Source organism: Macaca mulatta, chromosome 20 (genome assembly GCF_049350105.2).
Source record: "Macaca mulatta isolate MMU2019108-1 chromosome 20, T2T-MMU8v2.0, whole genome shotgun sequence".
NCBI classification, from domain to species: Eukaryota; Metazoa; Chordata; class Mammalia; order Primates; family Cercopithecidae; genus Macaca; species Macaca mulatta.
The window spans coordinates 82,914,670-83,158,462 of NC_133425.1; the positions used below are offsets into that span (position 1 = coordinate 82,914,670).

Here is a 243,793-nt window from a genome sequence, read left to right on the forward strand (position 1 = left end):
GTGGTAGCACACGCCTGTAATCCCAGCTACTTGGGAGGCTGAGGCAGGAGAATTGCTTGAACCCAGAGGCAGAGGCTACAGTGAGCTGAGATCATGCCACTGCATTCCAGCCTGGGCAACAGAGTGAGACCCCATCTCTACAAAAAATTAAAAAATTAGCCAGGGGAAATGGTACGCGCCTGTGGTCCCAGCTACTCAGGAGGCCAAGGCAGGAGGATCCCTTGTACCCAGAAGTTGGAGACGCCAGTAAGTAATGATTGCACCTCTGCACTCCAGCCTGGGGGACAGAGCAAGACCCTGTTTCAAAATAGATATGTATTTTTGATGTCAGAGAAACTGTTTTCATCAACTGTGGGAAAAACCCTGAGACTCACTTCTAACCGCTGACCACAAGCACTCCCAAGTCTAAACTGTTTCCACCTCCCTGAATCCAAAACTCCAGCTGATGAGTACTGAGTCTTTATGTGAACATGGCCACATCCAAGTGACCAGGCAGCCCTGTAGTTGCTCACAGTCAAGTTCCTGTACGGTTTCCTGAAGATGCAAAAACATTTTGAAGTATGAGATTCGAGCGTCGTACCCTGCCCAAGGCTTCTGTTTAAAGGTGGAATGTTTTCCCTGCTTGTTTTCTTTTTAAATCCACCCCCCTCTTGGTTTCTAATGACACTTGACATTTGATGTTCACCACTGCCGTGAGTTCTCCTCCGTCACTGACAACACAGCCATGCCCAGCTACGAACGCAGAGACGGCAATTCTCCAGACCTGAGCGTATGTTGGAGACCTACATTCATTTTATGAATGTGAGCAACACAGTTTCCAATTCCTTTTGACTCATGTTTTCCTTCCTTTTCTCCACTTGCCAGTTGGGGTGGACTCCAGCATGGCTGAGGGCAGACGCCGCCGCCCCTGAGAGCTGCTTCTGGCTCATGCGGCTTCTTAGGGGACCACAACTCCAGCCCTCGTCTCTGTAGGGGACACAAATTCACCGCTTGCCCTTTGTCCCCAGAAGATGTTTTCCAACAGCTCGAGGGCCGATCCGGAATCAGAGATAAACACTCCCTGGGGGAGGCCGGAAGAATATTAAGTTTGTGTTGTATTAGCCCTTGCTGGGTCTCCAGATCTGAACCCCGGCGGGGCCTGTGTGCTCAGATCTTCCCACAGCGTACCCCTGAAAGCCAGTTCGGGCAGCCTGAGGATTAGAATAAATGAACATCATTATCTGAGCTGTTTGGCACACGTGTGTGTGCAAGAGTCATGGACCATTTTCAAGGGAAAACGCCCGTTGCAGATTCCTAAAGCCTTTCTCATTTGTGACTTATTTGATCCTGGCAACAAGTTGGTGAGATTGGTTCATCCATGGGTCCATTTCACAGGCAGGAAAGTGGTGTCCCAGGGAGGCCGAGTGACTTGCCCACAGCCACCCAGCTGGGAAACGGGGAGCCGGATTTGGGTGAGGACCTGCTCCCTCCGCAGTGCGGGGTACACCTTCTCTCTCTCTTCCTCCTGCCTCCTTTCTTTTTCCTTCGTTTTTCTCCAAACTTCCATTCATCTATTTTTAAAACTCTTTTTGTTTTTGTTTTGTTTTGTTTTGTTTTGTTTTTGTTTTTTTTGAGACGGAGTCTTGCTCTGTCGCCCAGGCTGGAGTGCAGTGGCCGGATCTCAGCTCACTGCAAGCTCCGCCTCCCAGGTTCACGCCATTCTCCTGCCTCAGCCTCCCGAGTAGCTGGGACTACAGGCGCCCGCCACCTCGCCCGGCTAGTTTTTTGTATTTTTTAGTAGAGATGGGGTTTCACCATGTTAGCCAGGATGGTCTCGATCTCCTGACCTTGTGATCCATCCGTCTCGGCCTCCCAAAGTGCTGGGATTACAGGCTTGAGCCACCGCGCCCGGCCCTAAAACTCTTTTTGGAGATGTGGTCTGGCTATGTTGCCCAGGCTAGACCCAAGCTCCTGGGCTCAAGCAATCCTCCCACCTCAGCTTCCTGAGTAGCTAGGATGACAGGTGCATGCTACCACACCTTGCTCATCTACTTTTAATTGAAAATTTAACATATGAAAATAGTAAAAAAAAAAAAAAACAAAGAAGCAACCAAACAATACAGGAAACGATGCCCTGAAAAGCAAGCCTCCTTCCATCCCAAATCTTCAGGGTCCCAGACCCCCTTTTTCTAGCTATGTGTGTGCATATGTGCTCGCACACATGTATGTGTAAGGACACTTAGCTGTGCATGTGTGATACATTACACGGCCTCCTACACAGACAGTAGCAGCCCATGCACTGGGTGCCTCTGGTTCTTCTTATTTCTTTCTCTTTTTTTTTGTTTTTGAGACACAGTCTTGTTCTGTCTTCCAGATTGGAGTGCACTGGCGCGATCTCAACTCACTGCAAACCTCCACCTCCTGGATTCAAGCGATTATCGTGTCTCAGTCACCCAAGTAGCTGGGATTACAGGTGCCCATCACCACGCCTGGCTAATTTTTGTATTTTCAGTAGAGACAGGGTTTTGTCACGTTGGCTGGGCTGGTCTCGAACTCCTGACCTCAGGTGATCTGCCCGCCTCAGTCTCCCAAAGTGCTGGAATTATAGGCGTGAGCCTCCATGTCCGGCCCTTCTGATTTCTCTTGAAAGCTGTTCTGTGTCCACCTGGATGGAGCCACCACTCTTTTTGCACATGAGCTGTCAGTGCATGGGGACTAGGTTGTCCTCGACAACTCCCCACCAACAGACATGAGGCTGCTCTGTCTCTGCTGTAATCAACGTGCGGCGTGGGTCATGCCTTTGGCACATACATGCCTGTGTGCCCCTGTGCCAGTGCCTCAGTCAGCAAGAATCCTTGGAGGAGAACCGCTGCGCACGAGGATCTGCCGCTGTCCGTGCTGGGCTGTGGGTAAATTGCCTCCCCATAGGTTGCACTTGTTCACACGCCTGTCCTCCCAATGTCAGGCCATGCCCCTCACTCCTAATGCCAGGCAGCACAGAGCCATTCAGGAGCCCTTTGGGGGCCCCTCCCAGGGAGCTCAGTCTAATTGGAGACAGCAAATATGTTGGATCTGCTTGATTTTCAAATGATTTACCCAGAAACATCTACCCTCTCAGCCCCTGGTGTGGGGAATATGAGCCCTTCCCTGGAAACACTGTTAGAAAAAGAAAAAAAACAAAAAGAAAGAGAGAGAGAAAGGGCTCATTGAATAGGGCATCCCTAAAACGTGGACAGAGGAAGCAGAGAGAATGGAGTCCAGACACTCGGACCCTGTTGTCACCCCACCAGGGTCCACCCAGCAACACCGAGACACTGAACAGGGCCCTCCTGAGGGCCTAGAAATGGTGGTGATCAGCTCCCACACCTGAGCCTCCCTAGTCCCCAAATCACCAGCGGGGACTTTTTTACAGCCCCTCCACCCAGCCACCCTGGGTCCTGTGCAGCCATCTGGGTCTACGCATCTCCGGGACGCACAGATGAGATGGAACTGTCCCACGCATGTTCTCTGGGGCAGAAATGGCGGCAGAGCCTGCCGAGGCCACTCTTGCCAGCTGGCCAGGGCACAGCGTCTGACCCAGGAGGCTGTGACCTCGCTGCCCCAGGCCTGGCATGGCCTGTGGACAGTGGCCTGTCCCACCAGCCACCAGGAACCTCCCTTCAGTGCCCACCCCATCCACCTCGCCAAGACTGATCTAGAAATTATTTATAGATCCGAACTCCACAGAAACCATTGTGTCTGCTGTTGCCATGGCAATGGGGATGTGGCAGGAGCACCAGGCTCTCAGGCTTTCCAGGGCCCGTGGAGGCCGGCAAGGGCGGTCGATTTCTACCAGGAGCCCCTGACTCACACCCGCCGTCAGAGACCCCCGGGAGCGAAGAAGACAGGCTTCCCACCCTTTTCCAGCAGGGCTGGCTGCATCCAGGAAGACAGCGCTGCTGGTGAGTGGTTCGATTTTGTTTCAGACCTCTCCAAGAAATCATCTAGAACAACTTCCGCAAGACTGGAGGTGCTCCCGTCCCCCATGGAACCTCTCGGGAACACAGCCTCCGACTCCTCACCGCAGAGCAGCTGCGTCAGACTCCCGGACGGCAGGGCCTAGGGATCTGTGTTTTGGTTTTGGGATCTGTGCAAATCCACATGACTCAATAATCCAAACATACAGAGAGCCTGGGAACCCTTACCCCACTCTGGCGCCCTATGCGTCCGCTTTCATTGGCTTCTTGTATTTCCGGCTTGTTTTCTTTAGGGAGGCAGCAAATACAAGATACGGTCCACTTTTACCTTTTTCCCCGCTCAGAAAATAAAGATGCCACAGCCAGGCTTTTGCACCTTGCTTTTCTCACTAAATGCTATTTTCCAAAGCTGTCACCAAATTTGCCGCTTCTTTATTTTTTTTCTTGTACGGCGGCACAGCGTGGGTTCCCTCCTATGGGTGGGTGTGCCAAGGAATCTGCTTGCGTAACCAGACCTTTTTCCTAGGAGCAGTTGCCCAGACGCAGCCCTAGGATGAGAATGGGTTTGCAGTGACTATTCAGGGAGTACTCCCTGGGGACACAGGTTGGGGGTGGGACGCTGGACTGGAAAAGGAAGGAAGCTGAGCAGGGTGCTATGTGGGCACAGTCCTTCCGCAGCCTGAAGGAGCTGGGGTGGGCGGGGCATGCCCAACCCCACAGGGGAACTGTGGAGGGTCAATCACACCCTGGGATGTCCCAGCCTGAGACCAGGGAGCTGGGGGCTTCATATACCCATCCAGAACCCACCTGTCTTTGGTTAAGGGCGGTCTAGGAAGGTCTAAATTCCCAGGCATTTCCATGCATGATGATGACGAAGCGGCTTCGGGGAGCCCACGGGCCACCCTCTAAACCAGAGGTCTCCAACCTCTGGGCCACGGCAGGAGGTGAGCAGCAGATGAGTGAGCAAAGCTTCATCTGTATTTACAGCTGCTGCCCATGGCTCACGTTAATGCCTGAGCTCCGCCTCCTGTCAGATCAGTGGCGGGCTTAGATTCTCAGAGGAGCGTGGACCCTATTGTGAGCTGCATATGTGACAGATCTAGGTTGCACGCTGCTTATGATAATCTAATGCCTGATAATCTGTCACACGGCAGTGACCAGCAAGGACACACATCCCTTCCCGCATGAAGCTTACACTCCAGACCAGCGTTGCCCAATAGAGCTTTCTGCAGTAATGGAATGTTCTAGATCTGCGTTGTCCAATGTGGTGACCACTAGTCCCATGTGGCTGTTGAGGCTTTGAAATATGGCTGGTACTGGTTTGTGGCCTGTTAGAAACTTGGCTGCATAGCAGGAGGTGAGTGGCAGGTGAGCGAGTGAGGCTTCCTCTGTATTTACAGCCGCTGCCCATCGCTGGCATTACGGCCTGAGCTCCCCCTCTGGTCAGATCAGCTGCAGCGTTAGATTCTCATAGGAATGCGAACCCTGTTGTGAACTGTCATTCGAGGAATCTCGGTTGTGCGCTTCTTACGAGAAACTAATGTCCGACGATCTGTCACTGTCTCCCGTCACCCCCAGATGGGATTGTCCAGTTGCAGGAAAGCCAGCTCAGGGCTCCCACTGATTCTACATTATAGTGAGTTGTATAATTATTTCTTTATATATTACAATGTAATAACAATAGAAATAAAGTGCACAGTAAGTGTAATATGTTGAATCATCCTGAAACCATTCATCCTGCCTGGTCCATGGAAAAATTGTCTTCCATGAAACTGGTCCCTGGTGCCAAGAAGTTTGAGAACCACTGCTTTCAGCAGCTGCTGGTGCTGGCTGGCGGAGGTATAAACGCTCAAAGCTTTGGAGTGCACAAAAATGGTAAAAAGGGATCTAGGGGTCCGGCAGGGGCCCTGTGGTTATCCAATACATGTTTCCAATGGATTCTGTTACAACTGGTTCTGACAGGGAGCTGCCCTGGCTTAGAGACAATTCGTGAGCAAATTATCACCCATGTACTCAGCACTTCCATGAACCAGGCCCCGGCTAGACCAAGGAGTCCCAGGTGTGTGGACCCCAGTGCGTTTCCTCCACGGGTGTGGCACTGGGCAGGAGAGGGCCGAGGGCCCCTGCAGCTGGAGGTAGCTGGTGGCCCCTGTGTGCTCGCAGCCCTGCTGCAGCTTCCTCAGAAATGACACGACCTCACTGCACCTCCTGACCTTGAGGTGCACTGAGAAGCACTGCAGAGGACACTCTGCTCATCAACAAGTTTTATTTCTCTGTTTGTGCGTTCAGCACAAAATATGTGTATTGGTGTAATAGACTTTGTAATACGTTTCCAACGTTTTTTCTACAAAGTTTCAGGTCTTTCCCATAAGCAGAGCCCTTGAAGGTGCTGGCGCAGATTCCACGATCTGAGGCCTCCTAACGGCCTCTGGAGCCCCTTTCTGGCACTTCCCACATAGAGCTGCCGCGCATGGTCCGAAAATCATCCTAAAAATGGAACCTTACGCTCAGGCAGGCACTGCACAGTTCTGTGTGAGTCGCATGCTTCTCAGCCAAGACGCGGCTGTGTAGGAAGTTCCTTATAAGGATTTCCTACTCTTTTTGGGCCACCTGTTTGTGTCATGACCAACAGCATTTGTATTCCCAAGTCTGTGCCTCCTGTGGGCAGGAAGGGGCCCTCGTTGCCTTTTCCCTTGTGGGTCTTCAAGTCCATGAAGTGGGGGCTTGGCCAGGGTATGAGATGTCTTTCTGCAAATTAGAGAAAGGGATATGCTAGGGTTTGTCCTTTCCGACGCTTATGCTGAAATTGAATCCCTACAGTGGCAGTATTGAGAGGTGAGGCCTTGAGGAGGTGATCGAGTTGAGAGGGCTCTGCTGTCATCAGTAGATGAATCCATTGGTGGACTCACGGGGGAACGGGTGAACGTTGGCGGACTCACGGGGGAACGGGTGAACGTTGGCGGACTCACGGGGGAACGGGTGAACGTTGGCGGACTCACGGGGGAACGGGTGAACGTTGGCGGACTCACGGGGGAACGGGTGAACGTTGGTGGACTCATGGGGGAACGGGTGAACGTTGGTGGACTCACGGGGGAACGGGTTAATGGGTTAATGGTTATCCCAGGAGTGGGTCAGTTATCATGGGAGTGGGACTGGTGGCTTCATAAGAAGAGGAAGAAAGACCTGAGTAAGCAGAGTCAGCCTCCACATGCCCTGTGCCTCTTGGGGCCTCCATAACTGTAAGAAATTAATTCCCTTTCTTTATAAATTGCCCAGTTTCAGGAATTCTGTTATAAACAACAGAAAACAGACTAAGGAAGCACTCCCTATCTGAGTGGACTCAGCCTGGAAAGGAACAGTCTTCTGCGTGGGGGGATTTTTATAGGTGCCCCAGGGTGGTTGGGACTCCATCCATGCTGACCACCCAAGCATCATTAACCTGGGATATTAATGAGGACATTGGTTTGGGTGCTCTAACAAGGACAATCAAAGTGGCAGAGATTGCCAGAGGTGGAAGGTGATTTCTTTCTGTCTCTCACAGCTGGGGTCGAGCTGGTGTGGCCTGGGCACCTTCCCATTTGTCATTCCACAATTCCCCTTGTGTGTGGTCCTTGTCCATGTGCTGCAGGGCAGGGTGCTGAGAAGCAGACCTGCAGTGGAGATTTGCATGCAGGAAGGACCTGAGCATACTCTTGGGGAGAGGCAGGACCAGCAGAGGGAGGAGGTGGCTGAGATGCTCCCACAGGAGCTCTGAGGCTGGCATGGGCCATCACAATTGTCCCAAGTGGGGGTGAGGGGCTTGGCCTCTATAGCCCCCCTAAGAGTAGGTGTGCCTCTATGTAAGCCAGCTCTCTTCTGCTAAGGGTAATTCCCAGAGAGTGCTGAGAGTGGACCACACTCCAGCCAGCAGGAAGGGGCAGCGGAGGGGGAGACTCCCCAGTCTGTGCAGGGAGAGGCTCAGAAGGTACACACATCACTTTTCATCCTCATCCTTATCATGTGGCCACATCTACCTTCGAGGGAGGCTGTGGGGTGCAGCCATATACCTGTTTAGAAGTCAGGGTTTGTCTCACCATGAGATCGACGGGAAGACCGTAACACCTGGCACCTAGACGAGCCAGCCCACCGCCTCGGTGCTCGGGAATCAGTGCATGAGCAAAGGAGAGATTAGGAGCAGAGTGCCTGCTGTTGGTAGGAAGAATAGGATGTTTTCTCTTGGCTTGGGAGCACACAGAGTGATCCTGTGGGTATTTGTTTCCAGTGCTGCATTGTATCACACATTTAACCACTTAAAACAACACACGGCCAGGCGGGGTGGTTCACACCTGTAATCCTAGCACTTTGGGAGGCTGAGGCAGGAGGATGGCTTGAGCCAAGGTGTTTGAAATCAGACAACATAGGAAGATCTCTTGTCTCTACAAGAAAAAAAAATTAGCTGGGTGTGGTGGTGCATGCCTGTGGTTGTGGTCCCAGATATTTGGAAGTCTGAGGTGGGAGGATTGCTTGAGATCAGGAAGTCAAGGCTGCAATGAGATATGATTGCACCATTCCACTCCAGCCTGGGTGACAGAGCAAGACCCTGTCTCAAAAAACCAAACCAAAACACAAACACACACACATTTATGATCTCACCATTTCTGTGGGTCAGGCATCCAGGCACAGCTTAGCTGGTCTGTGCTCAGGGTCTCCTGAGGCTGTATTTGAGGTGTTTGCTGAGCTGCATTCTCATCTGCAGGCCCGAATGGGGCAGAGTCTGCTTTGCGTTCATCCAGGCTGTTAGCAGAATGTATTTCCTGTGGTTGTAGGGCTGAGGGTCTGCTTTCATGACTGACTGTCCCCTGGGAGCTGCCTTTGTCCCCTGCTATGTGGCCCCCTCCAAGGGCATATCACCATATGGGTATTTCTTTCCTCAAGGCTGGCAGGAGAGCTCCTCACTCCTGCCTGCTGAGATGGAGTTAACGTAATGGAACGTGCTCACAGGAGCTGCCCCTCGCTTTGTCACTTTCTGTTGTTCAAAAGCACGTTCCAGGCCCTGCTCACTCTCAAGGTGAGGGGACCACACAGGGTGTGATTCCCCGAGGGTCACCCTGGAATGTGTCTGACACTCCCTGATATGGTGAGGACAGATTCCAAAGGCCTGTGCTTCCAGCCCGTTTCTGCTGCCACTGGGTGCCCTCTGGGTGCCGTCTGGCCAGCCACTCACCTCTGCTGGGCCTTGATGTCCTCCTCTGTCCAGCATAAGCCATGGAGGTCAGTGGTCATTAATTCAACACTGAAATTGATGCATTGTTTTTCTTGTGTCCAGAGAACATGTTGAGCTCTGTTTTTTTATGTTAGTCGTAGGAATGCTCCCAACTGCAGCTGTGAAAGCTAAGGGTGGCTGAGAGCTCGCGTGGGCTGAATGTTTCACAGACACTTTTTGTGTAATCCTCAGAGAGGCTGAGGGACCTGCCCAAGCCACCCAAGTAGGAAACCATAGCGGGGAGCTCAGTGAGGGCAGGTAGGACTTCAGAGCCAGGCCCTTCCCGCTACGGCACCCTCTCTCCTACTGTCCTTGCTCCCTGATGGAATCTAGCTTTCCAGCAGGCAGGGGGATGGTGGGAAGAGGCTACCCCTTTTAACCTTGATGAAGTGCCAGGGAAGACTTCAGCAAGCCGGGCCCTCATTCCCCATGCCTCCCACCCCTCCCTTCACCCCATTTTGCTGCTTTCATCAGCACTCAGGGCAGAGAAGGGCTGGTCTGACCTCCTAGGCTTCCCCAGTGTGCCGACCACAGGTGTCTATCTTTACGACAGCCCGTCTTGGGGAGCACAGTGATCCGACCTGGACACATACAGGCATCATCCGCCACTGCATTAGCTGCCTCTGAGACCTAGGACGCCCACTGCCAGGCCTTTCTCACTTTCCTGGGGCGTGTCTCTCTGGGTTGGTAGGGACTGGAGGTCTCCGAAGGAGAAAGACGGTGTTGGTCCCTTGGTCAGGAAACGCCTGGCACGTTTGCTTCAGAACCACCCCAGGGGATGATTTATAGAGGTGCAGGTTACCAGGTAAGGGCACCACAGCAGGTGGTGGGGACCACAGCAGGCCCAGGGACGCTCAGGAGCTGGCTGCAGAGCTGCTGTCCCTCGGGCTGAGGGAGGAAGGCTGTGGCGCTGGAACCTGAAGGGGAAGGTGTGTGGAGTTCAGGGCTGCAGAGGGCGTGACCTTCAGGGAGGGACAGAAGGGCTCTGGGGAGGTAAACACCAGCCCTCCTGCTGCTGTCCTGTGCTGATCTCATGCCAGGGCGCCCCACAGCCAGCCAGAGGCCAGGGGGCAGCAGGGTCTACTTTTGCTGTCAGCACCTTGAGCAGAGAACAGAGTGGGCAGGGGCAGACGTGGATGTGAAGAGCAATGGAAGGCATGGGGCGCAGGACCCCTGGTGGTTTTGGCTCCCTATGATGTGGCAGGCATGGGGCAGGGTGTTTGGAGTGGGCATGGTGGCATGTTCTGTGGCTGGAATGGGGCAGGACATTCGGAGTTGGCATGGTGGCATGTTTTGTGGCATTCATGGGGCAGGGCATTTGGAGTGGGTGGTGGCATGTTCTGTGGCACACATTGGTGGCAGGCTAGGAAACGTGGCCAAGATCACACTATGGGCAAGCAATGGAGCTGGGCTCAGACCCAGGGCTTTCTGCCTCCAAGTGCCACCTTCCTGCTGTAGCAGACAGAGCAGGAATTCCAATCTGAAGCCACCCTGCCTTTCCCTTGGGCTGGGGCCGGTGTCTGCAGTCCATGCTTTTGTTGACCATGGTGTGGGCTGGAGCCGAGCTGGGAGGAAGTGCTGGGGAGGGTGGGGTTGTGCCGCACTCTAGCGTGGGGGGGAAGGGGTGTGGATCAGAGGGAGGAAGGAAGAGAAAATGGGGGTGGAGAGAGGGGAGAAGGCACCAGGGAGAGGGCAGGGGGCTGGGAGTGCAAAGTACCCCGCAGTCCCAGATGGTCCTCTACTGGTGAGTTGGCTATTAACAGCAAAGAGGGCTCTAATTGCAAAAAGCAAAACACATTAAGGTTTTTTGGAAAAAAACTATAATATCTTTATGACTTTGGGGCAGGAAAGGATTTCTTTAACAAGATCTCCAAAGCACAAACTGTAGGAGAAAATACTGAGGACTTTGATGTCAACATTTTAAAACTTCTGTTTAAAAAACATTCTCGTAAATAAAATGAAAATACAAGTCTCACAGATTAGAAGTTATCTGCAATGCAAGTAATGGACTAAGAGTAAGTGTCCACACTCTGTAAAGAACTTCTGAACATCTACACATAAAAGACAAGCAAGAAAATAGAAAGGTGGAGGCTGGGTGCAGTGGTTCACGCCTGTAATCCCAGCACGTTGGGAGGCCACGGTGGGCAGATCGCCTAAGCTCAGGAGTTCAAGACCAGCCTGAGCAGCATGATGAAACCTCATCTCTACTTAAAATACAAAAATTAGCTGGGCATGGTGGTGCATGCCTGTAATCCCAGCCACTTAGGAGGCTGAGGCAGGAGAATCGCTTAAACCCGGGAGGCGGAGGTTGCAGTCAGCCAAGATCGTGCCACTGCACTCCAGTCTGGGTAGCAGAGTGAGACTCTGTCTCAAAAAAAAAAAAAAAAAAAAAAAAGAAAGAAAGAAAGAAAAAAATAAAAAGAAAAAGGAAAGAAAAGAAAGGAAGAAAGGAAGGCGGGCAAAGGGAGCCACAAGCAAGTCAGAGAAGAGAAAACGTGTGTGGTTACTAAATGTCTGAAGAACCAGTGCCTTTGCTGGCTGAGAAGTTGCAAGTCAAAGTCACAACGCGATGCTTGTCCGCACCCAGCACACTAGCAAAACTTTAAAAACCTTGCCACCCCAGTGATGGAGGGGAGGAAGGGAAGCGGGCATCGTGCACTTTGCTGAAAAGAGGGTGGCTGCATGCAACGGCCAGTGGAGCGGACGGCCAGATGCCCCTCTTTCAAGCATAAGCCTCTATTGTTCACAGTAGTGTCACCCAGGATAGCAGGCAACCTGGAAGCATCCATTGACAGAATGAAAAAAATAAATTACGGCAAATTCACACAATGGGACACTGGAGCCATGACAAGAAATGAACTAAGGCTACGTGGATACAGGTCCAAAGCAGAATGTCAAGGCATAAAGGCTGAACGGTGGATGCTGCACAGCTCTGTGTACACAGGGCTGGAACCATGCCCGGGAAAGGTGGTCGGGAGTTACATGGGAGCTTGGGAGCTCCTTCCTGCTCCTCACTTCCCTTCTCAGGGAGAACTGCATGGGTAGAGCAGGGTGTGTGTGGCAGTGTGTGTGCATGTATGTGTGAGCAAGTGGCACGGTGCATGCATGGATGTGTGAGCATGTGGCAGTGTGCGTGCATGAATGTGTGAGTGTGGCAGTGTGCGTGCACGTATGTGTGAGCTTGTGGCAGTGTGCGTGCGTGGATGTGTGAACGTGTGGCAGTGTGCGTGCGTGGATGTGTGAACGTGTGGCAGTGTGCGTTCGTGGATGTGTGAGTGTGGCAGTGTGCGTGCATGGATGTGTGTTTGTGGCAGTGCGTGCACGTATGTGTGAGCACGTGGCACTGTGCATGCATAGATGTGTGTTTGTGGCAGTATGTGTGCACATGTGTGTGTTTATGGCACTGTGCATGCATGGATGTGTGTTTGTGGCAGTGTGCACGCATGGATGTGTGATTGTGTGGCCGTGTACGTGTGCCAGCATGTATGTGAAAGGCGTGTTTGTGTGAGTGTGTGACAGTGTTTGTGTGGGTCTGAGTGTGTGGTGTGTGATGATGAGTGTGAGTATAAGTGTGCCGAGGACGAGGTTTCAAGGCTCCCTGGATGCAGGTGTCCTTTCTGGGCCACTGCTCAGGTCCTGACTCCCCCTTTGGCCCCTGCCTGTCACAGGGCATGGGGCCACTCGTGCCACCGGGGGCTCAGGAGGAAGGAGGCTCCTGGCCTTTTTTGCCCGAGGGCGTGGCCTCTGAGGGAAGGGTGGGCCATGCGCGGCCAGGAGGAGCACCCGGGGCTTTTTGGAGCCGGCTCCCACCGCGTGTGCTGCCCTTTCCGTCCAGCAGGTGGCGCGCCCGGGCAGTTTCCAAACGACATCAGGCGTCCCGCCCGCCCTTTTTGCAGGCGGGGAAACTGAGGCTGGACTTCTCCTTCCCCTGAGCACCAGAGAATCCATTCTCTCAGTCCACGTGCTTGTGGGGCCTGGCTGGGTGCTGGGGTTGGGAGCCATGGTGAGCAGAACAGACGGGGCCTCCCCCTCCGGAGCTTGCGTCCCAGTGAGGACACCTGGATGCATCCCGTGGGGAGCGCCCGACCCTGAGACACTGCCACTCACCCCACACCCAGCACAGTTTGCACGTGAGACCCCCAGCGTCTGCAGCCCTGGGACGCCCTGCAGCCTACACAGCCATTGCTGTGCACCGCACACCTCTCCTGTTAGCCCGAAAACCCCTGCGAAGGTCCCGCCTCCTCCACCTCCGTGTGTTTCAGGGACAGGCAGCCCATCCTGGTGGATCGAGTGTGGGGGCACAGGGTTCGCACACCCTGTCCACGAGGCTCCACCACGCTCGAGCTGTGTGGCCATGGGCAGGCTGCGTGTCCTCTCAAGTGGGTCAATGATGGTCACCACCACAGAGGGTCGTGGGGGGGCTGACTGGGTGTGAGAATGCCTTGCAAAGGCACCGGTCTCCCCACACAGGCACGCGACCAGACCGTCCCTGCTTTTATTGGAGGGTGTAGAGAAGGGAATTTTGTCCCTAAAAAGATATGTCCAACGCCGGGTTCAGTGGCTCACACATACAAACGCTCCTGAAAAGGATGGATGAATGAATGCAAAGCGGACCCGCCCTTTGGTTTCCATTGGGAAGTGCCCCAGCCCTGGAGTAGGGGGGGCTGTCAGCAGGGTTCCATGGAGTGGGGGGGTGGGATCAGAGCCCAGATGTGCGTGTGGCTCTGGCTTGGCATTTCCTCAGAGGGACAAGATTTCCTCAAGGGCAGAGAGGGGAGAGTCCACGTAACACCCACGTATTTGAGAGAAAGCAAAGGTTTTGCTGGAGGAACGCTGGAGTCAGATGAACATTTGATGCTCTGAGGCTCCAATGGGGAACATGAGCACTTTGGAGGCGTCGGATCCAGCAGGAGGATTTCTGAATCGGGTGGAATGAAAGGTGCACGCTGGATCACGAGGTTTTCTGCAGCACGTGGCAGAGATTCCCTGCCAGTGACTCACTTTTTCAATGAGTCCTGAAATTCATTCATGCCAAGAGGAGCGACGGATGACAGACCCCTTGTAACCAGCAAAGGCTCTGTTCCCGGAACAGAGGGCTCAGGAGCCCCACGAGGGAGAGGCACCAAATAGAGGCCCTGAGCCCAGGCCTTTCCCTGCGCTGTTAGCTTGGCCAGAACACAGCAGCCAAGCATGTTTAGCTTCTGTGTGTAGGAGGAAAGGGAGCGGGAGCAGCAGTTCTGGGGGAAGCTTTAGGTTAGATTTTTTTTGATTATTTATTTATTTATTTATTTATTTATTTATTTATTTATTTAAGACAGAGTCTTGGTCTGTCACCCAGGCTGGAGTGCAGTGGCGCGATCTCAGCTCACTGCAGCCTTCACCTCCCAGGTTCAAGTGATTCTCCTGCCTCAGCCTCCCAAGTACCTGGGACTACAGGCAGGCATCACCATACCCAACTCATTTTTGTAGTTTTAGGAGAGATGGGGTTTCGCCCTGTTGGCCCAGCTGGTCTCAAACACCTGACCTCAGGTGATCCACCCGCCTCGGCCTCCCAATGTGCTGGAATTACAGGTGTGAACCACTGTGCCTGGCCAGTTCTTTATGTTTTGAAGGTTACATATTTCTGTGTGACTGTGTGTGCTGTTCTCCTAGTGGAGGTGCTATGGCCTTGATACCAATGGACGCACAGTGATATGGGCTGGGTGTGTCCCCCTCAAAATTCCTATGTTGAAATCCTAACACCCAAAGTGATGGCGTCGGGAGGTAAGGCCTGTGATAGGTGATGAGGTCCGGAGGGTAGAGCCTTGTGAGTGGGATTCGTGCCCCCCTTCCTTCATGTGAGGACAGGGTGAGAAGGCGTCATCTGTGAACCAGGAATCAAGCCCTCACCAGACACCGAGTCTCCCAGGGCCTTGATCTTGGACTTCCCAGCTTCCAGAACTGTGAGAAACAAATTTCTGTTGTTTAGAAGCCACCCAGTCCATGGAGTTTTTATTATAGCAGTCCACGTGGACTAATACACACAGACATCTAGAGATAAAGCAGTTATAATTGTTAGTTTTTGTCACTTGGTCAGAGTTGAATTCCTTTGGCAAGTATACTTTTTTTTTTTTTTGAGACAGAGTCTCGCTCTGTCGCCCAGGCTGGAGTGCAGTGGCACAATCTTGGCTCACTGCAAGCTCCGCTTCCCGGATTCACGCCATTCTTCTGCCTCAGCCTCCCTAGTAGCTGGGACCACAGGCGCCTGACACCACGCCTGGCTAATTTTTTGTATTTTTTTAGTAGAGACGGGATTTCACCGTGTTAGCCAGGATGGTCTCGATCTCCTGACCTCGTGATCCGCCCACCTTGGCCTCCCAAAGTGCTGGGATTACAGGCGTGAGCCACCGTGCCCGGCCAAGTATGATTGTTTTAAATGAACCGTGAAACACTGCCTTCAAGGTCTCCGTGTGTCGTCTCTGAGCCTATTCAACAAAACCACACAGCCAGGAAGCAATCCTGGGCACAGACGAAGCTTCACACGTAAAGATGCTCATCATAGTGTAATTCACAATAGAAAATATTGGAAGCAACTTACACATCCAACAAGAGGAGATGGAAGAACAAATGACGCCTTTTTCTCTAGATGGAATATTGTGAGATCATCAAAAGAGATGGTTTAAAGAAGGAGAGAGCGATGGTTAGAAATGTTAAAATGTGCCTACCCCCGAACCCCACAATTTCACTTCCCAGAATTTATCCCAAAGACAGGCACAGGGCAAGTATGAAGAAACAAGAGTAATGGGGTTTCATAATTATTGCGAAAACTCGGAAACCACTCACAGTCACTCCGTAGAGGCTTGGTGACCTGAACCGATGAACTTGCACAGAATGGAATGCAGTGATAGCACCAGGTTAGAAACAGATGCGCAAGTTCAAGGACCTAGTGAAGGGGTGGGTTTTAAAGGTGTGTTGAGGAGGGGGTGAAAGGAGGTTATGGAAGGATAGGAAGCAGCGCAGGACTGGAAAGAGGGTAGCTGGGACCACCCGTGGGCCCAAACAGAGCTGAGGCTTTCAGAAGGGAAGGAGGCCCCCGCCCACCACCAGCGACCAGGAGGAGACAGGGGGTAGGCACGCCCCCCCTCTCCTCCCACTCTCTGCCCCAGTCTCCTGTTGGCCAAATCCAACTGAAAGGCAGAGGGCTCAGTGGGGTGGGGTAGGTCAGCCTCCAGAGCACGTGGCGGGTGGAAAAGAGAGGAGATTGGAAGTAACGGGGCTGGCAGGAGAGGCCTCACATAGGGGCAAGCCAGAAAGATGGCACCACATCTGAAAATGTGCCCGTGTGTGTCCAGAAATTCTGAAGATGACATATTTTAGTATGCTCGCTGTCCTAATCTCAGTGGAATTGTAAGAGTATAAAATGAAATAAAAACATTATATGCATAGATGTAGAGTGTGAATATATATGAGTGTATGCACATACATGTGCATACCGATGCAGATGATGTAAGAATATATATAGCAGCAAGCAGATCTGTAGGTATGCTCTTACATTCGGAAATTGATCATTCAATACATTTATGTGGAGAGTTCTGAAAATCACGATCTGGCGGTCCGCGCACCACGGGGCTCGCAGTGATGACTCCTGGGTCATGAGATGATGGTGGCTTCTTGCCCTCCCTCCTCTCATTACACTTTCAATCTTCTGAAAATTTTGCAATGAGTACGTACGGCTTTCACAATGAGAAAAACAGCTATTTTGCAATAAATAAATAAATAAATAATGTGTGCAAGGACAAGCAGTGTCTACGAGAGTTACAGCATAACACGCACTGCTGCTTCATGGCACGACATGAGGTGGGAAAAGCGGTCCGGTGCCCACTGTGAGTGTCTGTTGGGTGTGATGATGAGTGAGGACATGTGTGAGGGGAAGCAGCCCTGTCTGGGATGGATCGGGGGAGTGAACTCCGATGGGGTGGAGGCCACATGGGGAGTGGTGCTTTTGTTCTTTCTCCACATTGCATGCGCAAAACTAAACCAAACAGGCTTTTTTTTTTTTTTTTTAGACAGGGTCTCGCTCTGTCTCCTAGGCTGGAGTGTTGTGGCACAATCTCGGCTTACTGAAACCTTGACCTCCTGGGCACAAGCGATCCTCCCACCTCAGTCTCCCAAGTAGCTGGGGCCACAGGCATGTGCCACCATGCCCGGCTACTTTTTGTATTTTTTGTAGAGATGGAGTTTTGCCATGTTGCCCAGGCTGGTCTCGAACTCCTGGACTCAAGCGATCCTCCTGCCTTGGCCTCCCAAAGTGCTGGGATTGCAGGTGTGAGTCACTGCACCTGATCCCAAATGAGCTTTTAAAGGAGAGCAGGAGGTTCCATGATTGGCCAGGGAGGAGGCTGGGCTCTGTTTCCAGGGAAGAGGAAGGGGTCAGGTCAGTTCTAGAGGTCAGCTCTCCCAGTTTACAACTGGGGAAGCCGAGGCCCAGAGGGCGCCTGTTGTTAATCAGCGCTGGCACGCTTCTCTCCCCCGCCCCACGCAGGCCCTGCTGCACCTGCTCCCTCTTAGGACTGAATGCCCTACGATCCCCACCGAATGAGGAAGGACGCTAGAGGTTACAGGACTGGTCCCCGACCGCTCAGCCAGAAACAGGCTTTGAACCCTGCTGAACTCTGGTGGCACAGGCTGCACAAGGCTTGCGTCTCCCTGGAAGGGCCACTCCTCTCTGGTCAGCGAAATCTCCTCCCCGCCCAGGAATCTGGACGGCCCCCGCCATTTGCCTGGTTGTTCCCCTACCCGAGTGCCCTCGATTTTCCCCTCTGGTCGGGGCAGGAGCGGCAGGGCTGGATGCCAGGGCCCCAGGGGCAGGGAGGTGAGTGGGCACCACTCCTTCCCCCACGGGTAAGGTGGACATCCAGCTTCGGACCACATCACAGACGCCCAGGCCCCCAGCCACAGCCGGGATCACTCAGCTGGGTAACGTCTCCACTTCCCAGCTGGGCCAGAACTTTTCCATGCTGCCAGGACTTGCAAGAAAACAGCTGTCTGGCTGGTGAGTAGAGGGGCCTGGCCCTGGGTGGCCTTCCTGGCTGGTTGGCCCCAGGGACTCAGCAGGCACAAAAACAGCCTTGCTTCTCCCCAGCTGCCGGCTCAAGGTCTGAGGGACCCTGACAGGCCTGTCCCCGGCTCAGGGCTGGCTGTGCTTCCCTTCCAGGCTGAACAGAAAGCAAAACATCAGCCTGCTGGCCCGTGGGGGTTGGGGGGGGGGTCACTGCCCTCTAACAGCCTGGACATTCTTGCAGCCACTTGAGCTCAAGAGGTTTAAAAGTTCCCACTGCTTGGAGGACAAGGACAGCCCAAGAGAGTCTGCTGGTGCAGGCAGTGGATATCTGATTCCCCCAGGAGCAGGGATTTCTGTGGGACTCATGGAGGACTTTGCGGGCCTGTGAACCTAGCAAGAAAAATGTATGTACTTGTTTTCACCAACATTTAACTCACACACACAGACCCTGGACTCGGGGGGATCAGTCAGCTGTGACTTTGCTGCTCACAGACACCTCGACAGGGATCCCGCAGCTATTGTCCAGAGAGACGTCTCACAGCAGCACGGTCTTTACCTCCTCTTCCAGGCAGGCGCTGTGATCACCCCCACTTTACAGATGAGAAAAGCCAGGCTGGGTGATGCCATGACTCAGGGTTCCCCAGCTTGTGAACTGGTATTCGAGCCCAGGTCCATCTGAGCCCCTGGGGTTAATGCACTAAACCAGAATTGCAGGATTCCACAGCGGCAGACCGCCCCACACAGGCCCACCTCTAACAAAGGAGATGGGATGGTTAGAGCTGGTTATTTAATGTGCTGTAAAGAAACCCCTGTCACTAAATCTCCATCTAGAGTTATATATGTAACTGACTTTGATTATAGTCTATGCATTTATTTATGCATTTAAAACATTATTCTGGGCAGGGATCCACAGACTTTAGTGGAATGGCAAAAGGATCCATGGCATGAATAGTGTTGAGAACCCTTGCTTTAGAACCTGCTGGTAAAATCATAATGAGGAGGTGGAAAACACAGTGCGACTTCCATGAGGGCGGGGCCTGCCTGTCTCTTGTTCCGGCATCTAAAGGAGCTCTTGGTCAGGAAGAGCATCTGATTTCCCTAAGTTTACACCTTTTTCCTGTTCCCACCCCACTATCTCCATCAGTATCATCAAAGCTGTTGTAGAGTGCCCTGCAAATGCAGCCTCAAGACAAACCCTTCTGGTGAGGCTGCTGCCAGGACAGTTCTCCCGTATAAACCCTGGAGCAGCCATGTCCCTCAAAAACCACCTATGGGAGAGGTGAGTTCCAGAGGGGTGTGCAGAAATGGCGCTGCAAATCCAGTCCAGGTGCAAATCCTGGCCCCATGATTCACTAGCTGGGTGACCTTGAGTGATTTCCCTAACCTTTCTGGCCCTTGTTTCCTTATCTGTGATATAGGCTTAATCATAGAACAATAAAAAATATTTCATATTTGCCTGATCACATATCTATGCATTTATTCACCCACCCATCCAACCATTAGTCCATTCACTCACCCACCCATCCATCCATCCATCCACCCACCCACCCATCCACCTATTCATCCAACCAGCCAGCCAGCCAGTCATCCATGCACCCATTCCTCCACCCACCCACCCATCAATTCATCCATTCACCCATCTGTCCATTCACCCATCTATCCAGTTATCCATCCATTCTTCCATCTACCCATCCATCCACCCATTCCTCCACCCACCCACCCATCAATTCATCCATTCACCCATCCATCCATTCACCCATCTATCCAGTTATCCATCCATTCTTCCATCTACCCATCCATCCACCCATTCCTCCACCCACCCACCCATCAACTCATCCATCCATCCATCCATCCACCCATCCACCTATTCACTGGCCCATCATTCACCCATCCACCTACCCACCCACGCATTCATTCACCCATCCATCTATTCATCTACTCATCCACCCATCCACCCATCCACCCATCACTCCATCTACCCATCCATTTTATTTTTTGATGTGTTTCAGAATACATACATTTCCCCCTAAGTACTTCCACATGCAAATCATTAATCAGGCTTTAATATTTCAGAAACTTAATTTTACTTCTAGGTATTAAGGTGGCCAAGTCCTGCTTCCTTCTTGCCTCTCCCTACTCCCACCCTGCCTCTCCAGGCTGAGATATCCTAGGGCAAGAACCAGCAGAACCGTCTGAACTCCTCCCAGGCCCCTGGTTTCTGGAGACCCCTCTATGGAGGAGAATAAGGACAGCCTGAAGTTGGGCGGTGGAGGTGGGGGTTGCTCCTCCTGAAGCCCTTCAGTGACAGCCAAGCACTTGCTTTTCTGGCAGTTGAGGCTTTTACTTAACTTCCCCTGGGCGCCTCATCAGCTTTGGCACTGGTGCAAACTCATCACCTTGGACCAGCTGCCTCTAGAGGTGGTGAGCTCGCCATCACTTGAAGTGGTTAAGCAAAGACTGAAGGAAGCTCTGGTGGGGGTGGGAGAATGTTGTAGAGAAAATTTAACCCAGAACAGGATTGAACTACATCGGGACTTCGCAGCTTCTGCACTGTTGATATTTTGGGCTGGATAACTGTTGCGGAGGCTGACCTCTGCACCGCACGGCATCCTGCCATAGTCCTGGTCTCAATCCATTATATGCCAGTAGCACCCACCCCCTAAGCAAAATGACAACCCAAAATGCCTCCAGTCATTACCGAATGTTCCCTGGGGGGTGAACTTGACCCCAGGCGAGAACATCTGGACTAGAGGAAACCTACAGTCCCTTGGACCTTGAAACTCCACGGTTGATCCTGCTCCCCAGGGCACCTCCCTCCTCGGTCCCCTCTGTTCACGGTCCTGTAGCCTTTCCGTTGCCATGGAAACTGGAATTGTCTTTGCCTCTTTTTCCTCCTTTGCCCACCCCATTTACACATTCTTTCAACCAACAAACTCCCATGTGCTGGGTCCAGGGAACACGGATGCAAACAGCCCCCCGTCTCCTCTTCTGGGGCGAGAGTAACAATGGTCTGACCTCCCTAAGCGGTTTGAGGATTAAGTGAGACGGACAATGCCAGGAAACGCCGAGCAAAATGCAGGCGCGGTGGACGTCGTCAGCTCTTAGAATTGCAAGCTCCAAAGAGAAGGGGGGCACCAGGCGACAGAGGAGTGGCTGGTTCTGGCTGGGGGACCCGGGGGCGGGGGAAGCAGATACCTCGCCTGCCGTTGGAAGCAGGGTCCGCAGGGTGGAGGCGCTCTGAACAGCAGGGCACAGCAGGTGGCGGGGTTGGAAGCAGCACGTGTGTAGTAACAGAAAAGCCAGGAAGGCAAGTACCGCAAAGCCCCAGAACCCGTCTTGGGGCTTGGTCCTCACCATGGGGGCGCAATGCCCCTGGAGGGTTTTAAGAAGACTGAGTGGCATGGATGGGGAGTGAGAAGGGGGCAGGAGTGGGGACGAAAAGACCAGCAGGCAGGCAGTTTCAGCAGCCCAGGAACTAGGCCGTGGGGGCTCACCCAGTGAGGGAGAAAGAGCCTGGGGGCGGAGCCAGGCTTTTGGAGGAGGAGCCGACCTCCCGGGGTGGGGCCATGACTGTGGGAGGAGCCATATCTCCGTGGGGTGGAACTAGGTCTCCTGGGGGTGGAACTAGGTCTCCTGGGGGTGGGGCCAGGCTTGGGGGCAAAGCCAGGCTTCTGCAGAGAACCAATGTCCCCTGGGGTTGGAGCCATAACTCAGGGGAGAATCCAGATTTCCTTGAGGTGGAACTGGGTCTCGTGGGGATGGGGCCAAGCCTGCAGCAGGAGCCAGAGCTCAATGGATTGGGCCAGGCCTTCTAGGGTGGGGCTAGGCCTGGGGGCGGAGCCAGGCTCCTGCAGAGAACCCAAGTCCCCTGGGGTTGGGGCCGTAACGGGGTAGAATCCAGATTTCCCTGAGGTAGAACTAGGTCTCGTGGGGATGGGACCAGGCCTGGAGCAGGAGCCAGATTTCAAGGGGTGGGGCCAGGCCTCCTGGGGTGGTGCCTTGCTTGGCGATGAGGCCATGACTGTAGGAGGGGCCAGATCTCCTTGGGGTGGAACCCCATCTCCTAGGGGTGGGGTTAGGACCAGGGCAGGTGCCAGGATCTTGGGGCTGGAGCCAGGCCTCAAGGGGCAGGGCCAGGCCTGTGGGTGGGGCCAGGATTCCTGGAGGTGGGGCCATGCTTGAGGGGCCAGTTGTCCCATGGGCAGGGCCAAGTAGGGATGGGGCCCGGTCTTCTGGGAGCTAAGGGAGGTCCAGGGGGTGGAGCCAATTCTGGGGCGGGTCTACGCTTGGGGGAGGGCCGAGCCCAGAGGCAGGGCCAAGCCACCGCCTGGTTGGAGAAGGAAATCAAAAGGGACGCCTCCTTGCTGGCCTTCTGGCTGAGCCTCACAGCCTGCTTTTCACAGGGCGCCTTCGTCTTTCGTCAACATCTGTCCAAATAGTACCTTTAAAAATCATTGCCAAAGCGTTTGCTCCCAACGGTCGGAAACGACCATCGGCAGGGGACGGGTTAAACCAATTCAGGTGACTGACACCGTGCAGTGATACGCAGCCAGCGTAACTGTCCCTGTGGAGGACGTCTAGGTGCAACGTCTGGTAGAAGGTATGAGGGCAGACAGCGTGGTCTGCATGCTCTATGCCACCATGTGGGCACAAAAGCAAAACAACATAGAATCGTGTGGTTATCTATGCGTCCAGAATTTCTGGAAAGACCCCAAGAAACTGGTCATATTGCTTGCCTCTGGGAAGCTGGGGGCCGAATAGGGCTGTGAAGGAGACGTCTCACTTCATTCTCGCTTTAGTCCTGAGCCAGCCCGGGTTGCGTGTGGCTGCGGGCCACAGAACCAGACACAGGGCCCAGTGCGCTAGGGTGAGTGTTTCGTCCAGTGACCGGTGGCATCCAGGCACAGGCAGTCCTGGCCAGGCAGCAACTCCACTGGAACAGCGACCTCACCCATTCCTGTCCTCTTGACTGCAAGACGGTGGCTCCACCGCCAAGGTCACGAAGTGTACCAGGCCGGAGGGAGAGCAGTACATGGTCCAGCTGAGGTAAAGGCTTTTCCAGAAGCCCCCGAACTGACCTGCAGGTCTCACTGGCAGCGCTGGGCACATGGCCCTGCCAGCCACAGAGAAGGTCATGTCTCAGCAGCACCCTGGTGCGCTGGACAGAGCTGGAGCTCTGTAGGAAGGAAGGGAGCGTGGAGCTGGGGCTGGCACCTTTGCACCTCGGGAATTTTGCACTCTGTAACCAGTTCCCTGCCTAATAAATTCAACATCAGCCAAGGAACCATGGCTGAGAACGTGCCCAGGGGAGCCAACTACTTGTCCCCCCCATCCGCACCCCCAGCTCATGTCTGTGGCACGGCCTTGGTGCAGCACCCCCCGCCCCCTGTGGCAGCAGAGGCAGGCACGACTTGGTGGAAGGAGGTTTGAGGCAGCAGGGCCCTGCTTCCTGCTGACGGGAGGATGGGGGCCGCGCCAGGTGACAGGTGAGATGGCAGATGGTGGCAGAGGGGGGTGCCAGTCTGGGAAGTAATGAGGTAGCTCATTATCAGGCGTTGTTTGTTTGTGGCTGAGAACTCAGCTCGGCCCAGGTTGGAGGCTGCTACTGCCACTTAGAGAGAGCACAGCACTGTCTGCATGCAGGGTCCTCGCTGCCCCTCTATAAAAAGTGCCTCCTGGTCAGCCAGAGATGTGCTTCAGATGCAGATCCCAGGCTCTGTTACCCGGAGACTGAAACCTGGTGGGTCAGAAGGGGCTCAGCAAACCGCATTTTTTTTTTTTTTTTTTTTGAGACGGAGTTTTGCTCTTGTTGCCCAGGCTGGAGTGCAATGGTGCGATCTCGGCTCACTGCAACCTCTGCCTCCCGGGTTCAAGTGATTCTCTTGCCTCAGCCTCCCGAGTAGCTGGGATTACAGGCATGCGCCACGCGACACTTGTCTAATTTTGTATTTTTAGTACAGATGGTGTTTCTCCATTTTGGTCAGGTTGATATTGAACCCCCGACCTCAGGTGATCTGCCCGCCTCGGCCTCCCACAGTGGTGGGATTACAGGCGTGAGCCACTGCGCCCGGCCTCAACCTGCATTTTTAGACAAGCTCCCAGGTGACCGGGATGCAGAAAGTCCCTGACTTGACTACAGATTTATATCCAGATGCAGTTTCTTGGGCGCCTCTATGGGTGGGCACAGCTCTCCACCCGCTGTTCTGTTTGGTCCTCACTGGAGGATCGCTACCCATGAGGCCAAACTATCACCACCCCATTTCACAGACAAGGAAATGCAAGCCCAGAGAGGTGCAGTCCCGTGGTCTAGGTCACACAGCGCTTCCGGAGGAGCCTGCACCTGGCAGACAGCCTTGGCCTCCTGGGCCAAAAAAGCCCTTGCAGCTGCTCTGTCCTGTTTGGTCTTTTTTTTTTTTTTGAGATGGAGTCTCGCTCTGTTACTGGCGTACAGTGGTGTGATCGCGACTCTGCAACCTCTGCCTCCCGGATTCAAGTGATTCTCCTGCCTTATCTTCCTGAGTAGCTGGGACTGTAGGTGCCCACCACCACGCCTGGTTACTTTTTGTATTTTTTAGGTAGAGACGATGTTTCACCATTTTGGCCAGGCTGGTCTCAAACTCCTGACCTGAAGTGATTCACCCACCGCTGCCTCCTGAAGTGCTGGGATTACAGGCGTGAACTACTGAGCGTGGCCTGTCCTGTTTGGTCTTGCAACGTATTTGAAGGTCTGGTGCTGTTACACGCCTTTAACAGACAGGGCGGACTGAGGCCTTAGGGGCTGGGTGACCACTCTGAGTTCCAGCCCTTTCAGAGAGTAGGTGTCTGTTTTGGGGTTCTCCAGAAAAACAAAACCAAAAGAGTGCATATGTGTGCATGTATGTGTGGGAGTGTGTGCGTGTGTGCGCACGTGTGTTCATGTGTGTCCATGCATGTGTGCGTGTGTGCGCGTGTGTGCACGTGTGTGTGCATGTGTGTCCATGCATGTGTGTGTATATTTGTGCAAGCACACGTGTGTGTGCATGCGCGTGTGTGTAGGGGTATCTATTTTAAGAAATTGGCTCAAGTGATTGTGGAGGTTGACAAGTCCACAGTCTGCAGGGTGGCCACCAGGCTGACAACCCAGGGATGCATTGATGTTGCAGCTGAAGTCCCAGGTCGTCTGTTGGCAGAATTCCTTCTTGCTTGAGGAATATCAGTTTTTTTGTTCTGTGTTTTTTGTTTCACTGACTGGATGAGGCCCACGTTCTGGAGGGCGGCCTGCTTTACTCAAAGTCTACCGATCAAAATGTTCCTCTCATTCCAAAACACCCTCATGGAAACATCCAGAATAACGTCTGACAAACATGTGGGCGCCATCGCCCAGCCAATTTGACACATAAAATTGACCATCACAATACCCAGTAACTTCTTGATGAATGACTAAATGAACCCTCCTGGGGCCAGGCAAGGCCCGGTTCTGTTAGGGCAGATTCCTCATTCATGGGCATGAACCCAGATCTGAAAAAGCTCCCTGTGGCCCATGGCTAGCACCTGCCCGGGTGGCCGCCTCTTGCTGTGGCCTTAGTCCTGGGCTCCTACCTGCTCCCTGCTGGAGGAGACGAGTCCAGGCCAGGGCCAGCTTGACTCCTGCCCGCTGCTTCCGCATGCAGCCGTGCCCAGCCCTGCAGGGCATCTCCAATTCCCGCCAGAATGCTGGTGGCCTCTCTGGAAGCCTGCTAGCTTGTTCCTCACAGGTGGTGGCCTCTGAACACCTACAACCACTTCCTGAGGAATTATGGAGCCTTTTGATTTTAGACATTGACCTTGAGCCTGCAGCTTAGTTTCTCTCTCATTATGTAACCTGCCACCTGGGGAGGGTTCCAAGGCTCACCATGCTGATCAAACCTGGCCATCGCGGGGGAGTACTCAGGGCCCAGGTTCCCTGTTGGCAGGTGGTGTCACATGGGGGCTCTGGAGTCCAAGTCTGGCTGGAATCCCCACTCTGCATGGCAGGCTGAGCCTCCCTGGGCCTCAGTATCCTGAGCTGTAAATGGAGAAAACACTAGGACCTGCTTCCAAGGCTGCTGTGGGAACCAAAGGGAAGGAGGCAGGAACCGTCTGCCGCAGGCCTGGGGTGTAGAGGGCTATCTATGAACTAAACACTGCCACGGCCATCAGCATCCTCATCTTTGTGCGTGCCTGTGTGCGTGTGTATTTGTGTGTGTGTGTGCGCGTGTGTGTGTATATGTGTGTGTGTGCACGTGTGTGTGTTCGTGCATGTGTGTGTGTATACGTGTGTGTGTGTGTGTATGTGTGCATGTGTATATGTGTGTGCGTGCACGTGTGTATTTGTGTGTGTATGTGTGTGTGCGTGTGTGTATATGTGTGCGTGCATATGTGTATGTGTGTGTGCGCGCATGTGTGTGTGTATGTGTGTGTGCATGTGTGTATGTGTGTGTGTGCATGTGTATATGTGTGCGTGTGTGTGTGCGCACACGTGTGTGTATATGTGTGTGTGCGCACGTGTGTGTATGTGTGTGTATGTGTGTGTGCACGTGTGTGTATATGTGTGTGTGCGTGTGTGTATGTGTGTGTGCACGCATGCACGTGTGTGTGTGTGCGCGCACGTGTGTGTATATGTGTGTATGTATGTGTGTATGTGTGTGTGTGCACGTGTGTGTGTGTGTGTGTGTGTGTGTGTGTGTGTGTAGGGGCATTTATTGTAAGGAATTGGCTCAAGTCCCGCCTTCCTCCCTTTCCCCACCGTCAGGGGAAGGCTTTGGTGGGGAGGTGGTGTTCTGCCAGGGGCCGTACAATCCACCTATCTTCTTGCTACCTTTCAGCGAGTGGCTCACCCTGCCGCCACCCCAGGTGAGCTGTGGATTGAGGAACCCTAGTCCTGATCTCCCATCGGTGGTAGGAAGCCCGGTATCTGTATAGACCAAGAGTGGCAGCAGCCCAGCCCAGCTAAAGCGTGGCCTTTGGCAGAATTGTTCAAGTCTGGCTCTGCCCTCTGTGACTGGACAGGAAGCTCGGCTTCTTTGGGCCTCTGACTCCTCTGTAAAATGAGGCAATGCCTCCAGGACAGTGTCAAGAATGAAACAAGAGATTGCAGGTGCTGTGGTTTGAATGTCTGTCCCCTCTGAAATGCAGGTTGAAACTGAATCCCCGATGCAGCCGTGTGGAGAGGTGGGGCCTTTAAGAGGTGACTGGGTAGTGAGGACTGTGCCATTCCTGGGTTAATGGGTTAACAGAGGAGTGAGTTCTCATGGAAACAGACTGTGGCTTTATTCGAAAGACCTGAGCTTGACGCTCAGCCCCTGTACCAGGGGAGCTTTGTGCCACCTCGGGGCGTCGCAGAGGGTTCCCACCGGCAAGAAGGCTCCCCACAACCTTGAACTTCTCAGACTCCATAACTGTAAGAAATAAATTCCTTTGCTTTGTAAATTTCCCAGTTTCAGGTATTCTGTTATAAGCAACAGAACATGGACTAAGGCAGTAGGAAAGGGGCTTATCCTATAGCCTGGCAGACAGTGAGGACCCCAAATAAAAATACACACCAAGGTGTTATCAAGAGCGGCCTGTCCATGAGGGGTCCAGGCCCTTCTTATACTGGGCTACTCGCCTGGTACTGCATTAACTTCTTTTTAACGTGTGCATTTAGTACATTCACAGAGTTGTTGCCACCATTACCAGTATTTAATTCCAGAACTTTTCATCATCGTGCACGGAAGCTCTGTCCTCACAAGCAGTCCCTCCCTGTCCCCTCTCTTCCTAGGCCACCCCTCGTCGGCTTTTACCTGTGCTGGAGATTTCATGTAAGCGGAATCACACTGTGTGAGTTTGTGTGTGTGGCTTCTTCCTCTTTGCACGCTGTTTTCAGGGCCCGTCCATATTGTAGTGTGTGGGTGCTTTGTTCCTTCTTACAGCTGAATAGTATTCCATGGTATGGAGAGACCACAGCTTATCTGCTCATCCATTGAAGGACATTGGGTTGTTTTCTTTCATTAACTGCCAAAACATATTTCTTTTTATTTTATTTTTTTGTTTTTGAGACGGAGTCTTGCTCTGCCACCCAGCCTGGAGTGCAGTGGTGCAATCTTGCTTGGCTCACTGCAACCTTCCACCTCTTGGGTTCAAATGATTCTTCTGCCTCGGCCTCCTGAATAGCTGGGGTTACAGGCGTGCACCACCATGCCAGCTAATTTTTTGTATTTTTAGTAAAGATGGGTTTCACCATGTTGGTCAGGCTGGTCTCGAACTTCTGACCTCGTGATCCACCTGCCTTGGCCTCCCAAAGTGTTGGGATGACGGGCGTGAGCCACCGTGCCCAGCCTACATATTTCTACTAGTAGAGTGGTTTTTTTTTTTTTTTTTTTTTTTTTTTTTTTTTGAGACAGAGTCTTGCTCTGTCGCCCAGGCTGGAGTCCAGTGGCGTGATCTCAACTCACTGCAAGCTCCGCCTCCCGGGTTCACGCCATTCTCCTGCCTCAGCCTCCCAAGTAGCTGGGACTACAGGTGCCCACCACCATGCCTAGCTAATTTTTGGTATTTTTAGTAGAGACGGGGTTTCACCGTGTTAGTCAGGATGGTCTCGATCTCCTGACCTCGTGATCCGCCCGTCTCAGCCTCCCAAAGTGCTGGGATTACAGGCGTGAGCCACCGTGCCCGGCCCTGTACTAGTAGAGTTTTAATGGAAGTATATGGCATACATGCGAAAATCGCACGAGTCATACATGCACCATGAGCTGAATTTGCACAGGGTGAACACAGCCATGTAACAGCACCCGGGTAAAGAAACAGAGCATTACCGGCCCCCAGAAGACCTGTTCATGTCCCCTCCTAGGCTGTCCACTCCCTGACAGTAACCAGTAATCTGACCATTAATCAACTTTATCTCTGAGATTAGGCCGGGCTCAGCAGCTCATGCCTGTAATCCCAACACTTTGGGAGGCCGTGGTGGGTGGATCACTTCAGGTCAGGAGTTCGAGACCAGCCTGGTCAACATGGTGAAACCCTGTCGCTACCAAAAATACAAAATTTAGCTGGGTGTGGTGGTGTGTGCCTGTAATCCCAGCTACTTGGGAGGCTGAGGCAGGAGAATTGCTGGAACCTAGGAGGCGGAGGTTGCAGTGAGCTGAGATTAAGCCTCTGCACTCCAGCCTGGGCGACAGAACAAAACTTCATCTTAAAAAAAAAAAAAAAAAAAAAAAAGCCAGGCACAGTGGCTCCTTCCTGTAATCCCAGCATTTTGGGAGGCCGAGGCGGGCGGATCACAAGGTCAGGAGATCGAGACCATCCTGGCTAACATGGTGAAACCTCGTCTCTACTAAAAATACAAAAAATTAGCCGGGCGTGGTGGCAGGCGCCTGTAGTCCCAGCTACTTGGGAGGCTGAGGCAGGAGAATGGCGTGAACCCAGGAGGTGGAGCTTTCAGTGAGCCGAGATCACGCCACTGCACTCCAGCCTGAGCCACAGAGCGAGACTCCATCTCAAAAAAAAAAAAAAAAAGATTTATCCCTGAGATTTCCGTAAGTGAAATTAGACAGCATGTGCTTTCTGTGTCTAGCTTCTTTCGCCCATTGCTATGTCTGGCTTCTTTCGCCCATTGCTATGTTTGTGCAAGTCACGCATGCTGTTGTATGCTGTTTTAGCTCATTCATGTTCGTTGCTGCATAGTATTCCCTGATATTTCATGGTACAAATAGACCAAATCAGTGTATTCATTTGTGTGTGTTGTTCACAGTTAGGGCTGACACCATTCATGCTGCTGTGAATATTCCTGCATATGTCTCTTGGTGGACAAATGCACTCACATCTGTTGAGTCCTGGGAGTAAGACCTGAAGTCACGGGCTGTGCGTGGTCAGCTTTCATAGATGTTGCCAGTTCCACAAAGTCCTGCAAGTAAAGACCCTCTAGTTGTATCAGAGAGTTCCAATTGTTCTACATTCTTGCCTTCCATTAATTTTTTTAAACTGTTTTATTGAAATACAATTCACATACCATACAATTCATCCATTTAAAGTTGACAGGCCAACAGCAGTTAGTGGATTCATGGGGTTGTGCAGCCGTCATCACCACAGTCAGCTCTGGAACATTGTCATCACTCCTGAACTGCTACCTGTCAACCCCCAATCCTTCCATCCCTCAGCACTGTGTCTACGATTTGGGCATTTCATACACATTGAATCATACGATATTTGTCTTTGGTTTGGCTTCTTTTACCCAGCATGATGTTTTCAAGGTTCATCCACACTGTAGCACGTGTAAGGATCCATTCCTTTTCGTGGCTGAGTAATATTCCATCACATGCATAGATCATGTTTTGTTTAACCATTTGTCATTTGATCGGCATTTGGGTTACTTCCACCTTTTGGCTGTAGTGAACGTGGCTTCTGTGAACATTCACGTGCAAGCTTTTAGACGGACAGATGTTTTCCATTTCCCTGGGTAGATATCCGGCACGGCGGGGGGCACAAAATGTGATAACTCTAGGTTAAACTGTTTGAGGAACTGCCAGACGGCTTTCCGTGGCAGTTGCGCTGTTTTCCATCCTCACCAGAGCTGTCTGTGTGCCGAGAAAACACGCCGCTCCTCCACACAGTGCTGAGCACAGGCAAACTCGCCGGACTTGGCATCTTTTTGTTGGGGTCAGGAGGGGACGAGGTAGTGTCTGCTTCGATGATGGGGTCAGCATCTGGGCAGTGTCCAAGGGGCAGGAGGGGACGAGTTAGTGTCTGCTTCGATGATGGGGTCGGCACCTGGGCAGTGTCCAGTGTCTGCTTTGATGATGGGGTCAGCATCTGGGCAGTGTCCAGGACACTCTTGCTGGTCTGGCACGAATACTGTGGCCATGGCGGCGTCTCAAGGTGGCATCCTGCCCAGAGTCCCCAGCAGGACCTGCTGCCCACAGCCTTGGGCCCCTCACTGTGAACTGTCACGTTCCCTGGTTGGCAGGAGTCTCTGGGGAAGAACAATTGGTGTGAACTCCCTGTGCAGGGTGGGGGCTGGGCGCAGATAAGTCTCATCATTTCTAGGGAATTTCACAGAGGCTGTCCAATGGGCTGTTCCAAACCCATGTGTGCCCAAAGCCCACTCCAGTCCGTTGGAGAAGGGGGCCCTCAGACAGCCCTTGGTCCTTAGTCCCTTGTAATCCAGAGAGTTCCCTTTGGAATGGAGAAATTCCCCAGAACAAGAGGAGGGGTGACCTTGGGCAAGTGCCTCCCCATCCTGGGTCTCTGCATGCCCATCAGTGGGGCGCAGGGTACACCTAGCGATGCCCAGGGCTCTCCCTGCCCTGAGCTCTCTGGGGAAGCTGGGATGAACTGCAAAGCAGCCAGCTCTTTTTGGGTAAAAATCCTCCAGGCTCATTTGCCGGGTGGTGGCTGTCCCTGACGCCGTGTCAGTCTATATTCCAGAGCCTAAGAACGCCTGGCAGTGAAGGCCAGCCACCCTGGCCGGAGACTGCCCCGTGTCCACAGAGCCCTTGGGCCTCCCAGTGGTGAGGAGGGAGAAGGAACAGCTGCTGGAAAATGCCAGGCGTCTTCATTGTGATCGGCATGAGGGTTCGCTCCAAGCATGGAGGCTGGTTCCCCTTCCCTCCTTTATTTGCTCAGCTTTGAGCTCACGGACTGACACTTACCAGGAGTTTAACAAATATTTATCGAATGAATGGATTCATTCATTTGCTTATTCAATCAAGAAGACTGAAATCTTACAGTCAGAAGCTGCAGCCACAGAGGCAGCCCAAAGCTTGTTTATTAAATGCTGGCTCTGGTGGCCGTGTCCTGCCAGCACGGTCTGGGGTGGCCTCCACAGCGCCCTTGGGAGGGGGGTGACAATATGGCACAAGGTGCTCACAGCTCCTGACATGGCCTCACCTGGAGGCTGGGGAGGTGGGGAGGGAAAGGTGAGCACCATCATTACATGAGGGGGACTCCTGCCCAGCGACAGAGGCAAGGCTGTTGGGAACAGTGCTGGGTGCGGGGGTCGCCTTTCCCTCGCCTGAATGCCATTCACACCCGTCTTCATTTTTCTTCTGAGTCACATTCTCGAGCCTGGATGAGGCCATCTATTACTGGAGTTTTAAGCTGCTTTGTGAACCACAGGACAGCTGGCTGCTTGGTGAGGCCTGTTCCGCCCTGGGGGCCTCATGGTGCGGAGAGAGCAGGATTTTTAAAATCTAACCAGAGGTGACGAGCACAGCAGCCCCAGCAGAGGGAAGATGAATGAGGCAGGGGCCAGGGGACGTCCTGGGAAACCCAGATCCAGGTCATTTTTTGGCTGAGACCCACCGTGGGGCTGTGCTGGGCCAGGAAAGATCTATGACTGCTCAAGGCCATTCTAATGCCCTCAGTTCTTTTCTTTTTTGGGGATGGAGTCTCACTCCGTCACCCAGGCTGGAGTGCAGTGGCATGATCTCGGCTCCCTGCGGCCTCCGCCTTCCGGGTTCAAGCGATTCTCCTGCCTCAGCCTCTCGAGTAGCTGGGATTACAGGCGCCTGCCATCATGCAGGAGGCTACACCTGTGCCTTACTTACAGGCTGTGCACTGTCCATGAGCCCTGGTGGGGTTGTGATTATTGCTGGTAGGAGGCCGGGGACGAGGCCAGAAGCCTGGAGGCCGTGTGAGGATCACGCCTCGTGAGTCAGGTAGGAGGCTGCTGGAGAGACAGATGACAGGGTGCAAGTTGCACAATATAGAACTGAAGGCATTGGCTGGGCGCGGTGATTCACGCCTGTAATCCCAACACTTTGGGAAGCTGAGGCAGGCGGATCACTTGAGGTTAGGAGTTCAAAACCAGACTGGCCAACATGGTGAAACTCCCGTCTCTACTAAAAATACAGTGGACCCCTGGCATGGCTCTGCTGCCTGGGCTGGGGTCTGCCCAATGCTTCTGGTTCCCACCCACACTCCCCTCCCCAGGAAGATGCCCCTGAGAAGTTGGCCCACCTGGTTCTCTGCAGTCTCTGGGGTACCTGCCCCCTGACCTTCAGCCAGGTCCTGCCTCTCGTATGTCCACTCAGGTGAGAAACCTGTCTATAACCATGTTTGTCTAGGACCAAACTTCGTCGTACACACAAATGTGCGCTGCACAATTTTACTCCACCCTTTACCAGGAATGCAAGGATTTTGCCGATGGAGGGGAGACTGCATTGTGTTCAGAACGGAGGTTTTCACACTTTGGAAAACCACATCCCCAGTGGCCAAGTGGTGTCAGGTAGGTGAGTGCTCCAGGCGCCGCCCTGGGGCTGGGTGCCGCTGTTTGCTGTCATGCCCACTGTGGGCCACTGTGGCAAGTAGATGACAGCCCTGTTCTCTTCCCCGGGGCAGCATGGAAAACCCATTATTTTATATTTATGTTTATTCATTTCTGATCAGCTGCATATTTCAGTTGGGGCATTATTGAAAAAGGTGTTTTGTAGGTTTTCATGCATTTCATTTCAGGATAGCAATCGACATATAAAATTATGTGCTTTAAAGAAGGAGGTTGATCTGTCGGGTTGAACACTACCAGCAGGGCAGATGCACCCTTGGGGCTGGTTGAATGCTTTAAAAAAATTTTTTTTAGCTCAGCCACTGCTTTTTTTTTACAGCTTTATTGAGGTATAATTAATATATTGAAATCTGGCCAGATACAGCGACTCATGCCTGTAATCCCAGCACTTTGAGAGGCCAAGGTGGGTGGATCATTTGAGATCAAGAGTTTGAAAACAGCCTGACCAACATGGCAAAACCCCATCTCTTCAAAAAATACAAAAATTAGCCGGGTGTGATGGCACACACCTGTGATCCCAGCTACTTGGGAAGTTGAGGTATGAGAATCGCTTGAACCTGGGAAGTGGAGGTTGCAGTGAGCCAAGATCATGCTACTCTACTCCAGCCTGGGCAACAGAGCAAGACCCTGTCTTAAAAAAAAAACTGCACATATTTAATGCATAATTTGGTAAGTTTGGACATAGGCAAACAGTCATAATACCAACACCATGATCAGGGAAATCAACACATGCAGCACTTCCAGAACACTCCCCATGTCCCCATTATTTGTGGTAAGAACCACATTATTTGTGGTAAGAACACAGTACGAGATCTGTCCTCAAAGTCTTTTTTTTTTTTGAGATGGAGTCTCGCTCTGTTGCCCAGGCTGGAGTGCAGTGGTGCGATCTCAGCTCACTGCAACCTCTGCCTCCAGGGTTCAAGTGATTCTCCTGCCTCAACCTCCTGAGTAGCTGGGATTACAGGTGCCCGCCACCAAGTCTGGCTGATTTTTGTATTTTTAGTAGAGACAGGGATTCACCATGTTGGCCAGGCTGGTCTGGAACTCCTGACCTCAGGTGATCCATCTGCCTCAGCCTTCCAAAGTGCTGGGATTACAGGTATGAGCCACCACGCCTGGGCTATTTTTTATTTTTATTTTATTTTGAGACAGTGTCTCACTCTGTCACGCAGGCTGGAGTACAGTGGTACATTCATAGCTCACTGCAGCCTCAAACTCCCAGGCTCAAGTGATCCTCCCACCTCAGTCTCCCAAGTAGCTGGGACCACAGGTGCATGCCTCTACACTGGGCTAATTTTTAATCTTTTTGCAGAGATGGGATCTCACTACTGCCTTGAACTCCTGGCCTCAAGCGACCCTCCCGCCTCTGCGTGAGCCACCTCACCCAGCTCCCAGTGATGTTTTTACGTGATTTCTTAAAATTAGGATCCAAATATTATCCACGCCATGCATCTTGTGGTTCTGTTGCTTTTCCCTCCCTGGCCCCTTCCCCGCTTCCCCAGCCTACCCCACCCTAAGACAGCAGGGACACCCACTTTCCCTGTGCAAAGCGGCCTTCCCATCTCCCATCTGTGCATCCAACCAAGATTCGAGGAGCACCCACCTCGTGCTAAGGACTGGGGCACATTCCTGAAGATGACTCTGGTCTCTGCCCTGTGGACAGCAGAGTCTAGAGGAGGAGAGAGCAGAGACAAGCGTTAGAAAAAGAGTGTCTGATCACTCCAGACTCTGCTGAGAGGTGAGGTGCCTCCCCCTGCCTGCTCCCTCCTCCCTGCACTGATCCCTTCCTCCTGCCCCCAGCGGGCCACCTGGTTAATTACCACTGCCTCCCAGCTTCTCCAGCTCCCACACCTCCAACTCCCCAGCCTAAGGGAGGGCTCCTTGGTCCCCTTCCTGAATGATATTTACAAGCCAGCCGCGCTGGGCTCCAGAAAGAGGAGGACTGTGGCAATTTCCTTTTTATCAACGAGGCTCAGAGAAGTCGGTAACATACCCAGAGTCACCCAGAAATGAACCCTCGGAGGCAGGATTCAAACCCAACAGGGCCTCAGGGTCACGCTGTTTTTTCCCCTAGGGTTGAGAGAGCGGGATCCGGGTGGACACTGGAATTCCTCCGAGCTTAGATGAGCTGTATCAGGGTTCGGCAAACCATGTCCCTTGGGCCAAATCCCACGGCAGCCTGCTTTTGTGAATAAAGTTTTATTGGAACACAGCCACACCTGTGCATTGATATATTACTTATGGCCGTTCTGTTTCTCCAATGGCAGAGCCCAGGGGTTGCAACGGAGACCATTTGTGCAAAAGCCAAAAATCTTCACTATCCAGCCCTTTACAGGAAAAGTTGGCCAAACCTTATGCTATATGTTTAGCAGGATAAAGAAAGAAAGAAACCTGTAGGAGCCTCTCTTCCCTAAAACCTAAATTATTTACAATTTAAATTTAAAGCCACTTTCATTCAGTGGCCTATTCTTGAACTGGCTCTGAAAAGGATTCCTTGTTCTGGAAGGCAGACGGTGTGAGACTGTAGAGGTGAGAGTGAAAATCTTAAGGCCCATATCTGAATTCTAAGGATATGCTTCCCAATCTGTGTGCATTCCCTGCATGAACTATTCAATTTAAATTTTTAAAAAGAGGAAGAAAATAGCCATCTCCATGGTTTTTCCTTCTCATTGCTCCAATTCCATAACAACAAGCCCTCCAGCAAGCCTCAATTTATTCAAATTCCCAAGCTGGGTTTGGAGGGGCGGGAGACAGAAATCCTGTCCCCCAGATCGGATCATGCTGTCACCAGAATGGGCTTGGTATTTTTTTCCAGCAAGTGTCTTGGTTTGTGTGAGGACAGATGATGGTGTCACGCCCACGCTGGGTATGACAGGGGAGAGGAGTCCACAGGGGGAGCCGGGGGACTGGCCGCTTCCTCAAAGCCTGGACCCATAGGAGGCGTTCCCTGGCGTCCACCAGCCTCTCTGAGCAACCGCCTGCCCGCAGCCAGCAGGAATCGTCCTGGCCTGTAAGTGCATGAATTTCCCTGGGCTGCCATAACAAACACCACAGCCAGGGACTTAAGCTACAAGAATCATTCTCTCCCTCTGGAGGCCAGAAGGCTGCGATCAAGGCATGGGCAAGGCTGGTTCCTTCCCAGGGCAGTGAGGGGGCACCTGGTCCAGGCTGCGCTCCTCGGCTTGTAGCTGGCAACTTCTCTCTGTGTTTCTTCACCTCGTCTTCTCTCAGGGCCTGTCTGTGTCCAAATTTCCCCCTTTTATAAAGACCCTGGTCATATCGGATTACAGCCCACCCTAATGACCTCATCTTACTTTGATCACCTCCCTGTCACCAAATAAAGTCACATTCAGAAGTACAGGGGGTTATGACCAAATAAAGTCACATTCAGAGGTACAGGGGTTATGACTTGGGGGAGTTCGTATGATAGCTTCCCCCATGTCAGGGAGTGGACAGCGGGCTGGTTGGGTGGATGACGGAGCTGGGTACAGAAAGCTTTGGTGGGGGTGACCCAGATGGCAGGTGCAAGCAAGTGTGGGCAATAGTGGCCCCCACCCTCATGACCACAGGACCCCAACTCTTTTTTTTTTTTTTTGAGACAGAGTCTTGCTCTGTCGCCCAGGCTGGAGTGCAGTGGTGCGATCTTGGCTCACTGCAACCTCCACCTTCCGGGTTCAAGCGACTCTCCTGCCTCAGCCTCCTGAGTAGCTAGGATTACAGGCATGCGCCGCCACTCCTGGCTAATTTTTGTATTTTTAGTAGAGACGAGGTTTCACCATGTTGGCCAGGCTGGTTTTGAACTCCTAACCTCAAGTGATCCGCCTGCCTCGGCATCCCAAAGTGCTGGGATTATAGGCGTGAGCCACCGCACCCAACCTCTTTCTCTAATCCCAGTCTTCTGGACTTGGAGTCACCGTGGGCATCTATGGGGCAGGCAGCCTGTGGGGGTGAACACAGTGATTCATGCTGTCTGCCCCAATATGCCAACAGCGCCCTGGGAGGAATGCCTGGTGTTGCAGTTGAACACCTGCAAGGCAGCCACTAGCATGTCATATTCCCTGGGTAACAGCAGGTACCCTCTCCCACTCATCCACTGGTGGGGGGGTCTCGTGGCCTCCCAGCTGAATGAGGGGCTTACCCCTCCCACCCCTCTGTGAGGCACAGACTGCACCTGAAGGAGCCTGTCCTCCACACCGTGGCACCAGCTACCCCTCCTCAGCTTTTAAAATACTTTATTTTATTTTATTTATTTATTTATTTATTTATTTTTTTGAGACGGAGTCTCGCTCTGTAGCCCAGGCTGGAGTGCAGTGGCCGGATCTCAGCTCACTGCAAGCTCCGCCTCCCGGGTTCACGCCATTCTCCGGCCTCAGCCTCCTGAGTAGCTGGGACTACAGGCGCTGCCACCTCGCCCGGCTATTTTTTGTATTTCTTAGTAGAGACAGGGTTTCACCGTGTTAGCCAGGATGGTCTCGATCTCCTGACCTCGTGATCCGCCCATCTCGGCCTCCCAAAGTGCTGGGATTACAGGCTTGAGCCACCGCGCCCGGCCTTAAAATACTTTAAAAAGCAGTTATCAAGAAATAATACTGATCAGGCCAGGCACAGTGGCCCATACCTGTAATCCCAGCACTTTGGGAGGCCAAAGTGGGAGGATCACTTGAACCCAAGAGTGTGAGGCCAGTCTGGGCAACATGGAGAGACCCCATCTGTAAAAAATAAAAAATAAAAAAAAATTAGCTGGCATTATAAATTTAAAAATTTACTCCCAGCTACTCAGGAGGCTGAGGCAGGAGGATGGCTCGAGCCCAGGTGGTTTCAGTGAGCTGTGATTGTGCCACTCACTCCAGCCTGGGCAACAGTAAGACCTTGTCTCAAAAATAGGTCAGGCACAGTGGCTCACGCCTGTAATCCCAGCACTTTGGGAGGCTAAGACAGGTGGTGGATCAGTTGAGGTCAGGAGTTTGAGACCAGCCTGACCAACATGGTGAAACCATGTCTCTACCAAAAATATTTTTTAAATTAGCCAGGCATGGTGGCATGTGCCTGGAATCCCAGCTTCTCAGGAGGCTGAGGCAGGAGAATTGCTTGAACCCGGGAGGCGGGGTCTGCAGTGAGCCAAGATCATGCCACTGCACTCCAGCCTGGGTGACGGAGTGAGACTCCGTCTCAGAAAAATAAATAAGTACATGAATAACACTAATCAGAATTTCGTGTGTTCCATATTTCACAGACGCTTTCACACAGAGCCCTCATGAGGAAGCCCCTGCAGGGAGAACGCTCAGAGATGGAAAGTCACTGCCCAAGGCCACACAGCTGAGACCTAAACCCTGAATATCTCCAGGGCTGTCCCGTTGATATCTTCCAACAGCACGTGCACAGAGACAGCCATCAGTGGGGACGCTGCCTGGATGGAGGACAGCTAGTTTGGCGTTCGCTTCAGAACAATCTGGGGGAGGTAGAATGCGGGTATGGAGGAGAGAAGATGGCTCCCAGGTGGAAGCTGGTGATAGGTCCCAGGTGGGCACCCCAGGTGGCACCCTAGGTGAGCACACGGGGTTCATTACACTCTGCCTTCTTAGACAGATGCATGTTTGTCATTTTCCATAGTAAATGGTTTTTTTTTTCAATGATCTTGAGTAAGCATATGAGATAGCATTAAATATAAGGGAAAGCTTCCCTCCACTCCCAGAACAGATCCCTTTCAACAAGGGGTGTGGTGGATGTGGTGGAGCTAACACAAAACTGGCTATGCAGGAGAATTGCTTAAACCCGGGAGGTGGCAGTTGCAGTGAGCTGAGATAGTGCCATTGCACCCCAACCTGGGCAACAAGAGGGGAACTTTGTCTCAAAAAAAAAAGGACTGGCCATGTATTGATCATTATGGAAGGTCAGTGGCAGGTACGTGGGGTTTTTTTGGGGGGGGGGGAGGGGGAGAAGGAGTTTTGCTCTGTTGCCCAGGCTGGAGTACAATGGCACGATCTCAGCTCACTGCAACCTCCACCTCCCACGTTCAAGTGATTCTCCTGCATCAGCCTCCCGAGTTGCTGGCATTACAGGTGTGCACCACCATGCTGGGCTAGTTTTTGTATTTTTAGTAGAGATGGGGTTTCACCATCTTGGCCAGGCTGATCTCAAACTCCCAACCTCAGGTGATCTGCCCACCTCGGCCTCCCAAAGTGCTGGGATGACAGGCGTGAACCACTGCCCTGGCCATGGGTGTTTATTATACTATTGACACTACCCTTTTATGGGCTTGCAAATCTCCAAAATAAAAAACAAATAATCATAAAAACAAACTATATCAGTTTAAAAAGAAAGTCATCTCATAATTGAGTCTTTACAGGTTAGTCTTTTAATGATTTCACTTTGTACAACCAAGTATTGTTTGGGGAAGACACCTTGTTCTGAAACAACCTCAAATGAGGCTCTACTAAGAAATTCTGAGGAGAAACTGAGGGAAGCAATAACAAAGGAGGCAAAACCAAAAACAACAACAACAAAAACACCCTACAAATTCAGCAGCTCTTCCTGGGTGAGGAGCTCCCAGTGTAGATGTTGACATGAATAAGCCTTTTAAACATGTCTTTAAAAAGAAACACTGGGCCAGGCACGGTGGCTTACCTCTGTAATCCCAGCACTTTGGGAGGTTGAGGCAGGGGGATCACTTGATCCCTGGTGTTTGAGACCAGCCTGAGCAACATAGCAAGACCTTCTCTCTACAAAAAATAAAATAAAAATAAATTAGCTGGGCATGGTGGTGGGCGGCAGTAGTCCTAGCTACTCAGGAGACTGAGGCGAGATAATTGCTTGAGCCCAGGAGGTCGAGGCTACAGGGAACCATGATTGCACCACTGCCTCCAGCCGGGGTGACAGAGTGAGACCCCATCTTGAAAAAAAAAAAAAAAGAAAGAAAGGAAAAAAAGAAACACTGGTTGTGAGGAGCAGAACCCCAGCCAGTAAGTCAAAAAGCAGGGGTGGGTGGGTGGCGGGGCGTGGAATAAAACCTGTGGTAATTTTTTATTTTTTCAGATGAAGTCTCGCTCTGTTGCCCAGGCTGGACTGCAATGGCGCGATCTTGGCTCACTGCAACCTTTGCCTCCCGGGTTCAAGAGATCCTCCCACCTCAGCCTCCCATGTAGCTGGGACTACAGGTGCACACCACCATGCCCAACTAATTTTTATATTTTTTATAGAGACAGGGTTTCACCATGTTGGCCAGGCTGGTCTCAAAATCCTGGGCTCACGTGATCTGCCCACTTCGGCCTCCCAAAGTGCTGGGATTACAGGCGTGAGCCCCCGTGCCTGGCAGAGAGTTGTGTCTTGACAAAACGACCCTCAACAGTGCCCCGAGTGGATTAAAATCTCAAAGAACTCAGAAGCGAAAAGAAGATGATGTGCTTCGGAAAACAGAGCTGGAAGACTCAAGAAGTGGTTCTTGAAGATAATGACACCGATGTTGGCGACACAGGTGATGGATGGGAATAAAGGGACCCGTATGTGACGCAGAAGAAGCATGTCTTCTAAATCAATGCATTGCATGAGGGTGAGTCAACCGCTGCACTGTCAACCCAGACATTTACGAGAGGTGACACTGTGGGCTTCTTCTTCACACAAGTTCTAGTTGGGTGTGTGTGGGTGGTCTTCTACATGGTGACTCAGGGCCCAGTCCCTCTCCTTGTGGTGGATTCACCATCACCTAGGCTCCAGTGTCTGGGGAGATTCCCGGCATCCAGCCAGCAGATGGTGAAGACTTGGGAAGGTTGGGTGTGGGGAGTTTCCAAGGCCAGGCATGGAAGCAGCGCCCACCATTATGTCCCAATCTCATTGGACAGACTCTGTCATGTGACTGTCCTGACTGCAAGGGAGGCTTGGAAATGGAGACAACTTGTATTGTTAGGAGTAAGAGGAAGCAATTTGATGAACAACTGGCTAGTCTCTACCCCACATCCTATCTTATCTCACTTTTGATTTCAAAATGCATTTCTAATTTAATCAATGAATTATATTTTATAAGCACTCTTGTGACTTTTCCATCCACAATCAAAACATTTACATCTTCAAGATGGATAAAGAACATTTTGGAGGATCCAGCTGGACATTGCCCTGTATTTACGGTTCCCTTGTGTGTAAGGCACAAGTGTTAGTTCTTGGTTTGGAAAGATGTTTGCATTAGATTCAGTGAAAAAAGCAAGTTAAAGAGCTCACAGCTATGGAGTTCCTACAGTTGCCCACACGTCAGCAACTCGGGAGGTGAGTGGCTTGGCTGGAGGGTTCAGCGTGGGACCCCCACGGTGTGGCTTCAGCACGTATTGCCTCCTGTGACGACGCAGGAGGTAGAAAGTGATTTTATCTTTCTGTGAAAAAAAAATGTGGTGTATATGCATGGAAAAATGTGTATAAGGAAACACCCCAAAATATTAATAGTGGCATTGCCTTGAGAATAGAAAGGGGGGAAATTTTAGCAAAATAGTAGTAAACATTTTATTGCCCGGACATATGGAAAAGTGCACAAATTGTGAACGTCCAGCTTGAGGAATTTTCACAAATGAAATTCCCACGTATAATCAGCACCCGATTAAGCCATAGAACATTCCAGACCTGCTTCCAGGCCCTCCCTCTTCTCCCAAGGGTGGCCAGCCCAGCTCCGAATGCCCCAGGCTAGTTTCCAAGGTTGTGGTCTCTGAGTCATCATAAACGGAGCCTCCAAGGGTCTGGCCTCTTGCACACAGACTCATGCTGTGAGAGTCATCCTTGCTGTGTGTGCACGAAGCTGTTCATTTCCTTGCCGTATAGTGGAGTAGAGGCGATTTCAACTTTTCTTTATGATGATTTATATTTCCCATTTCTCTACAGTGAATATATATTGCTTGCATAAGGAAACAAATTTTCAAAAATCAAATGGAGAAAAAAAAAACCAGTTGATTTTCCAACAGCAAAAACCCAGCGCTGTCCTGGGACCTCCGGCCCAGGAAAAGCTGCAAAACATACCATTTCTGGCCTAGGCCAGCCTGTCTGTCGGCAGCGTCACCGCAGGCGGCGTCCTCTGGGGTCCCATGATCCAGCTCCAGCAGGCAGCTGAGGCCTGGAGCCAGGCGGGAGGCAGCCCAACTCCGGCTAAATATACGTGCGGGAGGCTCCTCCCAGCCTGTGGATCTCTCCTGGCCCTTTTCTTTCCCAGTAAAGCCGGAGGAGGTTCGGGAGAACAAAGGCAGGTCCCCGGAAAGAGCCAAGGCCAGGCAGGAGGAGCCCCGGAGAGAGCCTGAGAGCCGGGGCCGGGCAGCCTCAGACCAGAGAGCCGGCCCTGCCAGGCATCGGCGGTCGGAGAAGACATGCCGTTTACGCAGACCTCGGGTGATTTTGGAGCAAAGCTCCCAGCACTTCGCTGAAACGGGAAGGGCTCTGCAGCCCGGAGGACATGTGGGGCTCGCCCTCCCCTCCCAGGCCAGGCTGCGGGCAGGCGTTCTACAGCCTCCCCGTCTCCCACACCACCCACGCGCCCTGAGCTTGCAGGAGCCGTCTGCCTCCTGGAGTCCTTCCTCCTGAGTGTGGAATGCGCACACGCCCTACATACACGCTGGCGTTCTCGCCTTCCCAGAGTGGGAAGGAGCTAGAACCAGGGGAAAGATGGCGGGCCAGAGCGTCCCTCTGCCGTGTGGCTCAGGGGAAGCAGCTCTGCTCACATCTCCAGGATCTGCCTTGGAGGCTCAGGAGGAGGTGGGTCCGGAGCCAGCGGAGGGCTTTGCATCCCAGGCCCGCTGGCCACCACCTGTGTGATCGTAGGAAAACCACTTTGCCTCTAGAGTCTCAGTTCCCTCATCTGTAAAATGGGGATGATTGTAGGACCTGAATTATAGGGTTGTGAGAATTAAGTGGGTTAAAAAAAAAAAAACTCTTAGAACAATATTGGGCTCATGATAATTGATAAGTATTATTAGGTGTGCAAACTCACACATGCACACATACACTAATACATACACACACGCACACATTCATGCATGTACACACACACCAGTACACACACACATATACACAGCCATGCATACAGGGACAATTCACACACACACATACACACACATATATACACATGCAAGCACACATCTATACATATGTACATTACACATGTACACATGTTTACACATGCATACAGAGACACACTCTGACACACACATACACACACATGCACACGTGAGTCACCTAAAATCTGGACCAGGGCCACGTGCAGCCCTAGAGAAGGAGAATCTTGCCTTGCCTGGTGCAGCGGCCTTGGGAAGGTCTCCTACTTGTTATTCATTCTCCTTCTAAATTATTATTCATTCTTACTAATGACAAAGCGGTTCTTCCCTTGGGCCAGAGGCTGGCCCTGCTGTCTTAGATTGGATTCTCTGGGGAGCCGGTTCCCTGGGAGCTGGGATCTGAGTAGAAAGAGTCTGTCGGGAGGGGATCCAAGAAGCACAGTGGGAGAGCGGGGGCGTGGTGGGGAAGGGAAGGAGCCAGACAGGATGTGGCAGTGAGCAGCTGGGGCTCTGTCCTGCTGCAGGGTGGGGGCAGGGGCGGTCGTAGGACAAACCGCAAACCTTGACTCCTGTTTGTTGTTGGACGAGGGCTGCTCTTGGGGTGTAAACTCCCAGCACTTCCAGCCTACCCTGTGCCCGGACTCTGGTGTGGCCCTCACTCCTAGATTCACGGGCTCCCTGGAGACATCTCTGCACAACTGTTGGCTCACACGTGGTCTTCTATTCACAGGTGAACAGATACTCAATGCAGGCCTTCGTGTGCCAGGCCAGGGTTCAGGGGAGCGAGGCACACAGCCGTGCCTGCAGGAGGCTTACCCCCTTCATCCAGAAGGTTCCACAAAGCCAAGTAGAATGGGAAAGCATGGGGGAGGGATATGAAGGAGATGGACAAAGGCCAGACAGCAGTGAGCTCTGAGGGACGGGTAAGGATTGGGTGTGTGGGGTGGTTCCTCAAAAGTATATGGAGAATCATCCTATGACATAGCAATTCTGCTCCTAGGTGTCTACTCAAGGGAATTCAAACAGGCGCTCAGACAGATACCTGCGTACCCGTGTTCACAGCAACATTATCCACAACAGCCAGACGCCGGACACTACCAAGGGTCTGTCATGGATGAACAGATAAACACGGCATGCATACAATGCGGTGTTATTCAGTCACAGAAAGGAGAGAAGCTCTGAGTCACACCGCAACATGGCCTGGAAACTGTGATGCAATCATAAAATATGATGACACATTGTGATTCCATTTATGTGAAATGTCTGCAATAGGCAAATCCATAAACACGTAAAGCTCACGAGTGGTTGCCAGGGGCGTGGGGCAGGGGTCGGGAGGGGAAAAGGGAGTGGCTGCTAACGGGGACGGGGTGTTTTGGGGTGATAGGAATGCTCTGGTGCTACATGGACAGTGCTGCTGGTTGCAACAACTCTGTGAATGTATGAAATGCCACTGTATTGTTCAGGTTAAAATAGGCAAGGCGTGGTGGCACATGCCTGTAGTCCCAGCTACTCGGGAGGCCAAGGCAGGAGGATCACTCGGGCCCAGGAGGTCAGAGCTGTGATCACACTGCACTCCAGCCTGGGCGACAGAGTGAGATGTTATCTCTAAAATTAAAAAATGAAATCAAATAAGTAAAACAAAATGGTTAAAATGATACATTTTGTTATGTGAATTTTGCCTAAATAAAAAGAGTTAGCAGGGAGCAGGGGAATTCCAGTCTGAGGGATCGGCATCATTAGGGCCCGGGGACAGAGGCGCTGCTCAGCGTGGCACCCAAAGCAGCAGCAAGGCCTTGTACACAGCAGGAGGGGTGCGAGAGGGAGCCTCCCTGGCCAATCCCCAAGCTTGCCTGGACCATGACCTGAGATCTGGCACGCCCTATGCACTGGCTGCTTCCTCTCCCGGGATCTCTGTCATCTGGAGGTAGGTATTTGACTGATCCCACTTCACAGATGAGGGGAGTGAGGCCTGAGGCTCAGGGAGAAGGGTGGTGGGCCGGGTTGGGAAACCCAGGTCTGTCTGACTCCCAATCCCCTCAGCACTCAGGGGAATCCCAAACCCCTCCTGTGGCGAAGGCTGCTGGGTTTGGTGTCAGCACGTTAGACTCAGTAAGAAACCTCCACTGAGGGCTGGCTCCCTCCAAACTGGGGCTGGCTCCCTCCAAACCGGGGCTGGCTCTGTGCTGATTCCAGAGTCAAGGCAGAGAGGGAATTGGCAGAGGATGGGGGAGAGAGGGCAGCTGACCCGGGGAGAGGGAGGGGAATTGCAAGAGGGAGGCGCTCACTATCCCCATATCCCTGTGCAAATGGACGTGCTGGGGGTCGGCCCCTGCGTGGGCACAGCTCAGCACACTGTGATGGGGTCCATGTCGGTGGCTGCGGCCTCAGGCCCAGGATGTGCGTTGTCACATGCCCTCTGAGGCCAGGACATGATGGGGAAGAGACGTCTCGAGGCTGTGGGGGGTGGAACCTGCTGGGCCCAAGTTCATCTGTGTCCCCTCGCCTGGCCTCCTTGTGATGAACACATGCATCTGTTATCTGCTGATGCCTAACACACCCCCAGCCTCGGGGGCTTAAGACAATACACATTGATCATCTCATGGTTTTTGTGGGTTGGGAATGTAGAGCTGCCTGGCTGAGTGGTGCTGGCCCAGGGATCTCATGTGGTCAGAGTCAAGGCATTGGCTGGGGCCGGGGTCACAGGGCTCCAAATGGAGCTGCGGGACCCACTTCCATGTCGTTGGCCAAGCCTCACGCCCTTGCTGGCTGTTTGCGGGAAGTGTCTGTTTCTTGCTACCTGGGACTCCGTAGGGCAGATCACAGCATGACAGCAGCTTCCCACAGAGAGCGAGAGAGGCTGAGACACTAAGGCAGAGGCCACGGTCTTTTTGTAACCTCATCTCGGAAGCGACATGGCTCCATGTCTGCCGTAATGTCTTGTTAAAGGTGAATGACTAAGTCCAGCCTGCACTCAGGGGCAGGAGAATTAAGCTCTCCGTCTTCAGGAGCAGAGTGCCCAGGAATGTGCGGACCTGTCTTTAAAACCAGCACCAGGGGTATGATCAGCCAGGGGTTTGTAGTTTCACCCAGGCTCTGCGAGCTGCTGTGTAAACTCTGGCCTATGACGTGGCAAGAATGGGAAATGTGGGGTCTGCAGCCTTGTGTGTGTGTCCCAGTCTTGCCACTTCCTGGCTGAGTGGCCTTGTGCTCTTCCTCTGAAAACAAGGACTGTAAGGGAAAAGTGGAAACCACCTGTCTGCCAGGAGGAAGGAGGTTGGTGCATGAGCTGTGGCGTAGCTGCAGGTGGAGAAGCATCCCGCGCCACATTTCAGGTGAACAATGAGAGCTACCTGAGTTAATGTTGATCAACCAAAAATGTTATATCAGCGGGGAATGGTGGCTCACACCTATAATCCCAGCACTTCGGGAGGCTGAGGCAGGCGGATGGCTTGATGTCAGGAGTTCAAGACCAGCTTGGCCAACGTGGTGAAACCCTGTATCTGCTAAAAATACAAGAATCAGCCAGGCATGGTGGCAGGTGCCTGTAATTCCAGCTACTCAGGAGGCTGAGGCAGGAGAATCGCTTGAACCTGGGAGGCAGAAGTTGCAGTGACTGAGATCATGCAGCTGCTCTCTAGCCTGGGTGACAAAGCAAGAGTCCATCTCGTAACAAAAACAAAAGAAAACAAACAAAAACGTAATATCGAGTAGAAAAAAGCCAGTTGTTAAAGGATTTGACAGTGTGATGCCCTTTACACGAATCCCGTGTGCTGCGTGGTTTCCAGGTGTTGGCATAGGAGCAATGGAAGCAAAGCCGCGTGAGAAGCACGCAAAGCTTCAGGGAGGGGTGACCTCTGCGCGGGGACAGGGCGAGGGGGGAAGAGCTGCAACTCTAACTTTCATCTCCTTAATGAACACTCAAAAGCAAATATGGAAAGGATGAACATTTGTTAAATCTGGGGGGTGGTACAGGGGTGTCTGGTACATGTTGAACTGTTCATAGCTGGAAATCGTGAGTGTATTTTGACAGGCTCACTGCTGTGAGGATGCTCTAGGGAGAGGCCTGGGTTGAACACCCCCATGTTGACGGGGATGCTGAAGTGCCAGGGCTCACGGGGGCCGTCATCCTCCGTCAGTGACACACGTGTGAACACAGACGTGTTCACCGCCCCTTGCTCTCTGCCCCAGACCCGGGCAAGATGATGAGAGGGCCCAGGTGTCCCCACTAGACCTGGTGCTAGCACAAGCTTCAGACCTTCCCACGTGTGCGGAAGCCCTCACCCGCCCCACACGCCAACCACACCACAGCCCAAGGGGGTCTCTGTCTCTTGCTCCCGTAGCCATTTTTGGCCTGGCTTGGACAGCCGGCCTCCTCTCCCGGAGAGCCTCCTTCTGTGGGAGGCATGCTTCTCCCTCCCGTCCTGGTGTGTCGTGACATCTAAATCTGACTGCGGGTTGGTGGGGCGCCATTCCACTTCCTCGGTGTGGCCACAGCACGTTGACACCTGGGAAGCACTCACCTCCTAATTCTGAAAGGTCAGGGCCAGGTGAGTCAGGCCTCCATCAGCTGGCACTGGCGCCCTTGTCTCCTAAGCTCAGCCTCAGCTCGGCCCCAGCCCCTGGGTGAAACCTCTCCTCGCTAACAGCTTGCAGTCCGGCCTCCCTCTCCCCACCCCAGTCCACGGCTTTCCCTAGGACTGCCCCTCAAGGCCTCGGTGGTAAGAACTGCCCCTGCCTGCAGGAGGCAGATACTCCTGGGTGGGTGGGGGATGCTTTCTCCTGGGCCAGCTCATCAGTCCTCACAGGTGTGTGGCTCTGGGCATGCACAGCAGCCCTAAAACACTAGGGAGAGCAAACTGTTTGCAAATCTGCAGAGCTCGGTCAGCGGCTCACCTCGGCTGTCACCAGGCAAAGGGGCCCAGAGCCCCTCACGCTTGGCGGCATCTTAGGTTCCATAGAGGGTATGGCAAAGGCCGTCGGCAGTTGTGTGACGATGATTGTGCACAGGCCTGCCAGCATCGTGTGTCCTGTGCATGCAGTAGTTACAAAAACTACCCTGAAGGTTTGCTGGGAGGGTGCACATCGGACCATGCGAAATTGCCCTTTAAGAGATGTAAAACGGCCAAATGCTGACGATTTCATACGGTTCATTTGAAAAGTAAAACAAACTAAATATTTTGCACTCTTCCCCCCAACATTCACATGGGTAAGAAGTTGGGTTATTATTCCCCCCAAGCCCGGGGGGTGCACAGGTATTTGCAGCCTTTTGGGGGGTGGGATTGGCAACACGGGAATTTCCATGGAGAGAAGGCGGCTGCAGTGCTGCACGGTCGCTGCCGTCCAGACGGGGTCTCCCTTGGTCCGCGATCCTCTCTGGGCCTGCTCGCCAGGCGGCCTCAGGAATGGAGGCCCACAGGCTGTGAAGCTGCAGGAGAGCTTTCCAGCCCCTCTGCGCCGGGCTCCGGCCTTTCCCGATGCCTCCGGCCAGGCCCTTCACTGCCTGGTCTCCATACGGAGAGCGGGTGGCTCTGATCCTCCCTGGGGCCGATCAGCTTGGCAGGAATTGGCTGCATCAACAGCCTGGCTGAACTGGCGGCTGATGGCAGAGATTCAGGTACCATGGAGAAGGCAGGAGCCCTGCCCAGACGCAGGCAGCGTCCCAAGAATGGGCTTCTCCAGCCTGATGACCACATGTCAAGCCTGGCCATGAACACACTGCCCTGGGCTGTCATCAGCCTCCGGCTTCCTGCAAGAGGGGTAGTAGGGGGAGACCTCTACACCTGGGGCCCTGGCCACTCAGAATGTGGGCCCCAGACCAGCAGCATCAGCACCACCATAGAAATGCAGAGTCTCGGGCCCCTCACGGACTTCCTGGACCAGAACCTTCATTTGAACAAGAGTCCAGGGACTCTGATGCATGTGGGCAGGTTGGGCAGCCTGGCACACACAGAACCACCAGGCAACAGACAGAGGGTTTGCAAAGTGCACATGCTCTGCTGTTCCACCTTTTGGGATTTATCGGAAGGAAGCAGACACACACACACACACACTCACACACACACACGGAAACATTTGGAAGAGTGACTCCGTGCTCACCGCAGAGGTCCACCTGGCCATGGTGGAGGCTCCCATTTCGTCTTCTCAGCAACCTTGGGAGGTGGCTGCTCTGACAGGGAAGAAACTGAGGCTCTGGGGCCCTAAGGAGCCTCAGGCTGCCCAGCCAGGATGAAGTGGCATTACGAGTTTAATTCAGACAGCTGGCTTCTAGACCGCTTGTCCCCGCCACTGGCCTCCGCAGCCTCCGTGCGCACATGGTCCCCGCAATGGCGTTATTTACAATCGTGAGGCAGTGAGGCGTGTCTATGCGACTCGCGTCCTGGTCTTTACTTTGGGGCATGAGTACCACCCTGCCTTGTAATACGTTCATGTTCTCTTTACCCAACTCTCCAGGAAACACACAGAGCTCCCAGGCCAGTGGCTCTGCCTCTTCCACCTCTTGAGGCTTCTGTTCCCTTTCCTGGAGGTGCCTCCCAAATGGGATTGTGTGGACGCAGCGGAGTCATGCTCAGCCCTGGTCCTGCCTCCTGAGTGGGGCTGTGTGGACACAGTGGAGTCGTGTGCTCAGCCCTGGTCCTGCCTGCCGAGTGGGGCTCTGTGGACACAGCGGATGCGTGCTTAGCCCTGGTCCTGCTTCTCGAGTGGGGCTCTGTGGATACAGCGGAGTTGTGCTCAGCCCTGGTCCTGCCTGCCGAGTGGGGCTCTGTGGACACAGCGGATTCGTGCTTAGCCCTGGTCCTGCCTGCCGAGTGGGGCTCTGTGGATACAGCGGAGTTGTGCTCAGCCCTGGTCCTGGTACACACTTGTACATGGACAGGAGGGATTGCTGCTGTTAACAGGGACGGTCACTTACATTTGCAGTGTGCACACAGCCTCATTCTGTGCAGAGAGGAGGGGGTGTTGTCTCCTTCCCATTTGACAGGTGACAACTCACAGGCTGAGGAAGGCTGTGTGATTTGCCCAAGACCGCACAGTTAGCAAGGGGCAGAGTCAGGACTGAACACAAATCTTCAGAGCTCACTTCGGGCTTCCGGAAGTTCTTTAGTTCTTAGTCAGTCCAGAGATTCTGAAACTGACGTAACTACTTGCCAGCCAGACCCAGTCTTCAAGTCATCAGCAACTGTCCTCACCGATGGCCCACCGAACGCCCTGAGCTTCTACGGTGGTGTCACGCGCCAGCCACACGGGTAAGGTCTGCGTCCATTTTGCTCTTCATCGCATTCCCAGCCCTGGCCTCGTGTTTCTTGGATGAATACTGAGTGAGCTGTTGAATGTTCAGGGTGGAGGGTCTGGTTTGGGGGCAGCAAGGTGGGTGGGGAGAGGGTGGGAGCATAAAGAAGAGCCTTGATCCCGCCCAGCTCCCCACCTGGTAAAGGGCAGAGACTCGTTCCTGCTAGCCCAAGGCAAGACATGTTCTTGGATAAGATGGAGCTCACAGAAGCCGTCATGGGGTGGGTGAGTCACTGAGGCTTAAGGGAGCTCTGTGGTCTTTGGCCCCCAAAGCAGTGGGGTTCCACTTGAGCTCTCATTCTGTGACCTCCCCCTTAACCATGTCTTCCACTCCCCGATGGCCATTCTGGGACCAGTCCTTCCTCCAGGAAGCCCTTAGATATCCCATCAGCTCTGGCCACAGTGTGGGGCAGGAGTGAGTGTCTCCGAGCCAGGTCTATCCTGGTCTGTCCAGGCTCCTGAGTCACTTTCTTCAAGAACAGATCATGGGGGTGGGATGAGACTCATGTCTTGGTTCCAACACATGCCCCATTCTCAGGGCACAAGGCTCTCATATGAGAGGCAGGGCTGCCACATCTGAAATGGCAGGGGTTGGCATCACACGCTGTATTCCCTGTCCTCACAGGGCCGTGAATGCACGGAGCAGAGGAGCATGGATGCGGGCGAACATCCTCACAAAGAATGTGAGTGTTTCACTTAGGCTCCTGCAGCCACAACATCCAAAGAAGGAGCTAAAAAAAGAGAAAGATTTTAGACTGGGCTTCGTCGAAATTAAAAATTTGTGCTGCAAGTGATACCATGAAGAAAATGAAAAGACAACCCATGGAATGGAAGAAAACATTTGCAAATTATGTATCTGATACGATATTTGTATCCAGAATGTATAAAGAACTCATAACTCAGGCCAGGCGCGGTGGCTCACACCTGTAATCCCAGCACTTTGGGAGGCCAAGGCGGGCGGATCATGAGGTCAGGAGATTGAGACCATCCTGGCTAACACGGTGAAACACCGTCTCTACTAAAAATACAAAATATTAGCCGGGTCTGCTGGTGGGCGCCTGTAGTCCCAGCTACTCGGGAAGTTGAGGCAGGAGAATGGCGTGAACCCGGGAGGCGGAGCTTACAGTGAGCCGAGATCACGCCACTGCACTCCAGCCTGGGTGACAGAGCGAGACTCCATCTCAAAAAAAAAAAAAAAGAACTCCAAAAAAGAACTCCCATAACTCAGTAATAAAAGTACAAATTTTAAAATGGGCAAAGTCTCTACCAATAACTTGTAGAAAGGTAAAATAAAATGGGCAAGGGATCTGAACACGCAGTTCTCTAAAGATGACATAGAGAAGGCCAATAAGCACTTGGAAAGATGCTTAGCATCTCTCATCATCAGGGAGTGCAAATCACCACCCAACTGGATGCCCCCACACCAGCGAGGACACCGGACGGATGCCCCCACACGAGCCAGGACGCCAGATGGATGCCCCCACACCAGCGAGGATGCCTGACAGACGCCCCCACACCAGCCAGGACGCCCCCAAACCAGCGAGGATGCCAGACGGACGGATGCCCCCACACCAGCCGGGACACCGGTCGGATGCCCCCACACCAGTGAGGATGCTGTCATCAGAAAGACAGACAAAAACAAGTGTCGAAGAAGATATGGAGGAACTGGAACCCCTGTATGCTGCTGGTGGGAAGGAAGGATGATGCAGCCGCTGTGGAAAGTTTGGCAGCTCCTTAAAAAGTAAAGCACACAGTTACCATGTGATCTTGCAATTTTACTTTTCGGTATATACCTGAGAAAATTGAAAAAGTATGTCCACCCAAACACTTGTACATGCATGTTCATCATAGCCCCAAGCTAGAAACACCCCACATTTCATCCACTGATGAATGGACAAAGTGTGATCCAGCCACGCAATGGAAGATGAACTGGACAGAAATGGGACGAAAGCACCAATGCACACTACAACACGGAGGAACCTCAAAAACACTAGCTGAGTGAAGGAAGCCAACACAGAAGATCACATATCACAGAGTTATATTCACAGGAAATCTCTGGAACTAAGAAATCCAGGGAAACAGGAAACAGGTGAGTGGTTGCCAGGGACTGAGGGCACTGTGGGGAGGGAGGGACTGCTAACGAGTATGGGCTTGCCTGTCTGCCTGCCTGCCTTCCTCTCCCTCTCTTTCTTCCTCCCCTCCCCTCCCCTCCTCCCTCTCCTCTCCTCTTTCCTTTCCCCTTTCCTGTCCTTTCTTTTCCTTTTTTGAGATAGGGTCTCACTCTGTCACCCAGGCTGGAGGGCAGTGGTGCCATCACAGCTCACCACAGCCTTGACCTCCCGGGCACAGGTGATTCTTCCACCTCAGCCTCCTGAGTAGCTGGGACCACAGGCACGCGCCACCATGCCCGGCTAATTTTTTTGGTTTTGGTAGAAACAGTGTTTCACCATGTTGGCCAGGCTGGTCTCTAACTCCTGGGCTCGAGGGATCTGCCTGCCTCAGCCTCCCAAAGTGTTGGGATTACAGGCGTGAGCCACTGCGCCTGGCAGGGTATGGAGTTTCTTTCTGGGGTAGTGAAAAGGTAAAATGACATTGTGGTGATAGTTTACAACTTGATGAATCACTGAAAACATTGAATTGTACACTTCAAACAGGTGAACTGTATGGAATGTAAATTCTCTCTCAATAAATGTTTTTTAAAAGTTTTTCATTTTCAGCCAGTCATGTTGGCTCACATCTGCAATCCCAGCACTTTAGGAGGCTGAGGCGGGCAGATCACCTGAGGTTGGGAGTTTGAGGCCAGCCTGACCAACATGGAGAAACTCCGTCTCTACTAAAAATACAAAATTAACTGGGTGTGGTGGTGCATGCCTGTAATCCCAGCTACTCAAGAGGCTGAGGCAGGAGAATTGCTTGAACCTGGGAGGTAGAAGTTGTGGTGAGCCAAGATCATGCCACTGCACTCCAGCCTGGGCAACAAGAGTGAAACTCTGTCTCGAAAAAAAAAGTTTTTCAATTTCAAATGCTAGAAAATCCAACTTAAAGTGATTTAGGCAAAAAGGGAATTTGTTGGTGCCTATTCCTTGGTAAATGGGTCAGTTCAGAGGTAGTTTGGCTTCAGGTACTGCTGGATCCAGGGTCTGAAACAGGTTGTCAGCACCCAGGCCAAGCCCATCCCACACAACAGCTGAGTATACGGAGACCCCTGAGTGCTTTTGCCCCAGTAAAGGCGAGTTGCCCTTGGGCAACCCAAGCCCCCTGCAGGCTGCACTGGCACAGGAGAGGAGGAGGGCAAGGCCTTCCCGGCCCGTCCAGGCAGAAGGCAAGGTTGGGGAAGTTCTGGGAGAGAAAGGGAGCTGTCCTCAGTCCCTTGTTACTCTCAGCTGCTCTGTGATCCCAAGAAAATTCTTCCCCACCATATTCATTCATTTGGTCACCCCCACATATTTGTTGAGTACCTAGTGTATACAGACACTTACTGCCCTGGGGAGAGAAAGTGAACACAGCAGATCTCGTCCCTGCCTGAAGCATTTAGTGACAAGCATTGATGATGACACAAACCCAGCCACAGGGGTGCCGAGCACTGATACAAATGGCCTGAGAGGTGATGGGAGCACAGGGCAGGAGCACCCATCCTGGCCTTGGGTGGGGTGGGAGGCCGGGCAGGCTTCCTGAAAGAAGGAGAGACCTGAATGAATACACCAGGCAGAGGGAACAGAGTATGGACGGGCAGAAGCCAGCTCAAGTAGGTGGGATATGAGAACTGGAGCATGGGGTGAAGATGGGGAGGCAAGAGGGCTTGGCAGACAGCAGTTCGGGGGAGCCTTGGGATCCGTGTGAAGGAGACCGGGAGTTATCCTGAGGCCAGTGAGCACTGATGAAAACCCGCCTTGACGGGACAGGTGGGAACTCGCCTGGGCTGCACTGCACGCTGCAGGAAGCTGGTTTACACTGGCCAGGGCTCTCAGTGCACTATTGTGACTTTTGGGTTCATCTCCCCAATTTCTGAGCCTTTCCACCCTAGCTTTGACTTTTGGGTGCACCCACCCTCCTGGAGTAGCTCAGCCCCTTCCCAAAGCCTTGCCCAGACTCTACGACTGCCGCTGCCTTCCTGGATGAACCAGCAGATTCACGAACCTCTTCCTGCCGCCCACACTGCTCAGTGACCTTCCACGGGGATGGACGGGTTCACGATAGGTAAGACAAAGGTGTGAGGAAACCACTAGCTACCTCATTCTAACGAGGTCTAATCATAGTTGTTAGCCCTGGGAGCCAGACAAGGAGGAGGGAAGACATAAAAGCAATCCATCCGGGAAAGCGTTTCTTTGGATGTCTTTTTCTTTTTTCTTTTCTTTCTTTTTTTTTTTTTCTTTTTCTTTTTTTTTTATTTTGGAGACATTGTCTTACTCTGTCATCTAGGCTGGAGAGCACAGGTGCCATCTCAGCTCACTGTAACCTCCGCCTCCTAAGTTCAAGCGATTCTCCTGCTTCAGCCTCCCGAGTAGCTGGGACTACAGGTGTGCGCCACCATGCCTGGCTAATTTTTGTATTTTTAGTAGAGGCAGCATTTCACTATGTTGGCCAGGCTGGTCTCAAACTCCTGACCTTAGTGATCCACCCGCCTCAGCCTCCCAAAGTGCTTGGATTACAGGCGTGAGCCACCGCGCCCCGTCTGGATGTCTTTATATGCTTGGCATCATCTGCTGAGCAGGAAGGGGTGAGTGGGACCTCTGTAACTCTCTATAGCCGTCCCCAAGTGCCATGTTGGCAATATCAGCTCATGTCAAACAAGGTCAAAACATAGATCACAGAAATAGCCACAGCCGAGTGTCTTAAAAGCACTTTCAGACTACACCCTTCACTTCATGTGACAAGCATTGATTCAACAAATGTTTAGGGGAGGCTGACTTCCCAGTCATGTCTTTGTTTGTTCATTTATCATTCACTCAAAAATGTAACGATTGCCTCCTACTGCATGCTGGACACTGTGCCAGGTGCTGAGGAGGAGAAGAGAGAAGGAGAGAGAAGAAGAGAAATCTGGCAGCGCTCCCCACTCCCCACTTGAGTGGATGAGACCATGAGTTAGAAGATAGTTACGTGGCAGAGCGGTATAGGCTATAATGGGGGTGCACAGGGTGCTGACAGAGCTCAGAGACACCTAAAGTGGCTCCAGGGGACCCCTGGAGAGGGTGTTTATGGTGAAGGCTGAGAGTGAATGAGTGTTCTGCAAGAAAGAGATGTGTGCACGCATTCTAGCATACACAGACAAGAAAGTGAAAGCAGCTCTTTTGAATAAAAACAGCCATAAACCATAAGCAACTCTTATGTCTACCTACAGTAGAAGGGATCAGTCACATTGGAGATATTCATAGGATGGAATATTATACAGCAAAGAGAACAAGTGAACCTAAGGGACCCAGCCACAGGAATGAATCCCAAGCACGATGTTGGGCAGAAAAGAAAGGATTTGGTAGGATTCCAGTCCCACGAAGCTCACACACAGGAAAACTAGGCCACAGTGCCTAAGATGCACATAGACAGGTGGTAACATTATAAAGAAAAGCAAAAGTGATCATAAGTTCAGGTGAATGGCTCTGTCTGGAGGGAGGAGAAGGTTATGATTGGAGAGGGATACACAGTGGGTTTTGGGGGTTCCAATAATGTCTAATTCCTTGACCTGGGTGGTCATTATCTGAGCATTTACTATTTAAATATTCATTAAATTATATAAATATGTGGCTTGGCCAGAGACAACTCATTTTTTTCCCAGCGAGGGGACATTTGCACACTTGAGACAGAAGAGTGTGGTGGCTGCAAGCCTGTGCTCTGCTGTCAACTGCTTCTTCATTTCCACCTTAAGTAAGTGAGTTGGCCTTTATGAGCTTCAGATTTCCTCATCTGTAAAATGAGGGTAATAATACTACCAGCCTCATAAAGTTGCTTTAGGATTAAATACAATATGATAATATAGGTTCAGCACAGAGCCAGGCACATACATGTAATAATTATCACTATCATTATCACTACCATCATCACCATTCCCATAATCCTCATCACCATCACTATCATCATCACAAACTACCATCATCATCACCATCACCATCATCATCACTACCATTGCCATCATTATAATCATCACCATCATCACTATCCTCACCACCATTACCATCATCATCATTATCACCATCATCACTACCATCATCATCACCATCACCATCATCATCACCACCATTGCCATCATTATAATCATCACCATCATCACTATCCTCACCACCATTACCATCATCACCATTATCACCATCATCACTACCATCATCATCACTATCACCATCATCATCACCACCATTACCATCATTATAATCATCACCATCATCACTATCGTCACCACCATTACCATCATCACCATTATCACCATCATCACTACCATTATCATCACTATCACCATCATCATCACCACCATTACCATCATTATAATCATCACCATCATCACTATCGTCACCATCACCATTACCATCATCACCATCATCACTACCATTATCACCATCATCACCATCACTATCACCACCATCACCATTACCACCATCACATCACCATCACTGTCACCATCACCATCATTATAATCATCACCACCATCGTCATCACTACCATCATCACCATCACCATCATCACCATCACCATCATTAACATTGTCACCATCTTTATCATCACCATCACCATCATCACCACCATCACCATCACCATCATCATCATCATTACCCTTATTACCATCACCACCACCACCACCATCATCCCCATCATCATCACTAACACATCATCATCTTCATTATCCTTTATATCATCATCACAATCACAAGTTTATTTTTTCTTCGTGTTAATCCATACAAATTACTTCTGCTTTATCCCCCTCTTCTTCCTTCCTCCCACCTCTCTTTTCATAATTATCTTCATCTTGAAATTGAATGACCAGTGACAGCACTATCTGGAGTCATGGGTAGTTCTAGATCTTAGTAAGTAAGGAAGTAAAATCACGCTTATCATTTTGTCAAAGCTCTTCCATTCTCAATTTTACATCATGTCTTATTGACAGACCCCCATATCCCAATTTTTGGCTCAGTTTGCTTCCTCTACTTGTACTAGAAATGCTGATCACATCTTTCTGCCATCACGAGGGAGGACCCTGGACCCCACTACTTGACCACAGCTAATCGAGTCAGAAAGGGACACCTGACCCAAGCTGAATGTCTCTCCTAAGACTCAGGAATCAGGATCCCCAGAGTTCAGGTTAGTGACTGTCAGGATGGGAAGAGCAGATTGCAACAGATAAAGCTGGTCTATGGAAGGCAGAAACACAAGGCAGGATGGCTGAGAGCAGAGATGTAGGGCCCAGTAAAATAGAGAGGTTTGGGTCGTGTCATTGTGAGAAGGTGGCCACCTGCAAGCTGGGCAGAGAACTCTCACCAGGGACTGAATCAGCCAGAAGCTTGATCTTAGACTTTTAGCCTCCAAAACTGTAAGACATTTCTGTTGTTTAAGTTACCCAGTCTGCGGAATTTTGTTATGCTGGCCCTCGAAGACTAGTACGTAGGGCTTGGTAAACATTTTCTGTAAAGGACAAGATGGTAAATATTTTACGCTTTATAGGCTATATGGTGTCTGTCACAATGACCCCACTCTTACGTTGCAGTGTAAAAGCCACTCCAGACACACAAATGAATGGCCATGGTTGTGCTTCAGTGAAATTTTGTTTATGAAAGGCGGTGGACTAGATTTGACCTCTGGGTTATGGTTTGTGTGATGCCTGGCTTAAAACAACAATTTTTTTTTTTTCAGAAAATTGAAATGATGACAAGGTTTGATGGGGAACATTTGTCTCGGCTGCATGTGGCTTTAGCTGGGGTGGCCTGCCTGGGGTCTGGAGGGTCTACTTTCAAGATGGTACACTTTTATGGCTGTCAAATGGTACTGGCTGCTGGCTGGGAGTCTGGCTGGAGCTGTAGGCTGGAGGACCCTGTATCTCTCCTTGTTGGCATGTCCAGGGGCTTCTTGAACCTCCTTACATCATGGCAACTTGGTTCCAAGCTTGAGCACCCCAAGAGCATGAGGCAGAAGCTGTGTTGCTGCTTATGAACTGACCTTTGAAGTCACATCATGTCACTTCTGTGATAATCACACACTGGCCCAGAGTCAAGGGAAGGGAATGCAAAGCCCATCTCTCAACAGAGACCTAGAAATACCCAAATGGCGGTCCCACTTTGCTCCCCCAAAGCACTCCCTCAACAGGAGGGGTGTCAACACCACCCTGAAAGAAGATCACGTGGAATGGGGGACCTTGTGGACATTTCACAGTGTTATGGTAAACACAGGCAAAGACAAGAAGGTAAGCACAGATAAGTTGATTGTGGCTCAGTTCTTTGAGGGAGATCAATAGGCTTTTGTGGGGATGAAGGGGGAACTAACTTTCTTCAGTACAGTCAGGAAGCCTCTCTGGAGCTGAGACCAGAAAGCTATACTGTCATGGGAAGAGGCACCAGGCAAAAGAAGCAGCAAGGACCCATGCTGGAGGCCAGAAAGGGTGCAGGCTGGAAGGCCAGGCAGACTTGGGCTTGAATCCTGCCCAGTCATTATTTTCCTTCTGGCAAGGCACTTTACCTTGGTGGAGAAAAGTGTGTCTTTTAAAAAGGAGAGTGTAATTCCAAATCTCCTCAGTCCACAAGATGACTAACATGCTGTCTTCATCCTCATGCCTGGCTCACATGTGGGTTACAGCTTTTTTGTCTTTCTCCCTGGTTTTTGTTTTTAAATTGCTGGGTGGTATGATGTTTATGGGCTTGGAGAGTTTCCTCCAAAATGAAATCAATACTGCCAGCCCTACTTTATGGGGGAGTGATTTCCAAATTGCACAGAATAAATGCCTCTAATATCTGCATTTCAGAGACTAGAGCCTGTCACCGCTGGAGTGACTGACTGCAGGAGATGAGAGAGGATCAGTTGGCGGTAGGGGTGGGGGGCTTGGAACTGCAGGAGCAGAGGGTACACTGGCCAAGGGTGGAAGGTGCTGACCAGTAACTGCTTGGAAAAAACCACTGTGTTTCAATAGGATCTCAGTTGCAATCCACTGCTTGTGTGAAGGAGGGCTGCTGATTCAGCAGCAAAAGGGTTGGAAATAAAATGGAAGAAATGGAAAGTAGAGCGTATGAGTGGTGGCAATGTTTATTTCAACAGGCAGAGGGCTGGGCGTCTCCATGCAGGAATCCATGACCCTCCCTGGGGGGCTGGCTTCTGGTAACATTACTTCTCACTTCCTGAGCTCTTACTGAGTGCTGGGCGCCTGGCTTTTGAATTCCCACGGTAACCCTACGGGAACTATGTCATCTCCGTTTTACAGATGAGAAAACTGAGCTCAGGGACATTCGGTGACTGCCGAAAGCCACACTGCTGGTGGACCCTGGAGCCAAGGTTTGAACCCGAGTCTCTTGAGGACAAGGTGCTGTTCCTTTGGCCCACACATTTACAATAGAGAAATTTTCATGGACATGAAACAGCCCAGAGATATTATTTCATACCTATTTAGATGAATCAAGTAAAATAAATGGAAAGAAAATCAGAAGTTTGAGGACACCAGTGCCGGCCAGGAAATAGAGAACCACAAACCCAGGCACACTGAAGGGTGAGAGGTCAATTGCTCCAGGTGTTTCGAAAGCAATTTGGCAGCTTCCAATAAAGTCCAAGAGGTAGCTGGTCCCATGATGCCACCGCAGACATTTTGAGAACTTCTGTAGAGGGGCACAGGGAGACAGCTCTGGGAAGTTCACTGAATCACTGTAACTGCACAAAACACAGCCGACTGCCCTAAAAGTCCCTCATTAACAGTGGGTGTATAAAGAGGTGACTGTCCTCCTGGCTGCTGGGACCCTGGGGAGGAGGCTTTGGTGCCCAAGGCAGGAGACTGAGGTTGAACTCTGGGACTCCCAGGAGGGGCTGATTTTCCTGATAGCCCCATGAGCCAAGAGTGAGCCAAGAGTGGGGACCATCGTGATTCTCTCAGACGGGGGAAGATCTGAGCAGGGCTCCTGGCTGATTGGAGGCTCCGAATCGCACCTCTTCTCCTGTCCTAATCTCAGACTCCAGGCCTGGCTTGCAGTTCCTGGCTTACTGCGCCGCGAAGTCACCGGCCCACGCTCCCAGGAGCGAGGACCCTGGGCAGCCTCCCCACCCTGATCAGCCCACTGCACCGGGCTCCTGCCATTTCCCGCACGCATTCCAGGAGGGCTGGGGACGCCGGCTTCTGCCTGAGGATTTATGGTCCAGGAAATGCATTTTAAATGGGTCCCAGGATGCTCGGATCCAAGAATCAGACACTGTCTCTTGGGGGAGAGTGGGGCGGAGGGTGAGAGTATGTCTGGAGAGAGACCTAGAAACGCCCGAATGGCGGTCCCACTTTGCTCCCCCAAAGCGCGACCGTTCCCCGAGTGGGGGGCTACCTGTTGGCCAGGGCGCACGGAATTCGGGTGACTTTGCTCCAAGATACGTGCGTGTGCCTCCACTCTCATTTAATTTATAGGGGAGAGGGATTCGCCAAATCCCTGTTTTCTGGGGTAAGCCCCCCTCCCCCGACCCTTGGACCCAAGCTGCCCGGAAGGAAGAAGGAAAGAGTGTTTGTCACCGGAGAAAACCACCTGTGGTTTGCAAAGGGCCTCAGTCGAGTCAGGGGCAGGCGGGGCAGATCCGAACCCGGCGGGAGGGGCGACGCGCGTGAGCGGGCAGGGGCAGGGGCGCTCAGCTCGCAGGGCCTCCTCTGCCAGCCTCACCGCCCGGCTCCCGGGAGGGGGCCGAGGGCGCCCTGGGTGCTGGGCGCCTTCCCATTACGCAGTTCCTGTGCCTTTAAATCCCAGTCCCGGAGGGGGCGGGGGCGCCCCGGCTGGACCCCGGTTTCCAGGCCGGCGGGGGCCCCGGGGAAGCCCCGGGCGGGGAGCGCGGGGCGGGGGGCGCGGAGGGCGGGGCGCCCAGGGTCCCCGCCCGCGCGCCGAGCCCCAGCCTGCCCGGCCGCGCCCCTCTTGGGACCGTCGCGCTCCGGGGGCGGGGGCCGGGGCGGGGGCGGGCGGGGGCGCGCGGGCGGGGGCGCGCGGGCGGGGGACGGGCGGGGGCGCGCGGGCGGGCGGGGTGCGGGCGCGCGCCGCGCGGCCCGAGCGCGCGAGCCGGGTCCGGAGCGCACGCCGCCGCCACCGCCGCCGCCGCCTCTCGAGCCGCCGCATTGCTGCTGCCGCCGCCGCCCCGCGCCCGGCCCGCGGCCCCCAATATGGTGCAGCCGCCAGCGCCGCCGCCCGTGCCGCCGCCGCCCGCGGGCCCCGCCGCCGCCCTCGGGCGCCCGCAGCGCGGCAGCCGCAGGTGGGGGGCCGCGGCCCGGGCCTGAACCGCCCCCCGCCCGGCCTCGGCGCGGCGCCCTCCCCGCGGGGCTGCCGGCGAGGGGCCCTCTCACCGCTGAGGTGGAGCCGCGGGCCCCGCCGCCGCCGCTCCTGCCCCCTCCCTCCCTCCTCCCCTCCCCCTCCCCTCCGGTCCTGTCTCCAGCGGGAGCGCGAGACGCTGGTCAGGCTCCGCGGCGCAGCTCGAAAAGGAATAATCGCCCCCGATTGACTGAAATTCCTCCGGAGCCGGCGCCGCGGCCGCCCGCGCCCGAGACCGCGCTCCGGGGCCGCGTCCTCCTCTCCTCCGGAAAACGCTCGCGACCCAGGGCCGCCGGCGGCGGCGACTCCGCTGTGTCGATCGCCTGAGTCCGTTTTCACCGTTTGCGGGATCTGGAACCGAGTTACATGCATGTCCAGTGGGGGCAGGTTTAATTTTGACGACGGAGGGTCCTACTGTGGAGGCTGGGAGGACGGCAAGGCGCACGGCCATGGCGTCTGCACCGGCCCCAAGGGCCAAGGCGAATACACCGGCTCGTGGAGCCACGGCTTCGAGGTGCTGGGCGTCTACACCTGGCCCAGCGGCAACACGTACCAGGGCACCTGGGCGCAGGGCAAGCGCCACGGCATCGGCCTGGAGAGCAAGGGGAAGTGGGTGTACAAGGGCGAGTGGACGCACGGATTCAAGGGGCGCTACGGGGTGCGGGAGTGCGCGGGCAACGGGGCCAAATACGAAGGGACCTGGAGCAACGGGCTGCAGGACGGCTACGGGACCGAGACCTACTCGGACGGAGGTAGGTGCCGCGGGCCGGGCCGGGGCGGGAGGGGACCTGCTTCCGATCGCGCCCCTTCTGTGGATCTCCGGGGAAGTTGAGCTGCGCCCTCCGGTTGGGCCGTGGGCACCAGGGGCCTTTCCCGGGCTTCCCTGGAGGCCACGGAGGCTCCTGGCTACAGGTTGCCCCGCTGCCTGGTGGGGACAGTGCCCCTGTGCCAGCTGAAGGGTGTTGGGGGCTTTCCAGGGGCAGAGTCAGGCGGGGCCCAGCAGAGCCTCCGTGCGTCGGACACAGCAGGCCGGAGACCTGCGGGAAGGGCCAGGCTGGGCCCGCGGCCCTGGGGAACCCAGCAAGGACAGAGGGGGCTGGGAGAAGGGCCCCTCCCCCTGTTGGCTTTGCCCCCCACCCAGGAGGCCGCCGTTCGATCAGGCCTCAGCTTCGCTTCTAGTGTTCCTGCGGCGCCCGAGGGCCTTCCTCAGCCCCGAATCTGCCCAAGCGGAGGGAAAGGGAGTGATGGGGAGCGCTAGGGGCGGGGGATGCCAACCCGAACCAAAACAGCCAGGCAATAAACTTCTAGGTGGTTGGACGCGGACTAGAGCTGTCGAAGCAGGCTGCTGGAGGGAGGAGGGAGGCCCATCTGCTCAGTGAGAGCCCAGGAATCTCGCCTTTCAGTGGCTGCATCATTTTCACCATTAGTTGAGGGAATCGGTCTGTGCTTTCATTCTAAGATGCCACCACATTCGGGGCAGAGCCGGGGCCGGAAGCCAGGGAGCTGCCTGCTGCTGCTGCTGTTGCTGCTGCTGCTGTAAGATGGTTTCTGTGCAGGGAGCCTTGGCCGGCTCTGCAGCTGCCCGCCTGCCTGGATACTCCGATATCCACTCCTCAGTGCACCTGACACATACGGAGCCGGTCCTTTCCTGGAAGCCAGACCCCAAACAAACAGACTGGCTTCCCCGACCAGTCCACCCCCATGTGGGAGCTCATCCTCAGAGGCCCTGGGTCCCCTGCCTCCCTCGGGCGGCTCGCCTGTTTCAGGCATGGATGCCTGGGAAGGGAGTGAGGTGCAGCGATGACTTGTGCTTCTGCCGGGAATAAAAATCCAGAGCGTACGTGTGGTCTGGTCCTCCCCGCCCGCTGGCTGCCTGCGAGTCTCATGAAGAAAGCTGGAAACACCTGCTCCCCGGCCACATCCAGGAGTGGCAGGGGGCTGGAGAGTAATTATTATTTTGGCTTATGCAACTGAAAAGCAGGGTTCATTATTACCCGAAGAGGAGGAGGAGTCTGGGGCAGTTAATTATATAATGCTCTTGCCTGTCAAAGCTGTGCCCAGCCCCGGTCTCAGGCGGCCTTTTCTGTGCCGTTGTTGTTTTCATGGGGCAGGTTGGAGAGCTTCCCTGACCCTGGGGCGCTGAGGGCCAGGCAGTAGCAGACGGTGCTCCCTTGGTTCCAGGCTGTGGGCCTGTGTGTGTGTGAATGTGTGTGCGCGCGCGTGCAGGCACAGGGAGGCCCGGGCAGCAGATGTGGGTGGCTGAGACAGGCAGGCAGCCTGGCGCTTCCAGCTGGGCTGTTTGGAGCCCAGAGGCTGCTGTCACCCCCAGGCTCTGGCCACCAGGCTCTGCAGACCTGTCCTCCAGAGGTGCTCCCAGCTGAGCCTGCTCCAGAAGGACTGTGCAGGCTGGGCTCACGCAGGGCATGGGGAAGAGAGGAGCCAGGGCTTTCATCGTCTCTGAAACTCCTGAGAATATCTGGGGGTGAGGCTGAGCACCCCACTCTGCCCACGCTCCTCAGACATCTCCAGTGTCCGGAGGAATCATTTCTTTCATTCAACAAATACTAATGGAATGTTTACTATGAGCCAGATGTGCCAGGCTCTGGGAAAACCACACTGAGCAAAGCAGACACAGATCTTTGCCCTCATGGAGCTTACATTTGAGGGAGAGGGAGCAGCGATTCTGTTGTGGCTTTTTGGGGAAGAAAGGATCTGATTCTGTGGCTGGCCGTGAGTTTAGGATCTGACCGGTTAAGGGGAGAGATGTTTTTCGCCATGGGTCCACTTGGCTGGGCTCTCCACTCCAGCCAGCCAGCTCCCTCAGCGTCCTGCTCCCCTACGCCCTTCCCCTCCTTGTGGTCCTGCCTGATCGTGTCCATTCTACAGATGAGGCCAGTAAGGCCTGGGCTGTGTGATTCAGGAGTCCCAGCCTTTGTCTGCAGGGATCCCTGATCTGTCTGGGACCAAACCCCCCTTGTTCCGGCATCACATTGCATGGAAGAAGCCCAGATTTTCACCATCCTCTCAAGGGATGTGCGGTTCTCAGCTGTCCCATAGGCAAAGCCAGGCAGGGACGCAGATGGGGAGCTGCATGGCCGGCTCTCCCTTTTGGTTGGCGACATGGCATGATGGGAAATAGAATTGACCCTTCTGGTCTTGGGGACTCGGGCCTGGACATCTGGGCCATTTTTCTGGAGGGCTCCCAGCTTCCTGTTGGGAAAGGGGTGACTGTGGCACTGAGTGTCCCCAGGCAGCCCATGGAGGGAGCCCACAGGATATGGGGATCCCCGGAATGGGGCAGAGGCCTCCATGCCTCCTTCCCAGTCAACTGGTGGGTGGTGACAGCCGTGTCCGAGGGGCAGTGAGGAAGGAGTTAATGGCCCCAGCTCCACTCCGACTTTTCCTTTGCACAAGAAGTGGGGGAATATTGGGCAACCATCAGCAAAGCTCCGGAACCTTAGCCCAGCTCTTGGCGCTGACTTGGGGAATGATGCACCAGCGGCCAGTGTATTCCACATGTAGCTGGAATTGGTGTGGAATTTCAGCTGAGGACACCTGTGCCAACTCCTCCTTCTCCAGGTGTGTCCTCCCCTTAGGGTACTCCCTGATGGGGCTGAGGAGCTTCTACTGTCTGCATGGGGAGGCCTGGGGGTGTGGGGTACAGGCACACATGCTTGAAGTCTCAACCCCAACTTGCATCCCGGGCTTGAATCCCTGCCCTACATGCCCTGTTTTGTGACCTTGGGCGGGTTACTTAACCTCTCTGAGCTTGTTTCTTCATCTTTACAAAAGGTTGATAACAATACCTATAAGGTGGGTGAGGATTAACTGAGAATGGTGTGTGTGGCTATGCCAGGAATATAGTAAGCATACATTATTATTTACCATTAGTTCTATCGTTACAGTTTCCAGGCAATGCATGTCACTTACAATGATCATTATTAGAACCAATATCTGGACATGAGACTGGTGATCATGTAAATGATGATAAATAGCAACGTTAGATACTTACTGTCTGCCAAGCATGTGGCAAGTGTTAAATGAATTATAGCCCTTAATTCTTACACCTCTAGAGGGTGATTTTCTTGTTATTCCCATTTTCCACACTGGGAAGTGGAGGCTCTGAGTGGGTGTGGCTTGGGAGGAACCAGCAGGCATCATGCTCAGGACAGCCGTCCCAGAGCCTGGGCTTTTGCTAGGTACACCTCTCTCTAAATGCCCCTGTGCAAAAATACCTCCTGTTCTTTCGTCTCCTTTATATCCCTCATTCTCATGTGTGTACAGTGGCCCGGAATTGTAGGTGAATGCCCATGCACAGACAGGCAAATCCACACCCTGCCCAGAACCCCTGGCCCCCTGGGGCCCACCATGCATGCCTGTGCTGCACTGTACGGGTAGATCTTTCCTTTGGGTGCTGTGTACACAGAACCCCTCAAATCAAAAGTTATCCCCTCCAATAAGCCCTCCTACACCCTGAAAGATATGAGTCATCTCACGCCCAAGCCTCTCCCCCTCATACTCAGGTCCCGTTCACCGGCCCAGATTCCTCAACCCACACAAATCACACACACCCACAGTCAGATTTCAGATCCCCCCAGGCGCCTGCGCACACACACGCGCACAAAACACCTGCCACCCGGAGACATTTTCCACCCTGTCCCCCGAAACGCAGCCACTGCGCCCTCGCGGCCTTGCTTGCTCCCCACTGGCCAAGGATTCTGAATCTCCACCAGGCCTGTAAACCAGGCTCAGATGACAGAGGCAGTTGTGTGCTTCGTTTCCATTTTAAACACACGTTTATGCTGTTAGTGCCCCTTTTAGGGAGAAAAATCCCTCATCTAAACAAAATAAACTACCATTGGGCATATGCTTTGTGCTTGGCTATGACTATGCGACAAGTAAATTCTTTTTAAAATGAGTGCCCAGGTTAGGAGGAATCAGGTTCATTGGTGCAGAGATTATGCCAACAGAAACTCATTTCAGAAACAAGAAGTAAGCCCTGAGCAGTTGGAGATGAAAGCATTTTCTCTGAGATTCTCTTTCCGCTACTTTGGGGGGCGGGTGGTGAAAGGCTCCGTAAGGTGAAAAGAGAAGGGAAGAAGCAAACAGCTAGTTTTTTTTGTTGCCGGTTATAGCTGAGAAACAAATGTGGCTGAGGAGCACCCCTACCCACGTCGGCCCTTAGGCCGTTTGACGGGCTTTATATGAGGAATCCTGAGATGAGCTGGCCAGGGAGTGAGGACCAGCACCCACCTACAGCAGCGATCTGGAGTAGTGAGTGAGCAGTCCTAGCTGACACAGAGAAGGAGAGAGAGAACTCTGACCCCTTCTCTTCTGAGGACATCCAGCAGGAGAGAGCAAGAGAGGGTGGGGTGTGAGGGTGGGGGCAGGAGCCTCTGCTGTTCCTCTCCAAGACTTTTTCTTCCTGTTTTCCCCAAGCCTCCACGACTCTAAATATGACGAACTCTCAACTGTGAGCTAATAATGTTGAATGTAACGCCCTTTGTGTCCTTAGATGACAAAAAGACTTGTGAGTACTAGAGGAGAGGGTGATGTTGGTGTGAATTTTCCACATTGGTCCGTCTTTCGGTGGATTGGCCACTTCCCCTGCTGGTAGCTTCCTGGCTGTGAAAGGCCACATGGTGGATGGAGCTACTACTGCTGCACTGGGGTCCTGGCTCGAACTTGAATGAGGTGCTGGCTTCCAGTCTGGAGAGGAGAGAAGAGAGGCAGTCCCTTCAGGACCTTGGAGAGCGCTCCCGGCTGCTGCCTGGCCTGCCTGGGTTTGGTGGACGGCTGGGCTCATTTTCCCTCTAGGCATCCTCTTCAAGCCAAACCGCCTCTCCTTGCCGGTGACCGCCTGGCCCTGGACCCTCCAGCACACTCAACCACCAGAAGTGTGCCTATACCTGCACCAGACATGGGGGCCACGCCTGCGATCCCAACACTTTCAGAGGCCGAGATGGGAGGATCACTAGAGCCCAGGAGTTTGAGACCAGCCTGGGCAACATTGTGAGACCCCGTCTCTACAAAAAATACAAAAATTAGCCAGGTGTGGTGATGCACGCCTGTGGTCCCACTACTCAGGAGGCTGAGGAGAGAAGATTGCTTGAGCCCCGGAAGTCAAGGCTGCAGTGAGCCAAGATGGTGCCACTGTGCTCCAGCCTGCTGACAGAGCCAGACCCCATCTCAAAAGAAAAAAAAGAAGTGTGCCTGGTCCTACTCGGTCAGTGCATGGATTCTGTGCTCTAGGAAGGGCCACCGCTTGGCATGCCTGCCTATTTTTTTTTTTTTTTTTTTTTTTTTTTGAGACGGAGTCTCGCTCTGCCGCCCAGGCTGGAGTGCAGTGGCCGGATCTCAGCTCACTGCAAGCTCCGCCTCCCGGGTTTACGCCATTCTCCTGCCTCAGCCTCCCCAGTAGCTGGGACTACAGGCGCCCGCCACCTCGCCCAGCTAGTTTTTTGTATTTTTTAGTAGAGACGGGGTTTCACCGTGTTAGCCAGGATGGTCTCGATCTCCCGACCTCGCGATCCGCCCGTCTCGGCCTCCCAAAGTGCTGGGATTACAGGCTTGAGCCACCGCGCCCGGCCGCCTGCCTATTTTTTCACCCCCATATTGTCAGTCCTTCCTGAAGAAGTGAGTGTCTTCTGGGGTCACATCCTCTTCTGGTCAACTGGGAGAGCAGCTCTCAGCTTGTGGAGGTGGGTTTGGGGGTGAGACTTTATTTTTTTGCATTATTTATTTACTTATGTATCTATTTTGAGACAGAGTCTCACCCTGTAGCCCAAGCTGGAGTGCAGTGGAGTGATCTTGGCTCACTGCAACCTCCGCCTCCTGGGCTCAGGCGATTCTTGTGCCTCAGCCTCCCGAGTAGCTGGGATTACAGGCACCTGCCGCCACACCTGGCTAGTTTTTTTTGTATTTTAGTAGAGACAGGGTTTTGCCATGTTGGCCAGGCTGGTCTTGAACTCCTGAATTCAGGCGATCCGCCTGCCTTGGCCTCCCAAAGTGCTGAGATTACAGGTGTGAGCCACCGCGCCCGACCTGGGGTGAGACTTTAGTAAGATGTATAGAAGTTGCTCTGAAGTCTAAGGTGTATTCCTGCCATAGGTTGTGTGTGTTCAGTTCTCCTGGAGCATAATAGGGGTCATAGGTGCACAGCGGAAGGCAGGCAAAGGAGTGATTTGTCTGTATCAGTCAGTGAGACTGGCCACCGTTCTCTTTACATCTGCCTCAATGGGTGAATCCTCTAGACCAACGGTCTCCAACCTTTTTGGCACCAGGGACCAGTTTCATGGAAGACAATTTTTCTACCGACCAGGGTTGGGGGATGGTTTTGGGATGACTCAGGCACGTTCTATTTATTGTGTGCTTTATTTCTGTTATTATTACATTATAATATATAGTGAAGTAATAATATAACTCACCATCATGTAGAATCCGTGGGAGCCCTGAGCTTGTTTTCCTGCAACTAGATGGTCTCCTCTGGGGGTGATGGGAGATAGTGACAGATCATCGGACATTAGATTCTCATAAGGAGTGTGCACACTAGATCCCTGGCGTGAGCAGTTCACAATAGGCTCTGCATTTCTATGAGAATCTAATGCTGTTGCTGATCTGACAGGAGGCGGAGCTCAGGCAGTAATGCACGTGATGGGGAGTGGCTGTAAATACAGACCAAGCTTCACTTGCTTGCTTACTCACTCGCCACTCACCTCCTGCTGTGTGACTGGGTTCCTAACAGGCCACGAACCAGGACCAACCACATTTCAAGGGCTCAGCAGCCACATGGGACTAGTGGCCACCATATTGAACAATGTAAATCTAGAACATTCCATCAGTGCAGAAAGCTTTATTGAGCATCACTGGTCTGGAGTGTAAGCTCCATACAGGAAGGGGTATGTGTCCATGCTGATCACTGCCATGTGCCCAGTGACTAAAATAGTGCTGGCACGTGGTGGTCAATAAATATTTGTGGAATGAATGGATTGTGCAAGTAAATGTGGTAGTATTTGGTAATTTGTTTACTATCATTATTTTATATGCCTGTTTCATTGCAAGACCTTAGAATTGGACATAGTTAAAGGGAAGTTTTCCCCTGAGACCCTCATGTCCACAGGTCAGTCTCACTTTACAATTAGCGTTAAAACATGCCTGTTCAAATTCCTTGATCAGTTTTGTTTTGTGGTTGGCTTTGTCATTGCTCCTTAAGAGACTGCCAGTGTTTTATATGAGAAAGACGATGGTGTTGAATGCCATGAATCACGGAGTGATACCATTCTAATGATGAGAAGCAGTCATGACTGGGAGGCCTTTTTGGACCACGATTTAATGAGTAGCATTCATTGCAAAGTGCGAAGAAAGACCCACAGAGAGATGAGTACCCTCCAGTCTGCTTAATTTCTCACTGTCTTTTTATTGCTTTTCCTTGGCTTGATTCATTCAGTCATTGGAGAAGCATTTGCCCAGTTCAGACTGTGTTCAAGGCACAAAGACAGAAAAGCTCAGGTCCAACCTCAGTGAATCAGCCTGTAAGTATTTGCTGAGCACTCACTGTGTATGCGGTACAGAGTCTGCGGTAATGTGGAAGATTGGAAAAAAAGAAACAAATGAAAATGCAAGAAATAGGAGTCCTGTGTTCTACCTGGAAGAATAAGAAGTCTGAACAGGGATGCAAAACCGAGATATATGGAATAATTCAGGGTTTTTCATGCCACAGTGGGGATCCTGAATGGGAGCATCACAGGGCGGGGCCTGAGAAGGGGCAGGGGAGGTGTGTGTGTCCCTGCAGGAGCAGCAGAGGCTTCTGGGGGTAGGCAGTGCCTGAGTGGAGTCTGGAAGGGCGGCAGGGTGAGAGTTGTTATCCCAAGCCCGAGGCTGCAGATTGTTGGAAGCCACGTCTCCCTCAGCCTCAGCTTCCCCGTCTCTATGATTTAGTCATGACATTTTTTTTCCTTCTCAACATGGGCCACCTCCCTGCTTCCTATGAATGTAATAGGTGTCGTTCTGGACCCAGGGAAGGGTCTCTGGTGCAAACGCTTTCCAAAAACAGCGAGAGTTGCTCTCTCTGCTGCTGGTGGAGTGTGAGATGGGCAGGACATGGGCGTGCCTCTGTCTGCTGCTCTGTGCAGGTGCTTCCCAAGCTTGAGTGTTATGAGAACCACCTGGAAGGTGTGTCAAGACACAGATTGCCGGCCCCACCCCTGAGTCTCTGGGCCTGGGATGCCACCCAGGAATTGATATTTCATACAAATTTCAGGTGATGCTGAGGCTGCTGATCTGGGGACCTCACGTTAAGAACCACAGTCCTGGGCTTGTACCTCCTAAGTCTGGCTACACATTCGAGTCGCCAAGAATGTGTCCCTGGGAGACTGTTAGAAATGCAGGGTGTCAGGCCTGCCACCGACCTCCAGGGTCAGAATATGTGTTTGGAGATGCTCAGGTGGCTCCAATACAGGAGACACTGCTTTAGTGTACTCACTTTAATCTTAGCTGTGCATGGGCTTCATCTAGGTTGCTTTAGAAAATGCAGATGCCCAGGCCCCACCTATAGGTGCTGATTGAGGTCCTCTGGGTACAGTCTGGGCATTGGGATTCTTTTTATTTTAATTTTTTTGAGATAGGGTCTGGCTCTGTCTCTCATCCTGAAGTACAATAGTGTGATCATGGCTCACTGCAACCTCTGCCTGCTGGGCTCAAGCCATCCTCCCACCTCAGCCTCCTGAGTAGCTAGGACTGCAGGCATGCACCTCTACACCCAGCTAATTTTTGTATTTTTTGTAGAGACGGGGTTTTTTGTGTTTCCCAGACTGGTCTCAAACTCCTGAGCTCAAGCGATCCGCCCACCTTGGCCTCCTGAAGTGCTGGGATTACAGGTGTGAGCAACTGCGCCTGGCCTGGGATTCCTTTTTAAACATGCCAGGTGATTCTAAGGTTCAGTGCAGGTTGAGGACCACTCCTCCGGAGCATCTGTAGCTGGACATCTCTTGGGAGCTTTGATAACTGACCCATGCCAGGATCCATCCAAGACCACTGACACTGGAAACTTTAAGGCTGGGGCCTCGGCCTGAGTATTTGGTCACAGCAAGCAGGTCCTAGAGCTGCAGCTGTAGGTAGAGTTTTTCAAACTCTGGGTCAAATGGTTCATGAAATGAATATAGTACATTAAAATAAAGTAGACTAGAAAATTTCCAAGCACAATACCTACGTTTCTTTCTTTTTTCTTTTCTTTTCTTTTTTTTTTTTTTTTTTTTTTTTGAGATGGAGTCTTGTTCTGTCGCCCAGGCTGGAGTACAGTGGCATGATCTTGGCTCACTGCAACCTCTGTCTGCCTCCCAGGTTCAAGAGATTCTTGTACCTCAGCCTCCTGAATAACTGGGATTACAGGCGCCCACCACCAGGCCTTGCTATTTTTTGTATTTTTAGTAGAGACAGGGTTTCACCGTGTTGGTCAGGCTGGTCTCAAACTCACAATCTCAGGTGAGCCATCTGCCTTGGCCTCCCAAAGTGCTTGGATTACAGGTATGAGCCACTGCACCTGGCCAGTACCTACATTTCTATAATGATAAGTGCTGCTCTGTTTCTTTGTGATTTTGTGGCCTTCTCCTCTGTGTCTGTGTCCTCTCTTCCTCTTTCTTTTCTTTCCTTTCCTTTCCTTTCCCTTCCTTCCTCCCTCCCTCCCTCCCTTCCTCCCTCCCTCCCTCCCTTCCTCCCTCTCTTCCTTCCTTCTTTCTTTTGAGACAGTCTTGCTTTGTCACTTAGGCTGGAGTGCAGTGGCACGATCTCGGCTCACTGCAGCCTCCGCTTCCCAGGTTCAAGCAATTCTCTTGCCTCAGCCTCTCAAGTAACTGGGATTACAGGTACACGCCGCCATGCCTGGCTAATTTTTATACTTTTAGTAGAGACAGGGTTTCACCATGTTGGCCAGGCTGGTCTCGAACTCACAGCCTCAGGTGATCTGCCCATCTTGGCCTCCCAAAGTGCTGGGATTACAGGCATGAGCCACTGTGCCCAGACGATACCTACATTTCTTTTTTTTTTTTCTTTTTGAGACGGAGTCTCGCTCTGCCGCCCAGGCTGGAGTGCAGTGGCCGGATCTCAGCTCACTGCAGGCTCCGCCTCCCGGGTTCACGCAATTCTCCTGCCTCAGCCTCCCCAGTAGCTGGGACTACAGGCGCCCGCCACCTCGCCTGGCTAGTTTTTTGTATTTTTTAGTAGAGACGGGGTTTCACCGTGTCAGCCAGGATGGTCTCGATCTCCTGACCTCGTGATCCGCCCGCCTCGGCCTCCCAAAGTGCTGGGATTACAGGCTTGAGCCACTGTGCCCAGACGATACCTACATTTCTATAAGGATAAATGCTGCTCTGTTTCTTTGTGATCTTGTGGCCTTCTCCTCTGTGTCTGTGTCCTCTCCTCTTTCTCTCTTTCTCTCTTTCTTTCTTTCTTTGACAGTCTTGCTTTGTTGCTTAGGCTGGAGTGCAGTGGCACGATCTCGGCTCACTGTAGCCTCCGCCTCCCGGGTTCAAGCAATACTCTTGCCTTGGCCTCCCAAGTAACTGGGATTACGGGTACTTGCCACCATGCCCAGCTAATTTTTGTACTTTTAGTAAAGATAGGGTTTCACCATGTTGGCCAGGCTGGTGTCGAACTCCTGGCCTCAAGTGATCTGCCTGCCTCGGCCTCCCAAAGTGCTGGGATTACAGGTGTGAGCCACTGCACCTAGTCTCCTCTTCTGTTTCTTACAAGGACACCTGTCATTGGATTTAGGGTCCAGCCTAAATCCAGAATGATCTCATCTCAAGGTCTCTAACTTAATTACATCTGCAGAGATTCTTTTTCCAAATAAAGTGCTGGGGGTTTGGACCCAGGCATATCTTTTGGGGGACACGATTCTACTCACTACGGTGTCTTCCAGATGTTGGTTGGAAAGTGCTGCGAAGCCCATACGGTTGTCCCTTGGCATCTTCAGGGGATTCGTTCTAGGACCCCCTGTAAATACTGAAATCCTCAAATGCTCAAGTCCTTCATAGAAAATGGTATAGGCCGGGCACCGTGGCTCACGCCTGTAATCCCAGCACTTTGGGAGGCCGAGGTGGGTGAATCACAAGGTCAGGAGATCGAGACCATTCTGGCTAACATGGTGAAACCTCGTCTCTACTAAAACAATACAAAAAATTAGCCGGGCGTGGTGGTGGGCGCCTGTAGTCCCAGCTACTCGGGAGGCTGAGGCAGGAGAATGGTGTGAACCCGGGAGGTGGAGCTTGCAGTGAGCTGAGATCACACCACTGCACTCCAGCCTGGGTGACACAGTAAGACTCTGTCTCAAAAAAAAAAAAAAAAGAAAGAAAGAAAAAAAGAAAATGGTATAGTATTTGCACATAACCTACACACATCCGCCCATACACTTTCAGTCATCTCTACATTACTTATAATACCTAATACTACCTAAATGCAATGTGAATAATTATACCATGTTGGGTTTTTTTTGTATTATTTTAATTGTCGTACAGTTATTTTGATTGTGTTGTTTTTATTCTTTTATTTTTATTTTTTTGTTATTCTTTTTTTCTGAGATGGAGTCTCACTTTGTCACCCAGACTGGAATACAGTAGCGTGATCTCGGCTCACTGCAGCCTCTGCCTCCTGGGTTCAAGCCATTCTCCTGCCTCTGCCTCCCGAGTAGCTGGGATTACAGGCGCCCACCACCACGCCTGGCTAATTTTTGTATTTTAATAGAGATGGGGTTTCACCATGTTGGCCAGGCTGGTCTTGAACTCCTGACCTCAAGTGATCCGCCCACCTCAGCCTCCCAAAGCGCTGGGATTACATGTGTGAGCCACTGAGCCCAGCCTATTGTGTTGTTTTTAAATATATTTTTGATCTGCAGTTGCTTGAATTTGTGGACTCGTAACCTGAAGCTATAGAGGGCTGACTGTGTCTGATAACTTAGAACTGCAATGCCAGGGGATTCCTTTGAAAGCAAAACACTTTTTCTTTCTAAAACATCTATTTCGTTCCAAGTATTGTGCTGGGCATTTTGTCATAGACGTTATGGCTTTCCTTCCTTAAGATAATGCCTTGAGATAAGGCGTTCCGCTCCCATTTAAAAGACGGTAAAGGTGAGGCTCACGGGGTCACACTTGCTGAATTCACGCTGCTGCAAAGTCGTTTCCGGCTGCAGAATTGTTTCCGGCGCCCCGAGATGCCTTTAGTGATGGAACCAGCATTCCAGGGGCCCCCTTGCTTTACAGATGAGGAAACTGAGGCCTATCAAGGGAGGGGCCCTGCCCCAGGTCTCACAGTGAAGCAGGGACAGAGAGTTCTGCCCAGCAATTTGTAAACTTAGGGGAATGCCAGTGTGGTGTGGACACAGAGCTCTGCATCCCCTCCCAGGGTAAACGCTGGTCCCTGCACACACGAGGAGCTGTGCCTCCCCTCCCAGGGTAAATGCTGGTCCCTGCACACACAAGGAGCCGCGCGTCCCCTCCCAGGATAAATGCTGGTCCCTGCACGCATGAGGAGCCGTGCATCCCCTCCCAGGGTAAACGCTGGTCCCTGCACACATGAGGAGCCGCGCGTCCCCTCCCAGGGTAAACGCTGGTCCCTGCACACACGAGGAGCCGCGTGTCCCCTCCCAGGGTAAACGCTGGTTCCTGCACACACGAGGAGCCGCGCGTCCCCTCCCAGGATGATTGCTGGTCCCTGCACACACGAGGAGCTACGCGTCCCCTCCCAGGATAAAGGCTGGTCCCTGCACACATGAGGAGCTGCGTGTCCCCTCCCAGGATAAATGCAGGTCCCTGCACACATTAGGAGCTACGTGTCCCCTCCCAGGATAAAGGCTGGTCCCTGCACAAATGAGGAGCTGTGTGTCCCCTCCCAGGGTAAACGCTGGTCCCTGCACACGTGAGGAGCCGCGCATCCCCTCCCAGGATAAAGACAGGTCCCTGCACACGTGAGGGTTGGTGGCTCTCCTGAGGGTTCATGGGTTCCTGGAGACCCATCCACAGATCCCCAGATAAGAGCCTGTCCATCCTCCCTGGGGCCTAAGTGTGCCCAGATCTCAGTTTGCACAGTGAGTAAAAAAATAGTCCGGAGTCAGCAGATTCCTACAGGCCTGGTGGAGGCTTGGGCTGGAGTAGACCCAGGCAGAGTTGGTCTTTCACCTCGCCCCCTTCCAGAGGCCCTGTACCCTTGGGGTCAGCATCCAGGCAGTGTGAGATGCCCAGAAGCTTCTTTCTTGTCCTGAGCCCTTCTCCCCCAGCTCGGCATGGACTTGAGTGAAAGCTGCTGTGGTTCTTTCCTGCCCAGAGAGTGGGGCCGGGCACTGGAGCTTTCCCTGTTCATTTGTTTCATCTCCTTGTGAGGAAAGCATGTCTCCCCCATTTTCCAGATGGGAAACAGACTCAGAGAGGCAACGGAAGTGGGAGGTGATGGAGCGGGGACTCCATAACTCCAGTCACGAGTCTCAAAGTCTGTGCACATCTGGGTCGCCTGACCCGGCCTCCCTGACCTAGGCTGCCCAGAAAGGAGCCCGGGAATGCCTGGGAGGATCACATAGCCAGGGCCGTTCAATGCAGGTGGTGCTGGGACCGCCCCTTGAGTAGCCATAGTCACCTTCCTTTCTCTGCTTCTGGAAACAAGCAGAGGAGGCATTGCTAGGGGGAGGCAGGTGGGGGCAGAGACCAGGTCTGTCGGGGTCATCCCCGGGCACAGCGCCCGACAGCAGAGGAGAGCTCCGGAAGTCATGGCTGGATGGATCAATGAGTGGTCAATCAGCCGAGCTCTGAGGGACGGGAGGGGCCAGCAGTGTGGAGAGAGGGAGGAAGAGCCTGCAGGAGGGAGACGGCGCATGCAGGGGTGCCACAGCCAGAGCCCGCTTGGTGTTCAGAGAGCCCTCTGGCTGTTGCAGTTGGGAGAAGGGCACGGGGTCTGAGCACAGAGAGCTTCCAGGCCCCGGGGTCCGGGGACTTTGAATTTTGTCCAGGGCCTGGGAAGGACGTCTGATTTAAGCAGAACAGCAACACAGTCTGTTTTTTTGTGTGTGTTTTTTGTTTGTTTTGTTTTTTTGAGACAGTCTCACTGTGTCGCCCAGGCTGGAGTGCAGTGGCGCGATCTCGGTTCACTGCAAGCTCCGCCTCCCGGGTTCACACCATTCTCCTGCCTCAGCCTCTCGAGTAGCTGGGACTACCATGCCTGGCTAATTTTTTGTATTTTTAGTAGAGAGGGGGTTTCACCGTGTTAGCCAGGATGGTCTCGATCTCCTGACCTCGTGATCTGCCCGCCTCAGCCTCCCAAAGTGCTGGGATTACAGGCGTGAGCCACCGTGCCCAGCCAGGTTTCGTATTTTTGTAATTACACTTTTTATTTTGAGATCACTGTAGATTCCCAGGCAGTGGTGAGGAATAGATCAGAGATCTGGTGTCCCCCTCGTCTGGTCTCCCCCGACGTAGCATCCTGTGAACTGATGGCATGTCGGAACTGGATATTGACATGGACACGGTCAGGATGGGGAGCACCCGCCCCCGGGTCCCTTGTGTGGCCCTTTTGTAGCCACACCCACTGCCCCCGCCTGGCAGCCTCTGAGCTGTTCTCCATTCCTTCAGTTTCATCGTTTCCAAAATGCTCTGTAAACGGAATCGCACAGTTCGTCATCTTTGGGCCTGGCTTTTGTCGCTCAGCCTCATTCGCTGGAGATTCTTGCATGTGTTGCCTATATTAATAGTTTGTTCCAGGCTGGGCTGGATGGCTCATGCCTGTAATCCCAGCACTTTGGGAGGCTGAGGCGGGTGGATCACCCGAGGTCAGAAGTTCGAGACCTGCCTGGCCAACATGGTGAAACCCCTGTCTTTACTAAAAATATAAAATTAGCCCGGTGCAGTGGTGCGCACCTGTAATCACAGCTACTCAGGAGGCTGAGGCAGGAGAATCACTTGAACCTGGGAGACGGAGGTTGCAGTGAGTCGAGATCACGCCATTGCACTCCAGCCTGGGTGACAGAGCGAGACTCCGTCTCAAAAAACAAACAGACAAACAAACAAAAAAAAACAAATAAAATAGTCCTTTCCTTCTTACTGCTGGGCAGTGTCCCACGGTGTGGATGGACCAGTTTGTTTAACCGTCCGTCCCTCGAAGGGCATCTGGGGTGTCTCCAGCGTGGGATGTTGTGAATTTAAAAAGCTGCTGCCAACTCTCAGGTCCAGGTTTTTCTGTGCACAGACGTCTTCGCTTCTCCACAGTGGATGCCAGGAGTGCTGGTGCTGGGCCGCGTGGGAGTTGTATGGGTGAGTTCAGGTGGTCACTCTGGTGCTGTGAGGACAGGGAAAAGGGGGGGCAGAGAGGAAGCTGGGGGTCGTGGGAGGGATGCCACCTCTAGGGAGGGGTGCCTGTGTCCGAGGAGTGGAGATAGTGGCTGGGTCTGGTGGGGGCTGTGGAGATGGGGGGCTGCGCGGTAGGGCAGAGGCCAGGGGTCTGGGGCTGGGTGGTCCTGTCTTTGAGGGGATTTGGAGGAGGAGCAGGTGCAAGTGCCGGGGCTGAGAGTCGCGCTGTGAAACATGCTCAGCAGAGAAGCTGTGCACAGCCGGGGCAGGGGTGTGTCCGTGGTGGGGATGGTGTGTCTGGGTGGAAGGGGTGGGGCATCTCCCACTCCCCGTGGCATTGAATAGTGGGAGGGGAGTGGCTGGGTGCGGTGGCTCATGCATGTAATCTCAGCACTTTGGGAGGCTGAGGTGGGCGGATCACTTGAGTTCAGGAGTTTGAGACCAGTCTGGGCATCATAACGAAACCTTGCCTCTACAAAAAATAAAAAAATTAGCTGGGGCATGGTAGCCTGCGCCTGTAGTCTCAGCCACTCTGGAGGCTGAGGTGGGAGAGTTGCTTCAGCCCAGGAGATGCAAGTTGCAGTGAGCTCAGATTAGGCCACTGCACTCCAGCCTGGGCGACATAATGAGACCTTGTCTCAAAAAAAAAATAAATAAGAAAACTTGGAAATAAGGGAAAAAATATTATTTAAAGAAAACAGAAAGTGGAAGGTGAGAAATGAGCAGGATGGAGCCTAGGGGAGCCCCAGGACTCGAGAACTGGGCAGAGGAAGAGGAGGAGGGAAAAGGAGGGAGGGAGGGAGGCCAGGCAGCAGCTTGGGGAGGAGGGTGTGGATGCGCCAGGAACAGGAGCAAAGGCAGGATGAGACGCCACACTGGCCTGTGCCTGGCCTTGTGGCAAATACTTCATCCCTTAGGCCATTGGCCATCGTCCCTGCTGTCCTACAGCCCCGTGAGGCCAGGTGCGTCCATGTGCCGTGCCCATTTTACAGACGGTGTAGCCCAGGCCTGAGAGACAGTGACAGTCGTGTGGCACTAACTCCACCCCAGCCTTTTTCCACCTGGCTGTACCGTTTACTCGTTCCCGCCAGCAGCATGGGGGCTCCAGTGTCTCTGCGTCCTCAGTCTGCACCTGTCGTCACCTGTCTTTTTGGTTGCAGTGGCTTCTGGGATGGATTTCCTGGAGGCTGGTGCTGAGTCTCTCTATGTGCTTGTCGCCCATGGGTACATCTTTGGCACAATGTCTGTTCAGATCCGTGCCCCTTTAAAAATTGGGTTATTTCAGTCGGGGCGTAGTGCTCACACCTGTAATTCCAGCACTTTGGGAGGCTGAGGTGGGCAGGTCACCTGAGGCCAGGAGTTCGAGACCAGCCTGACCAACATGGCAAAAACCCATCTCTACTAAAAATTCAAAAATTAGCTGGGCATGGTGGTATACACAGCCACTCAGAGGCTGAGGCAGGAGAATCACTTGAACCTGGGAGGCGGAGGTTGCAGTGAGCCGGAATTGCGTCACTGCACTCCAGCCTGGGCAACAGAGTAAGACTCTGTCTCAAAAAAAAAAAAAAAAAAAAGGGGGGAGGTTTTCAGCCTGGGCAGCATGGCAAAACCCCATTTCTATAAAAAATGCAAAAAATTATCTGGGCATGGTGGTGCCTATAGTCCCAGCTATAAGGAACGCTGAGGCACGTGTATCACTTGAGCCCAGGAAATCAAGGCTGCAGTGAGCTATGATCATGCCACTGCATTCTAGCCTGGGTGACAGAGCGAGACATTGTCTTAAGAGAGAAAAAACAAAAGAAGGATTATTTGTCTTCTTACTGTTGAGTTGTGACATTTTCGTAGGCCGTAGACACCCCTGTGAGCCCCCGGCTCCACTGCACCCCGGCCCGCCCAGCTGCAGGCTGACTGCTCTGTTGGAGGTTGCACTTCTTGAGATAAACTGCGCTGGGTGTCTGTCTTGGCTCCAGAGTACCAGGCACGGTGCCATGCACACAGTAGGTGCTCAGTAAGCGGTGACAGGACAGAGCCAGGATCACAGTCTGTGGCTTGGAGGGGTCTGGGGTCCGGCTGTCGCTATCCGGCTCTGCTCACCGGCTCCGGTCCTCAGATACCACAATGGCTGCAGGTAGAGGGAGGAGCCACGGAGTCTGGGGGAATGTTGGGCCACACAAGTATCTATTGAGCGCCGACTGTGTCCCAGGCAACAAGCTGGCTCTGGGGACAGTGGTGAACAAAGAGCCCTCGGACTTCTTGGTTGGGGGAGTGGGACCTGTCAGTCAGCCCTGCACAACTCCCGGCCGGGTAAGGATGGGGCGGGGCACGGATGGGGCTCAAGGAGGGGCTGGAGATGCCTTCTGGGGAGTGAGGCTGGTGAACGGGTCGGGGAGGAACCCTGGGGCCTTCCAGACGTCAGGAGGAGCATCTGTGAGCACCAGGGGCAGAAGGAACAGGACCACCCTGGGACCCAGCACACAAGGAGCCCAAGGGGCCCTCACACTTCACCCTTGGGTCTGCCCAGAGCCAGTCCAGTTGTTAAGAAAAACAAGAGCCAGGAGGTAAACCCTCTGGGAAATGGAGGTCCCAGCCCACGGTACTGCATGGGAGGGAGAAGTGTGGGAGTCACCTGGGCTCTGGGGTCCCTTGGGCCAGCAGTGGGGACTGGGATCCCAGCACAGACTGAGCCCGAGCGGCCGTGTCCACACTGCAGAGACCCATCCTGAGTCGGTTTATGGTGCATTCCTGTGTGGAAGAGTGCAGCAGAGGCCAGTGCGGAGGCGCTGCAGAGACAGCGGCCAGGAGACACCCATAGGAGCAGGGTCCTGGTGTCCTGGGCCAGAGTGACAGGAGCAAAGGGAAGGAGCATTTGAGCCTGGATGGGGGTGTGGTTAGCAGAGAGGTGGGAGGGGAGGGACAGAGAGAAGGAGAGAGAAGAGAGAGAGAGAAGGAGAGAGAAGAGAGAGAGAGAAGGAGAGAGGGAGAGAGAAGGAGAGAGGGAGAGAGAGAGAGAAGGAGAGAGAAGAGAGAGAGAGAAGGAGAGAGGGGAGAGAGAGAAGGAGAGAGGGAGAGAGAAGGAGAGAGGGAGAGAAGGAGAGAAGAGAGGGAGAGAAGAGAGAAAGAAGAGACAGGAAGAGAGAAGGGGGGCTGTGAGGAGGGGGGGGAGGGGCTGCAGAGGGGCAAACGTCAGTCCTGCTGTTGGGCGGGGGTGGGGGAGGGGTGCGCATTGTTCCTCTCTCCCCCCTTCCAGGTGTTGACACTACCATTCCCTGCGTTTACACCACAGCTCTTTTTGCGTCTTTCCTTGGATTCCACATGGAAGCCCTGTGAGGCGCTGTCCTCCTGCTGTCAAGAGGAGGAGACTGAGGCCAGAGATGCGGCAAACTTCCCGAGACCGCACTGTCCGGCTGTTGGGGTGGCACTGGGCCTCTCTGCCCACCTGCCTCAGTTTCCGGCCCTGTGAAGAGGTCTCGTAGGACTGTTAGGAGCATTTGATAGAAACTGGGTCCCTGAACTGGGTGCAGTGGCTCACGCCTGCAATCCCAGCACTTTGGGAGGCTGAGGCCTGATCACTTGAGGTCAGGAGTTCTAGACCAGCCTGGCCAACATGGTGAAACCCCATCTCTAACAAAAAATACAAAAATTAGCCAGGCATGGTGGCACGCACCTGCAGTCCCAGCTACTCAGGAAGCTGAGGCAGGAGAATTGCTTGAGCCTGGGAAGCGGAGGTTGCAGTGAGCTGAGATCACACCACTGCACTCCAGCCTGGGCAACAGAGCGAGACTGTCTCAAAAAGAAAAAGAAACTGGTTCCCTGGAGCACGGGGGTCAACAACGAACTTCTCACTCTGGCAGCTGGACCCGACTTGGTCCAGAGTGCCAGGGCCAGTGCCCCCGTCTGCTCTGTGTCGGGAGGGGCTGCTGGCAGGAGGAGGTGGCCACTGCAAAATCCTACAGGAGGAGGGGAGTTCGGGGCGGGAACAGCCCAGACCTGGGATCCCCAGCCACGCAAGGGGCTCCAGGGTGGTCTGTGCCTGGTTCTGAGCTCTGTGAATCCAAGGCCGCAGGGCTGGGCCTGGGAGCTTCTGGATCCCACCAGTGCCTTCTTGCTCTCAGGAGTGTTGACTGACCCCAGGCCCCAGGGCGTCCCCTCTCGATTCTCCTCTGAGAGAAACACACCCACCCACAGCCGCCTGCGGGGGCACTTGCTGTGCAAACACCCAGGACTGTCTCAGACAGTGGATGCAGCCAACCAAGCCCCTAGAAGGCTCTGGTTGAAGGGCCGGGTTTGTTCCTCCCTGCAATGAGGGCAGACGCTCCCCCAGGAACCACGGGGCGAGAGGGTTTGGGGTTTGGGTGGGTGGTGGGGAGGGGAGAGTCTAGGGATGTGGGGCTCACTAGACCAGGTGCTGTTAGAAAGGGATCGATTCTCTTGTGGGTACCTCGGTCACTATCGCCCGTGGACATGGGAGACCTGCACCAAAATAATGCGGAGATTGGTCAAGAAGCAGCCGTCTCTCATCTTAGCTGAGAGAGGGGATGATTGGTGATTGTGGGTGGCACAGTGACCTGTTTTTGTCTCACTCCACTGTGATCTCAGAGTGACCTTGTCCACATGTGGTGTTTTGGGAGATGGTTTATATCCAACAGAGGAACGACGCAGCCTGGTGGGAGCTCCAGGTATAGGGGGGCCCCTTTGGGGTGCAGGGGACACCTCAGAGCCAGCCACATGCCATCAGCTACCTCTCTGCCACTGTCTGCCCCAGAGCCACCTGCCTTCCGAGTCCTCCCCTGAGCCTTGGGTGATGGCTCAGGGGAAGTTTCCAGAAAGCCCAGCCATTTCCTTCTCTCCTCCTGGGCTTGGGTCTGAGGTCAGCTTCCCAGGGGGCACCAAAGCCTCTGAGCGAGGGTAGAGAGTGGCCGGAGTGAGAACGGGTGCTGCTGACCCTCGGCAGGGCCGGGGGATGTCTTCAGCTGTGCTCCCGGTTCTCAGTGACCACCAGGTGCTGTGGCCCTTGGCTGCAGAGGCAAGCAGCAGCTGTGACAGGACCGGGAAGGAGATCTCCCTTCTGCGAGGCTGTGGCTGGGGTGGGAGGAGAGCTCTCCCTTCTGTGAGGCTGTGGCTGGGGTGGGGGTCTGCCAGAGGCAGGCTCAGAAGAAGTTCCATGAGGAACTGAGGGCTGGGACCTGCAGGAGGAGCTGAGAGTGCATGGGGTCTGGGGGAGCCCCAGAGATGGTCAGGGTCTCCTTCTGATAAATCAGACCCCCCCCAAGAGGCCTGGTCCCGCTCCAAACCTGGAGTAGACCAGGAGGAAGGGCTGGGGCTGGGGAGATGGTGTAGCCAGTGCCCTGTACCCAACTCATCCTCTGGTCACCCTTCCAGTGCTGGCAAGGCACTGGGGGTGTGAGAGGGCCCTGGGGTCCCAGGGTCACTGGAGGACTTGCGTTCTCTGCAATGGCCGCTACTACCTGGGTCCCGCAGGGGTGTAAGGCCAGAGGGGGACCTGGTGGAGGTCGGCTGTGGGCAGGGGAGCCACAGGAGTGTCCAGGCCCCTCCCAGGCCAGCCCCACAGATTCTGAGGCAGCAGTGGGGGCCTTGATGGAGGGGTCCACTCTGCCCACCCCAGACACTCCCCGGCCAGCCTGGGTTCCAGTGTGGGCCGGGCTCTCATCCTGGCCTCCTGGGAGCTGTGTGGTCCTGCACACTGCAGATCCTCAGCACCTTCCTTGCCTTGGGCATCCCTCCCCCAAGGCCTGGCTGACACTCGGAGCCAGTGTCCATGGAGGGCTGCAGGGGCAGGCGAGGGTGGACACTGCTGTCCTTGGCTCATTCCTCCCTGGCTGGCTGCTCTGACGTGCGGCAGGGTGGGCATGAGGCTCGTAGTGGGCTCCGCAGCCAGAGCAGGCCTTGGGGTAACCTGTCCTAGGGTGTCAGATCCTGCTGTGCGGGGACATGCCGTTTCCATGAGTGACAGAGTCACCGATGTGGCCAGTACCCCTGTGGGCTGAGGCATCTTCTAGTTTAAGGAAACGCCAAATTTCAAGTAAAGCTTAGTGAAAATAAGGACACGATTTCATTCCATGACAAAACAACCTCTAATTCCCTCTGTGAAAGAATGCCCTGGGAGCTGCAGATCCCAGGTTCCGGCCCCCTCACCTCACCCCCTTTCGGAGCGAAAGTGGTGCGTTAGTCTGAGGCCCCGTCTCTGAGTCCTGCGCTAGTCCTGGCCCGAACACTCCCCCACGTCGCATGGGCTGCAGGGACCCTCTGGGCAGATTTTGGGGTGTCTGTGGAGGTTTAGGGGCACAGCTTGGAAACTGTGGGGTCCTCCCTGGGGACCACATGTCCAGCTGTGGGGTCCCCCGAGGCCTCAGAGCAAGCTTTCTGGGAAATCCTCCTCCTGTGAGAGCCCCCCGTGGAGCCCCCATAACGGGAATGGGGGTGTTGCTGTCAAACATGGCCTTGGCATTGCCCAGAAGTCCAGGTGTGTCCCTGCAAGCTGGGAGGGGACAGGGCAACTGTGCGGCCCTCCCCAGGGCTGAGGCTGGGGCAGCCTCCAGAGGCCAGGTTGTAGCTATTGCTCCCCAAATGGACGGTCCCCTTTGTTCTCTGATTGCAGAAAAAGGGCTCCAAAAAGCCTGACTTTTAAAAAATACAGCTTTCCTGACATCTATTACACACACCGTACAATTCACCCATTTAAAGTGTACAGTCGGCCGGGTGCGGTGGCTCAAGCCTGTAATCCCAGCACTTTGGGAGGCCAAGACGGGCGGATCACGAGGTCAGGAGATCGAGACCATCCTGGCTAACACAGTGAAACCCCGTCTCTACTAAAAAAAATACAAAAAACTAGCCGGGCGAGGTGGCGGGCGCCTGTAGTCCCAGCTACTCGGGAGGCTGAGCCAGGAGAATGGCGTGAACCCGGGAGGCGGAGCTTGCAGTGAGCCGAGATCGCGCCACTGCACTCCAGCCTGGGCGACAGAGCAAGACTCCGTCTCAAAATAAATAAATAAATAAAGTGTACAGTCCAGTGGTTTCTAGAATATTCAGAGTTGTGTCACTCTTACCATAATCAATTTTAGAACATGTTCATCGTCTCAAGGAGAAACCCTCTAGCTAGCGATCGATTCCCCATTCCCGCGGCTCCCCGCCTGTGGTGGCCCGACTCATTTCCTGTCTCTGTGGGTTTGCCTGCTCCTGACGTTTCGCATGCATGGAGTCATACACTGAGTGGCCTTTTGTGTGTGGCTTCTGTTCCCAGCGTTGTTTTCAGGATTCACCCATGTAGGGGCTGCATGAGTCCACTCCTTCGTATCGCTGAGTGATATTCCAATGGGGGGCACCGCGTTTTGTGTGAATCTGTCATCACTCTGGACAGCCCACAGGTGGAAGCAGCTCAAACCTGGCAGAGGTGTGGGCTGTTTGCTAGCCCCGGGTCACGTTTGGGCTGTTTCCACCTGTGGGATGTCCTGAGTCGTGCTGCTGAGAACGTTTGCGTGATTTCGTTTCCTCCTGGGTGGAGATTCGGGGGTGACCTGGCTGAGTTGCTGGGTAGCTCTGGGTCCAACTCTCTGAGAAGAGCTGTTAAACACATACCCTACAGCTTCTTTTAATTTTTATTTATTTCATTTTATTTTTTGAGACGGAGTTTCACTTTTGTTGCCCAGGCTGGAGTGCGGTAGCACGATCTCGGCTCACTGCAACCTCTGCCTGTCAGGTTCAAGGGATTCTCCTGCCTCAGCTTCAGAAGTAACTGGGATTACAGGCATGCGCCACAATGCCTGGCTAATTTTGTATTTTTAGTAAAGACAGGGTATCACCATGTTGGCCAGGCTGGTCTCAAACTCCTGACCTCAAGTGATCCACCTGCCTCAGCCTCCCAAAGTGCTGGGATTTCAGGCATGAGCTGCCTCGCCTGGTCTTATTTTAAAAAAATTTTTGAGACGGAGTCCCTCTATGAGCCAGCACACCTGGCCCATGGCTTCTTTTAAAAAGAGACTTCTGGAAGCTGGGAAGTCTTTTCCAGGGCTCCACCTGGGGACTGACCACTGGGCATGTTGAGGTCTGTGTTTGGAGGAAGTGGGGTGACAGTGACAGCTGTGACTGTTGGAGCATACAGTCGGTGCTGGGCAGGTGGGCCATTCTCGAACCCTCAGTGTTCCCTCCTCAGGGGTCTTGGCCGGTTGCTATCCTTCTCCTCCACACCAGCCCCCAGTAGCTCGCAGGCTGCCTGGACCCAGCCCCATCGTCAGCCGCTGGGCACGCACGTGAGAGGTCTGAACCCTGCCCTCGGTGCTGCAGGGTCACTGGCCATTTTTGCAGAGGGGCCCCCTGAGCAGGAGAAGCAGGGCCAGCATGCACGCTGCAGCCGAGGTCCTGAGAAGGAAGTGGCGAGGAGGAGGAGGAGGAGGAGGAGGACCGGTCCCACCTGCTGCCCATTGTCTCAGAGCACAGACCCGGAGGGGGACATGAGGATCTAATGGGGATTCCTGGGGGACCTTCATGAGGCTGTAACAAATGTTGTGCCAAACCCCTGTCAACACCAGTGGGTACAACACAGGGTTCAAGGGCTGAAGAAGTGACCCAGGGCTAGCAAAGGAGACCCGGGGTTTATTGCAGGCCACGGGTGGGGAGGGGAGTGCGGCGATGGGAGAACTGCAGCGGCTTGCAGTTCACATGAAGTTCACATGGCATGTTCACCCCATACCCTCCCCTAACAACCTCCACCTGGCAACCGTCATTCAACCCAAAACTCAGGGCCTCAAGCCCCTGCACAGCGCGTGTTCCACGGGACAGGCTGGGGGCTCAGAGGTTCCTCATAGCCAAGGAGGGACTCTCCAGGTTGGCCACTCCCGGATTCCTTAGCTCAGGTTGTTCTTGGATTATGCGAAAGTTACTGCTATCTGGGACGTTTACCCTACAACAGGTGTTTGGTGGGGGAGGAGCCTCCTTGGGGGTGCCAAGAGCAACAGCGGGGCTGGGGTCTAATGTCTGTGAGGCCACTCCTGTTGTTTTGTGCTTAGTAACTGGTCTTCAAGGCAGCCCTGTGGGGTAAGAATCTTTTATCCTATAATATTTCATTTTGCACATGTGCAGACTGAGGTTGCTTAACTAGCCCCAGGCTGCATGGTTATCACCATGGAGCTGGGATTTGTACCCTGGTGGCTTTGCACAGAGCCTGAGCACACGACTCCCACCAGCCTGCCTCTGTCTCTGACCCCGAGTCCTCCAAGAGGACTGGGTTCTCCTCCCAGCACCACCACGGCCGTTGAGCCCAGTGCCCAGGAGACTGAGGCCTGTGAGGTTTCACCTGGGGCCCAGAGACAGGCTCCTAGTGGTGTGGGGGCCTCTGTGCCTGGGTTTTCCCCAAGGTGCCGGCTCATAGCTCCCCATACCCATGGGCCTGCCTAAGTCTGTTGCTCCAGGCCACGCCCCGAGTGGGCGGCCTCCCTCCCACGCCGTCCTCAGCCTGAGGCCGCCACACAGAGCCACCCAGCCTATGGGGTTGTGCACGTCCAGAACCCTGACCCTTGGGAAGGTTGGGATGGTTGGAAATGCAGATGTTCCGAGGGAAAGTGGCGGGAGCAAGTGCCGGCTGGGGCCAAGGGATTCTCGAGAGAAGACATGAGCTTCACTCAGGCACAGCTCTTCAGCCACAAGACTGCTGATCCTAAAAGATCATGTAAATAGAGGAGGGCATGGTGGCTCATGGCTGTAATCCCAGCACTTTGGGGAGGGTAAGGTGGAAGGATGTCTGGAGGCCAGGAGTTCAAAACCAGCCTGGACAACATAGTGAGGGCCCATCTCTATTTATTTTAAAAAATGTATTTTTTAAAAGACAATTTAAAAACGTGGTTGGTTCTGAAATAAGAATCACCTGGGAAGCTCTTAAAAGCCTTGAGCCTGGGCCTCCCCCAGCCCCGCCGAATCAGCATCTCTGGGCGGGACGGTGAGGCCTGTCATTAGTTGCCAAAGTTCTCCAGGTGATTCCAATTCAAGCCTCTGCGCTAGAGCCGTGGCTCAGCTTGAGGATCGTCGCGGCTCCTGGAGGTTGTTAAACCCACGTTGTAGGGCCCCAGCCCCAGTTCCTGGATGCAGCTGTTGGAGTGAGCTGAAAATCCGCTGCAGAGCCTGCATTTCAGAGTTCCCAGGTGGTGCCACTGTCACGATAACAGCAGCAGTCTCCAGAACCTTCTGTAGGCCTCTACGCGCTCACGGGTTAGACCACCGAGACCACCCGTGGATTTTATGTACCAGACACACGGTGCGGGCCTCGTGCCCAGTGTGTCTAACGTGCTGTGTAAATGCAGACCCGTTCCAGTGCCCTTGGAGGTGGAGATTGTGGTCCCCGTTTTATAGGCAGGGACAGCGAGGGGACTGTGACCACTGTTGGTGCCAGGCATCTGGCTGCAGCTCCCAGGCTCTCATCCCTTTGCTGTGCTCCTTTGTAGCTTGGAGGGATTGATTTTTATCCCCATCTTGCAGATGGGGAAAGTGAGGCTCAGAGAAGTCAAGGACTAGTTTCTGAGGTCACGTGGCTAGGAAGCTAACAGCCAGGAGCCGAGCTCAGATTTGCCTGACTTCCGCCCATGCCGGCGGGTGGTGTGTGTGTGTGTTGGGGGATCTTCTCCTTGGAGAGGGGCCAGTCCTGCCCCATGGCGCCATCTCTGCACAGGTAACAGCATCAGTCAGGCATCCTGCATTCCACCCTGCGCCTCGCAGGGGTTTCCACTAACCCTGCTATCTGCCAGGCCAGCCCGTGGACCCCACCGCCCCCTGGGTGAGCGTTCCCAACATCAGAGCTCTGCAGCGGGCAGTGAGGGGAGCATGGGTCAGGGTGGGGCAGGACTGGGAGGGGCGCCCTTCTGTGCTGCATCCTGTCCCTTCCTCCCCTGGGTTTACACCCCAGGGAGGAGGGAGAAAGCCCGGGTTGGGGGCAAGGGGGGGCAGTTCCTGCTCTCCCAGGCCCCATCAGGCGTGCACGAGGCTAAAATTCAGAAGCCAGCAGGACGCCCAGGTCTTCTGAGCCTGTGCATCTAATCTGCTCACCCGGGAGAGGACGGCACTGGCGTGGGCAGGTCAGAAGAAGCAGCAGGACCCTTCCATGGCCCAGGACAGGCTGGCCCTCAGTGACCAGAGCCCCCATGCTGGGCACAGGGCTGCCACCTTGGGCGGTGCCCTCCCCAGCTGCCGCACTTCCGAGTGAGCCCCCCCTCACTGGTGTCTGCCCTCTTGAGTGAGGGAGGGGCTGGGTGGGGCCGGGTCGTGATCAGAGCCGGAGTTGGCCTTCGTGGGTGTTGGCCTCGCCTGCTCTGTTGCCCGGTGACAGTAAAGAATATTCATACAGAGTGTGGGTTTTGGAAGCAGACGTGCCTGTTAGGGGTCCTGGCTCAGATGCTTCCCCGATGTTAGCACCTGGGCAAGTGGCTTAACCTCATCACTCGGTGTTGGCATCTGTAAAATGGGCACAATAACATGCTAATGTCTCCCTCGCGGGGCTGTGCGAGAATCGATTCAGTGGCCTTTGGAAACCCCTAGCGTGGCCCGGATGCATGGTGAGTGGCTTTGGCGGCGTCAGCCTTCATGGTAGGTGGGAGACCCTAGCCTTCCCGGGTGAGATCGGGGTAAGAGAAAGCAGAGTCGGTCCCCAGCAGGTGTGGCTGGGAGGATGCTCAGGGCTGGTGGGAATATTGGGGGTCACTGTGCTCCCAGTGGACAGGGTGTCCGGTAGGGTCTATAGATGAGCCCCACTTCTAAGCCTTGCCCTGGGTCCACAAATCAGCCAGGGTTACTGGGTATGGGGCTTCCTCCATGTCAGGGATGAGGGGGAAACAGAAGGGCTGGGTCCAGAGTCTCCAAGCCTCCTTCCAGGCTCCAGGGCTAACCCTGTGGGGAGGGCTCAGGTCTCCACCTCTTGTTGCTGTGTGGCCTTGGGCAAGTGACCTCACCTCTCTGAGCCTCTGTGTGCCATGGGGAAGTGACACCATGCCTGCTGCTGTCTTGGTATTTCACAAGTGTTCAGCAAATGCCAGCAGACCGTGTCTTTCAGACACGGCAGCTGGGGTTCCTGACTGCTGGGCTACTGCTGGGGTGGCTCAGGAAGGTTTTTCTGTCCCCGCTACAAAACAAAAAAGCAGCTGACGCAGGAGTTTCGGTAAAGATAACGTACATTTGATTTAAAAGAATGCTCTTTATTCTGAGATTTGGCCACCCCATCTTTGTGGGTTTTTTTTTTTTAATTTGGATGTGAAAAAGACATTCCCTTTTTGTAATTGCCCAAAGTCGGAAGCAACAAAGTTGCCATTGAATAGGGAAGTGGATAAGCAAACAGCCGTGAGGATGCGAAGCAGCCTTCGATGTATGTTGCTCAGCGGGAGGCGGGAGAAGCCCGTGTGAAGGGGCCACATCCCATGGGGTTCCAACTAGATGGCATTCTGGAAGAGGCAGAACTCTGGAGAAAGTGGCAAGATCAGTGGTTGCCCAGGGTTGGGGGCGGGAAGGGACGGACAGGTGGACCCCCGGGGATTTGTAGGGCAGTGAAACTCCTCTGAGATACTCTAATGGCGGGTATATGTCTGGATGCCTTTGTGCACACCCATGGAAGGCGTGGACCCTGATGAAAACCATGGCTCTGGTTAATAACGTATCCGTCTTGGCCCATCAATTGTGACAGATGTACAAGATGCTAATATCAGGGGAAGTGGGGGGCGAGGGGATACAGTAGATGGGAACTCTCTGTACTTTCCACTCATTTTTCTCTAAAGCTAAAACTGCTCTAAAGTATTTTTTAAAAAGGAAAAGTTAAAAAAAAAAAAAAGACCTAGTGCGATGAACCAATGTGGAGAGTAGAAGCAGCAAGGTAAAAACGTTGCCCAGAGTCCACTCTGGAAGCCGCTTGGGGTGTGGCTGCTCCACTCAGTTGACTCTCATCCCCACAGCACAGATTAGTGAACCTTTAGCCCCCACACTGGAGGCACTGGCCTTCCAAATCCCTTCTCACCTGGTTGGGGTGAAGACGCACCTGGGTCCTATTTGCTACTCTCCTCGGGGTGAAGACACACCCGGGTCCTATTTGCTACTCTCCTCGGGGTGAAGACACACCCGGGTCCTATTTGCTACTCTCCTCGGGGTGAAGACACACCCGGGTCCTATTTGCTACTCTCCTCGGGGTGAAGACGCACCTGGGTCTTTGCTGCCCACCTCTGGGGTCAGCTGCTGTTCCTGGCACCTCCCACCCTAGGGAGATGGTGTCTGCACATGGTGCTTTTGGCCTCTGGCATGTGCACCCTGTCACAATCATCTTCCTCGCCCTCATCTGCAGACCTTCTGACACCACCCTTGCTGACTCCTCTCCCCTTGTCCTTCTGAGGAGATCCTGGACCTGCCCCTTCCTGGCATTCCCCAGCATACTTCCAAATACACAAGGACAGGGCATCTGCCAGCCTGTCCTCTACAGGGAGCAGGACTGTGCATCGGGGCTGGGCTCAGGTCTTCACCCACCTCGACAACATGAGTCCCCTCTGAGCCTTAGTTTCTGTGGCTGGAAAAATGAGGTTACTATCGCTATTGTGAGAATCTTCTCATAAATGCATCTTTCCTTCCCCTCCTCTAACATTTTTAATCCTTATTGAGATACTATGTGCCCATAGTTTAAGGTGTCATTTGGTGCTAAAAACAAATTAGAGGTTGGAGCAAAAATCGTTTGTTTTCAGAGACCACCATGTTTCCAAGTGTGTGATTGCCGCTTCCTGAGCTCATGCTCACTTTTAGCCATTATCTGTTGACTTCCTACTGTAGTAGATGGAGATTTTCTTTTTCTTTTTTTTTTTTTTTGAGACGGAGTCTCGCTCTGTAGCCCAGGCTGGAGTGCAGTGGCCGGATCTCAGCTCACTGCAAGCTCCGCCTCCCGGGTTCACACCATTCTCCGGCCTCAGCCTCCCGAGTAGCTGGGACTACAGGTACCCGCCACCTCGCCCAACTAGTTTTTTGTATTTTTTAGTAGAGACGGGGTTTCACCGTGTTAGCCAGGATGGTCTCGATCTCCTGACCTCGTGATCCGCCCGTCTCGGCCTCCCAAAGTGCTGGGATTACAGGCTTGAGCCACCACGCCCGGCCTAGATGGAGATTTTCAATCTCTTAGACCCCCATCCTCTCCCCGCTATCTCAATATTGCTATGTTGCTTTTTTTTTGTTAAATCCATAACTCAGTGTTTTTCATTATGACTATGTGAGTATTGCTTACTGCTGAGCCAGGCAATGGAGTCTGGTTCTGTACACTTCTCATGCATAGCTTGAGTTAGTAATTGTCTCGCTTTTTTTTCAGTTGCAGTTTTCTTTAAATCACCAGTTAATTCTTTTTTCAGCTTCCAGCTGCTCAGTGAAACACCTCTCAAATGCAGCTTACACTTGAGCAAACCTGCCAGATTCTCTCAGTAATACACACAAACGTACAAATACGTTTGTTTATCGATTGATTGCCTTCTTCCCAATTCTTCCCCTGTCTTCCTGGATATTTCCTTCACCTCTCCTGTGTCTCACCTCCTCTGAGCAACCGCGCCCGGCCTCCTCATGTCTTCTTTCATGGTTTCCTCCCTCATTTGAGTGGAGCACATCCTGGAGTAGCTTCCTAAGAAAGGATGCAAGGAAGATAGAGTTTCTGTGGCTTGATTATTTGATAAATTGGTATGCATAGTATGCTAGGTTGAAAATCATTTTTGCTCTTGATTTGGGGCAGTGGAGGTGCAGTTTCCCACTGAGTTCTAGGTTCAGTGTTGCCCTTGAAAAGCCCATGCTGTTCTGATTCTCGGTCCTTCATTTGTGATCTGTTTTTGGTTTTCTCTGGAAGCATTTAGGGTCTTTGTTGTTTGAGTTCTGAATTTCATGCCACTGTGTCTTGGTTGGGTGTCTCTCCCCTCATTGTGTGGTATCTGTGAGCCCTCCAGTCTGGACGCTCACACCCCTCCATTCCAGGAGACTTTCTTGTTTAAATCTTTGCTTATTTTCCTTTCCTGCTTTCTAGAACTCCTGATATTTAGAGTTTGGGTGTTCTGGATGAATCCTTTAATTTTCTTACTGTTTTGCCCACCTCTTTTCTTGTTCTAGTTTCTGAAAGATTTTCTTGATTTTTATCTTCCAGCTCATTTACCAAAATATTTCTTTTAGCTATTATACTTTTAATTTCCAGGAGCTTTTTTCCCTAGTCTTTCCTTTTTAATAGCATTTTATTCTCATTTTGTATTTTATCCCTGAGGATTTAAACCCTGGTCCCTTGATGTCTTCTCCCACCTGCTGCATTTTTTTGATTCCCCCCCTTTTTTTCCCACTTATTTGTATGTTTTGGTCTTTTTCTTCCCTGCCAAGGCTTCTCCTTATGTCTGAGGATGGTTGACTGTTCATGTATGAAAGTGAGGTACCAAAAAGCTGAGTGGAAACTGTGTGGCAGCCTTCGCTTCTGGCTGCAGTCTGTTTTTTCAGAGGAATTCTCCATCTCTCTCCTGGATGAAGTAATTCTCCTGTTTGGGTGGGGAAGCAGGCAGGGTCTCTCAGTTCAGAATGAGCACTTTCTCAGTGCCTGCTGAAGCATTGGCGAAAAAAAGAGCACTTCCCTAGCACTCCTGTGCCTCCCCCGACCCTCCTCCGACCCTCCTCTGCCTGGTGCCCCTGGGGTAGGCTTGTCTGATTCTGTTTGCCTAGAAACTTTTCTTCCTGGGTTCTGCAGAAGGAGAAAAAACTCTCTACCTTTCATTCATTATTTATATTTTTCAGCAATCTGGCTTTTTTTTTTTTTTTTTTTTTTTTTTGAGACGGAGTCTCGCTCTGTCGCCCAGGCTGGAGTGCAGTGGCGCAATCTCGGCTCACTGCAAGCTCCGCCTCCCGGGTTCACGCCATTCTCCTGCCTCAGCCTCCCGAGTAGCTGGGACTACAGGCGCCCGCCCCTGCGCCCGGCTAATTTTTTCTATTTTTAGTAGAGACGGGGTTTCACCATGGTCTCGATCTCCTGACCTTGTGATCCGCCCACCTCGGCCTCCCAAAGTGCTGGGATTACAGGCGTGAGCCACCACGCCCGGCCTAGCAATCTGGCTTTTTATCCTTTTTCTTGGTTTGTCCTAACTTTGGATGGAGTCTTGCTCTGTCATCCAGGCTGGAGTGCAGTGGCATGATCACTGCAGCCTCAACCTCCTTGGCTCCAGCCCTTCCTGGGCTGAAGCAACTGGACTACAGGTGTGCACCACTACACACACTAATTTAAACAAAACTGTGGCTGGGTGCAGTGACTCACACCTGTAATCCCAGCACTTTGGGAGACCGAGGCGGGTGGATCACTTGAGGTCAGGAGTTCAACACCAGCCTAGCCAACATAGTGAAACTTCATCTCTATTAAAAACACAAAAATTAGCTAGGCATGGAGGTGTGCACTTGTAATCCCAGCTACTCGGGAGGCTGAAGTGGCAGAATTGCTAGAACCTGGGAGGTGGAGGTTGCAGTGAGCTGAGATCATGCCACTGCACTCCAGCCTGGGCAACAGAGTGAGACTTTGTCTCAGAAAAAAAAAACAAAAAGAAAAAAAGGTCGGGCACGGTGGCTCAAGCCTGTAATCCCAGCACTTTGGGAGGCCGAGACGGGTGGATCACGAGGTCAGGAGATCGAGACCATCCTGGCTAACAAGGTGAAACCCCGTCTCTACTAAAAAGTACAAAAAACTAGCCGGGCGAGGTGGCGGCACCTGTAGTCCCAGCTACTTGGGTGGCTGAGGCAGGAGAATGGCTTAAACCCAGGAGGCGGAGCATGCAGTGAACTGAGATGCGGCCACTGCACTCCAGCCTGGGTGACAGAGCGAGACTCCGTCTCAAAAAAAAAAAAAAAAAGAAAAAAAAATTTGGTAGAGACGGGGTCTTGCTGTGTTGCCCAGGCTGGTCTGGAACTCTGGGGCTCAAGCAGTCTTTCTGCCTCAGCCTCCCAAAGTGCTGGAATTACAGGTGTGAGCCACTACACCTCTCCTGTCCTAACTTTTGTTTCATTATTTATATAGTTAATCACCTCGCTAGAGACTAAGAATTCTGTGTTCTTGGGCTGCCATCACAAAATGCCACAGACAGCGTGGCTGAAACCACAGTTTATTTCCTTGCAGTTCTAAGGCTGGAAGGTCAAGGTCAAGGTGCCGGGAGAGTTGGTTCTTCTTTGTCTTCATGGGCTTGTCCCTCTGTCTACCTCTGAGTCCCTTCTTAGAAAGACACCAGGCCTATTGGATTAGGGCCCCCAGTGCCTTCATCTTTACCTCAGCCACCTGTTTAAAGACCTTATCTATCTCCAAAGAAGGTGACATTCTAAGGTGGCAGAGGGTGGGGGGATGGGTGGGTGGGACTTCAGCATATGCATTTTGGAGAAATGCAATTAAGCCCATAGCAAATTCCAGCAGACATAACTATTCAGAGTTCCACTAAGATTAACCAAAACAAAAACAAAAACAAAAACAAAAAAACTGATGGGCCGGGCGCGGTGGCTCACACCTGTAATCCCAGCACTTTGGGAGGCCGAGGCAGGTGGATCACCTGAGGGCAGTTTGAGACCATCCTGGCCAACATGTTGAAACCCTGTCTTTACTAAAAATACAAAGATTAGCTGGGTGTGGTGGCGGGAACCTGTAGTCCCAGCTACTCGGGAGGCTGAGACTGGAGAATCGCTTGTACCTGGGAGGCGGAGGTTGCACGGAGCCAAGATCACACCTCTGCACTCCAGCCTGGGTGACAGAATGAGACTCCATCTCGAAAAATAAAAAACTATCTAGTGTTGGTAGTAACAATGTAGGGGACATTCTCTCTTAGAGTCTTTTCTGAGGGTAATTTCTTAAAAACTATAACCCCAAAACCTTCTTTTGACCAAGCAATTTCATTCTAGGAATTTATCCAAAGGATAAAGTTTAACATCATGTAAAGATTAGCTATGAAAACGGAGGAGTGACCTGAATACCTTGCGGCATAGGATTAGCTTGTAATTGATGTGCTTGTGAAACAGCCATGCAACGGATGGGGCTCCCTGCAGCTGGGGACAAAGCAGGTGCAGAGACGCAGGAGGGACAGGCGCGGGGCATGGGGGCCATCCGTGGAAAAAGCCCTGGAGCTTTGTGAATGCCCTCTGTGGGCCAGTGTAGGGCTCTCACCGTCACATTGGACCTGTGCCCGGGGCCTGGTTGCTGCGAGGGTCCCGGATGGGGCACAACAGGCGAAGACCCCAAGGACAGGGGTCTGTTCCGGGGCATCTTGGGCAGAGAGTGGGTACAGGGGACAGAAACCCAGCCAAAGCGGCTCAAGTGGAAGATGGGTGCTGGTCGATATGGGCCGGCCAGAGGGGTGTCGGATCTGGGAACGGGGAGGCCATGGGAAGCCCACAGGAGCCACTTCTGAGTCACTCTGAGGGTGGGGGCTGTGCTCTCCCCAGCTGGGAGCCCGGGCTCCGAAACTAATGTTTTGGGAAGAATGTCAGCTGACGGGTGGGGCTTCAGAGGAGGAAAATAAACAAGTGTGTGAGATGTGCGGGCCCTGGCGAGAGACAGGCAACAGCAAGAGCCTGCTGGCCGCACTTACCCGCAAGGCCCGCCTAGGGGCTGTGCTGGCCCTGGGCTCTGGCTTTCGGACCCAGACAATGCTGCTGACCACGCAGGCCAGGTGCTGAGTGACCGTCCCAGAGGATCTCCAGGCGGGTCCCCTGAGCATTAGGAATGCAGCTTCTCAGGCGGCGCCAGCCTGGCAGAACAGGAAGGGAGGGGTACAGCCCTGCGGGGACACAGCTGCGGCTCGAGTGACACCTGCTGGTGGCCTCATCTCATCTGCTCTCTGTGAGTCTGTGGTGGTTCTAGTCAGTGTTTCACCAGCAAGGTTTAGGGGGTTTGGTCCTCACCTGGGGTCCACCCACATCTTCTGACTCCGTCTCACCGTGTTTGGGCCATCGGTGGGTGAGGTGGCGGCAGCAGAACTGGGGTACCTGTGTGTGGAGGCAGCACCGACATCCCCTGCAGCCACACCCTCCTGAGAGGGTCTGGAAGGAAGCAGGGCACCCTGTCAACCCACCTGCCTCTGGGCTGTCTTCCGGGGCCCCAGGACCAGGGCAACTGGAGCCCACAGAACATTATCTAGCTCTGGGGGCCATGCTGACCGAGACAGACCCTCTCGGCGGCCCATAGGGATGGGTAGCTGGCGGGGCAGCTTTGTCCCCCCGGCACTGGGTCCTGTCTTTTTGCACATAAGCCGTCTGTTCTGCAGGTGACCAGTTGGGTTCGATGGAACAGGCTTTGGGAATTGCCTGGGATTTGCTCCCTACTGCTTTGGATCTTGACCTTGGGAGAGGCCTCCACCATGTGCCCTGGGGTGGGGTGGGGGGTGTCCTGCATCTGCGCCATCCAGCTCAGTTGCCCTCAGCTGCAGGTAGCCGCCAAGCACTAGGGTGTCGCTGGCACAACCAAGAAACTGAGCCCAGGCCGGGCGCGATGGCTGAAGCCTGTAATCCCAGCACTTTGGGAGGCCGAGACGGGCGGATCACGAGGTCAGGAGATCAAGACCATCCTGGCTAACACGGTGAAACCCCGTCTCTACTAAAAAATACAAAAACTAGCCTGGCGAGGTGGCGGGCGCCTGTAGTCCCAGCTACTCGGGAGGCTGAGGCAGGAGAATGGCGTAAACCCGGGAGGCGGAGCTTGCAGTGAGCTGAGATCCAGCCACTGCACTCCAGCCTGGGCGACAAAGCGAGTCTCCGTCTCAAAAAAAAAAAAAAAAAAAAGAAACTGAGCCCAGACTTTTTGTTTACTTAATCCAGCATAAATGCAAAGGGCTGGGGGTGGCCGAGCTGATGGTGCAGGCGCGTGCGCTCAATAGCTCCATCACAGTGGATGTTGCTTTGAGGGAGGGAGGGAGAGGAGCAACTGCGGTGAGTGTGGAGGCCCAGCCCGCAGAGCTTCCATCTGGGGGAAGCCCTGTCCCTCGCTGCCTGTCCCTGGCGCTTTGGTGCCCTCTGCTGTGGGGTGGTGAGGTCAGGCTATGCAAGCAGTCACGACAGAACTGAATGAAGCCCATGTGCTTTCGTGTAGCCAAAGCCCTTTTCTTATATCAATAAAATATTCCCACGGGGGGCAAAAACCCAGCACCGTGCAGTTGCAAACACGGGGCAGGAAAGGTCTCAGCGGCCCTCGTTACTCCGTGCCAGGAGGCATGGCCAGAGCTCCGTCAGCTCATGCGTTACTTAAACCTAGAGGTGGGTGCCATTATCACCTCATCTCTAGAACTTTCTCATCTTCCCAAACCGAAACTCTGTCCCACTAAGTGCTCACTGGTCATCCTCCCTCCCAGCCCCGGCACCCTCCGTTCTACTTTCCATGTCTGTGAATATGATGACTCCAGGGACCCCATGAGAGTGGAATCCCACAGGATTTGTCCCTTCGAGCCTGGCTTATTCCACTCTGCATGACGGCCTCAAGGCTCATCCAGGAAGCAGCAGGTGCCTGGCTTTCCTTCCTTTTTAGGGCTGAGGAACATTCCACTGTATGGGGGGACCACGTCACTTTATCCGTGATGCCTTCACTTTTCAGCTCTTGTTCCCATCTGTGTCTATAAGCTGGAGCATCCCTTGATGGAGGAGGGACGTCGGGGAGTGGGTGAGCCTCTCCTCTTTCCAGGGTGATCCTCCACTTTGTAGGGGCAGCCCACCATCCTGGACTTTCAGCTGAGGGGCGGCCCAATTTAACAAGCACTTTGGGAGGTTGAGGAGGGCAGATCACGAGGTCCAGAGATCGAGACCATCCTGGCCAACGTGGTGAAACCCTGTCTTTACTAAAAACACACAAAAAAATTAGCTGGGCCTGGTGGCGCATGCCTGTCGTCCCAGCTATTCAGGAGGCTGAGGCAGGAGAATCACTTGAACCCGGGAGGCAAAGGTTGCAGTGAGCTGAGATTGCACTGCTGCACTCCAGCCTGGAGACAGAGTGAGACTCCATCTCAAAAAAACAAAACAAAACAAAAAATAGGCCATCCAGTTACATGTGCATGTCAGGTAATCAACAAATGCTTTTTATTTTTATTTATTTATTTGTTTAGAGACTGAGTCTTGCTCTGTCGCCCAGGCTGGAGTGTAGTGGCATGATCTCGGCTCACTGCAACCTCCACCTCACAGGTTCAAGTGATCTTCCTGCCTCAGCCTCCTGAGTACCTGGGATTATAGGCATCCATCACCATGGCTAGCTAGCTTTGTATTTTTAGTAGAGACAGCATTTCACTATGTTGGCCAGCCTGATCTCTAACTCCTGACCTCAGATGATCTGCTTGTGTTAGCCTCCCAAAGTGCTGGGATTATAAGCATGAGCCACCCCACCCAGCCAACAAATGCTTTTTAAATATAAGTATGTCCCATGCAGTGTGTTCCCTAAAGAACGACATGTTGTTCATCTGAAACTCAGATGTTACCAGGTGTCCTGTGTTTTATCTGACAGCCCTGTCCACAGCCCTCACATGGAAGGGGCAGTCGCTGAGGGTGCAATCTTGGGGTGAAGGTCCCTGTGATGCAGCCTGTGCCCAGCTTGGACTGGCCATGGGAAAGCCACTGTGTGGGTGGGCCTGGCCTCGGTAAAGGGCCACCCACTGAGCCTAGTTCCAGTTTCCCCCTCACAAACCCCAGCCTGGAAGGGCGTTTGGGTATGGAGCAAGCCACAGGGTTTCCCCCCAGTGTGGTTCGCATTGGGGTGCTGGGTGGTTCTGAGTCAGCTGCCCCCTCTGCCTTCTCCCCGTGCCCACCACAACTGCCCCCAGTGCTGGGACCTCTGAGGCTGACGCTCTGGAAAGGTGTGCAGCGGTGCCGTGGGGTCCCTGGGGTCAGGTCCACACACATCCCTCGTGGGGTCCCTGGGGTCAGGTCCACACACATCCCTCATGGGGTCCCTGGCGTCAGGTCCACACACATCCCTGCTTGCAGGGCTCTCGGCCTCCTGCAGGAGAAGGTGCCACGGCCTGGCGGGTGGGAGGGCAGGAGCCCCATCACTGGAGTCGGAGGTCGCTTCTGATGTTGATGGCATGGACTTGCCTCCAGGTTAGCTGCCTCCCCAAGCAGCTTTGGGGGTACAGAATGACCGACCAGTGTGGGAGTACAAACGTCTGACCCCCTCGCCTGAAAGTGGGATGAGGCTGAAGCTGACCTCCCGCTGAGACCACCTCACTCAGCCCGGTCCCCTGCTGCCATGTCCTTCCTCCTGGCACCCGCCTTCTCCTGCCCCAAATAAGTCACGTTCACAGGACCCCCAGCTCAGGCTCTGCTCCTGGAGAAGCTGCCCTCAGAGGCCGTGTTGCCGATCACTTTTCAACAAAGAAGCTGCATTGTGTGGCAGGTGCCACCATCTCTTGGAGTGAGGCAGCCTCAGGGGCTCTGTCTGGGGCTGTAGCCTGATTGGTGATCCTTGCACGCCCCTCCTCTGCCTGGCTGGGCCGTGTGCCATGTGGGGCATGAGGGGCCTGCACCGCAAGTCCCTCTGGGGGCTTGTGATGTGGTTGAGCTGGAAGATACATTCTGGAACATCTAGGACCCCAGCCGCTGTCCTGAGTCGGGATGCCATGGGGGCTGTGGGCCTGGGGACTGGGGTGTTGGAGGTGCTGTGGAGGAGGGGTGGGGCTGGCTTGGAGCCCATGGGATTAGATTAGAGGGTGGGAGTTTGAGAGAGGAGAGTGTGTGAACAGAGCCTTGGACAGAAAAGTTTGAGAGGATCAGGACCCTTTGGGGGGTGGTGAGTGAAGGTGGCAGGGTGTGGGGATACCCTGGGGATGGACAGGGCACTTGGGGCTACAGGACTTTGAATTCCACACTTAGTTTGAATCCCGCCCTCTGGTGAGGGGCGCGTGTGTGGGGGGGCCTGGGTAGGGAAGGTGGGGGGCAACCGGGAGTAGAGGGGCTGCTTCACTCCAAGAGATGGCGGTACCTGCCACCTGCTACAGCCTCTCCGTTTAAAAAGTGACCGGTAGGGCTGGGCACGGTGGCTCATGCCTGTAATCCCAGCACTTTGGGAGGCTGAGGCGGGTGGATCACGAGGTCAGGAAATTGAGACCATCCTGGCTAACACGGTGAAACCCCGTCTCTACTAAAAATACAAAAAGTTAGCCGGGCATGGTGGCGGCGCCTGTAGTCCCAGTTACTCAGGAGGCTGAGTTGTGAACCTGGGAGGTGTGAACCTGGCAGAGCTTGCAGTGAGCTGAGATCGCGCCACTGCACTCCAGCCTGGGCGACAGAGAGAGAGACTGTCTCAAAAAAAAAGTGACTGGCAGGACGGGAGCCGCTGCTGCCAGCTCCTGTCCGTTTTGTCCTCTTAACAGAGAGGTCAGGGGTGGCCAGGTTCTCATTTTTCAGGAGGCATGAGAGAGCTGAATTTTTATGTAAAATCTCTTGGTTTTGAGATGTTGGCAGGTAATTCCAATGTTTTATGAAAACAGCGGGGAATGAATAAAACCTACATATCAGTAAGTCTCGGCCCCCGGGCCTCTGGTCTGTAGCTTGTGCTACCGTGGCTGGAAGAGTGGTGGATGGACCCTCTGTTCTCCCCGCAAAAGCCCTTTCCAGGGGCACTCCGTTAGTGCCCGGCTGCAATGAGAAGCTCGAATGACAAATTGAGGCCTGAGGTTTGCCGCGTTGGGCACCGTGCTGAGGCCCAGTCGTCCTCACGGTGACCTGTGGCATGAGGAGTCTTGGTTCCACTCTATAGATGAGGACACTGAGGGCCAGCGGGGCCCAGAAACTTGCCTGAAGTCACAGCGCACAAAGCAAGACATGGGCACAGGTCTGCTGACCGGGTTTCCTTTTTATTTTATTGTGGTAAGAGAAATACAAAATGTACCGCGTTAGCCATTTTAAAGTATACAATTCAGTGGCATTAATTACATTCGTGGTGTTAGGTAGCTGTCATCGCTATTTACCTCCAAGACTTTCTCCTCATCCCACTGCAAAACTCTGTCCCTATTCAACACTAACCCCACACGCCCCGCCCCAGCCCCAGCCCCTGCACCCTCCGCTCTACTTTTTGCACCTCTGAGCGTGACTACTCGAAAGACCCCGTGTACGTGGAATCATCCAGTATGTGGCCTTTTGTGCCTGACTCAGTTCACTCTGTGTAATGTCTTTGGCATTCATCTACGTTGCAGTCTGTGTGAGAATGTTCTACCTTTTCAAGGCTGAATGATGTTCCATTGTATGGACAGACCATATGGCGTCTGTCCATTTACTGGGTGATGGACTTGTGGGTTGCCTTTACCTTTCCAGTCATGGGAACAGTGCTGCTGAGAACCCAGGTGCATAGGCAGCTGCTCCAGTCCCCACCCTCCCTTCTTTTGGGGATATCGCATCTGCTGACTTTATGTCTGAAGGTCATGGGCCACTGCCTCTTCCCTATGCCCTTGAATCTCTTCCGTGGTGTGTCCACTGTGTGGTCTTCCACACGCTTCTTGGATACCTCCAGCAGTGGGGAGCTCACTGCCTCCCAGAGCAGCCCATTCAGTGCTTAGTGTGTAGCCCACACCTGTGTCCCTGTAGCTGCCACTCATTGGCCTCCTGACCCAGGACATGTTTCCTTGTCCCCATGGCGGGGGGCTCCGTGTTCACTCTGGGTTCTGTGGTCCTCACTCTGCACCACAGACTCTGATGCCTCCCTTCTCTCTCCCCGGTTTCCAAGAGAGAACAAGATCTAGCCATGAGAAGCAGGGTGGCAGGGTGGAGCTGTGTTCAGAAACAACCACTAGTGATAGAAGTTGTAAGGCACCGTGATAGAAGTTGTAAGGCACCATGGCCTGTCTGCCTCCACACAAACCTCACCAGGTTTCATCAAGATAGAAAGCACACTAGGAGTGGTATGGCTCATGCCTGTAATCCCAGCACTTTGGGAGGCTGAGGCAGGAGGATCACTTGAGCCCAAGAGTTAGAAACCAGCCTGGGCAACATAATGAGACCCCATCTCTACAAATAATTTAAAAATTAGCAGAGCATGGTGATGCGTGCCTGTAGTCCCGGCTGCTCAGGAGTCTGAGGCAGGAGGATCGCCTGAGCCCAGGGGTTCCTGGCTGTAGTGAGCTGTGATGGCCTCACTGCACTCCAGCCTGGGCAACACAGCGAGAACCTGTCTCAAAAAAAAAAAACAACAGGAAGCTCAGACAGGACTGTGGCCGCTTCCACCTTGTCCGTGGCCAGGCTGTGCCCTCTTCTCTGTCGCTAGGCACTCACCCTGCTCTTTTTCTCCCCAGGGACCTACCAGGGCCAGTGGGTCGGTGGCATGCGCCAGGGCTATGGCGTGCGGCAGAGCGTCCCGTACGGCATGGCTGCGGTCATCCGCTCGCCCCTGAGGACGTCCATCAACTCCCTGCGCAGCGAGCACACCAACGGCACGGCGCTGCATCCCGACGCCTCTCCGGCGGTGGCCGGCAGCCCGGCCGTGTCCCGCGGGGGCTTCGTGCTCGTGGCCCACAGTGACTCCGAGATCCTCAAGAGCAAGAAGAAGGGGCTCTTTCGGCGCTCGCTGCTGAGCGGGCTGAAGCTGCGCAAGTCGGAGTCCAAGAGCAGCCTGGCCAGCCAGCGCAGCAAGCAGAGCTCCTTCCGCAGCGAGGCGGGCATGAGCACCGTCAGCTCCACGGCCAGCGACATCCACTCCACCATCAGCCTGGGCGAGGCCGAGGCCGAGCTGGCGGTCATCGAGGACGACATCGACGCCACCACCACCGAGACCTACGTGGGCGAGTGGAAGAACGACAAACGCTCCGGCTTCGGCGTGAGCCAGCGCTCGGACGGGCTCAAGTACGAGGGCGAGTGGGCCAGCAACCGGCGCCACGGCTACGGCTGCATGACCTTCCCGGACGGCACCAAGGAGGAGGGCAAGTACAAGCAGAACATCCTCGTCAGCGGCAAGCGCAAGAACCTCATCCCCCTGCGGGCCAGCAAGATCCGCGAGAAGGTGGACCGCGCCGTCGAGGCCGCTGAGCGGGCTGCCACCATCGCCAAGCAGAAGGCTGAGATCGCGGCTTCCAGGTAGGAGGGCGAGGGGGCGGGGGCCCTTCTTGGTGCCCAGAAGGTGTTTGTGAGCCCAGTCTGTTCAGTCCTGCTGTTGCTCACCGCCTTGGGCTGGGCCCAGTTTGAGGCATACGCTGGTGTTTGTCCAACTATGCCCCATGGAACCCTAGAGTTCCCTGGAGGTTCTCAGAGGTGACTGTGGGTGGGATTGGTACAGAGGAATGATTGATTTGTGAGGGTGCAGAGACCTACAGCCTCCTTAAACCGAGCAGTGTCTCTCTGTTCTGTATGGTGATGTTTAGTGTAAAATATTGGTGGATAAAGAAGGTGGTCTGTTCTGTTGGTGTAATGCATTGGAGCGTTCCTGTGCTGGCTAGGAGGGGAGACGCCACCAGGTAGGGGTGGCAGGTCCAGCACTGCAGGGCTGTAGGAGGCGGCTAGGAGCTGCCTCTGCTACGCAGACCTGAGGTCTGGATTCTTCCTGGACCCTGGGAGATGGCAGCAGTTGGGAGGCCAATTGTGGGTGCCTGGCAAGGGGCTCATGCAGGCCTGGTGCTTTGGGGCAGCCGCTGGTCTAAATCACTGTATGACTTACTGAATTTGGGGTCCAGTGGGGCCTCCAGGCCCTAAGGAATGGATTCAGAGGTGACTGTGGGTGGGGTCCACATGGCTTGTCGGTACCTTTAGGAGTGGGTGCAGGGTGGGGCCTTCAGGGATGGAGGAAGGCACCCAGGGTCTGGCTCCTGTGGGTGAGTGTGTGAGCCAGGGGCTGGTCCTAGGAAGGCTGTGGCCGGCAGGAGCCGCCTGCTGCAGGTTGGAGGAAGTTCCCCTGTGAAAAGCCACGGGTCCCACAGGTAGACATTTGGGTTCTAAAGTAACTGAGGTTACTAAAGGGCTTTGTCAAGACTTGGGAAGGTGTTTCAGAAAACCCAGAGCCTTTGCTATCCACCGGCGTTTGCTTTCCTGGGCCAGAGGAGGGCCCTTGGGGTAGCCCGGAGAGGCTTGGGGCAGGGATCTGGAAGCTGCGTGGGAAGCCATGGGCTGCCCAGGCAGGAGGCTTCCTGGGGGACATTTCCCTGTGTCTTTCTGGATGGTTCTGTGTTCTCAGCTGGGGCACACGTGGAGTTCCTCCAGGAAAGCTCCCAGCTTGGGTGCGACTCAGCCCTTCCTGACCTGTCGCTAATTAAAGTTCAGCCCATTTGGTTCTGATTTTCAGTGACCCTTGATCTACAGTGAAAAACAAAAATGGTGGCTGTGGTTTGTTGGCAGAATATGTCACTCGAGACTTCGGTCGTTTTAGAGGGAAACAAGATTGATTCTAAGAAGCTGAAAGAAACATGAATTACCACCTGACACTGAGGTCCAAAATTGCTCTGTTTGCCCTTCCCTGCTCCCCCAGAAATATTCAGGCAGGGAAATAAACAGGAGCCCACGTGTGACTACTCACCTGGGATTTTAAGAACAAATTAGAATCAGTGGTTATTTTTTCCATCATAAATGTAATACTCGTTCCACAGGAAAATAAGTAATACTGAGGAGGGGGAAAGCAGCATTAGCTCTGGTCTGACGAATCGGCCGAGCGCTCTCTGTGGCATTTTGGTGAATTTCTTTCCTCTGTGTTTCGTTTTTCGACCCTTTCTATTTTGTGTAGTTGCTTTTTTGACCCTAGTGGACAAGAAGCAGTTTTGGGGGCTGGGGGACAGCAGCGTCACGGAATTGAGGAAGCTCGTGGCAGCTCCTGTGTGACCTGCGGATTGGTTCATGAGTTCATCAGTTCATTAGTTCTCAGCAGCTCGGGGACTTCGCAGACAGTGCTCTGCAGGACTGAGCTTGTTTCATAGCTGTGGCACTGGGCGGATGTCTATAGGACTGGGGGGACGTGGGACCTGGGACAGTTTTCAGACGAATTCCCCTAGACATTGAGAGAAGCAGGTTCCTGGTATGGAGCCAAGGTGGCCTGGACAGGGCTGGCGCAGCGCAGGTGCAGAGCTGCCCCACGGCGGGTTGTCAGCCTCTCTGGACCTCGGCTTCTAATCTCTGAAGGCCTGTGAAGCTTAGGTGGTAGCAACTCCCTTCCTGGGGCATCCAGCCTCTTCCTGGGGTTTCGGGGTCCCAGGGGCTCTGTGGGAGCATTGTTGGGGGAGATGCCGACGTACAAGTGGGCACCATGCTGGCACGAAGCCCAGGGGCTGGGTTGGGAGGGCGAGACCTGAGACCCATGCAAAGGAGCCGGGACCAGGGTGGGGTGGGCGCGGCTCCTACTGGGTCCCCAGCCCTTGGGGCACTGGCCAGCCAGCCTTGGCAGACAGGTGGAGGGAGTGAGAGGGAAGGGTTTGCAGGCCTGTGCAGCTGTGAAACTGACGGAACCCACCCCCCACCTGCCCCCGACAGCCTTCAAGACCCAGCAGCTTGTGCTCCCTGGCGGGTCGGGGCTTGCCTTCTGCACTGGTGGAGTCCGAGCTGACTCCGTCCCTTTGCCCGAGCAGGCGCCATGAGGAGGGAGGTGGTTCCTGCTTCTGCATTCACACAACTGGGGTCTTGGAGTGTAGCTCCTTTGTGAGAAAGGGACTGGCTCACCCGCTGTGTCCTGCTGTCCACGCACATGGCTCTGCACACCACTCACGGCCTCCACACCGCTGTGCACAGCCTGCACATCCATGCTCACCCATGGAGCCAGAGCGTACAGCTGCACAGGTGCGCCCAGGTGGGGGTGTATGGCCTGGGTGGTCTCCAGGTCACTGGCACTTAAAGTGTCCAAGAGAGGAGGTGTCACGCCTCAAATGGGCACTAGGAACCGGCTTCTCACCCTTGCCTCTGAGACCTGCAGACCCACATCCAGCCTGGGCTGTTGTGGCCGCACATCCCAGACCGGTCGCCTCCCCTCTCTGGGCTGGGTTCCCCACTGAAGGGGGGCGGGGCTCCCTTCTCCCTGTAGTAGCCTCGGCGTGGGGCCGGGCCTGTGGTTGCACCGTCTCCATTGGTGTCATCCTCCCCCAGCCCTGCTGTTAGAAGCATGGGAGGCACGTGTGTTTGTGAGCTCACTGGTGTGACCCTCGGAGGCGGGAGGCTACACAGTATTTTTGGTCATCAGAGGATGGGGGATGAGCCTCCATTCTGGGCTGCAGGGCCTGGAGTTGTGCTTTCTTAATGGACTTAGAATTTGGAAAAAAAGAAAAAAAAAGAAGGGAACAGAGTCCGCTGCCCTGGAGAGTGAAGCCAATGAATGACTGGCTCAGGCGCCCACAGCCCGGGGCCAACCCTCCACTGGAGCGTGAGAGCGGCCGTACCACGTGGGCCGAGGAGTGACTGGCCCCGGGCGGGCTCCTGCCACTGTCACAACCTAGAGATGCGAGGGAGCTGTAGGGCAGCTGGCGCTGTCCTCGCCCGCCCCGGCCGGCAGGGCTTGTCAGGCTGCGCAAAGTGAGAAACGGTTTGCTGTGTCCTCCGCAGAGTGCTAGGCCCTTCCCCTGAGAGCAGCTCTGCAGGGAAGGCTGAGGAGGATGGAATGTGGGTTTTCCTGGAAAACGGGGCGAGAGGTGTGGAACTCGGAATCTGAGAGGTGGTGCCGTTGTTTCCACTCGGCAGAGGGGGAGACTGAGGTCCTGTGCTGCTAAGGGGACTGGCCCTGGTCTTCGGCTGGGAGGGTAGGATCCAGGACTCCTCCTTAGGCCGGGTCTCAGCCCCAGGCCCTGGAGTCACTGTGGGTTCTAAGGCACACGATGCCCTCCCTGGCCATGTGACATCATTGTCTGGGATGCGCCCGGGGTTCAGAGCCTTCCACACTCTCCAGGTTCCTGGAGGGCTTGTAAAAATGGTGGTCAGGCCCTGGACTTTGTCTCTTCATATCTAGATGGGACCCCAACACCTGCATCTGACCTGGTCCCCAGGATGCAAATGCTGCTGTCCTGAGCACCCCTGGCTCTCTCCTGTCTTGTGTGAGTGCTGCCACCGGGGGGGCCTTGGCCCCGAGGGGAGATGAGGCATCGCACAGGCAGCTGCAACACAGGTTGGAGGCAGAGTCCAACCCAGCAAGGGTGTGGCCGTGGAGACGGCGGGGGGGGCATGGTGAAGCAGGTGGTTCCAAGAGGTTCTGTCTGGGTGAGACCCTCTGCTGCAGAGAGGGGCAGGAGCCGGTGGCCCCGCGGAGCTGAGGTCAGGTGAGAAGGGGCTGCAGTCTCCCGTGCTGTTCTCCTGTGGGGTCCACCTCACTCCAGTGGGAGCTCCCACTAGTGAAAGTCTGAGATGGCTCCATCCTGCCGTGTCACCTAGCAGTGGACCACGGGGCATTGGCCCCTCCTGCCGTCACACACTCAAGATGTTTTCATGACGCATCTCCTGCCGGGAGGGCACACACAGGGCACCTTCGCACGGCGTTGCCTGTCCTGAACCCCTCGCTGTCCCCGGGCGGACATAAGGAATTCATCGCGGTCCTCAAAGCCTGGGTTGCTCTAGAAGATGAAACTCAATTGCTTTCCTTGATCTGCTGCTCACTAGAGGCCTTGGGTTGGGAATCACAATGTAAATGTGTCACCCATCGTCGAGAGGAAAGTCCCACAGTGTGGCATGGCTTTATTTTCTACAGCCGACCCCTCTGCCACAGCAGCTCTCACAGCCCCCTCATCCCTACCCACTGTGGACACCAAATAAAGGCAGAAAGCTCTGGTAGAAGCCGAGCGGGGGGCGATGGGGCAGACTGTAGCCCATTTCTCCTTCCTGTTCCCATCGCCACTTTGTCCCCTGGGACCTGCTCAGAACCCCAGGGTGAAGGTTCATGGCCCAGGAGGCATCTCAAGTGTGACCCCCTGGCTGCCTTTGCTGCGGGAGAGGGAGAGACAGGGTGGCCCATGTGAAAGCTGTGCCTCCTGCAGCCCCGCAAAGCCTGCAAGAGCTCAGCCGGGATCTGGTGGCGTCGTTTCTGCTGGGACCCCCCCTCTGCTGCGTCTCCTGTAAACGTTGCTGTGAAGAGATGCCAAGGGGTTTTGCAAAGCAGAAACCCAAGCTGAGAGGAGGAGGAGGAGGAGGAGGGATTGTTCGGGGGGCCAGGCACACCTTGTTTCAGGAGGCTTCGCTTCATTGTGCTTTGCAGAGGCTGTGTTTTTACACATTGGAGGTTCGTGGCATCCGTGCGTGGAGCAAGCCTATTGGTGCCATTTTCCCAGCAGTACATGCTCACTTCGTGTCTCTGTGTCACATTTTGGTAATTCTCAGGGTATTTCAAGCTTTTTCATGATTATGTCTGGTTATTTTGGGATGCCACACATTGTACCCACATAAGACAGTGAACTTAATAAATGCTCTGTGTTCTGACCAATCCTCCAACCAGCCGCTCCCCCATCCCTCTGTCTCCTCCGGCCTCCCTATTCCCTGAGACACAACAGTATTAAAATTAGGCCAACTAATAACGCTACAGTGGTCTCTAAGTGTTCCTGTGAAAGAAGAGACTCACATCTCCCCTTTTAAATCAAAAGCTGGAAATGATTAAGTGTAGAGAGGAAGGTGTGTCGAAAGCTGAGACAGGCCTCATGCACTAGGCAGCCTAGTTTTGGATGTAAAGGAAAAGTTATTGAAGAAGATTAAAAGTGCTACTCCGGTGAATACATGAATGATAAGAAAGCGAAACAATCTTAGTGCTGATATGGAGAAAGTTTTAGGCTCTGAAGAGAAGATCACACTAATCACAACATTCCCTTAAGCCCAAGCCTGATCCAGAGCAAGGCTCAACTCTTTCATGCTATGAAGGCTGAGAGAGGTGGGGAAGCTGCAGAGGAAGAGCTGGAAGTGAGTGGAAGTTGGTTCATGAGGTTTAAGGAAAGAAGCCGCATCCAGATCATAAAGTGCAAGGTGAGGCCGCGGGTTACCCAGAAGATCTAGCTAAGATTGTTGGTGAAGGTGGCTACGCGAAACAGATGTTCAGTATCTTTCCATTGGAATAAGATGCTGTCTAGGACTTTCATGCTGGAAAGAAGCTAATGGCTGGCTTTGAAGGACACGCTGGCTCTCTTGTTAGGGGCTAGCACAGCTGAGACGTTAACTTGAAGCCAGTGTTCATTGAACATTCTGAAAATCCTAGGGCCCGTAAGAATTGTGTAAAATCTACTCTGTGCTCTAGAAATAGAACAGCAAAGCCTGGATGGCCGCACGTCTGCTTACAGCATGGTTTCCAGAATAGTTTTAAGCCCGGTGTTGTGATCTACTGCTCGGAAAAAGATTCCTTTTAAAATATTACTACTCACCCAAGAGCTCCCATGGAGATGTACAGGGAGATGAATGTTGTTTGCATGCCTGCTAACACAACATCCACCATTCAGCTTTCAGGTCTTATTATTTAAGAAATACATTTCGTGGCTAGGCGCAGTGGCTCATGCCTGTAGTCCCAGCACTTTGGGAGGCCGAGACGGGTGGATCACGAGGTCAGGAGATCGAGACCATCCTGGCTAACACGGTGAATCCCCATCTCTACTAAAAATACAAAAAAAAATTAGCCGGGTGTGGTGGCGGGCGCCTGTAGTCCCAGCTACACGGGAGGCTGAGGCAGGAGAATGGCGTGAACCCAGCGGGGCAGAGCTTGCAGTAAGCCGAGATCGCGCCACTGCACTCCAACCTGGGCGACAGAGTGAGACTCTGTCTCAAAAAAAAAAAAAAAAAAAAAAAAAAAAAAGAAATACATTTCGTAAGGCTGCCATAGATAGTGATTTCTGTGATGGATCTGGGCAAAGTCCATTGAAAACCATCTGGAGGCCGGGCGCGGTGGCCCAAGCCTGTAATCCCAGCACTTTGGGAGGCCGAGACGGGTGGATCACGAGGTCAGGAGATCGAGACCATCCTGGCTAACACGGTGAAACCCCGTCTCTACTAAAAAATACAAAAAACTAGCCGGGCGAGATGGCGGGCGCCTGTAGTCCCAGCTACTCGGGAGGCTGAGGCAGGAGAATGGCGTAAACCCCGGAGGCGGAGCTTGCAGTGAGCTGAGATCCGGCCACTGCACTCCAGCCTGGGCTACAGAGCGAGACTCCGTCTCAAAAAAAAAAAAAAAAAAAAAAAAAAAAAAAAAAAACCATCTGGAAAGGATTCAGCATTCTAGATCCCATGAAGAACATTCGCAATTCAAGGGTGGAGGTCAGAATATCCACATTAACAACAGTTTAGAAGAAGTTGATTCCAGCCCTTATGGACGGCTTCAGGGGCTCAAGACTTCAGTGGAGGAAGCAACTGCAAACGTGGTGGACATGGCAAGAGAACTGGAATTAGAAGCGGAGCCTGCAGATGGGACTGCATTGCTGCAAGCTCACGATCACACTTGAAAGACTGCGGAGTTGCTGCTTAGGGGTGAGCCAAGAAAATGGTTTCCTGCGATGGAATCTACTCCTGGCGAAGGTGCTGCAGACATTGTTGAAGTGACAGCAAAGATTTAGAATATTCCTTCAACAGAGTCGATAAAGCAGGAGCAGAGTTTGAGAGGATTCACTCCGGTTTTGAATGAAGCTCTAGGGTGAATCAAATGCTATCAAATAGCGTCACATGCTACAGAGAAGCCTTTTGTGAAAGGAAGAGTCCACTGATGCAGCCAACATTGTTGTCTTATTTTAAGAAGCTGCCGCCTCAGCCTTCAGCGCTCACCACGCTGATCATCCACAGCCAAGCCAAGGCCCTCCACTGAAGGCCCAGATGGTTGTTCACGTTTTTTAGCAATACAGTATTTTAAAATTAAGATTCGTAGCCAGGCGCGGTGGCTCAAGCCTGTAATCCCAGCACTTTGGGAGGCCGAGACGGGCGGATCACTAGGTCAGGAGATCGAGACCATCCTGGCTAACACGGCGAAACCCCGTCTCTACTAAAAACACAAAAAATTAGCCGGGCGAGGTGGCGGCGCCTGTGGTCCCAGCTACTCGGGAGGCTGAGGCAGGAGAATGGCGGGAACCCGGGAGGCGGAGCTTGCAGTGAGCTGAGATCCGGCCACTGCACTCCAGCCTGGGCGACAGAGCGAGACTCCGTCTCAAAAAAAAAAAAAAAAAAGATTCGTAATTTTTTAAGATATAATGCTATAGCACGCTTAATAGACTACAATATAGTAGAAATATAACTTTTTTTTTTTTTTTTTTTTTGAGACGGAGTCTCGCTCTGTCGCCCAGGCTGGAGTGCAGTGGCCCGATCTCAGCTCACTGCAAGCTCCGCCTCCCGGGTTCCCGCCATTCTCCTGCCTCAGCCTCCCAAGTAGCTGGGACCACAGGCGCCCGCCACCTCGCCCGGCTAGTTTTTTGTATTTTTTTTTTTTTAGTAGAGACGGGGTTTCACCGTGTTAGCCAGGATGGTCTCGATCTCCTGACCTCGTGATCCGCCCGTCTCGGCCTCCCAAAGTGCTGGGATTACAGGAAATATAACTTTTTTTCTTTTTCAAGACAGGGTCTTGCTCTGCGCAGGCCTGAGTGCAGTGGTGCCATCATGACCCACTGCAACCTTGACCTCCCAGGCTCAAGTGATCCTCCTGCTTCGGTCTTCAGTGTGTGGGGAGGGTGCACACAGCTGGGCTAGGATGGCCTGGGTGGGGTCAGCCCCCATCTATCCTGGAGGCCAGGCAGGTGCGGAGCTTACGGAGGTGGCCACCTGGATGACGGTACCTACTCTTGTGAGTTGAGGCCCTTGGATCTCCATGGCAGTCAGCAGGACCATGGTGGCAGGCCCATGTGCTGGTCGTCAGGTGATGTCCCTGTCTGTGATTTTTCCTTGTGAGTGTAGCCTTGACTGGGCATGTAGATCAGAGGTGACACATCCCGGGCACCTCTGCCACTCTTCCTCCTGCCCTGTACCCACTACAGACACAGCTAATTGGTGGCTACATTCAGAATCTTCTCGCCAGGCAGGTCCTTCTAACAGCTCAGGACTGTCCTGCAGGCATAGCAGGAAGTGAACTGCAGGGGGAAGTTGGGGCCTGGTTGCTAAGAAGGGCAGTGCCTGGTCTCCAAGCTGGTCAGTGCCTGGGGGGGACTAGAACTCTCACCCAGGCGTCTCTTTCAGTCCTGTTCCTCCTCTCACACCCTTCACACCCAGGCTAGGCTTGGGAATTCTTGCTGATGATGGCCTTGAAATGTCCTCTAAACAGCGTTGCTCTGGGGGTGTGCAAAACCCAGGGTAAGACCTGCTCAGAAAGGGGCTTCCAGATCCCTTTGTGTCTCCAGCACCTGCTGTGTGCCTGGCCCAAGCTGGAGTCTGCGAGCTGTGCCTTGGGGCCTCTGCCTGTCCCCGCTCTGCTCTCTGCTGTGGCTTCCTGGCTGCAGAGTTCTCCAGTGAGTTAGGGATCTCGGCTGGCCATGCCTGGAGCTGAGGGTGGAGGGAGGCCCAGCAGGAAGCCCCACAGGTGGGCCCTGGTGAGGGTGAATTATCTACAGGAAAGTCACCGGGGACACTCTGATGGGCCATCTAGGAAAGGCAGCCTTTAAGGACCTGAAATGGAGGGGGATATTTTTGATTTTTAAAAATTATTTCTCATTAAAATTATAACACAGCCTCGTAAAAATATTAAAACAGTGAGACAGATGCGTATAAAGTCATCAGGTCCCACTGCACGCTGTCCACCCCCGTAGAGGCCATTACGGCATCTTCAGAGTTTTTTCAGCACGTCGTCAAATCCATGTCACTCCTACGCCATTCCCTTTTGTAGAAATAAAATCGTACCGTGCATATTGCTTTATAGCTTGTTTTCTTTCCTCCTCACTTGTATCAAGGTCATCTTTCCACGTCAGGGTATCTACATGTGTGTGTTTCCTTAATAGCCACGTCATGTTCCGCAGCGTGGATGCACCATGTCGTCCTAGCCTTACCCTAGTAATGAGCATTTTGGACACATCTGATCTTTCAGTCTCACAAGACTGCAACAGCTGTTCAAGTCCACCCTCCCTTGCTGCTAGCCTGGGGAATTCTGCACCCCGGTCTCCTAGAGCAGGCGTTGCTGGCTAGGTGATGTGTGCATTCAAAGCTGTGGGTAGATGCTGCCTCGTTACCCAGTTCAGGGCTGTCCTGATTTGCCTTGGTTGGGAGGGAGGGCTCCAGGAGGAGGTGACTGGGTGGCCTTGACTGCTGTGTCACTGAGGGGCTTCTCCCTGCCGCAGGAATGATGACTCCCATAGATGTCCACATCCTAATCCCGGAACCTGTGGGTGTCACGTTCCCTGGTAAGAGGGACTTTGCAGATGTGACTGAGTCGAGGCACCTGAGACGGGGGAATCACCCTGAATTATGCAGATGGGCAAATAGAATCACGGGGGTTTTGGGGGAGGGTCACAGAGTCCGTGCGAGGGACCCCGGAAGCAGAGGCGATGCTACTGGAAGGTGGAGGGAGAGTCACGAGGCCTGGAGTGCAGGTGGCTGCTAAAAGCTGGAAAAGGTGAGAAACGGATTCTCCTCCAGGGAGGCAGCCCTGCTAAGACCTTGATTCCAGCCGCATAAGACTCCTCTTGACTTGTGACCTCTAAAGCTCTACATGAATAAGTGTGTGTGGTTTGGAGCCACTGTGTGTGGTCGCTTTTGGCAGCTCCCGAGACCCGTACACTCCGCATTCTGGCTGGGGCAGGTCTGTCCCCTCTGGTGCTCCCATTTCTAGAATGGACATGCCCATTCCCTCCCTACAGGCCCCAGGGAGCGAAACTCCAAAATGCTCCTGACAGTCTGTCCCAGGTCCTGGTGACTGCCAGGCACGTTTTCCACAAATCTAACCCCAGAAACCCCTGTGGCAGCTGGAGCCCAGTTCTCATTGGTGTTCCTGAGAAACGGCAGTGGCTCTGCTGTTTACTAGCTGTGTGGCCCCAGGCAAGGAGCTTCCGCTCTCTGGGCCTTGTTTTCAGTTCTATAAAATGGGTCGAGCATGGGCATCCATTCGTGCATGGAAATAACTTACTATTTTGAGCCACCTAGTGGGGTTTCTTTGTTTCTTGGAGGGACTTGTTACTCGGCATTGCTGTGACAGCCGCTGACTGATGCAGGGCCTGGTGGGTGGCTCTTGAAGGCATACAGGAGAATCCTGTCCATGTGCTGTCCTCACACCGTGGGCTGCAGCCACAGAGGACCATTGCTCCTCCAGGACATGCCTCATCTTCCCCGTGTGAGTCTCCTGCCCCTGCCATAACAAAGCACCCCAAAGCGGCTCAGAACAGCAGAAATGCACTCCCTCACAGCCCTGGAGGTCACAGGTCTAAACTCGAGTATCATCAGGGCTGCACTTTCTCCCAAGGCTCTCAGGAGGACCCTCCTTGCCCCTTCCAGCTCCAGGCGACTTCAGGCATTCCTTGGCTTGTGGCCGCATCACCCCAGTTCCCACCCTGAGTTCACAGGGCTGTCTTCCCTCTGTGTGTCTCTGTCTCCCTCTCCTAGGGACAACAGCCATTGGATTTAAGGCCTGCCCTATTCCAGTGTGACCCCATCTTAACTATTCCACCTGCAGAGGGCCCATCTCTAGTAAGGCCACAGTCGGGTTCCTGGTAGGTGTGGATTTGGTTCCACTGTGGCCCAGGTTGCCCCCTGGGATTTGTTTTTGTTTTTGTTTTTCTGGTTTTTGAGACAGAGTCTTGCTCTGTTGCCCAGGCTGGAGTGCAGTTGTGCAATCTCAGCTAACTGTGACTTCCACCTCCCGGGTTCAGGTGATTCTCCTGCCTCAGCCTCCCGAGTAGCTGGGATTATAGGCATCCGCCACCACACCACACCCAGCTAATTTTTGTATTTTTAGTAGAGGTGGGGTTTCACCATGTTGCCTAGGCTGGTCTCGAACTCCTGACCTCAGGTGATCCGCCCGCCTCAGCCTCTCAAAGTACTGGGATCACAGGCGTGAGCCACCGTGCCCAGCCCTCTCCTGGGTTTTGAAACCTGTGCTGCTGACCTTCCCCCTCACCCCCTGCCCATCACGGCCCCCACCTCGGATTCACCTGTGTTCCCCGGTGTGTTCAGAACTCGCCACTTACCTGGTATAACCTGGATGTCAGCTCAGCCCCTCCCCCTCCTCTCCCCACCAGATTTTCTTTGTCCTCAGGCTCCTGTGTGCTCACCGTGGTGCCCCACGCCTGTGGCCCCCGTGTCCGCACACCTGGTGCTTTGCTGACCATGACAGTGTTCCGTGGAGAAACTACCCTCGGCAGCACATGTGTGCGATCGACTTCACAGATGGCTCGGCCAAGTGGAGGGTGGGTTGGCTCGGTCCCCAAGAGAACACATGCCTGCTTTCAGATGCCACGCTTTTCACACGCCCCTCACCCTCTCTATGTGTGGCTCTGCGCTGCCCCCACCTCCACCTCTGCATCCCCAGCCTGGGCCCTGGGCCTTGCTTTGTCTCTCCAGGGACACAGGAGACTCTGCTGCATGGTGGATCACGTACCTCACCCTCCAGCTCATTAGGGTCCCAGTGCCTGGGCAGTCACACCATTCGAGCACTCAGCTTACAGTTCCACCCTCCCACCTGGAGGCAGAAGAAAGAAACAGGCAGGGAAGAAAGGAGCAAGACAGACCTCACTCCCTAGCGTCTTGCTCCGCTAGAGTCCATTGCTTAAAGGTCTATGTGTTTTGCAGAGCAGAGCTCCTACACACATAGCCCTGACAGACCTTTATATGAGTGATCTGGGGCCAGGCACGGTGGCTCATGCCTGGAATCCCAGGACTTCGGGAGGCTGAGGTGGGTGGATCACTTGAGGTCAGGAGTTCGAGACCAGCCTGACCGACATGGTGAAACCCTGTCTCTACTAAAAATACAAAATTAGCCTGGTGTGGTGGTGCATGCCTCTAATCCCAGCTACTTGAGAGGCTGAGGCAGGAGAATCGCTTGAACCCGGGAGGTAGAGGTTGCGGTGAGCCGAGATTGCACCACTGCACTCCAGCCTGGGTAACTAGAGTGAAACTTGTCTCAAAAAAAAAAAAAAAGTGATTGGGACCCCTGAGGTTTCCTCCATATCCACATCTGTGTAAAATGTGAGCTGACTGTCAATCAGGACTTGGTTGCAAGAGGCACAATCACAGCTCAAATTAGCTTAAGTGAAAAGTGATTTCATTGGCTCTTATTCCCTGGGTAGCTGCAGGCATAGCTGGATCCAGGTGCCCACAGTGTCAGAGCATGCTCTCCCTCACTCCCGTTCTTGGTTCTGCTTTCCTCCTTGGGTTTAATTTCATGCCACAGCAGGTGTTCCATGTGTGTTAGGAAAGGCCGGTGTGTCTGTGCTCACATAGTCCTTAAGGTTCTCAGTCCTGGAGCCGGGGAGAGACCCATTTCTCCAGGGCCTAGAAAGGCTTTGATGGGCTCCGCTGAAGCTCCGTGCCTGATCTCTGCCTATGAGGGATGTAATTTCTGATTGACCAGGCCGGGCACGTGCTCACTGCAGATGTGAGGGCAGGTGGTTGTGGGAGGGACATGCTGACCAGCAGCTCCCCTAGGACACGGGCAGGGGATGGTTCTCAGAGGACACTGAAAACACTGTCCCAAGCCCAGGGGGAGCGGTGTGGGAGCTCATTCCTCACGTTCACAAGGAATGTGCCGGCGCCTTGTTAGTTTTCTTTTTTCTTTCTTCCTTTCCTTCTTATCTTTCTCCTTTTTTTTCTTTCTTTCTTTCCTCTCTGCTTTTCTCTACTTTTTTTTGAGACAGGATCTTGCTCTGTTGCCCAGGCTGGAGTGCAGCGGCACAATCTCAGCTCATGGCAGCCTCCACCTCCTGAGTAGCTGGGACTACAGGTGCGCCCCACCTGTAGTCTTATTCTGTTATTTTTCAGTTTTATTATTTCTTTGTAGGGACAGGGATCTGGCTGTGTTGCTCAGGCTGGTCCTGAACTCCTTGGCTGAAGCAATCCTCCTGCCTCAGCCTCCTGAAGTGCTGGGATTAAGGTATGAGCTACCACACCTGGCCCAGTTTTCTTTCTTTCTTTTTTTCTTTTCTTTTGAGACTCACTCTGTCACCGAGGCTGGAGTGCAGTGGTATAATCTTGGCTCATTGCAACTTCTGCCTCCTGGGTTCAAGTGATTATCCTGCCTCAGTCTCCTGAGTAACTGGGATTACAGGCATGTGCCACCACAGCTGGCTAATTTTTGTATTTTTAGTAGAGACAGGGTTTCACCATGTGGGCCAGGCTGGTCTTGAACTCCTGACCTCAGATGATCCGCCCACCTCGGCCTCCCAAAGTGCTGGGATTACAGGCGTGAGCCACTGGGCCTGGCTCAGTTTTCTTTTTATGGAGGTATGTCCACATACCATGACATTTGCCCTCTCAAAGTACACAATTTGGTGGTTTCTTGTGCATTCACCAAGTTGTGCAACCTTTGCCAGTGTCTACTTCTGGAACATCTTTACCCCAAAAAAGGAACTCCTCGCTCATGAACGGTCCATCTCCCTCCTTATTGCCCCTCCCTTAGCCCCTGGCAACTGCCAAACTCTTTTCTGTCTCTCTGGCTTTATGTATCCTGGACCTTCCGTGTGATTGGAACCGGACAGTACGTTCTTCTGTGCTGGCTTCTTTCACTCTGTGCGATGCCTTCAAGGCTTACCTGCATCATAGTGGGCGTCGTCAGGGCTCCCCTCGCTTTTGTGGCTGAGCGATAGCCCCGGTGTGGATGGACTGCGTTTTGTTCATCTGCTCATTAGTTGATGGATATTGGAGTTGTTCAGCTCTTGTCTCTTGCAAATAACACTGTTACGAACACTGTGTACACACCTTCATGTGGCTGTGTGTTTTCACTTCTCTCGGGTAGACACCCAGGAGAGGAGTTGCTGGGACCTGTGGTGACTCTGAGTTTAACTTCCTGAGGCGCAGCCAGACTGTTTCCAACAGCAGCTGCACCTTGGCGTTCTCACCAGCAGTGCCGGAGGGCTCCAGCGTGGCCCGTCCTCGCCAGCACTCACCGCTGTCTGCCTCCTGCTTACCGCCATGCTCAGGGCTGTGAGGTGCATCTCGCTGTGGCTGTGATTTGCATTCCCTGGAGGCTGATGGCGGTGAGCACCTTTCCCTGTGCTTGTGGACCACTGTGTATCTACTTTAGTGAAAAGTCTTCAGCTTGGGTTTTTCATAAGTATTTGCATCTCATTCAGTGTTGAGTGTGTTTCTCTGTCAGCATCAGCCTCTCTGCCTGAGACCTCGAGCTCCCCCAGGGCAGGGCCCTGCCTGGTTCGTGTTCAGGAGAGGTCTGGGCTGTGAGTTTGGGTAGGCACTGAGGGATGAGGCTGTGCGTCTGGTCCCAGGTATTTATCCGCCTGGCTCCAAGCCCTCCTCACCAGGCACCGTCTCAGAAAAGAAGGGGCGGGGCGCACCCTGGGGCCAAACCTGAGGGCGGCCCCCGGGCGCACGTCGCTTTTGCAGCTGTCATGGGAGACTTGGTACTTGATGAGCTCACCTTCTAGAGGGAGTGGCTGCAGAGCCTGCCGAGCTTTTGCCTTCTGCAGGAAAGGCAAAAGCTGCCCGGGTCCCTGAACCTTCCCGTGCCACCCAAGTACTAGGGAAATTGCTGAAGTGTCAGGGGGCCCCAGGGTGACGTTTTCCCGGCTCACCTTTACCTTTCTGGCTCCTGGGACCGCTGGACCTGGACTCCTGGGGAGGAGATAAGGAAACAGCCTGGGTGTTAGAGCCCTGGCTCTGCCATCCAGGGCCTCAGTTTCCCTGTCCACCCCCCCCATAAGCGGATAAGAGTACCCACCCTTGAAGCTGCTGCGGGGTTATGTATATGAAGGAGGTTGCACAGTTCCAATCACAGGGGTGATCATGCCCCTAAAGTTTATGCCACTGAATGTGATCATGACTGTAATTGGAAATAGGGTTGTTGCAGATGTAGTTAATTAAGATGAGGTCCCACTGGAGTCGAGTGGGACTGGTGTCCTTAGAGGAGAAGAGACACAGACACACACAGAGAAGGCCACGTGGGACAGAGGCCTGCTGTCTACACCTGTGCAGAGGAGACAACAAGGAGAGTGGGGCATGACCCCTGCCCAGGACACTCACCTCTGGAAAGGCACCTAGCTGCCCATCTTTGGTGCGGTCATCTCTGCAGGTGACAGAATGGCAGAGCAGCAGTCTGATCACTCTGCTCCATTGCGAAAAAGTCCCTGGGATAAAGACCAGGCTCCCCAGCAAGACGTGCAGTCCTCCTGGAGTTCTGGCCTTGTTTTCGGCTGTCGCCTGGCCGGTATTCTGCACACCTGCCCACCGTCCTCTGGATGGTCCACGAGTACATGGTGCCTTCCTCTTTGCATATGCGGGTCCCTCTGTTGGGAATGCCCTTCCTTCTTGGTTTTTTTCTTTTTTTTTTGTACTCCAGCTCTGTTGCCCAGGCTGGAGTACAGTGGTGCGATCTTGGCTCACCGTAAGCTCCGCCTCCCGGGTTCACGCCATTCTCCTGCCTCAGCCTCCTGAGTAGCTGGGAGTACAGGCGCCGCCACCATGCCTGGCTAATTTTTTTGTGTGTTTTTAGTAGAGATGGGGTTTCACCGTGTTAGCTAGGATCGTCTTGATCTCCTGACCTCGTGATCCGCCCGCCTCGGCCTCCCAAAGTGCTGGGATTATAGGCATGAGCCACCACGCCCGGCCACCCTTCCTTCTTAGTGAGCTCCCATGCATCCCTCAAGACGCAGTTCAGATGCGCCTCTCTGAACTCATCCCCAGCTCCCAGATGGGGTTGGCTGCTCCCTTTTTCAGATCCTGAAACACTTACTTTTCCGTCTTTATGTGGTCATTTATCTTGCAGTACAGTTTTTCGGTACTGTTGGAATTGTGAGCTCCCTGAAGCTAGGTCAGCTTTCCTTCTCAGCATTCAGCAGGCGGTGGGGGAGGAGGGAAGGAGAGGAACATTCTAATAAAGTTGAACACCTCTTCGTGGTTAGGTGTGGTCAGACCAGCCTGTGCCTGTGCAACCTGGTGCAAGCCTTCACCAGTCTGAGCCTCGGTTTTCTTATCTGAGCCTCAGGCACGACAATCTGCTAGACTCCTGCTTCCCAGTGGCAGCTGGGGATGGGAAGGAGCCCTGGGTTGCTCAGGTTGTCCCTGCCACCAGAAAGTCCCCAGAGTCATGACCATCAGCGTCTCAGCCTCGCTGCTTTGACCTTGGGGTCCGCAGGGGCAGGTTGCAAACCCCGCACACTGGCTGTGCAGCAACCTGCTGGGGATTCTCCAGCAGCACCTCTGAGGCCCGCCTGCCACATGGAGATGCTGCTTCCATGAGCTCTGACCGCCGCTCTGGCCTCTTCTCACAGGAACTGGTGGCCACTTGGCCTGGGCGTAACCACACATGTCCACTGGTCACCTGGTGGCCTTCAACAAGAATGTGTGATAAATCCCTGCTGGAGTTCGGCTCCGGGAAAACGCTGTCACTGCAAACCAGCTCCTCTTTGTTGGAGGCGTCCAGGGGCAAGGCCCCGCGAGTTTCCTTAGCCAGGATCCAGTTTGCCTGAGGTCAGCAGGCAGCGCCTGGGGGTTGAGTGTCTTGAGTGGGGCCCTGCTTGGTTTCTCCCTGAAGGCCTGGCAGGGTCAGACCCTGCATCAGCAGTAACCGTGGAGATGGGAGAGTCAAGTCTGCTGCTGTGGGCTTCCTGAGCCTTCCCGCCACCCTGCCAGGGCCCTTGGGCTGCATATTTGAGGCACACAGCCCGCCAGGCCCTCCGGCCTCCCTGCGTGGCCATCAGAGAAAGTGGCTTCACTTTGTTGAACCTCTTTCTCCCTGGTTACAAAACAAATAATTTTATGTTTTGAGACAGGGTCTTGTTCTGCTCTGTCCCCCAGTCTGGAGTGCAGTGGTAAGATCATAGCTCACTGCAGCCTCAATCTCCTGGGCTCAAATGATCCTCCCACCTCAGCCTCCTGAGGAGCTGGGACTGCAGGCATGCACCACCACGCCCAGCTAATATTTTTATGTTTTGTAGAGATGGGGTCTCACTATGTTGACCAGGCTGGTCTCCAATTCCTGGCCTCAAGAATTCTCCTGCCTCAGCCTCCCAAAGTGCTGGGATTGTAGGTGTAAGCCACTGCGCCCAGCCAATAATGTTCTATTTTAATTTCTATATTCCCTAAATAGTCATAACTGTTTCCAAGGGCGATCTTCAGAACATGTAACCAGGGCAGTGCAGGCACCAGCCCACGTCCCGGCCCGCCGTGTAGGGAACCAGTCTGGCCATCTCATGGTCCCCACATCTGCTCTGCCCACCTCATAGGAGGCTCTGGATTGAATGAGGTTCGACAGAAAGTGCTGACTGTGAGCCTGGCCCTGAGTCTGCCTAGGGGTCTCACTTGCCGCTCAGCTGCTGTCACCATGCCATTCCCTTTGCCCACGTGCCCTCCTGGCCTCTGCACTGATGTCCCGAGTGGGACTGCTGGGGGTGGGGCACTGCTGCGTGGCAGTGGAGCTCGATAGTGGGTCTCGGGGGATTGTTGGCAAGCTGCACCCCTTGAAAGTTAACCGATCGGGGTGCATGGCATCAACTTCCCTTCCTGAGCTGGTCAGCCCAGTATGTGCTGTGAGCCAAGAGCCCTGCAGGCATCTCTGCCTGCCTATGTCAGAGAACACTCAGTGTTGCAGGTGCCGTGACACCTGTTGTACAGCCCAGGAAACAGAGTCTTTCATGCTGTTCCCTCCAGCCGAACCCTCAGCTGGAGTCACCCCAAAAGCCGCAGGCAGGAGAGTTCCCACAAAGGACTGGATGTAAACCTTCCTGAGATAGGGGTGGGTTAGGATTCCAGCAAAGGAAGCTCTGAACACCAGGGTGGACAGTCCGTGGCATTTGTTGGGGGACTTACAGAGGGGGCTGCAGCTTCCTCGTGGGAACAGGGAGATGAGCGATGTTCTGTCCCGGTATGTCTGCAACGACGGGGTCGGATGATGGAGTTCATATGAGGGTGAAGGAACTTGGCTCAGGGCCGAGGCCAGTTTCCCGGCTTGATCTTCCAGTGTTTGGGGGCAGCAACCTGCATAAGTGAATCAGTCAGTGCCTGGGAACAGTTAAGGCCCTGGCTTGGGTTCAAGCCTGCAGGAAAAACGTGCAGCTGGTGGGTCACGGGCGGTTAGGACAGAGGAGGAAAAGGAACGCGGGCCCCTATGTGCCTTGGGCGTATGGTTTTCTTTCTCCGGGCGTTCGCCTTTCTCTTCTGCCTCATGGCTCAGCTTGGGCTGCCATAACAAAATACCGTAGACTGGGTGCGTTTTCTCCCAGTTCTAAAAGCTGGACAGTCCAAGAGCACGGTGCCTATGGAGTTCCACTGGGGGCTCGCTCCTTGGGCTCCTTCTCGCTGTGTTCACGAGGCTTTCCTTGGTGCATGGAGAGGATCTCCCTCTCTTCATCTTCTTATAAGGCCACCAGTTCCATCAGATTGGGGCCCCACCCATAGGGCCTCGTTTAACCTTAATTACCTCCTTAAAGGCCCTGTCTCCACATACAGCACCTTTGGAGTGGGGGCTTCACTTGGGAACCTGAGGGGGACTCAGCCTGGAGCACCTGGTGTGTTAGGAGGAGGCCAGGCCAGTGCTGAGCACCCTGCCTGTGAGTGAGCCCTGCTTCTCAAGGAACAGTAAAAAATAAAAATAAAGGAGGAGGCCAAACTGACCAGACCTAAAATAACAGCATCTTAAGGTCTGACACTGGCTGCAGCATGAATGAGCCTGAGAACGTGATGCTGAGTGAAGGAAGCCGGTCACAAAAGGACAAATGTGGCATGTGAACTCTCTAGACCAGGGAAATTCATGGGGACAGGGAGTGGACTGGGTTACCAGGGGCTGGGGTGGGAGGAACGGGGAGTGGCTGCTTCCTGGGTGCAGGGTTTCTGGTGGGGGCGACGGCAGTGCCCTGCAAGCAGGTAGAGGTGACCGATGCACAGCGTTGAATGTGCCGAATGCCACTGAACTGTGAACTTTAAAATTGATAAAATGGCAAGTTTTATGTTATATTTAAAAATCATATATAAAAAGGATGTTTTATTAAACGAGAAAAACACATTTCTCTCAAGTACCAGTCACTCAGTGTGGTGACTGCTCTGTGAGGTCACTGTGCCCAGGCCTCTTCTGTCTTGAGCCACTCCATCTTTGGGGTGTGACCCTAGCTTACCCGCATGACCACAGGAAGAGCATGAGCCGGTCTTTTAAGAATGCAACCCAGGAGTTGCCCCGAGAACAGTGCTCACATTCTGTTGGCCAAAACCCAGTCACGTGACCACACCTAGCTGCAAGGGAGGCTGGGAAATGTAGTCCTTATCTGGGAGGGGGCATGTGCCTGGCTGACAATGGGGCTTCAGTGCTGTGGGAGAGGAGGAGCTGTGGTGGCTGCCAGGGGATGGACAGCTGTCTCCACCGCACCTGGCCTCACAGTGGTCATGCTCCAGGACATACATGTCCCCTCTGTGGCAGAGTCTTCCCTGAGTGTGGAGGGGACTGGGGACCCACATCCTGGTCTTCACAAGATGGCCCCCTACTCCAGAAGGCACCATGCGGCCCACGCTTCAGTGTGAAGACACTGCCTGTGTGTTAACAGGCCCAACACCAATCTGGGTGCAGCAAACGGTGAATGGACACCTGGGAGCTGGCTACCTCCTGAGGTCGCAGGGCTACCAAACAGTGCACAGCATTTGTACCCCAGCTTGGGTGTCCTGGCGGGGATTCTGCATTCTCTGCCTTTGAGAAAAGGGTGGGAGAGTTAGGACAGGAATTTTCTCTGTTTCCCTCCCTTCTTCTCCTCCTTCCCTCCCTCTCCCCATTTCTCCCCCTCTCTTTTTCCCTTTCTCTTTTCCTCCCTCTCTGTCCCTCCCTCTCTTTTCCCCCCTTTCTGTGCCTTCCTCCCTTTTCCTATCTCCCTATCTGCTTTGCTCTGTCTCTCTCTCCTAGTTTTCTCCATCTCTCTTCCTCCCTGTCTCTTTTACTCTCCGTCTCCCTATCTGCTTTGCTCTCTGTCTCTATTTTTCTCCATCTCCCTCCTTCCATGTCTCTTTTCCTCTCTCTCTCTCTCCCTATCTGCTTTGCTCTCTGTCTCTCCTAGTTTTCTCCATCTCTCTTCCTCCCTGTCTCTTTTCCTCTCTCTCTCCCTATATGCTTTGTTCTCTATGTATCTCTCCTAGTTTTCTCCATCTTCCTCCTTCCCTGTCTCTTTTCCTCTCTCTCTCCCTATCTGCTATGCTCTGTCTCTCCTAGTTTTCTCCATCTCCCTCCTTCCCTGTCTCTTTTCCTCTCTTTCTCCCTATCTTTGCTCTCTGTGTCTCTCTCCTAGTTTTCTACATCTCCCTCCCTCCCTGTCTCTTTTTTTCTCTCTCTCCCTGTCTGCTCTGTCTCTCTCTCTCCTAGTTTTCTCCATCTCCCTCCCTCCCTCTTTTCCTCTCTCTCTCCCTGTCTGCTTTGCTCTCTCTTTCCTAGTTTTCTCCATCTCCCTCCCTCCCTGTCTTTTCCTCTCTCCCTGCTTTGCTTTCTGTCTCTCTCTCCTAGTTTTCTCCATCTCCCTCCCTCCCTATCTCTTTTTCTCACTCTCTGTCACTGTTTCTGTTTTTGCTCCCCCTTCTCTCTGTCCCCCCTACCCCTGCATTTCTCTGTCTCTTCACCTGTGGGTTCCTGAAACAGACCCAGGGCATGATGTAGTGGAAGGCAGGCCCCAGAGGTGTCCAGGTGACCCCGTGTGGGCGTTTGTAAAGCAGGAGGCCCCAGCAGGTGGAGTAGGAGGACTCACCCCCTGCACTGGGGAGTCAAGAGCTGCCTTTCCTTAGCTCCTCTCTCCTCCAGGCATCCCTCACCTGGGTCCTGATGAGAGGGACATGGTGGATTGGGGCTTGCTGTGCGACTGGCGCTGAGGCAGGGGTGGGTGGCCCCCTTGCCCCCATTTCCTCCTCTCCAAACCCAACCATCCCAATTAGTTGTGTGCCCAGCAGGGCAGCTTGACTGGCTGGTGCCTTGCTGGGTAATAAGCAGCTGAATAAGGGTGCAATTGCTGGAGTCAGGGGCACAGTTGCAGACCTGGACTGTCACTTAGCCCGGGACAGCTGCAGCAGCCACAGCGAAAGCTGCGCAGCCGGCCCCATGCCTGGCCTTGTCACGACCACTGCTGGAGCAGCTGGGTGTGGTGGCTCATGCCTGTAATCTCAGCACTTTGGCAGGCCAAAGCATGCAGATCACTTGAGGTCAGGAGTTAGAGACCAGCCTGGCCAACCTGGCAAGATCCCCTCTCTACTAAAAATACAAAAAAAATTCAGCCAGGTGTGGTGGCAGGCACCTGTAATCCCAGCTACTCGGGAAGCTGAGGAATGAGAATCATTGGAACCCGGGAGGCGGAGGTTGCAGTGAGCCAAGATCGTGCCACTGCACTCCGGCCTGGGTGACAGAGTAAGACTCTGTCTCAAAAAGAAAAAGAAAAAAAAACTACATACACACAACATAAAATATATGATTTTGGCCAGGCCGTGGCTCACGCCTATAATCCCAGCACTGGGAGGTTGAGGTGGGTGAATCACTTGAGGTCAGGAGTTCTAGACGAGTCTGGGCCAACATGGTGAAACCCCATCTCAACTAAAAATACCAAAATTAGCTGGGCATGGTAGCGGGCGCCTGTAATCCCAGCTACTCGGGAGGCTGAGGCAGGAGAATTGCTTGAACCCAGGAGACGAAGGTTGCAGCGAGTCAAGATAGCACCACTGCACTCCAGCCTGGGTGACAGAGCAAGATTCCATTTCAAAAAAAAAAAAAAAGTATGATTTTAACCATTTTTAAGTGTACAGTAAGTGGTGTTAAGCATATTGTACAATCATGACCGCGATCTGTCTCCAGAACCCCTTTCACCTTGAACCTTGCAGAAATGAAGCCCTGCACCCTTCAAACACTAACTCCCCCTCCCGGGTTCCCTGCCCCAGCCTGGGGATTAAGCACTTAGCAGCTGCTGTCTGGGGCCGGATAGCATGGCCCTGCTCCGCCCCTTCTGGGCCCATTGAGCTCTGCTGTGAAGGGGATTCCTTTCCTCGTCCCTGTATTCCTGGTTTCCCCAGCCCTGCCACCTGGAAACCCTGGGCAAGCAGCGTCACCTCCCTGTGCCTCAGTTTCCTCATCTGTAAAGAGGAGCTGAGGACAGGACCTGCCTCTGAGGCTGGGGAGAGACAGTGGTGCACAGGGACCAGCTGTGCGTCTCAGTAATAATGGAGAGAACTTTCCCGGCCGATGGCATCCCTCTGAGAAAGACTCCCTGGATTCTGTGTCAGAGAGTTGAGCCTTTCCCCAGACCAGACGCTGTGAAACAGTCTCGGGTGGACAGAGGGGGCTGCAGGGAGGACACAGAGGACTCTTGCGAGTGAGGTTTCCTGGGATTGGGTCCCAGCTCTGCCATACGGCTGGAGTGAAAGGGGCTTTCCCAGAGAGCCTCTCCCAGGACTCTGTCCCGAAGTGGCCAAGCGAATTCAGTTCCATGCTCCCCTTTCACCCGCTCCCACCAGGGGCCACAGGCAGGACTGGGTGCCACTGCCCATGCTCCTGTCCTGGGGCAGCACAGACCAGTGCACCGGGGTCTGGCACGTGTCCATTGTAGTCACCGCAGCCCCCCTAGTCTCCCCGTTTTGTAGAGGAAGCCACAGCTCTCAGTGGACAGGTGAGTCCCTGCCTCCCCACCAGCTGCCTGTTCCGCGGATGGACCCCCAGTCACACTGTCACACTGCCTGTCTGAGCCTCACTGTGCTAGTCTGTAGGAGGGGGTACCTCCTTATGGGCCATCCACATAAGGCTGGAGACAAACAGCTCTACCCAGTTATGGGAGTCCCTCCCGTGCCCTCCAGGACACATCCAGGCAGGTCTCCCATAGCCCATCACGATTCCTCCGAGACTTGGTTTCTCCATCTGTCCAATGGAATGACAATGGTACAGGCTGTGAGAATCCCTTATCTGAAATGACTGGGATCAGGAGTGTTTCAGATCTTGGCTTTAAGTTGTAGAATGTTTGTATGCACATAATGAGATATCGTGGGGATGGGACCCAAGTCTAAACATGAAATTTGTAATACCTAAGTTTCTGGAGGCTCCAGGGAGAATCCGTTCCTCACCTTTCCCAGCTTCCAGAGGCTGCCTCGCCTGTGTTCCTTGGCTCAAGGCCCCTCCTCTGCCTTCAGAGCCAGCAGGGCAGCCTCTTGTCTCCTCTCCTCTCTAACCTCCTGTCCCTCTCTTACAAGGACCCTTGTGGTTCAGGGTGGCCCGCCCAGATAATCCAGGGTCATCTCTCCCTCTCCTGATCCTTAACTCAGTCATTTCTGCAGAGTCCCCTTTGCCACATAAGGGGACACATTCAAAACAGGGACATCTTTGAGGGCCGTGATTCTGCCGGTCACGCCCTCTTCTGCGCCTGCCTTTTGGACCTGAGGACAATAGTGGACTTTAGGGGAAGCAAAGCCTCCTGCTCTGAGCATGGGCTGGACTTTGAAGGGGTCCAGGACTGGGGAGGAGTCGACATCATGGGTCACCAGTGTGTGTGACTGTCCAGGGAGGCTGGGCAAGAAAGCCAAGGGTCTGACTGGGGGAGACCCGAGAACACACCCCACTTTCTCCAGAAGGCCAGCTGTGCCTGCTCAGAGACGAAGAGTCACGGGACGCCCCTGTCCAAGAGCCAAGACCCGTCCAAGGCCAGGGTCAGCACCTCGGAGAGTTCCCCACAGGCCGCTGCGGGGCGGGGAGAGAATTCATGGGGCTTCGACTTAGATGGGGAACATACAGCGTTGTGGTTTTCGCTGCCTCTGGATGAAACTCAGCATTTCCCCAGTTACGAAGCCAGGGCCTTGGCCCCCAGCAGGAAGCCTGGGTATTTCATTACATCACATTCACGTCCCATTCGCTGAGGGGCACTGACGCCTCCACTACTCCTAAGTGACAGTTGATTTTACGCTCACGGATTCATCCTGTTATTTAGTATGTTAATTCAGAAGGATATGCATGGCTGTCTCACAAATTTGATTTTTAAGCAATTTAACCTTTCAAAATGCTTGGTTTCCCTTGTAACCCCGTACCTTTTATTTTCTGTACCTACGGTCATCCCTCAAGAGGGATCCGTAGGCCTCCCCTGCCTGCCCTGGGCGCAGGGACATCCCGAAGCCCCGGTTCCAGAGCCCGGGCTCTGCTGCTGCTTCTCTGTGACTTGAGGCAAGATACCCTACGTTGCCGAGATAGCAGCCCCCATGCCTGGAGAGGCGAGTGTCAGGCACCCGGTGTTCTCTGTCGATGTTTGAGGGTCGGTGGGTGCCAAATGCATAGTTTCTGTCAGCAGCACTTTCTGCATCTCCTAAAACCAAAACCGAAAGGACAGCCAGATGTTTCCCCGCTGCCTGACTTCACTAGGCACGTGTCTGATTCTTTCAGTATCGTCAGCATATGGGCCTGGGTTTATTTTACGGTTGTTTATAGTGGAGTTTGGTGGAGTGTCCCGATCTGTTTTCCGGGATGTTTGTTTTGGGGTCAAGGGTTTTGGGGTGGATGAGGCGGGAGAACCAGGCTTGAGTGAGGCTCTGCCCTCCTTTCCTGGCCCCCTGGTGGCCCCTCCAGAGTCTGTCCTGGTCATGGACCCCTGTCCCTACTGAGCTATGTGGAGAGTTTGGGAGAAGTGCATACCTGCCTTGGGGGCTTAATTGGCAGGCTGCTTTCCTCTGGCTCACCTTGAAGTTAAAATGTAGCTCAGACCCTCCTCAGCCCCCACGCAGGGGTGCAACGTCCTCCATCTGTCTCCCTGTGAAATCCGCCCTCCACGGGGCAGCCTGGGACCTGGGATGGTCCTCCCTGCCTAAAACGTTTCAGGCCTTCCACTGCCTGCACGGAAAAGCACAGCCTCCTTTCATGGACTTCCAGCACCCCATGGGGACTGCTGCTGCCTGGTTTGTAAGCCCCGAGCTCACTAATCTCAGCCATCACGTGCTGTCGGGCACCAACCTGTCTCTTTGGACCATAAAAACGCCATGTTGGGTTGGCAGGATAAGTAGGCAAGTTTTGATCCAGGGCTACAGATTTCCTGGTTGTATTGTTTCAAGGTTAATTTCTTTCTTTTTCTTTTCTTTTTTCTTTTTTTTTTGAGATGGAGTTGCGCCCTGTCACCCAAGCTGGAGTGCAGTGGCACAATCTCAGCTCACTGCAACCTCCGCCTCCTGAGTTCAAGCAATTCTCCTGCCTCAGCCTCCCAAGTAGTTGGGACTACAGGCCCGTGCCACATGTCTGGCTAATTTTTGTATTTTTAGTAGAGACAAGGTTTCACTATGTTGGTCAGGCTGGTCTCTAACTCCTGACCTCAAGTGCTCCACCTGCTTTGGCCTCCCCAACTACCGGGATTACAGGCGTGGGCCATTGTGCCCGGCCAAGGTTAATTTCTTGATAGTGATAGTTGGACAGTCAGTTTTGCTACAAAGCTTGTTTTGAAAATGAGAACTGGCCGGGCGCGGTGGCTCAAGCCTGTAATCCCAGCACTTTGGGAGGCCGAGATGGGCGGATCACGAGGTCAGGAGATCGAGACCATCCTGGCTAACACGGTGAAACCCCGTCTCTACTAAGAAATACAAGAAATAGCCGGGTGAGGTGGCAGCGCCTGTAGTCCCAGCTACTGGGGAGGCTGAGGCAGGAGAATGGCGTGAACCCGGGAGGCGGAGCTTGCAGTGAGCTGAGATCCGGCCACTGCACTCCAGCCTGGGCGACAGCGCGAGACTCCGTCTCAAAAAAAAAAAAAAAAAAATGAGAACTGGTTCCAGCATGATTGATATAGCAGGGAACAGTTTGAAGATAACACAAGTTTCCTGTTTTCCTTTGCGAGATTTCACCCACCAGAAGCACTGGGTGAACACAGCCACCGTCCCCAGCCGGCCTGACGCACCTGTGTTCACATAGGAACACACAGGATGCATGCGCACCTCACACAGCCCCAGCTGCCCCGGGCACCCCATCCTCGTCAGGGCACAACTTCCTCCTGTCTCCACTGACCTGCCTCTGCCACTCTGCACCAGCTCTCCAGCCCACCTCCCTGGGTAAACTTACAGCATTCCAAGCCCAAGTGCCATGTTTATGTGTCTCTGAACCCCTTAACGTGTGAAGCTGTGCTGCCGTTTTTATTAGGGTTCCTGTCTGCTTTGAGTGCCCTTCCCCTAACCCTGTTTCCCCACAAGCCCTGTGGTTTTGACTGTGCGGTTTTGCATACAGTGATTTCTAGGAACGCAGATGTTGAGTTGTAGCGGAATCAACTCTTCTGTGCTCATGTAAGGAACGGCCTTGTTTCGAGGAAATACGTGTTGAAGTACTCAGGGGTTAAAAAATTGGCCGGGCGCGGTGGCTCAAGCCTGTAATCCCAGCACTTTGGGAGGCCGAGATGGGCGAATCACGAGGTCAGAAGATCGAGACCATCCTGGCTGACACGGTGAAACCCCGTCTCTACTAAAAAATACAAAAAACTAGCCGGGCGAGGTGGCGGCGCCTGTAGTCCCAGCTACTCGGGAGGCTGAGGCAGGAGAATGGCGAGAACCCGGGAGGCGGAGCTTGCAGTGAGCTGAGATCCGGCCACTGCACTTCAGCCTGGGCGGCAGAGCGAGACTCCGTCTCAAAAAAAAAATAAATAAATAAAAAAAAATAAATAAATTAAAAAAATAAAAAATCATGCGGCCAGCCAGGTGCAGTGGCTCACGCCTGTAATCCCAGCACTTTGGGAGGCTGAGGTGGGTGGATCACTTGAGGTCAGGAGTTTGAGACCAGCCTGGCCAACATGGTGAAACCCCGTCTCTGCTAAAGATACAAAAATTAGCCGGGCGTGGTGGCTGGCGCCTGTAATCTCAGCTACTCAGGAGACTGAGGCAGGAGAATTGCTTGAACCTGGGAGGCGGAGGTTGCAGTGAGCCAAGATTGCACCACTGCACTCAAGCCTGGGCAATGAGAGTGAAACTCCGCCTCAAAAAGTAATAATTCGGCCGTCTCCTCAGCCAGTGGAGGCGGGTGCCAGGGTGGAATAGGAGAGCCACGGTGAACCACACCCGAGTGAAGGCCACTGGCCCTCCTCATCCTTGCTGCAGTGTGGCAGTGTGGGTGTATGACCCACAGCTCACATGTGGGAACACTGAGGCCCTGGGGGCTGTGTGACTTGGCCAGGGTCCCAGCTAGCAGGTGGCAGAGCAGGACCTGCATGCAGAGGCCCGAGGAAGCGTCATGAGGACCCAGGTCACCAGTGCATCTCCAGGGTGAGCCTGGCCCCTGCCCAGCGCATTTGCCCATCCCCTGAAACCGCCACCACACAAAACCGTGTGCATCTTCACAGCAGGAGGCGTCTCCACTGTCTGTTTACTCCTGTTTGACAAACGGTCAGTGGTTGCTTCTTGAATGGATAAACAGGAGCCAGCCGACCCTCTTCCTTGCCTGAGCTCATCCCTTTGACTCCAGGGAGGGAGGTCATGAGCACCACAGTCTTTATGGGGGAGATCACTGGCCTGCCCCTCGGTGGAGAAGCCAAACTAGAACCTTCTCCCCAGGGCGAGCTCATAGGCGTCCCATCCGGGACCCCCAGTGCCGGACCCCTGAGCCAATCAGCTGCCCGGGAACTTCCGTTTTATTGGGGGCTCCCATTGCAAAGCCCCTGCCTGGGCTGACTTCCCTGGGTTTTGGTTTCTCCCCGACGTGCAGGGTCTTGAGGTAGAGTCTGAGCCAGGTCACCCTGGAGAACCAACAGCACCGGCCCAGCCCCGCTGTGCCCTACTGACCCCACAGTTTACTTAGTGCTTTAGGTCTGCGAGAGTGATCTTTGGAGAATTTTGATTCTGGGACCCGAGCTCTGAGTGAACGACCTTCTCTGAGCCTCCCAAGGCCCCCCAACATTGTGGGGTGAGCCCTACCTCACAGATGCTGAGACAGGCCTAGAGGCGTGGAGCTCCCAGCCCCACACCCCACATAGCTCTAAGGCCCGGCCTCACTTGCAGATGAGGGTCCTAGGAAGCTGAGGGTGGGAGAGGCACGCAACACCCACAGTTCAGCATGGTGTAGAAGTACCTCCTCTTCCTCCCAGCTGCCTCCAGTCTAGCTTCCGTCAGGCCCGGCCTCCTTCCCCAGCCCGTCCCTCTCCCTCTTTGATGAGGCTGGTGTGACCAAGACCTTTGCTTCCCAGAATGTTCTGTCCCTGGTTGAAACACTGGTCACCGGGACACAGCCCTGTCCTCAGCTTTGAAGTCAGATCCCATCGCTGCCCCCCAGGTAGCTGGCCGGCTTCTGCCAACCTCAGCCTGGTTGCAGCCGGCACCTCCTCACCAGGTGCTAAACCAGGGTGTGCAGGGTCCCGCTCGATCCATGAGGCAGATCAGCAAATGCTAGTGCCGGATGCCCATCATATTGATATCAGATAAATAACAGGGAATTCTTTTTTTCTTTTTTTCCTCTTTTTGTTTTTGTTTTTGTTTTTTGTTTTTGAGACAGAGTTTCGCTCGTCACCCAGGCTGGAGTGCAGCGGCGTGGTCTTGGCTCACTGCAACCTCTGCCTCCCAGATTCAAGCAGTTCTCCTGCCTCAGCCTCCCAAGTAGCTGGGATTACAGGTGACCGCCACCACGCCCAGCTTATTTTTGTATTTTTAGTAGAGACAGGGTTTCATCGTGTTGGTCAGGCTGGTCTGAAACTCCCGAGACCCCTCGGCCTTCCAAACTGCTTATATTACAGGCGTGAGCCACTGCGCCTGGCCTGTTTTTTTTTTTTCCTTGGAGACAGGGTCTTGCTCTTTTGCCCAGGCTGGAGTACAGTGGCGCAGTCATGACTCACTTCAGCCTCAAATTCTTGGGCTCAAGTGATCCTCTACGCCTTAGCCTCCCAAGTAGCTGGAACTACAGGTGTGTACCACCATGCCCTATTAATTTTCTTTAAAATTTTTTGTAGAGACAGTCTTTGGCAAGCACAGGCAGTCGAGACAGTGTCATGCTCTGATCTGAACAATCGTCCTTCTCTCTGCCACCCTACTTCCCCAGCCCTGTTCAGAAAGACAGAAGGAAATCCTGCCCCACCCTAAGCTGAAGTCGGAGGTCAGGACCCTTTATCTGGTCTTTGGAGGCCAGGTGGGTTCATGGGCGCAGGACAGCATTACAGGCAGGGCCTGGCATTGGGACACCTGGGTTTTAGTCCTCGCCTGTGACAGCGGGGGGACTTGGGCAATGTCCCACCTCTCTCTGGGCCTTGAAGATGAAGGGGTTAGAGACTGGCCTCCTGGAGCTGCCCCTGGCGTAGGATCACACACTTTTTCTATCAAGGACTAGAGAGTATTTTAGGCTTTGCTGGCCCTGTGGTTTAAGTCACATACTCTTCTCTGTTTGTTTGTTTTGTTTTGTTTTTTGTTTCTTTTTGTTTGAGACCAGGGTGTGGCAGAGCCATGCCCCCTCTGCAGGCTGTTTTTGTTTTTCCTACCACCCCTTTAAAACGCAAAACCCATTCCTAGCTCCAGGCCGTGGCTGCCACTGGGCTGTATTTAGCCCATGGTGGTGCGCACAGACCCCTGCCCTTGATGGACACTCTGATTCCACCTGCAAATGCTGAGCGCACACTGGCTCTGAACAGGCTCTGTGGCTTCAGAAACTCATCTCTTTGCTCCGTCGATCTGGCTGGTTTGCCCTGGGAATCCGGCATCCTCTGACTGCCGTGATGAGCAGAGCGCAGTGCCCAGCTGTGTGCGCCCACATTTGGTGTCTTGCCCTGCCTGAGCCTGTTCCTCCTTCCTCTCCCTGCCCCTCCAGCCACTCCGGGTCCTCTGGGAGGCTCTGGCCTCTTCACCGGCCCTGCGCGGCTGCTGGATCTAGAGGCTGGAGCTGGCGAACGTGTCTGACAGCAACGTTGCTATCTCTTGTTTTTCGTGGTTCGTGTTTGGAGGTCCCGTCTGGGCCTGTTCCTTCTCTGTGCTGCCTGAAGGCAGTTCCCAGGCTTGTGTCCTTCACCTCTCCGCAAACTCCCTTTCCAGATCCTGTTCAAATCCTGCCCCTACTCACGGGAACTTGGGTGAGTCAGTTCCCGTCACTGAGCCTTCATGTCTCCCTGTTAGGGAGAAGCTCCACTCGGCATGGCGTGGCCCGTCACACTCATCATGCATCTCTCACAACAAATGCAGTTTCCTCTTTTATAAATGGGAGAAAATCACCTGTCCTTGCCGAGTGTCCGTTAGAGTTCCGTGAGCTGAACCAAGGGCACGGGCGGAGCTTGCTGAGTGTTAGGTCCTGTGCCCGCTCTTGGCAGAGTCTGGCCAGATACCTCGTCTGGTTCCATTGCTGTCAGAGTCTCTAAATGGGGCCTTTTGTGCCCAGCTCTGAGCCCTGGTGCTCACACCATCACAGGCCAAAGAACTGGATTCCAGACACTGCCTCCTCCACCGTCTCCACAGTGAAAATGGGGAGGGACATCCCTGTGGAGCGCCAACTGGGACCTAGACCGCCCCACCCCCAGCTCCCACCCCCTCCGGCTGCCCCAGAGTCCGTACTCCATGAGTCTCCTCTCCCTGTCTCGATGTGGACTCCAGGGAGCTGCACACATGTTACAAACATCTCGTTAATCTTCTCAGAGTTCCTGTGAGGCTAGGCCTGTGGCAGCCCTGCCCTTGGGGCCCTGAGAATTAGCAAGGAAATTGCCACTGCGTCTCCAGGTGGCACAGGGTCATGGAGGTGCGGCTGGCCTCCTGTCTGGCACCACTTTGAATCCTGGGTCCTCAGAGCAGTGTCCTCTGCCGTGGAGGCGCAGGCATCAGTCTGCTCTAGGGCCGGGTGGTCTAAAGCCCTTGGTTGGCCCCAGTCCTGCAGGAATCTGCATGTTAGTGGGATCTGGGATTCAGGATGCTTGCCTGCTGTGGAGGATGGGGTGCTGAGTGAGGCTGAAATCCCAGAAGGGATGTCTGGGCTTCTCCACACCTGACTTGGGAGGGGCCGAGAAAAGGAAGGAGACTTGGCCATCTTTAGGTTAAAAGCCTGGTGCTATCTCACAGGAGGGAAGAGCAGGGCTCTGCAACACACGCCTGGGGTTCTGTCCCCTCTGGCCACTTGTCTGTCACCTTGGACACGTTGCTTGGCAGCTTCTGAGCCTCAGTGTGCTTCTGTGAAGTGGGGTGACTCTGGCACAGTGCTCACGGACAGATAGCGTGGGAGTGCAGACGTGGGTCAGTGGCCTGTGGTGAGAGCTGCGTGTCTGCTCCACGCCGAGTTTCCACATCAGCAAGAGGCCTGGCCTGTGGGGTGGAGGCCGGGACAGTGTGAGGACCGCCTGGTCAGAGCGGGAGGCGGGACCCCGTAGGGAGATGAAAACCAAGCTGGACCCAGGCGGAAAAAGGGGAACGAACGACAGGAAGTCCAAGAGCCATCACTGCTGACGTGAGTGCGTCCCATGGGCAGCCAGTGTGGATGGACTCTCAGGCCCTCTGTTGTGTGTTAGGGGACCGGGGGAGCAGAGAGGTTGCAGCAGCCGGCCAGCATCTCCCGGTGAGGGCCGGACTGTACGTGGGGCTCAGAGGCTGTGGGCGTGCCTGCCCGCCTGCGCCAGCACCAGCCGTGGGGGCGTGGGTAGTCTGAGGCTGAGTCCCGAGGCCGTGGGAGCTCTGCCTTCATCCTTCCTTTCACAGGTAGGGACGCAAGGGTGGGGACTCCACAGTGACCGGGAGGAAGCCGTTTCCAAGGCCCTGATGGAGGCTTCCCCACCCCTCAGGAGCAGAGGGTGAGGCGGGGTCTGCACTGGCCGATGTGGGCAGCTGTTGCGCCCCTCGGAGCCCAGCAGCGAGGGTGGGGTTCTGTGGGTGTCGGCCGCAGCCACCAGCATTGCTGGAATGTGCCAGAATGGTGGTGCCTCCTGCGCACAACCTTGGCCTCTGTTCATCCTGTCACCAGGGTCCTGGGAGAAGCAAACCCACGTGTGGCCTCTGCAGGGTGGGGGGGGAGGTTCTCCCGGCCAGGCCTGACTGACAACCCTGCTGCTCCCTGTGGTCCTGCCTGGCCTCGCCACCAATTATTCTATCAATGGCCCTGCACTGGGCACCAGGATCCAAGCAGTGGACTGTGGGCCAGGGCCTGTCCCAGCGAGCGGCCTGTCCCTCTCCCCAGGCCCTGGTCAGCCTCCTGTCGATCGTCCTTCCGAGCCCATGCCAGGGCTGTGCGATCCGCCTTTCCTCCGAGCACTCCTTAGACAAATCTCTGGAGCACCCACTGGGTGCCACACAGTGCGGATGGGACGCAGGGCACCACACACAGCACCAGTTCTCAGGGTGCCACACACTGCACATGGGACGCAGGGCACCACACAGCACCGGTTCTCCAGGAGCCAGCGGGGACAGCGCTGGTGAAAAACCACGGAAATACATTGATGTGTCACTTCAGGGGCCTGCCCTGTGCCAGGCCCTGTTCTTGGGGTGAGAGACGAAGACTCTGTTCCCCTGGCGTGGACGTGGTGGAGACCCCCGGGCTCCGGCAGCTTGTATGGGGGAGTGGGGAGGGGAGGGGAGGGATGGGGAGGGGAGGGGAGGGATGGGGAGGGGAGGGGAGGGATGGGGAGGGGAGGGGAGGGATGGGGAGGGGAGGGGAGGGATGGGGAGGGGAGGGGTCAGGAACAGGCTTCTCGAGAGAAGTGACATTTGGTCAGAGGCCCAAGAGCGGGAATCAGTCCTGGCCCTCCCCGAATCGGGGTGGTGTGACCCCTCCTGCCAGGTGAGGGTAGCCAGGGTGGTGCCTGGGGCTGGCATCCTGGGGCTGTGGCCCGTACAGTCGCCTGGGACCCATGCCCAGCAGGGCCCTGCACCCAGAGTTTAACACTGAGGTCCCCACCTTGAAATTCCTGATCATTGTGTCTTTGTAACTTGTGCTGAGGAGTCCAGCGAGACAATGGGGTATGTGCGGGGGTCTTTGGAGCTTCGGCCCATGCACAGACACCTCTCTCTGCTCCTCGCCTCCCGCAGCCTCTCAGCTGCCTGCCCCAGAGACCAAGCCCCACCTGGCCCCTTTGTCACCCCAAGGTGGCGACTGGATCGTGCTGGAGGAGGGAGCCCCACACGCCACCACTGCCCTCTGCCCCATCAGGGGCCCCGAGGGCCTGGTTGGTTAGGGCTGGGCACTCCACCCACCCCGGATGACAGCGCCAGGCTCATGTGACAGGTGACTCAGCAGGGGCCACTCACCAGCCTCACCTGGTGTGTCCTGGGCAGCGGCCACTGTGCTTGCTGCTGTCCTCCATGGTTGGGCACAGGCCAGGGAGGGAGGTGACCACCAGGCCCTAACAGTGGGAGTCACCCACACAACGCCTGCACCCAGCCCTGGGGTCCAGGCCACCTGCAGTGGCTCAGCCCTGCACCGGCTCAACCCTGCGCCTGAGCTCCCAACCCTGGGGTCCAGGCTATCTGCACCAGCTCAGCCCTGCACCTGAGCTCCGAGCCCTGGGGTCCAGGCCACCTGCACCAGCTCAGTCTTGCGCCTGAGCTCCCAGCTCTGGGGTCCAGGCCACCTGCACTAGCTCAGTCCTGCGCCTGAGCTCCCAGCTCCTGGGTCCAGGCTGTCTGCACCAGCTCAGCCCTGCACCTGAGCTCCGAGTCCTGGGGTCCAGGCCACCTGCACCAGCTCAGTCCTGCGCCTGAGCTCCCAGCTCCTGGGTCCAGGCTGTCTGCACCAGCTCAGCCCTGCACCTGAGCTCCCAGTGCTGGGGTCTCCCACCCCTTGGTATTGCCGCATCCTCCCTGACCCCAAGGTTCCTGGAGCTCAAGAACCCCCTCCCTCCCTGATGCATGGAGGCCGGGCTAGTCCTGAACCCACTCCAGACACAGGTCCTGAACCCACTCCAGACACAGGGGTCCTGAACCCACTCCAGACACAGGGGTCCTGAACCCACTCCAGACACAGGGGTCCTGAACCCACTCCAGACACAGGGGACAGACCTGCTTCCTTCTTCACTGAGTGGAGCAGAGTTAGTTTGAAGATCAGTTTTCAGCAGGGCACTGAAAAGGTGAACTGGGAGGTTGTTCATGCAGCAGCTTCTAAAACCAGTTTTTAGATAAATGCATCTTCGTCCGTGGGGTGTGGCTGTGCCCAGCCTCGCCTCGGGTGCCTGACGGGGTACGTGCCGTGTTCAGTCCCAGGCAGGTGTGGGGCTGGGCAGGTGGAGGCGCGGTGCCCTCGCCCAGCCGGGGTCTAGGCTGCTTGCGGGGCGGGGTTCCCCTGCTATTCCCAGTGTGTGGGGGCGGGAGTGTGGGGTGAGGGAGAAGAGGGGGACGCTGAATCTAAACATAGGCTGCGGCCTGTAGGTGAGGGGAGATGGCGGGAAGGGGGGTGAGATCGACTCCTGAAGAGACTCCGTTTCTAACGTGCCGGGAGCCCTGCGGTTTGCATGGAAACTGTCAAGAGTCCCTCTCCATCCCTCCCCACTCCCAGAAACAAGACGGTCCCCGGCTAATGGGCTTCTCTCTTGGCCTGGACCTGCTCCCAGACCCCTGCTGAGGGTGGTAAACACCCCAGCCGCGCCCTTGGCAGGGGTTCCGTCCCCGGGGCCTCTGTGTTCTCACTGTGAGGAGTCGGGGATGATGGGCAGCTTTGCAGAGCCTCCTCAGCACAGAGCTGCACACGGCGGGAGTGGACAGACTGTGGCCCCACAGCCGTCCATCACTTTCATCCCGTGTCGGGGGAGAACGGGGCTTGCTTGAGGTCTGTGCTGGATATTCATAGTGCTGGCAGCGATGGGGCCAGTGAAGGCTCTGACTGGTGTGGGTGACGAGGACATAGTCGCAGTAGGAGTAGACCACCAGAGCAGGGCGTCCACGTGGCGGGCCACGTTTAGTTGATAAAAGTGGCATTTATAAGTGGGCGGTGGGTGCAGAATGGGTGCCTCATTAAATGGTATTGGGCCACTCAGGTGACCATCGGGAAAAGGTAAGGCGGGATCCCTACCTCATACCAAAATAATTCTAGGTGGATAAAAAGCTTAAATGTAGGCCAGGCAGTGGCTCATGCCTGTAATCCCAGCACTTTGGGAGGCCGAGGTGGGCAGATCACCTGAGGTCAGGAGTTCAAGACCAGCTTGGCCAACATGGTGAAACGCTATCTCTACTAAAAATACAAAAAATTACCTTTGCGTGGTAGCGCATGCATGTAATCCCAGCTACTTGGGAGGCTGAGGCGGGAGAACCGCTTAAACCCGGGAGGCGGAGGTTGCAGTGAGCCGAGACCACGCCATTGCACTCCAGACTGGGCGACAGAGTGCGACTCTGTTATTTAAAAAAAAAAAAAAAAGTTTAAGTGTAAAACGTAATAAAAGCTGGTTTCCTTACTGCATAAAACACTTCTACAAATCAACAAGAAAAAGATCAGCCGCACTCTTAATAACAGAAATGTGAATTAAAACTACAATGAGACAATGAGATAATGCTGGGTTTCACTTGTCTTGGGAGAGATTAAAAAAAAAATACCGATCTACTGAATTACAGAAGATGCGAGGAAACAGGCCCCCTCATCTTTGCTCGTGGGGATGTAAATGTTCTCTCCTCCCTGGAGAGAAAATTGTGAATCTCTAGCAAAGTTCAGACTCCAGGATCATTTAAACTATAGCTTTGATTCAGCAGTTGCACTTTTGGAAGTATCTTCTGAAGATGGATTTGTTTGTGAAATATCAAATTTACAAGGTTATTATTAGACTGTGAATTGTAATAGGAGAAAATGGAAGACAGCCTTCATGTCCATCAGCATGGGCGGACTTCATGTGTTCTGTCATGGGCATTAAAAAGAACAAGAGGCGGCTGGGCGCGGTGGCTCACGCCTGTAATACCAGCACTTTGGGAGGCCGAGGTGGGCGGATCACGAGGTCAGGAGATTGAGACCATCCTGGCTAACACGGTGAAACCCTGTCTCTACTAATGCAAAACATTAGCCGGGCATGGCAGCGGGCACCTGTAGTCCCAGCTACTTGGGAGGCTGAGACAGGAGAATGGCGTGAACCTGGGAGGCGGAGCTTGCAGTGAGCCGAGATCGTGCCACTCACTCCAGCCTGGGTGACAGAGCAAGACTCCGTCTCAAAAAAAAAAAAAAAAAAGAACAAGAGGCTGGGCACAGTGGCTGACACCTGTAATCCCAGTATTTTGGGAGGCTGAGGCGGGAGGATCACCTGAGGTCAGGAGTTCAAGACCAGCCTGACCAACATGGCAAAACCCTGTCTCTACTAAAAATATAAAAAGTAGCCGGGTGTGATGGCAGGCACCTGTAATCCCAGCTACTCAGGAGGCTGAGGCAGGAGAATCGCTTGAATCTGGGAGGCAGAGGTTGCAGTGAGCTGAGATTGTGCCACTGCACTCCAGTCTGGGTGACAGGAGTACACCTCCTGTCTCAAAAAAATAAAATATAAATAAATAATTTAAAAATAAATAAATAGAACAAGAAAGCTGTGTTTGCTGATATGGAACAATATCCAAGATACAGTGTTAGGTTAAAAAAACCAAAACAAAAGCGGGGGCAGAACCACATGTGGTGGCCTAACACTTGTATCCAGGTTTCTAGCATGTGAGAGTGTTTGAAAACTGGAGCCTGTCCTGTGATGGAGTTTTGTGCAGACATGAAAAACAAGAGGTATCTTGGTAAACTCCTAAACAGGGACACCCGTGACATACTAAAAGCAGAAACAAGTCATTGGAAAAAATATGTAGAGTATAACCCCATTTGTGTGGCAAAAATAAGGTGTGTATGTTGATCAATCAATGGGAGAGGAACCGAAAGAGAACCGATCAGAATGAAGAGTCATTTTCTGTGGCAAGCTGAACACATGTGAAATTGGGTTGAAGCAGAAGTTTTACTTTGATTCTCTACATTTTAAAATTTTTTCTAAAGAACTGATATATTACTTTTGTATATATTTTTTTATTTATTTCGAGATGGAGTCTTGCTCTGTCGCCTAGGCTGGAGTGCAGTGGGAAGATCCTGCCTCACTGCAATGTCCGCCTCCCGGGTTCAAACAATTCTCCTGCCTCAGCCTCCTGAGTAGCTGGGATTACAGGCACCCACCACCACGCCCAGCTAATTTTTGTATTTTTAGTAGGGATGGGGTTTCGCCATGTTGGCCAGGCTAGTCTTGAACTCCTGACCTCAGGTGATCCACCCGCCTCAGCCTCCCAAAGTGCTGGGATTACAGGTGTGAGCCATTGCACCCGGCCAAATTTTTTTTTTTTTTTTTTTTTTTTTTGAGACGGAGTCTGGCTCTGTCGCCCAGGCTGGAGTGCAGTGGCTGGATCTCGGCTCACTGCAAGCTCCGCCTCCCGGGTTCACGCCATTCTCCTGCCTCAGCCTCCCGAGTAGCTGGGACTACAGGCGCCCGCCACCACGCCCGGCTAGTTTTTTTGTATCTTTTAGTAGAGACGGGGTTTCATCGTGTTAGCCAGGATGGTCTCGATCTCCTGACCTCGTGATCCGCCCGTCTCGGCCTCCCAAAGTGCTGGGATTACAGGCTTGAGCCACCGCGCCCGGCCTGCCCGGCCAACTTTTATATATTTTTAAAAATAAAATATCCAGCCACAATCCCTGAGAATAGCTAGACAGTGGAAGGATGATTTCTACCACCCCATGCCCCACCCCCGAGCAGATGCCTCCACCCCCAGCTGGCAGAAGCTTTCACCACCCCCGCCTTTCCCGACTCGCTGACCCCTCCCCTGCCCCTGGGCCTTTTGCCTCCTGGAGCTCTCTTCCCCCTGCTAACTCCTTCTGCCTCCCAGGCCTCAGCCACGCCTGCTTCCTTTGGGCTAATGCTGGGCACCAACCCAGAGTGTTGGTGATGCTCATTACTCCAGTGATCCCGTCCAGACCAGCCTCCCCCTCCGGCCTTCCTCTTGCTCCTGGGCAGGACCTGCCCTGTGCTTTGAGGCCCTGGCACCTGCACATAACCAGCATGTGGATGTGCCCTGTCTGTGTGTACCGGGCTAGTGGACAGATGAGCCTGACAGACACTGCTGCAGCTGGAGGCGGCCGGCAGCCCACAGTGGCACAGCCGTGCTGTGGGAGGACCTTTCTGTGTCTGGGCTGTGTTTTCCACACTCCTGCTCTGGGTTTTACTGTTTTGCTCTGGGAGCGTGGCTTTTTAGAGTTTTGTCTGATTTTATAGCAGAGTTTCTGTTAACTCAAAAAGGGACTCCACAGTGAAGGTTTAGAGGTGGTCCCAGCTGCAGCAGGAGCAGGTGTGGGGCGCCTGCTGCCCAGGCCCTGTTCCCCGGCATCGCCTCTGACCCAGGAGGGGCTGGGGAGGGGACCACCTTTCCTCACCTTTCACACACACCCACTCCCATCCTATTTCCCACCCCACCCACCAGGCTGCTTGCGCCTCTGCCCTGCTGGCCCTTCGCTCCGTAATTTCTTTCTGAAAGAAATGCTTTCCATGAAACAACAACAGCAAAAAGAAAGCAGATCGGCCGTTGGCAGCAGCTGGGAAGAGGGGATGGAGAGGGCAGCTGATGGATATGGAGTTTCTGTCGCAGGGGACGAAAGTGCTGTAAAATTAGATCACGGCGGCGGCGGCCCACCTCTGTAAATGTGCTAAAAACCAATGAATTATATTCTCAACTGGAGTGTAATTGCTGTCTTCATAGAACGTGTGGCTATGGAAATGTGCTCTTTTTATGTGTTTACCTTTTTATCAGCCGTCTGCTCGATGAGACCAGAATCCGTATCAGAGCAAGGAGGTTGTCTCTCCCTTTTCCTCTATGTCCTAACACACAACAGTGTGTTTAGCTTGTAGCAGACACTCAATTTAACATCTTTTCAAACGAGTGGATCCATAAATGCATTAAGTCGCTCTGTCAGTCACTTCAGACTTCCTTCTTCGTGTTTACGGTATATAAATATATCATTTATGGTATATAAATTATATATCTCAGCCGGGGGTGGGAAGTGGCTCACGCCTGTAATCTCAGCACTTTGGGAGGCCAAGGCAAGCGGATCACGAGGTCAAGAGATTGAGATCATCCTGGCCAACATGGTAAAACCCCGTCTCTCTTAAAAATAAAAAAATTAGCTGGGCGTGGTGGCGCGTGCCTGTAATCCCAGCTACACTGGTGCCTGAGGCAGGAGAATCCCTTGAACCCTGGAGGCAGAGGTTGCAGTGAGCTGAGATCGCACCAGTGTACTCCAGCTTGGGTGACAGAGCAAGACTCCATCTCAAAATAAATAAATAAATAGCTCAGCCAGGCACAGTGGCTCACACCTGTAATCTCAGCACTTTGGGAGGCTGAGGCAGGCGGATCACATGAGGTCAGGAGTTCAAGACCAGCCTGACCAACATGGCAAAACCCTGTCTCTACTAAAACTACAAAAATTAGCTGGGCGTGGTGGCACACGCCTGTAATCCCAGCTACTTGGGAGGCTGAGACAGGAGAATTGCTTGAACCTGGGAGACAGAGGTTGCAGTGAGCTGTGATCGTGACACTGTACTCCAGCCTGGGTAACAGAGCAAAACTCTGTCTCAAAAAAACAAACGAACAAAATAAATGATAATAAAGCTGCTAAAAAAGTAAAACTCACCCACCAAGTATCCATCAGGTGTCTTATCCAACACAAGTACAGCTGGGCTGTGTGCTGTCTGCACCTCATCCCGTGAATCTTTGCAGGGGTTCTCCAAGGGTCCTTCTTACTAGACCCCCTGCACAGGTGAGGAAACAGGCCCAGAGAGTATACAGCCTGGTGAACGTGGACAGCGGGGCCCCCGTCATACCTTCTCGCCAGTTGACGACGCTGTCCAGGGAGTCTGGAGAGCGGAGATCCAAAGGAACTGGCCGGGCTGGAAGGCTCCTTACAGAAGAGCTCACTTGCCCATTCACTCCTCATTCATTCAGCTGAACACCCACCTACAAGTGTGTGCCAGGGAGACCCGCTCCTGCCTCCATGGACCACAATCGCAGAATTGTGTAAACGAGGTAAAGCTGGAGGCCTGAGCTTGTGGGGATGGGGATTAAGGTCAGGACTGTTTTTCCAAGGAGTGACATTTGGCCTGGGATTGAAAGTCACGAAGGAACTGAACATGAAGACCCTGTACGTAGGGCCGGGTGTGGTGGCTCCTGCTGTAATCCCAGCACTTTGGGAGGCTGAGGTGGGAGGAATGCTTGAGGCCGTGAGTTCGGAATCAGCCTGGGCAACATAGTGAGACCCCATCTCTACAAAAATAAAATTAGCCAGGTGTGGTGTCCTCCTACCTACTTGCGTGGCTGAAGTGGAAGGACTGCTTGAGCCCAGGAGTTCAAGACTGCGGTGAGCAGTGATCATGCCACTGCACTCCAGCCTGGGTGACAAAGGGACACCCTGTCTCTAAAAAATAAAACTATAAACTGGCCAGGCACGGTGGCTCACATCTGTAATCCCAGCACTTTGGCAGGCGGAGGCAGTTGGATCACCTGAGGGTTTTGAGACCAGCCTGGCCAACATGACAAATCCCTGTCTCTACTAAAAATAGAAAAAGTAGCCAGGCTTGGTGGCACATACCTGTAGTCCCAGCTACTTGGGAGGCTGAGGCAGGAGAATTACTTGAACCTGGGAGGCAGAGGTTGCAGTGAGCCGAGATCACGCCACTGCACTCCAGCCTGGGCAACACAGCCAGACTCTATTTGAAAAAAAAAAATTTTATATATATATATACACACACACACTCACACTCTCTCTAGTGGGCTGAATGGTGTCCCCAAAAGCTATGTCTGCCTGGCACCTCACTTCCACCTTCTTGGAATAAGGGTCTCTGCAGATGGAATTAGTTAAGGATCCGCAGATGAGATTCTCCTGGATCAGGCTGGAGCCCAGTCCAATGATGAGTGCCCTTGTGAGGCAGAAGAGGAGAGAGACACGTGCCGGAGGAGGCCACGTGAGGGCAGAGGCTGAGGGTTGTGAGTAAGGCCACCACGAGCCTGGGAACACCGAGGATGCCAGCAGCTGCCCGCAGCTGGAGAGGGGATGGATGGAGGATTCTCTAAAGCCTTTCCTGTGGTGGCGTGACTCCTTGATTTTGGACTCAGGGACTGCAGGACGGTGAGAAAAGAAGTGAGTGTTAAGTCCACCTAGTTAGTGGTCATTCATTACTGCAGCCGGGACACTTACACAAACCCCACACCTCAAATCCTCCCCATCCCACAACCCCAAGCGCAGACCTGGGCAGTGGGGCCCCCGTGTGCCCGTCCCCCGGCTGGTCAGGCTCAACTGAGAGCTCCTCGACCTCCCGCCTGTCCCGGCCACCCTTAGGAGTCTGAGTAGCTGGACCTGACCGTGGCCAGGACGCCACTTCCTTTATTGCTTTGGGTTCCTCTTTTTCTTTCTTTAAAATATATATATATTTTTTTTTTTTTTTTTTTTTTTTGAGACGGAGTCTCGCTCTGTCGCCCGGGCTGGAGTGCAGTGGCCGGATCTCAGCTCACTGCAAGCTCCGCCTCCCGGGTTTACGCCATTCTCCTGCCTCAGCCTCCCGAATAGCTGGGACTATAGGCGCCCGCCACCTCGCCTGGCTAGTTTTTTGTATTTTTTTTAGTAGAGATGGGGTTTCACCATGTTAGCCAGGATGGTCTCGATCTCCTGACCTCGTGATCCGCCCGCCTCGGCCTCCCAGAGTGCTGGGATTACAGGCTTGAGCCACCGCGCCCGGCCTAAAATATTTTTAAATGAAAAATGGGGCTAAGGGAAGACTCGGTCTAAAGATAAAGGGAGGGGTCACCTGTCAGGGCTGGATCCAGAATGTTCTCTGGCTTTCTAGGCTGCTCTGATCGCAGACCTCCTGTCTTTAACAATCCAGCCTGGATCTGAGCTGATGAAATGCACTTTCCAGGGAATGGGGCTGGCTTGGGCTCTGCAGAAGCTTCCCTCTTCCATCCTGACATCGGCAGAAAAGCCCATTAAAATAATTGCAGGGAGAGACTGTTACCGAAGTTTCCTCCCCTTGAGCCGTTTGAGCTCTTCTTTGACCTTAATGGTTTTTAAAACCCTGCCAATCCTTGCCTTGTCCCCGTGGACACGTTCAGCCAGGGGCTTGGGAAGCTGGTGCTCACTGTCTGGGCTGGGTTGTGCCGGCTCTCCGTGTGTACACACATGTGGGTCTGGCCTGGGTGTTGACCTGCTCCTGGGCCAGGGCCCACGAGAGCCTCAGTCCTGATGGTCACCATCTACGAGGCCTGGCCGTGTGCTCTCTGACCCCAGTCCTCCAGGCACTGGCCAGGGGCCCCCTCAGCACACATGTCATAGTTGGTCCCTCCCTGCCCATGGCCCTTCAGAGGCCCCCAGCTGGTCTTGGGAGGAGGCCTGTGTGGGCCAGCTTTCAGTGCAGCCCCCGCCCTCTGCTCTAGACTTGGGTGTACCCCAATCCCACCCCAGGCCTCCAATGCAGTCTCCCAAGTACCTCCAACCTGTATTACTCTCCTGCCCACCCTTCAAAGTTCAGCTCACTGTCACCTCCTCCAGGAAGCCCTCCCTGACCACATGAGAGTCTCTATGGAGGCTCTTAGCACCGCTCCTGCCCCCTGCAAGGCTGCGTGACAGTTCCACCCAGTGGCAATGGTGATGGCCAGTCAATGCCTGTCTGACCCACTGAGCTTCCTGGGGGCAGGGCTGGGTCCACCTCCCTCCCTCCCAGGGGCTCAAGGAAGGCGGCTACCAGAGTGAGTGAAAGTAGAACCCTCTCCTGACTCTGGTCTCAGCATCCTTACTAGGAATGCAGAGCCAGGGTCACGGCCACAGGCAGGGGCCTTACTCAGGCCCTGTGGGGTGCACAGCCTCCAGCCTGGGACAGGCACCCAGCTCTCAGAACAGCCCCAAAGTACAAACCCCAGCGGCGCGGCAGTGTCTCACCATCATCTGCAGGCTGGACAGAGCTTGGCCCACCTGGAGGGATGGGCAGGGCGGCTCCTACCTGGGCCTCACCTGCTCCATTCCCTGGGCTTACCTTTCAGGGTGTAGCTAGGTTTGCACCAGTGGTCATCACGTGGGCTCATCTGCCCCTGGAGGTGTCCCAGGCAGGCCCAGCCGCTGGTTCTAGGCTGCACCTCCTCCCTCCCAGCCTCCCTCTATGCCAGCCCCAGAGGCAGACACAGCAGCAAATGGAGCTTGTGCTCCAGGCCCCGGGGGCCTCACAGCTGTCCACGTCTGCATTTTCTATTTTTTGTCTCAAAGGAGGAGGCCCCCAGGCATGTAAGCCTCAGGGTCTACAAAATGTGGCTCCTCCTGTGTCCCCAACTTTTAGTGTCATCAGGGTTGAGATGCAGGACATCGCCCCACACAGGACACAGACTCAGCCAGGTTCGCAGCAATAAATCCCCTGGAGGAGGCTGAGGTCAGAGCTCCCAGTGCCTCTGCTCGGAGGGTTGGGAATCTGCATTTCTGTGATGCACCCTCCCCCCTCAACACACACAAACCCTCCCCAGGTAATGCTGCAGGTCTGGGAACTGCACAGGTGGGGGCACCCCTGTGGGTTCCACCTGTCCTGAACGTGGCCCCCACTGAGCCGTGCGCACTTTTCTTCCTGGATGGGAGTCCCTGGCTGTGCTCGGGCAGGTCTGTCAGCCTTCTAGCCCCTGGGGGTCAGACGCCACTTGTCTGTTTTGGGGGACGCGGTTCAGCCTGTCACGTGTGTGTCCCCACCTTGCAGAGCTGAAAGGTCTTCCTGCAGTGAGAGAAACACACAGTTTAAAACATGGAAAGTTGTGCCGGGCGCGGTGGCTCAAGCCTGTAATCCCAGCACTTTGGGAGGCTGAGACGGGCGGATCACAAGGTCAGGAGATCGAGACCATCCTGGCTAACGTAGTGAAACCCCGTCTCTACTAAAAAAATACAAAAAACTAGCCGGGCGAGGTGGCGGGCGCCTGTAGTCCCAGCTACTCGGGAGGCTGAGGCAGGAGAATGGTGTGAACCCGGGAGGTGGAGCTTGCAGTGAGCCGAGATCGGCCACTGCACTCCAGCCTGGGCGACAGAGCGAGACTCCGTCTCAAAAAAAAAAAAAAAAAAAAAAAAGAAACATGGAAAGTCCACCTGCCTTCTGGCTGCAGCCGCCTGGTGGCCTGATTGGCCGCATGGGGGCCGTGAGCCCCTAGGTTTGAGACCCTGAGGCCCCCGGTGTGAGCCTGGGCGTGTCCCCTCCTTTCCATGGCCTTATTCCTCTCATCTGTGAAATGGGTGGTGGGGGGACTCGACCCTCCCCCCACGCTCCCCCAGTCTGGCTCCCATCCTGCCACGTTGGAGCTACCCACTCCGTGGTCTCTCAGTCTGTAAATATGACCAGCCCCTCCATCTCCAGCCTGGCCTCTGCACTCCTGTGTGGCCAGTGTCCCCTGCAATGGGTGTGGACAGGGAGACAGGTAGGTGGGGGTGGTAAGGGATAGGAGCTTGAGTCCAGAGGACCTTCTGAGACCACCTGAGAAGCCTCAAGAGGGACCCCAGGCAGAGCCTGTTTCTGTTCAACGATGTCACTCCCCTTTAAAAATGTAAGGCCGGGTGCAGTGGCTCACGCTTATAAACCCAGCATTTTGGGAGGCTGAAGTGGGAGGGTCTATTGAGACCAGCCTGGGCAACATAGCGAGATCCTCTCTCTACAAAAAATGCAAATATTAGCCGGGCACAGTGGCACATGCCGGCAGTCCTTCTGTCCATTACGTAAAATGTCTCCCTGGGAGACACCAGGACATTGACCACACCAAGGCTGGCCGGCCGGTGCCCCCAGGGCTGGGGACTCAGTGCAAGAAAACTCAAGGCCAGGCTTTTTTTTTTTTTTTTTTTTTTTTTTTTTTTTTTGAGACGGAGTCTTGCTCTGTGCCCCAGGCTGGAGTGCAGTAGTGCGATCTCGGCTCACTGCAAGCTCCGCCTCCCGGGTTCACGCCATTCTCCTGCCTCAGCCTCCCGAGTAGCTGGGACTACAGGCGCCTGCCACCTCGCCCGGCTAATTTTCTTGTATTTTTAGTAGAGACAGGGTTTCACCGTGTTAGCCAGGATGGTCTCGATCTCCTGACCTCGTGATCCGCCCGTCTCGGCCTCCCAAAGTGCTGGGATTACAGGCTTGAGCCACCGCGCCCGGCCAAGGCCAGGCTTTTTAAAGGGTGTAGACACGGGTGTGGTGCCCTGAGCTGTCCAGTGTGGTCTGGATTCTTGACGCCACTTCCCCAGGGCCCCAGGCGAGTAGCTCAAGTCTGGCCTTGAGTTTTCTCATCTGCAAAATGGGGGTCTTACATTCCTCATGGAGTGGGGGAAGGGTCAAATGGCAAATATGTGTGGAGGGTCAGAGCACAGCCAAGCTGCCCACCAGGGCTCTGCAGAGGGGCTGCGGGGCCGTCTCCTGCAGCCCTGTGACACTCAGTACACGGCCAAGGAGGAGCAGTGAATGTTATGATTCCTACCAAAGCCAAAGGCTGACTCGTCTGCTCTCAGCCTCATCAGTGGGGACCCAATGGATGAGGGCTTTTCTGGGACGTAGATGCTGAGTTCTCGTCCATGACGCCCCATGCTTCATCTCATTCCCGCGTATTGATCATTATTGAGACACGTTCGTCTCAGGCTGCAGGCATTAATAATGCATAAAAAGAGTGAGTGTACCAGCCAGCCGCCTGGGAAGGGCAGGCATTACACAAAGGGGAATCGATCTGCATTTGCTTCTCCCTGAACTCTGGCTCTCGTCCGCCAGCTTCTCTCCGAGGGAACTACAGTGATGGGCTCTGCCCTGAGGACGCCTGGTCCCCTGAGGCCCCTGCTCACAGCCAGGAGGACGCAGACAGAGTGTCTGCACTGGGGCAGGCCGGGCTTCGGGAGCTTGCAGCAGGGATCCAACTCAACTCGGGGTACTCGGAGGCTTCAGGGAGAGGTGTCCTCACGGAGAGGGGAATGAATGAGCCGGGGGAGGGACAAAGGCTGCCTGAGAAGAGTTCCTCCAGGAGCAGGAAGGGCCAGAGGCCTGCATGGCCAGCCGATTCCATGAGGCCAGCCTTTCGTCACCATTGAGGACCCCACAGAGGCCGAAGCTCCTGTGCTGAGATGGCCTCTGAGGTTTCATGTAGCTTTCTGAGCACTCGCGTTGATCAGCAGAGAGCCCAGGACGTGGAAACGCCCCAGATATGCATCCCTGTAAGAGTCTGGAGGGGCACAGCCAGAAACCAACGCCCTCGGGGAGGGTGTCAGTTGGTGGCGAATGGGGCCACAGGGCCCCTCAGTGCCCCTTCGGCCCGGGCTCTGTGCAGCCCGAGGAAGACAGGAAGTGTGCGATGCGAGGCCAGGCATCACCAGAGCGTTCATTTCCCACCCGGGAAGCCACTGTCCTGCCCTCAGGGAAAGAGACACAAACAAGATCAGGAAGCAAAGGCTGCTGGGGCGTCCGAGCCTACTCCTCACTCCAGGATGCTCCCCGGGTTCCAGAACCTTCCTTGTCAGGAGACGGGGGCAGCCTTGCCTGCCTGGCTGCCCTGCCCTTGGCCTTTACCCCTGTGGTGGCTCCTCCTGAGGCAGCCACTGATGTTGGTCCAGGCCAGTGCCAGGAGCAAAACGCCTCCGGCTTCTCGTGTGCCTCCCTCCAGAAGGCTGGCTGGGCCCCAGAATTCACCCTGAGCCTCAGCAGTGAGCCCAGCACCGTGGGGCAGAGCCTGCCAGGCAAGTGGGCCTAGAGTGCAGGAGAGGCTGGAGCCGTGGGGAGGATGGGCTCTGCCCCTTGCTTAAATGAAGCCCCCCAGATGGGGAGCAAAGAGGAGGGGGCTAGGGAAAGGGAGCTGCCCAGTGGTTGTCAGGCGCCGGGGACCCCATATTGCCCAGAGCCGAATGGAAGACATTTGTGCTGTAACCACAGCACTTCCCAGGGTCGCGCCTGTCGAGGGATGCACATGGGTGCAGAGAGGAGAGCAGGCCAGGGCTGGGCCTCACAGGGCCTCGGCGACTGTGGAGCTGCAGCTGATGGCCACAGATTCAGTGACTGAGAACTACAGACTGTCCTTTCACAGTCCGGGAGGTCAGAGGTCAGACGTGGCTCTCACGGGGCTAAAATCCAGGCATCTGCAGGGCTGGCTCCTAAAGGCCCCACGGAGAATCTGGCTCCAGCCTTTCCAGATCCTGAAAAAGCCCCATGGGGAACTTGTTAGGATGCGGATTCTCTGGGCTACCCCAGACCCCCTGAATCAGAAAACCCTGGTGCGTGGCCTGGCCCCTGCGTTTCAGCACGTTCTCTAAAGGGGTTCTGATGCACGCCCGGGTCTCGCGGAGGGACCCTTTGATCAGTGTGGTCACCTCGGCTCCCTTCTGGTGACTGCTGGAGTGGTATTTTCTAGAATATCACTGTTCCTTTCCCTATAAATCTCTGAATTATTTTCTCGGTGGTTACCTGGGGGATCTCGTGAACATGCTAACAGGTGATAGTCTGACGTGGATGCACACGTCGCATCTGCATACAGCGCCCAGCAGCCCCGCGTGTCAGCGCTCCCTTTGGGGAAGGATGGGGTGGGGGTCGGTCCCACCATATGCACACACCGCGGGGCTGCACGCCCTGCTTCCTGGAGACTCAGATTTGAAACTGGGCAGAGGGTCAGGACTTCGGGGGGGATCGGAGGCCACTCCCAGCCTCCGGATCACCCACCCTTCTTTTTGTTGTATAAATTCGGCTGCACTCCTGTTGCGACCCTTGTGTGTCTAGGAATGCCCTGCCCTGTCCTGTTGACCCCCAGCTGTCTGCAGGGGGCCCTGGCTGTCCTCTGACCTTACTTCCCATTGATAACGGGTCCTACCCGGCTTCTGGTGGTGAAATGTTCTCAGCTGGCCTCTGATTTCGGCTCCTACTGTCCCGTTGCTATCAGGGAGGCGGTTCAGGAGCTCCAGCTCCTCCTGCCAGCCCTGCCCCTCCCTGGGCTGCCCCTCAGCTCTGTGCCCTCACCTGTGCCTCCCGGCGGTGCCAGCCATACATGGCTACCTTCCTCCAGCCGCACACCTGCACCGTGGGGCCGTAGTGTTGACTCAGGCCACCCCCTCCCCAGAGCTTCCGAGAGCCTCCCTGGCGGACCGGCAGGCGCCCGTGGTCCCACGGAGTTTTTGCCAGGGTAATAACGCCTGGGTCTCGGCAGAGCAAGTTTGTGTTGATCCACTCCCCATTTCTACTTGTGCTTGGATCCAGCAGCCTAGGGATGGATCCTGAGCCCCCTCCTGGCCCCTGTTGGCCAAATCCTGCTGGGAACGCTGACCAGAGCCAGCCTGGCGCCTCCCTGGGGTGTGCAGGGATCTGCCCTTGTGATTGGTTTGGTGTCAGGAGGGGAGCCGGGAGATCCTGGGAGGCAGGGCTCAAGTGGGGAAGTCTCTGCAGGGGTCTTCCAGCAGGAAGGGCTGCTTGGTCTCTGCCAAGGGGGCGAAGGTCACCACTGCAGGCCCCGGAGGGAAGGTCAGACCCTCAGCTCTGTCTGCCCCGGTCCCTCCACCCTGAGTCTCCAGTCCTGTTCTTTCTTGTCCGGCTCTGGCCTCAGCACGGGACGCTGCCCTGCTGAGTCCGGCCTTCTGGGCCCTGCCCTCCCTCTGCCCCTGGCTACAGGAGGTGGGGGTTTCCCGAAATGCTGCCAGGGAAGCCCCTTGGCTCTTACACTTCACCCTGAATCACCCTAGACTGTCGTCGTCTCTTGGATGAGGCAGTGGCCTCCACAGAGTCTCCCGTGGCCACAGTCTTCCCAGCTCTCTGGCCCCTTGGACCCTTCAAGAACCAGCAGAGCACCCCCCCCCCCGCCAGGTTCGCAGTCTCCGTGGAGATGGCCACCAGGGGCTGTCTGCGCCCCAGTCACCCATGCTGGGGTCCTCCTGGGCTGCTGGAGCCTTCTCTCCAGATCCGTGCCTCCCTGTTGCACGCCTGCTTGGGGGGCCTGCTGGAGATGAACCTGGAAGGAGGGAGGAAGGCAGGGCTGGGCAGGGAGAGGCTGGCGTGGATCTTCACAGATGGAATCATGAGGCCATCCTGGATTATCCGGGTGTTCTGAGAAGGGAAGAGGCCACATGGTGACAGAGGCAGAGATGAGAGTGAGGCAGCCACAAGCCACGCTAGGAGCCCGCAGAAGCTGGGAGATAGGAAGGAGTCTCCCCCTGAGCCTCTGGACGGAGCACAGCCCTGCTGACACTGGGTGGAACCTCCAGCCTCCAGAACCGTGAGAAGGAACGTTTCTGTGTCAGGTCACCCAGCGTGTGGTCACATGGGTGACCGCTGCAGGAGGCTTGTGCCCTCACCACCCAGACAGACCGAGCCTCACTGGGCTGGTACCTGCTGCCCAGAGAAGATGGGCCTGGTGCACCGGGCTGTGTCGGCCTTATGCCCGGCCCCAGGAGAAATGTCGCCGTGACTGCCTGTGTGCTGTCAAGATGAGGAAGAATCCACCAGGGACGCGGGCTCTCTGAGATGCATCTGGGATCTCTGCGATGGAGGGTGGCGCTCGGGCCTGGGACCCGCCTGCCACCCACCTGGCTGCATCTGACTCAGAAAGGGCCCGTGGAGATTTCAGGCGCTCCACTGACCTGGGGGCAGGTGTCTAGTCTCCTCTGGACCCTGGCCAGCCAGTGGTCTTGTGGCTCAGTAAGAAGAGGGAGTCCCATTGTCAGGGGAAATCCTGCCCCCAGCCCGGGGGTAGACTTGGAGGCTCGGGTCAGTTCAACTTGGAAGGGGAGGTCCAGGCTACATCGAGCTGACTCCCTGGACACCTGAAGATGGGGACGTGGGCAGGGCCAGAGCCACCATCCCACAGCTGTGAGACCCCCGTGGGGCTCGGAACCACCTGGGCTGCCAAGGTGGAGTCTTGGTGCCTTCATCTCCTCGTTTGTCAAAGAGGAGTGATCCTCAGGGTTGTCACGGGTGTGGAACAGGCCCTCTGGAAAGCTGGGGGCTGTCACCCGGGCCCAGCTATCACCTGAGATGTGCGGAAGACCCCTGACCTCCAGCTTTCCTGTTGGAGGGGAGTGGCTGAGGGCCAGTGAGAGGTGAGCAGTGACTCCAGGCCTCATCAGGAGCCACCTCCTGACCTCTTGGCTCCCCCGTCAGCTCAGCTGAGATGCCGTCTCTTCCAGGAAACACTCCGTGACTTCACAATAGTGCTCACCTGGCTGCTCTGCCCACCTGCTCCTCTGGCTCTCCCCAGCCTGGGGGTGATCCTCCAGGACAGGGGCCCCTCCGGGTGACCTCTGTCCACCCAGCATCAACCTCCTCCCTCCAGAATGTCCTGGTCAGCCTTTGGCTCACTGCAGCCCCCACTGCAGCCCCCACTGCAGCCCCATCCTCACAGCACACTTCTGTGCTCACCGGGGCCCCTGGGGCACCAGCCGGCACGGTAAGGGCCCAACAGTGTCAGATAAAGGCTGGGTGGATGGGAGGGGTCCAAGGAGAAGCCCCAGGCCCGTTCTGGCCCCTGGGTCATCAGCATAGGTGGCAGCTGGGAACGCAGGGGCCACGTGCTATGAGGACCTGAGATGGAGGCTCTGGGACTCGCATCTTCCAGTGGACCTGAGCCAAGGAGCTGTCACTCAATAAGGAGCCGTCAACGGTGGGGAATACCACGTTCTGACCTGGGCCAGGGTGTGGGGGGCGGGGACCCCACTGTGGGGATGTAGGCTGCGGGATCTCGTGGCCCCTCCTACAGCAGACGGGGAGAGCCAAGCACCATGGAGTGATGCTGGCAGGGCAGGAGCCCTCAGCTCAGGAGTTGAGGAGGAAGAGGAGGAGGAGGAGGGCTGCGTGCGTCGAGTGTGTGGCTGGGCCGGTTCCCCTTGCGTGTGGGTGAGTGGACATGGCGGGGGGACGGCGGGGATGGGAAGTTGGCTTCTAGCAGAGTCGCCATCCAGCAGGAGAGAGGAGCTGCCGGGCAAGGTACAGGCTGAGAACTCTGGAGTTTGCCCTTTCGGTGTTTCTCCAAGTGAGGTCCCTGCACCAGCGGGGGCCACCACCTCACCTGGGAGATAGAAGTACAGATTCCCAGGCCCCACCCAGACCTGGGGAATCAGACACTCCGGGAGTGGGTCAGGCTGTCTGGGTTTTATCCCATCCTACAAAGACCCTATTTCCAAATAAAGTCATATTCCCAGGTCCAGGATGAACGAATATTTTGGGGGGACACCACTTAATCCAGTGCAGGTGCTGACGGTAGGACTAGGAGTCCCCTCAGGCCCCACCTGCCCCTCCATCGTGTGTATCTGTGGCCTCGTCTTCTGTCAGCTACCATCTATGTCCTCAGTACCGTCCACAGCAGAGGTGGCCTGGGCAGTGAATCCTGCCGGCATCCACTCCACTCCCAGGTTGGAGGAGCCCAGGCATCTGGCCTAGCCGGCCTGTGGTCAGCAGTGGCCCAGGAACCGTGCCTTTTCTTGGCACTTGCCTCTGAGTCACAGCAGGTCATGGGAGCCTCACATGCAGGGCCAGGCAGGGCAAGAAACATCACGACCTGTTCCTCCGGGGAAGGTTGCAAAAAAGGCGGGATCTGTGACGTGACCAGGTGGAGGCGCCACAGAGCCACGGTGCAGGTGTGGGGGGCACCGGGTGAGCTCAGATGCCCACCTCGCCTGTGTCACCGCGGCCTGACCCTCCACAGGTGGGAGCCACAGGCATCAGGAGCCATTACCCCTTGGAGAACTGGGCGCCCGGCCGAGGCCTGGTGTCTCATAATGAACCTCTGCAGTGCATTTGGGAGTCTCCTCCTTCGTGCGATGTGCTTGTCTGGATTCGTTTTATTTTAGTGTTGGCACCACATCGTCTTTTTATATATGTGTGAACGTACATATGTAAATATACGTATGATGTTGGTGAGTTAATGTTGGTGGTATTTTTACTACGCAAAGATGTGAGAACCAAATACGGGCCCCTCCGGGGAGTTTCCCATTTGGTCCCTTGTGCCGCATGTGGTGGTCGAGGTCTGAACAGCCGGGGAGGGAGGTGCAAGACCCCATCCTCTCCAGGAGCTTACGGGAGTGGGAGACGTTCACAAAAATCACCCAGCACAGGAGGCAGGTGCATGCGGTCGTGATGGTTCCGGAAGGTCACGTGCATGTGGTCGTGATGGTTCCGGAAGGGTAGGTGCATGCAGTCATGATGGTTCCGGAAGGTCAGGTGCATGCAGTCATGATGGTTCTAGAAGGTCAGGTGCATGCGGTCGTGATGGTTCCGGAAGGTCAGGTGCATAGGGTTGTGATGGTTCTGGAAGGTCAGGTGCATGCAGTCATAGTTCTGGAAGGTGTCCCCAGGGCAGGAGATGTTTTCCTACTTTCCTTGGCTTCCGGGGAGCTCGGAGCCTGCTTTCCTTCGGGTCCTGGGCTGATTCTCGGGCAGGAGCTGGGAGTGGGCTGTCCTGGGTGCTGCAGCATGGCTGAGCCTCGGCTTCTCTGTCCAGGGCCAGCTGTGTTCAGACTGCACATCTTTAGTTTTGGGGCATCGCAAATCCTCCTGGAATCTGATGAAAGCCGTGGACCCTCTGCTTGTTGGCAGAGGATCGTGCAAAAAATTTTGAGTACAGTTTCAGGGGATGTACAGACCACCCAAAGGCCTGGGATCAGAGCCCCCACAAGACAGCGGTGTGCTCTCTGGGCCAGCGTTTGGGGCACTCTCTGGCTCTTGGAGCCCTGATGGAGCATTCTCAGCAGCTTGCTTCGTTTCCTGGACACATGTTCTTGGCTGTGGTTTATATTACTCCTTGTATGTAAATGTCATAGGTTTATTTTCTTCTAGTAAAATTGTTCCTAGTTAGCACAGTGGAATTTTGAAAAAAGAACGCCGTCTTTCATGAACAGTGTGTGGATTCCAGGTTTAGCCCATGGACTTGGAGTGACAGGTATATGGCAAAGATGGGGGGTCGGGCTGCGTAGAAGGTGTTTGCGCCCCCCAGGTGCATGTGTTAATCCTCTCCCCCAGGGCGATGGTGCTAGGATGTGGGGCCTTTGGGAGGTGACGGGGCTGAGGCCGGAGCCTCATAGTGGGGATTAGTGCCCTGAGGAAAGAGGCCTCAGGGAGCACGCTTGCCCCTTCTACCACATGAGGACCCAGCAGGAAGGTGCTGTCCAGGACCCAGAAAGTGGGTCCTCTGCAGACACCAAATCTGCTGGCAGCTTGATCTTGTACTTCCAGCCTCCAGAGCTGGGAGAAAAGCAATGTCTGCTATTCATGAGCCGCCCAAGCTGCAGTGCTGTTTTCCAGCCCGAACAGGCTAAGTCAGGAACCGTGAGCAGGAGACCTCCCAGGGAGTCGCTCGGAGGGGGATTGGTCGTGGGGGAATTGGTCATTGTGCCTCAGTTTCCCCAGTGTCAGGGAAGTGGTGCCCACAGCACTGGCAGGCCCCCCCTGGAGCCAGCACACCAGGTAGGAAGAAATGCAAGCCCCACGCCTTTGAAATGCACAGAACCCCATGTTCTGCCTTCGGGGCGTCCATCTAGTCCCTTGTTTTACGAAGGGCGGGCAGGTCCCCGCAGGACTCAACAGAGACAGGGAGAGGCCAGAGGGGCCATGTGCCTGGCCGCCCACCGGTACCGTGGCTCCTTCATGCCACGGTACCTGTGGCATGTCATCTTTTGGCTGGGTAAGGGAACTGCCCACCTGCCCAAGCCCTGGGTCCCAAGTCAGAGGTGCTGGGATTACTGGGCAGGGAGGTGGTCCCGTGACCCACACTGGGGCAGCGGCAGGAAGCACAGACACACATAGCACAGTGGGCTGGCACCGTGTCTACCCTGTGGGTGGGTCTTCTGGGCTTGGACTCTTTCTGTCCATGTGCTGATGTTTGATGATAATTAGAACAGAAGCATTTTCTTTTTTTCTTTGTTTCCTTTTTTTTTTTTTTTTTTTTTGAGATGGAGTCTTGTTCTGTCGCCCAGGCTGGAGTGCAGTGGTGTGATCTCCGCTCACTGCAACCTCAGCCTTCCGGATTCAAGCAATTCTCCTTCCTCAGACTCCTGAGTAGCTGGGACTATAGGCATGCGCCACAACGCCCTGCTAATTTTTGTAATTTTTAGTAGAGACGGAGTTTCACTATATTGCTCAGGCTGGTCTTGAACCTCTGACCTCGTGATCCGCCTGCCTCAGCCTCCCAAAGTGCTGGGATTACAGGCGTGAGCCACCAGGCCCCGCCCTGGGGTGTTTTCAGGCACATCCTGTGCGCTGAGCCTGGTTGGTTGGTGCTCAGCAATGTTCATTGAATGAATGAATGAATGAACGAACAAACGAACAAGATCCAGAGGTCTGAGGGCAAACACGGGGTGCTGGCATCTTGTCTTAGCCCAGCCCGTTCTTGGGGGGTTGGCGCAGGACCTCGACCCAGACCCCTGTCAGCTGTGCCTCCTGCCCCCCTCACTCTCCTCCCTGTCTCCCTCAGGACCTCCCACTCTCGGGCAAAGGCCGAGGCAGCCCTCACAGCGGCTCAGAAAGCCCAGGAGGAGGCGCGGATCGCCAGGATCACTGCCAAAGAGTTCTCCCCTTCCTTCCAGCACCGGGAAAACGGTAAGTCTCGCCTGGCCTGACACTGGCATCGTAGGGAGGGGGGTGCGTGGATGGCTGGGCAGTCCTGGCAGCAGATGCGTCCTCCGGGGCTGGCAGGCTCAGGTGGGCTCGGCCCCAGCTGCTCCCCTGCCCGGTGTCCACCTCTCCCCCGGAAGGTGCCTGTTTGTGCCGAGGCCTGGCCCGGCTCCCCCGGACGCAGGTCGTGTGTCTCGGCAGGTCTCTCCCGTTCCCACAGCTGCGTCCTTGTGGCACCATGTGTCGCTTGCCGGCTGTCCCTGACGGTGAATGCCCACCTGCCCAGCCTGTACTGTCTGCCTGCCGCCCTCCCCCAGTGTTGTTCTGGAACCTTCTTCATCACGATGGAACTATCCTGTCTGCTGGATCCAGTGTGGCAGCCACTAGCTGGGTGTGTCTGGGGTGCTGGCTCTTGACCTGCCTTTGATGTGAACTGACCTATGATTAAACACACCCGGTGGCTGCTGGGTTGGACAGCGTCACAAATGGCAGCTCCCGCTGTGCCCCTCGGAAGGAGCTGGAAGCTGCTGCTTGATTTAGGAACCTCGTCCTCCCTTCAAGGGGGATCGTGGGTGATACGGCCCAATGACAATGGTGGGGGCGTGGAGGGCGCGGGGTGGGTTACGGAGAGGCCGTGGCCAGCTGCCTCCCATCACCTACCTCACCTGGAAGCTTCCTCTGCACCAGGAAGCATCAGAGAATGGGGTTAGGATCATGTCCCCTCAACCCGAGCTCTGACTGGTGAGAGGCATTCGGATTAGGCTCTGCACGCTGGAGGTCCGCACCCTGACACCACAGCCTTGCATCTGCTTGCAGCGCCTGCTACTCTGGCCTCCAGGACAGGATGAGGAGCCCAGCCTGGGGGCTGCTGGGCTGGGCGCTCACCTGACTGGAACGCGAACCTCAGTCATCTCTAGAGGTGGCCGTCCGCCGCCACTCCAAGGCCTTTCCTTCACCGGGCAAGGGCTGGGCTGGGCTCTGCAGAGCCTGCGGCTGCAGCCTGGACATCAGGAGGATGAGCCCCTGCACCCCCACTGCCTCAGGCAGCTTCTGTTCCAGTGCATCCCCTCCACTCTCCTGGCCCCTCCAGACACGCGGACCCCAAAGTGTCCAAGTGGGAGGGCCGCAGGTCAAGTGCCCTGTGGTCAGTGGCATCCTCCATGGTCTTGTTATCAGGCCCTGACTTTCCTTCTCCCTGGTGCCCCTACTTGCCTCGCCCATGACCAGCTGCCTGGGCTGGGAGGTGGTGGGGCACACACTTGGGGGCACACGTTTAGCGTGCACGTGCATGTGGGAGTGGGCGCGGTGCCGCGGGATGGATGAATGGAACAGGGATGCCGGAGAGGAAGCCAGTGCCGTCGGGGGCAGCTGCTGGAACCCTGACTGGGCCACTCCCCGAAGAATGCACGTAGGACAGGATGGGATTCCTCGTACGAACCCTGGCCCGTGGTCGCCCCGGCTCCAGCCCTGCCCGCAGCTCACATTCCACCGCCTGTAGCCTGTTCCGTTTCCTCTCAGAGCCTCAGTTCTGTGTGTGAAAAGGGGACCGGACAGGGAACGCTGAAGCCTCCATCCTGTGCCAAATCCCCCAGAGACGCGTCCACCGGATGCTCCCAACGTGACTTACTTGGGAAGAGGGTCTGTGCAGGTGTCATTATGGAACAGACTTTGAGACAAGATCAGCCTGGATTGGGGTGAGCCCTAGATCCACAGCAGTGTCCTTAGAAGAGACAGAAGAGGAGGAGACGGGTGGCTGGAGTGAGGTCAGAGATCGCCGGAGCCTCTGCAGCTGGAGGGCGGCTGGAGCAGACTCATCATCGGAGACCCTGGAAGGAAGCAGCACTCCCAACATCTGGGTCACAGCTTCTGGCCTCCAGAAGCGCGAGGATGCCTTTCGGGTGTTTCCACCCCCACCCCCAAGTGGCACTTTACTGCTCCAGTCCCAAGAAATGGGTGCAGCTCCCCCGCCCTGAGAATTCCAGTTAAGACTTTCTAGTTAGAGAGGCTTCCTGGAGGGCTCAGGGTCCTGCGCGAGGGGCCTTGGGCTGACCTTTTAAATCCTGAAGCTGCCTCCTCAGACAGTTCTTGTCCTCATGATACAGGCGTGGGCCCCTGCCGCACTGGCGGGAGTCCAGTCCTCGAGGGTCTGGCTGAGTTGGCCTCACCTCCAGCTGCCGCACCCTGGTCTGATTTGCTGCTTCCTGGGGTGACGCCCCCGGGGCCTTCTCTGAGCAGCATCTTTCCTGGAGGGAGCGTTTGGACCGTGTGTGTTTTACAAGTGCTGGGACTAGTGTGAGATGTGATCCAAGCATTTCCTGTTTCCAGCTCGGATGCATTCAGGATCAGCGTTCCCAGACCAGGCACCCTGGAGCCTTCTTGGCTGCTGGGGAGCGGTGGGGCCAGGGGAAGCTGTCCAGGTCCTTCCTCAATCGTCCTCACAGCCAGGAGCTGAGGTCACCAACAACAGAAGTCAGAACGGAGCCTCCAAGAGGGGAACAGTCTTGCCAGAGCGCTGGTGGTGGAATCGAGATTTAAAACAAGAATTTCAGCTGCAGAGAGCGGCTGGCTCCAGCCTCTTGCCTGCCTGGGAGGACCCTGGCAGCCTCCCAGCCTGAGAGCTCTGACGGTCAGGGTTCTGCCCGAGGCCACGTGAAGGCAGGACCACAAAGGAGCCTGGCCACTGGTATCCAGTGCTCAGGCCACTCCTGGTGACACCCGCCCCTGCCCCAGAGGCAGGAGGACTGAGCGTTGGAGGCTGCAGGACGAAGGCGGCTTGAAGGCACAGGAACGGAGCTGCAGGGGCTTCACGAGGACCCACCCTGAGTCTTCACCACGATGCTTCTAGGAACGTTACCTGCTCAGGAGCTCATTTTAGCTGAGGGTGCCCTCCTGCTGGGAGTCGAGGCCCCCTCTAGGGTGGGGTGTGCTGGGCCAGCCTCATGTGAAAGACCGGGATGCCATTCGGGAGGGCCTTGATCCCAGCCTGCTAGGTCCATAGTGTCTAAGGCACAGGAATGCGGGCCCCTCGGAAGCCCCATCCCAGCCAAGGAGGAGGTGCAATGTGGGTGATCCGTGGGCATGATCGGGGGCCTCTGACGGGGCCAGGGCTGCCCTCCACATGGGACCCTCACAGGGAGACAGAGGTGGTGGGAGGGCCTGGGGCAGGGTTGGGTGGGTACCTAGATGTCAGTGCAGTTCTACATGGACCCTCGCTGGCCCATTGCCTGCTCTGTTGGCAGGACACCCAACCAGGCCAGCCCTGCTTCTAGGGAGTGACCACAGAGCAACAGTCATTGAGTGAGACCTTAGAATGGCCCGCCCACACCCCCGTGTGACGCGGACTCAGATTTGAGAGGGCTGGCCACCCACCCAGAGCCACACAGCTGCACCCCAAGCCCCATGCCAGGGCCATAGTCTCGCTCTGCTCAGCCTTGCATCTTAGACCACCAAGGAGGAGGACGCCGCAGCCCAGCCTCGTGTTGACACAGCATGCCCCGAATCTGCTTGCTAATGTCTCTTTTCAAATGGAGGGCCTATCCGGTGCCATACCGAGCGTTTCTGACCACGCTGAGGGTAGCTGTGTCTCCCAGATCTCCTGCCCAAGGGTCAGACTCAGGGTACAGGCCAGGAGGATATCTCAGCATCAGAGATTCTAAGGTGGGGGGCGGCTCTTGGTGTCTGAGCTGGTCTCATGAGGTGGCAGCCCCAGGCGGAGCCCTGAGACCTCCGTCCCCAGAGGGAAGGTACCCCAAACTCCCACGAGGCTCTGCGCCATTTCAGCTCCGGCAGGATAGGGATGTCGGGGGGTCCCACGGTTCTGTTCCCTGGAGGGTAGGAAGCGCCGCATTCTTGGGTTTCTCCTAATGGAATACAGTGGGGCACGGCTCCCGTGTCCCTGCGTTGGCAGGAAATGAGATCCCAATCATGTTCTTGGTTCTCGGCTCCTGCTGGGAGCTCCGGAGCAGTCTTGGGGCTAGTCCTACGATGCTGCCCCTCCCTATCCAGGCCTTGGGATTGGCGCTGCCAACGGCAGACGACGGGGGCACTGCTGGCTGCAGAGTTGGCCCCTGGGTCCTGCTGGGACCTCCCCTTCCCAGGAGCCCCCTGCCTCTGCAGCTCTTTGGAGACCAGGGGCTTCTTGACTCCCTGCAGGGGAAGAGGAGCCCCGCCCTAGGACTCGAAGCCCCGTCAGCCTCTAAAGGTGGGGAGGGAAGCCGGCTCCTGGGCTGTCACGCTGGCCCGGGCACTGGCTGTTTCTCAGCAAGACTGTCCCAGCACCACGAGACACAGTCCCAGGCGGTAGGGGTGGCAGCAGCCTTGCTGTGACAGCTCGGCCTCCCCAGGCAGGTGGTCAGCCAGGGTGAGGGGCTTCCTATCACCCTCAGGACAGGCGAGTCAGGGTTGGTGGGACCTGAGTCCACACCCCAGCGTCCTCACGCGCTTTCCGAGCCTTGGGTCTCCCTGGTGGCCTGGGAGCTGCTGTCCGCCCCTCCTGTCGTGCCTGAGCCCAGCCAGCCTCCCTCCAAGTGTCTGTGGGGTGGGGACCACGGGGGTCCCCCAGAGGGCTTTGGGAGCCACGGTCCCCAGTTCCCTTTCCCTGCCTGCAGCCTTTCGGTGAGTGGGAAGCACCTCTGCTGCCCAGGGTGTCCGCCTGGCGCCCTGGCCCCAGGACCCGTGGCCTTGCTGCAGAGCATGCTGGGTAACACCCCCGGTGTCCTCTTGTTTCCCCACACAGGGCTGGAGTACCAGAGGCCCAAGCGTCAGACCTCCTGTGATGACATCGAGGTGCTGTCCACCGGGACGCCCCTGCAGCAGGAGAGCCCCGAGCTGTACCGCAAGGGCACCACCCCCTCCGACCTGACCCCCGACGACAGCCCCCTGCAGAGCTTCCCCGCCAGCCCCGCGGCCACCCCGCCGCCTGCGCCCGCCGCCAGGAACAAGGTCGCCCACTTCTCGCGGCAGGTGTCAGTGGACGAGGAGCGGGGTGGGGACATCCAGATGCTCCTGGAGGGCCGGGCAGGGGACTGTGCCCGCAGCAGCTGGGGTGAGGAGCAGGCTGGGGGCCCCAGGGGCGTCCGCACCGGTGCCCTGCGCGGCGGCCTGCCCGTGGACGACCTCCGCACCCGAGGTTCGGGCCGCAAGCATCCCGGGAACCCCAAGCCGCGGGAGCGGCGGACGGAGTCGCCCCCGGTGTTCACGTGGACTTCCCACCACCGGGTCAGCAACCACAGCCCCGCGGGCGTCAGGCTGCTGGAGCTGCAGGAGGAGAAGCTGAGCAACTACCGGATGGAGATGAAGCCCCTGCTGAGGATGGAGACGCACCCCCAGAAAAGACGCTACGGCAAGGGCGGCGCCTGCCGGGGCTCGGGGGACGACCACCGCCCCGAGGACCGGGGCTTCGCGGTTCAGAGACTGCGGTCCAAGGCCCAGAACAAGGAGAACTTCAGGCCGGCCTCCTCCGCGGAGCCCGCGGTGCAGAAACTGGCGAGCCTGCGGCTGGGCGGGGCCGAGCCCCGGCTGCTGCGTTGGGACTTGACCTTCTCCCCGCCCCAGAAGTCCTTGCCTGTCACTCTAGAGTCCGACGAGGAGAATGGGGATGAGCTCAAGTCCAGTGCGGTGAGTGGGCGGCCACCGGGCTGATGCCAGTGGCGGTGACATCTGCCTCTCTGCTGACCTGGGGTTTCCTGAGTTTGCAGCTCGGTCGCTGCTCCCCCGTTCCTCTCCAGGGGTGGAGTGGGGCTGGGGTACAGCTGGGAGCGGCAGCCCTCAGGTCACTGGGAGTTTATCTGGGAAGCTGGGACCATCCCCTGGGAAGCCAGGTAGGGGCAGGTATCACACCTTTTTCCGTGAGAGGGCTGCCCCCAGGCTGTCCAGAAAGCACAGGAACCTCCTGACCTAGGCAGCATGGGAGCCTGCACTCCCGCATCTGGCTCAACCCCAGCTGCTCAGCAGTCTGTGCCCTGGTCAGTGGCCTTGGGCCTTGGACCGTGAGATGACCACTTGAGTGTCCTGTGCCCTGGACAGGAACCCAGAGACCTAGAAATAGCTGGGGGCGGGGCTGGGAGTCAGGTCAGACACCCCGGGGTGGGGGGTCTGCCAGTCCAGGTTTCTCTTGCCCATGGGGGTGTTGAGGTTGGGGCCAGCTCCCATGAGGCCCCCCTGAGCCTCACCCAGCACCCCTTGTCCCCAGCCCCAGATTCGCTCCTCTAGGGCAGGTGACTTGGAGGGAAGAACAGTGTCCCCTGGGCTAGGCTCGGTGCAAGGCTGGGGGTCCTGGGCTAGGCTCAGTGTGAGGCTGGGGGTCCTGGTGCCTCACACAGGGCTGGCCCCCCCCTTGAAGGGGAACCTCACCGTGCGAATCCCACCCTGCTCCCATAGGGAATGAAGGGCTGTGGGATGGTGGCTACGTGGGATCTGTGCACGGCCAGGCCCTCACCCCAGCAGGGCTCTGCTCGCTCATGGCTGCCCAGGCAGTGCTTGGTGCTGAAAAGAAGTGCCGCAAGGCCATCTGCCCCTTGGGTGTGAGGATGCAGGGGGTTGTCTGCGTGGGGTGCTCAGGGCACGTGGGGCGGGCAGGGGGGCCAGCGGTAGGTTTATTGTTGATGCCGCAGCAGGCGTCGGTGTCTGTGCCCGTCCGTGACCCAGGGGAGCTGTGGTTTTCTTCTGCCAGCCCCACCCCCAGAGGAGTCAAAGCGTGACACCCCTTTGAAGGGGCACGTCCTGCTGGGCGGCAATGCCTGTTTCTGCCTCTCCTTAGCACCACTGCAGACATCTATCTGTCCTGCTGTCGGGTTCCTAAAAGGCCTCCCCCTTCCCCAAATGCCTACAGAGAACAGCCCCTGTGCTCCTGCTGGGACCAAAATGCCAGCTCACACTTACAACCTGATTTTCCCCATCGCAGCCGGAGACGTGTGCGTGGCTGTGCGCGCGCGGTTATTTTAGTAACAGCTAAGCAGTGGGCAGGGTGGGAGGTGTAGGGACGGGTTCTCTTTTTAGCCTGCTTAATACACTGGCACTTCTGGGTGCTTTTAAATGAACCTCCCTGGGGTCAATGCACAAGCTGGGGACAGGTGCCAAGCTGGCGTCGGGAGTGAGTTCACTGTGGGACACCCAGGGTGCTACATGCTGCCCTGGTCCTGCCCGGTCTCCAGCCGGGGCTGGTCTGGGAGGTCCCATCCGCCCTGGAGGAAGCAAGCCGAGCTCCTTGGAGGTGGCTGCCCTCGGGGTACCTGGTGCTGGTACAAACAAGGTGTCCCTCCCCGTCTCCCTCCCCACACCTTCGGAGCTGTGTTTTCTGCCAGGTCTGTGAGGGGAGATGGGGCAGAGAGGCGTGGTCACTCCTAAGCACTGTTCCACACCCCATCCGTGGGAAGCAGGAGGGGCCTGTGCCAGCCGGCATCCATGTCGGGACAGGTGTCAGGGCAGTTGGGTGCCAGGCTGGGCTGGGTGCCTTCAGTGTCACCCCTCACAGGGGTGCAGCTCTCTACAGTGTCTCCCTGGGCCACCAGCATGGTCTGGGGGGCTGTCTTCTGGCCATCCCCCTCCATTCCCAGCCCCCCAACAGCCACGTGCTGCAGAGCTCACAGGCCAGAGGTCCTGGGTACCACTGGCTACAGATGGGCCTGGGATTCTGGCCTGCATAGGGCCCTGGCAATTCAGCACAAAGTCCCGTGGGACAGAAGCACAGGTTCTCCCTACAGCTTTGCCGGTGACTGAACTCTGTGGTCCTGGCTGAGCTTCCCTCTTGGTGAAATGACAGCTATGACCTGCTGGTGGAGGTCCAAGGTAGGGGGATGGCTGGGTAGACAGGAGCCTCCCTCCTGCAGGCAGCCATGCCCTCGCCAACAGCATGCATATCTGCTTCCTGGCCCAGAGCATGGACAGGACAGTGGCAGAAGAGGTGCCACTGACCACCCCACTCCATCTTGCTCCCCCACTGTAGGCCGACTAACACCCAGCCCTTCCTCCTAGCTGGGATGGTGGGGCTTTGCACGAGGGGTGGCATCAGTGGGCAGGGCTGGGCCCTTGGCTGTTCTCTGCCCCCCTGCGGGTTGGCCTGGCCCAACCAAGTTATCACAGGGCCCAAGACTCACAGTGTATCTGCCCGAGGCCAAGATGCCACGGAAAGCCGGGCTCAGGCCGCTGCCCCTGGTGCAGAGGGCTCGGGCCAGCTTTCTCTGTGGTTGAGTGGAGGCCCTCGTTGTGTCCACACCTCCACTTCCATCTGTGCCTCAGGTCCCTGATGGGCTGGGAGGTTGTGGAGGGGGGTTGGCTTGGTGCTGCTGTGGCTGCAGGTGCCTCCCTCGGCAGGACATCACCCTCTGAGGACCCTCCTCTCTGAGCTGCATCCCCAGGGGTACAGTTTACAAAGCCCATTGCTGACTGGGGTTCAGCTTGTCTGTTGAGCAAACTTTTTTCCAAAAAGTTTCTTGGCCAGACAGGGTGGCTCACCTATAATCCCAGCACTGTGGGAGGCCGAGGCAGGTGGATCACCTGAGGTTGTGAGTTCGAGACCAGCCTGGCCAACATGGTGAAACCCCACCTCCACTTAAAAATACAAAAATTAGCCGGGCATGGTGGCATGCACCTGTAATCCCAGCTACTTGGGATGCTGAGGCACAAGAATCTCCTGAACCTGGCAGGAAGTGGAGGCCGTGGTGAGCTGAGATCATGCCACTGCACTCCAGCCTGGGCAAGAACAAGATTCCATCTTAGGCTGGGCGCAGTGGCTCAAGCCTGTAATCCCAGCACTTTGGGAGGCCGAGGCGGATGGATCACGAGGTCAGGAGATCGAGACCATCCTGGCTAACATGGTGAAACCCCATTTTTACTAAAAATATAAGAAAATTAGCTGGGCGTGGTGGCGGGTGCCTGTAGTCCCAGCTACTCGGGAGGCTGAGGCAGGAGAATGGCCTGAACCCGGGAGGCGGAGCTTGCAGTGAGCCGAGATTGCGCCACCGCACTCCAGCCTGGGGCATAGAGCAAGACTCCGTCTCAAAAAAAAAAAAGATTCCATCTTAAAGTTTCTCAAGCCAGTGTCTCTAGGGCATGAGGGCTCCAGTCCCCAGTGTGAGGAGAGGCGCTTAGGCCTGGGAGCTGATACCCGGGACACAGCAGGAGGTGCCCCTGGCAGGTGTGGTGCAGAGCCCCGCGGGGCTGTGAGAGACCTGAGGATGGCATCTGGACGTGTTTCTTTCACGTTTAACAGGAATGAGATAGGCTCATTGGCTGCTTGTCTCCGAATCCAAATGGAAAACCACCAGCTGGGGCCAGGCAGAGGCGAGTACTCCCTCCCGTTGCCGCTGCCATGCCGAGTGGCTGTTGGCAGGGGCCTCCCGAGGAAACCGTGCCGACGCAGAAGTGGCTAGAGCCTGCCCAGGCCACAGATGGGGCCACGATGAGCAGTGCTGCCCAGGGCATGTGGGGGCAGCTCCTGGAGACCACAGGGAGGGGAGGTGGGCACCCAGGTGTGGGCGGGACTGGACCAGGAGGAGGAGGGGCCGCAGCTTGCTCAAGGCAGGGCCTCTGCCATGGGGCCGGAAGGCTGGGAAGAGGCGAGGGCATGATGGGTTCCGAGTGCCCCAGGCAATGGCTGTTTTGGGCCTCGTGCTCAAGCGGGTGCCCGGGGAAGACCAGCCTAGGTGCTGGGATCAGGGCCTTCAACGTTGGCTACGACGCTGCTTCACTGGGGGCACAGCCTGGGAAAGGGTGAAACTGACCCAGGAGACAAAAGGGCCCCCAGGCCAGATAGTCCAGCAGGAGGCTGCTTCTCTCCTGCGGGATGTGGCATCCAGGCTAGGCAAGGGGACCACAGGCTGGCGTCTGCTGTTGCACGGCCCGTTTTGCTGGCTGCGTTCATCCGCCACCAGACGGCTGGCTTTGCTTCCACTTCGTGACTGTTGATTCCTGCTGCGGGGAGTGTGTGCGCACACAAGGTTTTGAGTGGAGGCTCCATGGACCGGGCTCTCTGAGCAGCCTCCTGCCTTGGGCAGGTCCCCATACAGCTCCTTTCCTGAGTGGGGTCTGCATCTCCTTCCAGGCAGCTGTGAGATGCGGAGTGTGGGGAGGGGCGGGGGTCAGGGGCAAGTGTCCTCTAGAAGCAGCCCCTGGGCAAGGCTGGAGTGGGTACCCCCTGCCGTTCATGGGGCGGGCCATCTTCCAGGAGGCACCCGTTCACTATGCAGCAGAGGCGGGGGGCTTCCCAGAGGGGCCACACTGCCTCTCACCCCTGCCTGGTGTGAGCCTGAGACAGTGGGGTGCGGGACTGCAAGAATCACTGCAGAAGGGTGCCCCGGGCAGAGGCTCTGGTGCGAGACGTGTCCTGCCTGGCCCCAACAAGCACAGGGAAGGTGGCAGCTTGGTCCAAGTGCCTGGGCTGTGCGGCTGAAGGGAGAGCCTGGCACTTGGGGCTCTGGTAGAGGCTGAGGACTCGTGAGCCACTTCAGGGAGGTGGTGGCAGCAGCACTCAGGACTGTGACCTGAGTCCGAGGCAGCCTGCATTTGGACACAGCCCTCCAGAGCTAGCTGGCATGAGGAGTTCGTTGAGGAAGCTGTGCTCACAGACTTTGGGAGGCCTCTGCTGAGTCCCAGGGCCCTCTCTGCTGGGCTGCATCTGACACTGGCTATGGCAGCCATGCAGGCGCTTCTGAGGTTCTGATCACAGTGCTCCAAGGCCCCAGTTCCACAGAGCAGGAGAAACCTGCTGACTGGCACACACGCAGCACGCACTGAGACGTTTGCTTACAGAGAGGCCGGGGTGGTTCTCTCCAAGGGGACCCCGGGAGAGCTGGTATTCAGGGTCTCAGGGCTGCAAGGGAATTCCAAGACCAACAACTTCAGACTTACAGGCCAGTGGCTTCCTCCCCAGTCTGGACTTCGAGGGGCTCAGGTTCCAGTGGGCCTTTGGTGTCCAACCGTTTCAAACATCCTCCTGCACACCTCCACCCCCAGGGTCTGCCAGTTTGGTGGAGAGACGTGGCTGGGAGGCGTGGTGGCCCAGGCAGAGCCCCCGTGGCTGTCGCTCACCTTTCTCCTCGCTCTCTTCCAGGGCTCGGCTCCTATCCTGGTGGCCATGGTGATCCTGCTCAACATCGGAGTCGCCATTCTGTTTATTAACTTTTTCATCTGATGAGACTGTCGCGGTAGCAAAAATAGAGAAAGGGTAGGAAAAGGGGACATTAAAAGCAAAACCACAAGAAGGGAAAGACCGCAACTCGGACAGCCCAGCGGCTCCCAAGTCCTCTCACAGAAGAACCACGTGATTCGGTATCACTCACAGTTTGCCTTTTTTTCTGGGTAATGTTTTTTGGATTTTAGCCAAAATTCTTTGCTTGTATAACACTCTGCTGTGTGGCATGGCAGAAGGAGGCCAGCACGCAGCCCCTCCAGCTCCACGTGGAAACAGAAGGGATCCCGGCACGTCAGTGGTAACAGTGGACGTCGTCCTTGTGGTCACATGTCCCTCCTTGGGTGTGGACGGAGGGCAGCCCGGGGCGGAGCCCCAGCCCCACACCCCCTGAGCAGCAGGGCTGGCTCCCGTCGCCATGAGCTTGGAAAAGTGGATTCACTGCTTCCTCTGTCTAGAACAGACGGGTGACAAGTATGGGCGGGAGGCGTGGGGCAGGGTGGCCCACCCCAGCGGGCAGTAGCCCGGCCGTTTTCTGTGTGAGAGCTGTGCTGCACACCTGAGGGAGGGGAGGGGTCGGCCACCTCCTCCCCGTGAGACAGATGCAGGTCCTTCCCTCTTCTCGGCACTGCCCCCGGCCTTCCGTGAGAAGCCGACTCCCCACACCGAGTTTTAAAGCAAAGCCCTTTTCTTCTGCTGCCCACTCACCGTGGGCCCTATTCGGCCGTTTCCCCCACCAGACCCCAGGGAAGCCGGGGCCCACTCCAATCTGCCTGGGCTCAGCAAAGCATGGAAGCCGAGGGGCTGTGCCGTGGAGTCGGCCTCGCGCCGGGGCTCTGGGTGTGTGCACTTGGTGTGCAGGGTGGACGCATGGGCTTCCGTGTCCCCAGGAGTAAGGGCCCTAAAGGAAGCCTTCTCCCATGGTTACTGACCTCCACGGGTTTTCACATCTTTGTACTGTGCCTGCCTCAACTTCCCCTAACAGATATGCATATTCCTTCCAGATGCCTCAGTGCTACACCAGAGTGGGCCTGGTCCCAAGACAGGAATGCGGTTCAAACCCAGTGGCTTGAAACTTCCTGAGAAATTGTAGCATATCCAACCCCCCAAAATGTACAATGTAACTTGTTTCAGTCCAACAAAAACAGGTTCCTTATGTTTCTGCCTTCTCCACCAGGGTTACTCCATCACCCAAACAAAAGAACAAGGTTTGCCAGGATGTCCGAGTGCCCCCTGGCCCTCGTGTGCATGGACGTGCCTGAGGGGTCTGGGCACGGCCACATGCTGGACTCCTGTGCCCGGGGAGGCACTGCAGGGATTCCCCATCCGGTCGCCTTGGGGCCAGCCTGTCTTATGGACTCTGCCTTGCTTTGCTTATGTTTAGCTGTTTCTCTGCTACCTTTCGAGCAGACTTCTTTACTACACTGCACTGGATTGCTATATTTTTAACCAGAAATAAACTAAAGATTAGAGCATGTTCCAGTTAAATTCAGTTTTATTGTTTTCCGTTGTTATATGTTCACTCCCCGTTCCTTCTCGCAGCCTGGTCTGGGGGAGGTACAGGAGAGGGAGGACTGAAGGTCACATACGTTTCTGATGATGTCGCTTTCTAAAGGGATGTGACATCTTTTTGTACATCTTTTCCGTTTTTTGATATCAAGTGGTTGCTGCAGACCGGAAGTGAACCAAATAAAGACTCCTGCTCTTTGCAGCTCTCACCATCACGCATGCTGGGAGATGGGTTTTGTAATTGTCTGCAACTCTTTGCAAACATCACAGCTGCTTTTGTACATTCCAGTAACTGCATGACACAAAATGGTACCTGTGAGCAGGAGACACGTTCACACCATCAGACAAGAACGGAGGCAGGTGTCCCTGAGCAAAGCCGTGCGGATCCAGGCCTAGGGGCCGTCAGCTGCTGCCGTAACACAACCTAGAAAACCAAGCCAAGGCTGGCCCCTTGCCTTCCAGCAGCAAGGGCAGAGGGCAAAGCCACTTCCCTGTGAATTCCAGGAGGATTCAACCAAGGCTAAAATACCCCGGGTCTGAGAGACTCAAACCTTTCATTGGTTTCCACATGGGGTGATTAAGGAGAAGGCTGCTTCCCACCTGTCCAGAGCCTCGGCCTTCCCTGACAGGCGCGCAGTCCTTCCACCCAGGCCCGGGGGGACCCGCTCACCTCCACAGTCGGGCAGGGCAGGGCAGGGCAGCGTGTGCCAGGCTGGCTGCTGCTGCATGGAGAACTGGATGAGTTTTCATTAGCCCGAGAGCAGCCTGGTGAGAGCCATTTTCCTCCCCAGCAGCTGCTTCCATGCTTTACCTGTGCATCCCCGAGGCCAGGAGAAAGTGGCATCCCCTCCGGATGGCAGCATGGTCTGTGGGGGGTGGGCATGGACAGCCCATGGGCCAGGCTGGCGTCTCCCCACCCTTGCAAACCTGCAAAACAGATCCACCCCTGGCCCAGGAACGGATTAGCCCTGTCCTGGAAGAGCTGGAAGACCCTCTGCCCTGGGGTCTCTGGGGAGCCTGTGTGTGCCCACAGCTGGCCCATTTACCAGACTCTGCACACTGGATGGACTGGTGCTTTCTGAAGTTCAGTAGTGCACAGGATGTGCCTGGATAATTTCGGGAACTTGAAACATTCTCTTTATCCATTCTTTTGGATCTAGAACCATTAGCTCACAGGATTCCCAAAGATACAGATTAGGTGTGCAATGCCTGAGCTGAGCTAACTGACACGACGGTGGTGATGCAGAAAAGCTGGGCAGGGCCAGGCGCAGTGGCTCATGCCTGTAATCCCAGCACTTTGGGAGGCCGAGGCGGGTGGATCACAAGGTCAGGAGATCGAGACCAGCCTAACCAACATGGTGAAACCCCATCTCTACTAAAACAAATACAAAAATTTGCCAGGCGTGGTAGCAAGTGCCTGTAGTCCCAGCTACTTGGGAGGCTGAGGCAGGAGAATCGCTTGAACCTGGGAGGCGGAGGTTGCAGTGAGCCAAGATCGTGCCACTGCACTCTAGCCTGGGCGACACAGCGAGTCCGTCTCAAAAACAAAGATACACATCGTAGAATGACAGGCCCTCCCCACATGCACTCAACTCGCTCCCCTGGGAGGCCCCAAGCCAGGCCATGGGCCAGCGGTCCACGGGGTGTCCACACTCCAGGCTCTAACCACGCCCCTGGCTCTAACCACACTTGCTCCTTTTCACTTTCAGAACCACACAGCCACCCGGTCTCACTGAGGGCCATCAGTCACCCCCAAGGCACTGCAGACCTAGTGGGGAGAACCCGAGGGAAATGAAATGTTTTTCATACTTTTTCAGTTCAGGTTTTTGATCGTCCTTTACTCCTTCCCTGGGAAGTTTTATCGTCCGCTGAACCCGTGGGAGTAAAGAGGCGCTGGGGCCTGTGGTGGCCCCCAAGCTGCTGGCGCTCCTGGGCCATGTGAGGGCGGCACATCCAAGACCTGCCCTCAGTCTTCACAGGGCAGTGTGGATTTCACGTCGTGTGTGCGACAGAACAATCAGCAGGAGAGGAGGGGAAGGGCCATCTGCCTCTTCTAGGTCACGCTCCGTTTCTCTGACTCTTCCTAAGTTTGGTCCGACTATTCTTGCCTTTGGTCTTGGAAACTTGACATCAAGCTGCCTAACAGATTTTCGGACGTCACCTTCCATAGCTGCGGGTGCTGTGACAGTTTCTCCCTTCAGCCGGCTGACAGCACCGGACGCGGCAAGCTTCAGGACATCATGACGCTGCCCTCCCACAGTGCCTTGAGAACCTCTCCCGGGCCAGGGTCTGCCTCTAGCCCAGGACCAGGACCCCGATTCCAGAAAAGGCAGAGGGAGGAGGGCAGATGGAGGAGACTGGAGGGAGGAGGATGGAGGAAGAGAGGAGACTGGAGGTTGGAGGGAGGAGGGAGTCAGTCAGCTCAGGCACCTGGTTGGCTTCTCTCACGCCCAGGCTGTGTGTCAGGTGAGGCAGTCGGCACACAGAAGCTGAGGAAGCAACTGTCCCCAGCTGCCGAGGAGGCCGCCGGCTTGGCCTTCAAAACAAGCGAGGAAAAGTGCGGCTGCCATCGCTGAAAAGAAACAAAGCCAGGCTGTATTTTCACCACACGTCCCCTGCCTGGAAAATGAACTATGGAACGCACAGCGGGCTGGGGGTGGGTGCTGGGAAGGGACGGAACAAGGGTCTCCGGCAAACCACAAAGGCCCTGCAGGCCAGCGCCTCCCGATGAAAAGAGGCGGGGACCAGCACCTGGCGCCGGCTGCAGAGGGGCGGTCAGCGCCCCCAGAGCCGAGGCCCTCAGCACCCCAGGCTAGCAACAGGGTCGCAGGGCGCTCAGGACAGGCGAGGCCGAGCTCTGCAAAGAAGCTGAATGCTCCTCTCAAACTTCGGCCCACCCGTCAGGAACAAATAAACGCTTTCTAAGTCTGTTTCTTCATGAACCCCCAGCAGAAGTGCCTGAGCGGTGAATGCAGCCACAGCGTTCTGTGCCAGCTTGTTCCCAAGCCTGGGAGAAGCAAGTGGCCCCGTGACGGGGACAGGTCACGGCCTGGGCATGAGCTCACTCCGTGTGTCTGGGTGTTGGGCCCAGGCCACTGGGTTTCTGGGGTGGCGGAGCAGACCAGCCAACCTCACGCGCCAACCTCACACGCCTACCTCACGGCCACTCGTCCGCCTCGTCCACTCCTGGCCTTTGGGATAAACATCCTGTCTCAGACACACCCTTCTCGTGCGCCGACACCACCTGCTCAGGCCTATGCCACCTGCCTGTCCTCCTGAGCGTGCACGCCGTGTCTATGCCCCACAGAGGCCTCCGGCCAAACCACCACTGCTTGTTAACAGCTGCCATCCATACCGAGGAAGTCACTTCCAGCCCAAGGAGTGGCTGACGGGGCTCTGCTCAGCCCTTCTTGGTTATCTTCCTGGGCCTGCAATGAAGCTCAGCCCAGCAGCCAGGCAGCTCCTAAAAAGCCTAATGCTGGGTCTAGTCCCTGGTGACCCCAGGCTACTGTGAGAACTTGTGACCCGAGATCAGAACAGCCTTCGGGTCCCAGAGCTTCCCGCACGATTGTGTGTGGAACAGACCAGGAGATTCCACCGGATATGGGTTCAAACTTGACCACCAACGGCACCCAGCCCAAGGGCTGCCTCTCCCGACCATGACAACCAACTCCTCCTCCACAGCGGCTCTGCCAGGCGCCCAGTCCATAAAGGGCGGCCACTGCTGGGCAAGGAGGGCCTGTCTGCCGGGGACTCCCAGGCCCTGGGGTTAGGCTGAGAGAGGAAGATGGGTGTGAGGGTGCGGGGGCAGGGGGGTGGGCCCTGCAGGGTGGTGCCTGGCCCATCCTGCACCCACAGCCTGGGAACCCCCGGCTTTCTCGCATGGGCCTCTGGGGAGCCCGCATGCCCAAGCGCGGCCACATCAGAGCAGACTTCGAGGGCAGCACCTTTCCAGGCACGTCCGTGGCCGCCTCAGGCGCAGGCACTCTGCCGATGGCAGCCCCTCCTGGACGCTGAGCTGACCTATCTAGCAGGACTCTGCTCATGTGCACCATCTGCCATTTCCACAGAAACCCCGTCCCCAGAGCCCAGTGGAGAAAAAACCCTCAGGAGCCTCTCGGCTCAGGGGAGCCACGTGGGACAGGCCCCCTCGTTCCAGCTGCAGAAGCAACTGAGCCTGCTGCAAACACCTCTGTGAACTCGGACAGAAAACGGTGTTAACCTGCGTTTCCTTCCAAGTCGGACCGGCGCATGTGAACTGTCTGCTAACACTGTGTACAATCATTCCGTGCAGTGACAAAAACAGAACTTCTCTTATTGAAGTTTAAAAAGTGGTTTAAAAAGTTACCCTGAGCCTTTTTTCTTTGCTTTTTTTTTTTTTGAGGCGGAGTCTCGCTCTGTTGCCCAGGCTGTAGTGCAGTGGCGCGATCTCGGCTCACTGCAAGCTCTGCCTCCCGGGTTCCCGCCATTCTCCTGCCTCAGCCTCCCGAGTAGCTGGGACTACAGGCACCGCCACCACGCCCGGCTAATTTTTTTTTTTTGTATTTTTAGTGGAGACGGGGTTTCATTGTGTTAGCCAGGATGGTCTCGATCTCCTGACCTCGTGATCCGCCCGTCTCGGCCTCCCAAAGTGCTGGGATTACAGGCTTGAGCCACCGCGCCCGGCCTTTTCTTTGCTTTTAAGCTGGAAAGATAGCTTGGTTACTTACAAAATGAAAATCAAATAGTTTTCCTAAATGAATGTAACAGTTTAAATCCTACTGTTAACGAAAGCAAGGAACACTGTTGAGATTAAAGAGAAATTCTGCTCCTTTTAGTAATAAACAATGTCGTGTGACACTTTGGAACGCTTGTCTCATTACAAACCATCATCTTTACTGAAGTTCCTTCTGCTGCAGAGCTGTGTGATGGACACGTGGACAGAGCTGGGTGGCACGTGGAGGCTCTCCTGGCTTCCGAGCAGGAAACGTGCTGTGAGCAGGAATCTCGAGTGAGTTCCGTGGCGTCCCTGCGTCAGCACACGCCGGGTCCTCAGTCTCGAGTGAGTTCCGCGGTGTCCCCGGGTCAGCACGTGCGGGGTCCTCAGTCTCGCTGGCTCACCAGTGGTGGCCGGGGCATGCCTCCCCCAGCCCTGAGTCTCCTGGCAGTGGTGGCCGGGGCATGCCTCCCCCAGCCCTGAGTCTCCCGGCAGTGCAGGCAGCGTGGGCACGGGGTTTGTCACAGCCTGTAAGTGAATGGGGGACACAAAAATCACCAGAAAGGCAGGCTCTGCCCTCCGGGAGTGCACAGGCAGTTTTTAAATGCGCGCGTTCGTGTAATTAAATGTCCCCGTTTCTGTTTCTCAGGGAGTGGTCACTCAATCTCTTTCTTCCAGCCAGAGTTCTGTAAACCTGCGCCTCTCACACCTCAGAGATCCTGCGCCTCTCACACCTCAGAGACGCCCGAGTCCAGCCTCTACAGCTGGGTCCCTGGGTGGGCTGCAGCCGTGGGGGCTTGGAAGGGCTCTGAAGGTTGAGACAAGGAAAATGAGGGGCAGGAGCAGGACTCAGGGAAGCGGGTCGCTGTGGTACCTGCACTGTGGCCCTTGGCCCTGACAGTGCGTCAGTGTCCAGCAGGGACTGCTTGTGTGCCTCGGGACACCACTGTTCAGGACCCCAGTGACCAGGCGTGGCCAGGCCCCGGATGGCACTGCTGCAGCTCTCTCGTCAGAGAGAAACGGAGGTGACCACAACCTGCGCCGGGAGCCATCTGGGTTATGAAAACGAGATGGGCCTCCACACAACACTCTTACACTGCCCAGGAGAGCGGCGGTCACTAGCAAGTTCCTTCCACGCACAAAGGCAGGCAGGCTGAGGTCGTGATCACAGCTAGAGCTCGGCCCCTTTTCCTTTTGGGCTGGGAACCACCACCCCCTGCTCCTTCTGGAGAAGAGCAGACTCTTCTCTGATGGAAGCCATCAAGCACACGGCGCCGCCTCCTCACCAACACCCGAGCACCACGTCCAGCGCGGGGTCCCACCTCGTTACCTGAACGTCACGTGGAAGGAGTCGCCTCTGGAAAACTCTGGAGAGGGTCTCTCTCACCAACAGGCATCTTGGCATTTGGTCCCTCAGTGACTCTGTAACTGTCACCTAGCCAATGACATCCTGCTTATACCAACTCAATTAAAAAAAAATCAGATGTCAAATTGCAGTCAACACTACTCTCGTCTAAAAACAAACACAAACTAACTGCCTGGCAAGGATTTCTAAGCTCAATGGGTAGTTCCCTTGATGTTCATTCCACCCAACACCCCCCCGCCCCAACCACGAAAAAAGCCACCGCGCATGGCCAGTCCCTCCAGTACATCCTCACACAGAGCATGACGTGCATGGGCAGCAGGGGGAGAATGGGGAACAAGATGATTCATCCTTCGAAATCCCACAAAGCCCTGCGAGGAGCTGTGGCCCTGCTGCCAAGTGGGCCGGCCAGAGCGCCTCACCTGACATGCCCGCCCACCCTGCAGTCTGGGGTCCGGGGGCCGTGTGGGGGGGCCGGAGCCGAGGGAAAGCCTTCCTAACAGCCAGCAGCTCACCACACCGAGGAACTGGAGGTGAATGTGGCACCGAGTATGGCGTGTCCCAGCCGCTCCCGGGAGACAGAGGCCCTGGGCTTTCATGCCGGCTGCTCACACCCTATGGCGGCTGCCTGGCCACCAAGTGGTTCAATAAACTGGGCTCTAGCAGACAAAGCAGACCACAGGCCCGTGGGGCAGGCAGAGCCTGCACAGGAAGCCACCACCCTGTGTTGCGTTCTGCGTCTCCCGCGGTTCCACACTGAAGGGGCGCTGCTGTTTTCATCACGGCCGTGGCAGCCACTCCATGCTGGGAGCTTGTCTGTCTGATCCCCATTGGTTCTGATCAGTATCTTTCATTCAAATCAAATCTTTAGCAACAAAAGCAAAATGCTTTCTGTATAAGAAAGTGTACAAGAAGTTTCTTCCTCAGGGCTGCTGTCATCTGTCTTTCAACTTGGTTGATTCAAAAGTACCTTTTTCCTGGGAATCCCATTTAATTAGTTACAAGCTCCTCTGAAAGAAAATCTCTGATAACAGACAACTGCATTGAAGCCAACAAGATCTTTCCATTCCTTCCTCCAAGAGCAGGAGGGAAGACCGAACCGGCCACACAACGGGGTCCATCTTCTGGACAAGGGCCAGAGCCGCAGAGCCTGTGGGGGCGGGGACGCTGCTGCCTGCGCTCCGGCTTCTCAGCCCTGCCCGAGCCTCTCCCAACCAGCTCAGCCGAGAGCGTGAGGAAAGAGCCCTGCCTGCCCCGCACTCGAGACAAAGTGCCCAAACCGGCCACCAAAGCCCGACGCCGCCAACATGAGCTGCAGCCCTCGGGGGTTGGCAGGGGAGCCAGCACAACGCAAACACGAGCTGCAGCCCTCCAGGGGGGCTACGCCTGCAGCCTCACCCGTCGGCAGTGCCACCCACACATCCAGACGCACCAGACAGGTGTCCCCACCAGGGAACAGGCAGTGCTCAGAGCCTTCCCCTTTCTTTCCCCTTTCTGATCAGCTTTTCGGTCAAGTGACCACAGAAGCCTGAAGTGAGGTCACACCCATGGCAGCGGGCAGGGCCCTCGGGGCCAGTTCAAGTGCCACCCGCCCGCCGAGGCCTCCTGAACACCTGGCTCACCAGGGAGCTCAGCACGTGCCCCTGCTGGGGAAGAGCTGGCCAAGTGCCCCTGAGGTGATCCTGAGAGATGACGCTTCTGAAGCCACTGCCCCATGGTGACCCGGGTACTCCTGGGCCCACCTGGAGCCATGAGGACGAATCGGCCAAGGGAGCAGGGAGGCGCTCACAGCTGCTCGCTGCCAAGTCAGCTTCTAGTCCTCTCCGCTCAACACTGGTTCCGCCAGGAAGGGAGTCTCCCCACCACCCTTGTTTTGAACTCCCAGATAAGAAAAGGGACCACAGTTATGTTGGCCCATTACAGAAAGCTAAGGATCCTATATTCCCACTGTTCAAAATATTTAAGACACCCACAAAACTGCACCGGGTGTGGTTTCAGTGCTCAACATTTGACCCCAATTATGCAAATCTGAACCGGCCTTCAGTCTTGGACTGGAGCAGGCCTCGGGTGGGGGTTAGCGCACCACAGCCTTCGGGGGCAAGGGCGCTGCAGCGCGGGAGCCAGGAGGAGCTGGCCGGAGATACCTGGTGGCAGCCATATGGGGACGCTGGGAGCCCTCAGCCTCCGGCCTCCCATCCTGTCGCTCTGCAAATGCTAATCCTAAACCCTAAACCCGACAGGGACCACCAGGGCCTCACCAGAGACCATGCGGGGGCACGGGGCTCCCAGGAGTGAGGCCGCTGCACGAGGGACCCACCAGGAGATCCCCGTGTGGAGTCGGCCAGCGGTGCCGTACATGAACGAGAACAGGGAAGGTGTGCACTGGCCCTGGCCTGCTTTTCTGTTTCCAGACGTCAAAGGCTGATCCGAGTATGAAGATGGATGGGAAGTCAGGGCCCTCTTCTGGTTCTGTAGAAGGAAAGGCTCACAAAGCACAGCATATTCCGGGGTTTCGGGTGCAGAAACCTGCTTCTCAAGGGTCCTTCGTGTCCAAAGTTCCACCCTCCAGTGTGGGGCAGTCTTGCCCTAGGCCAGCCCTGGCCCGGGGCAGAGGCCCCAGGAAGACTGGGTGTGCCTAGGGCCGCACAGAAGAAAACCTCGCGGTGGTCTTGTTTCAAGTCCAATTTATTTTACACAACACACAGGCTGCTGAGGGAATCCACCCGCACTGCACTCAGTTGAGCTTCTGGCCCAGCGCCGCATCAAAGACTAAATCATGGGAGAAAGTTCACGCCCTGGCCTGGGCCACCCACCTTCAGCTCTCTCCTGTGTGTCAGGGCACAGGCTGGCCCCGAGAGCTTCAACCAACATGGCTGGGTCCTGGGCGGACGTAGGCACAGCACTTGCCAGGCGCCCCTGGAGGGGGCTCTTCTGATACACGAGGAAGGAATGAGAGAGAAACACATTCAGCCGAGGGGGATGCCTGTGCAGGGAGGGTAGAGAGAACACCGGGTTTTCAGGGAAGACCTCATCAAAGAGCCCACACGCACACCGCACTCATCAGCAAGCTGCCGAAATTACTCCACATACCGTTTTTAAGAATTTAAACTTGCCTCAAGGCATCTACAGAACAAAGCTGAATTCTAATGAAAATCCAATAAACATGAAAAGCCTCTCACCAACACCCAGCAGCCACACCACCCGTGAGCTCCAGTCCGCTCACCTCAGTCCTCCGCACCGCTCTCCTCTCCGCTGTCTTCGTCCTCATCCTCGTCTCCACCCTCAGCACCTTCAACCTCCTCACTGTCCTCTTCCGAGTCTGTCTCCTCCAGCCACTCCTGAGTTTCTTCAAAAGCAGAATGAACACACACAGATGTCAGCACAGCTGGGGCAGGCGGGGGAGGCTGCGGGACAGTGGTGGCTACTTACTGGGGGGATTCCATCTTCTTACTTAAGAACCATGATGTGAAACCTAACTCCTGGCCGGGCGCGGTGGCTCACACCTGTAATCCCAGCACTTTGGGAGGCGCAGGTGGGTGGATCACCTGAGGTCATGAGTTCAAGACCAGCCTGGCCAACATGGTGAAACCCTGTCTCTGCTGGGTGTAGTGGTGGGCACCTATAATCCCAGCTACTCAGGAGGCTGAGGCAGAAGAATCCTTTGAACACAGGAGGCAGAGGCTGCAGTCAGCCAAGATCGCACACTGCACTCCAGCCTGGGCGACAGAGTGAGACTCTGCCTCAAAAAAAAAAAAAAAAAGAAAGAAAGAAAAAGAAACCTAACTCCTCTTCCCCGGGCCCCTTCAGATCCACAAATAAAACAGACTGTGTTCCCTGGGCGTCAAGGCAGAGACCCGAGACGGCAAACATGCAAAAGCACCCCCATAAGGGAGCGGCTGGCCAAGAGGGCCTCCTGCCACCCTCCACGCTGGCTCACGGTGCTCTCAGAAAACAGCAAACATCCTGCGCCAACGGTTCACTATCTTTCCCTGGATTTGTGGATTTTGCTTTCATCTCAGATCTTTAGAAACTGCACGGTGACTCAAGTCCAGCAGCAATCAGGGTAAAGGGGACGTGTGACTACGGCAGCAGAGGGGCCCTGGGTCAGACAGCAAGGCTGGAAGCTCAGACCCAGGGCCTTGGGGCCCGGCACAGACGGCCGCCCACAAACAAGCATGCTGTGGACAGAGCAGCAGATGCGCCCGTGTCCTGTGCCGCCAGAACTGCAGCTCCTGTCAGCACCTGGGACAAAGGACGGACGTGCCCAGGATGGGCCCTCCTTTCCACAACAGGTCTGACCGTGGAGGCAGGAGCACAGGCCCCTGTGAGGAGCATCGGCACAGGCCGCCTCTGGGCGGCTTGCAGGGCTTGCTTTCGAGTGACGCGACACACGACCGTGGGCTCTCGCCCCCAGGCACGGAGGCACCAAGTCGCCTGGCTCACTTGGGTCCATCTCCACCAAGGCCTTCCACGCCTCCATCCTGTGCAGGTCCAGGCAGTGCAGGTCGCTGAGGGTGACCTGGCGGTCGCCAGCCTCAAACATGCCCCCGTAGACGTAGAGCACCCCGTGCTTCACGGCCAGCATGGCGTTGGAGCGAGGACACGGCCCAGGTGTGGGGCTGCCAGCCTCCTCGAGGCTGTCTTCGTCCTCAGACTGGGGCTGCCCTGCCGAGCCTGGGGCGGAGAGCACCTGCTTAATGGTGACCACGGTCCCATCCTCGGTCACCACCTCCTTGACCACCTCCACAGGCGCCTGCGTGCCAGCTCCCCCACACGCCAGCTTGCTGCCACCTTCGGGCTCCTCTCTTCTGCCCCGCCTGCGCTTCTTCTTCTCAGACTTGGGCCCCTATTAATAGACCGAGGGAGCAGAGAGCAGCAGCTTCAGCGAGGCAGCGGTCGGTCCTGCTATGCCCACGAGGCCAGGCAAGAGTTTGCGGGGACCACCCACAAGCGTGGGGAGTATGTGACCCAGGGGGGCGCCGTCCCTGACTGCCCTGGGTGCAGGCACTCGGCAGCAGAAGCACGCTCCTGTCTTGCACTGGCCTCGCCGTTCACTCCTGGGCTGGGGGAGAAAACCCCCCATCGCGTGTCCTCACTGAGGGGCGGCTCCACACGTCCACTGAGAGGTGGACAGGCCACCAGACCCCAGACCCAGTGCACCAGCCCCTCGGGCTCCGACGCTCACCTTGGGAAAACCCAATCCACCGACAGCGCTAGCTCCCGGAAGGGCTGGGGAAGCCAGGCTGAGGGGCTTCCTCCCCTTTCCCAAGGAAGACCAATGGCCAGGCCCGCAACCCCAGCTCATTTACTACAAACGGCGAGTCGGAGAGGGGCCCTTCCTCACCACGTTTCTAAAGGGGAGCTCTTAGGTCAGGGTGCCTCCTGCAGGACAGCCGTCCATCCCTCTTTGTCCCATTTCCCTGGCTGTGTGGCAGCGGTCAGTTTGGACCCTTCTGTCACAGCCTTTGCCATTTTGTCACAAAATGCTGCCAACTCACGAGGTGACATTTGCCAGGTTATTTCCAAATTTTCCAAGGATCACTACCTCCAGATCAACTCAAAGTCAGCTTCACATTCTAGACTTCTAAGACCCACTCTGTATCTGTACTCTCCAACAATGAGTTTCGAAAGGGAAAGCTCCCTGAGGTCCTCCGTGATCCCGGGAAATGTCAAGGGCCCTGTGATGACACAGTTTGAGAACTGTGACACTAGCTGGGGTCAAAACGTTCTCTGAAGAAAAGCCACAGGGGAAACCTGTGCAGACTCTGCTTGGAGTAATTCCTCCTAAAGTCAAAGAGCAAGGTGGACTGTGGATCCAGAAACGAACCCTTGTGTTTTCCCAGTGTCCAGCCCAGGCGCCACCACGCGTCAAGAGCAGCTCTTTGCCACCAACAGGGACCAGCCCTCCTTGGCTCTTTCTGGGTCCAGTTGACCTGGTACACTCGGAGACCCTGAGGCCAAGTGGGGGATCCCCTTCTAGGACTGTCACCCACTGCTGTACCTGTGCTGGGCTGGCCCTGGACAGCAGCTGTGCCCATGCGGACAGTAAAGATGGTGCCAGAAACCAGGGGAGCTCAAATGTCATAACAACACAGGCTGGTCTGCACCAGGACCTCCAGCAAACCCTTCTCACACAGAGGGCCAGGGAGGTCCCGGGCACCTCAGTCTGGGGAGAGTGGCTCCTGAGGCAGCAGCACCGCCAGCATCCAGGATGGGCTGAGGGGACCATGACCAAGGGCTGTCCAAGCCTAGTCACCCAGGACACAGGCAGAGACAGAACCCCGGCCCCTCTTGAGAGAGCTCACGGGCTCTGGGGGCCCCGACACCCAAAGCTGCTGGAGGGAGGCAGGGACCCAGTTAGGGCTGCGCATCACGGCACATACCACTCAGAGGTTGCCCTACCTTCAGCTGTCCCTCAAACCAGCGGTTCCTGGTGGCATCGTAGAAGTACAGATCGTTGAAGAACTCGCCCGCCAGGCTCTCCTCCTCTTCCTCGTCACAGACACCCCCGAAGAACAGCGTCTGGTGATTCGGGGCCATGGCCACGGAAAAGCCAGACCGTGGGGTGGGCTTGACCCCCGAAGGGTTCATCCGAGTCCACACCCACTTGTCTGTCAAAAGAGAGCAAGGAAATGGGATAAGAACAGAAGGAAGGACCCTGAGAGCCAGTCCAGGACACACCCAGGACCCCAGGGGCCCCCCAGAACGGGGTAAATGAAAGCCGTGAGACTGCAGGCAAAAACCCTGCTCCCGCTGCAGAACAGACACCATTCGACGCCCCTTGAGTTCCACCCTTCTCCTTAAGAGAGCTGGCATTCAACAGCTTTCCACACACCCCAAGCACCTCTGACCACGGGCAGCTTCAAGCCACAGCGGAAAGGCAGGGATTGCGCAGCAGCAGCACACACGCTAGACACACAGAGGGGCTTCCGTGGGGAGGCCACCCGCACGGTGACCCTCCGCCCCGCACGGGGACCCTCCGCCCCGCACGGCGACCCTCCGCCCCGCACGGCGACCCTCCGCCCTGCACGGGGACCTGCTGGCCTGTGCCAGTCCCCCTTGGGCCTGCAGTGTGGCCAGCTCTACTTTAGGAGGGGTCTGCCCTGTGTTCTCTCTTGGCCCACACCTATGTGACATGCCAACCCTCCAACGGAGCCCGGTGTGCAGGTGGTGTCTTCCCACCACTTCTAGGAGAAAGAATGGAGATTTTTTTCCTCTAACGAACAAAAAAACAAAAACAAAAAACCAGAAGCAGCAAATGGCCATATTCTGTGTGGTGCTAGATACCACCCACCCATGCCCACTGCGGGTGTGGCTCCGGGGCCACCTGCCTCATTCCCACCAGCACACGACTGTGTTAAGAAACAGGTAAGACCGGCCGGGCGTGGTGGCTCACGCCTGTAATCCCAGCACTTTGGGAGGCTGAGACGGGTAGATCACGAGGTCAGGAGATTGAGACCATCCTGGCTAACACGGTGAAACCCCATCTCTACCAAAAAAACAAAAAAAAACCAAAAAAAATAGCCGGGCGAGGTGGCGGGCGCCTGTAGTCCCAGCTACTCGGGAGGCTGAGGCAGGAGAAGGGTGTGAACCCAGGAGGCAGAGCTTGCAGTGAGCCGAGATCTGGCCACTGCACTCCAGCCTGGGCGACAGAGCGAGACTCCGTCTCAAAAAAAAAGAAAAAAAAGAAAAAAAAAGAAACAGGTAAGACCAACATTAAGAACTCGCCACACAGTCAGGGCAGGACCCTCTCCAGTGACAGAAACCCATGCACACAAGGTGTGCCGCTCCTCACCACGGTGCTTTCCTCTTGGGGGCTGAGGAGCGGAGCACACAGGCTCAAGGCCGCCCTGCGGGAAACAGTCCAGCATCCAGGTTCAAGTTCACTGGGGTGTGAGCTGGGAAACTGACTGGAAGAACGAGTCTGCCCTCATCAGCCAGGGGTGCGGTAAGGCAGGGCCATGGCAGAGGCACCTCAGCCTTTTGACAGGCAAGGGGGTGTGAACTCAGATTAACCCTTCAGGTATTTCTGAGGCCTCAGCCTGAGGAATTTTAGTGCAAGGAGGAGGTAAAAACACTTTGCACAATGGTCCCCTCTCCTGGGTTGGAGAACTTGCTGTGGGTCACAAAAGCAGACTTGGCCTAGGCACTGGGTCTCCTGGGTCTAGCCCAGCCCTCCGGTCCCAAGCCACAGCCTCCCATGAGAGCTGTCCGCTGGTTTCCTAACGGCACTGGGGATGCTAAGCTCCATGGCAAACACCCTCGACCAGTGCCTCCTGGCGTCACTCCCTTGCTCTGGAGCAGAACAAATGCCATGGTCTCCTTTTATTATTTATTTTTTGAGACAGGACATCGCTCTGTTGCCCAGGCTGGAGTGCAGTGGCACAATCTCAGCTCACCGCAGCCTCCACCTCCTGGGCTCAAACAATCCTCCCATCTCAGCCTCCCGAGTAGCTGGAACTACAGGCGCGCGCCAGCACACCTGGCTACATTTTTTTTTTTAAGAGATGGTGTCTCACTATGTTGCCCAGGCTGGTTTCAAACTCTTGGCCTCAAGCAATTCTCCCACCTCAGCCTCCCAAAGTGCTGAGATTACAGGCATGAGCCACTGGACCCAGCCAACAACAAATGCAATTTTTTTCAAAGTCAAGAAATTAATGATTGAAAAGTAGCAGCCCACTCCCATCCCCCCCGATGCTCCCCACAGGCAGGGCTTCTCCCGCTTCAGAGGTCTGAGAACAGACGGTCCACGCTCCCCACAGGCAGGGCTTCTCCCCATTCAGAGGTGAGAACGAATGGGCAGCCACTGGCAGGAAACGCCACCAACAGTTCATCTCAACACATGACCCATGCCCATGCATAGGAGGTGGTGAGAGTAGGCCGGGTGCGATGGCTCACGCCTGTAATCCCAGCACTTGCGGAGGCCGAGGCAGGTGGATCATGATGTCAGGAGATCGAGACCATCGTGAAACCCCGTCTCTACTAAAAATACAAAAAATTAGCTGGGCGTGGTGGCGGGTGCCTATAGTCCCAGCTACTCGGGAGGCTGAGGCAGGAGAATGGTGTGAACCCGGGAGATGGAGCTTGCAGTGAGCCGAGATCGCACCACTGCCCTCCAGCCTGGGCGACAGAGTAAGACTCCATCTCAACAACAACAACAAAAAGGTGGTGGTGAGTGGCTGACACATCCTGGGCCCTCTGGATGTGTCCCCTGGGTCATCCCATGTCATCCTTTTAAAAAGTCCCAGAGAACAATGATTGTTCCCCTGTGCTTTAATAAGAAACTTTTGATTCTTAGATCCAAGTTTAGCTAAAAGCTTTTAGAAATCTAGGCATTCTGACAGCCCTCTGAGTTCAGTGACTCAAGCTGACAGAGGCCACGGCCATTCCTGGGGGCTGTCCCAGTGAGGGCCAACAGCAGTCTCGGTGATGATTTGTGAAGGACAAGCAACACTGGCCCCTGGCTGGGCAGCCCCACACCCAGCCTGCCCAGCTGCTGCCCGCAACTACTCCAAGAGCGAGCCCTGTCAGCACAATGCCAGGAGGCCCCAGTGACTCCAGGTGGCTTGTACTTCAGGCCCAGGATGGTTCTCCCTTTGAGAGCTCGAGACCCTTGCAGGCGCCCATCAGGAGCTGCTGAGCGGCACTGTGCTCACTGCTCCATTGTGGGGTATCCGCAGGGTAATAGCAGCCGTGTGTGAGTCAGTCTGTCATCAATGCCCCCAGAGGTGATCGCCCAGCAGGCGCTCCTTTGTCTGCAGACACCAGGGCTATGGAGCCTGTCCCGCCCAGCCCACCCCAAAATGGGCCATCTCCAGCAGGCCCTCCGCTCTGGGCAGGGTGCAGGGGCTCACCGGCAGCCCCACATCCATGGGAGGGTGTGGGCTCCGCCTCCCGCCACAGGCAGACCAGCCAGCTCCCGCCCGGGAGGCACAGCGCCTCTACCTTCTCTCCCGTCCTCCGGCTTCAGCAGGAACATGTCTGAGTGCCGCGTGCCCTTGTCCACGTCTTTCTTAACTCTCTGCAAAAGAAAGGAATTGTGTGAGAACTGGGGGCAGCTACAGTGGTTGCTTACAGACCCCCCACGCTGTGGGCGCATTTTGGATGGAAGGGGCTGGAAGCCTTCCCTGTAGACCAGCCCCGAAGCTCCAAAGTACGCTTTATCCCCTGATAAAGCACCACCCGATGGGCTTTATCCCCTGAACGGGTCCATCTGAAGAGGCCACCTTTCTAATGGCCACGATCACACAGTACACTAGAGCTCCTGTCAGGGCACACACAGCTTCCACAGCAGCCCTGGTCTGTGTGGAAATCGCCACGGGGTCTCTGACACCATTACAGAGTCACTCTTCATTCCTGATCCCGGTGGATTCTCAATTCCCACCGCCGTTCAAATAACACGATTCAGGCTTCAGAGCAGAAATCAAGTTACTACTGTGTGCAGAGGGCAGCCACTGCCCACTGAAAGACTTCTCCAAGCTTCGAAAACAACGAGCTCCATGTCCCTTAACCCTTGGTCCTCTGCCTCAAGTGAGCCTCAGCCGGACCAGGCGCACTGTTCCCCAGCACCCATGCCCTATGTCCTGGTGCCACACCCCTTACCTGGGACCTATGGTGGTGAGGGAGATAGCCAGCAAAACGCTCACCCTGGGTGGAGGGCCCCCATCCATTTCCATCTCATCTTTGTATTTGTCTGCACTTTAATTCTCTATTTTTAATACACTATTTTAGAAGTTTCGTATTTGCAGAAAATTGGGAGAGTACTGAGAGCTCCCACGCGCCCACACCAGTGTCCCCCCAGCAAGAATACCTTCCTCTCCTTGATGCCCTCGTGACGGCTCAGGAACCGGCACCGACCCATTACCGGGACTGCAGCCCACGCTTCATTCAGAGCCCCCAGTGCTCCCCATAGCTCCCCCTGCCCAGGGATCCCATCGAGGGTCCCGCCAGCCGTTTCGTCCTCTCGCCTCCTTAGGTTGCTGGGGGCAGCGTCTCTGACTCTCCTTGTTTCTGAGGACCGTGATGGCTGTGTGGATGGCCCAGGTGTCTTACAGACTGCCCCTCCACTGGGACTGTCTGCTGTCCTTCTCAGTAGACTGGGGTTATGGATCATCAGGACGACCCCAGGGGTGAAGTGCCCATCTCATCACGTCCCATCAAGGGTCCACACCATCAACAGGATTCATCACAGTGGACGCTGACCCCGACCGCCTGGCTGAGGTCGTGTCTGACAGTTTCTCTTCAGCTATGCTCTGTGTTCTCACAGATACTGACACAGACTTTGGCCACGCCACTGTGGTCACAGGGGTGCTGACACAGACTTCAGGTAAGCTCCATGTCTCGTGGATACTGACACACACTTCGGGCACGCTCTGTGTCTCATGGATATTGACGCAGATTTTGGGCACATTCTAAGGTCTTGTGGGTATTTATGTAGACTTCGGGTAGGCTCTATGTCTCGTAGATACTGACAGACTTCAGGTGCGCTCTATAATCGTGGATATTGACGTAGACTTTGGGTACACGCTGTGGTCTTTAGGATATTTATGTAGACTTTGGGTACACTCTGTCTCGTGGATACTGACGTAGAGTTCGGCTGTGCTGTCACCACCCATCTGTGTTGCTCGAGTTGTTAGTTCGGCTGTGCTCTGTCACCATCTTTGTTGCTCGGGTTGTTCAATAACACACGGCTGCCACTAGGAGCCTTTACAGCTACTCCTGGGTCCCTGTGACTTGCACCATCTATGTGGGTTTCTTTCAGCACTGCCTCAGGCTCTGGCACCACAAGATGCTCAATTCCTCCTACATACCCCCTGCTCAGCCCTATGATTAGCCATTTCTCAAGGGAGTCCCGGTTCCCTTTGTTGCAGAAAGGTCTTAGAAACCAAGATTTGCTGTAATCCCAGCACTATGAGAGGCCAAGGTGGGCAGGTTGCTTGAGTTCAGGAGTTCAAGACCAGGCTGGGCAATGGCAAAAACCCATCTCTACCAAAAAATACGAAAATCACTCAGGCATGGTGGCATGCATGTATAGTCCCAGCTACTCCCAAGGCTGAGGTGGGAGGACCACTTGAGCCTGAAAGGCAGAGGCTGCAGTGAGCCAAGATCACGCCACCGCACTCCAGCCTGGATGACAGAGTGAGACGTCTCAAAAATTAAACAAACTAAAGAAAAAGACCAAGATCTGGGCATGGATGTGTGAACGGCTCCCGGGTAGTACTGTTTCTAGGCCCTCCCATCTGGTAGAGCAAGCAAGCATTTGTTTATAGCTATTTTTCTTATAGCTAACATGCACTGTGTTTACTATTATGGAAGAAAAACATTTTCCTTTTGAAACACGAAATGATCCACTGTCCACAGAGCCTTCCTATTTCCACCTGGGCCTGAGTGTCCTAAAACCAAGAGGGCTCCACAGTGGCCACACGGAGAGTGACCTGAATCTCAGGAAGTGAAAACTGGGTCTGGGTCTCCTTTGTTCTCCTTCTGGAAATATCTGTGCAATTCAAGTGATGCGGTTTCTGCACATCACAGACAGTGACTGAGACTAGTCTCTTTCCGTAGCAGGTTGATAGAAAATGACTGTCATTTCCGTGACTGCTTTTCCAAACCTAAAGGCCTAGCATTATTGGGAACTGAACTGACACCCAGAGACTTCATCTGGTGGGGAGACAAGGAAGGAATGCGGTGACGTCTTCATCGGGTGGGGGACAAGGAAGGAATGCGGTGACGTCTTCATCGGGTGGGGGGACAAGGAAGGAATACGGTGACGTCTCTCTTTGTCACCAGAAACTCAAACCGCTGATCAGCTTCAGCAGGTCTCTGTCTCCTTGTAGAACCCTGCACCTGTCTATGTGAACTGTCTTGTTTTGCTGACAGCAACATTTTCTTCTTAGAATTAACAGGCTATGAGGCTATAGGGGAATCTTTTATGCTACAATATTTAAGTACTTTCCCTTCAGACCACGCAAGCCAGAGAGCTGGAGCACTTCACAAGGCCTGCTCTGCTCACACGGGTCCACAGGTTCCTTCCAGCACATGGCTGGCGGCCACACCCTCTAACAGGGCCCACGGGTCAACCTCCTCAACAGCTTCTAACTCCTCCTTCTACAGCAGTTTCTTTTCTTGAAGTGTTGTGACTTTTCCCAAAATCAAACTTATCTGGTCCTCAAAGAAAGCAACAGACAGCGGCCTTGCTGCCCTCTGTCTTTCTGGATCACCTGTGCTCAAGCTCTATTAGTGTACACCAAACCAGCTTCACATTCACACGGTAAGTCTTTCCACAAAAACCAACTTGACTATACTAAAGAAATAAACAGAATCTGCATGAATTTTTGGAGAAGTTAGACTTCATTCTAATACATTATTGCTGGAATTCAAAGACATCTGAGAGAGCTCAAGTGTCGACACGGAGGGTAAGCGCAACAGGGCTGGCTCTGGAATTACTTAGCATCCAGCTGAGACCCCAGAGCACAGCACGGCTGAGCCTGAACGTTTCGAGGAGCACCAGCCACACACGCCAAGTCCCAACAGTCCCCCACCTCCCGCACAACGTACTACAGGCCACCTATAGCTTAGCCTGCAGCCACATCCCCTGATGAGACCCCACCTCCCGCAGAAGTACAGGCCACCTAGCTCAGCCTGCAGTGAGTCCTCAATGCAGCCGCTTTGGCTCACCTGGACGTCGGCTCAGATACTGACCCATTTCAATCATTGGGAGAGCAGAAGACACTCAGGGCGGTCCCAAGGCCCCGTCACCGGCTCAGGTCACAGAAGGGGCCGGCGATGCAATGGAAGGTAGATAAAATCAGGCCGAGTCACAGAAGGGGCCGGCGATGCAGTGGCTCAGGCCGGGTCACAGAAGGGGCCGGCGATGCAGTGGCTCAGGCCTGGTCACAGAAGGGGCCGGCGATGCAGTGGTAGGTAGATAAAGGCTCTCCACGGCTGGGGAACGTGTGTGGCAAGACACGGCCAGAGGAGTGGTCCTGGGAGAAGACAGTGCTGATGGCAGCACCGACGTTCACCGAAAATAAAATCAGGCACGGAGACTGTGTCGGTTCCAAGTGGACGTGTGTGAACACAGAAACCACAGGGGCCGCTCCGTCCCATACCACTGAGCCTGTCCCTCCACGCGCCCGGGGACGACTCTTAAACCACCTTCGCCAGACGCGGGTCCAATGGCCTACCAAGAGCACAGCTCGGGCAAGCAGCAACCACACGTACTGTGCCCTCCTCACCTCATACAACCACAGGTGATGAGCCCTGCGGAGACGCTGACCCCCTGCGGAGATGCCAAGCCACATTGGTGCACAGTTCGCGGGGCTGTGGGAGAGGTGCCCATGACGAGAGGACCCCCACCCAACCACCTGTCACATGAGCAGCATGAACTCGTGCACACCCTCTCGGCAGGGCTGCTGCTAAAATAACACCCTGTCGATTACCTTTAGCATCACTTCCATCAGCACAACTCCCAGTCAGCTTCCTTTTGAAAACTGCTGCAGGGAAGCTGTTCGAGAAGCCCATGCATGTCCCCTGCCACAGCCGCAGGCTCTTTGGGGACACTGCTGTCAGGATGGTTTCTGCAGAGCCAGTCTGGGACCCCACCATGTCTGCCTTTCCAGCCACTCAGTCCTTTCTCCTGGAACCTGGTCAAGCCCCTCTGCATGACTGTCTGCACCGGGACAAGGCCCTGCCTGCCTCTACGCCTGAAGCCGGGCCCCAGGGCACCTTCCCATCCACATCTGAGACCACCTTCTTAATGGTCAACAGCCACTGAACACCCCACAGCCGAGACTTCTTCCCATCACTTTCCAAGACAGAACATTTTCAGGTTCGCCATTAAAAAATACACCCAGAAACAGGTGTGGCCACAGGTCTGTGTGTACTGGAACGTAAGTAGGAGCCGCTGTCATGCCCAATTCCCCAGCACAAGACAAGCTGAGCCACCTGCAGCTGGTGACCTGGGAGAGCTGGTCACGGAGCTCAGGGGCCTGGTGGGCATGAAGCTCTGGCTCCGGGGTCAGCCGGGATCTCATGAGTCACACAATCCCCACACTCAGAACAACTCTGTCTGCTTCTAGTCTTCCAGGAGCTCAGCTCCCAAGTGGCAAATCAAAGGATGCTCTGGCCTCTGCCAGCATGCTCCACGGCCACGCGGAAACAGTGGGGCGTACAGAGAACAGCCCTCTCCTGGCTGAGCACGGACGCTACCTCCTGACCACCAGGCACACAATGACGACTGAGGTCAAAACGCAGGCAGGAAGGAGGGCCCTGTCCTCAGCAGGACTCGGCCCTTGGCTGCCTGTGTGTCCATGGAAAGAGACTACTAGGTGATAAGCCTTCCAGTGTCATGCCCCCACCCTCCCCCCATCCATACGCCATTTCCAAAGAGCTGTGCTCTTTCCCTGATTCTCTAAAGGAACGAGAATTCCCCCTCTCCGGAAGCTCCCACGACACCGGAAGCACATACTAAGGACTGAGTCCTCGCACACGCGAATGTTGCTGGGTCTCTGTTGTCCCACAAGCTGCATCTCTTTTGTTAGGATACAAGTCATCGTAGTAAAAGCGCTAGCTGGACCCAGACTGACTTGAAATTTATAAAACCTGGTTACGATACTGACCAAAGCTGCCAGTTCTTTGTGGCAGTCCAGAGCCTGGAGGGTGTTTCAAGTCCTCCCGAGGCTTCTCAGATGCATCTCCTGAAGGAGTGTGGGATGGGATCTGGTTACAGGAGGAGGAAGGAGGGCAGGTGTCTGTGAGTTCCTCTTAATCTAGAGCCAGGTACAGCCCCAAGGTCAAGGCTCTGAGCACTACTGTCTACTTCATGAACCCGAGCTCTTAACGTGTCAAACTCTGGAGCCTTGCCACACAGAACCAGGGTGAGAAGGCCTTCATCTGATCAAACACTGTCAAGCACGCCACTGTCTAGGCACCAGGCACACAAGTGGACAAAAGTCTGTCCCTGTGAGACTCTTCTCCAGGTGGAGACAATGGCCAAGTCTGTCTCCAACAGGGAGGACGGTAAGCAGAAGGACAAGGCCATGCAGGGGATGGAAGCTGGAGGCAGGGGATGGAAGCTGGAGGCAGGGGATGGAAGCTGGAGGCAGGGGATGGAAGCTGGAGGCAGGGGATGGAAGCTGGAGGCAGGGGGATGGAAGCTGGAGGCAGGGGGATGGAAGCTGGAGGCAGGGGGATGGAAGCTGGAGGCAGGGGGATGGAAGCTGGAGGCAGGGGGATGGAAGCTGGAGGCAGGGGATGGAAGCTGGAGGCAGGGGGATGGAAGCTGGAGGCAGGGGATGGAAGCTGGAGGCAGGGGATGGAAGCTGGAGGCAGGGGATGGAAGCTGGAGGCAGGGGATGGAAGCTGGAGGCAGGGGGATGGAAGCTGGAGGCAGGGGGATGGAAGCTGGAGGCAGGGGGATGGAAGCTGGAGGCAGGGGATGGAAGCTGGAGGCAGGGGATGGAAGCTGGAGGCAGGGGATGGAAGCTGGAGGCAGGGGATGGAAGCTGGAGGCAGGGGATGGAAGCTGGAGGCAGGGGATGGAAGCTGGAGGCAGGGGATGGAAGCTGGAGGCAGCCCTGCTGAGACGAGGACCATGGGGGCTCTGCACGGAGGAGACCTGGCCTGGCTGGCATCTCTGCAGGTCACTCTGGCTGCTGCACTGTGGCGTGATCCTGAGAGGGCAGAGAGAGGAGGACCCGCCCCCGGGGAGGCGCCAGCTCTGGCAGGAGCGTGGAGTGCGTGGCAGCGGGCAGGGGTTAGGCATTCTCCAAGCCACCTCTACTTGCTCAGTGAAATGTGAGGTGAGGGTGGGTGTCGGGTGGCAGGACCTCCTGGGAGCATGGATGGGGCCTGCATCGGGGAGAGGCGTGTGCCCACGGTGTGTGGGGTCTTCTCTGGCCTGGGCCACACAGCAGCAGCACAGCACAGCGGGGTCCTGCCAAGAGGACAAAGCACGGGGGTGGGAGTGTAATGGCGCCAGAGCAAGGAAGAGCTTCCCCCAGCTCCAAGCTCAAGCACAGGCCATGTACCGATGCTTCCGTCAGTTCTCGCAGGCTGCCGCTTTGGCCGTGGCGCAGCTGACTACCTGCTTAGGCTACCCACTTTTTTTACACTCCATACCATTCATAACTCAAATCTCTTACTAATTCCAATAAATCCCTCATGAATCCAAACAGACAAGCTTTTCACTGCAATTCCAAATGCCACAGGCTCGGAGCCAAGAGCTACTGAACTAAGTGGATTGAGATCATCCACCATCGGACTAAGGGTGGGTGCACGTGGCTGCAGACAGCAGCTGCTGAGAATGACATGCGATTCTGATGAAAGCGATACAGCTTAGCCGGTCTGGTTGTTCACCGTCCTGCTGCACTCTACGATGCATCTGCTGGGAGAAAGCACTAGACCAGGGCATCCTGCCCGGCTTTCGGCCAAGTCAGCCTGTTCTCGGTGCCCTCCCGGACGCCAGAGTATCTAGACAAGCCTGACCCATGCCAGCCTCTACTCCAGAAAATAGGGTGATTTTCTCTGTGCAGAACAAAAGATCACCAAGAAAAAAATCAGTTTATTCCGATCAACTTGGTTCAATCTCTGACCAACTGCCATTAAAAGGCTGAAATCCTTTATTGCCAGGACAGCAGAATGAACTCCAGCTACCTGGATGCGCTGCAGACACGTGTTCACTGGCGTGGCGGTGGGAGAGGCTGGGGCCCAGGACACTCACATGGGGAGTCCTGAGAGTTGTTTCGTGACGGTGCATTCACCGGCCAAGGTCTCAGGAGCGCCCTGAGGCGTCTGAGTTGAGGAGGCCTCCCTGGCTCAGCGGCCCGTGTGCCCGTGCTCCAGCACTCAGAGAGGAAACTTTGCTTCCTCTTCTGGAACCATATGCCAGGGAGTGGCCCCTCCTCCAGGAGATTAAAAAATCAGTAACAGAAATAAAAAATCTTGATCCTGCAGTTACTACCTTCACTGTAAACTTTTGTTTTGAGACAGTCTCACTCTGTCACCCAGGCTGGAGTACAATGGTGAGATTTCGGCTCACTGCAACCTGCACCTCCCGGGTTCGAGCGATTCTCGTGCCTCAACCTGCCGAGTAGCTGGGACTACAGGTGCACACCATCACACCCAGCTCATTTTTGTATTCCTAGTGGAGACAGGGTTTCACCATGTTGGCCAGGCTGGTCTCTAACTCCAGACCTCAAGTGATCCGCCCACCTCGGCCTCCCAAAATGCTGGGATTACAGGCAGGAGCCACCGCGCCCAGCCCACTGCAAACATTTTAAGCAACGGCAGAAACCTTCTGTTTAGTACTAGGTCTTGGAATCCAAGTGGTCAAAAGAACCGTCCAGGAGAAATGCTCTCCACTGAGGCAGCTCAGGACCCACGGACGCCTCCCCCGGGAGCTCTCCAGGCATGAGGGTCCTGCTGCCTGGGGCCTACACTACTTACACAAATAAGCTATGGCTCACAAATACAAGATGATAATTACCTAACTATGCAAAAGGAAAACACAGGCCTCACACAGATGAATGGCCTGAAACTTCCTTGGTGCCTAAGAAATGAGGTGAGAAGCAGCAACTGCAGCCCCGCCAGCTTCCCTGTACAAAGGCGTCCTCCCTGCCTCAGTCATCCCACCCACTCATGAGAGCCACACACGACACCAGTCCCAAGCCAACTCCTTTCCTTGAGTCTCATCTAGGAGTACTTACTGCACAACGGCCGTTACCAGGCTTGCTGCCCCTTAACTCATCTGCCCTGCCAGCCCCCGCCCCCGGAACCCTGCACTGTTGATGCCAGCTCAGCACCCCTCCCTCTCAGGTACTGCCTTGCTGGAACCGGTTCCCGAGGGAGGAGCTCAATGCCTCCTGACATACTGCCCTTCCCAGCCCTGGGCTCTCGCCACCCTCACAGACCTCTGAATTCCAGCCACAGTGGGCTTACCAACTTCCACCAGACGTACTCTCCACGTTTCCATCCCTGCTCCTTTGCTCATAAACATGTCCTTGTTCAAAAACTCACCCTAACCATCTCCTTCCCCTCTCCCCTTGGTCCCAGCCCACGCCATGCCTCCCTCTTCGCGGGTCTGTCTGGGTCCAGCAACCCAAGGCACTGCCCTGCTCTAGGGCAGTCAGTACTCACTTGGTCCTCTCAGCTGCACTCTTGGCCAAGCAGGGATGAAATGTAAAGCTTACAGAGACCCCAAGTCCCACACTTTATGAAGAAACACTCAGTAACACATCCCGAAATCCTAAACTTGACCATCTAAAATAAGACTTGATGTGCACCAAATAAGCATTCGACTTTTTCTGCGTTTTGCAGATGAAATTAAAAAGCAAAGACCATTTTTCTACAGCTGCAAGAAAGCAAATCCCCTGGTGGGAAGGACTATAGGGAAGAAGGGGGTTTAGAGCCACATCTCCACTTGCAACACACAGAGGGAAACTGAGGCACGGGATGCTGTCCATGGTCTCGCAATCACAGGCTGGAGGACACGTCCACTCAGAAAGACCTAGGTGGACTCTGGCGGAGTTCAGCTGTCTTCCTCTAGGGAGCTCTGCTCACAAATCAGCCCAGAAATATTGGGCCAGCCTTTCTTCACAGTGTACAGGGAAGACCCCATCTCAGGACACTGAACACAGCATAGCGGACAGGAAGAAGGAACGAATGTGAGGACCGGAGGGGAAGAAACACACTTGCAAATGCCACGATCACCGAGACAGAAACCTCAAAGCACCTCACAGATGAGTAACTGACCACAGATGAATAACCTCACAGAATAACTGGCCATCATTCAGGCTGCAGACGCCAGGCTCAACACACAGAAAGCTGCTGCATCTCAACATCCTGGCAACAGGCAGAAATGCCATTCTGAATTCACAAACAATACGTTTTCTAGTCACCATGGAATAAGCAGAAGTCACGACCAATAAGACTGTGGAAAATCTCAATGACTTGAAATTAAACAACGCGCTCTGAAGTAATCCACAGTTCAATGAAGCCACAAGGGAAATGAGAAAATATTTTAAATTCATTGATAAAACTTGTAAAATGTAATTAAAACAGTTTTAAAAAACTGAACAAAAGAGAAAAACCATACAATCAATAAATGGATTTAACAAAATCTATGCACTCATTCATAATAGAAATTCATAGAAGAACAGAACAGAACTTAAAGGACATCTGGGAAGCAGCCACAGCCAGTGGTCTGTGGCTAGGCACAGACCTCCAAAGACAGAACAGCCCCGGCAATCTCACTCTGCACACCTCCATTCAACACTGCTGGAGTCCCAGCTACTGCAGGAAGACAAGATGAAGAAATGAAAGGCACAACGATAAGAAAGGAGTAAGTAAAACTGCCCCATTTGCGCTATTACGATTGCTTTCATAATCTTAATGAATCTGAAACTAGTAAAAATAAGTGAATTCAGCATGATCACAAAATGCAAGGTGAATATACAAAAAAACACAAAATGTGGGTTTTTTTTTTTTTTTGAGACAGAGTTTCACTCTCGTTGCCCAGGCTGGAGTGCAATGGTGCAATCTCAGCTCACCACAACTTCCACCTCCGGGGTTCAAGTGATTCTCCTGCCTCAGTCCCCCAAGTGGCTGGGATTACAGGCATGTGCCACCACCCCCAACTAATTTTGGGTTTTTTTGGTTTTTTTTTTGAGATGGAGTCTCGCTTCTGTCGCCCAGGCTGGAGTGCAGTGGCATGATCTCGGCTCACTGCAACGTCTGCCTCCTGGGTTCAAGCTACTCTCCTGCTTCAGCCTCCAGAGAAGCTGGGACCACAGGTGCGTGCCACCATGCCCAGCTTTTTTTTCTTTTTCTTTTTTTTTTGGTATTTTTAGTAGAGGCAGGGTTTCACCGTGTTGGCCAGGATGGTCTCGATCTCCTGCCCTCATGATCCGCAGCCTTGGCCTCCCAAAGCACTGGGATGCTGGGATTACAGGCGTGAGCCACCGTGCCTGGCCTAAAATGTGTTTTTATACACTAGCGGGAAATAATCGGAAAGTATAATTTCAAGAATTCCACTCACATCAATAAACATAAATTTAATAAAATATATATAAGTCCTTTACACTGAGAAATAAAAAAACACTGCTGAAAGAGAGTAAAGGAAACTGGCCGGGTGTGGCGGCTTATGCCTGTAATCCCAGCACTCTGGGAGGCTGAGGTGGGCAAACTGCTTGAGCCCAGTAGTTCGAGACTAGTCTGGATGACGTGGCAAAATCCTATCTCTACCAAAAAAACACAAAAATTAGCTGGGCATGATGGTCCCAGCTATTTGTGGGGCTGAGGCGGGAGATCACTTGAGCCCAGGTAGAGACTGCAGTGAGCCGTGATTGTGCCACTGCACTCCAGCCTGGGTGAAAGAGTGAGACCTTCTCTCAAAAAAAAAAAAAAAGAAAGAAAGAAATTAAAGCAAACCAAAATAAATTGAGAGAGAATCCATGTTCAAGAACTGGAAGACTCAAAGACATCAAATCTCCCCCAGATTCATCTACAGATCTAAAACAACTCTAATCAGATTTCCAGCAGGCTTCTGAAAAGGCTTTTTGCCCCCTTTTTGGTAGAAATTAATAAGCTCATGCTAAAATGTATACAGAAATGTTAAGAAGCTAGAATAGTCAAAACGACTTTGAAAAAGCAGCAGCTGAATGACTTGTATTTCAGGAGTTACTAGAAAGGCGTAAAAACGAGGCTGGTGGGACACTGGCGTCAGGACGGACGTGGATCCGAACGGAGAAACAGACCTATGTTCCCACAGGCATGTGATTTTCAACAAAGGTTCCTAAGGTATTCAACGGAGAATAAAAAGCCTTTTCTTTTTTCTTTCTTTTTTTTTTTTTTTGAGACAGAGTCTTGCTCTATTGCCCAGGCTGGAACATAGTAGCACAATCTTGGCTCACTGCAACCTCCACCTCCCGGGTTCAAGTGATTCTCCTACCTCAGCCTCCTGAGTAGCTGGGATTACAGACACGCCCCACCACGCCCGGCTAATTTTTGTATTTTTTAGTAGAGACAGGGTTTCACCATGTTGCCCAGGCTGATCTCGAACTCCTGACCTCAAGTGATCCATCCACCTCGGCCTTCCAAAGTGCTGGCATTACAGGCGTGAGCCACTGTCCCCGGCCTAAAAAGCCTTTTCAACAGATGATGCTGAGATGGGTATCTATATGGGGGAAACAGATGAGCCTCAATACCCACCTCGTGCTACTCTTGAGAATTAGTCCAAGGTAGATCACAGGACTAACTGTAAAACCATGTAATTTTTAGAGAAAAAATATAAGAAAATCTTTGTTACTGGAGGTAAACAAGGTCTTCCTGTATCACAGACAGCAATAATCACAAAAGAAAAACGTAATAAATTAGATTTTATCAAAACTCAAAGCTTCTACTTATCAACAAACACTTCAGAAGGTGACTAGCCATGCCACTACTGTGAGGGTCCACACACCTGAAAAGGACAGGTATCCAGAATGTCACCTTCTGCAACTCACTAACAAAAATACAGCCCATTAAAAATAGCAGACGACGTGAACACACACTTCAGGGAAGATAAGCTCATGAAAAGCGCCCAACACCAGCAGTCATGGAGAAATGTGAATTAAAACATGAGGTACCACCCATCCACCAGAATAGCTAAAAATGGAAAGACTGACGCCATCAGGGCTGGTAAGAACAGGGAGCAACCGGAACTCCCCGACATTTCCAGCACAAGTGGAACCAGCCACTTACCCAAGATAAACCAACGCATGTAGCCACTCAAAAGATTCGTATGGACATGCTCAGAGCAGCTTTAGTCACAGCTGCTTCCAAAGGCTGTGTCTTCTGAAGAATGGAAACAGCCCGGGTGTCCACCGATGAAAAACAGAACCACCAACTGTGGGACAGTCACATAATGGAACACCTCAGCATGAAGCAGCAATGAACGTGTGAGGAGCACACGCTCCACGAGCGGGAGATGCCAGCACATGTGCGGAGCACACACTCCACCAGCAGGAGGCTCCGGTGCGGGCGCGAACATTCCTGCCAGCACTGCTCTCAGGCTACAGAAGAAACAAGCCCGTTAACAGGAGCGAGGAGAATTTCATTCCACAGGGAATACTACACAGCAGTGAGCACCCGCGGTGCAGGAAGGAGACCCTCAGAACACAGAATCGCTCACACCGCACTGCGGAGGGGTGTGGAGAACAGAACACGGCCCCAACAGTCGCACCAAGTTCACGGTGGAGCCGATTAACACTATCTCTACTTCTAATTCAACATAAAGAACTGTTTATATTAGAATTGTTTATATTAAACCAGAGTAATCCCATGTGAAAGTTTCAATGTTCATGAAACTGAAGAGACCACAGACAGTAGCGCCTCTTTCCCCACCCCACGCCTTACCTGTCTCCCCACCCCACGCCTTACCTGTCTCCCTATCCTGTGCCTTACCTGTCTCCCCACCCCGCGCCTTACCTGTCTCCCCACCCCGCGCCTTACCTGTCTCCCCACCCCACGCCTTACCTGTCTCCCTATCCTGTGCCTTACCTGTTTCCCCACCCCGCGCCTTACCTGTTTCCTCAACCCGCGCCTTACCTGTCTCCCTATCCTGTGCCTTACCTGTCTCCCCACCCCACGCCTTACCTGTCTCCCCACCCCGCGCCTTACCTGTCTCCCTATCCTGTGCCTTACCTGTCTCCCTATCCTGTGCCTTACCTGTCTCCCCACCCCGCGCCTTACCTGTCTCCCCACCCCACGCCTTACCTGTCTCCCCACCCCACGCCTTACCTGTCTCCCTATCCTGTGCCTTACCTGTTTCCCCACCCCGCGCCTTACCTGTTTCGAGTAGCCCCCGTAGATGACGATGCCGCCCTGGGGAGTGACGGACATCTGGCAGCCTGATCTGGGTGTGGGCCCCGTGCCTGACGGGGACAGCTTGCTCCATGTGAAGGTGTCCAGATTAAAGGCGTACACATCATTGTAGTAGATGTAATCCCTGGTTAGAACGAAGTAACACCAACTGTCAGGGTCCGTAACACTGGGAAAAGCCCTGACATTAAAAACTGAACCTGATTTAAATTAAAGGTAAATTTTCTACTTTTTTTTTTTTTTTTTTTTTTTTTGAGACGGAGTCTCGCTCTGTCACCCAGGCTGGAGTGCAGTGGCCGGATCTCAGCTCACTGCAAGCTCTGCCACCCGGGTTCACGCCATTCTCCTGCCTCAGCCTCCCGAGTAGCTGGGACTACAGGCGCCCGCCACCTCGCCCGGCTAAGTTTTTGTATTTTTAGTAGAGACAGGGTTTCACTGTGTTACCCAGGATGGTCTCGATCTCCTGACCTCGTGATCCGCCCGTCTCGGCCTCCCAAAGTGCTGGGATTACAGGCTTGAGCCACCGCGCCCGGCCAAATTTTCTACTATTTGGGAAAAAACTCAAACCATTTCTCTCCTCTGCTCTCACACCAACACAACAATCAACACAGAAACATGGGTGCTTTCCCTGCAAGAAGCCAGAGACACCAGCCAGGTCTCCTCAAACTCAATCTTGACGCAATCTACCTGGAGACAGCGCAACATTTTTACCAAGTCACCTGTTTAATTCAAGTTTGAATTTATTTAAAAGGACCACAAGCACGTGTGAGTTTGCATTTGAAAACCGGAAATAATGCTGGCCCACAGAGGCAGAAGAATTCAATCTGAAAGTCATACTGCATTTTCTTACAGTTAACACAATCACAAATAATTCCATTAGGTTACTAGGTGTGCAACTGTAAGGGCAGCAATGAATGACACCTCTAACAGAATGATCAGAACGGAGCGGTGAACAGCCTGGCAGGAAGTGCGGTAAGGCCCCAGAGTGGACTGGAGGCGTGAGCGAAGGGACTGGGCGCTCCAGGAAACTGAAGACCACAGAAACCGATCCTCTGCCCGAGATCACAGCGTGGCAAGGAGGCCCCACAGCCCTGCCCTGCTCAGTGCCTGCCGGACCCAGAGATCACAGCGTGGCAAGGAGGCCCCACAGCCCTACCCTGCTCAGTGCCTGCCGGACCCAGCACACAGACTGGGCCGAACAGGGAAGTGGCAGCTTTGCTGCAGGCATGGGGAGACTCAGAGGCACACCCAGAGCGTCCCGTCCTAATGTGGAACTTTGACAGAATAATTGTGAAAGGGTAAGAGGCTGCTCTCCAGCTACTCAAAAAGGAGAGCTAAACCGATTTTTTAAGGAAAGCATGGAAGAGCAAATAGCTCTAGCGCAAGTCTCCACTGCCCAGTTTTCTGTTTGTTCCTGTTTTGTGTGAAGCAGGAAAAGTCACAGGGCGTTTACCCAGCACCAGCTGCCACACCTGGTCTTAAGATAAACAGAACAGGCTGGGTGCAGTGGCTGACGCCTGTAATCCCAACACTTTGGTAGCCTGAGGCAGGTGGATCACTTGAGACCAGGAGTTCAAAACCAGCCTGGCCAATATGGTGAAACCTCCTCTTTACTAAAAACACAAAAAAGTAGCCAGGCATGAGGGCAGGTGCCTATAATCCCAGCTACTCAGGAGGCTGAGGCACGAGAATAGTTTGAACCTGGGAGGCGGAGGCTGCAGTGAGCTGACATCGCACCACTGCACTCAAGCCTGGGTGACAAAGTGAGATTCCGTCTCAAAAAAATAAGAAAGAAAAGATAACCTGAACTTGCTGACTGCAACTCTGACCACACCCTTTGCAGGACCATAGCTCTTAACATAAGTAGAATCTGAGGAATGTGGAAATGTGGAAGCTTGTAGTCTTTAGAAGACTGCTACAGACCACTGTTTTTTCTGATTTCACGTTGCAGATTTTCAGTACAAAGATTCTACTTTGCACGTAAGACAAATACAGAATATTTTCTCTATAAATGCAGAATAGTGTTTAAGGAAAACTCAAAGTTGGCATCTAAATAATTTTAAACAAGATAACAATAGCTTTGAACAAAGTTCTGATTTTAAAGTGGTTGCAACTTCAAACATGAATTATGATTTGATTTATAACTTGTAAATTCAAAGGAGGAAGGGGCTGTACAATCTCACTGTCCTACACATAGTAGGTGATGGATTAATGCTCTGACAAGTTCATGAATCCCATGTCTGCATTCTGACAATTGTTTTAAAATAAATTTTAAGAATGAACACAAGGCTGGGCGCAGTGGCTCACGCCTATAATCCCAGCACTTTGGGAGGCCGAGGTGTGTGGACCACAAGGTCAGGAGTTTGAGACCAAACTGGCCAACATAGTGAAACCCTGTCTCTACTAAAAATATAAAAATTAGCTGGGCATGGTGGTGCACACCTGTAGTCCCAACTACTGAGGCTGAGGCAAGACAATTGCTTGAACCCGGGAGGCAGAGGTTGCAGTGAGCCGAGATCGCACCACTGCACTCCAGTCTGGGCAACAGAACGAGACTCTGTCTCAAAAAAAAAAAAAGAATGAACATAAATGACTACATGTAGTCATATAAAATTTTTTTTAACTGGCCCAGGCTCTCTTCTCCAAAATGGCAGTAAGCAACCAGTCAGTCACCTGGTACAGGAAGTCAGAGCCAGCTGGGGCAGGGAATGGGACCCACTGAAAACCAGCAGTTCAACTACTTGTTATTCATTTAACTACCTATTATTCAACTTTTTATTAACTACTTACTATCCAACCACTTATTATCCAACTATGTATTATTCATTCAACTAATTATTCAACTTATTATTCAACTATTTGCCTACTTATTTGACTACTTATTATTCGACTATTATTCAACTACTTATTTGACTACTTCTTATTCGACTGCTTATTATTTGACTATTTATTATTCGACTACTTATTCAACTACTTACTAGTTACCTTGACTTCCTCATCTTTAATGTGAGATGATGACCTGCTAGTGACAGCTTGGTCTTGAAGAGATTGAGTGTAAAAACACTTTTTTAAAAAAGTTTAAAAAAAAAAAAAAAAGTTTAAAAATGTTTAAAAAAAAAAGTTTAAAAAACTTTTAAAAAAACCATACAAAATTACAGCACTGTTGCATCCAACCAACTCCTTCAAGGACACAAAACCATTACTTGTTATGGTTTGAGTTTGTCCCCACCAAAACTCATGCTGAAATGTGATCCCCAGAATGGCAGCGCTGGGAGAGGGGCTGGGAGGGGTGTGTGTCAGGGGGCGGCAGTGCTGGGAAAGGGGCTGGGAGGGGTGTCGGGGGCGGCAGTGCTGGAAAAGGGGCTGGGAGAAGGGTGTGTGTCAGGGGGCGGCAGCGCTGGGAGAGGGGCTGGGAGAGGGGTGTGTGTCAGGGGGCGGCAGTGCTGGGAGGGGGCTGGGAGAGGGGTGTGTGTCAGGGGGCGGCAGCGCTGGGAGAGGGGCTGGGAGAGGGGTGTGTGTCAGGGGGCGGCAGTGCTGGGAGGGGCTGGGAAAGGGTTGTGTGTCAGGGGGCGGCAGTGCTGGGAGGGGGCTGGGAGAGGGGTGTGTGTCGGGGCGGCAGTGCTGGGAGAGGGGTGTGTGTCAGGGGGCGGCAGTGCTGGGAGAGGGGTGTGTGTCGGGGCGGCAGTGCTGGGAGGGGCTGGGAGAGGGGTGTGGTTCAGGAGACAGATCTCTCGTGAGTGGCTGGGCGCTGTTCTGATTTCATTCTTGCAGCATGGCATTAGTTCCTGAGAGTGGGCTGGTATAAAGCTAAACCTCTTTTTTTGAAATTAACTAGTCTCAGGTATTCTGTTACAGCCACACAAAATGGACTAAGATTTTTTTTTTTTTTTTTTTTTTTTTTTGAGACAGAGTCTCATTGTGTTGCCCAGGCTGGAGTGCAGTGGTGCAATCTTGGCTCACTTCAACCTCCGCCTCCCTGGTTCAAGCAATTCTCTTGCCTCAGTCTCCCGAGTGCCTGGGATTACAGGTACGCACCACCACACCTGGCTAATTTGTTTGAAGTAGAGATGAGTTTTCGCCATGTTGGCCAGGCTGGTCTCGAACTTTTGGCCTCAAGTGATCCGTCCACCTCAGGCTCCCAAAGTGCTGGGATTACAAGTGTGAGCCACCGTGCCCAGCCTTAAATATTTTTTAGTTTGAATTACATTTTCAAAATTTTCCCCCTTGCAAAGTATTTAAGAATTTGGATTCCTTTTCCCCTCAATTCACAGAATTAATGAGAATGTATCAGTGAAGAAAATCTGAAACCTGGCCGGGTGCGGTGGCTCACGCCTGAAATCCCACCACTTTGGGAAGCTGTACAGACTTATCACCACGGACCAAGAATCACCAGAGCATGCAACTGGACTCACAATGTAACAAAGCTGTGACTGGCACCGTCACAATCAGTTGCAATGCTGTTTCCAAAGGGACCAGTAGAGAAAGAGAGCTTCAAACGAGGCCCCGGGGATAAAGACAGCCACTGTCTCTGACACCACAAGGCCAGCAGAAAGCCCTTCAAAGATAGCCTTCACCAGGATCACAGAGTCTGCGACACTTCACCTAGAACGCTACTGTGCTTAGGACAGAAACAGGCACAACCAGCTCCCCGTGTCTTGCTTTTCTAGACTGAACTAAGGAAGCTCAAGAAGGTATGCGAGCAGATGACAGGCCTAAAACAATGAGAGAGCAGGCAGCTCACCCTGGGCAGCCATGCCGGCTACACAAACATCCATGTGACATCAGAAGAGAAGTACAGGCCTCCTCTTCTGGCATCGCTGTGGAGGGTGTGCTGCCGCTGCTCTCCCGGATAGGAGTGTTTTGAAGTGATCCCAGACCCGTGGCTCTCAAAGTGAGGTCCCCTGGCCAGCAACATCAGCATCACCCGGGAGCTTGTTAAAACGCAGATTCTTGGGCCTCACTCCAGGCCTCTGAGTCAGAGCTGCGATCAGCACTCTAACCAGCCCTCCAGGGTATTCTGAATCAGGCGAATGTTTGAGAATCCCATTTTATTTATTTATTTTTTTTTTCCCCAAACAAAATCTTTGTCACCCAGGCTGGAGTGCAGTGGCACGATCTCAACTCACTGCAACTTCCATCTCCTGGGTTCAAGCGATTCTCCTGCCTCAGCCTCCTGAACAGCTGAGATTACAGGCCCCTGCAACCATGCCTGGCCAGTTTTTGTATTTTTAGTAGAGACAAGGTTTCACTATGTTGGCCAGGTTGGTTTCGAACTCCTGACCGCAAGTGATCCACCCGCCTCAGCCTCCCAAAGTGCTGGGATTACAGGCGTGAGGCACCATGCCCAGCCAAAACCCCATTTTAGATACAACTAGCCACATCATTTGCAGGGCCTGGTGTAAAATTAAAATGTGGGGTCCCTTGTTCAACAATGGTTACGAATTTCAATAGGAATACAGCATGAAGCCGGTGTGAGGCCCTTTGGAGGGCAAGGTCCTGTGTGGCTGCCCAAGCCACAGTCCCGTGAAGCTGGATTTGGGAGGATGAGTGCGTCTTATGTATTCAGAATGTTCTTCCCATAAAAAGCCCATTCCTTAATGCTTCAGGGGAGAAAGATTTTTCCATTCTTGGTACCAACCGTGTACTCTCATGGAAGCCACCAAAAAGGATCAACTGTCTCTTCCAGGCCACCATCCGATGTCCACTCCGACCCGAAGGACCCCCTGTTGATCTAAAATGAAAGAAACAAAAAGACACCATCAACTTGCTTAATTTCTGGTTGCTCTAAAAACAACAAACAAAACCCAATTTTTACACTGATTTCTGTTTTGTGAGCACTTAGTGTTCACAAATTAAATACCATTTAATCTGATCCACGAGCTACCAAACCATCCTGCTAAGAGCCCAGCTAGCTATGCTCAAACATCAAGAATAAAGCAGGAGACTGTCTCCAAGACCTGGGACTGCATAAAGATTTCCTAGGTAGGATATTATAAACTGGACTCTGCCAAAATAAAAAAAACTTCAAAAATACACCATCAGAAAATAAAAAGGCAAGCGACAGACGGGGAGAAATATTTTAAAACATATGACTGACAAATGACTTGTATCCAGAATCTATCTTTTTTTTTTTTTAAGATGGAGTCTCCCTCTGTCGCCCAGGCTGGAATGCAGTGGCCAGATCTCGGCTCACCACAACCTCTGCCTCCCGGGTTCAAGTGGTTCTCCTGCCTCAGCCTCCCAGGTAGCTGGGATTACAGGCGTGCAGCACCACACTCGGCTGACTTTTTTGTATTTCTAGTAGAGATGGGGTTTCGCCATGTTAGCCAGACTGGTCTCGAACTCCTGACCTCAAGTGATCTGCTCGCCTCGGCCTCCCAAAGTGCTGAGATTACAGGCATGAGCCACTGCCCGGCCCAGAATTCTATCTTAATAGTAAGATATATGACTCCATAAAAATACAGGCAAAAAATTTGATCAGAAAGTTCGTTAGAAAAATGAAGGAAAAAAAGATGGAAAATGGCCAATGAAAAAAGGAAAAGATGCCCAACATCATGAGTGGTCAGGGAAAACACATGCCAAGTCCACAGTGACCTCCAACCACACGTGGCTGGGCACCTGAGATCAAGACAATATCAAGTGCTGGCAAGGACACGGGGCAGCTGGAGCCATGGCACCAGTGAGAACGTAAGACAGTGAAACCACCGGTGAGAATCTAAGACAGTGAAACCACAGGGACTGTTTCTTGTCATGTGAAACATAAACTTAGCGCACAGCTTAGCAATCTGACGCTAGACATTTACTCAAGAGAAAGGAAAACACCGGTCCGCACAGACGGACGTGCACATGTTTACAGATGCTCTGGTAAGTGTCACCGCCAGCAGCCCAGCTGTCCCTCAGCGTGTGGTGCTCCCCACATGGGGGAGGACTTCTCAGAAAAAAGGAATCGTTTACTGATGCACACAGCAATGTGCATGAATCTTAAAAACATAGAAAGCAGGTTCTGCTGGACTCCATGCACATGAGCGTTTTAAAGGCGAGATCCGTCTTTGGCCCAGGGTGGCTGCCCGGGGCAGAGGCTGGGAGAGAACCAACTACAGCTCTCTGGGGTGGTGAGACGGGGCCACATCTTGACTGTGGTGGGAATTACATAAGTATGCATATTTCTTTTTTTTTTTTTGAGACAGAGTTTCGTTCTTGTTGCCCAGGCTGGAGTGCAGTGGCGGCAATCTCGGCTCACTGCAACCTCTGCCTCCTGGGTTCAAGCAATTCTCCTGTCTCAGCCTCCCAAGTAGCTGGGATTACAGCTGCCTGCCACCACGACCGGCTAATTCTTGTATTTTTAGTAGATACAGGGTTTCATCATATTGGTCCGGTTGGTCTCAAACTCCTGACCTTAGGTGATCCGCCCGCCTCGGCCACCCGAAGTGCTGGGATGACAGGCGTGAGCCACCATGCCCGGCCAAGTGTGCATATTTCTTAACACTCATCTAAGTGTACATGTGCATTTTATTGAATTTTAATGTAATCATGCCTCAATAAAACTGATATAAAAATACATGGCATTAAAAAAATACAAAAATCAAATTTAAAACCTTAAAAATATATACAAATAATAAAAACAAAACTATAATCAACCTCCCTAGTAATCAAATAATTTCAAATAAAGCAGAGATACCATTTTGTTCTATCAACTTGACAAAGATGTTTAAGAGTCAGATTCTTTATAATACTGCATGTCGCAGTAGGTGAAAAGGCAGGTGCAAAGCAAATCCTATCCCAGCTTCTATAAGTGAAAAGGCAGGTGCAAAGCAAATCCTATCCCAGCTTCTACATGGAGGGTTCTCAGTGGTTTTCTCATCTTGATTCTTTCCTGCATCTCCCAGCAGTCCTCCAGTGAACAGGCACAACTGTCACAACCAGAGAGAGGAGCAATGAAACAGAGAGGGGTGGGGAGGAGGCGCTGGCGAGCAGGTGCTCAGAAAGCTCGCAGAGGTGCTTACGCCTGCCGCGGATGTGCAGGGCGCCCAGGCACAGAGGAGGCCGGGCACACAGGAATGGCTCTGGGCTGCAACATCAGCCCGAACAGGCTGTGTGTGCTGGGACTACCCAGGAAATCTCCTAAAGCCACAAGTACCAGGGCAGGGCCTTAAGGAGGGTTGGTGGGCACAGTCACTACAGCCACTCCCTGGGATCCTCACTGATGACCCGCCTCACCTCCTACTTAGGAATCCACTCGTCCCTGGGATCCTCTGTGGCTTTCACACCCGCTCTCCACCTGGACCTCCCCCCTCCCCACACAGGTCACAGCGACTCTGGGCTGCAAAGGATGGTTACAGCTTCAATCACACAAGTCAGTGCCTATTTAGGTAATGCATTCTTCCTCCATTTATTTTTTGTGCATGTTACACAACTGTCCCCAAAACCCACTTACAGGGTTTTATGTAAAAGCCCACCAATGGGCAGGTACCCTAAAAAACATATCAAGATGGCCGGGCACAGTGGCTCACGCCTGTAATCCCAGCACTTTGGGAGGCCAAGGTGGGCGATCACAAGGTCAAGAGTTCAAGAGCAGCCGCAGCCTTACAACATGGTGAAACCCTGTCTCTACTAAAAATACAGTAATTAGCCGGGTGCAGGCGCCTGTAATCCCAGCTACTCAGGAGGCTGAGGCAGGAGAATCGCTTGAACCTGGGAGGCGGAGGCTGTAATGAGCTGAGAATGAGCCACTGCACTCCAGTCTGGGCGAGAGCAAGACTTCATCTCAAAAAAAAAAAAAAAAAACCACACACACACAAAGAAAACACATCAAGACATGGAATCTCAAATGTAAAAGGAAGCTTGAGTGATCTCATCCAAGTTTATTGGACTTCAGAGACAGAATTCACTGCATCGTCAGGGTGACTGCTAGGGATCCTTGCTTGCCCCAAGCTGGAACGAATTCGCTTCTCACTGTTCAAACGCAGGGTCCCACCAGCTTCTCTCCTCTAGCATCCTCCATCATATCAGCATCCCTTTTAATGTATCACTCAGAATGACCACCACACCCATCCATGGAATGTCAACCAGAAGCAGTCAGTACCTTTTGCCAGACACCAATTCTACTAATCCAACCTGGAGCTGGCAAGAGCCTTTGGGGTGGCCCCTCACATACTGACACCTAGCAGGATCTCAGCTCACTAAGTTTCTCTAGAGTCCAGCAAGCTGGCCTCACTTCACAGTTCCAGAGACTCCAAAGCAGCTCCATCCCCTCCGGGCTGGGCACCCCAGGGACACGGCCATCCAGCAAACATACTACACCAGTCAATTGGAAGAAAACCCCACACATACGGAGCAAGAAACGAACGCCCCTCCTGACGAATTTCCTGATGCATTACTTTATAAGAACAATCTGAGGATCAGACCTTCCTCCAAATCTAAACCAGTACTGAAACCTCGTCTCTAGTAACAATACAAAAAATTAGCTGGGCAAGGTGGCGGGAGGCTGAGGCAGGAGAATGGCGTGAACCTGGGAGACGGAGCTTGCAGTGAGCAGAGATCAAGCCACTGCACTCCAGCCTGGGCGACACAGCAAGACTCCGTCTCAAAAATAAAACTAAACCAGTGTGTGTGCATCCAAGTCCGCTTCAAAAAAAACAGGAGAACCGAGTGCTGCCACTGCCGTCCCCATCCAGCAAAGGAACACAGGCCTGGGGCCTGCAGCAGCCCCGTCGCTGAGGGGTGCCCCCGGCTGCCCTAACCGTGCTGGGGCAGGGCCTCCTGCTGCTGCCTGCATGGGAATCCCACCAGAGTCTCATCCTCTGGCTGACACAAAGGACTCAATTAACTTTTTGTGGCAGTAGCCAAATATCACTGTGCTTCCTACCTAAAAAGGGAAAATTTTTCTATAAAAAGATTCCACGTCCCTCTTTAGAAAAATAAAGCTACTTTAAAAAGCCCATTCATATTTGAATCCCCAACAGGCTTTTCAACTGCTATCATTCCTAAATATGGAGTCTTAAAAAATCCACATGTCCTCCTCAGTCAGAGGCCTATGGACAGCACAAAATACAGGGGAATGTCGTGGGGGCAGCTGCCTCGAGACTCAGGAGCTGCATGCAGGATGGAGCTCCAAGCAGGGCGAGCTGCCAGGCAGAGTCACCACCAGGCCCCTCGACTGGGCCACTGCCGTGACATTTACAGAAAACAGATACACACCAGGTAACTCTACATGCTTAGGGTATAATCAGAATTAAGCACTCTACGCAAACGCTTCTCTACATGTTAGTCTACACCTTACAAAATTGTACAACATGCAGTCACGCACTGCTTAATGACAGAGACAGGTCTGGGAAACAACACATCGTTAGGCGACCTTGTCACTGTGCTGTCCGAGTGCACACACACACTCCTGGAAGGCACAGCCTACCACACACCAGGGCTGTCGGGAGAGCCCACTGCTTCCAGGCTACAAACTTGGACACCATGGTACTGTCCCAGATACTTGAGGCCACTGTAACACAACGGCAAGTATATGTCTCAGCACAAAAAAGGAAGTAAAAACACAGTCTGATCATCTCAGCGGACCACCACTGTATGCACAGTGCGTTGTGGACAAAAACGTCGTGAAGCAGCCCAACAGCAGGACCACTGCCGCACAGGCGCCTTGAGACAGCTGCCGAGCAAAGGAGCAATTCCTGCCGGATCCCTGAGAGTCCGGGTCACAGGGGCTGAGCCAACAGGAAACTCAAGTCTAGTGGCTCATCCTCAGACTAGAGAACCCCTGTCTTTCAAGAGCAGTCACAGTGCAGCCAGGGGGGAGCCGTGTGCATGCATCTCCCCTTTCATTTCAAACACATGCCTTTGGAATTTCACCCTGCTTTTCCAAGTATCAAGTCCATCAAGTAATAAATGATGGCATAGTAAAGACAGGGCACTTAATCACGTTGTGTGGCATGATTAGTAGCCGTCTCCAGAAATCAGGTAGCCTAAAAACCGCACCCTTGTCTCATCTTAATGACTACCACTCATAGAAAAACCACAATTTCTGTTTATTCTACGCCAGGCACAGTCCTTTTATGTGCATTTATCCTCACAGCAAACTCGTGGTGCAGACATTACCTTTATTCTCATTTCACAGATAAGAAAATCGGCCGGACGCGGTGGCTCATACCTGTAATCCCAGTACTTTGGGAGGCCGAGGCAGGTGAATCACCTGAGGTCAGGAGTTCAAGACCAGCCTGGCCAACATGGTGAAACTCTGCCTCTATTAAAACTACAAAATTAGCCACGTATGGTGGTAGGCAACTGTAATCCCAGCTACTCGGGAGGCTGAGGCAGGAGAATGGCTTGAACCTGGGAGGCAGGGGCTGCAGTGAGCCGAGATGGCACCACTGCACTCCAGCCTGGATGACAAGAGCGAAAATTCTGTCTCAAAAAAAAAAAAAAACAGAAAGAAAATCAAGACCCACAAGTCAAGAAACCCACGAAAACAGTCTGTGGCACAGCCAGAATTTGAACCAAGGTGTTCTGGCTGTCAACACTGATTAAGACACTAAATTACACCAAATGAAGTTAGAGGCCTCAGCACCAATATAAACTTATGGGTCAAAAACCATCTATCCTAGGCCAAGTGCGATGGCTCACGACTGTAATCCCAGCACTTTGGGAGGCCGAGGCAGCCAGATCACTTGAGGTCAGGAGTTCAAGACCAGCCTGGCCAACATGGTGAAACCCCGACTCTACTAAAAATACAAAAAATTAGCCAGGCATGGTGATGCATACCTGTAATGCCAGCTACTCGGGAAGCTAAGGAGGGAGAATCACTTGAACTCAGGAGGCAGAGGTTGCAGTGAGCCGAGATCACACCACTGCACTCCAGCTCACCTTCCCGGTTTCTCTACAAATCAGTCTCTCTCTCTTTTTTTTTTTTTTTTTTTTTTTTTGAGACAGTCTCGTTCGGTCACCCAGGCTGGAGCGCAATGGCACGATCTTAGCTCACTGCTACCTCTGCCTCCCAGGTTCAAACGATTCTTCTGCCTCAGCCTCCCGAGTAGCTGGGATTACAAGCACCCGCCATCATGCCTAGCTAATTTTTTTTTTTGTATGTTTGTAGACATGACATTTCACCATGTTGGCCAAGCTGGTCTTGAACTCCTGACCTCAGGTGATCTGCCTGCCTTGGCCTCCCAAAGTGCTGGGATTACAGGCATGAGCCCGTGCCCAGCCCAGTCTCTTTAAGTACACATGGGTCTCGCCTCCGTCCTATCACAGATACAAATGATCATTCATCAGCAAACTGCACAACGGGGAATCCATACACACCCCGGCTTTCCAGCAGGGCAGTTTCTGCCTTCATGAGCTCCTGCTGTTTGCTGTTGATAGAACCCAGGTGGTTCCGGCGAGTCAGAGCTTCAGACCATGTAACCCAACCTGCCTACGCCCACGCCCACGCCCAGAGGGCAGAGCAGGGCCTGTCCATTCCTGTGGTGACCTGTACTTCATGCCTGCGACTCTCAGAGGCCAGTCACTATTAGCTAACTCGTTGCTGTCCTTCACTACAGAATCGTAAAATAACAGAATCATCCTGCCCAGGAGCCTTCTCCAGGAAATTGACTTTCACTCAGATGCAGCTTTAGCTGAGGACCAAATGATGACCCCTTCCTCACATCAGGAGGAAAGAGTGCTCATGCTTGCACGCACACACACGCGCGTTCACACACGTGTGCACACACATTCATGCGCATCACATCTGTACCTTCATTCAACCAAACAGTATCAATCATCTCCCAAGTGCTCCGGTGCACACAAAGATGCATGCACTGCCCAGGAACATTCACAGCAACACTGCAATAGCAGAAAAGTGGAAACCAAGTGCCCAACAGAGAACAGAAAAACAAAACGTGGTCCATCCACACATCAGCCCCTCATCCACACACCAGCCCCTCACCCACCCACACACCAGCACCTCATCCACCCACACACCAGCCCCTCATCAACCCACACACCAGCACCTCATCCATCCACACACCAGCACCTCATATAGCCACAGGAGTGAAGCGCTGACGCCCGCAACAGCAGGACACGTCCTGACAGCACCATGCGGAAAGAAGAGCCCCTCACAGAGGCCACGTGTTTTGACTCCGCTTTTGTGAAATGCCCAGAATAGGCAGATCTACAGACGCAGACGGCAGGGACGGGGGATGGTGGGGTGACTGCTAGGAAAGATGGGGTTCCTTTTTGGGAGACAAAAACACTCTAAATTTAGATCACGGTGTTGGTTGCACAATTCTGTGAATATGCTAAAAACCACTAAATTATACATTTGAAAGGGTGATTTGATGGTATACGAATCACATCTCAGAAAAAGCTGTTAAGAAACACCTATGGGGCGGGGTCCCGAAGTGGCCTGGCCTCCATCTGTGGTTTGTGAATCACAGATGATCCCTCAGAGGGCACTGGCTCAGACAAATCTCCCCCAACCCCCTGCACCTCCTCCAGGGGACAGAAAGAGAAGGTGGCGAGCGCCTGGAGAAACGCTGGCTGTCATGTGTGGCAGGCCGACCTAACCAAGCTGTGAATATTCAAGCCCGCAAGCTCAGCAGGCAGGGCAGGCCCACCGTGACTGAGGAGGCAAACGAGAGCTCCAGCGCTCCCACCCGACATGTGTGCGTCCTGAGGGGGACCGCCCGCTCCAGCTCTGCTCCCTTTCCCAGAGGCCCCGGGCTGCGCAGCACAATGGGAGATTGACAGGTTGTGGGGGTGAGGAGAAGGGAAACCCTACTTTGGGGGGTTCCCAGGAGCAGCCACCTCCCCTCCTGCTCCAGAGCCTGATGCTGGGAGGATCCAGGCCAGACTGGGCAACAGGGTCTCTCTGCCTCCCAGCCCAGCACAGGGGGTGTGACTCCCGCCTTCCTGGCAGCTGCCTGCACCCCCAGCTGTGACCCATCTCCACCATGACACACCTTCGTTAAAAGAAAATGCTCTGCAAACACCAGATACTGGCGTTTTTAGTGTTTCACAATGTCCAGTCACTCTTGCCAAGAACTGCAGACTTTCAGTCACCAGCATCTGTTTACATGGGAGGGAAAAGGGGAGTCTTACAACCCCTCCTCTTCCCAGCCCTTCCCACGCCCTCCATGATTAACACCACTGCCCTGAGCACAGCTCCTGCCTTTGCACTGAACTCCCTTCAAACTCACATGAGCGCGCACACACTTAAAACACGCAGAAACAAAAATAAGAAGCGGTTAGTACGGAGATCTATGCTGCAAAGTCGGATCGGGGCAGCTTTGCAGGCAACTCCCACTCAAAGGAGAGACTGAAGAGATCTCAAAATAGCTGCGAGGGCCACACACAGCCGTCCAATGAGGCGGGATGCTCACGCGCCTGAGTTTTGGTCTTGACATCAGCACTGCTATTTTCCCCCTCATTTCCAAACCATTATGACGTCAAGTATATGTCTGCTGCTAGAATGGAGAGACTGTTACAAAGTATCCACATGACACCCTGTCTGTTGCTAGAATGGAGAAGACAATGAGAGACTGTTAAGAAGTATCCACTCGGCCGGAAGCAGTGGCTCAAGCCTGTAATCACAGCACTGTGGGAGGCCGAGAGGGGTGGATCACCAGGTCAGGTGATCGAGACCATCCTGGCTAAGGAGGTGAAACCCGTCTCTACTAAAAAAAAAAAAAAGAAGTATCCACTCGTCATCCAATGTGCTACAAAAACACTCACCAATCAACCAACCAACCAACAGGCAGGAGAGGGCACCCAGCAAGTGCTCACCCAGACAGGAGGCCAAGGCACCCTGCTGCTTGCCAGTTTGAGGTCCATGGTCTGTGAGGAACCAGGCCACACAGCAGGAGGTGAGGAGGGTCAGCAGGCATCACAGGCTGAGCCCCATCTCCTGTCAGATCAGCAGCAGCATTAGACCCTCACAGGAGTGCGAATCCTATTGTGAGCTGCAACGCGATGGATCCAGGTTGCGAGAGCTGGGTTGTGAGCTCCTTAGGAGAATCTAAGGCCTGATGATCTGAGGTGGAACAGTTTCATCCCAAAACCATCCCCCCGCCACCCACCATCGGGGGAAAAATCGTCGTCCATGAAACCAGTCCCTGGTGCTGAAAAGGGTGGGGACCACTACTATACATTAACCCAACTCAAATCAGATTATCAGCATCCCAAAATATGCATCACTGTTAAAAATGACCAAGTAACAGGAGGGAATCTATTCTGCCTTCCTACAAGAAAACCCTTAAAAGACAAAGAAGAGACTGACTACTCCAGATACTGAATTCAGACTCCGTGCGCCTCTACCAATACTTAATTCCCCCCAACTTCAGTCCCTCAGCTGAAAAACTAACTCCCCCACAGAAGTAAAACATATTCACTAAAAAACGAAAGCGCAGTGCAGGGCTGCGTCGCGGCAGGCACGTCTATTCCGCCTCCTGACGAGCTCTTCCTGGACTTCTCAAAAGACATACACCCACCCCATGGGGATTCCCACACGAGGCCTGCCAGAGCAATCTTCCCCAGAAAGGGCAAAAACCGTCTTCACTGCAGCTGAATCTCCTGACCTTTCCTTTTAGGTCAATTAAAAAAAAATGACAGGCAAAACAGCCAGAGTAGTCCTCTCTCAGCAGCGGCCACAAAGTGTGTGAACCACAAAGCCCAATTACTGCACCAGGATGCCACACACCACAGCCCAGCCCGTGAAATCAACAGGCCGCCTGCGCCCTTCAGTCCCCTGTACCATTCCCAGCTACACTAGCCCATGACGATCTGGTCACACAGCACTCAGAGCCTGACCAGTCAACCAACCATTCAGAGAATGCTTTCATTCTACTATCATCAGTAACTTACAAAAGCAAAACCTACACTACTTTCATTGTTAAGGATCTAAGAGTATTTTACATGAATATTCTTACTTCTTTTAAGCAGCAGCTAAAAAAAATTCACATCAGTTGAACAGTATTCAAAGTAAGCATGCCTTCTACCAGTGATGGAGGCTGATGGATTACCAGCCGTCAGCATCGGGATCGTGGAGAGGGTACAAGGAGGCGTTGGGGTAAAACACAGATTCCTCAACCCCACATCAACCCTGCTCTGAATGGGACTGATGTCTGGAGCTCGAGGGCAGGAAGGAGCATTCTCCTGGGCTCCCTAGGGGCTACGTGGAGTATGAAGATTGGAGAACCACTCCTCAAGGTCCTCTTCTCTGCCAGCAGACGGCACTGCTGGCCACCGTGCCAGGAAAACCCCCCACTGTTCTCTAAGTTCAGAATCAAAACACAGCCCCTGCAGACGAGGTGCCCACAGCGTCCTCCTATCAGGGCAGGCAAGACTCATTCTGCAAGGCGCCGCAGCTTAGTCCACCGTCTGCCACAGTTATGGAGTGAGGATGAGCACGGAGAACACTTGAGGAAAACCATGAAACAGGAGCGCCCGCACAGGCATCAGCGCTAACAGTCAGCCCTCCCTCCACATGCCAGCACCGGCACTAACTGCAGGCTTTTGGGAGAACCATTAGACAAAAGGTCAAAGGCTTTCTAAATATATATGCCTTGCATTTTTATGTTCTGTTAAGTCTCAGGGCTTCACTTGTGGCCCAGGTTGCAGTGCAGTGATGCAATCACAGCTCACTGGCACCTTGAACTCCTGAGCTCAAGTGATCCTCCCACCCCAGCCTCCCAAGTAGCTGGGATTATACACACGCACCAGCACACCTAGCTAACTTCTTTTTTAGAGATGGGTGTTACTATGTTGTCCAGGCTGGTCTCAAACTCCTGGGCTCAAGTAATGCTCCCACCTCCGCTTCCTAAAGTGCTAGGATTACAGGCATGAGCCACCACACCAGGCCTGGACTCTACAATTCTACTTCAGGCCATTTTAAACTTGACTGAAGGTTAAAAAAAAAAACGTAACTTCCCAGGGGGTTTAGCGGTTAGGATTTGACACTCTTTACCACCACAGCCCAGGTTTAAATTCTTAAGTAAATAAATAAACTCAACTAAATGGACAGATGCACAACACTCCCGAGGGGAGGACCGGGGGTGTGATGGTGTCACTGCCTAAATGCGATTTATCAGCAAACACAATCCAGTCAAAATCCTTCTGGACTCTGGCCAGGCGCGGTGGCTCACGCCTGTAATCCCAGCACTTTGGGAGGCCAAGGCAGGTGCATCATAAGGTCAGGAGATCAAGACCATCCTGGCTAACATGGTGAAACCCCATCTCTACTAAAAATACAAAAAAAATTAGCCGGGCGTGGTGGCGGCGCCTATGGTCCCAGCTACTCGGGAGGCTGAGACAGGAGAATGGCGGGAACCCGGGAGGCAGAGCTTGCAGTGAGCTGAGATAGCGCCCACTGCACTCCAGTCTGGGAGACTGAGCAAGACTCCGTCTCCAAAAAAAAAAAATCATCATCATCATTCTGGACTTTTAAAATTAGAATTTGGGGGCCAGGTGTGGTGGCTCATGCCTGTTAATTCCAGCAATCTAGGAGGCCGAGATGGGCAGATCACTTGAGGTCAGGAGTTCAAGACCAGCCTGGCCAACATGGTGAAACCCCATCTCTACTAAAAATACAAAAATTAAGGCCGAGTACAGTGGCTCACGCCTGTAATCCCAGCACTTTGTGAGACCGAGGTGGGGGGATCACCTGAAGTCGGAAGTTCAAGACCAGCCTGACGAACATGAAGAAACCCCATCTCTACTAAAAATACAAAATTAGCCAGGCGTGGTGGCAGGAATCTGTAATCCCAGCTACTCAGGAGGGTGAGGCAGGAGAATCGCTTGAACCCATGAGGTGGAAGTTGCAGTGAGCCAAGATCATGCCATTGCACTCCAGCCTGGGCAATAAGAATGAGACACCGTCTCAAAAAAAAAAAAAAAAAAATTAGCCAGGCATGATGGCGGGCGCCTGTAATCCCAGCTACTCGGGATGCTGAGGCACGAGAATGGCTTGAAGCAGCAAGGTGGAGGTTGTAGTGAGCCGAGATTACACCACTGTACTCCAGCCTGGGCAACAGAGCTAGACTGTCTCAGAAAAAAAAAAAAATAGAATTTGAAAAACTGATGGTAAAGCTCATGGAGAAAAAAATACATGAAAAAGCATACACTTTAAGTAAATGAGAAAAATCCTCCAACCTATCAAAATATACCATAAAGCTACATAATTAAAATGGCATAAAGAATGATACCAAGAAAAGATCAATGAATCAGAAGAAACCTCAAAAATACAGACCTTCTCCTGTGCACGTACAGTGTGCACACACCAGGTTGTCTGGGTCACTGTGTGAGTGTGCACACACACTTGCAAGTGTACACACAAGAGCATGCACACGCATGCACACACATGCAGACATGCTCACACACACATACGGGCACACAATCACACAGGCACACACATGCACAAAGATGCATGCATGCACACACATGCACACACATGCATAAACACGTGCACACACCGTCACACATGCATGCACGCACACAGAGGCACATGCACACACACATGCTCACGCATATGCATGCATGGTCACACGCATGCACACACAGGCACATGTAGGCACACATGCTCACACGTTCACATACATGCATGCAATCATATGCACACACACACAGGTGCACACACGCAGGCTTTTTTCCAAGCATATGTTGTTCTGCATCCTGTTTTTGGTACATATTTTGTACATGTTTTTTGTACAAAATAAGAGAAAGCATTTCTTTAGGGTATAATCCTTAAAGCAAACTTGGGGGTCATGGGACACGCACATTTAAAATTCCATTGAACAGGTGCCACTCACTGAGCAGTGAGGGCATGTTCTCTCCACCCTGCACCCATTGCCCAGCACTGCTCTCGCAGCACCCGCCCTGGGGCCTGCCTCGTGATGCCCTCTACCCCGCCTTCTGCTCTGCTTCAGAGGGCACCACCCTCCCTGAATGTAAGCTCTGCTTGATGCTGCAGGTACTTTCTCCCCACTGGTCACTATTTTTAACTTTCCCTGTGGCATCATTTTCCACACACAGACCTTCCTATTTTATATGGGCAAATCCATCCACCTCTTCTAGATTCTGCTGAATGTCTTGCTCAGAAAACCTTAGCTAAGATGTGCTTGGAGCTGGTACACAACAGACTGCAGTCAACTGTCACTGCAAGAGAGGGGGTTGCTCACATTGAAGGTCTTCAAGATGACATCGGGGCAGTGTGGGAGAGGGCAGGCTGAGGCCGTGGGGACAGTCAAGGCGCCTGGTGTTTATGAGGGCAAGGGCTCAGCACCCCGAGATGACTACAAGGTGGGAGAGAACGCAGAAAGGGATGTGGACATCAGCTGTCAAACAACATCTCCTGCAGACCATTTGTTACCGTTGTACGTCTCGTCAGGGCCTTAACGAGGCTCAACATTAGGCATCTCCCAATCACAAATACGTTAAGCAGCAGTAACCGAATCCTACTGAGCAGTAGAAATACAGAAATTAAGCAGCTCGGCCTGGCACAGTGGCTCACACCTATAATTCCAGCTACTCAGGAGGCTGAGATGGGAGAATCACTTGAGGTCAAGAGTTCAAGACCAACCTGGGAAACATTAACAAGACCCCCCTCTCTAAAAAAAGAAAAAAAAAATTTTTTTTTCAATTAGCCAGGCATGGTGGTGCACGCCTGTAATCTCGGCTACTAGGGCGGCTGAGGCAGGAAGACCACTTGAGCCCAGGAGTTTGAGGCTGCAGTAAGGTGTGATCACACCACTGTAACCAGGCTGGGCAACAGAGTAAGACTTTATCTCTTGAAGAAGGAAGAAACAAAGGAAGGAGAAAGAGAGACAGAGAAGAGACAGAGAGAGAGGAGAGAAAGACAAGACCAGAAAGAGAGACACAGACGCCTCCACAAATGGTGATTCTGGCAAAAAGAGGAGAGTGAAGCACATCATGATCCTGTTCCTGCCCCACCACTCCCTGTAGAGACGGAAACTGGGGGCTAAGAATGGCAACTACATCGTACATTTGCAGGATCACTATTTTAAAAAGTCTAACAGCTTCTACAATATACCTTTACAACTAGTCTCCTGTGTTAATTACCATAAGCAAGCATTCGAGGAACGAGGTCCCACTGTAAGGTTATGGTCAAGCCCTCCTCCAGCAGGTGGGCCCAGCGCAGGGAATCTGTCTACACCCTCCCCATGCACAGCGGACTCTTCCTTTGACTGGTTAACACTCCCGGCCTAGAGCCAGGAGGAGCAGTGGAGCCAGCAGAACAGGCCTCGACACCCTGATGAGACTCACCGCAACATAACGGAGCCCAAACTCCAAGAAACACCCCGAAGTGGCTCATCATGACATAACCAAGTGCGGGCTCCAGGGAGTGCCGCTGGCCTCCAGCTGAAGCCCCGGGACGTGGAGAAGGCCTGCGTGCAGCGGCCTCTCTCCCGGAAGCAAGGGCACTTCCGCTGTGCTGCTTTAATGGCAGAGAGATGGCGTGTGTAAGGGTGGGTCATGGCAGCGGCAATCGAGCCAGGCCACACCTAGGAGAAGGACGCTAACAACTCTACTTCAGTCTGTCATTCGACCAGATTTCTTAACTTACATGCAAACACACCATCTGGCTCTCTACACGGACAGACATGCAGCTCTTGACTAACGGGAGACACCCGTGGTAAACGTGCATCAGAAACCCTGTCAGTGACATTCCCGACAGAGGTGGAAATCAACAGAGGCTGAGCGGGGTTCAAAGAGAAATGTCAATGTCCTTCCTGTCTCATACCAGCTCCACGGTTTCTACACCAACTCGACACAGAAAGAGGACACCCTTTTAGTCAATGACATATCCCTATGGGGCTCCCCTGGGGCTCCCCTTCCAGCAAGCTGGGCACCCAGAGCTGCCTCCAAGGGTGTAAACAGAAGACCACAGGAGAAGAGCTGCAACACAGGCGAGAGGCTGGCAGCCAACGACAAGAGGAACCTGGAGAACAAAGCCAGGCAGCTGGCGCCCCTACACCTGGCCCAGGCTTCTCTATGAAGGGTCCAGAGAAACGTGGTCTCCCAGGACCCAGCGAGGCTGGACTCCTAGACTGTGACCCAGGTTCCTCTGAGCCCTGGTATTCTGAGGTCTGTTCCCAGCACTCGGGCTCAGCACACAAGCACAGAAGAGCCACGCCTGGAGCTCAGCTTCTCATCTGGCTTCTTACTTGACTTGTTCCCAGGTCTTGGTGGCCAAATGCAGGACCCAGAGATCCTTGTAGTGGTAGAACTGCTCTCCGCTGGGAGAGGCAAACTCCCCTCCAAAGACCCACAGCTGTCCGCCACCTTGAGGCACCACCACCGCCTGTGAAAAGAAAGGTGACAGGTCACGGCACAGCCACACAGCAGCAGGGCCAGGGTCACGGGTGACCGGCAGTGGTGAGCGCTTCAGTACTATCTCAGCTGCCCCGCAACGTGACCGGCCCCACACTCAGCCACGTCCTCTCCTGCCTCTGAGGGGAGGATTCCAGAGAAGCACCCTCGTAGGAAAGCATGTCCTCAGTCAAGGGTCTGACAAACTTTCACGGATCCCTAGGTTGCAAAATAAACATCCATTTAAATGTAGACAATGCCATATCCCTTTAAAGTGGACACAGCTGGTTACTTCAAATATTAACAGTGGTGTGGTGCAACCTAGCAGCGTTTTCCTTTTAGTAATATCTACAATAAAGCTGTCTGCCTGCTCTCGTTAATCCCTTTCCTAGCTGTTATGGACCAACTAAATTAGCCTCACAAGTACAATGTGCACCTAAAAGAAAGTGTTTATAGGCCAGGCACAGTGGCTCACGCCTGTAATCCCAGCACTTTGGGAGGCCAAGGCGGGTGGATCACGAGGTCAAGAGATAGAGAGCATCCTGGCCAACATGAAACCCCGTCTCTACTAAAAATACAAAAATTAGCCGGGAGTGGTGGCACACACCTGTAGTCCCAGCTGCTCGGAGGCTGAGGCAGGAGAATCGCTTGAACCCAGGAGGCGGAGGGTGCAATAAGCCGAGACTGCGCCATTGCACTCCAGCCTGGGTGACAGAGCAAGACTCTGTCTCAAAAAAAAAAAAAAAGAAAGCGTTTATGTAATGTTTTCTCCTTTTAGAGACAGGGTCTTGCTCTGTCGCCCAGGCTGGAGTACGGTGGTACAATCATCAGTCATCACTCACTGCAGCCTCGACCTCGTGGATTCAAGTGACCCTCCCACCTCAGCCTCCTGAGGAGCTCGGACTACAGGCATGTGATATCATGCCCAGCTGTTTAATTTTTTGTAGCGAAGGGGTCTATGTTGTCCAGGCTGGTCTCAAACTCCTGGCTTTAGTTAATTCTCCCGCCTCAGCCTCCCAAAGCACCCTGGGATTACACACACGAGCCACCGCACCCAGCCTTACGTGACGTTATGAATGATAATTAAAGACTTCAGCACCATAGTAAAGGTGAAGGAGCGCAGTGGGAGTCATGTCCTCTGGGCCACACACGGAAAGGCACTCTGGCAGCAGGGGATGCCGAGGAGAGAGCAGACCACCAACCAAAAACAAGGGCATCCCTGATGGGTCATCAGACACCACCAGCTACTCCACGAGGCCCTCCGTGGCCCACTCCCTCTCAGGGCCCCAAGAACTGCGGGCGGCAGAGTCTTCAGGAGAAGGCCCACGTCCACCTGTGGGGAGAGCTGCCTGGACAGACTGCTGGGCTGCAACAGAGGCGGAGACCAGGCTCCACCGGGTCTTTCCTCCAAACCTGCAAGTTAAGCAGCGACCGGGGTCCAGGATGAGAAGAGCACGCTCCTAGGCAGTCCGTAGCAGTAACCACGCTGGACGGGGACCCTCAGTGCTGCATCTCCACAGGTGAGAGCCGCCCACCCTGCCCAGGTCACGCAGCCCAGCTTCACGTGACTACAATGCACCTGGTGGTGTAATTAAGCAAGAAAAAAAGGCCGGGCGCGGTGGCTCACGCCTGTAATCCCAACACTTTGGGAGGCCGAGGCGGGCAGATCACGAGGTCAGGAGATCGAGACCATCCTGGCTACGGTGAAACCCCATCTCTACTAAAAATACAAAAAACTAGTCAGGTGTAGTGGTGGGCGCCTGTAGTCCCAGCTACTTGGGAGGCTGAGGCAGAAGAATGGCGTGAACCCGGGAGGCAGAGCTTGCAGTGACCCGAGATTGCGCCACTGCACTCCAGCCTGGGCGACAGTGCGAGACTCCGTCTCAAAAAAAAAAAAAAAAAAAAAAAAAAAAAAAGGGACAGAGAGAAAAAGCAACCTGAGCACCCCGGCAGCAGGTGAAGCCCCATTTCCCGGCTCAGCCATGGTCATTTCAGAGTTGGTTCTTTCATAAAAGCCTGTTGTTTTATTCTCTCTCGTTTCGAGGTAAGAGTGAGGATCTAGCAGGATAAAGAATGGTTCCACACAGGGCGCAGAGAGGACTGGCAAATGAGAGTGCCAACCTAAGGCCAAGTGTGCCCAGGTGGGGCAGACAGTGGTCCTCAGCAGGCTCCCTCCCAGCACCTCTGAGGTGGTGCTTCGCCCGCCCACACTTAGAAACGGCCACAGTGCCACCCCTCTGCACCAATGCGGTTCCTTTTTGGCCAGACAGCGGGGGCAGGTAGCAGCAGCACACAGGGGTGGCATGTCCCTCTCCAACCCACCCACTTCCAGCTGTTCTTTGCATCTGTCATCTCAGCACAGATGACTGACCTGTAAAAGGACAGGCCAGGTTTCCTATCATTCTAAAAGCCCAATAGTCCCACAGGAAGAAATTGACCAATTTACACCTTCACAGCGGACATGATGACTGGCTCAAGGCCGAAACTTAACAAATGTTTTGAATCTAGAGGAAGTTAGGTGGCACAAACGTGCCACCCGGTACAACAGAGTTTTAAAATGTCATCTCGTGGAAGACTATTCAATGCCATAGAACAATCCTACAATAATACGTCAACGGGAGAGAACACTATAGAAAGAACACATACACGCACGCTCCAGTTTGCATGAAATAGATGCATAGAAATATGAACTGGCTGGGCGTGGTGGCTCACATCTCTACTTCCAGCGCTTTGGGAGGCTGAGACAGGCAGATCATGAGGTCAGGAGTTCGAGACCAGCCTGACCAACATGGTAAAACACTGTCTCTACTAAAAATACAAAAATCAGCCGGGCGTGGTGGCATGCGCCTGTAATCCCAGCCACTCTGGAGGCTGAGGCAGGAGAATCGCTTAAGCCCAGGAGGCAGAGGTTGCAGTGAGCTGAGATCGCACCGCTGTACCCCAGCCTAGGTGACAGAGCAAGACTGTGCATCAAAAAAAAAAAAAAACAAACAAAAGAAATATGAACTGTACGTGCAGAGAAAACATGCAGAAAATATAAATTCACAGTTTAGGGAGAAGGGACAACAGACTTTCCTTTTCATCCTTTTCATTCTTCACGGAATGAATACTTACGACTTACATAATCAGGCCCTAAAGCCATTCCTGGCCAGGTGCAGTGGCTCATGCCTGTAACGCCAACACGATGGGAGGCTGATGTGGGAGGACTGAGCCCAGGACATTGACACCAGCCTGGGTAACAAGCAAGACCCTATTTCTAAAATACAAAAAATAAAGCCATTCTTAAAAAATGAAGTCAAACGGCCGGGCGCAGTGGCTCACACTTGTAATCTCAGCTCTCAGGGAGGCAGAGGCAGGAGGATAGCTTGAGCCCAGGAGTTCAAGACCTCCATGGGCAATATAGCAAGACCTTGTTCTCCACAAAAACAAACAAACAAACAAACAAACAAAGACAAAAAAACTGAAGTCAAACTCCAGGCAAAAGAGTGTAACCCACAGCACTGCTCTAACACCCTCTCCTCCATCTTAGTTAGAATCCCAGGCCCGACCCAGTCCGACCCAGAGGACCACACAAAGGCAGGCTGATCAGCGGTCTAACAGCTTCGTATAGCCTACGCCCCAAAGATAATGAACACCAGGGAACAAAATAAATATGATTCAAGGGAAGATTAAAACTATGAAGACCCACAGGTAAAACTTCCACTCCTGACCACGATGGAGCACATTAGCTCCCCGCTGTCAACAAGGAAAAAACCAGACGAAACCTATGAAGCAACAACCTCCAGACAACGGGAAGCGGCAAGTGCAGGACTGCGAACCTGAGAGCCAGGAAACATGCCAGGGAGCCCTGACCCACGACTCCGGCCCCTGCAGGCAGCTTCTTCCCTGGTGCAGGGACAAGGGGCCCAGGCAGGGCAGGTGGTCTTGCACAGCTGAGGAGACAAGGACTGGAGTTCAGGGACATGCAGGCAGCTAAAAGTGACAGGGCAGAGCACTGGAGAGAGGAAGCCATGGGAGAAAGAGCCCTGGCAATCTGCACGGGGCGTCCCCTGGAGTCTCTGTACACTAAGCCGCACCCTGGGAGGGGGAGACCAAGGAACCACTACTGTGAAGACAAAAGCATCTTCTGATGCTGAGAACTATCTGAGCTTACACAGGGCTTAGAAACAGGCAAGTTCCAACCAGACAAGGTGAAAAGATGTCACTGACCACACAGCTCATTTACAGAAAGGCCACCTGAGGGCTAAGCCAGCCCTAGAGAGAGTCTCAAAAGGATCCAGATGATCTGCAAGGAACTGAATCACCTGCCAGGACAAAATGCAACACTGTTTGATAGATGAAAAAATCCAGACACTCAGGCTGGGAGCAGCGGCTCATGCCTGTAATCCCAGCACTTTGGGAGGCCGAGGCCTCCGCACCAGCCGCCCATTGCCTATCAGCTCTCCATGTGTCTACCAGACTCTCACGTGGGAGGAGAGAGGGCGGCTGAGAGTCAGTGCTGACATTACCTGGTGAGCACAGCGCCTCGGAGGTGGACTGGGGATGTCAACTTTGGTCCAGGCGTCCTTTCTGATATTGTAGACATAGAGCTCGTTATACAAAAAAGTCTACAGGAAGGAAGAAGAATGTCAGTGTCACAAACGATACGCCTCCAAGAGAGTGGTGAGAACAATCTTAATCATGACAGTTCCCTGGGAAACTGACATCCTAAAGCAATTACGATACCAGTAATGCAGGGAGGCCACTGGGTCCCCGGGGGGGCCCTCGGGGATGGTGACACAATGAAAACGACCCACGGCCCAGGAATCTGGAAGGCACTGAAAGCCCTTGCTGTTGTTTACTAGGACTGGTCATTCTCCTAATTCAAGTCTAGTTTTTATGTTTTTGTTTTTTCTGAGATGGAGTCTTGCTCTGCTGTGCAGGCTGGAGTGCAGTGGTGCAATCTTGGCTCACTACAACCTCTGCCTCCCGGGTTCAAGTGATTCCCTGCCTCAGCCTCCCGAGTAGCTGGGATTACAGGCGCCCACCACCACGCCTGGCTAATTTTTGTATTTTCAGTAGAGACGGGGTTTCACCACATTGGCCAGGCTGGTCTCAAATTCCTGACCTCAGGTGCTCTGCGGCCTCCCAAAGTGCTGGGATTACAGGCATGAGTCACCATACCCAATCAAGCCTAGTTTCTAAATGCACGAAAACTGAGAGAGGAAGATGGACAAACCCCCAGGTTTGTCCCCAGCAGTTGAACCCCCAGGGCCCATCCCAGGCTGCAGGGAAGGTGAGCTCCTGCTTTGGTGTTTCACACACAATTGTGAAACACAGGTCTCTCTGGCCTGCTCAAAAATAAAAATTAGCCCTACAATTTATTAGTACTTTCCCTATTTAAGACAACCTGAAAGCTGAGTGTGAAACCTGGAAACTCACTGGGAGGAAGAACAGCACAGACAACCACAAAGACAGGTGCACCCGTCAAGAGTGATGACGGCGGAACTGGGGCTCAGTCTAAGTCTGAGGAACGGAGACCCCAGGACCACTGACATCATCAACAGCCATGCCAGTGCCTGGACCATGCTGGCGACATCTCACATCAGGCCTCACAGCTCAAGTGCGTGATACGGGGGGGGTGAAGGGGCCAACGTGTATTTGATGTCACTGCCTTAAGTTAACTTTCTAACAAATGATACTCATGCAATATGGGAAGAAAAGAAAAAATATATACTTTACTTTTTGGCCGTTGAAATATTCACCTCCAAAAAGGATTAATTCATCTTTCTCAGGATGAACCGAGAGGGAGGCATTTAACCTACAAGAGACACAAGCGGCAGGTCAGCACGGTCACCCCCCAGCAACCACCAGAGCCCCGTCCCCTTCCTCACAGAATCCTGTCACCACATACTGGCTGCCTCTGCACTTCCTGAAAGCAGAGCCTGGCATTGAGAGAGGAAGCAAAGGTGCCACGTGAACACCAACCCCTCTACCAGTGCCCAGGGCCACACTCCAAGGACAGCCAAGGAGCTGGGCTGGCACAGCGTCTGGTTGTTTAAAAAAAAAAAAAAAAAAGTCCCCAGGCAGGAACAAGTCCAGATGCCCCTACTGATGTATCAGATGTTTCAGAACTGTCTTTTTTTTTTTTTTGAGATGGAGTTTCCCTCTTGTTGCCCAGGCTGGAGTGCAATGGCACAATCTCGGCTCACTGCAACCTCCACCTCTTGGGTTCAAGCAATTCTCCTGTCTCAGCCTCCCTAGTGGCTGGGACTGCAGGTGCCCGCCACTACACCCAGCTAATTTTTGTATTTTTTCAGTAGAGATTAGGGTTTCAGTGTGTTGGCCAGGTTGGTCTCAAACTCCTGACCTCAAGTGATCCGCCCGCCTCAGCCTCCCACAGTGCTGGGATTACAGGCATAAGCCACTACACCCGGCCCTCAGAACTGTCCTCTTTTAAGAGCCTATTCTCTCAAATCACCTCAAAATTGTTCTAAAAAGTTCAGTATCTAGGCCAGGAGCAGTGGCTCACGCCTGTAATCCCAGCACTTTGGGAGGACGAGGCAGGTGGATCATGAGGTCAAGAGATCGAGACCATCCTGGCCAACATGGTGAAACCCCGTCTTAACTGAAAATACAAAAACTAGCTGGGCATGGTGGCACGTGCCTGTAGCCCAGCTACTCAGGAGGCTGAGACAGGAGAATCGCTTCAACCCAGGAGGTGGGGGTTGCAATGAGCTGAGATCGTGCCATTGCACTCCAGCCTGGTGACACAGCGAGATTCCATGTGGGGGAAAAAAAAAAAAAAAAAGGCCAATATCTAAGTATTTTAAGTATTTCAATATACATGCCAGATACCTTCCATCTAGAAAATACAAACAACTTTCTTTTTTTTTTTTTTTTTTTTTGAGACTAAGTCTCGCTCTGTCCCCCAGGCTGGAGTGCAGTGGCAGGATCTCGGCTCACTGCAAGCTCCACCTACTGGGTTCACGCCATTCTCCTGCCTCAGCCTCCCAAGTAGCTGGGACTACAGGTGCTTGTCATCATGTCCAGCTAATTTTTTGTACTTTTAGTAGAGACGGGGTTTCACAGTGTTAGCTAGGAAGGTCTCACTCTCCTGACCTTGTGATCCACCCACCTCAGACTCCCAAAGTGCTGGGATTACAGATGTGAGCCACCGCGCCCGGCCAACACAAACAACTTTCTATTTATTTCACATGAGAACAAAAAAAGAGCTATAAGGAAATTATATAATAATATTATGGGCTGGGCACGGTGGCTCACACCTGTAATTCCAGCACTTTGGGAGGCTGAGGCGGGCAGATCACCTGATGTGAGGAGTTCAAAACCAGCCCGGCAAACACGGTGAAACCTCGTCTACTAAAAATACAAAAATTAGCTAGGCATGGTGGTGGCCACCTGTAATCCCAGCTACTCAGGAGGCTGAGGCAGAAGGACCACTTGAATCTGAGAGGCAGAGGTTGCAGTGAGCTGAGATTGTACCCTTGCACTCCACCCTGGGCGACTGAGCAAGACAGTCTCAAAAAAAAAAAAAGAAAAACAGAAATAAATAAAAACATAGGACCATTTCAGTCGAAAGCAATGAAAGACACAGTGACTATCTGGCGAGTCACTGGGAAAGATCTTCCCTTCAGAATCCTCTATGATGGTGTTCCCCAAGGCATGCTCCATAATGCCAGCTCCAAAAGATGCTTCTCAAACGAAAAACAGGTTTCAAGGTCAAGTGAGTTTGGGAAATCTGAGAACTCTATTTTCTGTTGGGGATTTATTTGCATAGAAACACGTCACAGGCCGGGAATTTCTGCAGAAAAGAAACCAGTATTAAAAGCTAAACAAAGAATCACCACATGATCCGGCCATTCGTTCCTAGGCATTGGTTCAGATACCTGTATGCAATGCTCATTACAGCCTCACTCACCAAAGCCAAACAGGAGAAATAACCTAAGTGTCGGTCCACAGATGAGTGGACAAGCTCAATGTGGCATATCCACAGATGGAACAGGATTCAGCTTAAGAAGAAATAAAGTTCTCACACATGCCACAGAACTGATGAACCTGGACATACCAGGTGAAGGAAGCCAGTCACAAGAAGACAATTCTATCACTCCACTTATGCAAAATCCCTAGAATAGGCCAATTCACAGTGACAGGAAGTTGACCAGAAGTGACCAGGGGCTGGGGGAGGGGAAACAGGGAGTGACCCTTGAAGGGTATAGACACTTGTCCCATCTTTTCGCTTCCCTGGGCTACAATGGAAGAATTATCATCTTGGGCCACACACAAAATACACTAACACTAACAAAAGCTGATGAGCTTAAAAAAAAACTCATCATGTTTTAAGAAAGTTTACGAATATGTGTCAGGCTGCATTCGAAGCCATCCTGGGCTACGGGTTAGATGAAGTTGGTCTAGAGTTTCTATTTGGGGTGATAAAACAATGTTGCAACTGGATAGTGCTAATGGTTTCAAAGTGGCATTAAGTAATCCCACTGAACTGTACAGTTTTAATGATTAAAATGGCAAATTCTGGCCAGGTACATTGGCTCACACTTGTAATCCCAACACTTTGGGAGGCCGAGGCGGCCGGATCACCTGAGGTTGGGAGTTCAAGACCAGCCTGACCAACATGGAGAAACCCCGTCTCTAGCAAAAATACAATATTAGCCAGGTGTGGTGGCACATGCCTGTAACTCCAGCTACTCGGGAGGCTGAGGCAGGAGAATTGCTTGAACCTGTGAGGCAGAGATTGCGGTGAGCCTAGCGCACCATTGCACTCCAGCCTGGGCAACAAGAGCGAAACTCCGTCTCAAAAAAAAAAAAAAAAAAAAAAAGAATAAAGTGTTTCCCAAATTCCTCTGACCCTGAATCTCTTCTCACTGAACACCTAATGATTTTGGCAGAAAAGTACCAAACACAACTTTGGAAACAATCCACACGGGGCCCAAACTGAGGCCTCCACCCAGCCACCAGCGGCACTAGCCCAGGTGTTTCTGCCGCACAGGCAGATGAGGTACTGAGGCAGCTGGTGTCATATCCCTTTTCCAGGTAGGTCACATCAGAGCCAATCCTGAGGGTATATTCATTTAGAAACTGGTCACTCTCACGAGGTTCTCAACTAATACGATTAAGAGGTAGGAAGTTCGAAGTTATTAGGTTACCAAGCAAAAGGTCTTCATCTCAGGAGAGCTGCTTCAGTAACTGCTCCCTCCTATTAGTAAGCATTTCCGGCTGACCCAGGGAACTGCCAACACCTTAAATTTTTTTTTTTTTTTTTTTTTTTTGAGACGGAGTCTTGCTCTGTCACCCAGGCTGGAGTGCAGTGGCCGGATCTCAGCTCACTGCAAGCTCCGCCTCCCGGGTTTACACCATTCTCCTGCCTCAGCCTCCCGAGTAGCTGGGACTACAGGCGCCCGCCACCTCGCCCGGCTATTTTTTTGTATTTTTTAGTAGAGACGGGGTTTCACCGTGTTAGCCCGGATCGTCTCTCGATCTCCTGACCTCGTGATCCGCCCGTCTCGGCCTCCCAAAGTGCTGGGATTACAGGCTTGAGCCACCGCGCCCGGCCAACACCTTAAATTATATCCTGACATGACATCTGACTTTCAGGCAACATTATTTATGGAAAAATTCTAAAATATCGTTTAAAAACAAAACAAAATGTAAAAGGCCAGGCACGGTTACCTGAGCCCAAGAACTTGAGACCAGCCTGGGCAACATAAAAAATGTCTCTACAAAAAAAATAAATAAAACCAATCCCCATTCAAAGTGGCTTTCCTCGGGAGTGCTGGAACGTCAGAAGCCATTTGCTCCAACAACTCAAATGAAAACGTGGCCAGGCGCAGTGGCTTACGCCTGTAATCCTGGCACTTTGGGAGGCCAAGGAGGGTGGATTGCAAGGTCAGGAGATGAGACCATCCTGGTTAACACGGTGAAACCCCGTCTCTACTAAAAATACAAAAAATTAGCCGGGCGTGGTGGTGGGTGCCTTTACTCCCAGCTACTCGGAAGGCTGAGGCAGGAGAATGGTGTGAACCCGGGAAGCAGAGTTTGCAGGGAGCTGAGATCGCGCCACTGCACTCCAGCCTGGGCAACAGAGCAAGACCCCTTCTCAGAAAAAAAAAGAAAATGTACGTTTACAGCTGGGCACAGTGGCTCATGACCATAATCCCAGCACTTTGGGAGACCAAGGCAGGTGGATCACCTAAGGTCAGAAGTTCGAGACGAGCCAGGCCAACATGGCAAAACCCCTCTCTATTAAAAACACAAAAATTAGCTGGGTGTGGTGGCTGGCACCTGTAATCCCAGCTACTTGGGAGGCTGAGACAGGAGAATCACTTGAATCTGGGAGGCAGAGGGTGCAGAGAGCCAAGATCATGCCACTGCAGCTTAGGTGACAGAGTGAGACTCCATCTCAAAAAAAAAAAAAGTACATTTACCATGTGTAACTTACAGTTGGCCCTGAGGGCAACATGCAAACTAAAGGGGAAAAGAACACCCAAATCCTAATGGATATTAAGTGAAAACCAGGAAGGACATCGGCCTATGGGAGTGGCGCCAACACCATTCACTCTGCTCAGGGGCTGATCACCGCGCTCCTCCCACCTCTGGGCAGGTGATGATAACCCTGCCTCTGAGGCCGGTGGGTGGGACTTGGGCACCAGAGCCATCACATGCGCCTCGTTAATGCAAACGCAGCACAACCAAGACCCCCAACTCCCAACGGGCAACCCCGGCTTCCACTCAGGCCTGCAGCAGCTTTATTAAGACGGTAAACGCTGCAAGGTTAATCTACAGAGGGAAATAAAGCAAATCATTTCTCACTCCAGCTCATCCCACATATGTATGAAATCCTACAGACTCGGAATGTTTCTACGTACTTTTCAAATTCATTTAAAATGGCTCATACTCAATTTATGTTTACAAACTTTTCAAATGAGAATTTAAAAGCATTACAAACACAGCAAAAACCAAGGTGATTTTCAGCTTTCTGCCTACAATACGCACTTTTAAAATACCTTAAGAACCAAAGAAAAGCTCACTGGGTCAACACTTTCATCCACACATCATGACCAGTGGAGGAGCTTTCAAAGCTGGCACAGGAGTCCAGAGGCAGCGGCTGTGCCGGAGGCCCTGCTCCCAGGTTCTATGACAGTAAAGCTCAACAGCCTCATTCCATTTCTTCAGAAGTGACCGAGAACAGGTTTTAATAATGAAAATGTTCCAAGTGCCTGATCATTTACAAAACCTGGTGCTATTTAAAGCAGTTTTTCAATGCATAGAAGAAAAGGAAGGCCGGGCGCAGTGGCTCAAGCCTGTAATCCCAGCACTTTGGGAGGCCGAGACAGGCAGATCACAAGGTCAGGAGATCGAGACCATCCTGGCTAACACGGTGAAACCTCGTCTCTACTAAAAAATACAAAAAAAAAAAAAACTAGCCGGGCGAGTTGGCAGGCGCCTGTAGTCCCAGCTACTCGGGAGGCTGAGGCAAGAGAATGGCGTAAACCTGGGAGGCAGAGCTTGCAGTGAGCTGAGATCCGGCCACTGCACTCCAGCCTGGGCGACAGAGTGAGACTCCGTCTCAAAAAAAAAAAAAAGAAAAGGAAACATATACAATGCGAAAAATGCTACTTGCTCACCTTGGTGAGGGCGGGGGGCACGGAGTTTCCACAATCTGAGTCCTCTTGGCATCGAGCGTCTGGAAATGGGCTATGAGCGCTTCCAGGTCTTCCTAGGGCAAGCAAGCAGGCACAGATGAGACTTGTTCCTAAGACCCGCCGGGGAGCCACAGCCTGCCCAGCTTTCCCCCAGTCAGTGTGATTCCACTGGGCTCAGTCACGTCTGTGAATTGTAACATACTGTGCCTGCGTCTGAAATGCGGAGTTTGACACATTGACAAGTAACCAGAGCTTGACCTCAAAGGCAGTTTGCTTAAAGGGTAGATGTGTGCACCAAGTACTATCTCACTCCACACCCCTAATGCTCCCCCTGCAAGACCTTCCACTCAGACAAGCCCATCGTGACTTCACCAGACACCCTCAGCACCTCAGAGCTCAGGCCCGGGCCGTCGCACCTGCATGCCTTCCTGTCTCCAGAGCAGGGTCTGATACGTTTATCTTGCTCACTTGTTTCCTCCACATCCCTCCACCCCAACAAAATAGTAAAATATGAGCTCCACCAGAGCAAGACGGTGTCTGGTTAAAACACTGCCTGCACAGCAAGGGCTCAGCAAATACCTGCTGCAGTCGATCTGTGTAAGATGGTGTCAATTCTTACTACAATGGAGAGTGACTCGAGGCACTGATGTGCCAGCACAGAGGGCAGCACTGGAACCCAGTGTTCCTGCCTCAGTCCCAGTGCCCATTTCCCAACATTTACGAGACACTCCCATACCACACCCGAGCCTGACACTTCAAGTTCCTTCTAGCCTTCGGTGTCCGTCTTGCAGCTACACACACCTGCAGACCATCTTCCCTCTCCCACACCCATCTCTCCAACCTCACCTCCCACCCTGCCTCACTCTCCAAGCTACACCGGCGTCCTCTCCGTTCCTTTAATGAAAACACCGGGTTCCCTCAGCCCGCCACGCCCCACCTCGTGCTTCCTTCAGCCCACCCCTCAGTCTCGGGGTGAACGTCAATCCCTCCCAGAGGCTCTCGCAGCAGGGTACACTGCTCAGTATTCCAAACTATGCAATATTTAGAACACACAAGTTACGGAACTTCACCCAAGACGGCTCCTGTGCACCGTTCCCAGGGTAACGCCCGCATGTACAAACCCACACCCCCCCGAAGTAACCACTACCCGGAACTCGGTGCTTATTGGTCTCAAGCTTTTCTTCACACTTTTATTACACACGTGTATCCCTAAGCAACATATAGTATTGTTTTACAATTTTTTTTTTTTTTTGAGACGAGTCTCGCTCTGCCGCCCAGGCTGGAGGTGCAGTGGCACGATCTCGGCTCACTGCAAGCTCCGCCTCCCGGGTTCCCGCCATTCTCCTGTCTCAGCCTCCCGAGTAGCTGGGACTACAGGCGCCTGCCACCACGCCCAGCTAATTTTTTGTATTTTTTTTTTTAGTAGAGACGGGGTTTCACCTTGTTAGCCAGGATGGTCTCAATCTCCTGACCTATGGCAGCCACCTCGGCCCAGCCATAGTATTGTTTTACATTTTTAAATGTCATTAAACAGACTGGGCACAGTGGCTCACGCCTGTAATCCCAGCACTTTGGGAGGCCGAGACAGGTGGATTGCTTGAGGTCAGGAGTTCGAGACCAGCCATGACCAACATGGTAAAACCGTCTCCACTAAAAAATACAAAAATTAGCCGGCACCGTGGCGCACACCTGTAGTCCCAAACTACTCGGGAGGCTGAGGCAGGAGAACTGCTTGAGCCCGGGAGGTGGAGGCTGCAGTGAACTGAGATCACACCACTGCAACACTCGCTCTGGGTGACAGAGCAAGACTCCATCTCAAAAAAATAAAAACAAAAAATAAAATGTCATTAAATGGTATCATACTGTATATTCTTTCAACTTGTTTTGCTCAACGAGGTTAAACAAACAGTTCAAACCCCAGCATCTATGCGCCAGGAGAGCTCTGCTGCTGCTACTGGAAGGCAGCAGTCTTTAACCTGGGCTGAACCTCATCATCGTTGGGGGGCTGAAGGAGAGCAAGGTGGCAGGGTCTGGGTGACACCAGTGGCCTAGTCAGCGACAGCCTCTCCACAGTGACAATAAGCTGAACGCTGAAAAGACGAGTCAGGCGGAGTATGGTTGGGGTACAGGTAAGACCACAAACAGAACTTGGCATGTTTGAGACACTAAAATAAAGGCATTGTGGCTGTAGTGAGCCCAGGGAGACAGGTGGAAAGACAGGCAGAGGCCAGCACCAAGTGAAGGTGCGAACCAGGTGACCTGATACATGAGTTCTGTGGGAGCAGAATTCCAAGCTGTCCCCAAGGTCCCCCTTCCCCCAATAATTCCCAGGACTGCAAAATAATAGGATACCACTCTTGTGATTAGGTTGCATTACAGACACAGCTGAATTTAAAGAGATGATCTTCTGTAGGTCTAGTCTAATCAGACGACCAGTTATTTTAAAGGTTTGTTTTGAGGGTTCATTAAGATAACATACAAACCCCAGGACTGATAGACTCTCTCTCTTAAGGGAAGCTACTGTTACAATCACCTTAGTATTGGGCACTGGAGGGAGACATGAAGATCAGTAAAAATGACAGGTAACTGGCAGGACATGGTGGCTCACGCTTTGTAATACCAGCAATTTGGGAGGCCAAGGTGGGTGCATCACCTGAAGTCAGGAGTTCGAGACCAGACTGACCAATATGGTGAAACCCGGTTTCTACTAAAAAATACAAAATTAGCCGGTGTGGTGGTGCATGTCTGTAATCCCAGCTACTTGGGAGGCTAAGGCAGGAGAATCGCTTGAACCTGGGAGGCGGAGGCTGCAGTGAGCCAAGATCGCGCCACAGCACTCCAGCCTGGGCAACAAGATGAAACTCCTTCTCAAAAAAAAAAAAAAAAAAAAAAGCAGAAAGCAGATAACAGCTGGTTACTGAGTGCTTACTTTCCGCCAAGCACCATTCTGAAGATGCCACACAGATGAACTGACTTCCTGTGCCACAACCCTGGCCAGCAGGCCATGCTACTGCAGTCCAGCCTGGGCGATAGAGCAAGACTCCGTCAAAAAAAAAAAAAAAAAAAAAAAAGTCAGAGCCTAAGAGGAGTGTGAGGGGAAAAGTCCAACTCCATTATTTAAGAGATGAGGACATGGAGAGATCAATGACGCAGGAACAAAAGGGACAAAGGAATGTGGTCAAGAGCTCCTGATTCAGGACATCTGGTCACACTCCAGTTCCATATCACTTCATGGTTCACCTGTTGGTCTGACTTCCTGTCAAATGGGAATATCAGTGCTAGGGAATTGACCTGGTTGTGAGGATTAAAGCCCAGGGAGCTGTGCCTGGTACACGGCAGGCCATAAAACTGCCCCCGGTTAGCGAACCCAAGAGCAGCAGCCGCAGAACACTCAACCCCAAGTTCAGGACGGATCCTCCTGCAGACCCTGGGCTGAGGACCAGAGGGAAGGAGACAACCGTGATGGCTGCCATCAGCTGCTACGGGATACCCCGTGGCTCCAGGGCCTTCTTCACTTAACCATCTGCTGCTTACTCCTCAGGGCCGCTGTGATGACTATCTGTCCTCTTTAGAAAAACGAGAAGGGTGAGGTTCAGAAAAGTTAAGAGTCTTACTCCCAGGCCACACATCTTGCAGAGGCAGCCCCAGGCTCAACCTCAGGTCGTCCTACGCCAAACCCCTGCCTCTTCTCACCACCCAGCCTACCTTTAGAGGGAGGGAGGAGTGGGAGGAAACGCAGAAAAACGCCCGTGACACCACACGAAGAAAAGCAAGCACGTTAAAGGAGGCAGCTCCGTCGCTCTCCCGGAAGCGGCCAGACACACGTGGAGACTCGGGAGGGGGCGGGCCCCGTCCAGGCTGCCCGGACGCGGCGCCGGGGCAGTTTCTACGGCCTCCAGCTCTCCCGCGGGGCCGGCGCAGCTCCCACGGCGACCCGCAACCCCGGGCGGAGCTGGCAGTCGGACGAGGCTGCACGGCCGCCACGTCGGGCCCCTAGGCCCAGTCTGACTCGCTCACCTCCTCCTTCCGCGAGCGCTTAGACACCTTCTTCTCCATCTTGGCGGCCGTCTTCTCCGCGCCGCGGCCCTTCTTCTCCTTCTTGCCCTTCTTGCCCATCTTGTCGGGTCCCAAGCCGCGATAGGACACCAAGGTACCAAACGGGGCGCGCTCTCCGCCCGAAACCGGGCGCTCGTGGGGCGGAGCTCGACGCACAGAAATGGAGTCACTTCCGGCCTCGAGTTCGAGTCGCTTCCGGTGGAGGTGCGGCTGGGCGCCCTACGGGGTTCAGTCTTGGAGCTCGGTCTTCCGCAGCGGGTTGGCGGGTCTCGAACTCTGCATAAGGCCTCGGAGAAGATGACCCGGCCTGGGCGCAATGGCTGATGCCTGTAACCCTGGCGCTTTGGGAGGCGTTGGCCGGCGGATCGCTTGAGTCCTGGAGTTCGAGTCCAGCCTGGGCAACAAAGCGAGAACCACCCCCCCACCCCCGCCCCGCCCCGCCCCGCCCCATCTCTACAAAAGAAAAAAAAAACAAACATTAAACGGGCGTAGTGTCTCGCGCCAGTGGTCCTAGCTCTTCGGGAAGCTGAGGCGGGAAGATCGCTTGAGTCAAGGAGTTCCAGGCAGCAATGCGCCACTGCACCCCAGCCTGAGCGACAGAACAAGATCCTGTTTCAAAAAACAGAAAAGATGGCAGCCCCGGCGTGACATACTCGGGCCATGCTCGCCATTCTCACGCCCTGTGCCCCCACCTAGCCTGTCCCCGTGTCCTAGGAGACGTGCCCTCTGAGTTTTATTTTATTTTTATTTTTAGAGACAGGGTCTTGCTCTGTTGCGCAGGCTGGAGTGCAGTAGCGCGATCTCGGCTCACTGCAACCTCCGCGTCCTGAGGAGCTGGGACCACAGGAGCCCACCATGCCCGGCTAATTCGCTCTTTCAGCTTTCCCAGGGTGCACGTGCCCCCTGTGAAGGCACGTTGCTTAGCCCTGTGTAGAACTGCCTAAGTGGGTGACTCTTGAGCTAACCCCATTTTTTCCCCTTGGACAAATCAAATGAGTGCTGTGGCCTCATTTCCTAGAAAAAAAATTAATACAGTTACAACAGTTTGCAGACCCTAAGACAGACAGTCCCGGCTGAGCGCGGTGGCTCATGCCTGTAATCCTAGCACTTTGGGAGGTCGAGGTGAGTGGATGACGAGGTCGAAAGTTCGAGACCAGCCTAGCCAACATGGTGAAACCCCGTCTCTACTAAAAATACAAAAATTAGCCGGGCGTGGTGTTGGGCACCTGTAATCCCAGCTACTTGGGAGGCTGAGGCAGGAGAATCGCTTGAACCCAGGGGGCAGAGGTTGCAGTGAGCTGAGATCAAGCCACTTCACTCCAGCCCGGGCAAAAGAGCGAAATTCCATCTTAAAAAAAAAAAGAAAAAAGATGGCCCCTTCCACCTTCCCATTTAAAATGTGCCAGACACCGTTAGGTGCTAAGGACATGTCCTCAAATATCCTAACATGGAGGACTTTTGTTTCTTCATTGGTAGGCTAGAGCTAATGATAGCACCCTGCAAGGGTACTCAATTTGTGGAGCCTGAGAAATAAAGATGGGTAAGATCCAAATGCCTGCTAGGAAATTGTACTCTAGGATTTCCCTCAAATTATGTAAGAAATGGCAAAATCATCTGCAGAGTATGGAATGTTATGATTTGAAAGAGCAGAGTAAAAATGCTTATCATTCCTTAGAAGATGTCATCTTTGGACTGGTAATCAAGGAATAAGGCAAATTAAGGACAAGGACAAGCCAAAATTTGGCAACGGGAAAGCATAAATCAGGAAATAATCTAGTTTATTACTTTGTGTGTGACTCAGCCTTTAATAAATTGTCTTAGGCCGAGGACGGTGGTTCATGCCTGTAATCCCAGCACTTTGGGAGGCCGAAGCGGGCTGATCACGAGGTCAGGAATTCAAGACTAGCCTGACTAATATGGTGAAACACTGTCTCTACTAAAAATACAAAAAAAAAAAAAAAAATTAGCCAGGTGTGGTGGCACACACCTGTAGTCTCAGCTATTCAGGAGGCTGAGGCAAAATCACTTGAACCCAGGTGGCAGAAGTTGCAGTGAGCCGAGATCGCGCCACTGCGCTCCAGCCTGGGCGACAGTGCAAAACTTTGTCTCAAAAAAAAAAAAAAAAGAAGAAGAAGAAGTTAACTCGGCTGGGTGCAGGGGCTCACGCCTGTAATCCCAGCACTTTGGGAGGCCAAGTTAGGCAGATCACAAGGTCAGGAGTTCAAGACCAGCCTGGCCAACATGGTGAAACCCCATCTCTACAAAAATACAAAAAAATTAGCCAGGCCCGGTGGTGTACGCCTCTAATCCCAGCAACTCAGGTGGCTGAGGTAGGAGAATTGCTTGAACCGGGAGGCAGAGGTTGCGGTGAACCGAGATCGTGCCACTGCACTCCAGCCTGGGCAACAAAAGCGAAACTGTCTCAAAAAAAAAAAAAAGAAAGAAGTTACCTTAGATCCAATCAATGACTAGTCACCGAGCAGCCAAGGAGGAATGATTTTCCAACCAACTCCAAGCCTTGTCCATAAACCTAGTTCTTCAAGAAGAAAAATGAAATTAAGGGAAATAATGAGAAGAAAAGATAGAACGGGTTGAAGGCCACCAGGGTCTCCAGCACTGCTTGTAGGAAACCTGTGTGGTGGTAGAGAAAAAAAAAAAAAGAACCAGTTAGAAGCTGAGCAGAAAGGAGCAGGAGAATTTCACAGAAAGCCGGCCTGGGCATCCAGGCATGATTATCTTCTATGATGAGCTACAAAAGGCTAACTCCTCACTATCGCCCTGGGGAAATAGTTCTGTCCCCTCTAGTGTGCTATGACTTTAAGAACATACCTAATCCTTTAACATTTTTCTAAAAATCCTGGGTAACCCTGAGGCCATGCACTTGAAGCAGAAAGGCCCTTCATTCACAGCTCATCTGTCTACAGTACATTACAGTGGCACCCACTTCAGGCCGGAGAGAGGCGGAGCGTACGACCTATGGAAGATTTAGGAGGATCTGGTGGACACGGGGTTTAATACTTTTATTATCTGAAAGAAGCTTGAAGCTAAATTAGAAGGCTCTTGGATTACAGGCATCATGGTGATTTACGTGAGATGGAAATTCTCATTACTGAGAAAGACAGCAAATAGAACATCTAAAATGAGATCAGATCCTAAAAACAGTCAAAAGATTAAGTACAGGGCTCTATTTTAGTAAAATTCACATCGTTGAAACTAATGGATTATCTTTAATCTATCCCTAACTCTTAGAGTGTATCTTTTGTGTGATCGGGCGCCCTCTGCTGCCTTCAAGTTGAAGTGCAGAAGAGAAAAAAAATCTGTTAATACTAGACTAAACTTTTGGAAAATATGCTGACTTCTAATTACCCTCACCACAAGTAATCAATGTGATTGGAAGGTTCTGCCAAGCGTGGTATGGATTACGTGGCTCTTTGCACGTTTCCCATCAGGAAAGTGGGAATAATGAACGAGTTCACCTACTACACAGGATTCTTCGGAAAATCAAGTGAAACAATAATAAAGTTTAGGAAAGTAAAAAAGCAAAATACAAAGGTTTTTTTTTTGTTTGTTTTTTGAGACAGAGTCTCACTCTGTCACCCAGGCTAGAGTGCAGTGGCACAATCTCGGCCCACTGCAACCTCCAGCTCCCAAGTTCTTATCTCAGCCTCCCAAGTAGCTGGGATTACAGGCATCTGCCACCACACCCAGCTAATTTTTGTACGTTTCGTAGAGATGGGGTTTCACCATGTTGGTCAAGCTGGTCTCAAACTCCTGACCTCACGTGATCCACCCAACTCGGCATCCCAAAGTGCTGGGATTACAGGCGTGAGCCACCGCGCCCCGGCCGTACTGAATTTTTTCTACTTCTTTGAATCCATTCCAGAGAGAGGAATCATAAGATTTCCAACTATAATCAGGGATTTATCTACATGTTGCTTTATATACAATAAACTGTGTATATTTCAAGTGTGCACAGGTAGCTGGGGTGAGGCAGGTGGGTGCTGAGGAGTCAGAGGGATCTACAGTTGGCCCCTGCCCTCTGAGAAGGGCCACCCACTCAGGAGGGGCCTTAAGGGATGAGGAGAAACGAGGATGGAATTTGTCAGGCTTGAAGTTCAAAAATGGAAACCTGGAAACGTGTGTCCCATCTTCTTCATGAAGATATTCCAATGTCTTTCTTTCTTTTTTTTTTTTTTTTTTTGAGCTGGAGTCTCGCTCTGTCACCCAGGCTGGGGTGCAGTGGTACGATCTCAGCTCACTGCAACCTCCACCTCCTGGATTCAAGCAATTCTCCTGCCTTACTCTCCCGAGTAGCTAGGATTACAGGTGCCCACCACCATGCCCGGCTATTTTTTTGTATTTTTAGTAG

The 243,793-nt window shown here is 54.0% G+C and overlaps 4 protein-coding genes, 8 long non-coding RNA genes and 1 pseudogene across 29 annotated transcripts; 8 read left to right on the forward strand and 5 right to left on the reverse strand.

The window, feature by feature from the left end:
* Nucleotides 1–3,735: 3,735 nt before the first annotated feature.
* On the forward strand, nucleotides 3,736–35,689 carry LOC106995114 (uncharacterized). 4 transcript variants are annotated; one of them, XR_013412007.1, is made up of 6 exons: nucleotides 3,736–3,920; nucleotides 17,699–19,496; nucleotides 33,122–33,222; nucleotides 33,316–33,416; nucleotides 34,976–35,211; nucleotides 35,548–35,689. XR_013412007.1 is itself a non-coding variant. In XM_077986634.1 (6 exons), the coding sequence occupies exons 2-6, from the start codon at nucleotides 19,488–19,490 to the stop codon at nucleotides 35,172–35,174; spliced, it is 468 nt and encodes a 155-aa protein (XP_077842760.1). In that variant the 5' UTR covers nucleotides 3,737–3,920; nucleotides 17,699–19,487; the 3' UTR covers nucleotides 35,175–35,689. The 4 variants fall into 4 exon arrangements, 1 of the variants encoding a protein (XP_077842760.1); XM_077986634.1 differs by adding an exon at nucleotides 34,786–34,843 and having other exon boundaries at nucleotides 3,737–3,920; nucleotides 34,976–35,689; XR_013412008.1 differs by lacking the exons at nucleotides 3,736–3,920; nucleotides 34,976–35,211; nucleotides 35,548–35,689 and adding exons at nucleotides 16,944–17,039; nucleotides 32,739–32,847; nucleotides 34,786–34,923 and having other exon boundaries at nucleotides 17,699–18,208.
* Nucleotides 35,690–38,832: 3,143 nt separating this feature from the next.
* Nucleotides 38,833–45,135, forward strand: LOC106995112 (uncharacterized). Its single transcript, XR_013412012.1, has 4 exons — nucleotides 38,833–39,018; nucleotides 40,670–41,726; nucleotides 44,220–44,412; nucleotides 44,490–45,135. It is a non-coding gene; the product is annotated as an uncharacterized LOC106995112 (long non-coding RNA).
* Nucleotides 45,136–48,619: 3,484 nt separating this feature from the next.
* LOC144338164 (uncharacterized) lies at nucleotides 48,620–61,585 on the reverse strand. The gene is made up of 2 exons (XR_013412029.1): nucleotides 61,453–61,585; nucleotides 48,620–51,507 (listed from the first exon to the last, which is right to left on the reverse strand). It is a non-coding gene; the product is annotated as an uncharacterized LOC144338164 (long non-coding RNA).
* Nucleotides 48,864–51,579, forward strand: LOC144338166 (uncharacterized). The gene is made up of 2 exons (XR_013412032.1): nucleotides 48,864–50,733; nucleotides 51,402–51,579. It is a non-coding gene; the product is annotated as an uncharacterized LOC144338166 (long non-coding RNA).
* JPH3 (junctophilin 3) lies at nucleotides 61,276–172,472 on the forward strand. Of its 6 annotated transcripts, none has more exons than XR_013412024.1 (6): nucleotides 61,276–61,371; nucleotides 103,784–104,561; nucleotides 159,720–159,844; nucleotides 164,595–165,475; nucleotides 170,907–171,124; nucleotides 172,162–172,472. XR_013412024.1 is itself a non-coding variant. In XM_077986636.1 (6 exons), exons 2-6 carry the CDS (start codon nucleotides 62,588–62,590, stop codon nucleotides 170,985–170,987), a joined length of 2,247 nt encoding a protein of 748 aa, XP_077842762.1. In that variant the 5' UTR covers nucleotides 61,956–62,044; nucleotides 62,162–62,587; the 3' UTR covers nucleotides 170,988–172,472. The 6 variants fall into 6 exon arrangements, 5 of the variants coding, with proteins under 5 accessions (XP_077842762.1, XP_014982245.1, XP_014982246.1 ...); XM_077986636.1 differs by lacking the exon at nucleotides 61,276–61,371 and adding exons at nucleotides 61,956–62,044; nucleotides 62,162–62,969 and having other exon boundaries at nucleotides 170,907–172,472; XM_077986637.1 differs by lacking the exon at nucleotides 61,276–61,371 and adding an exon at nucleotides 63,677–64,162 and having other exon boundaries at nucleotides 170,907–172,472.
* Nucleotides 115,322–132,072, forward strand: LOC144338163 (uncharacterized). Its single transcript, XR_013412027.1, has 3 exons — nucleotides 115,322–115,377; nucleotides 118,724–120,834; nucleotides 131,970–132,072. It is a non-coding gene; the product is annotated as an uncharacterized LOC144338163 (long non-coding RNA).
* LOC114674381 (uncharacterized) lies at nucleotides 169,041–170,992 on the reverse strand. The gene is made up of 3 exons (XR_013412025.1): nucleotides 170,885–170,992; nucleotides 170,202–170,666; nucleotides 169,041–169,122 (listed from the first exon to the last, which is right to left on the reverse strand). It is a non-coding gene; the product is annotated as an uncharacterized LOC114674381 (long non-coding RNA).
* On the reverse strand, nucleotides 172,462–181,505 carry LOC106995115 (uncharacterized). The gene is made up of 10 exons (XM_077986647.1): nucleotides 181,366–181,505; nucleotides 179,068–181,021; nucleotides 178,520–178,652; nucleotides 177,639–177,717; nucleotides 177,360–177,501; nucleotides 174,924–175,065; nucleotides 173,305–173,359; nucleotides 173,094–173,212; nucleotides 172,807–172,917; nucleotides 172,462–172,651 (listed from the first exon to the last, which is right to left on the reverse strand). The coding sequence occupies exons 4-9, from the start codon at nucleotides 177,653–177,655 to the stop codon at nucleotides 172,886–172,888; spliced, it is 507 nt and encodes a 168-aa protein (XP_077842773.1). The 5' UTR covers nucleotides 177,656–177,717; nucleotides 178,520–178,652; nucleotides 179,068–181,021; nucleotides 181,366–181,505; the 3' UTR covers nucleotides 172,462–172,651; nucleotides 172,807–172,885.
* LOC144329382 (uncharacterized) lies at nucleotides 175,515–176,687 on the reverse strand (annotated as a pseudogene).
* On the reverse strand, nucleotides 181,222–239,580 carry KLHDC4 (kelch domain containing 4). Of its 9 annotated transcripts, none has more exons than XM_077986639.1 (12): nucleotides 239,386–239,580; nucleotides 235,351–235,442; nucleotides 229,436–229,514; nucleotides 228,223–228,321; nucleotides 223,570–223,706; nucleotides 208,047–208,139; nucleotides 202,376–202,535; nucleotides 188,498–188,573; nucleotides 184,955–185,163; nucleotides 182,996–183,398; nucleotides 181,776–181,898; nucleotides 181,222–181,480 (listed from the first exon to the last, which is right to left on the reverse strand). In XM_077986639.1, exons 1-11 carry the CDS (start codon nucleotides 239,482–239,484, stop codon nucleotides 181,777–181,779), a joined length of 1,569 nt encoding a protein of 522 aa, XP_077842765.1. In that variant the 5' UTR covers nucleotides 239,485–239,580; the 3' UTR covers nucleotides 181,222–181,480; nucleotide 181,776. The 9 variants fall into 9 exon arrangements, with proteins under 9 accessions (XP_077842765.1, XP_077842766.1, XP_001086874.4 ...); XM_077986640.1 differs by having other exon boundaries at nucleotides 181,222–181,483; XM_001086874.5 differs by having other exon boundaries at nucleotides 181,222–181,535.
* LOC144338162 (uncharacterized) lies at nucleotides 199,025–201,794 on the forward strand. Its single transcript, XR_013412026.1, has 2 exons — nucleotides 199,025–199,249; nucleotides 199,925–201,794. It is a non-coding gene; the product is annotated as an uncharacterized LOC144338162 (long non-coding RNA).
* On the forward strand, nucleotides 209,572–225,631 carry LOC144338165 (uncharacterized). 2 transcript variants are annotated; one of them, XR_013412031.1, is made up of 3 exons: nucleotides 209,572–209,616; nucleotides 220,426–224,224; nucleotides 225,373–225,631. It is a non-coding gene; the product is annotated as an uncharacterized LOC144338165 (long non-coding RNA). The 2 variants fall into 2 exon arrangements; XR_013412030.1 differs by having other exon boundaries at nucleotides 225,381–225,631.
* Nucleotides 230,379–232,519, forward strand: LOC144338167 (uncharacterized). The gene is made up of 2 exons (XR_013412033.1): nucleotides 230,379–230,862; nucleotides 231,017–232,519. It is a non-coding gene; the product is annotated as an uncharacterized LOC144338167 (long non-coding RNA).
* Nucleotides 239,581–243,793: the final 4,213 nt, after the last annotated feature.

Bases quoted from the DNA above. Each gene is read 5' to 3' on its own strand.
- LOC106995115 (XM_077986647.1), bottom strand. The intron at 175,066-177,359 runs GTTTGTAATGAG...GTTTCTTTTCAG, and splicing joins GAACTTCAGTAAAGATGATG to CGATGGCAGCCGCACTTTTC. The intron at 173,360-174,923 runs GTGCCTGAGCTG...CACCCCCCACAG, and splicing joins GCGTGAGAGAAGCCAACCAG to ACCATGCTGCCATCCGGAGG.
- LOC106995114 (XM_077986634.1), top strand. The intron at 33,223-33,315 runs GTGAGAAACCTG...ACCCTTTACCAG, and splicing joins CCTCTCGTATGTCCACTCAG to GAATGCAAGGATTTTGCCGA. The intron at 34,844-34,975 runs GTGAGCCACCTC...CCGCTTCCCCAG, and splicing joins AGCGACCCTCCCGCCTCTGC to CCTACCCCACCCTAAGACAG.
- JPH3 (XM_077986636.1), top strand. From the start codon at position 62,588: ATGTCCAGTGGGGGCAGGTTTAATTTTGACGACGGAGGGTCCTACTGT. The intron at 62,970-103,783 runs GTAGGTGCCGCG...TTTTCTCCCCAG, and splicing joins CGAGACCTACTCGGACGGAG to GGACCTACCAGGGCCAGTGG. The intron at 159,845-164,594 runs GTAAGTCTCGCC...TTCCCCACACAG, and splicing joins CTTCCAGCACCGGGAAAACG to GGCTGGAGTACCAGAGGCCC.
- KLHDC4 (XM_077986639.1), bottom strand. From the start codon at position 239,484: ATGGGCAAGAAGGGCAAGAAGGAGAAGAAGGGCCGCGGCGCGGAGAAG. The intron at 229,515-235,350 runs GTGAGCAAGTAG...TGTCTCTTGTAG, and splicing joins TGCCCCCCGCCCTCACCAAG to GTTAAATGCCTCCCTCTCGG. The intron at 183,399-184,954 runs GTAGGGCAACCT...GTCTATTAATAG, and splicing joins GGTTTGAGGGACAGCTGAAG to GGGCCCAAGTCTGAGAAGAA.